This window comes from Anolis carolinensis, unplaced genomic scaffold (genome assembly GCF_035594765.1).
Source record: "Anolis carolinensis isolate JA03-04 unplaced genomic scaffold, rAnoCar3.1.pri scaffold_10, whole genome shotgun sequence".
Taxonomy (NCBI): domain Eukaryota; kingdom Metazoa; phylum Chordata; class Lepidosauria; order Squamata; family Dactyloidae; genus Anolis; species Anolis carolinensis.
In genome coordinates, this window is record NW_026943821.1 from 5,031,107 (window position 1) to 5,259,334 (window position 228,228).

The following is a 228,228-nucleotide window of genomic DNA, read 5'->3' on the forward strand; positions in this document are numbered from 1 at the left end:
ATCCAATCCAACCCTTTTCTGCCAGGCAGGAAGACACAATCTGATCCCTCCTGACAGATGGTCATGCATCCACCGCGGAATAATAGAATCTTATCATCAGAAGACACCCCAAAGGTCATCCAGTCCCACCCCATACTGCAATGGAGGAAGACACAATCCGATCCCTCCCGACAAGTGGCCATCCAGTCTCATAGACTTGAGTGGGTTTATGGAGAAATATCACCATGAGAATCAAAGACTCCTTGAGTCAGAAGGAACCCCCAAATGCCATCCAGTCCAACCTCCTTCTGCCAGGCAGGAAGATACAATTACTATATTATTATTATTATTATTATTATTATTATTATTATTATTATTATTATTATTATTATTATTATTCCCACCCTAGAGTTGGAAGGGATCCTCAAGAGCCATCCAGTCCAACCTCCTTCTGCCAGGCAGGAAGATACAATTACTATATTATTATTATTATTATTATTATTATTATTATTATTATTATTATTATTATTATTATTATTACCACCCTAGAGTTGGAAGGGATCCTCAAGAGCCATCCAGTCCAACCTCCTTCTGCCAGGCAAGAAGATACAATTACTAAATTATTTTATTGCATGACACAACAAACAAGATAGATTTGCTGGATTCTGTATCACAAAATCACAAGTCGAACACTTCCCAAGCGTCTAGGACTGTGTGATGTATTTTCGGATGATGCAAGCAGATCCCAGTCGGGTGGCCTTTTGCAGTTGGCAGATCTTAATTTTGTCAATGTCTATTATTATTATTATTATTATTATTATTATTATTATTATTATTATTATTATTATTACCCTAGAGTTGGAAGGGATCCCCAAGAGCCATCCAGTCCAACCTCCTTCTGCCAGGCAGGAAGACACAATCTAATCCATCTTGACAGATGGCCATCCAACCACTGCTGAATAATAGATTCTTAGAATTAGAAGACACCACAAAGGTCATTCAGTCCAACCCCATGATGCAATTAAGACACCATCAGAGTCCTCCCAACAGATGGCCATCCAGCCACTGTTGAGTCATAGAATCTTAGAATCAGAAGAGCCCACAAGACCCAACCCCATTCTGTAATTAAGACATCAGCAAAGTCCTCCTGACGGATGGCCACCCAACCAGTGCTGAATCATAGAGTGCTAGAGTTGGAAATGCCCTAACGGCCCTCCACTCCAACCCTCTTCTGCCAGGCAGGATGATACAATCAAAGCCCTCCTGACAAATGGTCATCCAACCTCATGGATATTAGTGGGTTTGTGGAGAAATATGACTATGAAAATCAAAGAATCCTAGAGATGGAAGGGACCCCCAGAGGCCATCCAGTCTAACCCCATGCTGCAATGGAGGAAGACATGGTCTGATCCCTCCCAACAGATGGCCACCCAACCACTGCTGAATAATATTACCTTACAATTAAAAAAGACCCCAAAGGCCATCCAGTCCAACCTCTTTCTGCAATGGAGGAAGACACAACTTGATCCCTCCTGACAGATAGCCATTCAGACACTGCTGAATAATTGAATTATAGAATTAGAAAAGACCCCAAAGGCCATCCAGTCCAACTCCATGCTGCAATGGAGGAAGATGCTATCAAATCCCTCCCAACAGATGGTCACTCAGCCCATTTAAAGACTGCGACCCCAAAGGCTTTCCACTCTTCCAGGCAGGATGTCACCATTGAATCGCTCCCGACAGATGGCCACCCAACCCGTAACAAACCTTGTTTCCCCTTTCTCAGGCGTGAGGCCCTACCGCTGCTGCGCCTGCGACAAGGCCTTCACCCAGCGCTGCTCCCTGGAGTCCCACCTCAGGAAGATCCACGGCGTCCAGCAGCACTACGCCTACCGCGAGCGCCGCTCCAAGCTCTTCGTGTGTGAGGAGTGCGGCTTCACCTGCAGCCAGAGCGAGGACTACTGCCGACACCTCCACCGGCTCCACCCGGGGGGCTTCCCCAGACCGGCGGCCCCCGGCCTCCACCTTCTCTACCCTCCGTCCTACTGATGCGGGGGATTCTGGGAGTTGCAGTACCCCAAAAAGGAGCCAGTTTGGGGGTCATAGAATCGTAGCATTGGAAGAGATCCCGGGGAGAAGTAGTCCAACACCTTCTGCGAGGCTGGAAAAGCACAAAGCATCCCAGACAGATGGCCATCCAGTCTATGCCTAGTAGTAGTAATACCATAATAATAATAATAATAATAATAATAATAATAATAATAATAATAATAACAACAACAACAACAACAATCTGTCAGCTGCAAAAGGCTAACTTACTGAGATCTGCACACATTATCCACCGATACATCACATACTCCTAGACCAGGGGTCCCCAAACTAAGGCCCGGGGACCGGATGTGGCCCTCCGAGGTCATTTACCTGGCCCCCGCCCTCAGTTTTATAATATAATATTTTGTATCAGTTTTAATAATATAATATATTGTATATACATATAATATTGATAATAATATTATAAGGTTATACAATATAATACTAATAATAATACTATATAATAATACTATATAATAATATTAATTATATGTTATATATTACATATAATATTACAGTACAGTGGTATAGTTCAATATACAGTAGAGTCTCGCTTTTCCAACACTCGCTTATCCAACTTTCTGGATTATCCAACGCATTTTTGTAGTCAATGTTTTCAATACATCGTGATATTTTGGTGCTAAATTCATAAATACAGTAATTACTACATAGCATTACTGCGTATTGAACTACTTTTTCTGTCAAATTTGTTGTATAACATGATGTTTTGGTGCATAATTTGTAAAATCATAACCTAATTTGATGTTTAATAGGCTTTTCCTTAATCCCTCCTTATTATCCAACATATTCACTTATCCAACATTCTGCCGGCCCATTTATGTTGGATAAGTGAGACTCTGCTGTAGTAATATATAATGCTAATATTGTCCTATACTAATAATATAATATATTGTATGTACATACACAGCTCTGAGTCCCCTTCGGGGTGAGAAGGGCGGGATATAAATGTAATAAATAATTGTAGTAAATAAATAATTTTAGACTTAGGCTCGCCCAAAGTCTGAAATGACTTAAAGGCACATAACAACAATTCTAATTAACTTGCCTATCTCATTGGCCAGAAGCAGGCCCACACTTTCCATTGAAATCCTGATAGGTTTATGTTGGTTACAGTTGTTTTCATTTTTAAATATTGTATTGTTCTTTCATTGTTGTTGTTGTTTTGCACTACAAATAAGACATGTGCAGTGTGCCTAGGAATTTGTTTGTTTTTTTCAAATGATCATTTGGCCCCTCGACCATCTGACCGGCCCTCTGCTCAAAATGTTTGGGGACCCCTGATCCAGTCTATGCCTAGTAGTAGTAATACCATAATAATAATAATTATAATAATAATCTGTCAGCTGCAAAAGGCTAACTTACTGAGATCTGCACACATTATTCGCCGATACATCACATAGTCCTAGACCAATGATGGGCAACCTTTTGCGCTTGGTGTGTCAAAATTCACCAAAAAACCTAGCATGATTTGGGTGGTGTGTCACTTTGAGAAAAAAACCCATAATTTCACAATATGTATAGTTTAAATAACAAAAATATATAATTGTAATATATAACTGTATTCAATAAATCAAAAACTATTTACTACCATTATTTCCATGTACAACAATCTATGGTACCTCTTGCAGTTTCCACGCTGATTTCTCTCTATTCTAGTTTCAATGTAGTCATGAGTAATGAATAATATAACAATAATATAATAGTAATGATAATATACTACAATAATAATAGAATAGAATAGAATAGAATAGAATATATATATATATATATATATATATATATATATATATATATATATATATATATATATATAAAAGGATAAAGTTGCGGGCGCAGTGACTATAACAACAAAACTAAACATCCCAGAAATACGAAATTTGGCAACACAATGCAAAAGGCTTGCCTCCAGGTTACAACAACACAAACACACCACAAAACCACAATCCAGACCCACAACACTCACAACAACACATCATGCGATAACAACACAACTAAACGCCCCAGAAATACAAAACTTGGCAACACAATGCAAAAGCCTTGCCTCCCAGTTGTAACAACACAACCACACCACAAAACCACACAGGACCCACAAAACTCACAACAACGCATCGTGACTATAACAACACAACTAAACGCCCCAGAAATACGAAACTTGGCAACACAACGCAAAAGCCTTCCCTCCAGGTTGTAACAACACAACCACACCACAAAACCACAATCCGGACCCACAAAACTCACAACAATGCATTGTGACTATAACAACACAACTAAACGCCCCAGAAATACGAAACTTGGTACACAACTAAACGTCCCAGAAATACAAAACTTGACAACACAACGCAAAAGCCTTTTCTCCCGATTGTAACAACACAACTACACCACAAAACCACAATCCGGACCCACAAAACTCACAACAACGCATCGGGACTATAACACAACAAAATGCCCCAGAAATACAAAATTTGACAACACAACGCAAAAGCCTTGCCTCCCAGTTGTAAGAACACAACCACAACACAAAACCACAATCCGGACCCACAAAACTCACAACAACGCATCATGACTATAACAACACAACTAAACGCCCCAGAAATACAAAACTTGGCAAAACAATGCAAAAGCCTTGCCTCCCGGTTGTAACAACACAACCACACCACAAAACCACACCGGACCCACAAAACTCACAACAACGCATCATGACTATAACAACACAACTAAACGCCCCAGAAATACGAAACTTGGCACACAACTAAACGACCCAGAAATACAAAACTTCGCAACACAACACAAAAGCCTTGCCTCTCAGTTGTAACAACACAACCACACCACAAAACCACAATCCAGACCCACAAAACTCACAACAACGCATTGTGACTATAACAAATACAACATTTGACAACACAACTCATCCACCTCCCCAATCCCTACATTCACATTTGGCCTCCAAAAAAACAATTACAATAATAACAATGACAACAACAACAACAATAAGAATCAACACCATCACAGGCAAGAAACAGCCAGGCACTGAGGCTGAGAGGCCAGTCAGTGCTAAACTGGGCCTCCAAAAAACAATACAGTAGCATCTAACTTATCCAACCTTCATAATCACTACAACAACAATAATAATAAACACCTACACAGGCAAAAAAAAAAAGACTATTGTACCACAATAAAAATATAAACCGCACTCAGCAGAATCAGACATTACAATTAACAACAAACCAAAGACAACAGGGATCTCAAGCAATTATCAATCAACACAAAAATTGAAGAAGGTAACAGACTTCAAATACTACTACTAATGTGAGTATAAAGAAGGGTGGAGGTCACAGCATCAATACAACCTAATGTAGACTGACCAACACCACCAGACTAAGCCACAGCAACGCGTGGCCGGGCACAGCTAGTATATATATATAAATGTAATGTGCATAATTCCCATGGAGTGAACAACAAAATCACTGGACAAAATCACACCAAATTTGGCCACAAAAGACAGTCATCCAATCAATCTGCATGCGGCAGCGTGTCAGCAAAAATGACTAGGCGTGTCAGTGCTGACACGCATGTCATAGGTTGGCCACCACTGTCCTAAACACTTGGGAAGGGTCCGACGTGTGATCCAATACATAAGCCAGCATAGTGATCTTGTTTACTGTGTACTAATCTTGTTGTGTATCAAATAATAATAATAATAATAATAATAATCCATAGAATCATAGAGCTGGAAGAGTCCTGCCAGCCAGGAAAAGGACGATCAAAGCCTTCCCAACAGATGACCATCCCGTCTCTGCCTAGTAGTAGAAATAATAATGATACTAATATAGAACTATAGAATATTAAGAGTTGGAAGAGACCACATGGGCCATTCAAAATATGCCTTCTGCCAGCCAGGAAAAGCACAATCAAAACCCTCCCAACAGATGACCATCCAACCTCTGTCTAGTAGTAGTAATAAAAGGTAAAGGTTTCCCCTGACATTAAGTCCAGTCATGTCTGACTTTGGGGGTTGGTACTCATCTCCATTTCTAAGCCAAGAGCCGGAGTTGTCTGTAGACACCTCCAAGGTCATGTGGCCGGCATGACTGCATGGAGCGCCGTAGTAGTAATACCGTAATAATAATAATAATAATAATAATAATAATAATAATAATAATAATAATAATAATAACGTTTATTCTTAAGAAGGGATATTCAATCCAGATATTTGAGAATTAAAGAGAGAGAGGGAATTTCTTGCCACTTTCCCCATGTCTAGGAGGGGCTTTTTCCTCTCATCTCTATATATGTCTCTTGCTCTGATTTTATTTTAATTTGGAGTTTTTCCTATTTACAATTTTAGATAAAAAATTCTAATAAAACTCAGAAAAAACTAATAATAATAATAATAATAACAACAACAACAACAAAAAAAAAACAACGGGTGACGTGCCAAAAGATCTCAGCCAGCATTTGGAAACAATAGACACTGACAAAATTACGATCTGCCAACTGCAAAAGGCCACCCTACTGGGATCTGCACGCATCATCCGAAAATACATCACACAGTCCTAGACACTTGGGAAGTGTTCGACTTGTGATTTTGTGATATGAAATCCAGCATATCTATCTTGTTTGCTGTGTCATACAATATAATAATAATATAGAGTCATAGAATCAAGGAGTTGGAAGTGACCACATGAGCCGTCCAATGTAATCCCTACTCTACAATGCAGGAAAAGCACAATCCAAGCACCTCCGACAGATGGCCATCCAGCCCTATTTGGGATTCCTTCCAGCTTAGAGTCAATATCAAACCAAGCTTTGATTAAAAAAAATAAAGCATTTTTATTCCTGGGGTAAAATAACAAAGTGGGCACTCAGTCCGAGAAAGGGGAGCAAGGAGAGAAAAAGGAGAAGATAAAGGATCGGTTTGCTTCTAAGACAGGAATGCTTCACTCCGTCCAACGGTGACCGCAGTGCGGGGCGGTGCAGACGTAATACAGCCGCATGGCGTCCTGGAAGCCATAAAAAGAAACAAGACAGATGATCGAACAGAGAGATACCTTTTCAAAGAAGGGCTCTCCTTGCTCTGAAGGTCCTAGGACAGTCACGGGCAAACTTGGGCCCTCCAGGTGTTTTGGACTGCAACTCCCACAATTCCTAACAGCCGGTAGGCTGTTAGGAATTGTGGGAGTTGCAGTCCAAAACACCTGGAGGGCCCAAGTTTGCCCGTGCCTGTCCTACAAAGCCTGAAACCAGAGATTTTGCAAGGTTTGGACTCCAGCTCCCATCATCCCCAGTTAGCACAGGCTAAATCTGGAGTAGGGAGAGTATAGACCATCGAATGAACGCAAAGCCAGCACTGTAGCCTCATGAAGCTTAGGAATAGGGTTCAATAATCCTATGTGACAAAATTTGAAACGTTTTCTGTTCCTGGTTTGAAAGTGTTATTTCCTGTTGATTTGTGCAATGCTTACTTTGAAAGAAGTTGTTCTACTCCAGAAACTTTGTTTTTGGGGCACAAACTAGGTTGAATTGGTTGAGACTCGATGAGATATTCATTGAAAAACTATAGCAAAATGTGCCGCAGGAGGATGTCCCTCCCGCAAAAACAAAGTTTCTGCAGTTTAATAAACTTTTTCCATGTTTTTATGATAGACCCAATTAGGAAATGGCGTTTATAACCCAGGAATAAAATTCGTGTCACATAGTGTTGTTATTATTATTATTATTACTATGGATCATATTGAATACAATGCTGCTGGATGAGCTATTCTCGTAACCTTTCAGCTGGAAGAAACCCATCTCACCTCGGCCCTTGCGCTGTGTGACTGGAAAAATACTGCTTCCTTGTGGCCGCATCTGGAAAAGAAGGGGAGGAAAAGGAGCTCTGGTTAAAACACAGGAACCAGGAAATGCATTGCATGGACAGTTATGGAACTTTTACTTTGGAATCTTTTTCTCTGGAGGTTTTTCAGCATAGGTTGAATGGCCATCTGTTGGGAGGGCTTTGATTGTGTTTTTCTGCCTAGCAAAAGGGGGTTATAATATAACAATACGGTAAAAGTAAAGGTTTTTCCATGACATTAAGTCCAGTCATGTCCAACTCTGGGGGTTGGTGCTCAGCTCCATTTCTAAGCCAAAGAGCCAGTCCATAGACACCTCCAAGGCTATGTGACCGGCATGACTGCCTGGCACACTGTTACCTCCCTGCCGGAGCTGTATCTATTGATCTACTCACACTTGCATGTTCTCGAACTGCTACGTTAGCAGAAGCTGGGTCTAATAGCAGGAGCTCAACCCACTCCCCAGATTCGAACCTGCAACCTTTTGATCCGCAAGTTCAGCAGCTCAGCGTTTTAACATGCTGCGCCACCGAGGTCTCCGGTAATATACCGTATATACTCGAGTATAAGCCGACCCGAATAAAAGCCGAGGCACCTAATTTTACCACAAAAAACTGGGAAAACATTGACTCCAGTATAAGCCAAGGGTGGTAAATTTCAAAAATAAAAATAGATACCAATAAAATTACATTAATTGAGGCATTAGTAGGTCAAATGTTTTTGAATATTTACATAAAGCTCAAATTTAAGATAAGACTGTCCAACTCTGATCAAATCATTCTCATCTTCTTCAATGTAAATGTGCTTATGTATCCTTTTAATAATAATAAAGTAAAATAATACATGTAATAATAATAATAATAATAATAAATACAGGAAAATAATACAAGTAATAATGAATAGTGTAAAATAATAAATGCAATAATAATAATAAGATCAGAGTGAAATAATAAATGTATTAATAATAATAATAATAATAAAATAGAGTAAAATACATGTAATAGTAGCAACAATCATAGAGAAAAATAATAAATGTACCATATATTCTCGAGTATAAGCTGACCCAAATATAAGCCAACCAGGACCCTCACCCAAGTATAAGCTGAGGGGGGCTTTTTCAGTCTTTAAAAAAGGGCTGAAAAACTAGGCTTATATTCGAGTATATACAGTAATAATAATACATCATTTATATCCCACTTTTCTGCCTGAATAGGACCCAAAGTGGCTCACAAACAATACAAACACATATAACAATAAAACCATCTATAAGAATGACATAAATAAACATTCTAAAATGGTTTAACAATTACTATTATTGTGGGGACTTGTCAATTAAAATAGCACACACTTTGCACAACTCACTGCAAGTTAGACTTCCTGTCATTTTAGATTAGATTTCTCAATTAAATATTAACTTGAACAGGAAGGTCTTCAGCTGTTTTTTAAAAGATGTCAGGGAAGGGGCTGTTTTAATCTCCTTGGGGAGGGAGTTCCAGTGGGTCGGGGCTTTTAGATGCCTCCTCCAATTCTATAATTCTACAGTGACAATTATATACGAAGCCCTATAAAGCATAGGTCAAATTGTATCTCCACATGGAAGTCTTCCCAAACTTTGAGATCTTGAAAAGAAGCTTTTCTTTTAGTCTCACCATCTTTATGTGTATTATTATTATTATTATCCCGCTTTATCTCTCCCAAAGGAGACTCCAAGCGGCTTAACATTAAAAGCATCTGCATACTGTTTAAAATATACCAACATGCAAACATTGAAACATAATTAAATATGGGGTTGTTGTATGTTTTCCGGGCTGTATGGCCATGTTCTAGAAGTATTCTCTCCTGACGTTTCGCCACATCTATGGCAGGCATCCTCAGAGGTTGTGAGGTATGGAGAAACTAAGCAAGGAAGGTTTATATATATCTGTGGAAAGTCCAGGGTGAGAGAAACCTTCCTTGCTTAGTTTCTCCATACCTCACAACCTCTGAGGATGCCTGCCATAGATGTGGGTGAAACGTCAGGAGAGAATACTTTTAGAACATGGCCATACAGCCTGGAAAACATACAACAACCCTGTGATCCAGGCCATGAAAGCCTTCAACAACACATAATTAAATATGAACATTATTTAAAACTTCAGTTTAAATCCATTAAAACACATTCAAAGGATTATTATTATATCAGGTGCGGACACCAGGTTGAGCTTTTATCTGAGGGTCTGTCCTTGGGAAAGCCAAAAATGTTCAACTCCTTGCTGTTCTTTGCTTTTTTAGAAAACTTTTATTTTTATTCCAACAAGATTCTTAAGAAAAAGGACTTTAAAGAAAGTGCTGCACTGGGTTGCTGTGAGCTTTCCAGGCTGTATGGCCATGTTCCAGAAGCATTCTCTTCTGACGTTTCACCCACATCTATGGCAGGCATCCTCAAAGATTGTGAGGTCTGTTGGAAATTAGGCAACTGCTTCAACAGACCTCACAACCTCTGAGGATGCCTGCCATAGATGTGGGCGAAACATCAGGAGAGAATGCTTCTGGAACATGGCCATACAGCCCAGAAAATTCACAGCAACCCAGTGATTCTGGCCATGAAAGCCTTTGACAACACAAGTGCTGCACTGTTTACAACTGTAATGTTTTTCAAGCTGTTTCATTATCATTTTAAACTACAGGTCTTAACAGAAATAATACTTTTATTGATTCTAAGACATGCGCTAAATTTCAGAACCAGCAATAGAAGCAAGCTATACTGAAATTAGTGTGCATCTTAGAACCGTTGATATACTATAATATTGATATTAAAACAACAAACAGTTGTGTGTATACTCACTTCTGACAGGGATGGTCTTCTGTTCGTGGCAGAGTTGGATCTTGAGAAACGTCAGCGATGATCTGGGTTAATTCACTGAAATGAATATTTTAGCGTTTATAAAGCTTGACCTGAACCTTTGCCTTGCTGAGTCAGAGCCCTCATCTACACTGCCATATAAAATCCAGACTGTCTGTTTTGAACTGAATTATATATAGCAGATAATCCAGTTTAAAGCAGGTAATCTGTATTATACAGCAGTGGAGAAGGGGCCTGAAAGAAGGGACATGGTCACCATGTTTCGATATACAAAAGAATGTCCCATTAAGGAACGTGCAAGCTTGTTTTCTGCTACTCTGGACACAAACATGATGTAGGATCTCAACTACAGACTTCTATATATAATCATAACCCTTTCAATCCTGGAGTTCCTATCTTTTGGCATTAAAATACCACAAATTACGCAGTAATCTCTCCCTTTGGAGGCAGATACTCACTCGACTTCATGGGTGATCTTGTTGACATAGATGCAGCTATTGTCCGCTTCCTGCTGGTAGTCGCAGTTCCGGCACTTTGCCATACAGAAGAGAAGGGAAAGAAGATTGGTAAACCATCTTACAAAGAGCAGGCAAGCAAAAAAAAAAAATCCTACAAAACAGTGGGGCTCACTAATAGCAGCACACCCACCATTCAGGTTCAAGGTAACGAATAAAGAAGCAGAGAAAGAGCTGTGTGAAGCTACCTGATTTAGTTTAGCTAGAACTTTGACAAATGCCTTTTTATTTACTACAACTCCCAGAATCCTTCACAATCCTGGTTGAGATTTAGTCCCAAAAAAGCTACTTTTCCAAGGTGTAAATCTGTGTCTCTACTGAAATAAAAATTGGATAAAAATCATCATCATCATCATATGATGATGATTATTATTATATTGACACCCTGCAGTCCCCATTCTCCTGCTGGAATTCATGAGAATCACTTAAGTATAATTTGGACCTTCTTCCAAAGGTGAACATCTGCTTCTTCACTTCAACATATTACCAATATCATTACCTTCTATTGTTATTGTTGTTATTGACACCCTGCACTCTCCACTCTCCTATCGGACTTCATCAAAATCACTTAAATATAATATGGACCTTCTTCCAAAGGCAAACATCTGCTTCCTCTCTTCAACAGATGACCAAGATCATTATCTTCCTACATTTATTGTTTATTTATTTATTTATTTACAGCATTTATATTCCGCCCTTCTCACCCCGAAGGGGACTCAAGGCGGATCACATTACACATATAGGCAAACATTCAATGCCTTTTAACATAGAACAAAGACAAGACAAACATGGCTCCGAGCGGGCCTCGAACTTATGACCTCCTGGTCAGAGTGATTCATTGCAGTGATTCATCACAGCTGCTCTCCAGCCTGCGCCACAGCCCGAGCCTGCTGCTATTATTATTATATTGATACCCTGCATCCTCTATTCTTCTGCTGGACTTCATGAGAACCACTTAAGTATAATCTGGACCCTCTTTGAAAGGCAAACATCTACTTCCTCAATTCAACAGATGACCAAAATCATTACCTTCTTAGTATGATGATGACTATTATTATATTGACGCCTCCATTCTCCTGCTGGACTTCATCAGAACCACTTAAATATAATCTGGACCTTCTTCCAAAGGTTAACATCTACTTCCTCTCTTCAACAGATGACCAAGATTATTACCTACCCATATTGATGATGATGATGATGATGATGATTGGCCCAGGCCTGATCTATTTATTTATTTATTTATTTATTTATTTGCTACATTTATATGCTGCCCTTCTCACCCCGAAGGGGACTCAGAGCGGCTTACAAATTAAATTTACATACAATATTATATTATTAGCATAGTACAATACTGGTAATAAATTACTATATTGTACTGTACAAATATATTGTAATATTATTAGTAATATTACATGTAAAATATAATATATAATATTATTATATTGTATTATTAGTATTATATTATATTACAATATAATATTATGAATATTATATGTATATACAATATGTTATAATTATTATATATTATTGTAAATTATATTGTGTATATATATAAATATACACATATATACATATATATAAAACTAGAATAGCATGTTATTGCGGGGAGGGGCCTCCAGCTGATGCAAAGAGACAAGATGGAACTCTCTTCATGGCTCCCTCTTAGCTCTGGCACCTATATATATATATATATATATATATATATATACATACATACACTAGCTGTGCCCAGCCACGCGTTGCTGTGGCGAAGTCTAGTGGTATGGGAAATAAAATATTGAGGAATTGGTGGTAGTTAAGGTCAAGGGTAAAGGTTTGCCCCTGACATTAAGTCCAGTCATGTCTGACTCTGGGGGTTGGTGCTCTTCTCCATTTCTAAGCCAAAGAGCCAAAGTTGTCCATAGACTCCTCCAAGGTCATGTGGCCGGCCTGACTGCATGGAGCGCTGTTACCTTCCCGTATACCAGGGTTCCTCAAACTTTTTAAGCCGAGGGCCGGTCCACAATCCTTCAGACTGTGGAGGGGCCGGATTATCATTTGAAAAAAAAAATACAAACAAATTCTGATGCACACTGTACATGTCTTATTTGTAGTGCAAAACAACAACAACAAAAGAACAATACAATATTTAAAAATGAAAACAATAGTAAACAACATAAACCTATCAAGATTTCAATGGGAAATGTGGGCCTGCTTCTGGCCAATGAGATAGTCAAGTTAATTAGGATTGTTGTTGTTGTTGTGTGCCTTCAGGTCATTTCAGACTTTGGGCGAGCCTAAGTCTAAAATTATTTATTTATTCATTTACTACATTATTTATTACATTTATATCCTGCCCTTCTCACCTTCTCACTCCAGATTAACTGTATGTACATACAATCTATATATATAAAATGATAAAGTTGTTTGCGCAGTGACTATAACAACAAAACTAAACATCCCAGAAATACGAAATTTGGCAACACAATGCAAAAGGCTTGCCTCCAGGTTACAACAACACAACCACACCACAAAACCACAATCCAGACCCACAAAACTCACAACAACGCATCGTGACTATAACACAACTAAACGCCCCAGAAATACGAAACTTGGCAACACAATGCAAAAGCCTTGCCTCCCAGTTGTAACAACACAACTACACCACAAAACCACACAGGACCCACAAAACTCACAACAACACATCGTGACTGTAACAACACAACTAAACGCCCCAGAAATACGAAACTTGGCAACACAATGCAAAAGCCTTCCCTTCAGGTTGTAACAACACAACCACACCACAAAACCACAATCTGGACCCATAAAACTCACAACAATGCATCATGACTATAACAACACAACTAAAAGCCCCAAAAATACAAAACTTGGCACACAACTAAACGCCCCAGAAATACAAAACTTGACAACACAACACAAAAGCCTTGCCTCCCAGTTGTAATTGTAAGAACACAACCACAACACAAAACCACAATCCGGACCCACAAAACTCACAACAACGCATCATGACTATAACAACACAACTAAACGCCCCAGAAATACAAAACTTGGCAAAACAATGCAAAAGCCTTGCCTCCCAGTTGTAACAACACAACCACACCACAAAACCACACTCGACCCACAAAATTCACAACAACGCATCATGACTATAACAACACAACTAAACGCCCCAGAAATATGAAACTTGGCAACACAACACAAAAGCATTCCCTCCCGATTGTAACAACACAACCATACCACAAAACCACAATCCGGACCCAGAAAACTCACAACAGTGCATCGTGACTATAACAACACAACTAAACGCCCCAGAAATACAAAACTTGGCACACAACTAAACGCCCTAGAAATACAAAACTTGGCAACACAACACAAAAGCCTTGCCTCTCAGTTGTAACAACACAACCACACCACAAAACCACAATCCGGACCCACAAAACTCACAACAACGCATTGTGACTATAACAAATACAAAATTTGACAACACAACTCATCCACCTCCCCAATCCCTACATTCACACTTGGCCTCCAAAAAAACAATTACAATAATAACAATGACAATAACAACAACAATAAGAATCAACACCATCACAGGCAAGAAACAGCCAGGCACTGAGGCTGAGAGGCCAGTCAGTGCTACACTGGGCCTCCAAAAAACAATACAGTAGCATCTAACTTATCCAACCTTCATGACCACTACAACAACAACAATAATAAACACCTACACAGGCAAAACCAAAAAAAGACGATTGTACCACAATAAAAATATAAACCGCACTCAGCAGAATCAGACATTACAACTAACAACAAACCAACAACAACAGGGATCTCAAGCAATTATCGATCAACACAAAAATTGAACAAGGTAACACACTTCAAATACTACTACTAATGTGAGTATAAAGAAGGTGGAGGTCACAGCATAAATACAACCTAATGTAGACTGACCAACACCACCAGACTAAGCCACAGCAACGCGTGGCCGGGCACAGCTAGTATATTATATTATTAGCATATCACAATATTAGCATTATATATTACTATATTGAACTATACCACTATACTGTAATATTACAGTAGAGTCTCACTTATCCAACATAAACGGGCCAGCAGAATGTTGGATAAACAAATATGTTGGATAATAAGGAGGCATTAAGGAAAAACCTATTAAACATCAAATTAGGTTATGATTTTACAAATTAAGCACCAAAACATCATGTTAGACAACAAATTTGGTAGAAAAAGTAGTTCAATACGCAGTAATGCTATGTAGTAATTACTGTATTTACGAATTTAGCACCAAAATATCACGATATATTGAAAACATTGACTACAAAAATGCGTTGGATAATCCAGAACATTGGATAAGCAAGTGTTGGATAAGTGAGACTCTACTGTATATGTAATATATAACATACTAGCTGTGCCCGGCCACGCGTTGCTGTGTCTGAGTCTGGTGGTGTTGGTCAGTCTACATTAGGTTGTATTTATGCTGTGATCTCCACCTTCTTTATACGCACATTAGTAGTAGTATTTGAAGTCTGTTACCTTCTTCAATTTTTGTGTTGATTGATAATTGCTTGAGATCCCTGTTGTCTTTGGATTGTTGTTAATTGTAAAGTCTGATTCTGCTAAGTGCGGTTTATATTTTTATTGTGGTACAATTGTCTTTTTTTTGTTTTGCCTGTGTAGGTGTTTATTATTATTGTTGTTGTAGTGGTCATGAACGTTGGATAAGTTATATGCTACTGTATTGTTTTTTGGAGGCCCAGTGTAGCACTGACTGGCCTCTCAGCCTCAGTGCCTGGCTGTTTCTTGCCTGTGATGGTGCTGATTCTTATTGTTGTTGTCATTGTTATTATTATTATTTTTTTTGGAGGCCAAGTGTGAATGTAGGGATTGGGGAGGTGGATGAGTTGTGTTGTCAGATTTTGTATTTGTTATAGTCACAATGCGTTGTTGTGAGTTTTGTGGGTCCAGATTGTGGTTTTGTGGTGTGGTTGTGTTGTTACAACTGAGAGGCAAGGCTTTTGTGTTGTGTTGCCAAGTTTCGTATTTCTGGGGCGTTTAGTTGTGTTGTTATAGCGATGATGCTTTCTTGTGAGTTTTGTGGGTCCGGATCGTGGTTTTGTGTTGTGGTTGTGTTCTTACAACTGGGAGGCAAGGCTTTTGCATTGTGTTGTCAAATTTTGTATTTCTGGGGCGTTTAGTTCTGTTATAGTCACGATGCATTGTTGTGAGTTTTGTGGGTCCAGATTGTGGTTTTGTGGTGTAGTTGTGTTGTTACAACCGGGAGAAAAGTCTTTTGTGTTGTGTTGTCTAGTTTCGTATTTCTGGGGCGTTTAGTTGTGTTGTTATAGTCACAATGCATTGTTGAGTTTTGTGGGTCCGGATTGTGGTTTTGTGGTGTGGTTGTGTTGTTACAACCGGGAGGCAAGGTTTTTGCGTTGTGTTGTCAAGTTTTATATTTCTGGGGCGTTTAGTTGTGTGCCAAGTTTTGTATTTCTGGGACGTTTAGTTGTGTTGTTATAGTCACGATGCATTGTTGTGAGTTTTGTTGGTCCGGATTGTGGTTTTGTGGTGTGGTTGTGTTGTTACAACCTGGAGGCAAGGCTTTTGCGTTGTGTTGTTAAGTTTTATATTTCTGGGGCGTTTAGTTGTGTGCCAAGTTTCGTATTTCTGGGGCGTTTAGTTGTGTTGTTATAGTCACAATGTGTTGTTGTGAGTTTTATGGGTCCGGATTGTGGTTTTGTGGTGTGGTTGTGTTGTTACAACCTGGAGGGAAGGCTTTTGCGTTGCGTTGCCAAGTTTCGTATTTCTGGGGCATTTAGTTGTGTTGTTATAGTCACTATGCGTTGTTGCAAGTTTTGTGGGTCCTGTGTGGTTTTGTGGTGTGGTTGTGTTGTTACAACTGGGAGGCAAGGCTTTTGCATTGTGTTGCCAAGTTTTGTATTTCTGGGGCGTTTAGTTGTGTTGTTATCGCATGATGCGTTGTTGTGAGTTTTGTGGGTCTGGATTGTGGTTTTGTGGTGTGGTTGTGTTGTTGTAACCTGGAGGCAAGCCTTTTGCATTGTGTTGCCAAATTTCATATTTCTAGGATGTTTAGTTTTGTTGTTATAGTCACTGCGCAAACAACTTTATCATTTTATATATATAGATAATTAATATTATTATATGGTATTATTATTAGTATTATATTGTATAACATAATATTATTATCAATATTATATGTATATACAATATATTATATTATTTAAAATGATATAAAAATATTCTATTATAAATGAGGGCGGGGGCCAGGTAAATGACCTTGGAGGGCCGCATCCGGCCCCCGGGCCTTAGTTTGGGGACCCCTGCCGTATACCTTCAGGGGATATTATTTTGTAAAGCTCGTGAATATACAATTTTTCTGATTGGTTATTTTTTGTCTGTTGGAGGGAAGTAGAGTCTATAATCCAGTGCAAATTAGATAATCTGTGGAAGAGGCCTAAGTGAAGCCTAACTCTGCCTGTCCCATGGGCTGAGTCGGCTGCTAGGAGACCAAGTTGGCAGAGCTTAGCCTTCTAACTGGCAGCAATTGGATAAAAACTATTATTCCTCTCCCTCTAATTGGGAATTTATTTTTCTTTTCTTTTTGTTGTATCAACCTAGAGCCGTGGATGATGGGTTGTGTTGTGAAATTTCGAGGTTGGGGGGCCTGTAGTTTTGTTGTTTTGTCGGCTGCCCTGATGCCATCACTCTTTTATATATATAGATAAATATATCCTTCTATAGGCTAGAATGAATCCCATTGGCACTCACCGCATAGAGAAGGATCCGGTTCTCTTTGTCTTCCTTGGGGTATAACATGTTGTTGCTGTTCAATAAAAAGAAACCAGAAAAAAATGAGAAAAATAAGTGTGTTTGCATGGGGTTGTATCAACAGCAGGCATGGGCAAACTTAGGCCTGCCCTCCGGGTGTTTTGGACTTCAACTCCCACCATTCCTAACAGCCTCAGGCCCCTTCCTTTTCCCCCTCAGCCGCTTAAGCGGCTGAGGGGGAAAAGGAAGGGGCCTGAGGCTGTTAGGAATGGTGGGAGTTGAAGTCCAAAACACCCGGAGGGCAGGCCTAAGTTTGCCCGTTCCTGATCTACACTGTAGAATTAATCCGGTTTGAACAGGCAGACTCACCATTCCTGACAGAAGCGAATCCCTACAAAGCCCGGTTCATAAGTCCCTTCCGACTCCATGCTGGCTGTTTGACTAAATTGCGCATGCGCGGAATTGACTTCCGCTTTACTATGCGCAGACGCAAAGGATGGTGCCTCTCTGGTTGGGCAGAAACCAGTCACGGTAGCCGCCAAGGGCCATTATACCTCTGAGTGATGTCAGTCATATGATTGAATTCCTGGATTTGTTTTGTTGGCTAAGTGAGACTCTACTGTATATATAGGTATGTGTATATATATTCTAATTTAATCTCTATGAATATATCACCTTTATGGACCAAATATAATACAGTAGAGTCTCATTTATCCAACATAAACGGGCCGGCAGAACGTTGGATAAGCGAATATGTTAGATAATAAGGAGGGATTAAGGAAAAGCTTATTAAACATCAAATTAGGTTATGATTTTACAAATTATGCACCAAAACATCATGTTATACAACAAATTTGACAGCAAAAGAAGATCAATACGCAGTAATGTTATGTTGTATTTACTGTATTTACACATTTTGCACCAAAATATCACGATATATTGAAAACACTGACTACAAAAATAATCCAGAACCTTGGATAAGCAAGTCTTTGATAAATGAGACTCTACTGTAATAATAATAACAATAATACTAATTATAACTTTATAATTTTATTTCTTACCAGTCTCTCCTTGTGGTGGGTTACAGAATAATTAAAAGATATAAACATTGTTTTTGTTTTTTCGTGTCAGGAGCAACCGGAGTTGCTTCTGGAGTGAGAGAATTGGCCGTCTGCAAGGACGTTGCCCAGGGGACGCCCGGATGTTTTGATGTTTTTACCATCCTTGTGGGAGGCTTCTCTCATGTCCCCGCATGGAGCTGGAGCTGATAGAGGGAGCTCATCCACACTCTCCCCAGGTGGGATTCGAACCTGGCAGCTTTCAGGTCAGCAACCCAACCTTCAAGTCACTTAGTCCACTACGCCATCTGGGGGCTCCATAAACATTGTAGAAATACCACAAATACACATATTAAAATGTATGTGTGTATATGTATATGTATGTGGATATATGTCTGTGTAATACACACACACAAATATATATATATATATATATACACACACATACACACATACACACACACACACTTTGACTTTATATAGAGAGAGATTTTAGAGGAACTGGCAAAACCACCTCTGAATATTTCTAGCCTAAGAAAACACTTAAGAAATTCATGGGGTTACCATAGGTCAACAAGTAACTTGATGACACGTAATGCTGAGAAATGGATAAACAGTGTGTTGCTTTTGCTTTTTCCAGAACTGCAACTAACTATCGCTAACTACCTGGCGCGATTTGAACCATGACAGTAAGGGTTTGCTTCTTAAACTTTTTAAAACTTTGGCACAAGGCTGTTATCAGCGGCAGAAATCCACTGCTTGCAACTGCAATCAAAGTCTTTCGTAAGGATCTGTGGTGGCCAGAGATCTACAAATCTTCATTTCCAACTGACCAGTCCAGAAAAAGCTGTCTAGCCAGTATAATTGGTTCTTATGACAGCTCCGGAAATGACTGAGTATCTCTTGCAAAAGCCTTCTCAACTTGAGCCCCTTTTGCAACCGAATGGACCAATCTATGGATGTGTCTAGACCAGGCATGGGCCAACTTCGGCTCTCCAGGTGCTTTGGATTTCAACTCCCACAACATTGTTCAAGAGGCGGCAACAAAGTACATCCCAAAGAAAAAGAAAACCAAGAAGGCAAGATGGTTGTCTGTTGAGACACTGGAAGTAGCCCAGGAAAGAAGGAAAGCGAAAAGAAACATTGATAGGGAGAGATATGCACAATTCCAGAGGTTAGCCAGAAGAGATAAGGAACTATTTTTAAACAAGCAATGCATGGAAGTGGAAGAAGACAATAGGATAGGAAGGACAAGAGACCTCTTCCAGAAGATCAGAAACATCGGAGATAAATTTCAAGCAAAAATGAGTATGATCAAAAATAAAGATGGCAAGGATCTAACAGGAGCTGAAAATGGTGAGACTGTACATAAAATTTGTATAGGAAAGATAATAATATCAAGAATAGCTCTGACGGTGTGGTGAGTGAATTACGTAGAACCAGACATCCTGAGGAGTGAGGTTGAATGGGCCTTAAGAAGAATTGCTAATAACAAGGCAGTAGGAGACGACGGGTTCCCAGCTGCACTGTTTAAAATCTTGAAAGATGAAGCTGTCAAGGTGATGCTTGCCATAGGCCAGCAAATATGGAAAAAACAAGAATAGCCATCACATTGGAAAAAAGCAATTTATATCCTCATACTAAAAAAGAGAAATGCTAAAGAATGCTCAAACTTTTGTATTTCCCATGCCAGTAAGGTAATGTTCAAGATCCTATAAGGTAGACTCCAACAAGACAGGGAGTGAGAGTTGCCAGATGTCCAAGCTAGGTTTGGAAAAGGCAGAGGAACGAGAGACCAAATTGCCAATATCTGCTGGATAATGTAGGAAGGTAGGGAGTTTCAGAAAAACATCTATTTCTGTTTTATTGACTACTAGTTTGGAGACCCGGCGATGCCCGGGTCATTTGAGAAAGGCATTGTTTGCCTGTGTTCCAAGTGTAGCCTATATCCAATGTCAGCTGGGTTCAATGGGTGCGGGTGAGCTCCAACTCCCATATGCAAGTCCCATCGTCCAGTGTCCATCCCCCTCCAAATAGAGCCAGTATGTAGAATAGGTCATGAGGGCTCCATGTACCATGTTTGGTCTTGATCAGTCATTTGTGTGGGTCGCGGTGCTCTCAGGAAGTGAGTGAAGGTATTGGAAGTCCCATCGTCCATGGTCCATCACCCTCCAAACTGCACCTGGGTGTAGAGTGAGTCATGGGTGTTCTCTGTTTGAAGTTTGGTCTTGATGAGGCATTGATGGGGGTGACAGTGGTCTCAGGAAGTGAATGAATATACTGCAAGTCCCATCATCCAAGGTCCAAGCTCTTTCAAATCTCACCAAGATGTAGAGTGGGCCATGGTGGCTCTATGTGCCAAGTTTGGTCTTGATCAGTCTTTGGTGGGGGTCACAGTAGTCCCAGGAAGTGACAAGATATTGTAAGTCCCCTCATCCACGGTCCCTCTTCCCCCAAACTGCACCAGGATGTAAAGTGGGCTACCCTGCACCTGCGTGTCAAGTTTGATACAGTTTTGTCATTCATGGGCATCACAGTGGTTTGTGGGAGGTGAATTGGATGAAGGTACTGCAAATCTCATAATCCTTGGTCCATCCTCCGTCAAACTGCTGCAGCATGTGAAGTGTGTCATTTGGGATATGTGTGCCTGGTTTGGTTCGGTTCTGTGATTTGTGGCAGTTGCTGTGGTCTCAAGAAGTGAGGGAAGGTACTGCAAATTCCATCATCCTTGGTCCATCCTGCCCCAATATACATCAGGATGTAAAGGGGTCGACAGGAGTTCTGTGTGCCAAGTTTGGTCCATTTCTATCATTGGTGGGCATTGCAGTAGTCTGTGGGAGTTAAAGTGTTTGAAAGTACTGCAAATCCCATCATCTGTGGTCCATCCTCCCCCAAATGGCAGCAGGTCATAAAGTGCATCGTGGGGATGAAGTGTGCCAAGTTTGGTCCATTTCTATCATTGGTGGGCATTGCAGTAGTCTGTGGGAGTTAAAGTGTTTGAAAGTACTGCAAATCCCATCATCCATGGTCCATCCTCCCCCAAATGGCAGCAGGTCATAAAGTGCATCGTGGGGATGAAGTGTGCCAAGTTTGGTGCAGATCTGTCATTCCTGTTGGTCTCAGTGGCCTGGGATAGTGGTGGCCAATCGAAACGCGAGCACATATTCCGCCAGGCCAATCAAAACGCTGATACATACTCCGATTTCACTTTTATTATATATATAGATATAGATAGATTCTAAAGCCTTTGACTGTGTGGATCATAATAAACTATGGCATGTTCTTGGTGGTATGGGAAGACCAAGTCACCTTGTCTGTCTCCTGAGGAATCTGTATAAAGACCAAGTAGCCACAGTGAGAACAGATCACAATTATTATTATTATTATTATTATTATTATTATTATTATTATTATTATTATTATTATTATTATTATTGATGTTGCCATCCCAGGTGACAGTCGCATTGACGAAAAACAACAGGAAAAACTCCGCCGCTATCAGGACCTCAAGATTGAACTGCAAAGACTCTGGCAGAAACCAGTACAGGTGGTCCCGCTGGTGATCGGCACACTGGGTGTCGTGCCAAAAGATCTCAGCCGGCATTTGGAAACAATAGACATTGACAAAATTACGATCTGCCAACTGCAAAAGGCCACCCTGCTGGGATCTGCACGCATCATCCGAAAATACATCACACAGTCCTAGACACTTGGGAAGTGTTCGACTTGTGATTCTGTGATACGAAATCCAGCATGTCTATCTTGTTTGCTGTGTCATAAAATAATAATAATAATAATAATAATAATAATAATAATAATAATAATAATAATAATAATAATAATAATGGTTGTAAGAGAAGAAGAGACCCCTTGGGTCATTTAGTCCAAACCCCTTCTGCCCTTGTGCCATGAGGGCCGGATAAATAGCTTTGATGGATCGCATCCGGCACCCGGGCCTTAGTTTGGGGACCCCTGTGTTACATAGTATTATGTCCTAGAGTTCTTGAGTCCTTCTACCTGTGACTCAAGGGAGGCGCATGGTTCCCTGCAATGCTACCCAGCGGCTATCGTTCGCACGCCCCACTGGCAATTTGGTCCCCGGCTGCAAGGAAGACAAACTGGTTGAGCCGGTGGTGCCTTTAGGGACAGCATGAAAGTGCAGCTCTGCAAAAGAGCCGAGTGACAGAGGTCCACAGCATAGGAGAGAAAGAAGAAAGGGCGGACTGGGGTTCCTAATGGGGAGCGCAGGGAGCAGAGATGACTTCGAGTGGGTCTACACCGATCAGCCCCACACGCAGCGAAGGAAGGAGATCCTGGGTGAGTTCTGCAACTGCTTGCCTTCTCTTAAGGGCTCCCTGGCTCCATCTACACTGTTGAATTAATGAGGTTCGACACTACTTTTATCTGCCATGGCTCCGTGCTCTGGAAGGCCCTGCAATGGGGTTGCCATAAATCGGAAATGACACACAAGCTGGATCTATACTGCCATATAATGCAGTTCAAACTGTATTATATGATCTATGTCAATGATGGGCAACCTTTTGCATTTGGTGTCAAAATTCACCAAAAAACCTAGCTTGACTTGGGTGGTGTGTCACTTCGAGAAAAGAACCATAATTTCACAATATATATAGTTTAAATAACAAAAATATATAATTGTAATATATAACTGTATTTAATAAATCAAAAACTATGTACTACAATTATTTCCATGTACAACAATCTATGGTACCTCTTGCAGTTTCCACGCTGATTTCAATGTAGTCATGAATAATGAATAATATAATAGTAATAATATAATAATATACTACAATAATAATAGAATATATGGCTAGCAAAAATGGCTAGGCGTGTCAGTGCTGACACACGTGTCATAGGTTGGCCATCACTGGTCTATGTAGACGCATACAATACAGTTCAATGGAGCTCAGACTTGTGGTTGCTGTGACTGGATCTCTTTATTCTTCTTCTTCTTCTTCTTCTTCTTATTATTATTATTATTATTACTATTGCTATTATATTTATTTATACCTTACTTTAGTTCTCTCAAAGGAGATTCAATACTGCCAAATAATACAGTTCAAACTGTATTATATAGACAGCGCAGACACATACAATGCAGTTCAATGTAGCTCTGACTTGTTCTTGTGGCTGGATCTATATTATTATTATTATTATTATTATTATTGACACAACATTGTATGACACAGCAAACAAGATAGATATGCTGGATTTCGTTTCACAAAATCACAAGTCGAACACTTCCCAAGTGTCTAGGACTGTGTGATATATTTTCGGATGATGCGTGCAGATCCCAGTAAGGTGGCCTTTTGCAGTTGGCAGATCGTAAATTTGTCAATGTCTGTTGTTTCCAAATGCCGGCTGAGATCTTTTGGCACAGCACCCAATGTGCCAATCACCACCGGGACCACCTGCACTGGTTTCTGCCAGAGTCTTTGAAGTTCAATCTTGAGGTCCTGAGAGCGGCTGAGTTTTTCCTGTTGTTTTTCGTCAATGCGACTGTCACCTGGGATGGTGACATCAATGATCCAAACCTTTTTCTTTTCCACAACTGTGATGTCTGGTGTGTTGTGTTCCAGAACTTTGTCAGTCTGGATTCGGAAGTCCCACAGTATCTTTGTATGCTCATTCTCCAATACTTTTGCACGTTTGTGATCCCACCAGTTCTTTGCTGCTGGGAGGTGGTACTTAAGGTATAAGTTCCAATGAATCATTTGGGCCACAGAGTTGTGCCTCTGTTTGTAGTCTGTCTGTGCAATTTTCTTACAGCAGCTGAGGAGATGATCAATGGTTTCGTCGGTTTCCTTGCACAGTCTGCATTTTGGGTCATCAGCTGATTTTTCGATCTTGGCCTGAATTGCCTTTGTCCTGATGTCTTGCTCCTGGGCTGCAAGGATCAGGCCTTCTGTCTCCTTCTTCAGGGTCCCATTCGTGAGCCAGAGCCAGGTCTTCTCCTTATCAGCTTTTCCTTCAATTTTGTCAAGGAACTTTCCATGCTATTATTATTATTATTATTTGCAACACAACAAGATGAGTCCACAGCAGACACTCTGCTGGCTGTTGTACTGGATAACACGTCAGACACTTCTCAAGTGTCTAGAACTGTGTGATGTATCGGCGAATAATTCGTGCAGATCCCAGCAAGGTGGCCTTCTGCAGCTGGTAGGTGGTAATTTTGTCAGTGCCGATTGTGTTTAAGTGCAGGCCAAGGGCTTTAGGCGCTGCACCGTTTGCCGATCAACACTGGGACCACCTTGACTGGCTTGTGCCAGAGTCTTTGTAATTCGATCTTTAAATCCTCATATTGTGTCAGCTTTTCCAGTTGTTTCTCCTCAATCCTGCTGTCACCTGGGATTGCAACATCGACAATCCATACTTTGTTTTTTAACATGATGATGATGATGATGGTTATTATTTTTATTTATCTCTCCCGAAGGAGACAATACTGCCATATAATGCAGTTCAAATTGCATTATACTTATGGCCAGTAATATATGGTCATGTAATGCAGCCTGAACTGTATTAAATGGGTCTGCAGTTACTATATATTGAGGCTTGCACTGCATTATATGTCAATGTAGATAAAGTCACCGCAACAATAAGTCCCATCATTCTTCTCGGGGTGTTTAGGAGAGCTGGAACACTACATACATAAAACCATAAAATCCATAAAATTGTTTGGATTTTATGTTATTATATAATTTTGTTTGATTACATGTAGTTTAATTTATTGATGTTAGGTTTAATTACTGATGTTAGACTTTAAATTGATGTTAGGTTTTAATGTTATTTTTATATGCGGGGTTTCTCTGGGATTTTATGTCAGTATTTGTTTGCTTACAGAGGCCTTGAATGTTTGCCATTGTATGTTGGAATCTGCACTGAGTTCCCTTGGGGAGATAGGGCGGAATACAAATAAAGTTTACTATTATTATTATTATTATTATTATTATTATTATTGTTGTTGTTATTATTGACACAACAACATTGTATGACACAGCAAACAAGATAGATATGCTGGATTTCGTATCAGAAAATCACAAGTTGAATACTTCCCAAGCGTCTAGGACTTTGTGATGTATTTTCTGATGATGTGTGCAGATCCCAGTAGGGTGGCCTTTTGCAGTTGGCAGATCATAACTTTGTCAATGTCTATTGTTTCCAATATTTATGACACAGAAAACAAAATAGATATGCTGGATTTCATATCACAAAATCACAAGTCGAACACTTCCCAAGTGTCTAGGACTGTGTGATGTTATTATTATTATTATCATCATCATCTTCATCCTAGAGTTAGAAGGGCCCCCAAAGGCCATCCAGTCCCACTCCTTCTGGTGGAAAGGGAGACACAATCTAATCTCTCCTGACAGATGGCCATCCAGCCTCTGCTTAAATATCTTTAGAGAAGGAGACTCCACCAGACTCCCAGGCAGCATATTCTACTCTCAAATAGCTCTAACCATCAGGACGTTCATCCTAATGTTTAGGTGGAATCTCTTTTCCTGCCATTTGAGGCCATTGCTCATTGTTCCCGTCTTTCCCGTTCCATCCCTGGAAGATAGTTTTGGGCGCTGGAGGGTGTTTAAATCTATTATCTGGGGCGTTCCTGAAAGCGTTGCGTGCCGCATGTCAGCATTTGATGTGTTCCAAGCCTAATGACATAATTGCTTTGTGATTGGGAACATCGCGGTTTGACAGTAAGAGCTACCTTCCATATCTATTCGGACTATTTCCTAACAGAGATATCTCAACAAGAACATTGGCATTCGCGTTTCTCCCCCCTATGTCTCAATGGCTCAGGCATGGCATGAACCCATGATGATGCAAAAGAAAGGACAGAAAAAGACTGGGACATTTGCAATTTCGCAGAATGGCCTGGAGGCAGCGATGCTGCCCAGCAACTTTGCATTTCTGCCTTGGGAGGAGGACAAACTCACAGAATGGGCCTCTGTTTCCTGGTTGCTTCACTTTTGTTCATGGGTGTTATCTACACAAGGGAATGAATGCAGTTTGACATCACTTTAAATGCTAAGGAATCCTAGGAGTTGTTGTATGACAAGTTCTTTCGTTGTAGTTTGCCAAGAAATAGACCTTCTTTGGCAGAGAAGGCTAAAGACCTTGTCAAACGACAGCTCCCATGGCTTCATAGCATTAAATCAAGGCAATTAAAGTGGTGTTAAAACTGTATTCATTCTACATTGTAGACCAGGGATCCCCAAACTAAGGCCCGGGGGCCGGATGTGGCCCATCAAAGCTATTTATCCGGCCCTCATGGCACAAGGGCAGAAGGGGTTTGGACTAAATGACCCAAGGGGTCTCTTCTTCTCTTACAACCATTATTATTATTATTATTATTATTATTATTATTATTATTATTATTATTATTATTATTATTTTATTATGACACAGCGAACAAGATAGATATGCTGGATTTCATATCACAAAATCACAAGTCGAACACTTCCCAAGTGTCTAGGACTGTGTGATGTATTTTCGGATGATGCGCGCAGATCCCAGCAGGGTGGCCTTTTGCAGTTGTATTATTATTATTATTATTATTATTATATTGTATGACACAGCAAACAAGATAGATATGCTGGATTTTGTATCACAAAATTGCATTATTATTATTATTATTATTATTATTAACATTGAGGCTGGGTGGCCATCTGTCAGGGGTGCTTTGCTTGTGCTTTCAGTGCACAAAGGCAGAAGGGGATTGGCTTAAATAGCCCAAGGGGTCTCTTCCAACCCTCTTTATTATTATTATTATTGTTATTAATAATAATTAACATTGAGGCTGGGTGGCCATCTGTCAGGGGTGTTTTGCTTGTGCTTTCAGTTCACAAAGGCAGAAGGGGATTGGACTCAGTGGCCCAAAGGTTCTCTTCCAACCCTCTTTATTATTACTCTTTATTATTATTAACATTGAGGCTGGGTGGCCATCTGTCAGAGGTGCTTTGCTTGTGCTTTCGGTGCACAAAGGCAGAAGGGGATTGGACTCAATGGCCCAAAGGTTCTCTTCCAATCCTCTTTATTATTATTATTATTATTATTATTATTATTATTATTATTATTATTACTCGGTGGCCAACTATAGTCCGGCTCTCCAATGGTCTGAAGGATCGTGAACTGGCCCCGTTTCAAAAGTTTGGGGACCCCTGGTCCAGACTTTTCAAATACATTGCACCCCGAACATCAGCCTCAAGTGCTCTATCAGGATAATAGTGTTGTAGAGGCACAACTCCTAATCTCGTTCCCAATTAAGACTAGAAATTGAGGAAATTATAATTACAGTAGTTTATTTTCTGCAGGAGTAACTAAAGGGTGGGGCCTGTGCCTGTGCAATGCATTCCAGCCAGGAAAGTACTACACAGAGCAAGAGAAATGATAGCATCTTCATACATGGTTTTGGAAACCCACACCACACTCACATTTTCCTCTCCTTATTCCATAGCATTTCTAGGGAAGGTCCTGAGCTAGCAATGCTAGGATTACCGGGTTGCTGTGAGTTTTTTGGGCGGTATGGCCATGTTCCAGTAGAATTATCTCCTGACGTTTGGCCTGCATCTGTGGCTAATGGCATCTTCAGAGGTATATTGGCAGTGAAGCAAGTGGAGTGGATATATATCTGTGGAATAGTGTCCGGGGAAGGAGAAAGACCCTTTGTCTGTTTGAAGCAAGTGTGAATGTTGCAATTAACAAGCTTGAATAGCATTGAGTAGCCCTGCAGCTGCACAGTCAATCGGTGAAGGTATCTGCATAGAGGCAGCCTGGCTCTTGTGCCTGGAGGCATACTTTGTCATTTCCTCCACCAGGGTAATAAGGCAATAGCAGTGTAATGTGATAAAGTCTAGACTCTATTCAAATACATCACACCCTAACCTTCAACCTCATCTGCTCCACCATGATAATAACACAATAGCAGTGAAATGTGATAAAGTCTAGACTCTATTCAAATACATCACACCCTAACCTTCAACCTCATCTGCTCCACCATGATAATAACACAATAGCAGTGAAATGTGATAAAGTCCAGACTGTCTTCAAATACATTGCACTCCAGCCATCAACTTCATGTGCTCCATTGGGATAATGGTGAAATAGCAGTGTAGTGTGATAGGGTCCAAACTTTATTAAAACACATTGCATATCAACCATCAACCTCATGTGTTCCACCAGGATAATAATGCAATAGCAGTGTAATGTGATAGAGTCCAGATCCTGTTCAAATACATTGCACCACAACATTCAACCTGATGTGCTCCACCAGAATAATAACACAATCACAGTGTAATGTGATAGGTTCCAGACTCTCTTTAAATACATGACACCCCAACCACCAACCTCATGTGCTCCATTGAGATAATAGTGAAATAGCAATGTAATGTGGAGGGGCCGAATTATCATTTGGAAAAAAAAACGGACAAATTCCTATGCACACTGCACATGTCTTATTTGTAGTGCACAGGGCCGGCCGGAGATATTTTTTGATGTGAAGCGGGGGTGCTGAAAAGCGCCCCCGCCACCGGCCCCGCCTCCCGTGCCCTGGCCCCGCCCAGCGTGCCCTGGCCCCGCCTCCCACGCTGCGTGGGAGGCGGGGCCAGGGCGAATAGTGAGGGGGGTGGGGGCAGAGTTGGCCCCGCCCCCCGCCCAGCGTGCCCTGGCCCCGCCTCCCACGCAGCGTGGGAGGCGGGGCCAGGGCACGCTGGGCGGGGGGGCGGCGCCAGAGTTGGCCCCGCCTCTCACGCTACTCCCGCTTGCCCGTCTGGCCTTTTCTAACAGGCCAGACTGCAGCGGAGGTCCCTCCAGGCCGCAATCGCGGCCTGGAGGGACCTTCGCTGCAGTCTGGCCGGCTAGAAAAGGCCAGACGGGCGAGCGGGAGTAGCGTGGGAGGCGGAGCCAGCTCTGACGCCGCTCCCCCCCCCCCGCCCAGCGTGCCTTGGCCCTGCCTCCCACGCAGCGTGGGAGGCGGGGCCAGGGCACGCTGGGCGGGGGGGGGGGGCAGAGCTGGCCCCGCCTCCCACGCTACTCCCGCTCGCCCGTCTGGCCTTTTCTAGCGTGGGAGGCGGGGCCAGCTCTGCCCCCACCGCCCAGCGTGCCCTGGCCCCGCCTCCCACGCTGCGTGGGAGGCAGGGCCAAGGCACGCTGGGCGGGGGGGGCGGCGTCAGAGCTGGCTCCGCCTCCCACGCTACTCCTGCTCGCCCGTCTGGCCTTTTCTAGCTGGCCAGACTGCAGCGGAGGTCCCTCCAGGCCGCGATTGCGGCCTGCAGGGACCTCCGCTGCAGTCTGGCCAGCTAGAAAAGGCCAGACGGGCCAGGGCGCACTGGGCGGGAGGCGGGGCACCGTCAGGGCGGTGCCCCGCCTCCCGCCCAGCCTGACGGCGCCCCCCTGGGCCTGCGCCCGAGGCGGTGGCGTCAGGGGCCTCTATAGTGGGGCCGGCCCTGGTAGTGCAAAACAACAATAATGAAAGAACAATACAATATTTAAAAATGAAAACAATTGTAACCAGCATAAACCTATCAGGATTTCAATGGGAAATGTGGGCCTGCTTCTGGCCAATGAGATAGTCAAGTGAATTAGGATTGTTGTTGTTGTGTGCCTTCAAGTCATTTCAGACTTTGGGCGAGCCTAAGTCTAAAATTATTTATTTATTCATTTACTACATTTATTTATTACATTTATATCCCGCCCTTCTCACCCTGAAGGGGACTCAGAGCAGCTGTATGTACATACAATATGTATTATATTATTAGCATAGCACAATATTAGCATTATATATTACTATATTGAACTATACCACTATACTTTAATATTATATGTAATATATAACATATAATTAATATTATTATATGGTATTCGTATTATATTGTATAACATTATAATATTATTATCAATATTATATGTAAATACAATATATTATTAAAATGATATAAAAATATTATATTATAAAACTGAGGGCGGGGGCCAGGTAAATGATCTTGGAGGGCCGCAACCGGCCCCCGGGCCTTAGTTTGAGGACCCCTGGTCTAGACACTATTCAAATACATGGCACCTCAACCATCAACCTCATATGCTCCATTGAGATAAAGTGAAATAGCAATGTAATATTACACCAAATTGCTATATGTGTATGTGTACAGAAATCTTTGCAAGGATGTTTGCAAGACATCTCTGCAAAAGGAGAGCTGATCTTTTTGCAGAGGCAAGGCCACGCCTCAAACAATGTATCGTTTTGAGAGCAGGTGGCTCAGAATGACAGTTGGGATTTGAGAGCATTGGGAAGAAAGGCTCTCTAGCTACTACCCTGTTTCCCCTAAAATAAGACATCCCCAGAAAATAAGACCTAGTAGATGTTTTGCTGAATTGCTAAATATAAGGCCTCCCCCGAAAGTAAGACCTAGCAAAGTTTTTATTTGGAAGCATGCCCGCCAAACAGAACACCAGAGCATGCGGGATTGGTAAATGTACATACCATAGAGTGTTGTACATGGAAATATTGGTAGTAACAAGAAATTCTTCATAGGATTCACAGTTTGTCTGGTTATGCTGGTTTGTGATGACAACTACTGTACAGTATATATAAAATGTTCAATTTTTTTCCCAATAATAAATGTGAATTCTTCTTCATGGAAAAATAAGACATCCCCTGAAAATAAGACCTAGCGCATCTTTGGGAGCAAAAATTAATATAAGACACTGTCTTATTTTCGGGGAAACACGGTATGCTGTATATATTGATGCTGATTGATTAGGTTATTGATCTTATGCAACTACATGGACATTGTATGATTGCAGAACTGTTTGTTTATATTTCAACTCTACAAGCAAGAGTAAAGTTTCCTTTGTTCATTTAAATTCCTCTGCCTGGTCTGAGTCTTTTGCACATGGTGTAATCTGGATGCTACTGATTCCGCTGCTATACTCTCACCTGGCAACATGTAATGTGACAGAGTCAGGACTCTCTTCAAATATATGGCACCTCAACCATCAACCTCATGTGCTCCATTGAGATAATAGTGCAATAGCAGTGTAATGTGACAGGGTCCAGGCTCTATTCAAATACATTACACATCAACTGTCAACCTCATGTGTTCCACCAGAATAATAACGCAGTGGCAGTGTATGTGATAGGGTCCGGATTCTGTTCAAATACATTGCATATCAATAGTCAACCTCATGTACTCCGCTGACTGACCTCTCCTCGCTTCCTCCTTAGCCAAATACCCTGAGATCAAGAAGCTGATGGGCCCCGATCCACGCCTGAAGTGGGTGGTGACCCTGATGGTGGTGACCCAGATGGTGGCCTCCTACCTGGTGAAGGACCTGCCATGGAAGTGGGTCTTCTTCTGGGCATATGCATTCGGGGGATGCATCAACCACTCCATGACCTTGGCCATACACGACATCTCCCACAACGTGGCGTTTGGCCACCGCACGACCCGCTGGAACCGCCTATTTGGCATGTTCGCCAATCTGCCCGTGGGCGTGCCTTACGCTACCTCCTTCAAGAAGTACCATGTCGACCACCACCGCTTCCTAGCTGGGGACGGGCTGGATGTGGATGTGCCTACTGCCTTTGAGGGGCACTTCTTCTGCTCACCCGGCCGCAAGCTGCTGTGGCTGGTTCTGCAGCCTGTCTTCTACGTTCTGCGGCCGCTCTGCGTCAACCCCAAGCCTTTCTCCGCCATGGAGGTCCTCAACATCGGAGTCCAGCTGGCCTACGACCTCTTGGTCTACTGGCTCTGCGGGGCCAAGGCCGTGATCTACATGGTGGCTGGCTCTGTCCTGGCCATGGGGCTACATCCGCTCTCGGGGCATTTCATCGCCGAGCACTACATGTACGCCCAGGGCTACGACACCGCCTCTTACTATGGGCCGTTGAACTGGATCACCTTCAACGTGGGCTACCACATGGAGCACCATGACTTCCCCAGCATTCCCGGGAGCAGGTTGCCACAGGTCAGCAAATTCTCATTCATTACCCAGCCCCATTACACTATGTGACATAATGTGAAACATTTCCTGTTCCTGATTCAAAAGTGTTATATTCCTGTTTGATTGTGCGGTCTTTACTTTGAAAAGAGTTGTTCTACTGCAGAATCATTTTTTTTTGCCACAAACTATGATGAATTGGTTGAGACTTTATGAGATATTCATTGCAAAATGATAACAACATGTACTACGTCCCTCAAAAAACAAAGATTTTTGCAGTTCAATAAACTTTTTCCATGTTTTTATGATAGAATCAATTAGGAAATGATGTTTATAACCCAGGAACAAAAATCGTGTTACATAGTGTTATCCTTAGCATCTATCCAAAGCCACTGCAATCAAAATGCATTATTTCTGTAGTGTAGCTGTACCCATAAATGTTGTGATATAAATCTTAAGTTCGGAAATGAAATTCAATCCAAAATTATAATAATAATAATAGTTATAATAATTGCTATTAGATTCAATAGGTATTGGACTGAGGCCAGTGAATATATGCCAGAATTTACTTCGATGTTAGAAACTAAAAATAAATAACAATAACTGCAATGGGTTGCTGTACGTTTTATAAAATAATAATAATAATAATAATAATAATAATAATAATTAAAAAAAAAACAAGGGGACTCAGGGCGGATTCCAACATACAATGGCAAATATTCAATGCCTCCATAAACAAACAATACTGACATAAAATCCCAGAGAAACCCCGCATATAAAAATCACATTAAAACCTAACATCAAATTAAAGCCTAACATCAGTGACTTAAACCTAACATCAATAAATTAAACTGCTGTAGTCAAACAAAATTATATAATAACAAAATCCAAACTAACATCCACATTAATTTACAGCAGCCAACTAGAGTTCACAGTGTAGGTGGTTATATGGTCAAACGTTTTCCGGGCTGTATGGCCATGTTCCAGAAGCATTCTCTCCTGATGTTTTGCCCACATCTATGGCAGGCATCCTCGGAGGTTTTGAGGTCTGTTGGAAACTAGGCCAACTAACACCTCCCAACAAAGGATTCCCCCAGGCAGGAAGCAACCAGGCTTTGAAGCTAAAAGGCCATTCAATGCTAATCAAGGTGGTCAATTGCAACATTCACACTTGCCTCAAACAGACAAAAGTTCTTTCTCCCACCCTGGACATTATTCCACAGATGCTTCTGAAACATGGTCATTCAGCTCCGAAAACTCACAGCAACTCAGTGATTCTGGCCATGAAAGCCTTCGACAAAACATTCATGACTGTAGTATTGTTATAGATTCAATAGATATTAGACTAAGTCTAGTGAATATCTACCAGAATTTATTTGAATGTCAGAAACTAAAGATCGTTGTTGTTGTTGTTGTTGCTATTAGATTCAATAGGTATTGGAATAAGGCCAGTGAATATATGCCAAAAACAATGGTTTCTCTATGTCCCCTCTGTCTTTTCCAGGTGAAGAAAATCGCCCCCGAATATTACGAGAACCTCCCCTTCCACAATTCATGGGTCCGGGTTCTATGGGACTTTGTCTTCAAGGAGGCTTTGGGCCCTTTTGCCCGGGTGAAGCGGAAGTACAAAGCCTTATGAGGCCAGCAGACGGCGATGAAGGATGGAAACATCGCCAATTGCAGTTTTATTTCAATGGACTTCAACAGAAAGGATAAGCCAAAGAGATGGAAGGTTGTTTTTACAAATGGTTGATCTGATGTAAATATGTATTCTTCGTTTCTTATAGGGGCATCTACATGGGAGAGTTAACACAGTTTGGGATGTAGGTCTTGGGGACTAATCATAATGATAATAGTAATAATAATTTTACTTCCTTGCATTGAGGATGCCTCTTTGGAGTCTTGGGGACTTATAATCTATACACATAATAAAAGTGGAAATGTGTATGTGTTTGGCTGGGGTGTCCACTTCCACAGACAAGTTCCCACTTCCACAAACAGCTATATTTCCCACTACTCCGAAGACACCAATGGCCCTCCCTCTAATGACATTGCAGGTTATAGCGAGCGCTATGAACATGCCCAAGAGCCTGTCAAAGTCCTCCACAAACACCATCCTGCCTACTACCCAAGGGAAGGCTTTCATTCCGGGACAATTTCATCCTATATGTTCTGTGTTTCCTCCACCACAGGCATCCCAGTGTTTGCCACTCTCTCAATTGGTGTGGAATTTGCACGGCCCCACCCACTACCTCTCCCTTAACCCTTAACTATTATTTCTATGGCACACAGCAAACAGAGGACTTGATCAGCAACTGAACATACTGTAGAGGTTTGGGGAGAATTCACCATAGTTTATAGGAGTTGTAGGTACAGTAGTGTCTCACTTATCCAAGCTAAACGGGCCGGTAGAAGCTTGGATAAGTGAATAATGCTAATGCTATGTAGTAATTACTGTATTTACGAGTTTAGCACCAAAATATCACGCTGTATTGAAAACATTGACTACAAAAATGCGTTGGATAATCCAGAACGTTGGATAAGCGAGTGTTGGATAAGTGAGACTCTACTGTATATAATAATATCATTATCATCATTATCATCATCATAAATAGCAGCCCTTTTATTACAGTAGAGTCTCACTTATCCAAGCGAAACCGGCCGGCAGATCATCATCATCATCATCATCATTTAATTACTTATTAATCGCCCTCCATCCACGATGCTCTAGGCGATTTACAAGATAAAATTGTAAAGGATAAAAATACATACATACAAATATTGATTAAAAATATTAAAATAGATTAAAAGCTCTAGTAAAGAGCCATGTCTTGAGTGCGAAGGTAAAAGGCCCCAACTCACGCATGGCTCTCATACAGGGCGGCAAGGCATTCCATAAGGCAGGGGCAGAAACAGAAAAAGCTCTGCGCCTGGTCCTTCCCAATGCACTTCTCTAGGACCCGGTACATAAAGTAAGTCTCGTTGGGATGGTCGTTGCGACCTCTGATGATGGGAGAAGGAGAGACGGTCCCTAAGATACGATGGGCCCTGGCCGTAAAGAGTTTTAAAAGTCAGGACTAGCATTTTATATAGACCACGGTAATCAGTTGGAAGCCAATGCAGATGCTGCAGCACTGGTGTTATGTGGCATTTCATGGGTGTTCTTGTGAGTAGCCTGGCTGCTGCATTCTGAACAATACGGAGCTTTCGGGTCTTGGACATCGGAAGCCCAACATACAGGGCGTTGCAATAGTCCAGCCTAGATGCTTGGATAAGCGAATATCTTGGATAATAAGGAGGGATTAAGGAAAATTAGGTTATGATTTTACAAATTAAGCACCAAAACATCATCTTATACAACTAATTTGACAGAAAAAGTAGTTCAATATGTTAGTAATGTTATGTTGTAATTACTGTATTTACGAATTTAGCACCAAAATATCACAATGCATTGAAAACATTGACTACAAAAATGGCTTGGATAATCCAGAAGCTTGGATAAGTGAGACTCTACTGTACTGGGATATATAGCTCACCTGCAATCAGAGAGCACTCTGAACCCCACCAATGATGGACCTGGACCAGACTTGGCACACAGACCCAACATGGCCAACTTGCATACAGGCAGGGTTTGGGGATTTGTAGGAGTTGTAGTTCACCTACATCCAGAGCACATTATGAACCCAAACAATTATGAATCTGGACCAAACTTGGCATGCATACCCGATATGCCCACATTTGAATCCTGGTGGGTTTTGAGGGGAATTGGCCTGGACATTTTGGAGTTATAGGTACTGGGATTTATAGTTCACCTGCAATCAAGGAGCACTTTGAACTTCACCAAAGATGGAATTGGATCAAACTTGGCACACAGAGCCCTCATGACAAGCAACAAATACTGGAGGTTTTTGGAGGAAATTCACCTTGATTTGGGGGAGTTGTAGTTCACCTTCATCCAGAAAAGCACTATGAACACAGACACCGATGGATCTGGACCAAACTTGGCACGCATACTCGATATGCTGAAATTTGATTACTGGATGGGATTGGGGAGAATTGATTTTCCTTTCTGGGAGTTGTAGTTCACCCACAACCAGGGAAATTGTGACCTCCACCGATGATGGACCTGGACTAAACTTGGCACACAGAACCCCCATAACTAACTCAACCTACTGGAGGGGTCTGAGGGGACTGACTCACCATAGGGGGAGTTCTAGTTCACCTACATCCAGAGAACACTGTGAACCCAAACACCGATGGATTTGGACCAAACTGGTTGCGGATTAATTAAACATTAATTAATTAATTAATTTACAGCATTTATTAATTTACAGCACCCCGAAGGGGACTCAGGGCGGATCACATTACACATATAGGCAAACATTCAATGCCTTTTAACTTAGAACAAAGACAAGACAAACATAGGCTCCGAGCAGGCCTCGAACTCATGACCTCCTGGTCAGAGTGATTCTTTGCAGCTGCTCTCCAGCCTGCGCCACAGTGACAAAGGACTCTTGCCACACCCTGGACTCTCCACAGATATATTTTTTTTCCTTTCCTAGTTTATCCATACCTCACAACCTCTGAGGATGCCTGCCATAGATGTGGGCGAAACGTCAGGAGAGAATACTTCTGGAACATGGTCACACAGCCCGAAAGACATACAACAACCCTGGCTGCGGATTGGCTGAACCCTTCGCGCCTGGCTCCTGATTGGCTAGACGTCATAGGGCGGGAGCAAAGGGGGAGGGAAAGGAAAAACGACAAGCGAGTGAGGTAAATAATATTAAGCGCTGAGGGGATTTTCCTCAGGCAGGGCTTCGGATGCCGATTGGTCCGAAAGGTAACGGAGGCGGGGCAATCGTTGGGCGGCGCGGGCGGCGATTGGTCGAGCCCCTCGCGCCCGGCTGCGGATTGGCTGGGCGCCGGGAGCGGCTGGCGAGGGTCAGTCCGAGGCGAGGTGCGGCGGCGGCGAGGCGTGATTCGGAGCGGCGCCGGGATGAGCGTGACGGGGACGCCCGCCGTGGTCTCGGTCTCCATCAGCAGCAACCTCAACTCCTTCCGGGCCTTGAAGCGGTACGCCCGTGGCCTCACCCTCGCCGAGTTCAAGGTGAGCAGCACCGGAAGGCCTGCGGGAGGGATCGAGGGTGGGGGGACTAGGCCCGGAGGAGGCGGACATTTAAAGGGAAAGGAGACCTATTATTGTTATTAAAAGGGGGCCTCTATTATTGCTATTATTATTATTATTATTATTATTTATAAAGGGAAGACCTATTAATATTTATTTTGTTAATATTATTATGCATCAGGGGACCCTTATTATTATTTATTTATAAGGGGGGCCTATTATTACTTTTATTTATTTATAAAAGGGGTCTCTTATTTTTCTTATTATTTATAAAGGGGAGACCTATTATTATTTATTTTGTTAATATTATTATGCATCGGGGGATCCTTATTATTATTATTATTTATAAGGGGGGCCTATTATTACTTTTATTTATTTATAAAAGGGGTCTCTTATTTTTTTTATTATTTATAAAGGGGAGACCTATTAATATTTATTTTGTTAATATTATTATGTATCGGGGGACCCTTATTATTATTTATTTATAAAGGGGGCCTATTATTACTTTTGTTTATTTATAAAAGGGGTCTCTTATTTTTCTTATTATTTATAAAGGGGAGACCTATTATTATTTATTTATAAAGGGGATCCTTATTACAGTAGAGTCTCACTTATCCAACATTCGCTTATCCAGTGTTCTGGATTATCCAACGCAGCCTGCCTTTTAGTTGTCAATGTTTCTGTAGTCAATCTTTTCAATACATTGTGATATTTGGTGCTAAATTCATAAATACAGCAATTACTACATAACATTGCTGTTTATTGAACTGCGTTTTCTGTCAAATTTGTTGTATAATATGATGTTTTGGTGCTTAATTTGTAAAATCATAACCTATTTTGATGTTTAATAGGCTTTTCCTTAATCCCTCCTTATTATCCAACATATTCACTTACCCAACATTCTGCTGGCCCGTTTATGTTGGATAAGTGAGACTCTACTGTATTATTATTAGTATTATTATTATTATTATTATTTATAAAGGCCCTTTTGTTATTATAAAGGTCCTTATTATTATTTATAAAGGGGAGTCTGTTTATTTATAAAGGTGATCCCTATTATTATTATAAAGGTCCTTTTTATTACTATTATTTATAAGGGGGCTGTTATTATTATTTATAAAGGAGAGCCTATTAATAATGTTTATTTATAAAGGGGATTCCTGTTATTATTATTTAGAAAGATCCTTTTATTACTATTATTAATATTGTTATTTATAAAGAGGGGCTATTATTATTTATAAAGTCCGTTTTATTACTGTTATTATTTACAAAGGTTCTTCTCATTATTTATAAATGGGAGACCTATTTTTATTTATATTATTATTATGTATCAAGGGACTCTTGTTATTATTTATAAAGGGGGACCTTATTATTATTATGCATATTTATAAAAGGGGCATTATTATTTATAAAGGGGAGATCTATTATTATTCTTAAAGGTAATTTTATTACTATTATTATTAATATTATTTATATAGGTCATTTTATTACTATTATTAATATTATTTCTAAAGGAGACCCCTATTTATATTATATTTTATAAAGGGGGATCCTTATTATTATTATTTATAAAGGAGGATCTCTATTATTGTTGTTACTGCTATTTATAAAGGGGGATTCCTATTATTTATAATGGGGACCTGTACTATTATTATTATTTATTTATAAAAGAGATCCCTATTATTACTATTTTAAAGGGGATCTATTATTATTATTATTATTAAAGTGGGCCCTTTTTATTACTACTGTTTATTTGTAAAGGGAGGTCTCTGTTATTATTTATAAAGGGGTCTATTACTATTGATATTATTATTTATAAAGGGGGACCCCTATTATTACTGCTATTATTACTACTATTGCTATTATTATTAATCCTATTACTATCTCAATTGAGACACAAAGCAGCTCACAACACTAGAAAATTGTTCAATTTAAAACCCATATAAATATTAAAATAGAATTCAGATCCCTTAAAATACATTAAAAGCTGTTAAAATAATCAAGTCCCTTACAGCACCCGCTTGGCTCACTCATAAGAACTGTTTTCTTTAAAATGTATAAAAGAAAATTGCCTTTTCAACTCACATCCCCTTTTTTTGCCCCCAAATTAGGCATAATTTATGAAGTAAATGGGACTTTCCTAGTTAAAAATGAATTAATTGCCTTCCTCACTCAAACCCTCTTCACCAAAAAATTAGGGGTCATGGTTTGTAAAAAAAGAAAGAAGGCTGCCTTCCTCGCTCATATTCCTTTATTCACTCACACCCATTTGCAGACACCCCCCCCCAAAAAAAAATTAGCAGCAATAATGAATAATTTTGAAGGATTTGGATTGCAATGCAAGTAAGTTGGCCTGGACCAAAGCTTTCTCCTAGTCTTGGTCCTCTTCCTAATACACAGGGTGCGTTTACACTGTAGGATTGATGCAGTTTGATGCCACACTCACTGCCATGGCTCAATGGTAGTTGTAATTTGGTGCAGCATCCGCTGTCTTTGGCAGGAAAGGCAAAACATCTGCAGTATTGCCCCATTTCGAAAGAGATTCCTCATGAATGCCAGTCCCTAACATTTGTTAAGATGCCACTGGTTGTTGTCGGCCTGCATTAAGGACCAATACATGCTTTTGCAACCATGAGATCTAAAGGCTTGCTTAGTGTATTTTACAATTTATTTAACAGTACTCGTTAATTCTTCCTTTGGATGCTGCATATATAGCTGTGATAACAGTACCACCAAATAAGTATTCACTTCAGGGATGGATTGGTGCCCAATGGACTGTAACATTGCAATGACCCCAGTGCTTTACTGATTTGGAGGAGGCTGAGATCTGCATTGTTAATATTAACCAATTTTGAAGGGTTAAATAGATCTTATGGCATTATTTCTGGGGTCTGCATAGTTGAAAATATACAAGGATATGGAAAACATTGAAAGAACTTGCTTTTTGTTCCTTGTAGAAAAACTGGCTGCAAGGAAATGACTAGAAGAGAATTTTTAAAAAGCCATGTTTCCTGCAGTTTGGTCTCTTTGTTTCATCAATAACCAAAGCTTTGTGCAGCTCACTTTCCCCTCAATGAATATTTGGGGTCTCTTCTTTTAAATATAATATTGTTAAAGGCATGCTCATTTTTTGGACAAAGCTGAATTTAAAGTCAAAGCTTGTGATGCTTAGCTGGCGGTTTGGTTTTGGTTTTTTATTTTATTTTCTGGTTGTGTTAATTTGTTGTTATTGTAATAAATAAAATGTCCTAATTTTAGATACCTTCATAGTTAATGCCACCAAGAGAATGTTTGATTTTGACACCGTCTCTGTTGTGACACCAAGGATATACAAATTGCTTGCTGTAGTGTTCTGTGGCCTTTTCAGGATCCTAAGGGAGAGTCCTCCAGTTGAGAAAGCAAATTTGTGCCCTGCGTATAGTGTCATGGCCCTTTGCTGTTTTTCCCTGACGGCCAAACTGCAGACAATGTGTTTCGACTGCAGCATCTCTGAAAATGCAGAGTATTGGCATCTTTTGCTTCCTGAATGTCTGTACAGATAGATTTCCCTGCCACTAATGTGGTGGGGGAAATAATGAAATTTGGTATAGGAACAGTTTGCCTATTTGGGTACTACAAGACAGCAAGGGTTTGTCCTTCCCAGCATGATTTTGAACTGGATGCCATGCTCTGCGTCATGCATATTTTTACATGGATACAGCACACACACAGTTCCCCTCCTTGTGGCGTCCTTTGATTCGATGTCTCCTTTCATATACAAAGCTGCTCTTTGGCGCCATCCAACCACCCATCTCCTGCTTGCTTCAAGTTCCAAACTTGTTTCTCTTTCTTCCCACCTTGTTTGTTTTTAATACATTTTCATCAAATGCTTGACAGTGCATTGTTCGGTCTGGGGAGGTCTCCATTTTGAGCTGCCCATCCATCAGCCAGCACTCTGTCAACAGCAGATCCTTTTGTTTTCCACACACATCCAAACTGGGATTAACTGCGGCTTGGCAGCTGGTGGACAGTGCTTGGCTAGGTGCACCAGCAACCGGCCCTGATGCTCTGCGGCCCCCTCTCCTCCTCCCTGTTGCAAATGCAGCATGTGGCCCTGTGCCAAAGGCTGGCTTTTGTTTCAGCATTTCACCACCCTCCTCTCTGCAATACTGGCAACGAGAAACTAGCATGACATTTGGAGGTTTGCTGACAACACTCGCCCAGCTAATGTACCCCTTTCACCTTTGCTATTGGTCCCGCATAACTTCTTTTTCACATCTGTGAGTTTTACAGACTGTGAATTGGCTGGTTGCTGTCATGATGCAGAGCTCCAGCCAACGATTTGGGGACTGAGAGCCCTACAAAGCCATTTTGTCAAGCAAATTCAGGCATAGCTGGACCAATGCTATCCCATCCAGTGTGACAGCAACAACAACTAGAACAGGCATGGTGGCAAACTTTGGCTGTCCAGGTGTTTCGGACATCAACTCCCACAATTCCTAAGTCTAAAACACCTGGAGAGCCCAAGTTTGCCCCCATGCCTGAATTAGAGGGTAGCTTGTTGTATCAGTTTGAGTACTGGGTTTGAATCCCCACTGAGCCCTGGAAACCCACTAAGTGACAACTTGGTGCAAGTCATGCTTTTGTCAGCCTCAGGAAGGCAAAGGCAAAATCCTCTCTGAGCAAATATTGCCAAAACAACCCCTGATATGGTCACTATGTGTCAGAAAAAACGTGAAGGTACACAATAGCAGTTGCACCACCTGTGGGTTCAGTCACCATGTAGGTTGGCAACTCTAGAGGAAGCAGCACTCCACACAGCCGTATTTGACTCAAGGCATTTGGTGTAGAAATATTTGGTAGCAGAGTGCAGCATAGCCAGTGCTATATATGAGCTTATGATAGGAAACAGGAAAGAAAACACACAGGATACTCTGGCAAGGATTAAAAAAGTTTTTTTTTCATGTCAGGAACCACTTAAGAAACTGCAAGTCACTTCTGGTATGAGAGAATTGGCTATCTGTGAGGACGTTGCCCAGGGGATGCCCAGATGTTTTGTCATCCATTTCCCTCGCATGGGAAGCTGGAGCTGACAGATGGGTCTCACACCGCTCCCTGGATTTGAACTGTTGACCTTTCGATCAGCACCGGCAAGGGGGGGGGGCTCCCATTAAAATGTTAAAGATTTGCTTTTATTGTTGAAGGCAGTACATTTCAGATAAAAGAGTAGATCAATCAAAAAAACGTTACTTGGTTATAATGCTGACTCTTGTATCTCTTGTGTTAGCCATCTTGAGGTAGAGAGAAGTCTCATGATGCTCCCTTATCAAACAAAAGGAAATAGAGTACTAAAAAGACTTTTGGGAGGAAAGGGAAAATTACCTCTTCATGCAGGGAGGAAGCAAAATTACCTTGAGTTGCAAAGATCTAAGAAAAATAAGATGGGAGGTATATGCCACAGGTTTCCTCTGTCTCCAATTGTTCTATACACAAATGTTGATGCTTCTCCTCTTCCAATATTATACTGCGGCATTCAGCAACCGCTAGGGCAGGCATGAACAAACTTGGGCCCTCTGGGTGTTTTGGTCTTACATTCCCACAATTTTTAACAGCTAGTAGGCTGTTAGGAATTGTGGGAGTTAAAGTCCAAAACACCCGGAGGGCCCAAGTTTGCCCATACCTGTGTTAGAGTGAACCTTGGTGAAGGTCTTGGAGAGGGAAGCGGTGGCACTTCTACTTGACCACCAGAACAATTCCTTTCCCATCTTCTAACTGGCTTTGTCTTTCCCAACAGTGTAAGTTGGAATTGGTTGTGGGCAGCCCAGCATCATGCATGGACCTCGAGCTTTATACTGTGGATGACAAGTTTGTGATGAAGCTGGACAGCGATGAGGCCTTGCTGGGGTCTTACCCCATTGACGACGGGTGCAGGATTCACGTGAGTGCTGCTTTTCTCTAGGGGAGTAGCCAAAAAACATTAACTTCTAAGGGTGAAGAACTTGAAATACTGGCCAGCAGCCCTAGAAACCAGCAGAGATATAGAGTGGGTAAAAAAAAAATCTATATACATTAATATATACCTATATATGGAGCCCCGGTGGCGAAGTGCATTGAAGCACTGAGCTGGAGACCGAAAGGTCCCAGGTTCAAACCCCGGGAGCGGCGGGAGTGGCCGCTGTTAGCTCCAGCTCCTGCCAACCTAGCAGTTCGAAAACATGCCAATGTGAGTAGATCAATAGGTACTGCTCCGGCGGGAAGGTAACGGCGCTCCATGCAGTCATGCCGGCCACATGACCTTGGAGATGTCTGTGGACAATGCCGGCTCTTCGGCTTAGAAATGGAGATGAGCACCAACCCCCAGAGTCGGTCACGACTGGACTTAACGTCAGGGGAATCCTTTACCTTATACCGATATATATTATATTATATATTATAAAGGATGAATATATGTATATATATATAAACATCCTTTTAAAAAAAGCAAAATTATATTTATTATAACTAAGGTAGCCATAAAACAAGGGGAACTTTTACCAGGGGTGTGACAACAAACTAACTATTACCTTACTTCTTAAAATATTAAATATCAGTAATGTGAGGTAACTATGCCTTTTGGATTTGTAGGTTATTGACAGGAGTGGTGCGAACATTGGAGAATATGAAGATGTGACAAGGGTGGAGAAGTTTGAGCTGGCAGATGCTGAATATGAAAAAAGAACAGGTGAGGACAGGTGGGGATTATTGACATGGAAATGTGGTTGCAAAAGAAATGCAACCTTACATTTCAAAAATAGCCTCCTGAGGATATATTCCTATGATTCTCAGGAGGGTCTGAGACATTGATTTTCTCTCCGTGGGAGAGGGCTTCTTCGTTGAAATTGTGAATCCAGGTATGGGCAGACCTGGCCCTCTAGGTGTTTTGGCCTTCAGCTCCCACTGTCTGTTAGGAATTGTGGGAGTTGAAGTCCAAAACACCCGGAGGGCCGAAGTCTGCCCTGTTTGTAATGTAGACTGTGTGCTGTGTTGAGTTATTTTTGCAAAGTGATTTTTGAAATACAAGAATAGGTTTGTAAAGAAAGTATCTACAGGCATATACCTCATAACGAAAGTGAGGACCACCCTTATTTCTTTTCCCACAGACACTGCTCGCTCCTTCATGAAACGCAGCAAACTGGGGCAGTACAATCGGGAAGAGATGCTGAAGAAGGAAGCCGAACAAGAGCAGAAGCTGGCGGAGGAGAAGGCCCTGGTGGAGGCCATATCCGTGGGGGCGAGGTGTGAGGTGCGGTCATCGGGGCAGCCCAATAAACGGGGGACCGTGATGTATGTTGGTGAGTATATGGGGAATCCCTGGTTACTATGAGGCAGTCACTTCAAGGGGAAGAAGGGCTTGCCTTGTTGGCTTTTCTAAGCACCATTTTAGCAACGTTCATTACCAAATTTTACTATTAATTCACCGGGCTTAAACCTGGCATGGGCAAACTTCATCCCTCCTCCAGGTGTTTTGGACTTCAACACAGTAGGCTGTTAGGAATTGTGAGAGTTGAAGTCCAAAACACCTGGAAGAGGGCCAAAGTTTGCCCATGCCTGTTCTGGAGGAAGAAAAATTGGAAACCATTGGGTTTGCACCTTTATAGCACCCTCTCTTTTATTCCCCATAGGTTTAACTGAGTTTAAACCTGGTTACTGGATCGGCGTCAAGTATGATGAGCCTTTGGGGAAGCATGATGGCAGGTAAGACTTTTCCCTTCAAGTGGCAACGCTTTCTGTCTCCCCCAACCCACTCAGTTGCAAGCTTGAGAACAACAAAACACGGCCCTTTAAATTGTGGTCCAGGCTTTGCAGGGATTACATATAGGGACAAAAATGTGTCTGCAATTGATGGAAGGGAATCAGGTGAAGTCACTATATTTTAAAATCCGTGCCAGCGCATACAGATAAAAGCATAAATATTTCTGATATAATTTTCTCTGAGTTGTCTTCACTGGCATTATTAGTATTTAGACTGCTTCTTAAAAATTGTCAATGAGTGCCTTATTTTGCTTGGCACAATGGAGGACTGGAGAAGACAAAGCGATTTTCTTACTTTTCGTGAGCACACTCTCCCCACACTGTAGCTACAGTTATCCATCAAAGGCTGTGTGTATTACTTTGTATTATATTTTAAAGTGGAGTATATACCCCACTGGCCACCGCCCCTCTTTTTTCCTTCTCAAAATCCGAGAGAGTTTACCTTACAATGGCAATATGGCTCTTTTTGTGGCCCTTTCCTGCTTTTTTCCACCCTTCCCCTCATGCACAGGTCACTTTTCTCTCCCCTTTCTTTCTTTCTTTCTTTCTTTCTTTCTTTCTTTCTTTCTTTTTTTCTTTTTTCCTTGTTTTCCCTCATACACAGGTCACCTTTCTTTCCCTTATTTCTCTCTCTCTTTCTTTCCCCCCTCCCTTTCATACACAAGTCACCTTTCTATTCCAGTGACATCATAAAAGGACACTTCACCTAGCAATAGCCAATCCAGTGACATTACAAAACCATTTCACCTAGGTGTGTTAGAAATACACATACTTTTGACTTATACATATATAGATATAAGGGGAAAGGATACTTTTATGCAAAGTTGCACATAAAATGCAAAGTTACACATAATACACATAAAATCATAGTTAGGGAACCAGGCTTTTGGATAGCAAGTCCTAATGCAATAAGAGAATAACGAATAGTGAAACGACAAATGGAACGGCCTTGGATCATGATTTTGGATGGCGTGATTTTAATTATTAATTTATTTGTTTTAATGTTGTTGGTTTTAATGCATTTCTTTATGTTGTTATATGTATGTTTAGGGCATCAAATTACTGCCTTCTCTCAGACTTCTCCTATTGACACAGCCTAGAACGGCATTGGCCTTTTCAGCTGCAGCATCTCACTTTTGGCTCGTATTCGGCTTGTGTCAATTAAGACTCCTTTCAATTATCCTAGAGTTGAAAGGGACCTCTAAAGGCCATCTAGTCCACCCCCTTCATTCTGCCTTCATGCAGGGAAAGCACAATCAAAATACCCTCAACAGATGATGGCCATCCATCCTTAATAATATTAAGGATGATGATGATAATCATAATAATAACAACAACAATAATAATAGAGTTGGAAGGAAAATCTAAAGACTATCTAGTCCAAGGACCTTCTGCCTTCATGCAGGAAAAGCACAATCAAAGCACCCCTGACAGATGCCCACCCAAACTCGATAATAATAATAATAATTCCAGGTGCTCCGTTGAGCCCCAGCTGGGCCCAGGAAGGAAAGAGGCAGCGCAAGGAAGGAGGCCGGAGGCAACCGCACCAGAAGTGGCAGCGGGTGCGCTTACCAGTCACTTCACTCGGCTGGAGGCACCCTCGCTGAAAGCAGTGGTGGGCATGCTCATCAGCTTCTTCACTCGGCCTCGCTTCTGGCAAGGCAACCTTTGGCCTCTGTCTTCAGCCTCCGGCTGAGTAAAGAGGCTGGCGTGTACGCCGTTTTGGCGAGACCATCTCCAGCCTCCTTCCTTATGCTGCCTCCTTCCTTCCTGAGCCCAGCTGAGGCCCATCGGAGCACCATGCCATGCAGATCCCAGAGCTTCCTGGAGGCTGAAGGCGGAGGCCGGAGATGGCCTCGCTGGAAGCAATGGCGGGAGTGCTCGCTAGGCGCTTCTCTGGATTGTAGGTTGAAGGAGGCCCGAGGCTGAAGACGGAGGCACAAGGCTTGCCTGGAGGCTTGTCTGCTCGTCCTCGTCCTCCTGTTCCTCCATGGCCAGCCAGCCAAGGAGGAGGAGAGGCAGTAACAGCTGTGGCTGTGGCATTGGAACCTCACCAGCAGGCTTTGCTGCCAATGCCACTGCTACTCATCCTCCTCCTCCTCCCGCTCCATGGAGGTGAAAGCCAGACTGCTTTGGAGCCTCGCCTCAAGGCTTCACTGCCAGGCTTGATTCGAATATAAGCTGAGGGAGGCTTTTTCAGCTGAAAAATGTTACTTTTGTAACATTGTGAGCTGCCCCGAGTCCTCACGGGGAAATGGTGGCGGGGTATTAAATAAAGTTGTTTTTATTATTATTATTATTATTATTATTATTATTATTATTGTTGTTGTTATTACTATTATTACTATTATTATTATTATTATAAAAAGGATGAAAAACTCGTCTTATTTTCGAGTATATGCGATAAATAAATAAATAATAAATAATGCAATAGATGTTCTTAAAATCAGAAAAAGTGCCTTTCAGCACAAAAGGATATTGCAAAAAGCTGATGGCCCGAGAGTTTCACAGCATTTCCCCCCTGATTTCTCTTCTTGGCAGTGTTGGTGGAAAGCGGTACTTCGAGTGCCAACCAAAATACGGGGCCTTTGTGAAGCCGCAGCACGTGGCAGTGGGGGACTTCCCGGAAGAGGACTATGGCCTGGACGACGAAATGTGACAGGAAGGGCAGCTGGAAACGGAAGTGGAGGAGAAGGCGGCCGCCGGCTCCGTTGTGGGACTTGTCTTGGTTGCTGCTGCGAAGCTCGGCTGCGTTCCGACACCACCTGGGAGAATGTGGGGCCAGCCGGAGAGAAAAGATGCGGAAGCCACTTGTGTGTCCCTTGACTCGTGTCGGTTGTTTTTTTCCTTTTTCCCTGGTTGCCTCTTGTTTCATTCGGTAAAGATGCCGCGTCCCTTTGAGTGTGTCCTGATACATACCAGTTCAGTAACATAGAGAATGTGAGCGTTGGCCTTGTAGTCGAAACCCTGAAGATGGGGAAGGGTTTTGTTTGTGTTTTTTTGCCAAGGGCCAGTGTTTCCAAAGGTGGCCCTTGACGCAGATTGGGATATGAAGCCTTTTCCTGCTCTTAAAAAATATAACAATTCCAGAGGGACATTTCCAACACCATGCCTTTTTCTTTTCCCCTCTGTGATACTTTTGTGATCGTGTGTTTGTTGTTGGCAGATTCTACGTGATCATTACAAATTAAAAACGTTTTGATTGGGGGGAGAAACATTCCAGACAAGAATCAATGTGTGAGAGGGTTTTATTTCATTTTACCTGCTTGCATCGTCTTAAAACGGGGATGGATGACTGAAGGAGGGAGGTCACGTTTACAGGTAGTCTCTGAGTTACAAACATCCAGAAACAATTCATAGTTATGAATGGGGCTGAGGGAACAGAAAGTGAGAAAAATATACATCTTGAAAGGGAAATTCATTCCTGAAAGGGTTGTTATCATGGGGAAAAGTCTCCACTGAAGCTTTATCCCTAATGCTTGTTCGACAACAAGATTTTCCAATATCCAATGATCATGGGGACAGAAGGTGAAAAGACAGGGGCACAGATAGTAAAATAAAGTGTTAACGCTTCCCTATGCCATCCAAAGGTTATACAGGTATATGTAGACGAGCTTGGGTACTCGGCATTGCCCAGGTTGTTTTAAAAAGTCAAAATTGTAATTGTACAAAATGTGGGTGAACTACAACTCACATCATGCCCAAAAAACTCTATCAGTACTTAAAGTTTGTTATGTTGGGCAAGTTTGCTCTAGATGCATCATCAGTGGGGTTCTGTGTGCTCCCTGGCTGTAGAGTAAACTACAACTCCCTCTATGTTGAGTCAGTCCCCTCAAACCCCTCCAATAGGTAAAGTTAGTCGTGGGGGTTCTGTGTGTCAAGTTTGGTCCAGGTCCATCATTGGTAGAGGTCACAGTTTCTCTGGTTGTGAGTGAACTACAACTCCCAGAAAGAAAGGTCAGTTCCCCCCAATCCCCTCCAGTAATCACATTTTGGCATATCAGGTCTTGTGTGCCAAGTTTGGTCCAGATCCATCTAGGCTTGAGTTCATAGTGCTCTCTGGATGTAGGTGAACTACAACTCCCCCAAATCAAGGTGAATTTTCCCCAAAGAGTATTGTTTCTGCTGGTCATGGGAGCTCTATGCCAAGTTTGGTCCAATTCCATCTTTGGTAGAGTTCAGAGTGCTCTTGGATTATGGGTGAACTATACATCCCAGTACCTACAACTCCTATAAATCATGGTGAAGTCTCCCCAAACCTCTCCAGTTTGTTCAATTGCTGATCAATTCCTTTGCTTGCTGTATGTTGTAGAAAAGAACAGTAAAGGGTTAAGGGAGAGGCAGTGGGCGGGGTCATGCAAATTCCACACCGATGGAGAGTCGGAAACACTGGGATGTCGGATGGAGGAAAAACAAAACCTAGGATGAAATTGTCCCTGTAGGAATACCTTCACTTGGGTGGTGGGCAGGATGGCGCTTGTGGAGGACATTGTCAGGGCTGTTGGGCATGTTCATAGCCCTCGCTATAACTTGTAATGTCATTGGAGGGAGGGCGCTGGCTCCTGTGAAGTGGGAGTTATAACTATTTGTGGAGGCAGCAGCCTGTCTGTGTAAGTGGACACCCCAACCACATATACACATACATATTTTCACTTTTATTATGTGGAGTGATCGATGGTAGCTACCCTGTTTCCCCAAAAATAAGACATCCCCAAAAAATAAGACCTAGTTGAGATTTTGCTGAATTGCTAAATATAAGGCCTCCCCTGAAAGTAAGACATAGCAAAGTTTTTGTTTGGAATTGGTAAATACCATAGATTGCTGTACATGAAAATGATGGTAGTATCAAGAAATTCTTGATAAGATTCACAGTTTGTCTGGTTATGGTGGTATGTGATGATATCTACTGTACAGTATATAATAAATGTTCATTTCTTTTGTTCAACAATAAAAGTGAATTCTTCATGGAAAATTAAGACATCCCCTGAAAATAAGACCTAGCACATCTTTGGGAGCAAAAATTAATATAAGACACTGTCTTATTTTCGGGGAAACACGGTAGATATGTGTATACAGTATGGTGAACTATAATAATAATAATAATTTTTATTATAATAATAATAATTCGACAACACAATAATTTTATTTTTATACCCTGCCCAATCTCCCCGAAGGGACTCGGGGCGGCTTACATGGGGTCTAGCCCAGACATCAGACAATATTAAAAAAACATAGCAATAAAACAAGTCACTCAACAATAAAACAAATCATAAAACAAATAAGGTCACATACAATAAATATACTGATAAAATAAAGAATATGCTGCTGCCTGGGAGTCTACTGCATCACTCTGGAGGTGTTTAAGCTGGATGGGCCTCTATTGGCAAGGATTGGATGGTGTCTTCTTGCCTGGCAGAAATGGGTTGGATTGGATGGCGTTTTGGGGGTCCCTCCAAGATCTAGGATTTCTATGACCCCATTTAGAACTGCCTTGGCGCAAAGCTAAGGAATAATGGGACTTGTAGTTTGCCTTGAAAAACTTCAACTAGGCTTCCATAGTCTTGAGCAGGGGTCCCCAAACTTTTTAAGCAGAGGGCCGGTCCACAATCCTTCAGACTGTTGAGGGGCCGAATGATCATTTGAAAAAAAATACGAACAAATTCCTATGCACACTGCATATTTCTTATTTGTAGTGCAAAACAACAATAACAAAGGACAATACAATATTTAAAAATGAAAACAATTTTAACCAACATAAACCTATCAGGATTTCAATGGAAAGTGTGGGCCTGCTACTGGCCAATGAGATAGTCAGGTTAATTAGGATTGTTGTTGTTGTTGTTGTGTGCCTTCAAGTCATTTCAGACTTTGGGTGAGCCTAAGCCTAAAATTAATTATTTATTTACTACATTTATTTATTACATTTATATCCCGCCCTTCTCACCCTGAAGGGGACTCAGAGCAGCTGTATGTACATACAATATATTATATTATTAAAATAGCACAATATTAGCATTATATATTACTAGATTGAACTATACCACTATACTGTAATATTATATGTAATATATAACATATAATTAATATTATTATATGGTATTATTATTAGTATTATATTGTATAGCATTATAATATTTTTATCAAGATTATATGTATATAAAATATATTATATTATTAAAACTGATATAAAAATATTATATTATAAAACTGAGGGCAGGGGCCAGGTAAATGACCTTCGAGGGCCGCATCCGGCCCCCGGGCCTTAGTTTGGGGACCCCTGGTCTTGAGCCATGGCAGTTCAAAACGGCATTGATAAAATGTAGTGTAGGGATCCTATGTAAAGTCTATCACATTATGTAAAGCCTGTGCAAGAGGAGACTATAAATGGGCGGTGCCTCCCAGCCTACACGTGCTTCGAGTGGGCGGAGTCGCTTGGGTTGGGAACGCCCCCTTTAGGGTCCGGAAGCCAATCGGAAGCGCGCAGAAGGCCCAGACGGCGCGCCAACGTTCAGCAATGGCGGTCATGGGCCTCTAGACGCTGAAACCCGGAAGAGAGACGGAGTGAGCGAGAAGGGGTTAAAAGGGCAGGAGGGGCGAAGCAGGGCCAGGCTGGGTGGGCGCCTGGGTGGGAGTCCGGCCAAGACAAGTGACTGGCAGGACCAGCTCTGGGACTGATGGGGTCGCCATAAGGTGGCATGATGGTCCTGCCCTTGACCCCTTTCTCCCCAAATACTGAAGGCCAGACAATATGGATTTCCTAAATCCCTGGGCTACTATTATTATTATTCCTATTAGGCTGCTATTAAAATAATAAAAGGGCGATTATTATTATTATTATTATTGACACAACAACATTGTATGACACAGCAAACAAGATAGACATGCTGGATTTCGTATCACAAAATCACAAGTCGAACACTTCCCAAGTGTCTAGGACTGTGTGATGTATTTATTATTATTATTATTATTATTATTATTATTATTATTATTATTATTGTATGACACAGCAAACAAGATAGATATGCTGGATTTCATATCACAAAATCACAAGTCGAACACTTCCCAAGTGTCTAGGACTGTGTGATGTATTTTGTATTATTATTATTATTATTATTATTATTATTATTATTTTATTGTATGACACAGCAAACAAGATAGATATGCTGGATTTCGTATCACAAAATCACAAGTCGAACACTTCCCAAGCGTCTAGGACTGTGTGATGATGATGATGATGATTATTATTATTATTATTATTATTATTTTATTGTATGACACAGCAAACAAGATAGACATGCAGGATTCTGTTTCACAAAATCACAAGTCGAACACTTCCCAAGTGTCTAGGACTGTGTGATGTATTTTGTATTATTATTATTATTATTTTATTGTATGACACAGCAAACAAGATAGATATGCTGGATTTTGTATCACAAAATCACAAGTCGAACACTTCCCAAGTGTCTAGGACTGTGTGATGTATTTTGTATTATTATTATTATTATTATTATTATTATTATTATTATTTTATTGTATGACACAGCAAACAAGATAGATATGCTGGATTTCGTATCACAAAATCACAAGTCGAACACTTCCCAAGCGTCTAGGACTGTGTGATTATTATTATTATTATTATTATTATTATTATTATTATTATTTTATTGTATGACACAGCAAACAAGATAGACATGCAGGATTCTGTTTCACAAAATCACAAGTCGAACACTTCCCAAGTGTCTAGGACTGTGTGATTATTATTATTATTATTATTATTATTATTATTATTATTATTTTATTATGACACAGCAAACAAGGTAGATATGCTGGATTTCATATCACAAAATCACAAGTCGAACACTTCCCAAGTGTCTAGCACTGTGTGATGTATTTTCGGATGATGCGTGCAGATCCCAGTCAGGTGGCCTTTTGCAGTAATATTATTACTGTAGTACAGTAGAGTCTCACTTATCCAAGCTAAACGGGCCGCCAGAAGCTTGGATAAGCGAATATCTTGGATAATAAGGAGGGATTAAGGAAAAGCCTATTAAACATCAAATTAGGTTATGATTTTACAAATTAAGCACCAAAACATCATGTTATACAACAAATTGGACAGAAAAAGTAGTTCAATACACAGTAATGTTATGTTGTAATTACTGTATTTACGAATTTAGCACCAAAATATCACAATATATTGCAAACATTGACTACAAAAATGGCTTGGATAATCCAGAAGCTTGGATAAGCGAGGCTTGGATAAGTGAGACTCTACTGTATGTTGTAATTAATTGTATTTACAAATTTATCACCAAAATATCACGATATATTGAAAACATTGACTACAAAAATGGCTTGGATAATCTAGAAACTTGGATAAGAGAGGCTTGGATAAGTGAGACTCTACTGTATGTTGTAATTAATTGTATTTACAAATTTATCACCAAAATATCACGATATATTGAAAACATTGACTACAAAAATGGCTTGGATAATCTAGAAACTTGGATAAGCGAGGCTTGGATAAGTGAGACTCTACTGTATTATATAATTATAAAAGGTAAAGGTTTCCCCTGACGTTAAGTCCAGTCATGTCTGATTCTGGGGGTTGGTGCTCATCTCCATTTCTAAGCCAAAGAGCAGGCATTGTCCGTAGACACCTCCAAGGTCATGTCGCCATTGGCATGACTGCATGGAGCGCCGTTACCTTCCCGCCAGAGCGGTACCTATTGATCTACTCACATTGGCATGTTTTAGAACTGCTAGGTTGGCAGGAGTATATAATTGTATCCCACTTTTAATTGAGACGCAAACAACTCACAACATTGAAAACAACAATGCAATTTCAGGTCTACAAAATGTATTAAAAGTAGAACGACGCATACAAGGTGGTCTATTTAGTTTCCCTTGACTCTTATCCTGACACTTCTGCTTTGTTCCTCAGGTTTTGCTTACCTGTGGCACTCCTTCCTTCCAAGCAGGAGGAGCTGCTCCATGGGCCGCCACAGTAAGCTCCAGAGGCAGGTGCTGTCCTTGTACCGCAGCTTCCTTCGGGCCGGGAAAGGCAAGCCGGGCTTCCTGCCGCAGATCCGGGCCGAGTTCCGGCAGAACGCACGGATCCCGCGGACTGAGGTCCTGCTCGTGGAGTACCTGCTCCGCCGCGGACAGAAGCAGCTGGAGCAGCTCCAGAACACCCACACCAAGCAGATGGGGGCCTTCGTCAAAACCAGGGAAGAGGAGGAGGAGGAGAGGTGACACCAGAGACGGTGATGATGGCAGTGTAACACTCCTAGGCAGCGCAAACACTGGGAACCAACACAGAGGCCAATAAACAATCTAATATCTTTATTAAAGCAATAAAAGTTTCAAACAGAAACAAGCAGAATAGATAGTCAAGCAGTTGACCTTTTAGGAAAGATCAAAGTTAGTCCAAAAAATGAAAGTCTTATGTCCAATATTAGAGTCCAAAATCCAATAACCGAAACACACTCAAACTTAATGGAAGTTTGAGTGGGGAAAGAAGCAAAGTTCCTCAGGAAAATACTTAAAGTAATAGTCCAAAGCAAGGTTTCAAGGCAAGGCTAAGGCTGTTTGTGATGGATCTGAAACGCAGTCCAAACTTGGCAAGGGACGAGACGCAACGCCCGGTCTACTCGAGAGTAAGCGTGCCAGCAGGCCGCTTGGAAGCTCAGGATCAAGAGACGATGTATTCTTCCATCAGAAGTTCAGTTGACACCGCAACAGAGATTCTCTGCGCAGAACTTTTATTGAAGTCCAAGAGCTCCCCCAAACTGGTGCTTGACTCCCCAAATCTTCCCAAGAGAAACGAGCTGCTAACAACGAGGCGCCAGATGCCTGCCTCCCCAATTCTTCCCAAGAGAACTGGCTTAGCCACAATCGCCTCGCTCTGCTAATCTCACACTTCTCCTTAAACTTTGTCTTTGAGAGCGATCTGTTTTGAAAGTAGCCCTTCTATCCAACTCCAAACTCTCCGGAGATCCGGGAAGGGCCAGCAACATCTCAAGGGCATTCCTAATTGGCTCTGGCATGGCAATGTCAACAAGAGACATCTGGAAAGGGATTGAATCTTGCTGCGGTGGGAAAAAAACCCAAATCCTCTTCAGTTTGATCAGCAATGGCTGTGGGATCAGGGCCCAAAGGTGCCCGAGACATCACAGGCAGCATCCTTGAAGCCTGCTGGGATTTTCTCAGTTGCTCACACTTTCAATGAGCTGCTGGAGTTGTTGTGTCAGCTCAGTTCCACCTTCTTTAAAGACTTCAACAAGGATCCCATCAGGTCCGCTGACTTTGTTATTTTGCAGTTGATTGAAGGGAGGAATAACTGGTGCCTCACTATCTGTATCTTTACTCTGTGGAATGAATGGTTTTGTACCACAGCTGCTATCAAAATCATTTGATCTGTAGTTTGCATTCTTTGTTAAACTGCAACTCCCAGGACTCCCATCGCATTGCCATGGCAGTTTAAATGGTGTCAAGCTGAATTCATTCTGCAGTGTAGATTTTCACAGACATGCCAAGTTGTTTCACCAGTTCCACAAATACATCCTATTGTATAGTAATAATAATAATAACAATAATTATTATAATCTGCTCACCCATAGTAAAACCATGATAATCATAATATCGAAAAAAAACTAAATCTCATGGGGTCTATCCAATGCAATTTTCTGAATGAATAGCAAAAGAACCCCAAAAACAGACCTAAAAACCAAGATACTAACAATTTTCTTTTGGTTGGGCTGTCTTATTATTGTTTCCCTTATTATTATTGTTGTTGTTGTTATTATTATTATTATTATTATTATTATTATTATTATTATTATTTTATGACACAGCAAACTCTCTCTCTCTCTCTCTCTCTCTCTCTCTCTCTCTCTCTCTCTCTATATATATATATATATATATATATATATATATATATAAAATAAAACTTTATTTATACCCCGCCACCATCTCCCCGTGGGGACTCGGGGCGGCTTACATGGGGCAGAGGCCCAAACAACATAGAACAAAACATAAGCAACATAATACAAATCACACAATAAAAAGATAAAACAGTAATACAATATATCAATTAAAACAAAAATACAGGATAAAAATTGCATTTAAAATACATAAATGGTAAATAATGTATTACTATTATTATTTTATTATGACACAGCAAACAAGATAGATATGCTGGATTTCATATCACAAAATCACAAGTCGAACACTTCCCAAGTGTCTAGGACTGTGTGATGTATTTTCGGATGATGCGTGCAGATCCCAGCAGGGTGGCCTTTTGCAGTTGGCAGATCGTAATTTTGTCAATGTCTATTGTTTCCAAATGCCGGCTGAGATCTTTTGGCACGGCACCCAATGTGCCCATCACCACCAGGACCACGTGTACTGGTTTCTGCCAGAGTCTTTGAAGTTCAATCTTGAGGTTCTGATAGCAGCTGAGTTTTTCCTGTTGTTTTTCATCAATGCGACTGTCACCTGGGATGGCGACATCAATGATCCAAACCTTTTTCTTTTCCACAACTGTGATGTCTGGTGTGTTGTGTTCCAGAACTTTGTCAGACTGGATTCGGAAGTCCCATAGTATCTTTGCGTGCTTATTTTCCAATACTTTTGCAGGTTTGTGATCCCACCAGTTCTTTGCTGCTGGGAGGTGGTACTTGAGGCATAAGTTCCAATCAATCCTTTGGGCCACATAGTTGTGCCTCTGTTTGTAGCCTGTCTGTGCAATTTTCTTACAGCAGCTGAGGATATGATTAATGGTTTCGTCGGTTTCCTTGCACAGTCTGCATTTTGGGTCAACAGCTGATTTTTTGATCTTGGTCTTATTATTATTATTATTATTATTATTATTATTATTATTATTATTATTGAAGACCATTGCAGAATAGACTCAATGGCAACAGGATTATTATTGTTGTTATTATTGAAGAACTCTACGAGATGTCATTCATTCTGAGCACTGACAGTTTAGGCATTTGGTGTGACATTTCTTTTTCTCACTCCATTGATTGTGTCTGTTTCAAAGCCATCCTTTGGCTGCAAGGACATGAATTTAATTGCCAAAGAAAAGGTGTTAATTTGCATGACACGTGTCTTTATTTACTCCTCCTTCTGGAACAATGAAAAGTAATGTTGAGACATGTATAAAACATGCCTTCAGATCATTGAACGCATTTCTGTTTACTTTTTCTTGGGAAGTCAACACAGTGGCAATCCCCCTCAATGAGAAAAGCCTTTCAGCAGGATGGTAACACATCCGGACATCCCCTGGGCAACGTCTCTGTAGACGGCCAATTCTCACACCAGAAGCAACTTGCAGTATGTTCTCAAGTCGCTTCTGGCACGATAAAAAAAACCAGTTCACATTTAGGAATACAGGCAATCCAGTTATGAACAGGTTCTGTAGGTTTGTTCTTAAGATGATTTTGTTTGTAAGATGGAACAGGAGGAGGATTTTTAAGTGTAACTCCAGACAAAAATACAAATTTTTAAAGCTTCGGATAGCATGGGGAAGGGTGAACGCCGTTTCCTTTGCTACCTGTGACCCTGTTCAGAAGATCCCACCTCACTTTCTATTCTTGATATACAGTAGAGTATCACTTATCCAACATTCGCTTATCCAACATTCTGGATTAGACGAAGGGCTAGAAGGCACGATCATCAAGTTTGCAGATGACACCAAACTGGGAGGGAGAGCCAACACTCCAGAAGAAAGGAGCAGAATTCAAAACAATCTTGACAGACTAGATCAGGGGTCCCTAAACTAAGGCCCGGGGGCCGGATGCGGCCCTCCAAGGTCATTTACCTGGCCCCCGCCCTCATTTATAATATAAGATTTTTATATCAGTTTTAATAATATAATATATTGTATATACATATGATATTGATAATAATATTATCATTTTATACAATATAAAATTAATAATAATACCATGTAATAATATTAATTATTATATTAATAATAATAAAGCACTGAGCTGGAGACCGAAAGGTCCCAGGTTCAAACCCCAGGAGCGTCTACTGTTAGCTCCAGCTCCTGCCAACCTAGCAGTTCGAAAACATGCCAATGTGAGTAGATCAATAGGTACCGCTCCGGCGGGAAGGTAACGGCGCTCCATGCAGTGGCCACATGACCTTGGAGGTGTCTACGGACAACACCGGCTCTTCAGCTTAGAAATGGAGATGAGCACCAACCCCCAGAGTCAGACATGACTGGACTTAACGTCAGCGGAAACCTTTACCTTTTTAATATTAATTATATGTTATATATTACATATAATATTACAGTATAGTGGTATAGTTCAATATACAGTAGAGTCTCACTAATCCAAGCCTCGCTTATCCAAGCCTCTGGATAATCCAAGCCATTTTTGTAGTCAATGTTTCCAATATATCGTGATATTTTGGTGCTAAATTCGTAAATACAGTAATTACAACATAACATTACTGCGTATTGAACTACTTTTTCTGTCAAATTTGTTGTATAACATGCAGTTTTGGTGTTTAATTTGTAAAATCATAACCTAATTTGATGTTTAATAGGCTTTTCCTTGATCAGTCCTTATAATCCAAGATATTCGCTTATCCAAACTTCTGCCGGCCCGTTTAGCTTGGATTAGTGAGACTCTACTGTAGTAATATATAATGCTAATATTGTGCTATGCTAATAATATAATATATTGTATGTACATACAGCTGCTCTGAGTTCCCTTCAGGGTGTGAAGGGTGGGATATAAATGTAGTAAATAAATGTAGTAAATGAATAAATAAATAATTTTGGTCTTAGGCTCGCCCAAAGTCTGACATGACTTGAAGACACACAACAACAACAATCCTAATTAACCTGACTATCTCATTAGCCAGAAGCAGGCTCACACTTCCTATTGAAATCCTGATAGGTTTATGTTGGTTAAAATTATTTTCATTTTTAAATATTGTATTGGTCTTTCATTGTTGTTGTTGTTGTTTTGCACTACAAATAAGGTATGTGCAGTGTGCATAGGAATTTTTTTTCAAATGATAATTTGGCCCCCTCAACAGTCAGATGGATGGTGGACTGGCCCTCTGCTTTAAAAGTTTGAGGACCCCTGGACTAGAGAGATGGGCCGAAACAAACAAAATGAAGTTCAGCAGGGACAAATGCAAGATACTTCACTTTGGCAGAAAAAATGGAAATCAAAGATACAGAATGGGGGACGATGCCTGGCTTGACAGCAGTGTGTGCGAAAAAGACCTTGGAGTCCTCGTGGGGAGGAAGGTGAACATGAGCCAGGAATGTGATGCGGCTGCTAAGAAAGCCAACGGGATTCTGGCCTGCATCAATAGGGGAATAGCGTCTAGATCCAGGGAAGTCCTGCTCCCCTCTATTCTGCCTTGGTCAGACCACGTTACCTGGAATCACACTGTGTCCAATTCTGGGCACCACAGTTGAAGGGAGATGTTGACAAGCTGGAAAGCGTCCAGAGGAGGGCGACTAAAATGATTAAGGGTCTGGAGAACAAGCCCTATGAGGAGCGGCTTAAAGAGCTTGGCATGTTTAGCCTGCAGAAGAGAAGGCTGAGAGGAGACATGAGAGCCATGTACAAATATGTGAGAGGAAGTCATAGGGAGGAGGGAGCAAGCTTGTTTTTTAGACTAGGACGCAAGGGAACAATGGCTTCAAACTACAGGAAAGGAGATTCCACCTGAACATCAGGAAGAACTTCCTCACTGTGAGAAAGGCTGTTCACCAGTGGAACTCTCTCCCCGGGGCCGTGGTGGAGGCTCCTTCTTTGGAGGCTTTTAAGCAGAGGCTGGATGGCCATCTGTCGGGGGTGCTTTGAATGCGATTTCCTGCTTCTTGGCAGGGGGTTGGACTGGATGGCCCATGAGGTCTCTTCCAACTCTACTATTCTATGATTCTGCAATATGTAAAAAGCTCGGCTTCAAAGCATTGGGTGTGTTTCTGTGTACCGTCTTGGGCCGTCAATGCCACCGTGTTCAGTAACACCTTAAAGCCTCAGGCCACAATCTTCTGTTTGCTCCTTGCAAGCAAGCAGCGCCGTTTGAATAAAAATGCACGCTTCAGAGAAGAAATGTTTACGGAAGAAAGGTTTCCCATTCCAGATTTCCCAAATGAATAAAAAAAGCCTCTCTGTTGTCGAAAGCTTTCATAGTCAGAATCATTTTGTTGCTGTGAGTTTTTCAGGCTGTTTGGTCATGTTCCAGTAGCATTCTCTGCTGATGTTTTGCCTGCATCTGTGGCTAATGGCGTCTTCAGAGGTTCTGTTGGCAGTGAGGCAAGTGGAGTGTACATATACTGTATATACAATAGAGTCTCACTTATCCAACATAAACGGGCCTGCAGAATGTTGGATAAGTGAATATGTTGGATAATAAGGAGGGATTAAGGAAAAGCCTATTAAACATCAAATTAGGTGATGATTTTACAAATTAAGCACACAAACATCATGTTATACAGCAAATTTGACAGAAAAAGTAGTTCAATACGAAATAATGCTATGTAGTAATTACTGTATTTATGAATTTAGCACCAAAATATCATGATTTATTGAAAACATCGACTACAAAAATGCGTTGGATAATCCAGAACATTGGATAAGCGAGTGTTGGATAAGTGAGACTCTACTGTACTCGAGTATAAGCCGACCCGAATATAAGCCGAAGCACCTAATTTTACCACAAAAAAACCTGGGAAAACATTGACTCCAGTATAAGCCGAGGGTGGTAAATTTCAGAAATAAAAATAGATACCAATAAAATTACATTAATTGAGGCATCAGTAGGTTAAAAGGTTTTTGAATATTTACATCAAGCTGAAATTTAAGATAAGACTGTCCAACTCTGAGCAAATCATTATTCTCATCTTCTTCAATGTAAATGTGCTTATGTATCCTTTGAATAATAATAGAGTAAAATAATACATGTAATAATAATAATAATAAATACAGGAAAATAATACAATACATGTAATAATAAATAGAGTAAAATAATAAATGCAATAATAATATCAGAGTGAAATAATAAATGTATTAATGATAATAATGAAAATAGAGCAAAGTAAATGTAATAGTAGCAACAATAATAGAGAAAAATAATACATGTACCATATATTCTCGAGTATAAGCTGACCCAAATATAAATCAACCAGGACCCTCACCCGAATATAACCCGAGGGGGGCTTTTTTCAGTCTAAAAAAAAGGCTGAAAAACTAGGCTTATACTCGAATATATACAGTAATTTTGTCGAATGTCCATGGTGGGAGAAAGAACCCTTGTCTATTTAAAGCAAGTGTGGATGTTGCAATTAGCAAGCTTGAATAGCATTGAGTAGCCATGAAGCTGCGAAGTCAATCAGTGAAGGTATCTGAATAGAGGTTGCCTGGCATCTGTTGCCTGGTGGCATCCTCTGTTTGGGAGGTATTAACTGGCATTTCATTGTTGGCTGTCTGAAGTTTTGACACGAATTAAAGAACACAAGGTACTGTAGGCTAATTCAACCAGAGTAGTCAGTTATAGCAGAGCATTTGATGAATCAGCTTGGACACAGAATATTATCTGAGAACACAGAAATGCTGAACCACTCCCACAACCATCATAGATGCCATTGAAATCCACAAGCGTGTGGACAATTTCAACAGAAAGGAGGAAACCATGAAAATGAACAAAACCTGGTTACCAGTACAGTAGAGTCTCACTTATCCAACATAAACGGGCCGGCAGAACATTGGATAAGCGAATATGTTGGATAATAAGGAGGGATTAAGGAAAAGACTATTAAACATCAAATTACATTATGATTTTACAAATTAAGCACCAAAACTTCATGTTATACAACAAATTTGACAGAAAAAGTAGTTCAATACGCAGTAATATTATGTTGTAATTACTGCATTTACAAATTTATCATCAAAATATCACGATATATTGAAAACATTGACTACAAAAATGGCTTGGATTATCCAGAGGCTTGGATAAGCGAAGCTTGGATAAGTGAGACTCTACTGTATTGTATGTACATACAGCTGCTCTGAGTTCCCTTCGGGTTGAGAAGGGTGGGATATAAATGTAGTAAATCAGGGGTCCCCAAACTAAGGCCCTCCAAGATCATTAACCTGGCCCCTGTCCTAAACTTTAGACTTAGGGTTGACCTAAGTCTATCTGGTCTTTGGAGATCATTTTGCTTACCTATGGTCTTATGAGATCGTCTAGATGGTCTTTGAAGGTCTCTTTGCTTAGCTACGGCCTTAGGAGACCATCTAGATGGCTTTTGGGGGTCACTTTCCTTACCTATGGTCCTATGAGACCATCTAGATGGCCTTTGAGGGTCCCTTTCCTTACCTATGGTTTTATGAGATTGTCTAGATGGCCTTTGAGGGGCCCTTTCCTTCTCTTTGGTCATGAAACCATCGAGATGGCCTTTGAGGGTCCCTTTCCTTAGCTATGGTCTTCTGATGGCCTTATGAGATCATCTAGATGGCCTTTGAGGGTCCCTTTCCTTACCTATGGTCTTCTGATGGCCTTATGAGATCATCTAGATGGCCTTTGAGGGTCCCTTTCCTTACCTATGGTCTTCTGATGGCCTGATGAGATCATCTAGATGGCCTTTGAGGGTCCCTTTCCTTACCTGTGGTCTTCTGATGGCCTGATGAGATCATCTAGATGGCCTTTGAGGGTCCCTTTCCTTACCTGTGGTCTTCTGATGGCCTTATGAGATCATCTAGATGGCCTTTGAGGGTCCCTTTCCTTACCTATGGTCTTCTGATGGCCTTATGAGATCATCTAGATGGCCTTTGAGGGTCCCTTTCCTTACCTATGGTCTTCTGATGGCCTGATGAGATCATCTAGATGGCCTTTGAGGGTCCCTTTCCTTACCTGTGGTCTTCTGATGGCCTGATGAGATCATCTAGATGGCCTTTGAGGGTCCCTTTCCTTACCTGTGGTCTTCTGATGGCCTTATGAGATCATCTAGATGGCCTTTGAGGGTCCCTTTCCTTACCTATGGTCTTCTGATGGCCTTATGAGATCATCTAGATGGCCTTTGAGGGTCCCTTTCCTTACCTATGGTCTTCTGATGGCCTGATGAGATCATCTAGATGGCCTTTGAGGGTCCCTTTCCTTACCTATGGTCTTCTGATGGCCTGATGAGATCATCTAGATGGCCTTTGAGGGTCCCTTTCCTTACCTGTGGTCTTCTGATGGCCTTATGAGATCATCTAGATGGCCTTTGAGGGTCCCTTTCCTTATGTATGGTTTTACGAGATTGTCTAGATGGCCTTTGAGGGTCCCTTTCCTTACCTATGTTCTTATTAAACCATCTAGATGGCCTTTGGAGGTCTCTTTGCTTACCTTTGGTCTTATGAGATCGTCTAGATCAGGGGTCCCCAAGCTAAGGCCCTCCAAGGTCATTTACGTGACCTCTGTCCTAAACTTTAGACTTAGGGTTGACCTAAGTCTGAAATGACTTGAAGGCACACAACAACAACAATCCTAATTTTGGACTATTTCATCCTAGTCCGGCCCCCCAACAGTCTGAGGGACTGTGAATCGGCCCTCCACTTAAAAAGTTTGAGAACCCCTGTAGTAAATAAATGTAGTAAATGAATAAATAAATAATTTTGGTCTTAGGCTCACCCAAAGTCTGACATGACTTGAAGACACAGAACAACAACAACAATCCTAATTAACCTGACTATCTCATTGGCCAGAAGCAGGCCCACACTTCCTATTGAAATCCTGATAGGTTTATGTTGGTTAAAATTATTTTCATTTTCAAATATTGTATTGGTCTTTCATTGCTATTGTTGTTGTTTTGCACTACAAATAAGACATTGCATAGGAATTTGTTCGGGTTTTTTTTTCAAATGATAATCCGGCCCCTCAACAGTCTGAAGGATAGTGGACTGGCCCTCTGCTTTAAAAGTTTGGGGATCCCTGTACTAAGGGATCTGCATTGAGTGTTTATAATCTCTGGTAGGGAGAGTCTACTCCAGGGGTCCCCAAACTTTTTAAAAAGGGGGCCAGTTCATGATCCTTTGGACCGTTGGAGGGCCAGACTATAGTTGGCCACCGAGCAATAATAATAATAATTATAATTATAATAATAGACCCTTGGGCCATTGAATCCAACCCCCTTCTGCCTTTGTGCACCGAAAGCACAAGCAAAGCACCCTTGACAGATGGCCTCCCAGCCTCAATGTCAATAGTAATAATAACAACAACAACAACAACAACAATAATAATAATAATAATAATAATAATAATAATAAAAGGGTTGGAAGAGACCCCTTGGGCCATTTAGTCCAACCCCTTTCTGCCTTTGTGCACCAAAAGCACAAGCAAAGCACCCTTGACAGATGGCCACCCAGCCTCAATGTCAATAGTAATAATAACAACAACAACAACAATAATAATAATAATAATAATAATAATAATAATAATAATAAAAGGGTTGGAAGAGACCCCTTGGGCCATTTAGTCCAACCCCCTTCTGCCTTTGTGCACCAAAAGCACAAGCAAAGCACCCTTGACAGATGGCCACCCAGCCTCAATGTCAATAGTAATAATAACAACAACAACAACAACAATAATAATAATAATAATAATAATAATAATAAAAGGGTTGGAAGAGACCCCTTGGGCCATTTAGTCCAACCCCTTTCTGCCTTTGTGCACCAAAAGCACAAGCAAAGCACCCTTGACAGATGGCCACCCAACCTCAATGTCAATAGTAATAATAACAACAACAACAACAACAATAATAATAATAATAATAATAATAAAAGGGTTGGAAGAGACCCCTTGGGCCATTTAGTCCAACCCCTTTCTGCCTTTGTGCACCAAAAGCACAAGCAAAGCACCCTTGACAGATGGCCACCCAGCCTCAATGTCAATAGTAATAATAACAACAACAACAATAATAATAATAATAATAATAATAATAATTAAAGGGTTGGAAGAGACCCCTTGGGCCATTTAGTCCAACCCCTTTCTGCCTTTGTGCACCAAAAGCACAAGCAAAGCACCCCTGACAGATGGCCACCCAGCCTCAATGTTAATAATAATAATAATAATAATAATAATAATAATAATAATAACAATAATAATAATAATAAGGGTTGTAAGAGAAAAAGAGACCCCTTGGGTCATTTAGCCCAACCCCCTTCTACCCTTGTGCTGTGGGGGCCGGATAAATGGCTTCGATGGGCCGCATCCGGCCCCCGGGCCTTAGTTTGGGGACCCCTGGTCTACTCAGTGCGTATAAATACACACACACACACACACACCCTATGGCCAAGCTGTGTCCAGCACTTGCCCAAGAAATTCACCACCTTAAATCTAGGAAGGTGTAATGGAAATTGATATCCTTATCTGACGAGGAAGAGGGCAAAGTTCCTTAAGAGTAGCTGGCACAGGGCTTTGCCCAGCGGAAGGCACTCCTGGTTCCACTTTCTCCTTCCACGTAAGTATGTGTCGGGGATCACGGGGAAGAAGCGAATTAACCAGGGTTCCTTGACGTGTGCATGTGTGTGTATGTAAACACACCAACTCCGCTTTTCCTCTGTTCATAAGCTTGTAAAGTTGGAATATCAACAATTTATTCTTCATTCATAGAATCATAGAATCATAGAATAGTAGAGTTGGAAGAGACCTCAAGGGCCATCTAGTCCAACCCCCCGCTAAGAAGCAGGAAATCGCATTCAAAGCACCCCCGACAGATGGCCATCCAGCCTCTGCTTAAAAGCCTCCAAAGAAGGAGCCTCCACCACAGTCCGGGGGAGAGAGTTCCACTGTCGAACAGCCCTTCTCACAGTGAGGAAGTTCTTCCTGATGTTCAGGTGGAATCTCCTTCCTTTCCTGTAGTTTGAAGCCATTGTTCCGTGTCCTAGTCTGCAGGGCAGCAGAAAACAAGCTCCCTCCCTCCTCCCTATGACTTCCCTTCACGTATTTGTCCATGGCTATCATGTCTCCTCTCAGCCTTCTCTTCTGCAGGCTAAACATGCCCAGCTCTTTAAGCCGCTCCTCATAGGGCTTGTTCTCCAGACCCTTAATCATTTTAGTTGCCCTCCTCTGGACGCTTTCCAGCTTGTCAGCATCTCCCTTCATCTGCGGTGCCCAAAACTGGACACAGTATTCCAGGTGTGGTCTGACCAAGGCAGAATAGAGGGGGAGCATGACTTCCCTGGATCTAGACGTTATTCCCCTATTGATGCAGGCCAAAATCCCATTGGCTTTTTTAGCTGCCGCATCACATTGTAGGCTCATGTTTAACTTGTTGTCCACGAGGACTCCAAGATCTTTTTCGCACACACTGCTGTCAAGCCAGGCGTCCCCCATTCTGTATCTTTGATTTCCATTTTTTCTGCCGAAGTGAAGTATCTTGCATTTGTCCCTGTTGAACTTCATTTTGTTAGTTTCGGCCCATCTCTCTAGTCTGTCAAGATCGTTTTGAATTCTGCTCCTGTCTTCTGGAGTGTTAGCTATCCCTCCGAGTTTGGTGTCATCTGCAAACTTGATGATCGTGCCTTCTAACCCTTCGTCTAAGTCGTTAATAAAGATGTTGAACAGAACCGGGCCCAGGACGGAGCCCTGCGGCACTCCACTTGTCACTTCTTTCCATGATGAAGACGACGCATTGGTGAGCACCCTTTGGGTTCGTTCGCTTAGCCAATTACAGATCCACCTAACCGTAGTTTTGTCTAGCCCACATTTTACTAGTTTGTTTGCCAGAAGGTCGTGGGGGACTTTGTCGAAGGCCTTACTGAAATCTAGATATGCTACATCCACGGCATTCCCTGCATCGACCCAACTCGTAACTCTATCGAAAAAAGAGATCAGATTAGTCTGGCATGACTTGTTTTTGGTAAATCCGTGTTGACTATTAGCAATGACCGCATTTGTTTCTAAGTGTTTGCAGACCACTTCCTTAATGATCTTTTCCAGAATCTTGCCTGGTATTGATGTGAGGCTGACCGGACGGTAATTGTTTGGGTCGTTCTTTTTTCCCTTCTTGAAGATAGGGACCACATTCGCCCTCCTCCAATCTGCTGGGACTTCTCCTGTTCTCCAAGAACTCTCGAAGATGATTGCCAGTGGTTCTGAAATAACTTCCGCTAGTTCCTTCAATACTCTTGGGTGTAGCTGATCTGGCCCTGGGGACTTGAATTCGTTTAGAGTGGCCAGGTGTTCCTGGACAACTTGTTTCCCTATTTGGGGTTGGATTTCCCCCAATCCTTCGTCCATTCCATGTTGCTGAGGTTGAAGATGGCTTTCTTTTTGTGAGAAGACCGAGGCAAAGAAGGCATTAAGCAGTTCTGCCTTTTCCCTATCCCCTGTCACCATCACCCCATCTACTCCTTGCAGTGGCCCTATCGCCTCCTTTTTCTTCCTTTTTCTACCAACATAAGCAAAAAAACCTTTTTTGTTGTTTTTTATGTCCCTGGCAAGCCTGAGCTCATTTTGCGCTTTAGCCTTGCGAACCTTTTCCCTACAGGAGTTGGCTATACGTTTGAATTCTTCTTTGGTGATTTCTCCCCTTTTCCACTTCTTGTGCATGTCACTTTTGAGCTTTAGCTCAGTTAGAAGTTCTTTGGACATCCATTCTGGCTTCTTTGCACTTGTCTTATTTTTCTTCTTTGTTGGCACTGTTTGCATTTGCGCCTTGAGTATTTCACTTTTGAAAAACTCCCATCCATCCTTAACTCCCTTGTTTTTTAATATCAGCGTCCATGGAATGCCGCTCAGTAATTCCTTCATTTTTTGGAAGTCAGCTCTCTTAAAGTCCAGAATGCGTGTTTGACTTGTCTTAGTTTCAGCATTCCTTTGTATTGCAAACTGCAGGAGCACATGGTCACTTGCCCCTAAGGATCCAACCACTTCAACTGTATTGATCAGGTCTTCCACATTTGTTAAGATTAGATCAAGAGTTGCTGATCCCCTTGTTGCCTCTTCTACCTTCTGGACCATAAAATTATCTGCAAGGCAAGTGAGGAATTTGTTGGACTTTGTACTCTTGGCTGAGTTTGTTTTCCAGCAGATATCGGGATAATTGAAATCGCCCATGACTACTATATCTCTTCTTTGTGCCTGTTTGGTCAGCTGTTGACAGAAGGCTTCATCAAGTCCTTCATCCTGACTCGGAGGTCTGTAGTAGACACCCACGACAAGATCTTTTTGAGTCCCGGTTCCCTTGATTCTTATCCAGATGCTTTCAAGCTGGTTTCCCGGATTACAGTCTTGCATTTCTTCTGCAACGTAACTGTTTTTGACATATAAAGCTACTCCCCCTCCTCTCCCCTTTGTTCTATTTCTGTGAAAGAGGTTATAGCCCTCAATGGTTAAATTCCAGTGATGGGAGTCATCCCACCAGGTTTCAGTGATGCCTATGACATCGTATGTGTGGTGCTGTGCTAGGAGTTGGAGTTCGTCTTGCTTATTTCCCATGCTCTGAGCATTAGTGTAAAGACATGTAAGCCCCTGTGACCTCCCCTCGAACTGTTTATTTGGGATTATTGTGCTCTTTGTACTTGGTCCTTGCTGTGTTTGTGCAGCCCTCCGTTTAGCCTTACGGCGGTTCCCTGTGGTCGTGGGTAATATAGTGTTCGCCAGGCTGTTGTTCCCCTCCCCCAGTGGATTTAGTTTAAAGTGCGCCTGATGAGGTTTGTGAGTCTGTGTGCAAAAAGATGTTTTCCTACTTGTGTGAGATGCACCCCATCGCTTGCCAGTAGTCCATCCTCTTGGAAGAGTAGACCATGGTCAAGGAAGCCAAAATGCTCCTCTTGACACCATTTTCTGAGCCAGTTATTGACCTGTACTATTTTTCCGGCCCTTGTAGAGCCATGTCCTACAACGGGGAGGAGGGATGAAAAGATCACATGTACATTATACAGTTTTAGCTTTGTTCCCAGAGCTCGAAAATCATTTGTGATCTTTTGAAAAGTATGCCTGGCGGTGTCATTGGTACCTACATGAATCAACATAAGGTGGGGAGGGTGATGGGGCTTTAGGAGCCTGCTGAGCCTCTGAGTGATATGGTGTATTTTTGCCCCCGGGAGGCAGCATGTTTCTCGAGCCATCCCATCCGGTCTGGAAATGGTGGCTTCCGTTCCTCTAAGGAGGGAGTCACCTACTACCAAGACCTGTTTCCTTTGAGGATTGACAGGGTCCCTTTTGTGCAAGACAGTGTGTATGTCCCCTGAAGAGTGTTCCTGTTGAAGTGAATCATGTAGGTGTAAAGTGTTGTCCTCCTCCTCAACATCCCCAGTGCATTCATCAATGACAATCCATTGAGATACATCCGAGAGCCCATTACTCTCCCAAGGATGTTCCTGTTGCTCCTGGTCTATGATTGGGGATGGAGCATTTGCATGATTACATAAGTGTGACTGTGGTGATGCACTGTCCCCGTCAGGGCTATCCCCTGCGCATTGATCCAGGGTGGTCCACTGAGTGGTATCTAAGAAACTGTGGTCCTCCACAAGATGTGTTTCCTGATTGTATGTTAATGATGTAAGAATTTCAAATCTGTTGTGTAAATGCAGCTGAGCAGAGGAGTTCTGCGGAGGCTGCCTGGTCCTGCGTCTCCTTCTATGGGTGACCTCCTTCCAAGCCTGAGGGTTGTCTACCTTTGAGTTGATCTCCCCATAAGGCTCCTGATCATTCTATCGCAATGTTGATTTTAGTGCCTTTTTTAGCTATACTGAGCTTGATTGAAATAGTAACCTGACTTGAGACCTAATTTTGGGCAAAATACAGTAGAGTCTCACTTATCCAACACTCGCTTATCCAACGTTCTGGATTATCCAACACATTTTTGTAGTCAATGTTTTCAATATATCGTGATATTTTGGTGCTAAATTCATAAATACAGTAATTATGACATAGCATTACTGCATATTGAACTACTATTTTTATCAAATTTGTTGTCTAACATGATGTTTTGGTGCTTAATTTGTAAAATCATAATTTAATTTGATGTTTAATAGGCTTTTCCTTAATGCCTCCTTATTATCCAACATATTCGCTTATCCAACATTCTGCCGGCCCGTTTATGTTGGATAAGTGAGACTCTACTGTATGAATAAAGATAACACAAAGAGCGCCTGACTATACAGTAGAGTCTCACTTATCCAACACTCGCTTATCCAACGTTCTAGATTATCCAACGCATTTTTGTAGTTAATGTTTTCAATAAATCATGATATTTTGGTGCTAAATTTGTAAATACAGTAATTACTACATAGCATTACAGTAGAGTCTCACTTATCCAACATAAACGGGCCGGCAGAACGTTGGATAAGCGAATATGTTGGATAATAAGGAGAGATTAAGGAGAAGCCTATTAAACATCAAATTAGGTTATGATTTTACAAATTAAGCACCAAAACATCATGTTATACAACAAATTGGACAGAAAAAGTAGTTCAATACACAGTAATGTTATGTTGTAATACTGTATTTACGAATTTAGCACCAAAATATCACAATATATTGCAAACATTGACTACAAAAATGGCTTGGATAATCCAGAAGCTTGGATAAGCGAGGCTTGGATAAGTGAGACTCATGTTATACAACAAATCTGGCAGAAAAAGTAGTTCAATATGCAGTAATGTTACATAGTAATTACTGTATTTACGAATTTCGCACCATAATATCATGATATATTGAAAACATTGACTACAAAAATGCATTGGATAATCCAGAATGTTGGATAAGCGAGTGTTGGATAAGTGAGACTCTACTGTATTTCGTATTGAACTACTTTTTCTGTCAAATTTGCTGTATAACATGATGTTTGGGTGTTTAATTTGTAAAATCATAACCTAATTTGATGTTTAATAGGCTTTTCCTTAATCCCTCCTTATTATCCAACATATCCACTTATCCAACATTCTGCCAGCCTGTTTATGTTGGATAAGTGAGACTCTACTGTATTTGATTTTCTGGGTGGAGGTAAGCTTGTTTGTTAGGAGGGAAGTCCCAGGGACTGAGCTGGATTTACTCCCAAGTAAATATGCACAGTGCTTCTTAATGCACAGTTGGGAAAGTCGTCCTTTATCCAGTCATATACTTTTTCCCTACTCTTGTTTTAATTACATTTTCGCCATTGAGAACTTTGCTCCCTTTTCCAACTCGTTTATGCGCATGGCTGCCGAAGCTGAAAAACAGACCTGCATTGGTGATTATAACTAATGGCCAATGCCGGTTTTATATTTGCATTTACAAAGTGCTTTGGGCATGTTTGCCTCCTGAAACTGAAACAAACGCTCTTTCTTGTTTGCGAACTACAGTAGAGTCTCACTGATCCAACATAAACGGGCCGGCAGAACGTTGGATAAGCGAATATGTTGGATAATAAGGAGAGATTAAGGAGAAGCCTATTAAACATCAAATTAGGTCATGACTAGCTGTGCCCGGCCACGCGTTGCTGTGGCGAAGTCTGGTGGTATGGGAAATAAAGTATTGAGGAATTGGTGGTAGTTAAGGTCAAGGGTAATGGTTTTCCCCTGACATTAAGTCCAGTCGTGTCTGACTCTGGGGGTTGGTGCTCATCTTGAGTCTACACTGCGAAATCAGTTGAAATCAGATAATCTGTATTTTATAGGCAGTGTGGAAGAGGCCTAATTGAAGTGGCCCTGGGCTGAGTGGGTTGCTAGGAGACCAAGTGGGTGGAGCTTAGCCTTCTAACTGGCAGCAATTGGATAAAAATAATTATTCCTCTCCCCCTAATTAGGACTTTATATGGCAGTGTGGAGTCAAGATAATCCAGTTCAAAGCAGATAATATAAGATTATAAATGGGTTATTATATAGCTGTGTGGAAGGGCCTTGAGTCTACACTGCCATATAATCCAGTTCAAATCAGATAATCTGTATTTTATAGGCAGTGTGGAAGAGGCCTAAGTGAGGCCTAACTCTGCCTGTCTCCTGGGCTGAGTGAGTTGCTAGGAGACCAAGTGGGTGGAGCTTAGCCTTCTAACTGGCAGCAATTGGATAAAAACAATTATTCCTCTCCCTCTAATTAGGACTTTATTTTTCTTTTCTTTTTGTTGTATGAACGTAGAGGCATGGATGAGGGGTTGTGCTGCCAAGTTTAGTGTTTCTGGGATGTGTAGTTTTGTTGTTTTGTCCTAGGCCGAAATTTCATTACCCTTTTATCTATATATATAAAATGATAAAGTTGTTTGCGCAGTGACTATAACAACAAAACTAAACATCCCAGAAATACGAAATTTGGCAACACAATGCAAAAGGTTTGCCTCCAGGTTACAACAACACAACCACACCACAAAACCACAATCCAGACCCACAAAACTCACAACAACGCATCATGTGATAACAACACAACTAAACGCCCCAGAAATACAAAACTTGGCAACACAATGCAAAAGCCTTGCCTCCCAGTTGTAACAACACAACCACACCACAAAACCACACAGGATCCACAAAACTCACAACAACGCGTCGTGACTATAACAACACAACTAAACGCCCCAGAAATACGAAACTTGGCAACACAACGCAAAAGCCTTCCCTCCAGGTTGTAACAACACAACCACACCACAAAACCACAATCCGGACCCACAAAACTTACAACAATGCATCGTGACTATAACAACACAACTAAACGCCCCAGAAATACGAAACTTGGCACACAACTAAACGCCCCAGAAATATAAAACTTGACAACACAATGCAAAAGCCTTGCCTCCCGGTTTTAACAACACAACCACACCACAAAACCACAATCCGGACCCACAAAACTCACAACAATGCATCGTGACTATAACAACACAACTAAACGCCCCAGAAATACAAAATTTGACAACACAATGCAAAAGCCTTGCCTCCCAGTTGTAAGAACACAACCACAACACAAAACCACAATCCGGACCCACAAAACTCACAACAACGCATCATGACTATAACAAAACTAAACTCCCCAGAAATACAAAACTTGCCAAAACAATGCAAAAGCCTTGCCTCCCAGTTGTAACAACACAACCACATCACAAAACCACACTCGACCCATAAAACTCACAACAACACATCATGACTATAACAACACAACTAAACGCCCCAGAAATACGAAACTTGGCAACACAACACAAAAGCATTCCCTCCCGATTGTAACAACACAACCACACCACAAAACCACAATCCGTACCCACAAAACTCACAACAGTGCATCGTGACTATAACAACACAACTAAACGCCCCAGAAATACAAAACTTGGCACACAACTAAGCACCCCAGAAATACAAAACTTGGCAACACAACACAAAAGCCTTGCCTCTCAGTTGTAACAACACAACCACACCACAAAACCACAATCCGGACCCACAAAACTCACAACAACGCATTGTGACTATAACAAATACAAAATTTGACAACACAACTCATCCACCTCCCCAATCCCTACATTCAAACTTGGCCTCCAAAAAAACAATTACAATAATAACAATGACAACAACAACAACAATAAGAATCAACACCATCACAGGCACAGGCAAGAAGCAGCCAGGCACTGAGGCTGAGAGGCCAGTCAGTGCTACACTGGGCCTCCAAAAAACAATACAGTAGCATCTAACTTATCCAGCCTTCATGACCACTACAACAACAACAATAATAATAAACACCTACACAGGCAAAAAAAAAAAAGACTATTGTACCACAATAAGATGTAAACCGCACTCAGCAGAATCAGACATTACAATTAACAACAAACCAAAGACAACAGGGATCTCAAGCAATTATCAATCAACACAAAAACTGAAGAAGGTAACAGACTTCAAATACTACTACTAATGTGAGTATAAAGAAGGTGGAGGTCACAGCATAAATACAACCTAATGTAGACTGACCAACACCACCAGACTAAGCCACAGCAACGCGTGGCCGGGCACAGCTAGTATATATATATAGATTTTACAAATTAAGCACCAAAACATCATGTTATACAACAAATTTGACAGAAAAAGTAGTTCAATATGCAGTAATGCTACATAGTAATTACTGTATTTACGAATTTAGCACCAAAATATCACGATGTATTGAAAACATTGATTACAAAAATGCGTTGGATAATCCAGAATGTTGGATAAGCGAATGTTGGATAAGTGAGACTCTACTGTATATATTTCTGTTTCACCTTCGTAGTGGTCAGCTCAAGCCAGAAGTTCCAAAAAATAATTGCCATAAACTCAATTTGTCAAAACTCCCAAACAGTTTGATTGATTCCCAATTTGTTTTCTTGATTTTCCTTGGGTGTTTGATAATAAATACGTTAATTTGTCCATGTTCATTATTTCAAAAATTTTATAATACCATAATTTAAAAAATTTAATAAAATTATTTAAAAAAAAAAAGAAAAATGCAAGATAATAATATGAAAATGGTTTAGAGAAGAATGAATGAATAATGGACCACCCCAGAACATGTAAATAAGGAGAAAGTAAGCAATAAGGTAAACAAGGGTACAATTTGTATAAAAAGATAAATTTTCAAAGCACCGCACAATAGAGGGAAGTCAATTTTAATGTGAATGTATTGTTTGTGCATAGATGTTGTGTCTGTTGGGATGATTTAGGTTTCAATTTTTAGTCTTTTTCTTCTTTTTCTCCCTTTTAAAAAAAATATACTTTATTTCTTCTTCAGACATACACACAAATACACACACACACACATTTGTATATGTAATCTATGTTATTGTTCGTTACTTTTTTGCACAACGGTATGTTTGTACGTCCTTCACTTGTTACATGTTGGTTTGTTGTTTTTTTTAATAATAAACTTCAATAAAAGTTTAATTAAAAAAAAACTCCCAAACAATTTTAAGCCGGGAATTTGTATACAGTAGAGTCTCACTTATCCAACATAAACGGGCCGGCAGAACGTTGGATAAGCGAATATGTTGGATAATAAGGAGAGATTAAGGAGAAGCCTATTAAACATCAAATTAGGTTATGATTTTACAAATTAAGCACCAAAACATCATGTTATACAACAAATCTGGCAGAAAAAGTAGTTCAATATGCAGTAATGTTACATAGTAATTACTGTATTTACGAATTTCGCACCATAATATCATGATATATTGAAAACATTGACTACAAAAATGCATTGGATAATCCAAAATGTTGGATAAGCGAGTGTTGGATAAGTGAGACTCTACTGTATTAGTTTTTTTTTTTTTTTGCTGTCATGGCTTTGCTGTATTTGGCCCAAACCGATGGCTGAGAGAGTGTACCTTGTGCTTAGTGAATCCACCCAGATAAATGAGCACAATGGTTGCCATTTCCAAACATTTTCGAACCAGCTTGTTCCTTACCGTTGAGAATTTCGACTGCCATTAATCTTAAATGGAGGCGTAAAATGTTTCCTAGATTGCGTTCAGCCAGAAAAAAAATTGGGAGGGATTGAAACCCCCCCCCCCTCAAGATGACTTTTCACTCCCGTGTCTCCTGATCTGGCACGAGATTTCAACAAGGCCCTGAAATTAGTATAATTGTGCAAAGGTTCTTCATAGGTAATACGTCCTGAATCATTGCTTCCTTTTGTCGGCCACAAAGGAAAATCCTTTCCACAATTGGCAGAAATTTATTTCTGTTTTCTTCTGTTTTCTTCTTATTTCCTTTATTATGATGATGGGTTACATCAAGACGCTCTCCGCGGTAAATTAGCAAGAAGTTTTCAGCCAATCACAAGTTTTGTTTTTTTATGTCTGTTGAAGACTTCTGGGCCCCTAGTGGCCCAGTGTATTAAAGCGCTGAGCTGCTGAACTTGCGGACCAAAAGGTCCCAGGTTCAAATCCCGGGAGCGGCGTGAGCGCCCGCTGTTAGCCCCAGCTCCTGCCAACCTAGCAGTTCAAAAACATGCCAATGTGAGTAGATCAATAGGTACCGCTCCGGCGGGAAGGCAACATTGGCGCTCCATGCAGTCATGCCGGCCACATGAACTTGGAGATGTCTACGGACAACGCCGGCTCTTTGGCTTAGAAATGGAGATGAGCACCAACCCCCAGAGTCGGTCACGACTGGACTTAACGTCAGGGGAAAACCTTTACCTTTACCTTTACTGAAGACTTCTATTACATCTTTCCAACACAAAAATGGTTTAGCAACCAATGTACCAAGCTTCTGATAAACACCGTTACCCCCAACTTCTCCTCCAAACACCACACTGTACTTACAGCGTACACCGTGTGCGTGACATGAGTGGACCAACCAGGGAAATCTGTAGAGCCATTTGGGTTGAAATCTTAATTCCTCTTCTTATCCATAGGAAATACATATCCTGGAAATGCAGTCTGTGAATTTTGCACTGATTGAGCTTTCACTTGGTCATCAGAAACAGTCTTGTTCATATAAAGTCCAAGACACCTCCAAGATCATGTGGCCATAGGCATGACTGCATGGAGCGCTGTTACCTTCCTGCTGTAGCGGTACCTATTGATCTACTCACATTGGCATGTTTTCGAACTGCTAGGTTGGCAGAAGCTGGAGCTAACAGCGGGCGCTCACTCCGCTCCCGGGGTTTGAACCTGGGACTTTTCGGTCTGCAAGTTCGGCAGCTCAGTGCTTTAACACAGTTCGCCACCGGGGCTCCTTATGTAAATTGGTAGAAAGGTAAATAATGAGAGTGTGAATGATCCAAATTTGGTTGAGATAGTGCTTGCAGTTCTGGGGAGGGGGACTCTCATTTTTGCTTCTCATAGACTTGGCAGCAGGATTTGGTTAAGCAGTCAAAATTCATGAGTAAACCAGGATTTTTTTAACCTGAAACATTTTGAGGGGGGCGGGTTGAACCCCTAAATTGTCCCCTTGGCTACGGGCTTGCATTCAGGCATTATCATTCTGTGTTGTGTGTCCTTCTTCTGTCCCTAGGAACAGACTTTTTTGGACATATAACTGTTTGACGTCTCCAACCACCACTATGCTCACAGTGAACAGAGGTAAGCAGGACAAATGTGCTTACGGTGATAGAAGTAGGCATGGGCAAACTTCGGCCCTCTGGGTGTTTTGGACTTCAACTCCCACAATTCCTAATAGCTGCGCAGGGCCGTAGCCAGAAAAAAATTTCGGGAGGGGTTTTGAAAATTTCGGGGGGGGGGGGGGGTTAACCCCTAGCACACACCCCTCCCCGCTACAAACCTGTCAATATCTGTTTGAGATAGTGCCTGGAGGGACTCTTAATGTTTTGTGTCTCATAGACTTAGCATGGGGATTTGGTTAACCAGTTAAAATTCATGAGTAAACCAGGTTTTTTTAATAACCTGAAAAATTTGGGGGGGGGGTTGAACCCCCTAACCCCCCCCCTCGCGTAGGCTGCTGGGAATTATGGGAGTTGAAGTCCAAAACACCAGGAGAGCCGAGGTTTGCCCATGCCTGGGACAGCTCTATCTATAACAATATCTCACCCGGTCTGATGTAGGTTTTTTGTTTTGCTGTTCCTTCTATAGAATTCCAAAACAAGGACGATGCCTACTGTTTTTCCCTAGCCAAGGCTCTCTATTGCGTTGCCACTCCAGTGACGGTCGGGTTTTTTGCCCCATGGGGACACTGCAAAAACTTCCTCTTGGATAGGATTCGAGGTGAGTGCTCAGGTTTTTATGGTGAAGACAAATGGAAGGACACTTAAACAGTATTTGTACATGACATTCAACACAGATACATCTACGGGGGTATTAGCCTGTTCTGTCCCGCAAGCTAATTCTTGAAGGTGCTCTAATCTTTCTGAAGGACAGAAGGGAGGGGGCTAATCTAATCTCAGTGATAAATACACACAAATGTCTATACTAGACAATGTCGAAGAGATAAACAAACACTATAAAGGTTCAAAACACAAAAAGAGATGTGTATACAGGGGCGGTTCAACCGTACGGCAATTTAGGCAGTTGCCTCAGGCGCCATCGTTTGGGGGGCGCAGTTGAGGCGCCTCTTGAGATGCCTCCAAGTGCCCTAAAGCCAACTTTTTGTTCGCATGCGCCGCCACTTCCGGCGAGGCTGCCTCCTGCCGGGTGAAGCAGCTGGATGTTTAATAGGCTTTTCCTTAATCCCTCCTTATTATCCAACATTTTTGCTTATCCAATGATTTTATTTTTCAGTGATTGGTTGGGGGGGGTGGGCACCAAAATTCTGTTCGCTTACATTTGAAAATTACCTAGGACTGGCCCTGTGTGTATATTAGAGCAACTTGCAAAGGCCACAGAAATAGTCAGGCCTCTCTGAGTATAGAGCTATCTTCCTTCTATGTAAAAAGGATAAGCGAATACTATAAAGTTTCAAAACATAAGTTGCACTATGTAATTCAGAGCACCATATACATACAATATTACCTGAGAGTAAACAACCATAATGAAAGTAATAAGTACAGTCAACTGTTATAATCCACAGTAGTATCTTCCAGACTGTAATAGTCTCCACTATTTAAACATCAATTGAATTTGGCAACCAAAATAATATAAACACATTCAACCTTTGCAAAATAATATTGGTTAATATATATTTTAAGACTTCACAGGTATTGAAAAGCTTGTTCCAAAAACCTTGACCAAAAGTTCTTTTGATTCTTTGAGATCCTGTGTTGATGACATCAAATGTATAGCATATATCTCTTGAAATTACAGTCTATTGGAAGTAAGTTCAGTTTCTCAAGAGTAAGATCCCAAGTCTGGAGAACAAACTATGCATGAATGTTGATTCTGAGTAGTTGTCAAAAAGAGCCCCAGCTAGGAGAACACAATGCTGTTTCTAAGTAGCTGGCTGTAGATTGCAGTAGTCCGTTTACTACTGGCTCCCAGGTTTACTCCAGTTTCGGTTGTCCTTCTTCTGGTAAGCGGCAATGGATAAGCAGCAAATAGTTTTCAATTTGTATATTGTTGGCTCTGCTCAATTTGTTTATTGTTGGCTCTGCTTCAGTATATAGATTCGCAGTGTCAGTTTGCTGAAATGTGGTATCTATGACGCGAGCTAATCTAATCTCCCCAGGAAAGGAGTTGCAATCACTGAGAAGACCCTGCCTCTCATCCCCACCAATCGCGCCTGTGATGATGGCGGGACTGAGAGCAGGGCCTCCGCGGAAGATTGCAAGATCCTCGGAAGATTGCAATCTCCGTGGTGGTTCATAGAGGGAGATGCCTTCGGACAGGTAAACTGGGCCGGGGCCGTTTAGGGCTTTATAGGCCAGAGCCAGCACTTTGAATTGTGCTTGGTAGCAAACTGGCAACCAGTGGAGCTGACGCAACGTGGGAGTTGTGTGCAACATCAACACTTGCTTTAAACAGACAAGGGTTCTTTCTCCCATCCTAGACATCATTCCACAGGTATTTACACTCCACTTGCCTTACTGCCAACAGAACCTCTAAAGATACTGTAAAGAAGTATGAATTTTAGTTTACAGATGTCATGTTTACCTGCGTTTTAAAAGTCATGTTTAACTGTGTTTTAAAAGAGTCAGTATTTCAGTTACTCTGCTCTCATGAGTGGTTGCCATAGAAACGTGGGCGTAGCCAACTGTCATTTTGCAGAAGAGAGTTTTGAAAAGAAACTCAGTCAGTCAGTCTGTGGTCAGAGAACCACAGGGAAGGTTGATTTTAGAGTCTGTGTTCTGTTGAAGCACAGGGAAGGCTGATTCTCATTTGGAGAATCAGGGTGGCTCAAAGGTTGGATTTTGAGTCAGCTTAAAATAAGTTTGGTGGCTTATTTTAAGGTAGTCTGTTTCCAGATAAGGAACAGATAGGCTGTGATTGAAATTCATAGGGTGACTGCAGTTTAGAGCAGTAAAGAAAGAAGTGACATTAGGAAGTTTGAATCACCTCATTCTGTTATTGCAACTGTTAATCTAAGTGCCCCAAACAAGAAGAGAAGTTATTGTAACCATTAAGCTTGTGCCTGAATAAACTTGTTATTGTTCTGTCAAACATCTCAGTCTCTGTCATCTAAAATGAAGAAGAAGAAAGAAAAACCAAGATTTAAAAGTCTCCTCTCTAAGTAGCCAGTAACTAAATCTTCCAATAGTGGTGGCAAGAGTTGATAATCCCCTTAATATTTGGTAGCAGCATTATAAAGACATTGACATTTGGTGACAGCTTTTAAATAAAAACATCTTTATATTGGTGGCAGCGGATATATAATATAAATATAATTAATTAATAGGAACTCCTCCACATCTCCGAAATTGGTGTCAGAGGCAGGATTTTTGGAAAGATTTCTCCCCCTTTCTGACTTCTCCACAAATTGGTGGCAGCGGTGGGATAAAAAAGTTCCCCCCTGCCTGAAAGAGCCTCAGTCGTTCATAGCTCGCCACAGATACCATTAGCCACAGATGCAGGTGAAACGTCAGGAGAGAATGCTACTGGAACATGGTCATACAGCCAGAAAAACTCACAGCAACCCATTTGGGGAGATACATTTTCATATATTTTTCCCTATGAGTTTCTGCATAATCCATGCCCTAAATCTCTTCCTTTCCTCTTCAGAATATATGCGTTATCAATCCTGGAAAAAAGACCAACAGGAATTCCACCGGACAGGGTTGAGACAGAGAGGGACAACCGGTTGGGACCTGGTCTCCGTCATCCTCCTTATGATCTTCTATCGTCCCGTCCTGACACCTCAACACAGGCAGAGGAGGAATGTTCAGCACGTTTTTATTCACTTCAGTGCCTGGGAATACGCCGGGAGCGACCAGCTCTGGGCAGGCCTCATTACGGCTCTATGTGACGGCATCGAAAACCATTTCGGCCTGGTCCCGATGAGCGTCTACCGGACTGTAGGTCGGAAGTGCGGCATTGTTGAGTCGTCTCTACCCAAAGAATGGGTCAGCAAGAAATATCTCTGCCTACCCTTATGGGCCGCAATCCTTCTGGTGTTGGGAGTAGCTGTTGTGGTTGCCGTCCTCATCTTTCTGTACGGCATCCCGGTTGGTGATGCTTCTGGAGACGCCATTGCGGTGGCCGAGGGTGTCGGGGCCACGGCGGTGGGGATCACAGCAGCGGCGGCAGTCCGGATGGGTGTGATGGTGCTCCGGAACGTAGTGGTCAACCAAAAGGCTCAACTAGAGAGGCAGATGAACCGGACGGACCTCAGCGCCCAGCTGGGCTTCATGAGTAATGTCAAGAGGGAGGTCAGGATCATCGCCAAGTTCCTGCAGTTCATGGAGATCTTCCAGCGCAGGAAACTCCGGGTGGTTCTGGAAATCACCAGCTTGGACCGCTGCAGCCCCGACAAAGTGGTAGGTGTCCTGGATGCAATGAACATCCTCCTCTCGGACTACGAGGCCCCATTCATCTCCATCTTGGTGGCCGACCCGAGCGTGATCGTGGACTGCGTGGAGAACTCCCTGTTCATGAAAGGGATGGCCAACAATGGCTACGATTTCCTCAATCGCATCATCACCTTGCCCTTTTCGGTTCCCAAGACGGACCACAACACCAAGATGCAGCTGATCCAGAGAATGGTTCAATGCAAGGAGGAGCAAGAGAACAGTTTTGAAGACGACGAGGAATCGGGAGAAAATTTCCTGCTGAAGAACCCGGCTAAAGAGACAAACACGTCAATGATTTGCTGTTGCTGTAAATCCGCTGATCAGAAGATGCCCGGCAGAAGCAGAGACAGCAGCCGAGTGCCTTTAGTGGTGGTTCATTCCCCCAAGATGGAAGAGCCACACAATAGAAGATGCGGTAAAGGCTTCAAAGCCAAAGATTTGATCCAAGAGGCCTTTGAGTACTTGCTGGACGACAGCATGAAGGAGTACGTGACAGACAACACGTTGCAAATGAAACGGATCATCAACAACATCACTGTCACGGTGCGGCTCATGGCGACGGAGGTTCCTCGAGACAAGCTGTGTCCGCAAAAGGTCACCGCCTGGGTTCTCCTCGCCAACCAGTGGCCCTGCCGACTGAGTTGGATCTTGCAATGCATTGAGGACGATGAGCAGACGGGCCGCCTTTGCGAGGGCCAAGAGTGCCAGCTCACCCCGGACCTCTTCTTGTGGGAGGTGTACGAGAAGTACATGGAAGAGCTCGACATGCTCAAAGCCCAGCTGGAGAAGCTGCTGGAGCTGGACAGGGACCCGGAGCTTTTCCACAACTTCCTCTGCGGGCGTTTCCGGGTGCAGGACGCCAACTTCTTCCTGCCCTACACGGTCAACCTGGACTCTTCCTTGAAGAGGCACATGGAGCTCTTGCGGGGCAGCCGCAACCTCAAACGGATCAACAAGACCTACGGGATTTCCAAATGCATCCTCTTTGGGATGTCGGTAGAGCAGATCTGCAAAGAGGTGAGTGGATACACGCACAATATGTCAGGGACCACGAAGCCAGCTAGTTCAACCCTTGCCATTCACTCTTGAAAGATGTCTATCAAACCCCTGAAGCTGCCCATCTCAAACACATTGTTGTAGATGACGGGAGAGATAACGCAAGAGAGATTATTATTATTATTATCATGATTAGATTAGTTGATTATAATAGATTACCATAATATATTATTACTATATTGTTATCATACTACTATTAGTATTCATTATTAGATTAGATATTATAATAGATTATTTACGAATTTAGCACCAAAATATCACGATACTGTATTATTATTATTACTACTACTGTATATGTTTGAGTATAAGCCGAGTTTTTCAGCCATTCAACTCGAGTATATAGGTATTCAGAGTTGGACAGTCTTATGTTATTAAAGTCTTATTATTATCTTAAATTACAGTTTTATGTAAATATTCAGAAACATTTAACCTACTGAGTATATATAGGTATTTAAATTGTTATAGTGTATCATATTATTGTTATTATATTGTTCTAATTACTATTATTATAGATTATTATATTATATTATTATAAGAGATTATATCTATATATATAAAAGAGTGATGGCATCAGGGCAGCGGACAAAACAACAAAACTACAGGCCCCCCAACCTCGAAATTTGACAACACAACCCATCATCCACGCCTCTAGGTTGATACAACAAAAAGAAAAGAAAAATAAAGTCCTAATTAGAGGGAGAGCAATAATTGTTTTTATCCAATTGCTGCCAGTTTAGAGGGCTAATCTCTGCCCACTTCGTTGCCTAGCAACCAAGGGACAGCCAGGTTTCAGTTAGGGGAGAGGCAGATTTAGGCCTCACTTAGGCTTCTTCCACAGATTATCTAATTTGCACTGGATTATATGGCAGTGTAGACTCAAGGCCCTTCCACACAGCTATATAACCCATTTATAATCTTATATTATCTGCTTTGCACTGGATTATCTTGACTCCACACTGCCATATAATCCACTTCAGTGTGCATTTTATACAACTGTGAAGAAAGGGCCTCATATAATCCAGTTCTGAGCAGATAATATAAGATTAGAAATATACAGTAGACTCTCACTTATCCAACATAAACAGGCCGGCAGGATAAGTAAATATATTGGATAATAAGAAGGGATTCAGGAAAAGCTGATTAAACATCAAATTAGGTAATCGTTATACAAATTAAGCACCAAAACATCATATTATACAACAAATTTGACAGAAAAGGTAGTTCCATGCGCAGTAATGCTATGTAGTAATTACAGTAGAGTCTCACTTATCCAACACTCGCTTATCCAACGTTCTGGATTATCCAACGCATTTTTGTAGTCAATGTTTTCAATATATCGTGATATTTTGGTGCTAAATTCATAAATACAGTAATTACTACATAGCATTACTGCGTATTGAACTACTTTTTCTGCCAAATTTGTTGTCTAACATGATGTTTTGGTGTTTCATTTGTAAAATCATAACCTAATTTGATATTTAATAGGCTTTTCCTTAACGCCTCCTTATTATCCAACATATTCGGTTATCCAACATTTTGCCAGCCCACTTATGTTGGATAAGTGAGACTCTACTGTACTGTATTTACAAATTTACCAGTAAAATATCACAATGAATTTGAAACACTGACTACAAAAACATTGATTATGAAAAGGCAGACTGTGTTGGATAATCCAGAACATTGTATAAGCGAATGTTGGATAAGTGAGATTCTACTTTGATATGAAATAATTTCTAGGATAGAATAATGCAGAACAATATAATCTCTAAAACCAGGACAGTAATAAAGAAATAAAGAAAGTAAATAAAGCAAGGAAATTGGAAATTCCACAAAGGAAACAATCAGGGCCAGCTAACACCTCCCAAGAAAGGATTCTTCCAGAAAGGAAGCTGAGAAGGCAGTGAAGCACTATGTATTACCAAAGTCCTTATTATTACTATCATTACTATCCTTACTATTATTATTATTATTATTATTATTATTATTATTATTACTATTGTGTTGCTGTAAACCGTGAAAATGAATACAATCTGCCTCCAAGTATTCAAAAACACTAAAATCAGAATATAAAAAAATTAATGTGGTATAATAAAACAGAACAATACAATCTCTAAAATCAGAACACTAAATAAAGAACAACACTCTGAAAATAGGGGAATTCCACACAGAAAGAGCATCCCAGGCTGGCTACAAACCTCTGTGGATGGTTAACTATCAGGGTGTTGCTGAGTCGGTAGCATCCCAGGATCTCTCCATCTTTGGAAGAAGTTAACCCAGCAGCTAAGGGGAAACATCTGCATGATTCATAAATTGACTGTTTGTATTTGTAACCCCAACAACTTGTGCCAAGCCTGTCAAGAACTTGGAGAAAATAAAAATCTTGTTTGATGTTCAATTTAGAGTAGCCTTAGTTGCTGAGACTCCTGAGCAGGCCCGGCCCAACATGGGACGCCCACCACGCCCCCGCGTTGGGCGCCATGTTGCGGGGGCGCTATCAAGCCCCACGGGAGGTGGGGCCACATCTGGCCGCGCCTCCCGTGGGGCTCGATAGCGCCCCCGCAACATGGCGCCCAAAGCGGGGGCGTGGTCGGCGCCCTGGCCCCGCCTCCCGCGCTGCACTCCCTGGCCCCGCCCCCCGAACAGCGCGAGAGACGGGGCCAGGGAGCGCAGTGCGGGAGGCGGGGCCAGGGAGTGCAGCGCGGGAGGTGGGGCCAAGGTGGGGCCAGGGCCCAGCCGCCCTGGGGCAGCCAAGCTGTGGCAGAGGCCTTCCAGGCCGCAGCAAAGCAAAGCCGCAGCAAAGCCTTTGCTGTGGCCTGGAGAGACTCCCGCCGCAGCCCGGCTGGGCCAGGGTGCGTGGTGCAGGAGGCGGGGCCAGACGTGGCCCCCCCTCCCGCATCGCACACCCTGGCCCCGCCTCCTGCGCCGCCCGCGGCACGAGGGGCGTGGCCACGTTGCGTGGCCACGCCTCCTGCACCGCGGGGGGGGGCGGAATTTTTTTTTCCGCGTATGTTTTAAAATGACCTCGGGCCGGTTCTGCTCCTGAGCTTCAAAGTAAGGTTCACCTGGCAAAGAAAGGAGCACATCTTAATTTCAACTAATGGTGCCTGGGTGTGACGGCACAGTCATCATTATTATTATTATCATAATCAATTATCATTTTGTTACATAGTGTTGTTATCATCATTATCATCATCATCATCATTTTATTTTGCAGATGGACAGTCTTTCTCTGAAGGAAGAAAATGCCCAGCGGTACAAAGAGCGGTTGAGGGAGCATCACTTGGACGGCCGGGCGCTGCTTTATAGTGACCGAAACGAGGTCAAGGATGCCCTTGGCATGGGCCTGGGCGAATGGATGGCCTTCTGCATGCATTTCCTTGACTCCACCCCTGTCCCTTCTGCATTGCCGTTGTTCCCTGCAAAGAGCTGGCTAGGCTTGCAGGACAGCACACTGAAAGGAAGCCAGCTCTCCTTATCCAAAGAAAACATCCTCCGATAAAGCTTCCCCCAAAACAGTTTCCCTTCCGGATAAATTAGGACTATATGAATCCTATCAAGCAATAAGTGATGCTATCCTTTGTTGAGGAAGGCTGATTTATGACCGCCTGGAACACACCGCTTCAAGGACCCAGACTTTCTACAAGTTTAATGTTTATTTATTGCCACTGGGTTTAGCCCAGTCCTGAAGATCAACGCTATAGATAATACTATGTAAATAACATGATTTTTGTTCCTGGCTTATAAATGTCATTTCCTAATTGGTTCTATCATATTAGATCTAATAATAATAATAATAATAATAATAATAATAATAATAATAATAATAATAATAAAGTGAAGAACCTGCTTTGACTGAAACCCCTCAAACCACAGCAGACAAAGAATCAGTACAAGAAAACTGCACTACAAAGTAGAGCTGACAGCTGGCACAACAAAACACTGCATGGAAAGTTCCTTGACAAAATTAAATGAAAAGCTGACAAGGAGAAGACCTGGCTCTGGCTCACAAATGGGACCCTGAAGAAGGAGACAGAAGGCCTGATCCTTGTAGCCCAGGAGCAAGACATCAGGACAAAGGCAATTCAGGCCAAGATCGAAAAATCAGCTGATGACCCAAAATGCAGACTGTGCAAGGAAACCGATGAAACCATGGATCATATCCTCAGCTGCTGTAAGAAAATCGCACAGACAGACTACAAACAGAGGCACAACTATGTGGCCCAAATGATCCATTGGAACTTATGCCTCAAGTACCACCTCCCAGCAGCAAAGAACTGGTGGGATCACAAACCTGCAAAAGTATTGGAAAATGAGCACGCAAAGATACTGTGGGACTTCCGAACCCAGACTGACAAAGTTCTGGAACACAACACACCAGACATCACAGTTGTGGAAAAGAAAAAGGTTTGGAGCATGGATGTCGCCATCCCAGGTGACAGTCGCATTGACGAAAAACAACAGGAAAAACTCAGCCGCTCTCAGGACCTCAAGATTGAACTTCAAAGACTCTGGCAGAAACCAGTGCAGGTGGTCCCGGTGGTGATGGGCACACTGGGTGCCGTGCCAAAAGATCTCAGCCGGCATTTGGAAACAATAGACATTGACAAAATTACGATCTGCCAACTGCAAAAGGCCACCCTGCTGGGATCTGCACGCATCATCCGAAAATACATCACACAGTCCTAGACACTTGGGAAGTGTTCGACTTGTGATTTTGTGATATGAAATCCAGCATATCTATCTTGTTTGCTGTGTCATAAAATAATAATAATAATAATAATAATAATAATAATAATAATAATAATAATAATATGGCATAAACCAGCACAGGTAGTCCCAGTGGTGATCGGCACACTGGGTGCTGTGCCAAAAGATCTCAGCCGGCATTTGGAAACAATACACACTGACAAAATCACAATCTGTCAACTACAAAAGGCCACCTTATTGGGATCTGCGCGTATCATCCGAAAATACACCACACAGTCCTAAACGCTTGGGAAGTGTTCGACTTGTGGTTTTGTGATACGAAATCCAGCATATAGATCTCGTTTGCTGTGTCCTACTATATCTTTGTGTCAATAATAATAATAATAATAAGTAACAGGAAAGAGCAAAATTGACAAGGAAATAACATGGATGTGGCGCACAAATAGAACTTTGAAAAAGCCATAAGAACAAAATGCCATCAAAGCCAGAATTAAAAAGTTGACTACAGATCCCAAGTGTAGACTCTGCAAGGAAGCAGACAAAACGATGGACCACATCCTCAGCTGCAGCAAGAAGATCGCGCAGACAGACTACAAGCAGAGGCATAATGCCATTGCTCAAATGATCCACTTGTGCCTTAAAAGACTATCTGCCTGTGACAAAGAACTGGTGGGATCATAGGCCTGAAAAAGTTACAGAAAATGAACATGCAAAACTACTCTGGGACTTCCGAATTCAGACGGACAGAATTTTGGAGCACAATACTACTAACCTCACAATCATGGGAAAAAATTAAGTACAGTAGAGTCTCACTTATCCAACGTTCTGGATTATCCAACGCATTTTTGTAGTCAATGTTTTCAATATATCGTGATATTTTGGTGCTAAATTCGTAAATACAGTAATTACTACATAGGATTACTGTGTATTGAACTACTTTTTCTTTAAAATTTGTTGTATAACATGATGTTTTGGTGCTTAATTTGTAAAATCATCACCTAATTTGATGTTTAATAGGCTTTTCCTTAATCCCTCCTTATTATCCAACATATTCACTTATCCAACGTTCTGCCGGCCCGTTTACGTTGGATAAGTGAGACTCTACTGTAATAATAACATAAAAAATACATAATAATAGCAATAATAGAAAAATTACATTTAATAATATTATACATTTTATATAATAAAATTTTACATTTTAATAATATTAATTATAATATAATTTTTACACAAAAATAGAAAATTTACATTTTAATATTAAGAGAAAATAATAATAATTGTTGACAGAGTAGAATACTTGAATGGGAACGCTGCCAGCTTTTAATAATAATGATAATAATAACAGAAAAAAATACATAATAATACATTTTAATATTATTATTAAAATAGAAAATTCACATAATAGTAATAAAATATACATTACAAAATAGAAAATTTACATTTTATAATATTAATAATAGAAAATGTACATAATAATTGAAATTTTGCATAATAATAATAATAATAGAACATTTACATTTTAATAATATTATTAATAATAGAAATTTTCCACAATAATAGAAAATTCTACAATCCTAAGAATGTGTTGTTGAAGGCTTTCATGGCCGGAATCACAGGGTTGTTGTGTGTTTTCCGGGCTGTATTTCAGCAAACCAATCTTAAGAATGTTGAGCCCAAATTCATTCCATTTGAGTAGATAGAAATGGATAAAAAATAAGTAATGTATCTTTAAAATAAACTACAGGTATATATCTGCACACCCACAAGTTCCTTTCCATGGAATGATGAGTATCACTCTATAGATTGCATCTCTATAGTCACACTGCGACTATTCAAAATGGCGGCGGAACTAACAACTCTAATAACTCCATAATGTTGCCTTGAACTCCAAAATGCAAAATGCAATTCCTTTTGGTATCACTCTATTCGTTTCTATCTCTATGGGCACACTGTGAGGGACTTCCAAAATGGCGGCGGGACTACAAGCTAAGTAAGTCATAATGTGCAATCCAAGTATACCACGAATTTCTTCTCATAGAAATACGGGTTATCACTTTAACCTTTCTATTTCTATGGTCACACTATGGGCCACTGTCAAAATGGCGATGGGACTACAAGCTCTGAGCCATAACGCTGCCTTAAACTACTAATCCCAGAATGCAATGCCTTTCTAAGTGTTTCTCTATCCCTCTGAGCGACTTTCAAAATGGCAGCGGAACTACACACTCTAATAAGCGATAGTATACGTTGCCTTGAAAAGCCAATACAACTACTAACCCCAGAATGCAATGCCTCTTGACAAGCTGCCAACAACCTATCAGGGAAAGGAGCTGCCACATTAGGCCCGCCTTCATTTAGAATGATAAGAGTCTCTGCCAATGCCAGCGCGGGATGATGTAAAGGGCGGGGACTGGCGATGAGTGGCAACACACTCCGTCAATGAGATGCTTGGCCACGCCTCCCGTGCCTCAGAAGCCAGCGGTTTCTCTCAGAGCGGCCCTCCGCCATGGCGCTGAGCGGCGGCTGGTGGAGGCGGGCTATGTGGCGGCTGAGGGGCGCCGGAGGGCTGCTGAGGGGACGGGGCGCGCCCAAGTACAGTTCGGGGCGGGGCCCGGGCCCTCCTCCGCCAGTTTCGGAGCTCGACAAAGCCGACGCCTGGCTCCTCAGGAAGGCTCATGAGACCGGTACGCGAGCGTCAGGCGGCCAGGAGCGGGGAGGCCGGCGCCAGTCGGTGCGCATGCGCGAGTTGGGGTGGGGCTCCCCGTGCCGGGGGTGTGGCCAGGATTCCTGCGGAGGCGGGGTTTCAGCAGTGCTCAGAAGTGACAACTGGGTTCTGGTCTTCCATATTTTGCAGCAGTTTATTCTTTTATTTCATTTATATATTTGTTGTTGTTATTATCCATACTTCTCCCCTAATGCTTAAAATGTATTATTATTATCATTATTAAACAACCATCCCCCAGTATTGGGACTCCATGCTTAAAATGTGTTATCATCATTATCATCATCATGCCTTCCCTCCAATATAGTGACTCAGTGCTTAAAAGTGTTTATTATTATTGTTGTTATCATTATCCAGCCTTCCTCCCAATATAGGGACTTGATGTTTAAAATGTATTATTATTGTTGTTATTATTATTATTAACCAACCTGTTCCCTAAACTATATTATTATTATTATTATTATTTACACTAAGCCATCATCTGGCCGCTCTAAATGAAGCCATCCGGATGGGATGGCTCGAGAAATATGCTCCCTCCCAGGGGCAAAAATACATCACATCACTCAGAGGCTCACCAGGCTTCTAAAGCCCTCCCCCCCCCCCCTTATGTTGATTCATTTAGGAACCAATGATACCGCTAAGCATACTTTTCAAAAGATTTCAAACGATTTTCAAGCTCTCGGAACAAAGCTAAAACTGTGTAATGTACATGTGATCTTTTCATCCCTCCTCCCCGTTGTAGGACACGGCTCTACAAGGGCCAGAAAAATAGTACAGGTCAATAACTGGCTCAGAAAATGGTGTCAGGAGGAGCGTTTTGGCTTCCTCGACCATGGCCTACTCTTCCAGGAGGATGGCCTACTGGCAAGTGATGGGGTGCATCTCACACAAGTAGGATAACACCTTTTTGTGCACAAACTCACAAACCTCATCAGGCGCACTTTAAACTAGTTCTAGATTTTGTTGTACGATGTACAATGACAATAAAGTTATTCATTGTTCTATTCTAATAGAAGGTAAATCAAAACTCATGATTGAAAGCTGGCTGGGCAGGCCTTCCGCTGGAAGAGATGGGTCTTAAATTCCAATGGCTCATTCATTCGTGTCATTAAAAAACAAATGAGGAGTAATGTGTTGTCGAAGGCTTTCATGGCCAGAATCACTGGATTGCTGTGAGTTTTCCGGGTTGTATGGCCATGTTGCAGAAGCATTCTCTCCTTAAGTTTCACCCACATCTATGGCAGACATCCTCAGAGGTTGTGAGGGGTGTGGCACAGCTGCTTAGTAGCCATTTACAATAAATCACTACTAACTGAGAGGTTATGAATTCGAAACCAGCCCGGGTCAGATTGAGCTTCCGACCATTAAATACCCTAGCTCACTGTTGACCTATGCAGCTCTGTTGAGTAGAAAATTTAGGTACCGCCTTATGCAGGGAGGCTAATTTAACTAATTTACGACACTATAAAAACTTCCAGCAGGGGTGCGGAAGAATGAGAAAGTACTCTATCAAGGACTCGGTGTCACAAGTGGACAGTGAAGTTGCAGCTCCCCCTGTGGCCGGAATCAAGCATACCCTCATGAAGTCAGAAGCTGGAAAATGATAAATTACCTTCTCTGAGCTGAGAAGGGCAGAATATAAATACTGTACATAAATAAATAAATAAATAAATAAATAAATTGTGGGGTCTATTGGAAGCTAGGCCAGTGGGGTTTGTATATTTGTGGAATAATGTCCAGGGTGGGAGAAATAACTTTTGTCTGTTTGAGGAAAGTGTGAATGTTGCAATTGGACACCTTGATTAGCATTGAATGGCCTTGCAGCTTCAAAGCTTTGCTGCTTCCTGCCTGGGGGAATCCTTTGCTGGAAGATGTTAGCTGGCCCTAATTGTTTCCTGTCTAGAATTTCTCTGTTTTTTATGTTGCTCTTTGTTTACTGTCCTGATTTTACATCAAGGTGGCCAATTGCAACATTCAGACTTGCCTCAAACATGATAAAGCCTTTTATCCCAACCTGGACATTCCAGATATATAAACCCCCCCACACCCCCAGTTTCCAAAGACTTCACAACCTCTGATGATTCCTGCCATAGATGTGGGCGAAGCGTCAGGAGAGAATGCTTCTGGAACATGGCTATACAGCCTGGAAAACTCACGACAGTATAAACGATGAGTAGTTCTAATAAATACTGTTGGGGAAAAAAAACTTAACCCCACACAGGTTATATAGGCTAGTTTTTCAAAGATAAGTTTTATTTAATTTGATGGAACTCTGGTTAAATGTAGGCAATTTGTTCTCTCCTTTTCTTGGCAGGTTTTCTCTCCTGGTTCCGGAACGGCTTGCTGGCGACCGGCGTTGGTGTGATCTCCTATGTGCAGAGTGACATGGGACGCGAAGCTGCTTATGGTAAGTGGCAAGGAAGAGATTGTGTCTTCTTCTATCAGTGATCCCAAGAGTAGTAGTAGTAGTAGTAGTAGTAGTAGTAATAATAATAATAATAATAATAATAATAATAATAATAATAATAATCTACGTTGATTCTACAGTATAGAACAGGCATGGGCAAACTTTGGCCCTCTAGGTGTTTTGGACTTCAACTCCCGCAATTCCTAGCAGCCACTAGGCTGTTAGGAATTGCGAGAGTTAAAGTCCAAAACACCTGGAGGGCCGAAGTTTGCCCTGCCCGCGTTAAATCTAGCCATTGGCATCAAGACAGCAGTTCTGACCTTGGGCAGCAGGGGGCAGTAGTCCCCCACACTGGGAACAGATTTATAGCAACAATTGTTTTATAGCATTTTTAGTTTTAAAATGACAAAATCCAGGATGGATGTGAAGCAGGCTGTCACTGCGAGGAAGAATAGAGTGGCCCAGTCTTTTATTTTCAAGCAGAAGTGTCATCGATACTTAATAGATTATGGAAACTAATAAAGTTACATGTCCTATGTGTGTGTGTGTGTCTATCTATCTATCTATCTGTCTGGAGCTGTTAAGTGGTTTTGTCACAGCCACATAACTGAGATTTCTGGCAGGAACATACATACAGTATGTTATCTAACTACCTATATCCCTTTGTAGTTTTGTTACTGCTGGAAACTAGTAACCTATTATAATTAGCTATTGGAGCCTCCGGTGGCCTAGGGGATAAAAGCCTCGTGACTTGAAGGTTGGGTTGCTGACCTGAAAGCCGCCAGGTTCGAATCCCACCCGGGGAGAGCGTGGATGAGCTCCCTCTTTCAGCTCCAGCTCCATGCGGGGACATGAGAGAAGCCTCCCACAAGGATGGTAAAACATCAGAAAACATCCCGGCATCCCCTGGGCAACGTCCTTGCAGGCGGCCAATTCTCTCACTCCAGAAGCAACTCCGGTTGCTCCTGACACGAAAAACAATTAGCTATTGAGCAGGTTGCAATCTATCCGGAAACTTGTAATAGTACTCAGCTAATAATAGCTTAGCTAATAGTTCAACAATAACTTAGTTAATAGCTTCAAGAAAGATGGATAGATGGATTCAGTGTCCCTCCAGAAATGTAATTTGACTTGATGTAACAAAAACAACTCTAAACAGCAGCCATATCTCCATATCAGGAGTTTTCTTCGCATCTCCCCGTGGACTTTGTTTTTTTAGCAGAATCCTTTGGGATTTTAGACATTTCTTTCTCGTTCCCTTGATTCTCAGGGAATCCAGTGTTTTCCTTCTTAGTTTCATCACACAGGAACATAGTCACAGTTGCCATTAGAACTCAGTAACAGCTAAGAATTCCTTCTCAGGTGAATTGAGGAGTGTGCGAGCTTTAGTATCATGCACAACTTTTCATCACAAAGAAGAGCTCCTCTTTTTTCTCTGTTCCTCTGCGCCTCTGCTTTCCCCAAAGGGTGATCTCTCCTTCGCTTCCAGGCTTCTTCATCCTGGGCGGGATCTGCGTCTCCTATGGCAGTGCCTCCTACCTGCTCAGCCTCTTCCTCCTCCGCCGGACCATGATGCTTTCCTTTTCCACGGCACTCTTCAACTGCGCAGCTGTCACCACGGTGGCCCTGTTCTGGCTCTGCGCCGTCTCCCTCTACATCGGCCGGCTGGAGGTTGAGATCATCCAGGACGAGCCCAACGACAAGCGCCAGGATAAGAAGGAGGATGGTAAGTCAGATAAGTGAAGCTCCAAATTTCTGGGAACAAGACTCTGCGGACTGACTCCGGTGGTCACCAATAGGACACCTTTGGGTCCTTACACCCAACGGACAAGACAGAAGAAGGGATGGCTAACGAGAGTCAAGTGGGATGTGTAGACCACCTCATATTTATTTCTGGGCTCTGGCACATGACTATTGCAAAAATCAGACTGGGGAAGACAAGCAATTCTCCAAAGGCTGTTCCGCTGAGCCAGGAAGCCAGCCCTCCCCAGCTGGAAGCATGTGTTTTGGTGAAACTGGGGCATATTAACGTTTTTCTGACAAAGGCACGTTCTGTTGAGGCCTCTTCTCTCTCCCCACTTTCCCTGTAAGCTCTGAAGCCATGTTTAACTAAACGAGGCATGGGCAAACCTTGGCCCTCCAGGTGTTTTGGATTGCAACACAGTCCAAAATGCCTGGAGGGCTGAAGTTTGCACAGGCTTGAATTAAACAGAAAAGAACAATGGCCCCTTTAGTAACCAACCCTCCCCCCACCCCAATATCGCTTGCTGTACTTTGCCCGTATTTTACTTATGCTCCGAATGCATCGTCACTGGACATCAGAAGTATATTTCTGCTGCGGCAGCACCTCTTTTTTCTCTGTTCAGATCAGTTGACATTTATATTAAAAGACACCAAGCACAGTCTGTTTGTCTCCGTTTTTTGGGAGACAGGAGGCAGAGAAGGAGAGGCAACGGCGCAAAGGGTACGAAGAAGGTTCTACCCATAGATGGGAGACTTCAGTTGCAGAATCCGCATCTTGCAGGGGTCCTCACACCTTTTAAACATAGGGTCAGTTCATAGCCCCTCAGATTTTTTGGGGAGCCAGGCTATTGTTTGTTGTTGTTCTGTGCCTTTAAGACTCAGGCTGACCCTAAGGCAATCCTATCACAAAGTTTTCTTGTCAAGATTTATTCAAAGGGAATTTGCCTTTGTCTTCCTCTGAGGCTGAGAGAGTGGAACTAGCCTAAAGTCACCCAGTGGGTTCAGAGCCAATCTGAGGTGCAAACCACTATGGCACGCATTCTGAATTCCTTCTGTTTCTTCCCTACCTCTCTTTCGATCTTTCTTTTCTTCCTTCTCTCCTAGCTTCTTCCTTTACTACAGTAGAGTCTCACTTATCCAACATAAACGGGCCGGCAGAATGTTGGATAAGCCAATATATTGGATAATAAGGAGGCATTAAGGAAAAGCCTATTAAACATCAAATTAGGTTATGATTTTACAAATTAAGCACCAAAACATCATGTTATACAACAAATTTGACAGAAAAAGTAGTTCAATGCGCAGTAATGTTGTTGTAATTACTGTATTTATGTATTTAGCACCAAAATATCACGATATATTGAAAACATTGACTACAAAAATGCGTTGGATAATCCAGAACATTGGATAAGCGAGTGTTGGATAAGTGAGACTACTGTACCTCCATCATTCATCCCTTTTTCTTCTTTCATTATCCCTTCCTCCATCCCTCTTTTTCTTACTTCCCTCCTCTCCAATTTTCCTTTTTTCCTTCCTCCCCTCCTTAATTCCTTTTTCTCCTTCCTTCCTCCCCTTCTTTCTTCTTCTCGCTTTCCTTCCTTCCTTTCTCTCTTCTTTTCTTCCTGTCTTCCACACTTTCTTTCTTTGCTGTCCCATCAATCTGACTTACTTATGGCACAACAAAAAAAAATACCCACAAACCCACAGCATCCTCATTCTTTCTGGCTCCAAAGAAAATTCAAACGTGAGGGCAAATAGTGGCACATGGAGTGGAGAGCCTAGTTTAGGGCTGGGAAAAAGACCTTGACGGGCCAGAATCGGCCCATGAGCCGTAGTTTGGAGACCCTGGGTAGCTTTGTCCAATGATGAGGAATTCTGGGAGATGAAGTCCCAAACACATAGCGTGGGCAAAGCATAAAGCCATCAGGTGCTCTTTACAAAAAGAGAAAAAGCCCAACCTTAGCAAGAATTGCTCAAAATTTAGGTGAAATGCACTGGCTTTTCTCCACCATCCTCACCTTCAAAACAACCCAGTAGAAAAATTAAAATGACAGCTAAATCTAGAAAGAGAAGTCAAATTGTTCACTTCCTGCTCCTATTACAGCAAAAGAGCATTTGTCTTTTTGGGGTTTCCAAACGCTCCTTGAGCACTGAAGAGAAGGCCAATTAAGTGTCTTCATCATGGTGTATTTCTCAAAAATGTGTATTTTGGTTTAATGGACTTTCATGTGTTCAAAAAGTGTGTGGGGGGGATGGGTTTAAAATGGTTTTATCTTCTGTTAATTAATTGAAAAATTGATATATGTCAGTCCTTTATCAGGGCACTACTTTATTGCTTTAACATTGTGGTCTATGTTATGTAATGTTACATACACTTGGCTGAGGTGCTGCTATTGAATTGAGATGTGTATGAGGGTATTATGCACATTTATTTCACGGGTTTCCTTAAGTAGTAACATCACAGAAGTCCCTTGAAGAATACTGATGTTACAAAAGTGTCCAGTTCTATTTCCAATTGATGTAAACCTACATTTATGGACATAAAATTCCAGCTGGTGTCTTTAAAGCCACAAATTATTATTTATCAAGGCCTCCCGAAATCTGTTTGGTAGGCAGGAGTTGAGTCCATTTATACTTTATTTCCTCTGAAATCCCAAATTGCCGTAAAGAAGCAGCAAAACGTCAACAAGTGAAGAGTGGGAACTACATTCATCTATCCAATGAGAACAGTAGGGAAATAAAATATACACACACATACGGATCTTTAGCGACCGATTATACAGAAAATAAAGACCACAGCGGCATTTCAAGTGCTACTCTGTCCGTTCTCCACCGAATTGTACAATTTTTAGTTTTGAATAAGTGCTCAACATTATGGCATACGTTTAAAAAATAAGGACCCCTTTTAAGTGCTGTCATTTCACCCTTTTCTTCTCCTGCCTTCTTGTGCCAAGGGGGATGAGGGTGGGATGGGAAGACATAGACTTCTCTTCTGAAAGCGGATACGAATCTGCACAAAGATAGGAGAAAAAGGAGCAACCTTGATGATGTTTGTTCCCAGGAATGGCGAAGCAGACACTGCAAGCAGCTCACAAACAGGGCATGATAATGGAAGCAAGCATTTGTTCTCTCACCAACATCTAGGACTTAAGGTCAAGCGTCCATGTTTGACAACAGTTAAACACTGCTGATGGATAAATAAAGAGAAAAAAGGTGTTATCTGTTAATTGGAATAGGAAAACTAGTAAGAGGTACATTAAAATGACACTTGATGCAGAGAAAAAGATGGCTTTTTTTCTTTGAGAACGTCATCCAAAAAACCCAAATAAGTTGGAGATTCTTCAGGACAGATAAAACGAATGTGCTTAACTCTGGAATTCACAAAATACAGTGATTGCAACCAACACGGAAGTCTTTCAAGGTAGAATGAAATACTTTCATGGAAGATGAAATGGCTCTTGGTCGTCACGATTAATAGGTCACCTCCATCAGTGGCTTGCTGTTGAGTCATGAGTCCTGGGCAACCTGTCTTGAGGAGGACAATAACAAGTTAAGATACACCACTTAGGCAGAAAAAAATGAAATGCAAAGATACAGGATGGGTGACGCCTGGCTTAACAAGATCTTCGAGTCTTCATGGGCAAGTTGAGCATGAGCCAACAGTGGGATGCAGCAGCTAAAAAGCCAATGGGCTACATCAAAAGGAGCCTAGTGTCCATATCAAGGGAAGTCATGGTGCCTTTCTTTTCTGCTTTGGTCAGACCTCTTGGAATAACACTGTCCAATTGACTCTAAGCTGGAAGGGCTCCAGAGGATGGTGACAAAAGTGATCAAAGATCTGGAGACTATGAATCTCTCTGAGGAGTGTCTTAAAGAGCTGAGTCTGTTTAGCCTGGAGGAGAGACCGTTGAGAGGAAACATGATAGCCATGTATAAATATATGAAAGGAAGAGGGAGCAGGCTTATTTCTGCTGCTCTGGAAACTAGGACTAGGAGCAATGGGTTCAAATGACAAGGAGATTCCACCGGAACACGAGGAAGGGTAAAAAAAAACTGTAAAAAAGCTGTTCAACAGTGGAACTCTGCCTTGGAGTGTGGTGGAAGCTCCTTCCTTAGAAGCTTTTAAACAGAGGCGGGATGACCATCTTTCAGGGGTTAGACTAGATGGCCCACATGGTCTCTTCCAACTCTAAGTTGGATCCGATTCAGAGGAGGATATAAGAGGTATGGAGAATGAAACAGAAAAGGAAAAGTTGAAGGAGCTGGGCTTGTCCAGCCTGGTGATGAGAAGACTAAGGAGTTACACAAATGTCTTTTAAAAATTTCCACAGAGAATAGGATCTGTTCTACTTGTTTTAAGTTACAGGATAATCGATTTCAGTTGATTATTAGAAGGAACTTTTTGACAGTAAGAGCAGTTTGTTAAATGGAGCTAGAGTACCTACAGCGGTGGTGAAGTCTCCTCCATTAGAGATCTTCCAAGAGAGGAATGTTTTACCTAGAGAGTCTGTATTGAGTAGCGGGGTGGACTTGACGGTCCTCCCAACCCTGTGGTTCTATGATAAGACTCAAGGGAGCATGAATAGGAAGGTGTGATGATGCCCTTCATGTCCTGTTTGTAGGCTTCCAAGAAGCATCTGCCTGGCCAAATAGTGGACCAGAGAGGCCTTAGCTGTGATCCATCTGTCTTTTCAGTTTTTGTTTCATCTCCACTGCATCCTTTCACTTCCAGATAAGTATCATTAATATTCTGACATGGACATTTCACTAGAGAATTTCAAGCATGTGTTGCTGGCAAAGGCAGTAAGTCACCCCCCCCCCTTCCGACCAAAGGATAAAAGGATGAGCAACTAATCCCAAAAAGTGCGAGCCCAAGGGAGAGGTGTTGCCAGAAAGGACACAGAATAAGGGCCCATTCACACACACTTACAACATCCACCTTATTTGTCATCCCTCCATACTCAATGCAGGATGTCTTCTCTGGGGCACATTGAAAGGAACAGGGCAACGTGGACTGAACAGAAGCAAACATTTAAGTGCTGATGTAAGAGTACGGGACGAGAAGAGTCAGGGATACCAGCGCCCTGTTTTATGTTTGCAATCTACATATTATATTTGGGCTGGCAGGGTAGTTAGCATAGGAAGGCCTGAACGTAATGCCTCCCTATCCACCACTCTGTGGCCAGTTCCCCAATGGCAGTATTGGAAGAATAGTTGGACCTGTAGTAGTAGAAGGACAACAAATAGTTTCCTCTGCTTAAAATCTTTCCCGGAAAGGTTGCAACCAATCCCATGTCCTGTTTACAATGGGTTAACCCCTGAACTCCATATATCACATCACTTTAAACAGCAGCATTTGGAGTGTTTGGGGGCCTGCGAAGCAAGGGTCAGGAGGGAGAAGGTAGTTTTGTCCACACTTCTCTGTAGAACTACAGCGAGAAGGCAGATAATTATTTTTGAGGATGAAAGATTTTTGCCTCCTGGTTTCCAGAACACATTGGCACAGCGCTGAGCCGTTGTACCAAAGCTCGTGCAAGACCTTTTTATCGCTTGAGTTTGACTATGGCAGAGACACCAAATGGATCACATCATCCTCAATCTTCCTTGCGTTCCAGAGCTGAAGTGCCGTGGAGCCCGCTGCTGGCCACCGAAAAGGGCAGTGCGGAAAAGAGGGAGTCTGTGGCCGTGAACGTCCCACCCGAAATCGAGTTCCCAAAGGGCGCAACCATGTTCAGCCGCTGCAAGTGGTGGTACATGAGTTCCCGGGAGGTCTTGGCCTCCGCACCGCCCAGGTCCATGAGGCTGAGTGGATGGGCCGGCGGCAATACATTGCTCTGCATGGCTAGCGTCATGTCGGCAGGGGCGTATCGAATGGTGCTGGTGGTGTAGAGGCCCTGGGAGCCTGCTGTGCCGCTATGTGGGCTGCCGAGCTGGTGGACTAGTGGCACCACCACGTTGCTGGCGTGGAAGCGCTGGAGGACCTCCATCTCTGCCGGGTAGACCAGCGGGGTGAACGGGGTGGAGGCAACCCGCTCCTCGCAGGGGGAGCCCGAGAGCGGGGGCGAAAGGGTCTCTGTCGAGGAAGGAGCGTTTGTCGCAATGGGCCGGGGAGAGGTCCCAAACGGCCCCTTCACTGCTCCGCTCTCCATTTCCGGCGGAGTGAGCACCGAGTCAGGGATGGAGACGTACAAATGGGACGAGGCGTGCCTCGGAGTGGGCCTCTCCAGGTTAAGTGCTTTGTTCACAGGGTAAGGGCCACCCTTTGGGGCAGTAGGACAGATCCAGGGCCCCCCTTTGGCACCAGGAACCTGCTCAGACTTGATGCTAAGTGCTGGGTTGGCCTTCGGGGCCAAACTCTTCTGGGTCTGGATGACCGAGGCGAACTCTGAAGTGCTGGGGCGGCTGGAGTGGAGGCTCTTCCGCCGTCTGGCCTTGCAGCCATTGACCTTCTTGACCAAAGCCCCCCTCGGCTGCGGGAGGAGGTCCAACTCAGATTCACTGCCGCTGTCCGAATCCTCAGAGCTGGGCAACGAATCATCATCATCTTTTGGTGGGCTCTCCGGCTGGAATTCCAACTTGATCCGTTTTCCTGGAGGCTCTTCTGCATCACTACATTCTGAGGCCTCTTCCTCGCGATAGTTCATTTCCGTGCCACTGGAATCGGTTTCCATCATACGGCAATCGGCTCCGGCTTCTGCCCCATTCCTCGGGTAAGTCTCTTCCAATGTCCCTGCTTTATAAAGCTTCCCTTGGACGCTCTCTTTCGTAAGGCCGCCGTCTGGAAAACCAAGATTAAAAAAAGAGCAGGTAAATTCAACAGGTGAGGCAGCGGGAGTCGAAACACTTAGGAGGCAGACAGGTTTTATTTTGTCGAATGAAATATTTATCCACACTAGACCTAGGGGATATTTTACATTTCAGTTCGGAGCGGCTTCCTGCCAACAGCGGCAGCTCATAATCACGACCGCAAGGCACAGCGATGCAGAAAAGCAGAGAAGCACTGAAGCGGTTTTTGGCACAGCGGGAACTCAGGTGCCGGCATGGCAAGGGCTTCCCAGTTTTGATGAGGAAAACCCACTTGGAAAAGTCTCATATTCTCTCACTACAGCTGAATGAAGAGGCAGCGGGGTAGTTTCTATAACAGGCAATTCCCTAGAAATCTCGAAGGGCATCATATTATTTGGCATATTTACAAATGGCATCATCCTACAACCACCCCTCTCGCCAGCAGCACAGAATGCCATTATTTAGGATGGCTTTTAAGGCGAGTTTTAGGGACAACTGTGTTCATGATAAATGTGAGTATAGTTGCCTTCTATATCCACGAATTCAGCACCCACAGATTCAACCATGGCTAAAAATATATTTTTAGGGGAAAAAAATCCCAAAAGCAAACCTTGATGACACACCGTTTTATAGAAGGGATGCCATTATATATAATGGGACTTGAGCATGTAAAGCTTTTAGTATCCTAGAACCAAACTCCCAGCTCATAGTGCAAAGCATTTAAAGGGATCTAAGTCTTGCTTAGGTAAAGGTAAAGGTTTTCCCCTGACGTTAAGTCCAGTCGTAACTGACTGGAGGTTGGTGCTCATCTCCATTTCTAAGCCAAAAAGCCGGCACTGTCCGTAGACATCTCCAAGGTCATGTGGCCACAGGTTACCTTCCCGCCGGAGCAGTACCTATTGATCTATTCACATTTGCATGTTTTCGAACTGCTAGGTTGGCAGGAGCTGGGGCTAACAGCAGGTGCTCATTCCGCTCCCGGGATTTGAACCTGGGACCTTTTGGTCCGCAAGTTCAGCAGCTCAGCGCTTTAACACATTGTGCTTATAACATCATAATTGCCTAACTGTAAATATAATGGGCATGTTAGCCTTCCTAGAAAGAGGTAGATCGGGTCTTTTAAATAGTCTGGGCTGTATAGAATTTGGGTGTATTCACCTTTGAAATCTGTGCTGGCTTCAGTTTTATCAGCCGGCTTCGCAGGGATCCCGGACATTTGGAAGACATCCAGCACAGTGTTCTTATATTCGGGTTTGCTGGAAATACATAAACACAAAAAAGAAGGGGAAAAGATTAGAAAGCAAAATGAAAAGTACTTTGGAGACGTGTTGTCGAAGGCTTTCATGGCCGGGCTCATAGGGTTGTTCTATGTCTTTCGGGCTGTGTGGCCATGTTCCAGAAGTATTCTCTCCTGACGTTTCGCCCACATCTATGGCAGGCATCCTCAGAGGTTGTGGGGTATGGAGAAACTAGGCAAGGAAGGTTTATATATATCTGTGGAAAGTCCAGGGTGGGAGAACAACTCTTGTCAATGTGTTGTCGAAGGCTTTCACGGCCGGGATCACAGGGTTGTTGTATGTCTTTCGGGCTGTGTGGCTATGTTCCAGAAGTATTCTCTCCTGACGTTTCACCCACATCTATGGCAGGCATCCTCAGAGGTTGTGAGGTATGGAGAAACTAAGCAAGGAAGGTTTATATATATCTGTGGAAAGTCCAGGGTGAGAGAACAACTCTTGTCAATGTGTTGTCGAAGGCTTTTACGGCCGGGATCACAGGGTTGTTGTATGTCTTTGTTCCAGAAGTATTCTCTCCTGACGTTTCGCCCACATCTATGGCAGGCATCCTCAGAGGCTGTGAGGCATGGAGACGGCTCTTATCTGCCTAGAGCAGGCATTGGGAAACATTGTCCCTCCAGGTGTTTTGGACTTCAGTTCAGGAATTGTGCATGTCATGACCCTTTTTGAAGTGGACTGTGGCATGACATTCTGCAATACTTGCTGAATTGAACACTATTTGTGTCTTAATATTTGCACTAAAATGTGCGATGCAAGGCCAGAAAGTTATTTTTGTTCTTTACAATATGTTCTGTCTACTTGATCTTTATGAAACAAATTGCACCTGGAGGGCCAAAGTTTGCCTGGGTCTGGCGTAGAGATTTATTTTGATGATATCGCATTCAGCTTGAGGTCCCCACTGAGACCAAACATCCCTTCGGACGGATCCTGGGACTTTTCGGAGGCCGGGTCTTTTTTTGTGCCGCCACACGATGGCACCCGATTGTCCCGGAGAAAGCAATGCAGCCCTGATTGGGAGTGCGGCGATGCCGAGAAAAGGACAAAAATAAGCCCGGACCCCTCCTTCCTTCCCTTGTAAAAGAATTGCCGAAAGCGCAACTTGAATGCAAGCTGACACAGCCGGCCACCTGCAGGCTGGAATCAGCCGCACAGACGCAAAAGGCCATTGGCACTTCATTGTCCAAGAACAAGCAAGGACAGATTGGAATCGCGGGAGAAAGGGGAGTGGGAGGCACATCCAGAAGCCAGCAAGGGGGGGTGGGTGGGCTTTTATTGTCAAGCCAGCAAAGTTGGAAGCGGCCCAAGGAAGCATCTCTTTTGCCTACATTTTGCAAACCGTAGCCCAGCCGGGGAATTTGAGTCCCAATCTCTTGGGGCGCAAGGAGTAGCATTCCGATAACAAAGGCATGAATGTTGGAATTGGGACCCCCAAAGGCCATCCAATCCAATCCTCTAATGCAGGGGTCCCCAAACTTTTGAAGCAGAGGGCCGGTCCACAATCCTTCAGACTGTTGAGGGGCCGAATTATCATTTGAAAAAAACAAAACAAATTCCTATGCATACTGCACATGTCTTATTTGTAGTGCAACAACAACAACAACGAAAAAACAATACAATATTTAAAAATGAAAACAATTTTAACCAACATCAACCTATCAGGATTTCAATGGAAAGTGTGGGCCTGCTACTGGCCAATGAGATAGTCAAGTTAATTAGGATTGTTGTTGTGTGCCTTCAAGTCATTTCAGAGTCTAAAATTAATTATTTTAAAATTAATTTTATTTTAAATTAAAATTTTAAGTCTAAAATTAATTATTTATTTACTGCATTTATTTACTACATTTATATCCCACCCTTCTCACCCCGAAGGGGACTCAGAGCAGCTGTATGTACATACAATCTATTATATTATTAGCATAACACAATATTAGCATTATATATTACTATATTGAACTATACCACTATACTATTATATAATATGTAATATATAACATATAATTAATATTATTATATGGTATTACTATTAGTATTATATTGTATAACATAAGATTATTATCAATATTATATGTATATACAATATATTATATTATTAAAACTGATATAAAAATATTATATTATAAAACTGAGGGCGGGGGCCAGGTAAATGACCTTGGAGGGCCGCATCTGGCCCCCGGGCCTTAGTTTGGGGACCCCTGATCTAATGCCACCATCAAAGCACTCCCAACAGACAGTCATCCAACCCCTGCTTAAAAATCTCCAGAGAAGGAAAGAAGGGGGAGAGAGAAAGTTGGACATGGTGTTGTGTTTGAAATTATTGAATCCTAGAGTTATTATTACAGTGGAGTCTCACTTATCCAACGTAAACGGGCCGACAGAACGCTGGATAAGCGAATATGTTGGATAATAAGGAGAGATTAAGGAAAAGCCTATTAAACATCAAATTAGATTATGATTTTACAAATTAAGCACCAAAACATCATGTTATACAACAAATTTGGCAGAAACAGAAGTTCAATACGCAGTAATGCTATGTAGTAATTACTGTATTTACGAATTTAGCACCAAAATATCACAATATATTGAAAACATTGACTACAAAAATGCGTTGGATAATCCAGAACGTTGGATAAGCGAGTGCTGGATAAGTGAGACTCTACTGTATTTATTTATACTCTGCGTTATCTCTCCCGGAGGAGACTCAAAGCGGCTCTATATACAAGCATTCGCATAACAGCATAGAGTTAGAAGAGACCCCATAAGCCATCCAGTCCATTCCCATTCTGCCAGGCAGGAAGACACAATCAAAGCCCTCCCAACAGATGGGCATCCAGCCTCTGTATATAAAACTTTTAGAGAAAGAGACTCCAATGGATTGATCCCCAGGCAGCCAAGTATTCATTCCTCTGTTAAACAGCTCTTACTATCAGGAGGTTCTTCCCAAAGTTGAGGTGGAATCTCTTTTTCTTGTCATTTGAAGCCATGGCTTCATTGTGTCCTAGTCTTTAGCACAGTAGAAAAGCTTGTCCCTCCTCAATGGGACATCTTTTCAAATATAGGCTCATATCACCTCTCAGCCTTCTTTTCTTGGTGCTAAACATCCTCAGCTCTCTTTCTTTGGGAGAAAAACAGCACCGGATTTCCTTTCTCCCATGGAATTCCATGGATGGATGGATAGAAGTATATGGAGACAGAGATAGATAGATAGATAGATAGATAGATAGATAGATAGATAGATAGATAGAGATGGACAGAGGTATATGCAGACAGACAGGTTAGTTAGTTAGATAGATAGATAGATAGATATGGAAATGAGAAATAGGTAAGAGATATGGATATAGATCAATAGAAGTATATGTAGATAGACAGCTAAATAGATTGGGGTACATGTAGATAGAGAGAGAAGGAGACATGGAGGTGATAGGTAACATGTGGAGATAGATGTATATAGAGATATAGATAAAAAGATAAAAGATATGGAGATGGATAAATGGATATGTAGATAGATAGACAGAGAGACAGACAGATAGATAGAGGTACATGTAGATAGACAAGACAGATAGATAAATAGATAGACAAATAGACAGACAGACAGACAGGCATATGGAGATGATAGATAGATAGATAGATAGATAGATAGATAAATAGATAGATAGATAGATAGATAGATAGATAGATAGATAGATAGATAGATAGATAGATAGATAGATAGATAGACAGACAGACAGATAGATAGAACACTATGAGTCCCATTTGTGGGAGAAAAGCGGGAGAAAAGTAAATAAATAATAATAATAATATATAGAAATAGATAGATGATAGCGGCATATGGAGATAGATGGATAGATAGATAGATTTATATAGAGATGATAAATAGATAAGACATGGAAATAGATACTGTATATGTAAATAGAAAAGATACATGACAGGCATATGGAGATAGACATAGATGTATATGGGGGTGATAGATAAATAGATAAGAGATATGGAGATTGATAGAGGTATATGGAGATAGCTAGCTAGATAGAGGCATATGGAGATGATAGATAAATAAGTAAGACATGGAGATCGGCAGGTATGTGGAGATAGATAAATAGATAGACAGACGTACAGTATATGGAGATGATAGATAAATAGATAAGAGATATATGTAGATAGATAGATAGATAGATAGATAGATAGATAGATAGATAGATAGAGGCATATGGAGATAGATGATAGAGAGGCATATGGAGATAGATAGACAAATAGAGATTTATGTAGGTAGGTAGATAGATAGATAGATAGATAGATAGAGGCATATGGAGAAGATAAAGAGAAGACAAATGGAGATAGATGATAGATAGAGGCATATGGAGATAGACAGACAAATAGAGATTTATGTAGATAGATAGATAGATAGATAGATAGATAGATAGATAGATAGATAGATAGATATGGATAGACAGATGGGAATGGATAGATGGATAGACAGACAGAGATATACCGTGTTTCCCCGAAAATAAGACAGTGTCTTATATTAATTTTTGCTCCCGAAGATGCTCTAGGTCTTATTTTCAGGGGATGTCTTATTTTTCCATGAAGAAGAATTCACATTTATTGTTGAACAAAAAATGAACATTTATTATATACTGTACAGTAGATGTCATCATAAACCAGCATAACCAGACAAACTGTGAATCCTATCAAGAATTTCTTGTTACTACCAATATTTCCATGTACAACACTTTATGGTATGTACATAAAGTGTTCTGTTTGGCGGGCATGCTTCCAAACAAAAACTTTGCTAGGTCTTACTTTCAGGGGAGGCCTTATATTTAGCAATTCAGCAAAACCTCTACTAGGTCTTATTTTCTGGGGATGTCTTATTTTAGGGGAAACAGGGTATGGAGAACAAACAAGAGAGCAAGAGCTAGATGAGGACAGAAATAGAAGCTATGGACTCCTGGGATTTGTAGTCTGGTGAGAGCTCAGCTTCTTTTGGCAGAGAAGGCTAAAGACCTTGGCGAACTACAACAACCCATGAGATGCATCTTGATCCATCCACCCAAGGTTTTGCACCATTATCTGCACCCAGTTCTAGATTGGATTTAATGCTTTCAACCCTGGTTTCTGTTGGGTTCAGCCTCAAAGTCTGCAGGTTCTGGATCTATTTGCAAAGGCATGGCATTGCTCGTGTTTCCCATTGCAGGGAAGAGCTGTAAGAAAGTTAATTAGCCTCTAATTACAGCGCTAATTAACTAAAATACTAATCACCCTGACAAATCATACATTAGTATCGGCAATTGCTTACAGGATTAGCATGATAATGCTTTTTTCCCTTTTGCTTCTCGGAGGGGAGGGGAAAAAAAGGGAAGGCGGTCATTAATAACCATCTGCAGCAGGCCATTCATGGGGGGAAGAAAAGAGGGAAAAGATTTTATAATAATCTGCATTAATTCTACAGTATAAATCAGGCATGGGCAAACTTGGGCCCTCCAGGTGTTTTGGACTACAACTCCCACAATTCCTAACAGCCTACCGGCTGTTAGGAATTGTGGGAGTTGAAGTCCAAAACACCTGGAGGGCCCAAGTTTGCCCATGCCTGGTATAGAGATATCCTTAGTAAACAAAACAGGAATATCAGTGGAATAAACGATAGTAGACTCTTCTTTGGGTGTTTTTAAACTTATTGGATTGTGTCTTGCTGCATTTCAAAATGGGGTTGGGCTAGATGAACTTTGGATAATCTCCCCACTCTTCTAGCATCCTATGATGCATATGGAAAAGGACCAGACGGCCTCACCTGAGGATGTAGTTCACCCAAACCATGTTTTTCTCGCTCGGGTTCTTGACATTGACCGAAATGGTGGCGCAGGACTGGATCCAAACAAAGCCTCCGTTTTTTTGAAGCCATCGGTAATATTGGGTCACCACCTGTCCCTTAGTCAACACTGGAAGGGAAAAGGAAAGGCAATATGTAATAATAATAATAATATTAATAATAATAAAATATTAATAGTATAAATATGTAAAGCAAAGTGAAGAACCTGCTTTGATTGAAGTCAAAAATCAAACTCCTCAAAGCACAGCAGACAGAGAATCAGTACAAGAAAACCGCACTACAAACTAGAGCTGACAGCTGGCACAAAAAAAAAATATTGCATGGAAAGTTCTGGAACACAACACACCAGACATCACAGTTGTGGAAAGGAAAAAGGTTTGGATCATGGATGTTGCCATCCCAGGTGATAGTCACATTGACAAAAAACAACAGGAAAAACTCAGCTGTTATCAGGACCTCAAGATCGAACTTCAAAGACTCTGGCAGAAACCAGTGTAGGTGGTCCCGGTGGTGATGGGCACACTGGGTGCTGTGCCAAAAGATCTCAGCCGGCATTTGGAAACAATAGACATTGACAAAATTACGATCTGCCAACTGCAAAAGGCCACCCTGCTGGGATCTGCACGCATCATCCGAAAATACATCACACAGTCCTAGACACTTGGGAAGTGTTCGACTTGTGATTTTGTGAAACGAAATCCAGCATATCTATCTTGTTTGCTGTGTCATACAATAAAATAATAATAATAATAATAATAATAATAATAATAATAATAATAATAATAATATGCATTAATTCATTGTCGAAGTCCCAGCCTGTATATATAGCAGAAGTGAGTACAGGAAACATAAGAATGGTAGTATGGTGACATCCCATTCCTGGAGTACAGCAAGATCCTTTTGAACCGTTCAAACCACCCATTATAAAATGTTACAAACATGATTGGGACGGGAACCTACAATCCAGGTGGCTTTGGCGGATCCCTTCCACATCCTCGCCGTGAATGAAGCGGTAACAGCTTTTGCCCACCAGCTCCGAGGAACACAAGTCCATATAGTTGCTGATCCTGAAATAAAGGGAAATTGGAAAAGGCATTGAGGGAGATAGCTGGGGTTCAGGTCTAACTGAACAATCCCAGATGTTTTAGAGCAGGGGTCCCCAAACTAAGGCCCGGGGGCCGGATGCGGCCCTCCAAGGTCATTTACCTGGCCCCCGGCTTCAGTTTTATAATATAATATTTTTATATCAGTTTTAATAATATAATATATTGTATATACATATAATATTGATAATAATCTTATGTTATACAATATAATACTAATAGTAATACCATATAATAATATTAATTATATGTTATATATTACATATTATATAATAGTATAGTGGTATAGTTCAATATAGTAATATATAATGCTAATATTGTGTTATGCTAATAATATAATATATTGTATGTACATACAGCTGCTCTGAGTCCCCTTCGGGGTGAGAAGGGTGGGATATAAATGTAGTAAATAAATGCAGTAAATAAATAATTAATTTTAGACTTGGGCTCGGCCATAGTCTGACGTGACTTGAAGGCACACAACAACAACAACAACAACATCAATCCTAATTAACTTGACTATCTCATTGGCCAGTAGCAGGCCCACACTTTCCATTGAAATCCTAATAGGTTTATGTTGGTTAAAATTGTTTTCATTTTTAAATATTGTATTCTTTCGTTGTTGTTGTTGTTGCACTACAAATAAGACATGTGCAGTATGCATAGGAATTTGTATTTTTTTTTTCAAATGATAATTCGGCCCCTCAACAGTCTGAAGGATTGTGGACCGGCCCTCTGCTTAAAAAGTTTGGGGACCCCTGTTTTAGAGAAACTGTAGAAAAGTTGACCACATAATCGCACTGAAGACCAGGCCACGAAACTTATTGCTATGTGCTTCCAAACCAGGCATGGGCCAACTTCGGCCCTCTGGAGGTTTTGGACTTCAACTCCCACAATTCCTAACAGCCGGTAGGCTGTTAGGAATTGTGGGAGTTGAAGTCCAAAACCTCCAGAGGGCCGAAGTTGGCCCATGCCTGGACTCTATTGGATTTGGCATGGATGCCGTGACCCACCTGTTCTCGCAGTATACAATCTGGAGGTCCATGTTGACCCGGAAGACGAACATGTGGCACTCGATGCGCACTTCACTGAGGGTGGACGGGGGTAGCGTGTGTCCCAGCGCAACCATGCCCAACGTGCGCGGACCCGGGTGCGAATGCGAGAAGGACGGCAGCCGCGGGCGGAGGCGCCCTGTCACGTGGATCACCTGGGAAAGCAAGGTAGCGACAGATATTTGGGAAACAATCCCGGCCTGTGCATTCGGTCGAAACACAGGCCGGGAATGGACAGCTCCATGCACAACCAACAACAGGGAGAAATGTCTGGTACTTCACTCTTACCTTATATCCAGATGTTTTGACGTGGAGTCCTCTCTTGGTCAAGGTGGACTTCAGGCGTACGAAGAAGGAGCGCTCCAAGGCATCGGCTTCTGCAAGCCTCGGGCCGGGGAGATCTAGGACCCAAAAGCAAAAGACGTATCACAATTTGGAGACAGAAACCCCATTCCTTCTCCGAATCCCTGCTTCCATCCCTGCCAGGCGGGATGGAAAGGGAGAAAGGCGAAGTCCCGGTTGAACCCCGGCAAGCAGTCTTGACCAAGGAAATAATTTCATGCAAATACAACAACAAAAAATTATTTATATACCGCTCTATCTCCCAAAAGGGACTCAGGGCAGTTTACACATGGTAAACATTCAATACCAATGTAGAGCATACAATAGTCCAATAATAAAATGGCAAAAAGCATAATAACAATTAAAAACAACAATTAAAACAATGTGCTCATTTGAAATATAAAATAATTTCAAATTTCTCCATTGGGTGATTTGGCAATGAATGGACATATTTTTCCAAATGAGTTTCCGAATATATATACAGTAGAGTCTCACTTGTCCAAGCTAAATGGGCCAGCAGAAGCTTGGATAAGTGAATATCTTGGATAATAAGGAGGGATTAAGGAAAAGCCGATTAAACATCAAATTAGGTTATGATTTTACAAATTAAGCACCAAAACATCATGTTATACAACAAATTTGACAGAAAAAGGAGTTCAATACGCAGGAATGTTATGTTGTAATTACTGTATTTACGAATTTAGCACCAAAATATCACGATATATTGAAAACATTGACTACAAAAATGGCTTGGCTAATCCATAAACTTGGATAAGCGAGGCTTGGGTAAGTGAAACTCTACTGTAATAATAATAATAATAATAATAATCGAATCTTAGTGTCAGAAGGAACCCAAGGGCCATCTAGTCCAACCCCTTTCTGCCTTCCATGCAGGAAAAGCACAATCAAAGCACCTCCAGCAGATGGCCATCCAGCCTCTGCTTAATCATGATCATAATAATAGAATCCTAGTGTTAGAAGGGACCCCAAAGGCCATCTAGTCCAACTTCTTTCTGCCTTCCATGCAGCAAAAGCACAATTATAGCACCCCAGCAGATGGCCATCAAGTCTCTGCTTAATAATAAAATAATAATAATAATAATAATAATAATAATAATAATAATAATGGAATCCTAGTGTCAGAAGGGACCCAAGGGCCATCTAGTCCAACCCCTTTCTGCCTTCCATGCAGGAAAAGCACAACCAAAGCACCTCCAGCAGATGGCCATCCAGCCTCTGTTTAATCATGATCATAATAATAGAATTCTAGTGTCAGAAGGGACCCCAAAGGCCATCTAGTTCAACCCCTTTCTGCCTTCCATGCAGCAAAAGCACAATCAAAGCACCCCCGGCAGATGGCCATCCAGTCTGTGCTTAATCATGATGATAGTAATAATCATCATCATCATCATCATAATCATATAATAATAATAATAATAATAATAATAACAGAATCGTAGTTTCAGAAGGGACCCAAGGGCCATCTAGTCCAACCCATTTTTGCCTTCCATGCAGCAAAAGCACAACGAAAGCACCCCAGCAGATGGCCATCCAGTCTCTGCTTAATAATAATAATAATAATAATAATAATAATAATAATAATAATAATGGAATCCTAGTGTCAGAAGGGACCCAAAGGCCATCTAGTCCAACCCCTTTCTGCCTTCTAAGCAAGAAAGGCACAATCAAAGCACCCCCAACAGATGGCCATCCGCCCTCTTTCTCATCACACAATCCTTTGTTTACAAAAGGGTTAAAGAGAGCTTCCGTGCCCAGAAGCAGTCTATACCTCCCGTTACCGGGATGCTCCAAATTCCCCAAAAGTAAGGGGTCCGCTCCCTTCGTATGCCGTTTGTAGGTCTCTCAAAGGGATGGCCTATGGAGGCTGGAACGGAAGATCCTGACCCTTCCTGAGGTCCATCCGTCTTCCTCCCAGTATTTCCCTGTGTTCTTAGCCGAACACACTCCGGGCACAATGCTGATCTCGTATTCCCTTTCACTGCCGGAGTGTTGGGCATAAATCTTTCACAAGTCCCTCAGATAAAAGCCAGGCAGGCCGGTATCTCAAATGAGAGGAAGGAAGGGCCGAGCTGAGATTCCCTTTCATTTCTCGCCTTATATTTGCTCATCCGGACGGGAGGAAGAGGAAGGGATGATCAAGACCCAAAGGTCTGGCATTGGGTCAGTTTCAGGAAAAGCCGAGACTTGGAAGTTAGATCCTATAAAATGCATCCCAAAAGTGCAGATCAGAAACAGGACCTGAGGTTGTGCAAGAAATGGAGCTGCTATTTGGGATGTTCTTGTCTCCCATTAGAACCCATCTATATATATATATATATAAATGTTCTGACCATTTCTAACTTAAAGTAAACAGCAAAACTAAACACCCAAAACCCACGAAACTTGGCCACAAAAGACATGGTAATCCCCGCTGTGTTTAGACATTAAAAAAACAACAAGAAAAATAAAGTCCTAATTAGAGGGAGAGGAATAATTGTTTTTCCCATTGCTGCCAGTTAGAAGGCTAAGCTCCGCCCACTTTGTCTCCTAGCAACACACTCAGCCATTTAATGGCGCCCAGGGTCAATTCAATCAGGCCTCTTCACCACTGCCTATAAAATACAGATTATCTGATTTGAACTGGATTATATGACAGTGTAGACTCAAGGCCCTTCCACACAGCTATATTACCCATTTATAATCTTATATTATCTGCTTTGAACTGGATTATCTTGAGTCCACACTGCCATATAATCCACTTCAGAGTGCATTTTATACAGCTGTGTAGAAGGAGCTTCATATAATCCAGTTCTAAGCAGATAATATAAGATTATAAATATACAGTAGAGTCTCCAACATAAACACCCCGGTTGGATAACTGAATATGTTGGATAACTGAATATGTTGGATAAGAAGGGATTATACTATAATAATAAAATGATGATATAATGACATGATGATATAATAATAATAATAATAATAATAATAATAATAATAATAATAATATCCTCAGCTGCTGTAAGAAAATCGCACAGACAGACTACAGATAGAGACACAACTATGTGGCCCAAATGATTCATTGGAACTTATGCCTCAAGCACCACCTCCCAGCAGCAAAGAACTGGTGGGATCACAAACCTGCAAAAGTATTGGGAAATGAGCACGCAAAGATACTGTGGGACTACCAAATCCAGACTGACAAAGTTCAGGAACACAACACACCAGACATCACAGTTGTGGAAAAGACAAAGGTTTGGATCATTGATGTCGCCATCCCAGGTGACAGTCGCATTGACGAAAAACAACAGGAAAAACTCAGCCGCTATCAGGACCTCAAGACTGAACTTCAAAGACTCTGGCAGAAACCAGTGCAGGTGGTCCCGGTGGTGATGGGCACATTGGGTGCCTTGCCAAAAGATCTCAGCCGGCATTTGGAAACAATAGACATTGACAAAATCACGATCTGCCAACTGCAAAAGGCCACCCTGCTGGGATCTGTGCGCCTCATCCAAAAATACATCACACAGTCCTAGACACTTGGGAAGTGTTCGACTTGTGATTTTGTGATACGAAATCCAGCATATCTATCTTGTTTGCTGTGTCATAATAAAATAATAATAATAAAATAATAGTAATAATAATAATAATAATAATAATAATAATAATAATAATAAATACATCACACAGTCCTAGACACTTGGGAAGTGTTCGACTTGTGATTTTGTGATACGAAATCCAGCATATCTATCTTGTTTGCTGTGTCATAATAATAAAATAATAATAATAATAATAATAATAATAATAATAATAATAATAAAAAATACATCACACAGTCCTAGACGCTTGGGAAGTGTTCGACTTGTGATTTTGTGATACGAAATCCAGCATGTCTATCTTGTTTGCTGTGTCATAAAATAATAATAATAATAATAATAATAATAATAATAATAATAATAATAATAATAATAAATACATCACACAGTCCTAGACACTTGGGAAGTGTTCGACTTGTGATTTTGTGATACGAAATCCAGCATGTCTATCTTGTTTGCTGTGTCATGAAATAATAATAATAATAATAATAATAATAATAATAATAATAATAAAATACATCACACAGTCCTAGACACTTGGGAAGTGTTCGACTTGTGATTTTGTGATACAAAATCCAGCATGTCTATCTTGTTTGCTGTGCCATAAAATAATAATAATAATAATAATAATAATAATAATAATAATAATAATAAAAATAAAAAATACATCACACAGTCCTAGACGCTTGGGAAGTGTTCGACTTGTGATTTTGTGATACGAAATCCAGCATATCTATCTTGTTTGCTGTGTCATAAAATAATAATAATAATAATAATAATAATAATAATAATAATAATAATAATAATAATAAATACATCACACAGTCCTAGACACTTGGGAAGTGTTCGACTTGTGATTTTGTGATACAAAATCCAGCATGTCTATCTTGTTTGCAGTGTCATAAAATAATAATAATAATAATAATAATAATAATAATAATAATAAAAATAAAAAATACATCACACAGTCCTAGACGCTTGGGAAGTGTTCGACTTGTGATTTTGTGATACAAAATCCAGCATGTCTATCTTGTTTGCAGTGTCATAAAATAATAATAATAATAATAATAATAATAATAATAATAATAAAAATAAAAAATACATCACACAGTCCTAGACGCTTGGGAAGTGTTCGACTTGTGATTTTGTGATACAAAATCCAGCATGTCTATCTTGTTTGCTGTGTCATAAAATAATAATAATAATAATAATAATAATAATAATAATAATAATAATAATAATAATAATAATAAATACATCACACAGTCCTAGACACTTGGGAAGTGTTCGACTTGTGATTTTGTGATACAAAATCCAGCATGTCTATCTTGTTTGCAGTGTCATAAAATAATAATAATAATAATAATAATAATAATAATAATAATAATAAAAAATACATCACACAGTCCTAGACACTTGGGAAGTGTTCGACTTGTGATTTTGTGATACAAAATCCAGCATGTCTATCTTGTTTGCTGTGTCATAAAATAATAATAATAATAATAATAATAATAATAATAATAATAATAATAATAAATACATCACACAGTCCTAGACACTTGGGAAGTGTTCGACTTGTGATTTTGTGATACGAAATCCAGCATGTCTATCTTGTTTGCAGTGTCATAAAATAATAATAATAATAATAATAATAATAATAATAATAATAATAATAATAAATACATCACACAGTCCTAGACACTTGGGAAGTGTTCGACTTGTGATTTTGTGATACGAAATCCAGCATGTCTATCTTGTTTGCTGTGTCATAAAATAATAATAATAATAATAATAATAATAATAATAATAATAATAATAATAATAAAAAATACATCACACAGTCCTAGACACTTGGGAAGTGTTCGACTTGTGATTTTGTGATACGAAATCCAGCATGTCTATCTTGTTTGCTGTGTCATAAAATAATAATAATAATAATAATAATAATAATAATAATAATAATAATAATAATAAATACATCACACAGTCCTAGACACTTGGGAAGTGTTCGACTTGTGGTTTTGCGAAACGAAATCCAGCATATCTATCTTGTTTGCTGTGCCATACAACGTCGTTGTGTTGATAATAATAATAATAATAATAATAATAAATACATCACACAGTCCTAGACACTTGGGAAGTGTTCGACTTGTGATTTTGTGATACGAAATCCAGCATATCTATCTTGTTTGCTGTGTCATATAATAAAATAATAATAATCATAATAATCATAATCATAATATGATGATGATGATGATTGAACAGTGGCACAACTGAGTGTGCCTTAAGTGAGTTGTACCAGATTCGGAAGCCTCAGGCAGCCCAGAAGAAGAGGCGGTGGCTTTGTGGCGACTCGAGCGGCACGGATCGGACGGCGCCTTCAAACCCAACTGTTCGGCGACTTCCAAATGATCTCCGGGATGGACGTAATCGAAGACGCTGCTCCCCGTCAGTTCTACCTGGGAGATCAAGAGCACAAAGGTGTGTCAAGGGCAGGGGTGTCACCCGAAGGTGGGAGTGATAGAACCCATTAGGAAATGACATTGAGAACATCAATTGAGTGACATAGTGTTATCCAAAGCCCTGTGCAATGGAAGACATGTTGCTGCTGCTGTTGCTTTGGCTCCGGCTCCCTTTTGCTAATCCAGAAGCCAGCCTTCCTCGCAAGGGTGCCCCTCCTTTGTTTTGGAGGTGGCCTCTGACCCCCGGACCCCTTCTTTGACCCAGAGGCCCCTCGTTGCCATGCAGAGACCGGCATCCCGGGAACGCTAAAGGTCAACTCGTCAGGTTGACATAATGGGGAGATCAATAAATAATAATTATGGAGAGTCCCTGCCTTTAAAGGAGCCGAGACAGAAAAGGGGACAGGAGAGTCAGGTTAAAATATCTGAAAGGGTGTCCCATTGAGCAGGAAAGGGCAAGCTTGTTTTCTGCTGCTCTGGAGATTCAACTTGTAGGAAAAGACATTCCATCTCAACATTAGGAAGAACATTTTAAGGGTGAGAGCTGTTTTGACAGTGGAATTGGAGCTTGATGGAGTTTCCTTAAAGCACCTATACTAGTGGTTCCCAAACTTATCTGGCCTACCATTCTCTTTCCAGAAAAAATATTACTCAGTGCCCCTGGAAAGGGGGCGTGGCTTAGAGGGGTGGGCGTGGCTCCTCAAGAGGGCGGGGCTGAGCCTCTCCCCTAGTCCGAGATGCAGGGCTGGGAGGGGAAGGTGGGCGGGGCCACAAATGGGCGGCCAGGACTGGGATGGGCGGAGTTACGAGCACTGAGGCAGGGCTGAGCTTCTATCCCTGTCCTGCAGCACCTGTCAGGACACAGGGGGCGGGGCTAGAGGAGGGGGCGGGGCCTCTTCCCAAGTGCCTGATGGGACTGAACCTCTATACCCCAACCCCATGTTCTAACAAGCGTCTCAGGGGAGGTATAGAGGCTCAGCCCTGTCTCACTTATCCAACATAAACAGGCCGGCAGAACGTTGGATAAGTGAATATGTTGGATAATAAGGCGGGATTAAGGAAAAGCCTATTAAACATCAAATTAGGTTATGACTTTACAAATGAAGCACCAAAACATCATGTTATACAACAAATTTGACAGCAAAAGTAGGTCAATTCGCAGAAATGCTATTTAGTAATTACTGTATTTACGAATTTAGCACCAAAATATCACGATGTATTGAAAACATTGACTACAAAAATGCGTTGGATAATCCAGAACCTTGGATAAGCGAATGTTGGATAAGTGAGACTCTACTGTAGGTGTGTTTGTAACACATTGATTATATTTTGGTTTAGAGATGTGTATTTTGAAGTATTTAGTATATTTTGAATCTCTATAATCCTTGTCTGTATATTGAATGTTCTATGACTATCTACATATATAAAAGAGTGATGGAATCCTGGCAACCGACAAAACAACAAAACTAAAGGCCCTCCAACCTCGAAATTTGACAACACAACCCATCATCCATGCCTCTAGGTTGATACAACAAAAAAAAAGAAAAATAAAGTCCTAATTAGAGGGAGAGGAATCATTGTTTTTATCCAATTGCTGCCAGTTAGAAGGCTAAGCTCTTCCCACTTGGTCTCCTAGCAACCTACTCAGCCCAGGGGACAGGCACAATTAGGCCTCTTCCACACTGCCTATAAAATACAGATTATCAGATTTTAACTGGATTATATGGCAGTGTAGACTCAAGGGCCTTCCACAGAGCTATATAGCCCATTTATAATCTTATATTATCTACTTTGAACTGGATTATATTGACTCCACACTGCCATATAATCCACTTCAGTGTGCATTTTATCCAGTTGGGTAGAAGGGGTCTCATATAATCCAGTTCTAAACAGATAATATAAGATTATAAATATACAATACAGTCTCACTTATCCAACATAAACAGGCCGGCAGAACGTTGGATAAGTGAATATGTTGGATAATAAGCAGGGATTCAGAAAAAGCCGATTAAACATCAAATTAGGTAATCATTATAAAAATTAAGCATCAAAACATCATGTTATACAACAAATTTGACAGAAAAAGTAGTTCCATGTGCAGTAATGCTATGTAGTAATTACTGTATCTACAAATTTACCACCAAAATATCACAATGAATTTAAAACACTGACTACAAAAACATTGACAACTAAAAGGCAGACTGTGTTGGATAATCCAGAACATTGGATAAGTGAATATTGGATAAGTGAGATTCTACTGTAATATGAAATAATTACTGTGGTAGAATAATACACAACAATATAATCTCTAAAACCAGGACAGTAAACACTCTCAAAACAGGGGAATTCCACACAGGAAACAATCAGGGCCAACTAACACTTCCCAACAAAGTCTTCCCATCACCAAAGTCTGGCAAATCCTGTTTTCTGATGGCCACAGACAGTAGAAGCACATAAAATATCGCAAACAACACCACTCTGAAAACAAGGGAATTCCAGACACAAAACAATCAGGGCCAGCTAACTCCTCCCAACAAAAAATTCACTCAGGGCGGAAACAGCCAGGCTTTAAAGCTGCAAGGCCATTACATGCTAATCATTTTCCCTAATTACAGCATTCATTCAGGTTTGAATTGGGGGAACGGACAGAGCCCCCACTGTTAGCCCCAGCTTCTGCCAACCCTAAAGTTCAAAAACACGCAAATGAGAGTAGATGAATAGGTAGTCCTTCAGCGGGAAGGTAATGGCGCTCCATGCAGTCATGCCGGCCACATGACCTTGGAGGAGTCTGCGGACAACGGTAACTCTTCGGCTTAGAAATAGAGATGAGCCCCAATCCCCAAAGTCAGACACAACTGGACTTAACGTCAGGGGAAAACGTTTACCTTAACTACCACCAATTCCTCAATACTTTATTTCCCATACCACCATACTTTGCCACAGCAACGCGTGGCCGGGCACAGCTAGTAGCATATATAGGCAATACTGTCTTATCTATCTATCTATATATATATATAAAAGGGTAATGGAATCACGGCACCGGACAAAACAACTAAACTAAACGCCCCACAACCTCTAAAATTGACAGTACAACCTCTCATCCATGCCTCTACGTTGATACAACAAAAAGAAAAGAAAAATTAAGTCCTAGCCACAGCAACGCGTGGCCGGGCACAGCTAGTAGTTTATATTATTAGATTACATTCCTGGTTATAGTGGCCTCTTTGCCTTTGCATTTCGGGAAATCCCTTCTCTGTATTGTACAGTGCACTGGACCCATGGAATCCCAGCCTCCCATAAAGTTTGTTTTCTCCTCCAACAGTCAAATGTTTCCGAACATTAAATACAGAGCTTATTAGAACTCTTTCTGCGGGAAGCATTTAGGGTTGCCTTCCTTGCTGGAAATGGAGACGGAGAGTCACCTTCCTCCACCGGCAGACAGACACACTTTCCCGTCTTCTTTGCACCGGTCCCCTCCCTCTCTTCCAACGATAATGCCCCGCGGCAAGGTCTCCTCCATCACGATTTAATGCCGTATCAAAGGCTGCCTTCTCCTTGCCTCAGGTTTGCTCTGGGTCTGGAATCTTTTTTCTTCTTCTCTCTTTTTGCACCAGAGAAAAGGTTGAAAGTGCCCCGGTTTGTCAATGGGGGCCTCGGGGAGCAGAAGCCCGGTTTGAAAAGGAGGAGGATCGGTCCCTGTAATCCTTCCTCTCCATCCCCATCCTCCTCGTCAATATAACACACACCCCTTGTTGTTTTCAAAAATAAGTTTAAATTGCATTTTTAAAAAAATCCTGAAAATCAGATGAACAAATCTTTCTGAAACTTTGCAAGATCAATGCCCTGCTTATGTTGTCACATTGTGCAAAAATTCAAAGGGTTACGTCTTTGTAAAACTTTCTTAAAAATCATTAAAAAATCAGTTCACGACCAAAACGTTCTGAAACTTGGCAGGCTTAAAGTGGTACATGTTCCCTACAAGTGTGCCAAGTTTCATCCCGGGCCCCTGATAGATAGAGGCCGGGCTGTGGCGCAGGATGGTGAGCAGCCGGCTGCAATAAATCACTCTGACCAAGAGGTCATGAGTTCGAAGCCAGCCCGTGGCGGGGTGAGCACCCGACAATTAAAAATTAAAAAAAATAGCCCCTGCTCGTTGCTGGCCTAGCAACCCAAACGATAGTTGCATCTATCAAGTAGGAAATTAAGGTACCACTTATAAAGTGGGGAGGCTAATTTAATTTAACTAATTTACGACTCCATAAAAATCATCCAGCCGCCATTGGAATGAGGAAGTGCCGTCGCAGTGGATGATGAAGCAGCTGCTCCCCCCTGTGTCCGGAATCAAACATCCCTTCAGGAAAAGGTTAAATTGCCTCTGTGTCTGTCTCTGTCTTTGTGCTATGTGTATATAGCATTGAATGTTTGCCTTATATGTGTATAGAATGTGATCCACCCTGAATCCTCTTTGGGGTGAGAAGGGCGGAATATAAATACTGTAAATAAATAAATAAATAAATAAATAGTAAAAAAAAGATGATAGAGAAACAAGCCTAGAAATTTTCCCCATGAAAAATTTACTGTATATACTCGAGTATAAGCCTAGTTTTTCAGCCCATTTTTTAAGACTGAAAAAGCCCCCCTCGGCTTATACTTGGGTGAGGGTCCTGGTTGGCTTATATTTGGGTCAGCTTATACTCGAGAATATATGGTACAATTATTATTTTTCTCTATTATTATTGGTATTACAGTAGAGTCTCACTTATCCAAGCTAAACGGGCCGGCAGAAGCTTGGATAAGCGAATATCTTGGATAATAAGGAGGGATTAAGGAAAAGCCTATTAAACATCAAATTAGATTATGGTTTTACAAATTAAGCACCAAAACATCATGTTATACAACAAATCTGACAGAAAAAGTAGTTCAATACGCAGTAATGTTATGTTGCAATTACTGTATTTATGAATTTAGCAGCAAAATATCACGATATACTGAAAACATTGACTACAAAAATGGCTTGGATAATCCAGAACCTTGGAACTTTATACACACGCATACACACACACACACACACAATCTATATATATAAAAGAGTGATGGAATCCTGGCGACCAACAAAACAACAAAACTAAACACCCCACAACCTCGAAAATTGACAGCACAACTCCTCATCCACGCCTCTAGGTTGATACAACAAAAAGAAAAGAAAAATAAAGTCCTAATTAGAGGGAGAGGAAGAATTGTTTTTATCCCATTGCTGCCAGTTAGAAGGCTAAGCTCTGCCCACTTGGTCTCCAGGGGGCAGGCAGAGTTAGGCCTCACTTAGGCCTCTTCCACACTGTCTATAAAATACAGACACCACCAGACAACGCCACAGCAACGCGTGGCCGGGCACAGCTAGTCTGATATATAATATGAGCTTCCAGTGGTGCAGCGTGTTAAAGCACTGAGCTGCTGAACTCGGGGACTGAAAGGTCGCAGGTTCGAATCTGGGGAGCGGAGTGAGCACCTGCTGTCAGCTCCAGCTTCTGTCAACCTAGCAGTTTGAAAACATGTAAATCTTCCCTTCCTTTTTATGAGAGTAAAGAAGAAGGATGCTCGTCCCTTTCCATGCCAGGAATTAGGGGATCTTTGGCCCTTTCCATGCTAAACATTAGGAAAGCAACTCCAAAAAAAGGATGCTTCACCTTTGGCTCACTTCTCTCTTCTCTTCAACGAATCGATCAGGGCTTGGAAAAGCCTCCGATCATCAATTATCAGCGCAATTGCTTCCTGTGTAGCCAGATAATTGCTACGATTAATTATTCATACAGCAAAGGCTGGCGATGGGGTGAAAATGAACAGCCAGACAGACCCAAAACCAGGAAAGTGAAGAAGGGAAGATGCAGGGAAGGTTCTGCATTTGGAGGTAAAGATATGCCAGGTACATCATCATCATCATCATCATCATCATCTTATTATTATATTATATTATGTTTATTATTATGTTTATTATTATTATGTTTATTATTATTATGTTTATTATTACCATATATACTCGAGTATAAGCCGACCCGAATATAAGCTGAGGCACAAAAAAAAAACAAAAAACTGGGAAAACATTGACTCAAGTATAAGCCAAGAGCGGTAAATTTCAGAAATAAAAATAGATACAGTAGAGTCTCACTTATCCAACATAAACGGGCCGGCAGAATATTGGATAAGCAAATATCTTGGATAATAAGGAGGCATTAAGGAAAAGCCTATTAAACATCAAATTAGGTTATGATTTTACAAATTAAGCACCAAAACATCATGTTATACAACAAATTTGACAGAAAAAGTAGTTCAATAGGCAGTAATGCTATGTAGTAATTACTGTATTTACGAATTTAGCACCAAAATATCACGATGTATTGAAAACATTGACTACAAAAATGCGTTGGATAATCCAGAACATTGGATAAGTGAGTGTTGGATAAGTGAGACTCTACTGTACCCATAAAATTACATTAATTGAGGCATCAGTAGGTTAAATGTTTTTGAATATTTACATCAAGCTCAAATTTAAGATAAGACTGCCTGACTCTGATCAAATCATTATTATCATCTTCTTCAATGTAAATGTGCTTACATGTCCTTTGAATAATAATAGAGTAAAATAATACATGTAATAATAATAATAATAATAATAATAATAATAATAAATAATAATACAGGAAAATAATACATGTAAGAATAAATAGAATAAAATAATAAATGCAAGAAGGAGAAGAAGGAGAAGATCAGAGTGAAATAATAAATGTATTAATAATAATAATAATAAATACAGGAAAATAATACATGTAATAATAAATAGAGTAAAATAATAAATGCAAGAAGAAGAAGATCAGAGTGAAATAAATGTATTAATAATAATAAATACAGGAAAATAATACATGTAATAATAAATAGAGTAAAATAATAAATGCAAGAAGCAGAAGAAGAAGAAGAAGAAGAAGAAGAAGAAGAAGAAGAAGAAGAAGAAGAAGAAGAAGAAGATCGGAGTGAAATAATAAATGTATAGATAATAATAATAAAAACAGAGTAAAATAAATGTAATAGTAGCAACAATAATAGAGAAAAATAATAAATGTATTAATACCAATAATAATAGAGAAAAATAATAAATGTACCATATATTCTCGAGTATAAGCTGACCCAAACATAAGCCAACCAGGACCCTCACCCGAGTATAAGCCGAGGGGGACTTTTTCAGTCCTAAAAAAAGGGCTGAAAAACTAGGCTTATACTCGAGTATATACAGTATGTTTATATTTATTTATACCCCTCTTTTTCTCTCCACAAGGCTGGATGGCCCTCTGTTGGGAGGGCTTTGATTGTGTCTTCCTGCCTGGCAGAATGAGGTTGGACTAGATGGCGAGCCTGCCTTGGGAGTCCAATGGGTTTGTATTTTCTGGAGGTTCTTAAACAGAGGCTGGATGGCCATCTGTCAGGAGGGCTTTGATTGTGCTTTCCTTGATGGCAGAAGGGGGTTGGATTGGATGGCCTTTGGGGCTCCCTTCCAACTCTATTCTCATCTCTCTCAACCATATCTGTCTACACTATCTCTCTCAATCATAAGAGCTATGCAGTGCAGGAAAAGACAAAGCCCTCCTGACAGATGGCCATCCCTATCCATTAAGATGCAGGTCCTAAAGTATAGATCTTATTATATCTCCCCTCCCTTCTCTTTTCTCGACGGCACGTCTTCTGCCTCGGAAACGCCGCAGACGATCTCCTTGCCGATTCGTAGCATGACTCATGCGCTGTACATCTGGCTCTTTTTTTCATGCCTTGCATTCCCAACCTCTGCGCATGCATTATTCAGGTTTTAGTACACAGCTCACACACGGCTCCTACCTGCGAGAGCCCCAGGTAAATAGACACCGTCTCCGAGATGTAAAGGAATTTTCCCTCTTGGTTCAACACAAACACAAAGCCGTCCAGGGACTTTGGAGAGAGAGAGAAAGAAAGAAAGAGGCATGAATGTGAGATAGATATCTATCCGTCTATCTATATGCACAGAACAACCTTCCATATCCACAGGACTGATATACGTACATGGCTTCACTTATCCGCTGTTTCAGTGACTCAATTTGAATGCTCCTGTTCAAGCTATTTATTTATTATTATCTTTATATATCAAAAATGATGTGCATAATTAGGACCGAGTTAACAACAAAACCAGTGGGCCAAATCACACCAGTGGGACAAATCACACTCCTTTCCAAGGAGTGACCTTGTAGCTTCAAAGCCTGGCTGCTTTGTACCTTGGGGGATTCCATTGTTACCCAACTTGAATACCATTGAATAGCTTTGCAGTTTCAAAGCCTAATAATAATCTCTATATATAAAAGAGTAATGAAATTTCAGCCTAGGACAAAACAACAAAACTACACATCCCAGAAACACTAAACTTGGCAGCACAACCCCTCATCCATGCCTCCACATTCATACAACAAAAAGAAAAGAAAAATAAAGTCCTAATTAGAGGGAGAGGAATAATTGTTTTTATCCAATTGCTGCCAGTTACAAGGCTAAGCTCCACCCACTGGGTCTCCTAGGAACCAACTCAGCCCAGGGGACAGGCAGAGTTAGGCCTCAGGCCTCTTCCACACTGCCTATAAGATACAGATTAGCTGATTTTAACTGGATTATATGGCAGTGTAAACTCAAGGCCCTTCCACACAGCTATATAACCCATTTATAATGGACTTAATGTCAGGGGAAAACCTTTACCCTTTACCTTAACTACCACCAATTCCTCAATACTTTATTTCCCATACCACCAGACTTTGCCACAGCAACGCATGGCCGGGCACAGCTAGTAATAATAATAATAATAATAATAATAATAAGAAGAAGAAGAAGAAGAAGAAGAACCTGCTTTAATTGAAGTCAAAAATCAGAGACTCCTCAAAACACAGCAGACAAAGAATCAGTACAAGAAAACCGCACTACAAACTAGAGCTGACAGCTGGCACAATAAAACATTGCATGGAAAGTTCATTGACAAAATTGAAGGAAAAGCTGATATAGAGAAGACCTGGCTCTGGCTCACAAATGGGACCTTGAAGAAGGAGCTGATGACCCAAAATGCAGACTGTGCAAGGAAACCGACGAAATCATTGATCATATCCTCAGCTGCTGTAAGAAAATCGCACAGACAGACTACAAACAGAGGCACAACTATGTGGCCCAAATGATTCATTGGAACTTATGCAGTACCACTTCCCTGCAGTAAAGAACTGGTGGGATCACAAACCTGCAAAAGTATTGGAAAATGAACACGCAAAGATACTGTGGGACTTCTGAATCCAGACGGACAAAGTTCTGGAACACAACACACCAGACATCACAGTTATGGAAAAGAAAAAGGTTTGGATCATTGATGCCGTCATCCCAGGTGACAGTCGCATTGACGAAAAACAACAGGAAAAACTCAGCCACTCTCAGGACCTCAAGATTGAACTTCAAAGACTCTGGTAGAAACCAGTGCAGGTGGTCCCGGTGGTGATGGGCACATTGGGTGCCGTGGCAAAAGATCTCAGCCGGCATTTGGAAACAATAGACATTGACAAAATTACGATCTGCCAATTGCAAAAGGCCACCCTGCTGGGATCTGCACGCATCATCCGAAAATACATCACACAGTCCTAGACGCTTGGGAAGTGTTCGACTTGGGATTTTATGATACGAAATCCAGCATATCTATCTTGTTTGCTGTGTCATACAATAAAATAATAATAATAATTCCCACTGAAAATAATTACAGTGTTCCCTCACTACTTTGCAGTCCACTTTTCGTGGATCCGCTGTTTCACGGTTTTTCAATACATTTTTAAAAACTATTATAAATCATAAAAATTACAATTTACAGCCTAAGGAAGGGAGGAAGGAGAAGCCAAAGGGAGAGAAAAGGAGTCCAAGCAGCAATGGGAGGAGAAGGAGGCGATTGATCAACACATGATTGGTTGATAAAGACTTAAAATAGTGTATAACTACTAAAAATAATGTATAAATATTAAAATAAATATAGTGCCCCTACTTCGCGGATTTTCACTTATTGCGGGTGGTCCTGGAACGTAACCCCAGCGATAAGTGAGGGAAGACTGTATTCACTCTTTTTTTCCATGCAAAGTCTGTGTTTCCTGCATGGATATGGGGGGTGGTCGTATCATATTTCAAATAATAAAAATAAAAATAATAGCAGAGGAGAGTGAGAACAAGCTAAAGTCTTATTACAAAAATATATTCTGCCATAAGGACTAAGAAACTATCCCAATCCAGGGTTATAGTATAGAGCAGTGATTCCCAAAGTGGGTGCTACCGCCCCCTGGTGGGCTCTGCAGTGATCCAGGGGGGCAGTGATGGCACCTATTAGAAGACGGAGGCGGGGCCAAGGGAGGGGCGGGGTCTCTTCCCAAGTACCGGAGACAGGGCTGAGAGCCTGAGGTGCCTGTTAGGACGCAGGGGGAGGAGCTAGAGGAGTGGGCGTGTCTTCTTCCCAATTGCCTGAGACAGGGCTGAGAATCTATACGTCTCCTGAGGCGCCTGTTAGGAAACAGAGGGCGGAGCTAGGGAAGGGGCGGGGCTTCTTTCCAAGAGCCCGAGACAGGGCTGAGCTTCTACATCTCTCCTGAGAGGCCTTTTAGGACTAAAGGGCGGAGCTAGGGAAGGGGCGGGGCCTCCTTCCAAGAGCCCAAGACAGGGCTGAGCTTCTACATCTCTCCTGAGAGGCCTTAGGACTAAAGGGCGGAGCTAGGGAAGGGGCGGGGCCTCCTTCCAAGAGCCCAAGACAGGGCTGAGCTTCTACATCTCTCCTGAGAGGCCTTTTAGGACTAAAGGGCGGAGCTAGGGAAGGGGCGGGGCCTCCTTCCAAGAGCCCAAGACAGGGCTGAGCTTCTATACCTCTCCTGAGAGGCCTGTTGGGACACAGAGGGCGGAGCTAGGGAAGGGGCGGGGCCTCCTTCCAAGAGCCCAAGACAGGGCTGAGCTTCTATACCTCTCCTGAGAGGCCTGTTGGGACACAGAGGGTGGAGCTAGGAAAGGGGGCGGGGCCTCCTTCCAAGAGCCCGAGACAGGGCTGAGCTTCTATACCTCTCCTGAGAGACCTTTTAGGACTAAAGGCAGAGCTAGGAAAGGGGGCGGGGCCTCCTTCCAAGAGCCCAAGACAGGGCTGAGCTTCTATACCTCTCCTGAGAGGCCTGTTGGGACACAGAGGGTGGAGCTAGGAAAGGGGGCGGGGCCTCCTTCCAAGAGCCCGAGACAGGGCTGAGCTTCTATACCTCTCCTGAGAGGCCTTTTAGGACTAAAGGGCGGAGTTAGGGAAGGGGCGGGGCCTCCTTCCAAGAGCCCAAGACAGGGCTGAGCTTCTATACCTCTCCTGAGAGGCCTGTTGGGACACAGAGGGCGGAGCTAGGGAAGGGGCGGGGCCTCCTTCCAAGAGCCCAAGACAGGGCTGAGCTTCTATACCTCTCCTGAGAGGCCTGTTGGGACACAGAGGGTGGAGCTAGGAAAGGGGGCGGGGCCTCCTTCCAAGAGCCCGAGACAGGGCTGAGCTTCTATATCTCTCCTGAGAGACCTTTTAGGACTAAAGGCAGAGCTAGGGAAGGGGCGGGGCCTCTTCCCAATAGCCCGAGACAGGGCTGTGGATCTACCTTTCCTGAGGCACTTGTTGGGACACAGAGGGTGGAGCTAGGGAAAGGGGCGGGGCCTCCTTCCAAGAGCCCGAGACAGGACTGAGCCTCTGTTTACTTCCCCTGAGGCGCTTGTTAGCATATGGGGGCAGGGTATAGAGGTTCAGCCTCATCAGGCACTTGGGAAGAGGCCCCGCCCCCTCCTCTAGCCCCGCCCCCTGCGTCCTGGCAGGCACCGCAGGACAAGGATAGATGCTCAGCCCTGTCTCAGAGTTCGTAACTCCGCCCATCCCAGTCCCGGTTGCCCATTTGTGGCCCCGCCCACCTCCCCTCGCAGCCCTGCATCTCGGACTAGGGGAGAGGCTCAGCCCCGCCCTCTTGAGCAGGAGCCACGCCCACCCCTCTAAGCCACGCCCCCTTTCCAGGAGGCGCTGAGTAATATTTTCTGGAAAGGGGGCGGCAGGCCAAATAAGTTTGGGAACCACTGGAGGGACACCAGCACTCTCAAAAAAGCTAAAGAAGTTTCAAAACTACCACAGCAGTGAAAGTGGTGTCAAAAGTGCATTAACTTTACAGTGTAGAAGGCATCTTTGGCTCCCGACAAGTGCCTTGATGCAGCTGAAAGGAAATATGGGGAATATCTGGAAATCCTTTTGGAAATAATAGCAGAAGAGTCTCTTTTAAGACTCGATGATTTATTTATTTATTTATTTATTTTATTTCAGATATTTCTATCCCGCCCTTCTCACCCGGAGGGATGATGATGATAAACTGAAGAAGGGAAAGACTGCAAATGCTGAGCAAAATCGATCGTTTCCCAAAAAGGCAGCAAAAGGCAGAGAGAGCCAATGGCCAAAGCCAACTTCTTAACCGTTTTAGGAAGCCGGAAACCCTCCTCCGGAGAGTCCTTTGAGTCCTGCCATGGCAAAGCTTAAGTGCCGCCAAGAAATGCCCGCTTTTTGGGTTCTCGTCCAGCTTTTGGGAAGTTATAAAACCAAAGCAATGGGAAGAGAAGGTTCATTATTTGGTGTCATGTCATTGGGGAAAGTCTGGATAATAGAGATTAGTCCCTATATTGGGAGAAAGGGGGGATAAAATACTACTACTACTACTACTACTAATAATAATGATGATAATAATTCCACTTTTCTCTGAATATTATTATTACTGTTACCACCTTTTTCCGATAGAAAAATGGGCTTCTCAATAATGTTATCCCACGTTTCTCCTGATATAGAAACTCATGCCATTATTATTATTATTATTATTATTATTATTTTATTATGACACAGCAAACAAGATAGATATGCTGGATTTCGTTTCAGAAAATCACAAGTCGAACACTTCCCAAGCGTCTAGGACTGTGTGATGTCTATTGTTTTCAAATGCCGGCTGAGATCTTTTGGCACGGCACCCAATGTGCCGATCACCACCAGGACCACCTGCACTGGTTTCTGCCAGAGTCTTTGAAGTTCAATCTTGAGGTCCTGATAGTGGCTGAGTTTTTGTTTTTCATCAATGCGACTGTCACCTGGGATGGCGACATCCATGATCCAAATCTTTCTCTTTTCCACAACTGTGATGTCTGGTATGTTGTGTTCCAGAACTTTGTCAGTCTGGATTCGGAAGTCCCACCGTATCTTTGCGTGCTCATTTTCCAATACTTTTGCAGGTTTGTAATCCCACCAGTTCTTTCCTGCTCGGAGGTGGTACTTGAGGCATAAGTTTCAATGGATAATTTGTGCCACATGGTTGTGCCTCTGTTTGTAGTCTGTCTGTGCAATTTTCTGACAGCAGCCGAGGATATGATCAATGGTTTCATCGGTTTCCTTGCACAGTCTGCATTTTGGGTCATCAGCTGATTTTTCGATCTTGGCCTGAATGGCCTTTGTCCTGATGGCTTGCTCCTGGGCTGCAAGGATCAGGCCTTCTGTCTCCTTCTTCAGGGTCCCATTCGTGAGCCAGAGCCAGGTCTTCTCCTTATCAGCTTTTCCTTCAATTTTGTCAAGGAACTTTCCATGCAATGTTTTGTTGTGCCAGCTGTCAGCTCTAGTTTGTAGTGCGGTTTTCTTGTACTGATTTTTTGTCTGCTGTGCTTTGAGGAATTTCTGATTTTTGACTTCAATCAAAGCAGGTTCTTCACTTTGCTTGACATATTCTGCCAGGGCATGTTGTTGTTGTTATTGTTGTTGTTGTTATTATTATTATCATCATCATTTTCTTCCCCCAGATTAAAACATAAGGGTCCCAATGGTCAGGAAAACTCCTTTGGTAAGAAAAATAGGTGAAAAGCATTGAATGAAAACACTTCATTGTTGGGAAAAGCAGTCAGAAAAGAAGACGGCCACAATAAAGGAAGAAGCAAGGTTGGGATCGAGACCAGCTCTGCTTGGAATCCCTCGACTTTTCCTTCTTCTTGGCGGGTCAATTGCCCAACGAAATAAATAAATCAAGCAACTCCTTCCTTCCTTTTGTCCCCATTGGAGTTGCACTGTCAACCGTTTAATCGCTGCGCCACTGACCTCCTCGCATCTCATCCCAAAACGCTTGGGTTTTTTTGGTTTTTTCATTATATAAAAAAACCAATTTTATCTGTCAGCCGTAATTAACGCGCCTGAAACGTGAAAGCGACTGTCGGCTCCATTCATCTCCTGCTATTTCCCCCCCCTTCTCCTCCTGCAAATATATTCCAATAGCATAAAGGGACAATTGTGACGGCAGGCCTTTATTAATGCGGAGAGAAGAGATAGGAAGCAAAGAGTAGAGGGTTTCCCCATACGCTACCGTATATACTCAGGCATAAGCCGAGTTTTTCATCCCTTCTTTGGGGCTGAAAAAGCCCCCCTCGGCTTATACTTGGGTGAGGGTCCTGGTTGACTTATATTTGGGTCGGCTTATACTCAAGAATATATGGTACATTTATTATTTTTCTCTATTATTATTGGTATTATTACATTTATTATTTTACTCTATTATTATTACATATATTATTGTACTCTGATATTATTATTATTATGTTTATTATTCTACTCTATTATTACATGTATTATTTTCCTGTATTTATTATTATTATTATTATTACATGTATTATTTTACTCTGTTATTATTAAAAGGATACATAAGCACATTTGCATTGAAGAAGATGAGAATAATGATTTGATCAGAGTTGGACAGTCTTATCTTAAATTAAAGCTTGATGTAAATATTCAAAACCATTTAACCTACTGATGCCTCAATTAATGTAATTTTATTGGTATCTCGGCTTATACTGGAGTCAATGTTTTCTCAGTTTTTTGGTGGTAAAATTAGGTGCCTTGGTTTATGTATGTTTTACATGTTTTGATGTGGTCAAAAGTGACTAATCAATAAAGAATTGTTGTTGTTATATACTGAGGCCTCAATTAATGTAATTTTTGATATCTATTTTTATTTCTGAAATTTCCCACCCTCGGCTTATACTGGAGTCAATGATTTCCCAATGATTTTTGTGGTAAAATTAGATGCCTCGGCTTATATTCGAGTATATACGGTACATTTATTATTTTTCCCTATTGCTGTTATTATTACATGTATTATTTTATTCTATTATAATTATTACCATATATACTCGAGTATAAGCCGACCCGAATATAAGCCGAGGCACCTACTTTTACCCCAAAACTTTTACCCCTACCGGCTGTTAGGAATTGTGGGAGTTGAAGTCCAAAACACCCGGAGGGCCCAAGTTGGCCCATGCCTGTTCTATATCCTCATTCAGAAAGGGATAAGATGGGAAGAACTCTGGTCCGTGTTTGCAAACTTTCTTTGCAGCGCTTAACAGGTTCTGCCAAGTTGCCTTGCAAAGGCCACGGCGTGCCAGCCATCTGTTGACTCCAGTTCAACGTTGTCCTCCAAATGCAATTGCTTCCAAATCAAGCTGAATTAGGCCCTTCGGCAGCTGGCTTGGGGCTGGCCAGGACCCTCGGCGGATGCAGAAATCTGTTTTCTAAAAGGAAGCCGTCGCACCTGGACACGGGGCCAAACGACATTAGCTTTAATGCAATTGATCCGCAGGCCCGGCTGGAAAATTGGGTTCGCTTTGAGGCGCTGGATGCAAACAAAGCTATTTCCAAAGAAGAATCGGTCTTCTTGCCATCAGCAAAAGGCACAGAGGGAGTGATGTCTAGTGGTCTGAAGGATCAGGTAGACTTGTATGCTGACTGACGCCCATCCCATGAACTTCATAAGGCACTGATGGCCAACCTATGACACGCGTGTCAATACTGACACGCCTAGCCATTTTTGCTGACACACTGCTGCATGCAGATTGATCGGATGACTAATGTCTTTTGTGGCCAAATTTGGTGTGATTTGGTCCAGTGGTTTTGTTGTTTACTCCATGGGAATTATGCATATTACACACACACACACACACACATATATATATATATAAAGTGTAATGACATTTCGGCCTAGGACAAAACAACAAAACTACACACCCCAGAAACACTAAACTTGGCAGCACAACCCCTCATCCATGCCTCTACGTTCATACAACAACAAAAAAAGAAAAATAAAGTCCTAATTAGAGGGAGAGGAAGAATTGTTTTTATCCAATTGCTGCCAGTTCAAAGGCTAAGCTCCGCCCACTTGGTCTCCTAGCAACCCACTCAGCCCAGGGGACAGGCAGAGTTAGGCCTCTTCCCCACTGCCTATAAAATACAGATTATCAGATTTGAACTGGATTATATGGCAGTGTAGACTCAAGACCCTTCCACACAGCTATATAACCCATTTATAATCTTATATTATCTGCTTTGTTTTGTGTAGTTTCGTTCGTTTCGTCTCGTTTTCGTATTTGTTCCCGCTAACGAAAATGGGGCACCTATACGAACAGAATTTTCGTCTGGCTTAGGAAAAAAATGAGAATTTTTGGACCACTGGTTGCAATGGGAGGGCTTCCGAGGCTCACCCCCCCACTCGGTTTTTGGGATAGAGGGGTGAAAATCGCCACACATGGAGGGCATTTCGATCCCTTTGAAAACGTTTGGGTCTTCCCCAGAGTACTACTGTTATTAATAATATTATTATTATTAACACCCATTGGCACACATCAGATGTAACATAGGAGGCACTGCTCTCCCAGACTCAGCTTAGGGCACGAGAATAACTGCTGTTCTTAGTATTAATATAAATATTATTATCAAGACCCATGGATACACGTCGGATGTAATTGGGAGGCACTGCTCTCCCAGACTCAGCTTAGGGTGCCAGAATAACTGCTGTTCTTAATATTATTATGAATATTATTATCAAGACCCATGGATACACATTGGATGTAATTGGGAGGCAGTGCTCTCCCAGACTCAGCTTAGGGCACGAGAATAACTGCTGTTCTTAGTATTAATATAAATATTATTATCAAGACCCATGGATACACGTCGGATGTAATTGGGAGGCAGTGCTCTCCCAGACTCAGCTTAGGGTGCCAGAATAACTGCTGTTCTTAGTATTAATATAAATATTATTATCAAGACCCATGGATACACGTCGGATGTAATTGGGAGGCACTGCTCTCCCAGACTCAGCTTAGGGTGCCAGAATAACTGCTGTTCTTAATATTATTATGAATATTATTATCAAGACCCATGGATACACATTGGATGTAATTGGGAGGCAGTGCTCTCCCAGACTCAGCTTAGGGCACCAGAATAACTGCTGTTCTTAGTATTAATATAAATATTATTATCAAGACCCATGGATACACGTCGGATGTAATTGGGAGGCAGTGCTCTCCCAGACTCAGCTTAGGGTGCCAGAATAACTGCTGTTCTTAATATTAATATACATATTATTATCAAGACCCATGGATACACATTGGATGTAATTGGGAGGCAGTGCTTTCCCAGACTCAGCTTAGGGTGCCAGAATAACTGCTGTTCTTAATATTAATATACATATTATTATCAAGACCCATGGATACACATTGGATGTAATTGGCCTGATCCCAGAAGGGCAGTTGGTTCTCGCAGAAGCAGAGGCAGCAGGAGGACATTTTTGCTCCCTGGCTTCAGGTAGGATTTGGCTAAGATTTGGCTAAGATTTTAAACTGAGTGTGGGCTTGGCTCCTGTGGTCAAAGTCTAACTGTTGTGTGACTGTTGTGTTGAAAGAGAGCCAGGTACTTAAGTTGATTGACAGCAGGCATTGTCCCCTGTTAATTGAGTTTCTGGGAAAGCTTTATTTGCCAGAAAAAGGCACCTTTACTAACTATCCTTTGCAGTACATACAGGAAACAAAGCAACATAAACAAATACACAAAGAGGTGGTTTGTTGCAGTTTGCACATAAAGTGCATGCATATTACTTAACTGTACAAAGATCCCACTTGGCCACCACGCTCACCAAGAGATGCAACAAAAGCAAAACATTCCCATCACATGCACCAGCTGTGGCATGTTCCGCTTTTTCACACAAAAACTAGACAACTACATCTGCTCCAAATGCAAACAGATGACTCTGATGGAGCAGAGGATCCAACAGCTCGAGCACCGTATTAAGACCCTTAAGGACATTCAGGCACTCGAGCTCTTCTTGGACACTGCACAACAAGCTGCTGTAGATCAGCAGCCTGCATCACACCAACACCACCAAGACCATGATCAGGAACCTTATGGGGAGATCAACTCAAAGGTAGACAACCCTCAGGCTTGGAAGGAGGTCACCCATAGAAGGAGACGCAGGACCAGGCAGCCTCCGCAGAACTCCTCTGCTCAGCTGCATTTACACAACAGATTTGAAATTCTTACATCATTAACATACAATCAGGAAACACATCTTGTAGAGGACCACAGTTTCTTAGATACCACTCAGTGGACCACCCTGGATCAATGCGCAGGGGATAGCCCTGACGGGGACAGTGCATCACCACAGTCACACTTATGTAATCATGCAAATGCTCCATCCCCAATCATAGACCAGGAGCAACAGGAACATCCTTGGGAGAGTAATGGGCTCTCGGATGTATCTCAATGGATTGTCATTGATGAATGCACTGGGGATGTTGAGGAGGAGGACAACACTTTACACCTACATGATTCACTTCAACAGGAACACTCTTCAGGGGACATACACACTGTCTTGCACAAAAGGGACCCTGTCAATCCTCAAAGGAAACAGGTCTTGGTAATAGGTGACTCCCTCCTTAGAGGAACGGAAGCCATCATTTCCAGACCGGATGGGATGGCTCGAGAAACATGCTGCCTCCCGGGGGCAAAAATACACCATATCACTCAGAGGCTCAGCAGGCTCCTAAAGCCCCATCACCCTCCCCACCTTATGTTGATTCATGTAGGTACCAATGACACCGCTAGGCAAACTTTTCAAAAGATCACAAATGATTTTCGAGCTCTGGGAACAAAGCTAAAACTGTATAATGTACATGTGATCTTTTCATCCCTCCTCCCTGTTGTAGGACACGGCTCTACAAGGGCTGGAAAAATAGTACAGGTCAATAACTGGCTCAGAAAATGGTGTCAAGAGGAGCATTTTGGCTTCCTTGACCATGGTCTACTCTTCCAAGAGGATGGACTACTGGCAAGCGATGGGGTGCATCTCACACAAGTAGGAAAACATCTTTTTGCACACAGACTCACAAACCTCATCAGGCGCACTTTAAACTAGATCCACTGGGGGAGGGGAACAACAGCCTGGCGAACACTATATTACCCACGACCACAGGGAACCGCCGAAAGGCTAAACGGAGGGCTGCACAAACACAGCAAGGACCAAGTACAGGGAGCACAATAATCCTAAATAAACAGTTCGAGGGGAGGTCACAGGGGCTTACATGTCTTTACACTAATGCTCAGAGCATGGGAAATAGGCAAGACGAACTCCAACTCCTAGCACAGCACCACACATAGGCATCACTGAAACCTGGTGGGATGACTCCCATCACTGAAATTTAACCATTGAGGGCTATAACCTCTTTCACAGAAATAGAACAAAGGGGAGAGGAGGGGGAGTAGCTTTATATGTCAAAAACAGTTACGTTGCAGAAGAAATGCAAGACTGTAATCCGGGAAACCAGCTTGAAAGCATCTGGATAAGAATCAAGGGAACCGGGACTCAAAAAGATCTTGTCGTGGGTGTCTACTACAGACCTCCGAGTCAGGATGAAGGACTTGATGAAGCCTTCTGTCAACAGCTGACCAAACAGGCACAAAGAAGAGATATAGTAGTCATGGGCGATTTCAATTATCCCGATATCTGCTGGAAAACAAACTCAGCCAAGAGTACAAAGTCCAACAATTTCCTCACTTGCCTTGCAGATAATTTTATGGTCCAGAAGGTAGAAAAGGCAACAAGGGGATCAGCAACTCTTGATCTAATCTTAACAAATGTGGAAGACCTGATCAATACAGTTGAAGTGGTTGGATCCTTAGGGGCAAGTGACCATGTGCTCCTGCAGTTTGCAATACAAAGGAATGCTGAAACTAAGACAAGTGAAACACGCATTCTGGACTTTAAGAGAGCTGACTTCCAAAAAATGAAGGAATTACTGAGCGGCATTCCATGGACGCCGATATTAAAAAACAAGGGAGTTAAGGATGGATGGGAGTTTTTCAAAAGTGAAATACTCAAGGCGCAAATGCAAACAGTGCCAACAAAGAAGAAAAATAAGACAAGTGCAAAGAAGCCAGAATGGATGTCCAAAGAACTTCTAACTGAGCTAAAGCTCAAAAGTGACATGCACAAGAAGTGGAAAAGGGGAGAAATCACCAAAGAAGAATTCAAACGTATAGCCAACACCTGTAGGGAAAAGGTTCGCAAGGCTAAAGCGCAAAGTGAGCTCAGGCTTGCCAGGGACATAAAAAACAACAAAAAAGGCTTTTTTGCTTACGTTGGTAGAAAAAGGAAGAAAAAGGAGGCGATAGGGCCATTGCAAGGAGAAGATGGGGTGATGGCGACAGGGGACAGGGAAAAGGCAGAACTACTTAATGCCTTCTTTGCCTCGGTCTTCTCAGAAAAAGAAAGCCATCTTCAACCTCAGCAACATGGAATGGACGAAGGATTGGGGGAAATCCAACCCCAAATAGGGAGACACGTTGTCCAGGAACACCTGGCCACTCTAAACGAATTCAAGTCCCCAGGGCCAGATCAGCTACACCCAAGAGTACTGAAGGAACTAGCGGAAGTTATTTCAGAACCACTGGCAATTATCTTCGAGAGTTCTTGGAGAACGGGAGAAGTCCCAGCAGATTGGAGGAGGGCGAATGTGGTCCCTATCTTCAAGAAGGGAAAAAAGAACGACCCAAACAATTACCGTCCGGTCAGCCTCACATCAATACCAGGCAAAATTCTGGAAAAGATCATTAAGGAAGTGGTCTGCGAACACTTAGAAACAAATGCGGTCATTGCTAATAGTCAACACGGATTTACCAAAAACAAGTCATGCCAGACTAATCTGATCTCTTTTTTCGATAGAGTTACGAGTTGGGTCGATACAGGGAACGCCGTGGATGTAGCGTACCTGGATTTCAGTAAGGCCTTCGACAAAGTCCCCCACGACCTTCTGGCAAACAAACTAGTAAAATGTGGGCTAGACAAAACTACGGTTAGGTGGATCTGTAATTGGCTAAGCGAACGAACCCAAAGGGTGCTCACCAATGCGTCGTCTTCATCATGGAAAGAAGTGACAAGTGGAGTGCCGCAGGGCTCCGTCCTGGGCCCGGTTCTGTTCAACATCTTTATTAACGACTTAGACGAAGGGTTAGAAGGCACGATCATCAAGTTTGCAGACGACACAAAACTGGGAGGGATAGCTAACACTCCAGAAGACAGGAGCAGAATTCAAAACGATCTTGACAGACTAGAGAGATGATTGGCCAAAACTAACAAAATGAAGTTCAACAGGGACAAATGCAAGATACTTCACTTCGGCAGAAAAAATGGAAATCAAAGATACAGAATGGGGGACGCCTGGCTTGACAGCAGTGTGTGCGAAAAAGACCTTGGAGTCCTTGTGGGGAACAAGTTAAACATGAGCCAACAATGTGATGCGGCTGCTAAAAAAGCCAACGGGATTCTGTCCTGCATCAATAGGGGAATAGCGTCTAGATCCAGGGAAGTCATGCTCCCCCTCTATTCTGCCTTGGTCAGACCACACCTGGAATCACACTGTGTCCAATTTTGGGCACCGCAGTTGAAGGGAGATGTTGACAAGCTGGAAAGCGTCCAGAGGAGGGCGACTAAAATGATTAAGGGTCTGGAGAACAAGCCCTATGAGGAGCGGCTTAAAGAGCTGGGCATGTTTAGCCTGCAGAAGAGAAGGCTGAGAGGAGACATGATAGCCATGTACAAATATGTGAAGGGAAGTCAAAGGGAAGAGGGAGCAAGCTTGTTTTCTGCTGCCCTGCAGACTAGGACACGGAACAATGGCTTCAAACTACAGGAAAGGAGATTCCACCTGAACATCAGGAAGAACTTCCTCACTGTGAGAAAGGCTGTTCGACAGTGGAACTCTCTCCCCGGGGCCGTGGTGGAGGCTCCTTCCTTGGAGGCTTTTAAGCAGAGGCTGGATGGCCATCTGTCGGGGGTGCTTTGAATGCGATTTCCTGCTTCTTAGCAGGGGGTTGGACTAGATGGCCCATGTGGACTCTTCCAACTCTACTATTCTATGATTCTATGATTCTATGAATTGGGAGGCAGTGCTCTCCCAGACTCAGCTTAGGGCACCAGAATAACTGCTGTTCTTAATATTAATATGAATATTATTATCAAGACCTGATCATCAAACACTCTCTGCTTCATTTGGAGAAATGCTGCACTCGCAGAGCTCAGGTGGTGTTGTATTTCAGTGTCGATGTTTACCTTTGTGGAGAGGTGGCTGCCAAGGGAGTGGAGATGGTCAACGGGCTGTGGGCAGGCTTGTAAACAGCTGCTGCAATAAATCACTCTGACCATGAGGTCATGAGTTCGAGGCCAGCCCGTGGCGGGGTGAGCACCCGTCAATTAAAAATGAAACATACCCCCTGCTCATTGCTGACCTAGCAACCCAAAAGATAGTTGCATCTATCAAGTAGTAAACAAGGTACCACTCATAAAAGTGGGGAGGCAAGTTTAACTAATTTACGATGTTGGAATGAGGAAGTGAGGAAGTGCCCTCAGAGTGGATGATGAAGCAGCTGCTCCCCCTTGTGGCCTCAATCGAACATCCCCTCAGGAGAAGGTTAAATTGCCTCTGTGTCTGTCTGTCTGTTGTCTCTCTCTTGGTTTGATGTGTTTATGGGCATTGAATATTTGCCCTATATGTACATAATGTGAGTCCCCTTCAGGGTGAGAAGGGCGGAATATAAATACTGTAAATAAATAAATAAATAATGTTACACCATTAATCTGTATTTCTGGCCTTGCAGAGCGATTGGTCGGTGCCTGTTGGAAGAGCATTTTGGTTTTCTCGATGTTCAATGAGAGGCTGAAGGAAGGTGTTTAGAGTGGCTTGTAGATCTTCTTCTGAATGTGCGCAGACTACATTATCATCGGCATATTGGAGTTCTATAACAGATGTTGTAGTGACCTTGGTTTTAGCTTTCAGTCTGCTGAGGTTAAATAGCTTGCCGTCTGTCCAATAGATGATTTCCACTCCGGTGGGAAGATTCCCATCAACAAGGTGAAGTATCATAGTGTTGAAGATGGAGAATAAGTTTGGGGCAATAACACTATCATTCCTGTTTGACACCTGATTCCACCTTAAATGGGTCGCTTTGGGAGCCATTGCTGTCCAAGACTGTTGCCATCATGTCATCATGGAGGAGCTGCAGGATGTTCACAACGACCCAGCCATGACCACCAACCCCCTTAGCTATGGCATCACCACGACATTCACAACTATTACCCAGGTCAATATCCCACCTGTTCCTCAAACAGGATTTTTCTCTATTAGAAATGCTGTCCCATTTCTATCTAAGATTTCTTCTTTCTTTGCAACTCTCTGCTGTCAAAAAGGGGATTTGGCAGGATAAAGAAACACGGGTCTCTCGCTTGGCGCATCTCCCCGGGGCCTCTGGGTCTCCCGCCCAAGGTTTGCCCCCTTGACATCATGCCTCTCGGCCCTCGTTCTCTCTCCCTGCCATTCATTGACCAGCTTTTAAAATTCTATGCTTTCGTTTCGGCCCGAAGGATCCGAGGCAGCCGCTGACCCCGGGTCTTCCTCCGTCGGGGAGGCTGCCATCTCTGCTCCACTCTTTGATGGGATGATTGGCATCTACTGAGGACTCCTGGGGCCGTGAGTCAAGGATGCTTCCCGAGAAGAGCTCGGACATGCTCTTTCCTCCAAACTATAACTCCCGTATTCTGTTGCATGGATGAATGGGGTTGGACTGGATGGCCTTTGTGGGTTCCTACCAAGGCTGAGATCCTATGATTTTATGATTCAGCCAAAGAGGAAAACTCAAGGATCAATGGGACAATGCATTCTGTCGAAGGAAACCGAAGATTGGAGCCAGTATTAGATCAGTGATATTCGCTTAGTTGCGGTAGTTGCTGCCATCACTGATGTATATCTGCAAGTTGTGTTGTCAAAGGCTTTCATGGCCGGGATCACAGGGTTGTTGTATGTAACTGCATAGAAGAAGTTAGAAACAACTTGCAGATATTTATTTATTTTATTTATTTGCAGCATTTATATTCCGCCCTTCTCACCCCGAAGGGGACTCAGGGCGGATCACATGACACCTATAGGCAAACATTCAATGCCTTTTAACATGGAACAAAGACAAGACAAACATAGGCTCCGAGCGGGCCTCGAACTCATGACCTCCTGGTCAGAGTGATTCATTGCAGTCATTCATTGCAGCTGCTCTCCAGCCTGCGCCACAGCCCGAGCCCGAGATAGGGTTGTTGTATGTATTCTGGGCTGTATGGCTATGTTCCAGAAGTATTCTCTCCTGACATTTCTCCCACATCTATGGCAGGCATCCTCAGAGGTTGTGAGGTAGATGGTGTATCCCCGGATGTTCTTGAGATATGAAGCTTTTCTACGGGACGAGCTGGTCTACGTCCTATAGCTTAGTTTCCTTAAGTGAGACTGACTTAAAAATGGCTCCTTCCCTCCCAGAGCCCTGAACAAGGGGTGGAACCAAACTTAATGATGATTGACAGGCGGCCTGTCCTATGATTTTGCAAACATTTGCAGCAAGAAAATAAAGTTGGAGCTTCTGGTACAGCTGTACCAGCACATGGATTCTTTCATCCTCCTTATATATTCTGGGTTACATGGCTGTGCGGAAGGGCCCTCCGAGGAAGTACAGTAGAGTCTCACTTATCCAAGCCTCGCTTATCCAAATTTCTGGATTATCCAAGCCATTTTTGTAGTCAATGTTTTCAATATATCGTGATATTTTGGTGATAAATTCGTAAGATACAGTTAATTACAACATAACATTACTGCGTATTGAACTGCTTTTTCTGTCAAATTTCTTGTCTAACATGATGTTTTGGTGCTTAATTTGTAAAATCATAACCTAATTTGATGTTTAATAGGCTTTTCCTTAATCCCTCCTTATTATCCAAGATATTCGCTTATCCAAGCTTCTGCTGGCCCGTTTAGCTTGGATAAGTGAGACTCTACTGTACCTGCTTTGGTGAAGCAGCGTGACACCCCAAGACTTGCAATGGAATATTTCTGAATATTCTCCTTGTGTTTTGTGGTCAAAAGCATACCCTCAGGAAGCTGGAAGCTGGAGAAGGTTTAAACGGCCTCTACGTCTGTCTCTGTCTCTGTTCTATGTTATATGGCATATATTTATTTATTACGGTCGATGACCAGCAACATATATGGCATTGAATGTTTGCCTTATATGCGTACAATGTGATCTGCCCTGAGTCCCCTTCGGGGTGAGAAGGACGGAATATAAATACTGTAAATAAATAAAATAAATAAATAAATAAGGGAGCTATTGTCCTTGCAGCTCACCACTGGTCCAGGCATTGCCCGGCGACTGATAAATTGCCACTTAACGCATTGGCATATGCCACTTTTGATAATTAGCGCAATGTCCCCCGAGACGGCCCTAATGAAAGTGCTTGAGAAATAATTAGCCCGATGTGTTCGCTTTGTCGGTGTTTGCCCTCCGATGCCACGGCTCCCAAGGCACACTTGCGGTTGGACTTTGAGAGAAAAAGGAAGCGGCTGCATCCCAATGGATGCATCTGCCCACCTTTCTTCAAGGGAGCATCCATGGTGGCATTAGCCAAGTCAAGCATGTCAGGATTTGTAGTGAAAAGAAAGTATTTCATTCCATCCAGGTACTAATTGCAGAGTCATAATGACAAGGCAAGTTTCGGAGGAGGATGAAACCCAGATGTCAGATGAAACTATCTTGCAATGTTTGGGCAACATGGATAGTGCAATACAATGTAGTCAGATCTAGGATAAAAGTGGGACAGCTAGCACAATGGATGTGGATGAGTGTTTATGGTGGTGTAGCTGCTGACTGTTACAAATAATAATAATAACAATAACAATAATATTTTTAGCACTGATATCAGCATGGAGTTTGGCTTGGACAAATGTTCAACAGTGGCATTGAAGAAGGGAAAAATCATTGAAAGTGAGGGCATAAATATGCCTAATGGCCAAACAATAAAGTGTCACCAGCCAGAGGCCTATAAATATCTGGGCATATTACAGCTGGACAACATCAAGCATGAACATGTGAAGACTGTGGTCAGCAAAGAATACACACAAAGGGTCAGAAAAATTCTCAAAAGCAAGCTCAATGGAGGCAACACCATCAAGGCCATAAACACCTGGGCCATACCTGTCATAAGATATACTGCTGGCATTATATACTGGACACAGGTGGAACAGGACAATTTGGACAGAAAAACAAGAAAATTCATGACCATTCATCATTCCCTGCACCCTCGCAGTGATGTTGACCGGCTATATCTGCCTAGAAGATCAGGGGGTAGAGGACTCTTACAAGTAAAACAAGCAGTCAAAGAAAAAGAGCATGCCCTGGCAGAATATGTCAAGCAAAGTGAAGAACTTGCTTTGATTGAAGTCAAAAATCAGAAACTCCTCAAAGCACAGCAGACAAAAATACCAGTACAAGACAAACGTACTACAAACTAGAGCTGACAGCTGGCACCACAAAACATTGCATGGAAAGTTCCTTGACAAAATTGAAGGAAAAGCTGAGAAGGAGAAGACCTGGCTCTGGCTCACGAATGGGACCCTGAAGAAGGAGACAGAAGGCCTGATCCTTGCAGCCCAGGAGCAAGACATCAGAACAAAGGCAATTCAGGCCAAGATCGAAAAATCAGCTGATGACCCAAAATGCAGACTGTGCAAGCAAACCGACGAAACCATTGATCATCTCCTCAGCTGCTGTAAAAAAATCGCACAGACAGACTACAAACAGAGGCACAACTGTGTGGCCCAAATGATTCATTGGAACTTATGCCTCAAGCACCACCTCCCAGCAGCAAAGAACTGGTGGGATCACAAACCTGCAAAAGTATTGGAAAATGAACATGCAAAGATACTGTGGGACTTCCGAATCCAGACTGACAAAGTTCTGGAACACAACACACCAGACATCACAGTTGTGGAAAAGAAAAAGGTTTGGATCATTGATGTTGCCATCCCAGGTGACAGTCGCATTGACGAAAAACAACAGGAAAAACTCAGCCGCTCTCAGGACCTCAAGATTGAACTTCAAAGACTCTGGCAGAAACCAGTGCAGGTGGTCCTGGTGGTGATGGGCACACTGGGTGCCGTGCCAAAAGATCTCAGCCGGCATTTGGAAACGATAGACATTGACAAAATCACGATCTGCCAACTGCAAAAGGCCATCCTGCTGGGATCTGGGCGCATCATCCGAAAATACATCACACAGTCCTAGACACTTGGGAAGTGTTCGACTTGTGATTTTGTGATTTTGTCATTGCGATCCGCCCTGAGTCCCCTTCGGGGTGGGAAAGAAGGGCGGAATATAAATACTGCAAATAAATACATAAATAAATAAAACTGTCCCTTTAAGAGGCGACTCACCTGCAGGATGTGGCCCCCCAGGTGCTGTTCGAAGAGCTCCGTCAGCAGCGGGTTCAGGCTTCTCCGTCCGGAAGCTGGAGGAGGAAGACAAGAGTTCCACCATCAGAGAAATCCCATCGCTAACCCAGGCATAGGTAAACTTGGGCCCTCCAGGTGTTTTGGACTCCAACTCCCACAATTCCTAACAGAATTGTGATTGACATTGGCACCAGAGAGTTATAGTTCACCTGTATTCAGAGAACACAGAACTCACTAAGTGACGGATTTGCACCAAACTTGGCACACAGACCCAACATGGCCAAGTGTGAATACTGGGGAAGTGTTGGGAGGACTGACCCACGGTTTTGGAAATCTTTATGTAGCATAGCGTATGACCAAACTGATATTACCTAACATCCAAAAACAAACAAGGCTTTTTCATATATAATTTTTATTAAACAAGAAAAGAATATTTTCAATACATAAAAAGTGGGGGAACAATATAAAATATAGAAAAGTAGGAAAGAAAAGAAGAAAGTAGAAGAGACAAAAATAATAATAATAATAGAAGATTTCCTTTATACATGAAAGTGGGGGAACAATAAGTGTATAGGAAAGTATGAAATATAATTTTTTTTTTAAAAAAAGGCACCATACACACCGTCCAGAAAGGGGTATTCGATGACTTCCGCTCTTTCTACTCCTATAAAATAACAACTTATTAAAGTCAATATAAAAACTAAATGTAACTTCTTTCCCCCTTACGTCTTTAATCTTTCTTAAGATAATTTTCTAAAAATGACCAGTCTGTCTTTTTTAATCCGCTGTCACTATTTTCTTTTAGTAAGAATGTTAACTTGTCCATGTCTTTTATATCCATAATTTTGATAATCCAGTCTTTCAATTCAAGAGTGGTATCCAACTTCCACCTTTTTGCAAAGACTATTCTCGCTGCTGTTGTTAAAAAAGTAAATAATTTGTCCAAATTTCAATCTGCAAATAATCCCAAATCAAACATACCCAATAAGTAGTATTCCGGTTTCATTGGGAAAGATTTTTTGAGGATTTTTGACATTCAGCATGGATAATTTTCCAAGCATCTGCTGTTTTTGTACATGTCCACCATAAATGGAAGAATGTACCTTCATTTGTCTTACATTTCCAACATTTATTGTCCATGTTCTGGTACATTCTTCCCAATTTTGCTGGGGTCATATACCAGTGGTGCAACATTTACAAGGCTTTTTTCAAATAACCCGGGCATCGTCAAGTACCCAAGCTAGTACATAATAAACACATGAATTTTCTTTAAATGATTCTTTCTTCAGTTTTTGGTTAGGTTAGTTGCTTATTAGTCCTAGTTGCTTGAGTTCCAGTTAATGGAGAGAACCACCGTACTTCCTTTTTTAGTGATAAACCACTTCCTTCTGGAACCCAGGTTAAACATACCCAATTACTGATCTTTGGTGGTTAACCTGCTTTAGCACAGCAGGCTAACCACCAGCTGCAATAAATCTTATTTATTTATTTACAGTATTTATATTCCGCCCTTCTCACCTCGAAGGAGACTCAGGGCGGATCACATTGTATATACATATAAGGCAAACATTCAATGTCATATACACATAGAACAGACGCAGAGGCAATTTAACCTTCTCGTGAGGGAATGTTCGATTCTGGCCACAGGGGGAGCAGCTGCTTCATCATCCACTGCGATGGCACTTCCTCATTCCAATGGCGGCTGGATGATTTTTATGGAGTCGTAAATTAGTTAAATTAGCCTCCCCACTTTATAAGTGGTACCTTAATTTCCTACTTGATAGATGCTAGGTCAGCAACGAGTAGGGGCTATTATTTATTTATTTATTTAAAATTGTCGGGTGCTCACCCCGCCACGGACTAGCCTCGAACACATGACCTCTTGGTCAGAGTGATTTATTGCAGACGGCTGCTCACCAGCCTGCGCCACAGCCCGGCCCCTATCTTACCAATAGAAAGGTTGGCAATTCGAAGCCCAGGTCAGGGTGAGCACCCGAACTTCAGCCCAGCTCACTGCCCACCTAGCAGATCGAAAACAGCTGTGAGTAGATAAATAGGTACCACTTAAGTAGGGAGATAATTTAATGGCACCATAAAAGAAATACCAGAAAAAATATCAATGATAAAAAAGAGCAAGTCTGTGAACAGGATCTTCGACATTGCTCCCCGTGACCGAAATCGAGCACAACTTCCAGGATGCCGAAGATAGGAAATGCCTATATACGTCTATTGGTTGTCTATCCTGTCTTTGTATAACGGCATTGCATGTTTGCCACATACGTGTATTCTGTGATCCACCCTGAGAAGGGTGAAATATAAATACTGTAAATATATCTATATCTCTTTATCTTTTCTTTCTTATCTATCTATCCTCTATTTTATCCATCTTCTCTATTAATATATTTTCTCTATCTAAATCTATTTCTATATATCTTCTACATCTACAAATCTTCTCTATCTCATCTTTTCTATCTTTATCAATCTATTCTATATTAATCTTCTCTATCTAGCTATCTCTCTGCAGTAGAGTCTCACTTATCCAACACAAATGGGCCGGCAGAACATTGCATAAGCGAATGTGTTGGATAATAAAGAGGGATTAAGGAAAAGCCGATTAAACATCAAATTCGGTTATGATTTTACAAATTAAGCACCAAAACATCATGTTTAACAACAAATTTGACAGAAAAAGCAGTTCAATAAACGTTAATGTTATGTTGTAATTACTGTATTTACGAATTTAGCACCAAAATATCACGATATATTGAAAACATTGATTACAAAAATGGCTTGGATAATCCAGAGGCTTGGATAAGTGAGGCTTGGATAAGTGAGACTCTACTCTCTCTCTATATATACACACATACAATAGAGTCTTGCTTATCCAACGTTCTGGATTATTCAACGCATTTTTGTAGTCAATGTTTTCAATACATCGTGATATTTTGGTGCTAAATTTGTAAATACAGTCATTACTATGTAGCATTACTGTGTATTGAACTACTTTTTCTGTCAAATTTGTTGTATAACATGATGTTTTGGTGCTTAATTTGTAAAATCATAACCTAATTTGATGTTTAATAGGCTTTTCCTTAATCCCTCCTTATTATCCAACATATTCGCTTATCCAACATTCTGCTGGCCCGTTTACGTTGGATAAGCGAGACTCTACTGTATATATATATATATACACACACACACACACACACACATACATATACACATATAAACATATATACAAACAAAAACTTTGCGAGGTCTTACTTTCAGGGGAGGCCTTATATTTACCAATTCAGTAAAACTTCTACTCGGTCTTATTTTCAGAGGATGTCTTATTTTCGGGGAAACAGGGTAGTACCAAAACGTCGCAATGTATTGAAAACATTGACTACAAAAACATTGACTACTAAAAGGCAGACTGTGTTGGATAATCCAGAATGTTGGATAAGTGAATGTTGGATAAATGACACTCTACTGTATCTATCTGTCTATATCTTTATCTCTCCATCTTTCTACCTTTATCGATCTTTATCTATCTTTTTCGATCTGTCTTCTCTCTCTATCTATCCTTATCCATCTTATTTATCTATCCACACAAATACTTCTTGAAACCCGGGGTGGCTCATGCTTTGTGATGCCTTTGGTGCTGGCTTTGGGGGAGACAAGTGGGACGAGGAGGAAGAGGAGGAGGGGGCCGGAGGAAAAAAAAGGGGGCGAACGGGGAGAAAAGAGGGAAGACAGGACCGGCCTTTGTGTCCTGCACATTCCTGGGAGACGGGATCAGAATACTTATCAGCCCGGCATTCACTTCTCTCTGGGCAAAGCTGAAAAGCTCACAAGACCCCGGCTTAACCTTCCTTTCAGCCGGGTTTCACTCATTGTCACTCGGGGACAGGCAAGTTCCCCGGGATCCAGGGAGGAGAAGAGGAGGAAGGAAGGAAGGAAGGAAAGAAGGAGGCAACGGAGAGAGAGAGAGAGAGAGAGAAAGGGAAGCCGAGGGGGAGCTGGTGCCAAGAGCTCTTGGATCGCTCTCCTTTTGGGCCAGGAAGGACACCTGTCAGGCCTAAATAACACCCTAAAACAGGGGTCCCCAAACTTTTTAAACTTTTTAAGCCGGTTCACGATCCTTTGGACCAGGGGTCCCCAAACTAAGGCCTCGGCCCTCCGAGGTCATTTACCTGGCCCCCGCCCTCAGTTTTATAATATAATATATTGTATATACATATAATGTAATACAATATAACACTAATAATAATACCATATAATAATATTAATTATATGTTCTATATTACATATAATATTACTAATCATATTACAGTATAGTGGTATAGTTCAATATAGTAATATATAATGCTAATATTGAGCTATGCTAATAACATAATATATTGTATGTACATATAATTTGTAAGCCACTCTGAGTCCCCTTTGGGGTCAGAAGGGTATGATACAAATGTAGTAAATAAATGCAGTAAATAAATAAATAATAAATAAATAAATAAATTTTAGACTTAGGCTCGCCCAAAGTCTGAAATGACTTGAAGGCACACAACAACAACAACAACAAAAATCCTAATTAACTTGACTATCTCATTGGGCAGAAGCAGGACCACACTTCCCATTGAAATCCTGATCAATGTATGTTGGTTAAAATTGTTTTTATTTTTAAATATTGTATTCTTCTTTCATTTTTCTTCTTGTTGTTGTTGTTTTTGCACTACAAATAAGACATGTGCAGTGTGCATCAGAATTTGGTTTTTTTTTCCAAATGATAATTCAGCCCCTCAACAGTCTGAAGGATTGTGGACCGGCCCTCGGTTTAAAAAGTTTGGGGACCCCTGCTTTGGACCATTGGAGGGCCGGACTATAATTGGCCACCGAGGAATAATAATTAATAACAACAACAATAATAAAGAGGGTTGGAAGAGACCCCTTGGGCCATTGAGTCCAATCCCCTTCTGCCTTTGTGCGCCAAAAGCACAAGCAAAGCACCCCTGACAGATGGCCACCCAGCCTCAATGTTAATAATAATAATAATAATAATAATAATAATAATAATAATAATAATAATAATAAAGAGGGTTGGAAGAGACCCCTTGGGCCATTGAGTCCAATCCCCTTCTGCCTTTGTGCGCCAAAAGCACAAGCAAAGCACCCCTGACAGATGGCCACCCAGCCTCAATGTTAATAATAATAATAATAATAATAATAATAATAATAATAATAATAATAAAGAGGGTTGGAAGAGACCCCTTGGGCCATTGAGTCCAATCCCCTTCTGCCTTTGTGTGCCAAAAGCACAAGCAAAGCACCCCTGACAGATGGCCACCCAGCCTCAATGTTAATAATAATAATAATAATAATAATAATAATAATAATAATAAAGAGGGTTGGAAGAGACCCCTTGGGCCATTGAGTCCAATCCCCTTCTGCCTTTGTGCGCCAAAAGCACAAGCAAAGCACCCCTGACAGATGGCCACCCAGCCTCAATGTTAATAATAATAATAATAATAATAATAATAATAATAATAATAATAAAGAGGGTTGGAAGAGACCCCTTGGGCCATTGAGTCCAATCCCCTTCTGCCTTTGTGTGCCAAAAGCACAAGCAAAGCACCCCTGACAGATGGCCACCCAGCCTCAATGTTAATAATAATAATAATAATAATAATAATAATAATAATAATAATAAAGAGGGTTGGAAGAGACCCCTTGGGCCATTGAGTCCAATCCCCTTCTGCCTTTGTGCGCCAAAAGCACAAGCAAAGCACCCCTGACAGATGGCCACCCAGCCTCAATGTTAATAATAATAATAATAATAATAATAATAATAATAATAATAATAATAAAGAGGGTTGGAAGAGACCCCTTGGGCCATTGAGTCCAATCCCCTTCTGCCTTTGTGTGCCAAAAGCACAAGCAAAGCACCCCTGACAGATGGCCACCCAGCCTCAATGTTAATAATAATAATAATAATAATAATAATAATAATAATAATAATAATAAAGAGGGTTGGAAGAGACCCCTTGGGCCATTGAGTCCAATCCCCTTCTGCCTTTGTGCGCCAAAAGCACAAGCAAAGCACCCCTGACAGATGGCCACCCAGCCTCAATGTTAATAATAATAATAATAATAATAATAATAATAATAATAATAATAATAATAAAGAGGGTTGGAAGAGACCCCTTGGGCCATTGAGTCCAATCCCCTTCTGCCTTTGTGCGCCAAAAGCACAAGCAAAGCACCCCTGACAGATGGCCACCCAGCCTCAATGTTAATAATAATAATAATAATAATAATAATAATAAAGAGGGTTGGAAGAGACCCCTTGGGCCATTGAGTCCAATCCCCTTCTGCCTTTGTGCGCCAAAAGCACAAGCAAAGCACCCCTGACAGATGGCCACCCAGCCTCAATGTTAATAATAATAATAATAATAATAATAATAATAATAAAGAGGGTTGGAAGAGACCCCTTGGGCCATTGAGTCCAATCCCCTTCTGCCTCTGTGCGCCAAAAGCACAAGCAAAGCACCCCTGACAGATGGCCACCCAGCCTCAATGTTATTAATAATAATAATAATAATAATAATAATAATAATAATAATAATAATAATAAAGAGGGTTGGAAGAGACCCCTTGGGCCATTGAGTCCAATCCCCTTCTGCCTTTGTGCGCCAAAAGCACAAGCAAAGCACCCCTGACAGATGGCCACCCAGCCTCAATGTTAATAATAATAATAATAATAATAATAATAATAATAATAATAATAAAGAGGGTTGGAAGAGACCCCTTGGGCCATTGAGTCCAATCCCCTTCTGCCTTTGTGTGCCAAAAGCACAAGCAAAGCACCCCTGACAGATGGCCACCCAGCCTCAATGTTAATAATAATAATAATAATAATAATAATAATAATAAAGAGGGTTGGAAGAGACCCCTTGGGCCATTGAGTCCAATCCCCTTCTGCCTTTGTGCGCCAAAAGCACAAGCAAAGCACCCCTGACAGATGGCCACCCAGCCTCAATGTTAATAATAATAATAATAATAATAATAATAATAATAAAGAGGGTTGGAAGAGACCCCTTGGGCCATTGAGTCCAATCCCCTTCTGCCTCTGTGCGCCAAAAGCACAAGCAAAGCACCCCTGACAGATGGCCACCCAGCCTCAATGTTAATAATAATAATAATAATAATAATAATAATAATAATAATAATAATAAAGAGGGTTGGAAGAGACCCCTTGGGCCATTGAGTCCAATCCCCTTCTGCCTTTGTGCGCCAAAAGCACAAGCAAAGCACCCCTGACAGATGGCCACCCAGCCTCAATGTTAATAATAATAATAATAATAATAATAATAATAATAATAATAATAATAAAGAGGGTTGGAAGAGACCCCTTGGGCCATTTAATCCAACTCCTTCTGCCCTTGTGCCATGCGGGCCAGATAAATGGCTTCGATGGGCCGCATCTGGCTCCCAGGCCTTAGTTTGGGGACCCCTGCCCTAAAGGTACCAGATCCTGTCTGATCATGGAGGTTACAGTACTAAAGTGAAGCTAAATGAATTGAGAAGGTAAAGGTAAAGGTTTCCCTTGACGTTAAGTCCAGTCATGACTGACTCGGGGTTGGTGCTCATCTCCATTTCTAAGCCGAAGAGCCAGCGTTGTCCGTAGACACCTCCAAGGTCATGTGGCCATAGGCATGAGTGCATAACTGCATGGAGCGCTTTTACCTTCCTGCCGGAGCGGTACCTATTGATCTACTCACATTGGCATGTTTTCGAACTGCTAGGTTGGTAGAAGCTGAGGCTAACAGCGGCTGCTCACGCTGCTTCCGGGGTTTGAACCTGGCTATACTATATATGGAGCCTCCGGTGGCTCAGTGTGTTAAAGCGCTGAGCTGCTGAATTTGCAGACCGAAAGGTCCAAGGTTCAAATCCGGGGAGCGGAGTGAACAGCCAAAAGATCTCAGCCGGCATTTGGAAACAATAGACATTGACAAAATTACAATCTGTCAACTGCAAAAGGCCACCCTACTGGGATCTGTGCACATCATCCGAAAATACATCACGCAGTCCTAAACGCTTGGGAAGTGTTCGACTTGTGGTTTTGTGATACAAAATCCAGCATGTCTATCTTGTTTGCTGTGTCAGACTATGTCGTTGTGTCAATAATAATAATAATAATATGTTGTCGAATATCTTACAACCTCTGAGGATGCCTGCCATAGATGCAGGCAAAACATCAGGAGAGAATGCTTCTAGAACATGGCCATACAGCCTGGAAAATGCACAACAACCCAATAATAATAACAACAACAACAACATTATAAGTGCTTTAACTGTGTAGTGCGAAAGGTGTCCAAGGCAAGCAATTCCCCTTCGATATGCCTTGTAGACTTCGCATTATGTGGATTTCAATGTTAAAACAACCAAAAATGAGAAGTTCTATCTACTTCTAGTTTTGTGGCTTTTCTACTCGTCGAACATAAGCCGAAGGTGTGACGCAGCAGCGACAAAAGCCAATGCGGATCTAAGCTGCATCAAGGGAAGTCATATTCCCTTTATAGTCGGCTCACCTGGAATGATATTGTGTCAAATGTGAGAAAGATATTTTTTGTGTGTGTCGGGAGCGACTTGAGAAACTGCAAGTCGCTTCTGGTGTGAGAGAATTGCCCGTCTGCAAGGACATTTGCCCAGGGGATGCCTGGATGTTTGACCATCCTGTGGGAGGCTGCTCTCATGTCCTCGCATGAGAAGCTGGAGCTAACAGACAGGAGCTCACCCCACTCTCCGGATCTGAGCTGCCAATCTTTCGATCAGCAGTCCTGCCGGCACAAGGATTTAACCCATTGTGTTACCAGATGGAACATATCAGAGAAGAAGTCCCCATCCCGCCACTCACTTGCAAGCCGAAATATCATTTTTGACAAAAGCGCGTTTCATTCCCCCCTTCTTTTTCTTTGGGAGAGAAATAAAATAAAGGAAAACGGCAGTGGCACCCGGCAGCTTTGGAGATGGCATTTATCATGCCTGTCTCCGTTATCTCTACAAATTTACTTGTAACTAACAAACAGAGAACTCCCTTGACAGACACACCGAACAATACCAGCGCGGCTAATTGCGGCAATTTGCTCTGTCATTTTCTTTAATTCCTTCATTTCTCCTCTCTCGAAATAACCCCACGGGTCAGACAGAATGCTCCTATAATTAAACGCATTTAACGTTAAGAATTAGAAAGCTGGGGAAGGGAAAAGGTACCGGGTTCGGGAAGAGGGGGAAGTTTGCCACTTGCCAGCATGGAAAGCCTCAAAGCACCGTTATTAGAGATATTTTGAGACACAGAACACGAGCGCATTTCAAAGATAAATACCCAAAAACTTCAGAGAAAGGGAAGATGGGTGTTGTTGTCATTGGGGAGCATCTACACAAGGGTCCCCAAACTAAGCCCTTCAAGGTCATTGACCTGGCCCCTGTCCTAAACTTTAGACTTAGGGTTGACCTAAGTCTACCTGGTCTTTGGAGGTCTCTTTGCTTACCTGTGGTCTTATGAGATCATCTAGATGGTCTTTGAAGGTCTCTTTGCTTAGCTACGGCCTTATGAGACCATCTAGATGGCTTTTGGGGGTCCCTTTCCTTACCTGTGGTCATATGAGACCATCTAGATGGCCTTTGAGGGTCCCTTTAGTAACCTATGGTTTTATGAGATCATCTTGATGGCCTGTGGGGGCCCCTTTCCTTACCTATGGTCTTATGAAACCATCTCAATGGTCTTTGAGGTCCCTTTCCTTATCTATGGTCTTCTGATGGCCTTATGAGATCATCTAGATGGTCTTTGAGGGTCCCTTTCCTTACCTATGGTCTTATGAAACCATCTCAATGGTCTTTGAGGTCCCTTTCCTTATCTATGGTCTTCTGATGGCCTTATGAGATCATCTAGATGGTCTTTGAGGGTCCCTTTCCTTACCTATGGTCTTATGAAACCATCTCAATGGTCTTTGAGGTCCCTTTCCTTATCTATGGTCTTCTGATGGCCTTATGAGATCATCTAGATGGTCTTTGAGGGTCCCTTTCCTTACTGATGGTCTTATGAAACCATCTCAATGGTCCTTGAGGTCCCTTTCCTTATCTATAGTCTTCTGATGGTCTTATGAAACCATCTCAATGGTCTTTGAGGGTCCCTTTCCTTACCTATGGTCTTATGAAACCATCTCAATGGTCTTTGAGGTCCCTTTCCTTATCTATAGTCTTCTGATGGCCTTATGAGATCATCTAGATGGTCTTTGAGGGTCCCTTTCCTTATCGATGGTCTTATGAAACCATCTCAATGGTCTTTGAGGTCCCTTTCCTTACCGATGGTCTTATGAAACCATCTCAATGGTCTTTGAGGTCCCTTTCCTTATCTATAGTCTTCTGATGGCCTTATGAGATCATCTAGATGATCTTTGAAGGTCCCTTTCCTTACTGATGGTCTTATGAGACCATCTAGATGGTTTTTGGAGGTCTCATTGTTTACCTATGGTCTTGAGATCATCTAGATTAGGAGTCCCCAAGCTAAGGCCTCATTTACCTGGCCCCTGTCCTAAACTTTAGTCTTAGGGTTGACCTAAGTCTGAAATGACTTGAAGGCACTCAACAACAACAATCCTAATTTTGGACTGTTTCATAGTCCGGCCCCCCAACAGTCTGAGGGACTATGAATCGGCCCTCCACTTAAAAAGTTTGAGGACCCCTGATCTACACGATAGAAATAATGCAGTTTGATAGCACTTGAAACGCCTCTGGCTCAAGGATATGGAATCTTAGGAGATGCCGTTTTTACCAACTTCTTTAGCCTTCTCTGCCCAAAAGTGCCACACCAAACGACAACGCATTGAGCCATAGCATTTAAAAGTGGTGTCGAACTGCATTAAATCTGCAATGCAGATGCACCCATGGAAGGAGTAACGATGTCCACTGGTTCGAGACAAGGGAGCAAAAACACCACGGCAGAACTGGAGGGAATCCATGACACCACCATCGCTACTTCTTCTTCTTCTTCTTCATTTCTTCATCTTCTCCATCTACGTCTCCTTCATCTTCTCCTCTGTCTCCTTCTCCTTCATGTTTCAGTCTCACTTTCCTACATCTTCTCCATCTTGTTCTCTTCTACATCTTCTACGTCCTCTCCTTGTCCTTCTCCTCTGTCCTCTTCTCTTTCATTTTCTCCTTCTCCCCTTTTCCTCTGTCTCCCTCATCCTCTCCGTCTCCTCCTTCATCTTGATTCTCTTTCACATTCCCCAACTCCTTCTCCTCCTCCATCTTCTTCTTCTTCCTAATCCTCTCCATCTCCTGCTTCTTCATCTTCTCCTTCTCCTCCATCTTCTCCTCATTCATTTAATCCTCCTCCATCTCCTCCTCCTCCTTCATCTTCTCCATCTCCTTCTTCTTCTCCATCTCCGTCTTCTTCTCCTTAATCCTCTCCCTCATCTTCTCCTTCTCTTCCATCTACTACTCATTTTCTCCTTCTCCATCTCCTCTTCATCCTTCATCCTATCCGCCTTCGTCTCCTATTCCATCTTCTCATTCTCTGTCATGTTCTCTCTCCTTCTCTTTCATATTTTCCATCTCCTTTCCCTCCATCTTCTCCATCTCCTTCTTCTTCTCCTTAATCCGCTCCCTCCATCTTCTTCTCCTCCATGTTCTCCATCTCCTCCTCCTTCATTCTTCTCCATCACCATCTCCTACTCCATCTTCTCATTCTCAGTCATGTTCTCTCTCTCCTTCTCCTCCATTTTTTCCATCTCCTTCTTCTTCTCCTTAATCCTCTCCCTCCATCTTCTCCTCCTCCATGTTCTCCATCTCCTCCTCCTTCATTCTTCTCCATCACCATCTCCTACTCCATCTTCTCATTCTCAGTCATGTTCTCTCTCTCCTTCTCCTCCATTTTCTCTGTCTCCTTCTTCTTCTCCTTAATCCTCTCCCTCCTTCTTCATCTCCTCCTCCATCTTCTTCTCCTCCATGTTCTCCATCTCCTCCTCCTTCATTCTTCTCCATCACCATTTCCTACTCCATCTTCTCATTCTCTGTCAGGTTCTCTCTCTCCTTCTCCTCCATTTTCTCCATCTCCTTCTTCTTCTCCTTAATCCTCTCCCTCATCTTCTCCTTCTCCTCTATCTTCTCCTCAATCATTTTCTCCTTCTCCATCTCCTCCTCATCCTTCATCTTCTCCATCACCATCTCCTACTCCATCTTCTCATTCTGTCATGTTCTCTCTCCTTCTCTTTCATATTCTCCATCTCCTCCTCCTTCTCCTTAATCCTCTCCCTCCTTCTTCATCTCCTCCTCCTCACATTATTCATCAAACCAATCCTTTGTGTCCAAGCCAACATTTTATATGATTATTTCTCTGTCTCCAAATATGTGGGATGAGAGAATCCTAGATTGGAAGAGACCTGGTGGGCCATCGAGTACAACCCCATTCAGCCAAGCACCCCGACAGATGGCCATCCAGCCTCTGCTTAAAGTCCAGTCATGCCTGACTCTGGGGGTTGGTGCTCATCTCCATTTCTAAGTTGTCCGTAGACACCTCCAGGACATGTGCCCATTGGCATGACTGCATGGAATGCCGTTACCTTCCCGCCGGAGCCGTACCTATTAATCTACTCACATTGGCATGTTTTTGAACTGCTAGGTTGGTAGAAGCTGGAGCTAACAGCGGGCACTCACTCCGCTCCCAGGATTTGAACTGGGACCTTTCGGTCCGCAAGTTCAGCAGCTCAGCACTTTAACACACTTCGCCACCGGGCTCCTATGTTTTCTTTACATCAATATAATCATAAATACGTATAAGGCATAAGGTAGTGTGAATACTTATGTGTAAATTATCTTCTCAAAAACCTTCATAGAATCATAGAATCATAGAATCATAGAATCATAGAATAGTAGAGTTGGAAGAGACCTCATGGGCCATCCAGTCCAACCCCCTGCCAAGAAGCAGGAAATCGCATTCAAAGCACCCCCGACAGATGGCCATCCAGCCTCTGCTTAAAAGCCTCCAAGGAAGGAGCCTCCACCACAGCCCGGGGGAGAGAGTTCCACTGTCGAACAGCCCTCACAGTGAGGAAGTTCTTCCTGATGTTCAGGTGGAATCTCCTTTCCTGTAGTTTGAAGCCATTGTTCCGTGTCCTAGTCTGCAGGGCAGCAGAAAACAAGCTTGCTCCCTCCTCCCTATGACTTCCCTTCACGTATTTGTACATGGCTATCATGTCTCCTCTCAGCCTTCTCTTCTGCAGGCTAAACATGCCAAGCTCTTTAAGCCGCTCCTCATAGGGCTTGTTCTCCAGACCCTTAATCATTTTAGTCGCCCTCCTCTGGACGCTTTCCAGCTTGTCAACATCTCCCTTCAACTGTGGTGCCCAAAATTGGACACAGTATTCCAGTTGTGGTCTGACCAAGGCAGAATAGAGGGGGAGCAGGACTTCCCTGGATCTAGACGCTATTCCCCTATTGATGCAGGACAGAATCCCGTTGGCTTTTTTAGCTGCTGCATCACATTGTTGGCTCATGTTTAACTTGTTGTCCACGAGGACTCCAAGGTCTTTTTCGCACACACTGCTGTCAAGCCAGGCGTCCCCCATTCTGTATCTTTGATTTCCATTTTTTCTGCCGAAATGAAGTATCTTGCATTTGTCCCTGTTGAACTTCATTTTGTTAGTTTCGGCCCATCTCTCTAGTCTGTCAAGATCGTTTTGAATTCTGCTCCTGTCTTCTGGAGTGTTAGCTATCCCTCCCAGTTTGGTGTCGTCTGCAAACTTGATGATCGTGCCTTCTAACCCTTCGTCTAAGTCGTTAATAAAGATGTTGAACAGAACCGGGCCCAGGACGGAGCCCTGCGGCACTCCACTTGTCACTTCTTTCCATGATGAAGATGACGCATTGGTGAGCATCCTTTGGGTTCGTTCGCTTAGCCAATTACAGATCCACCTAACCGTAGTTTTGTCTAGCCCACATTTTACTAGTTTGTTTGCCAGAAGGTCGTGGGGGACTTTGTCGAAGGCATCACTGAAATCCAGGTATGTTACATCCACGGCATTCCCTGTATCGACCCAACTCGTAACTCTATCGAAAAAAGAGATCAGATTAGTCTGGCATGACTTGTTTTTGGTAAATCCGTGTTGACTATTAGCAATGACCGCATTTGTTTCTAAGTGTTCGCAGACCACTTCCTTGATGATCTTTTCCAGAATCTTGCCTGGTATCGATGTGAGGCTGACCGGACGGTAATTGTTTGGGTCGTTCTTTTTTCCCTTCTTGAAGATAGGGACCACATTCGCCCTCCTCCAATCTGCTGGGACTTCTCCCGTTCTCCAAGAACTCTCGAAGATAATTGCCAGTGGTTCTGAAATAACTTCCGCTAGTTCCTTCAGTACTCTTGGGTGTAGCTGGTCTGGCCCTGGGGACTTGAATTCGTTTAGAGAGGCCAGGTGTTCCTGGACAACTTGTTTCCCTATTTGGGGTTGGATTTCCCCCAATCCTTCGTCCATTCCGTGTTGCTGAGGTTGAAGATGGCTTTCTTTTTCTGAGAAGACTGAGGCAAAGAAGGCATTAAGTAGTTCTGCCTTTTCCCTGTCCCCTGTCGCCATCACCCCATCTTCTCCTTGCAGTGGCCCTATCGCCTCCTTTTTCTTCCTTTTTCTACCAACGTAAGCAAAAAAGCCTTTTTTGTTGTTTTTTATGTCCCTGGCAAGCCTGAGCTCATTTTGTGCTTTAGCCTTGCGAACCTTTTCCCTACAGGTGTTGGCTATACGTTTGAATTCTTCTTTGGTGATTTCTCCCCTTTTCCACTTCTTGTGCATGTCACTTTTGAGCTTTAGCTCAGTTAGAAGTTCTTTGGACATCCATTCTGGCTTCTTTGCACTTGTCTTATTTTTCTTCTTTGTTGGCACTGTTTGCATTTGCGCCTTGAGTATTTCACTTTTGAAAAACTCCCATCCATCCTTAACTCCCTTGTTTTTTAATATCGGTGTCCATGGAATGCCGCTCAGTAATTCCTTCATTTTTTGGAAGTCAGCTCTCTTAAAGTCGAGAATGCGTGTTTGACTTGTCTTAGTTTCAGCATTCCTTTGTATTGCAAACTCCAGGAGCACATGGTCACTTGCCCCTAAGGATCCAACCACTTCAACTGTATTGATCAGGTCTTCCACATTTGTTAAGATTAGATCAAGAGTTGCTGATCCTCTTGTTGCCTCTTCTACCTTCTGGACCATAAAGTTGTCTGCAAGGCAAGTGAGGAATTTGTTGGACTTTGTACTCTTGGCTGAGTTTGTTTTCCAGCAGATATCGGAATAATTGAAATCGCCCATGACTACTATATCTCTTCTTTGTGCCTGTTTGGTCAGCTGTTGACAGAAGGCTTCATCAAGTCCTTCATCCTGACTCGGAGGTCTGTAGTAGACACCCACAACAAGATCTTTTTGAGTCCCGGTTCCCTTGATTCTTATCCAGATGCTTTCTAGCTGGTTTCCCAGATTACAGTCTTGCATTTCTTCTGCAACGTAACTGTTTTTGACATATAAAGCTACTCCCCCTCCTCTCCTTTTTGTTCTATTTCTGTGAAAGAGGTTATAGCCCTCAATGGCTACATTCCAGTGATGGGAGTCATCCCACCAGGTTTCAGTGATGCCTATGACATCGTATGTGTGGTGCTGTGCTAAGAGTTGGAGTTCGTCTTGCTTATTTCCCATGCTCTGAGCGTTGGTGTAAAGACATGTAAGCCCCTGTGACCTCCCCTTGAGCTGTTTATTTGGGATTATTGTGCTCTCCGTACTTGGTCCTTGCTGTGTTTGTGCAGCCCTCCGTTTAGCCTTTTGGCGGTTCCCTGTGGTTGTGGGTAATATAGTGTTCGCCAGGCTGTTGTTCCCCTCCCCCAGTGGATCTAGTTTAAAGTGCGCCTGATGAGGTTTGTGAGTCTGTGTGCAAAAAGATGTTTTCCTGCTTGTGTGAGATGCACCCCATCACTTGCCAATAGGCCATCCTCCTGGAAGAGTAGACCATGGTCAAGGAAGCCAAAATGCTCCTCTTGGCACCATTTTCTGAGCCAGTTATTGACCTGTACTATTTTTCCGGCCCTTGTAGAGCCGTGTCCTACAACGGGGAGGAGGGATGAAAAGATCACATGCACATTATACAGTTTTAGCTTTGTTCCCAGAGCTCGAAAATCATTTGTGATCTTTTGAAAAGTATGCCTGGCGGTGTCATTGGTACCTACATGAATCAACATAAGGTGGGGAGGGTGATGGGGCTTTAGGAGCCTGCTGAGCCTCTGAGTGATATGGTGTATTTTTGCCCCCGGGAGGCAGCATGTTTCTCGAGCCATCCCATCCGGTCTGGAAATGATGGCTTCCGTTCCTCTAAGGAGGGAGTCACCTACTACCAAGACCTGTTTCCTTTGAGGATTGACAGGGTCCCTTTTGTGCAAGACAGTGTGTATGTCCCCTGAAGAGTGTTCCTGTTGAAGTGAATCATGCAGGTGTAAAGTGTTGTCCTCCTCCTCAACATCCCCAGTGCATTCATCAATGACAATCCATTGAGATACATCCGAGAGCCCATTACTCTCCCAAGGGTGTTCCTGTTGCTCCTGGTCTACGATTGGGGATGGAGCATTTGCATGATTACATAAGTGTGAATGTGGTGATGCACTGTCCCCGTCCGGGCTATCCCCTGCGCATTGATCAAGGGTGGCCCACTGAGTGGTATCTAAGAAACTGTGGTCCTCCACAAGATGTGTTTCCTGATTGTATGTTAATGGTGTTAGAATTTCAAATCTGTTGTGTAAATGCAGCTGAGCAGAGGAGTTCTGCGGAGGCTGCCTGGTCCTGTGTCTCCTTCTATGGGTGACCTCCTTCCAAGCCTGAGGGTTGTCTACCTGTGAGTTGATCTCCCCATAAGGTTCCTGATCATGTTCATGGTGGTGTTGGTGTGATGCAGGCTGCAGATCTACAGCAGTGTGTTGTGCAGTGTCCAAGAAGAGCTCGATTGCCTGAATGTCCTTAAGGGTCTTAATACGGTGCTCGAGCTGTTGGATCCTCTGCTCCATCAGAGTCATCTGTTTGCATTTGGAGCAGATGTAGTTGACTAGTTTTTGTGTGAGAAAGCAGAACATGCCACAGCTGGTGCATGTGGTGGCAAGTATTTGCTGTTGGTCCATCTCTTGGTGAGTGAAGTGACCGAGGAGGATTGTGTGTGTTATGGGCAGAATGCTATCCCCTTCCTGTGTGTGTATTTTTAAAGTTGTTTTGTTTATTGTATATACTGTGTATATTGTATATAAGAATGTGTTTTGCTGTAGTGGTGGGTTCGCGAGCGCCGTCAGGCGCGAGCGACGCTGGCTCAGAAAGCTTCAACAGGAAGCCAACACTTTCAATAACAATAGCCTTGCCTCATTTTCTTAAAAACTTCTGTTTCCGTACTACACCATTTGACTTTTCACAACTAGACTTCATGTCAGGGGAAAACCTTTAACTTTTATATCTATCTATATATATAAAAGGCTTTTGGCATCATGGCGACTCACAAAACAACAAAACCCTAAACCCCCCAAACTCAAAAATTGCCAACACAATCAATCATCCCCGCCTCAAGTAAGATACAACACAATTACACTAAAAACACAATCACAACAGCAACAACCACAACAGGCGATCTGGTACTCTTCACCCAGCTGTTTTCCAACTCTCAACGTTCCTAACACCTTAAGCTTCTGAGAGAGAAAACAAAAGGGACTCAGGCTGTTACGAATGCTGTGAGTTGAAGTCCAAACCACCTGCAGCAAAGGCCCAAGTTGGCCCACGCCTGTATCCCAGAGCACAGACAAACTGCATTTAGATCTCATCCATACTACTATCCCTAGAAAATACAGATGATCTGATTTCAACTCCATTATGTGGCAGTCTACACTCAAACCCCTGCCACACAACAATATTGCCCAGAATACCAAGGCACATCTGCCAAAACTGGATTATCTACCTTGGCATTCTAAATAATATTCCTCTATGACATTGCCTTCACTCTACACTACCATCTAATCCAGTTCAGTCTACATTTTATACAACTATGTACAACTGACCTCATATAATCCAATTCTAACCACCTAATATAACATTATAAATATAATATACAGTAGAGTCTCACTTATCCAACATAAACGGGCCGGCATAATGTTGGATAAGCAAATATGTTGGATAATAAGGAGGGATTAAGGAAAAGCCTATTAAACATCAAATTAGGTTATGATTTTACAAATTAAGTACCAAAACATCATGTTAGACAACAAATTTGACAGAAAAAGTAGTTCAATATGCAGTAATGTTATGTTGTAATTACTGTATTTATGAATTTAGCACAAAAATATCATGATGTATTGAAAACATTGACTACAAAAATGCGTTGGATAATCCAGAACGTTGGATAAGCGAGTGTTGGATAAGTGAGACTCTACTGTATAAGACTTACTATGGTATAATAATAGAAAACAATATGATCTCTAAAACCAGGAGACGAAATAAAGACCAACACTCGGAAAGCAGGGAAATTGGGAATTCTACAAACGAAACAATCAGGGCCAGCTAACACTTCGCAACAAAACATTCCTCCAGACAGTAAACAAACACCCTTTCAACCTGCAAGGCCATTAAAAACGAATCAAGGTGGCTAATTCCACCATTCAAACCTCCCACACCGACACTATTAATTCCTATTCAAACTGACCAACCAAGGATTCCGCAAGGTAAAAACCAACCAGGCTTACAACCATCAAGGCTATTCAATACTTTTCAACCAGGCCAACCAACATGCCCCCTACATATAAAACCCCCAAACTTTGAAACCACAACACTACTCTGTCCCATTCAACCTTGCCTAGCAACAATACCTTATGTGCAAGCCGACCAGGCTTTTAACCTACAAACCTATTCAATACCATTCAATCTGGCCAAACAAGAATTCCCCTACTAAGGAAGTACCCACACTTCAAAGCACCTCTTTGATTAATGCTACAACTCCAACCACTCCACAAAACGGCCAGACTTTCACGCTGCAAGGCTATTCACTCCTATTCCACCTGGCCAACAAATAATTCCCATAAGCCACAGCAACGCGTGGCTGGGCAAAGCTAGTATCTATAGATAAGATTTCTTTCTGTTGGTGGTACTGATATTAGTGTGCATGTTGTTTTGGAACCAAAGAGATCCATTCCTTCCACAGGGAGGGGATTTTCTTCCTTTGCAGCTTTGATTTCTCTTTCTTTTGATTCCAGAAGAAGCTGCATTTCACCGATTCCAAGCGGAATCCTCCCCAACGCCCCAAAGATAAATGAGCCCGGCCTCCCAAACTCTCCTCTCGAACAAACGCCGCTAGAATATTGTTGCAGGGCGACGCAAACACCCGCTTGCTTTAAATGCAGATTGGCATTGCGTCGAACACGCTGTCGATTTCCACCCATTTCTCGCTGTCATTTAGAGCTCTTGCTGTCTACCTACGTGCGTTGGTTTTTGTTGTTGTAAAGGTTCTGCGTCAAAAGGAGGGGGGGGAAAAACCACAAAACTGTTTTGCATCCCATTTAGCACATTCTGTATCTTTCCTAATTTTGCTTTCCTGATCGTGTCTTGATATTCCTTGGCCAATCGTGTCCTGGGAAATGAGGAAAAACCCCTTGATCCCAAAGACTACAACAGTGAACCTCATGTATAGTAGACCACAAGCTGAACATGAGCCAACAGTGTGATGCAGATGCTAAAAAAGCCAATGCGATTCCAGGCTGCATCAACAGATTGTGTCAATATAGTGTCTAGAACAGGCATGGGCAAACTTCGGCCCTCCAGGTGTTTTGGACTTCAACTCCCACAATTCCCAACAGCCTTTAGGATTCTATGACTGATAAATAGCTGGATGGATGGGGATATGATATAATAATAATTATATAATAATAACTTTATTTTTATACCCCACCTCTATCTCCCCAAAGGGCTTACATGGGGCCAAGCCCAAATAAAAACAATAACAATATGTTTCGATGTTATTGATCAGGTCTTCCACATTTGTTAAGATTAGATCAAGACTGGCCAATCCCCTTGTTGTCTCCTCTACCTTCTGGACCATAAAATTGAGTGCAAGGCAAGTGAGGAATTTGTTGGACTTTGTACTCTTGGCCGAGTTTGTTTTCCAGCAGATATCGGGATAGTTGAAATCGCCCATGATTACTATATCTCTTCTTTGTGCCTGTTTGGTCAGCTGTTGACAGAAGGCTTCATCAAGTCCTTCATCCTGACTCGGAGGTCTGTAATAGACACCCACGACAAGATCTTTTTGAGTCCCGGTTCCCTTGAGGGCTTTGACTGTGTCTTCCTGCCTAGTTGGATTGGATGGGCTTTGGGGATCCCTTTCAACTCTACTGGAATGTAGACTGCCTGGTTTTTTTCCATCTTTTTTGAAAGTTTTCAAGCAGGGGCTGGATAGCCATCTTTCAGGAGTGCTTTGATTGTGCCTTCCTGCATGATAGAAGGAGGTGGACTAGGGATTCCTTTCAATTCTAGTGGAATACAGACTGCCTCGGAGTCCCAACGGATTCTCCTTCTCTGGAGGCTTTTAAGTAGAAGCTGGATGGCCATCTGCTGGGAGGGCTTGGACTGTGCCTTCCTGCATGGCAGAAGGGGGTTGGAATAGATGGCTTATTGCAGTGATGGCCAACCTATGACACGCGTGTCAGCACTGACACGCCTAGCCATTTTTGCTGACACGCTTCCACATGCAGATTGATTGGATGACTATGTCTTTTGTGAATAATTTTGAGGCGATTTGGTCTAGTGGTTTTGTTGTCTACTCCATGGGAATTATGTACATTACATACATACATACATACATATATCATTCTTATTATTGTAGTATATTATTATATTGTTACTATTATATTATTATTATATTATTCATTATTCATGACTACATTGAAACTAGAATAGAGAGAAATCAGCGTGGAAATTGCAAGAGGTACCATAGATTATTGTACATGGAAATAATGGTAGTAAATATTTTTTGATTTATTAAATACAGTTATATATTACAAGTATATGTTTTTGTTATTTAAACTATATATATTGTGAAATTATGTTGTTGTTTTTCTCGAAGTGACACACCAACCAAGTCATGTTAGGTTTTTTGGTGAATTTTGACACACCAAGTGCAAAAGGTTGCCCACCATTGGCTTATTGGGTTCTCCTCCAACTCTGGGATGCTATGATAGATATAGAGAGATAGGATATAGATGGATAAATTAGATATATAGACAGATAGATAAGATAGATGGAAAGGTAATATAAGATAAAGTAGAAAGATAGACAGGACAGATAGGTAAGCAGATAGATAAGAAATAGATAGATTAGGTAGATAGATAGATAGATAAGAAAATGGATAGATAGATAGACAGACAGATAGATAGATAGATAAGAAAATGGATAGATAGATAGATAGATAGATAGATAGATAAGAAAATGGATAGATAAGAAAATGGATAGATAGATAGAAAGATAGACAAGAAAATGGATAGATAGATAGATAGATAGATAGATAGATAGATAGATAGAAAGATACCCTGTTTCCCCTAAAATAAGACATCCTCAGAAAATAAGACCTAGTAGAGGTTTTGCTGAATTGCTAAATATAAGGCCTCCCCTGAAAGTAAGACCTAGCAAAGTTTTTGTTTGGAAGCATGCCCGCCAAACAGAACACCAGAGCATGCAGGATCGGTAAATGTATGTTCCATAGAGTATTGTACATGGAAATATTGGTAGTAACAGGAAATTCTTGATAGGATTCACAGTTTGTCTGGTTGTGCTGGTTTGTGATGACAACTACTGTACAGTATATAATAAATGTTCCTTTTTGTTCAACAATAAATGTGAATTCTTCTTCATAGAAAAATAAGACATCCCCTGAAAATAAGACCTAGAGCATCTTCGGGAGCAAAAATTAATATAAGACACTGTCTTATTTTCGGGGAAACACGGTAGATAAGAAAATGGATAGATAGCTAGATAGATAGCTAGATAGATAGAAAGATAGACAGATAGATAAGAAAATGGATAGATAGATAGACAGACAGACAGACAGACAGACAGATAGATAGATAGGAAAATGGATAGATAGCTAGATAGATAGAAAGATAGACAGATAGATAAGAAAATAGATAGATAGATAGATAGATAGATAGATAGATAGATAGATAGATAGATAGAAAGATAGATAGATAGATAGATAGATAGATAGATAGATAGATAGATAGATAGATAGGAAAATGGATAGATAGCTAGATAGATAGAAAGATAGACAGATAGATAAGAAAATGGATAGATAGCTAGATAGATAGCTAGATAGATAGAAAGATAGACAGATAGATAAGAAAATGGATAGATAGATAGACAGACAGACAGACAGACAGACAGATAGATAGATAGGAAAATGGATAGATAGCTAGATAGATAGCTAGATAGATAGAAAGATAGACAGATAGATAAGAAAATAGATAGATAGATAGATAGATAGATAGATAGATAGATAGATAGATAGAAAGATAGATAGATAGATAGATAGATAGATAGATAGATAGATAGATAGATAGATAGGAAAATGGATAGATAGCTAGATAGATAGAAAGATAGACAGATAGATAAGAAAATGGATAGATAGATAGATAGATAGATAGATAGATAGATAGATAGATAGATAGATAGATAGATAAGAAAATGGATAGATAGATAGATAGATAGATAGATAGATAGATAGATAAGAAAATAGATAGATAGATAGATAGATAGATAGATAGATAGATAGATAGATAGATAGATAGACAGACAGACGGATGATGATATGATATAGAGATATACACACAGAAGATTGGACCGGACAGCCCTTGGGGCCTCCTCCAACTCTAATGGAAGACAGACTGCCTTGGAGTCCAATGGATTCTCCTTCTCTAGAGGTTTTGAAGCAGAGGCTGGATGGCCATCTGTTGGGAGAGCTCTGATTGTGCCCTCCTGCATGGTACAATGGGGTTGGACTGGATGGTCTCAGGGGTATCTTGATTTTATATATAAGAATCTGTTTAGAGCTTCACAATCTATGTACAGCAGAAAGTAAAGAAGTTGGAACCCGGTTGGACTCGGTGCCAAAAATGAAACCCGTCTCCAAAAGCGTAGAAGGGGTTAATGTCAAAATCTGGCGGGATTATGGGAAGTCGCGAAAAGAGCAAACTGTCCAGCGCTGAAGCCAATCACCCCATTCTTTCTCCGCAAGTGTGTAATTACGGGGGAGAATAAAGCCGGCCGAATTGCGGCGGATTACGGCGGCACAGCTGCAAGGTGGTGCCTTTCGCGGAGAGCGAGGCAACGTCAGAATGAGCGGCAGCTGAATGCCAAACAAGCAGCCGGGCCCTCCGCTCCTTGCCGGCAAAGTTAAGAGCAGAAGAGGAAAGACTCGAAATTCAGAAGGAACGTGGAGCAAAAGTGGTGCGGGCAAGAAAAGTCAAGGCGATCTAATTTGACACCTGCGATCGGTTACTTGACACACCAGGTTTGTTGTTCTCAGCCCTGTGGCTCTGAACCAGGAGTCACCTGTAACTCAGGGATGACCTCTTTATGTAGGTGTGTATATGCATAAGATAGATATAGCATCATACATGTGAAGGGACTCCATTTATTACAAGTGCTGAGGCTCCTTCCCATAGAGAGGAGCCTCGTGATGCTCCTTTCGCATTAAAGGAACACTATATAATCATCATCATCATCATCATCATCATCATCATCTGCTTCATGCCCTGGAAGAGTATGTAAAGCAAAGTGAAGAACCTGCTAAAAAATCAGAAACTCCTCAAAGCACAGCAGACAAAAAAACCAGTACAAGAAAACCGCACTACAAACTAGAGCTGACAGCTGGCACAACAAAACATTGCATGGAAAGTTCCTTGACAAAATTGAAGGAAAAGCTGATAAGGAGAAGACCTGGCTCTGGCTCATGAATGGGACCCTGAAGAAGGAGACAGAAGGCCTGATCCTTGCAGCCCAGGAGCAATTAAGGCAATTAAGGCCAAGATTGAAAAATCAGCTAATGACCCAAAATGCAGATTCTGCAAGGAAACCGACGAAACCATGGATCATATCCTCAGCTGCTGTAAGAAAATCGCACAGACAGACTACAAACAGAGGCACAACTATGTGGCCCAAATGATTTATTGGAACTTATGCCTCAAGTACCACCGCCCAGCAGCAAAGAACTGGTGGGATCACAAACCTGCAAAAGTATTGGAAAATGAGCGGGCAAAGATATTGTGGGACTTCCAAATCCAGACTGACAAAGTTCTGGAACACAACACACCAGACATCACAGTTGTGGAAAAGAAAAAGATTTGGGTCATTGATGTTGCCATCCCAGGTGACAGTCGCATTGACGAAAAACAACAGGAAAAACTCAGCCGCTATCAGGACCTCAAGATTGAACTTCAAAGACTCTGGCAGAAACCAGTGCAGGTGGTCCCGGTGGTGATGGGCACACTGGGTGCCGTGCCAAAAGATCTCAGCCGGCATTTGGAAACGATAGACATTGACAAAATTACGATCTGCCAACTGCAAAAGGCCACCCGACTGGGATCAGCGTGCATCATCCGAAAATACATCACACAGTCCTAGACACTTGGGAAGAATCATAGAATAGTAGAGTTGGAAGAGACCCCATGGGCCATCCAGTCCAACCCCCTGCCAAGTAGCAGGAAATCGCGTTCAATACACAACAATATAAAAACACATTATTACACAAAAATAAAATTGACATTAAAATAGCAATCAGTAAAATCACAGCAGCTTCCAATTGGGGTCAATAATGTTGTAGGTAACATAGACTAAAGAAAGCCTTTTGATGAGAAGAAGAAGAGGGAAGTGGCCTCTCTCGGAAGGTAGGAAGCCACACACCTTGAAGTGCACAAACCTAGGAAACAGGTGAAAAGCAAGGCAGCGGGTCCAGATTCTAGCAGGGCTCCCTCTGTCCCCAATGCTCTATCGGCTCCAAGTGTTGCGGCTCCTTCACCTCCTAAGAGTGGGAACACTTAAGACTTCGCCCCTCAGGAAAGCTTAGGGATGTCCATCTATACTGCAGAATTAATGCAGTTTTGGCACGACTTGAACTGCCATGGCTCCTAGTCTCGTGAGAGTACAAAAGCAATGTTTACTTTCACCATAGCTATGCGAAAGGCAAAACAGCCGTACACACACCAAAGGCCGTACAGTAGAGTCTCACGTATCCAACATAAACGGGCCAGCAGAACGTTGGATAAGCGAATATGTTGGATAATAAGGAGAGATTAAGAAAAAGCCTATTAAACATCAAAATAGGTTATGATTTTACAAATTAAGCACCAAAACATCATGTTATACAACAAATTTAACAGAAAAAGTAGTTCATTATACATTAATGCTATGTAGTAATTACTGTATTTACGAATTTAGCACAAAAATATCACAATGCATTGAAAACATTGACTACAAAAATGTGTTGGATAATCCAGAACGTTGGATAAGTGAGACTCTACTGTACCTTTATATTTGTATCTATCTATCTATCTATCTATCTATCTATCTATCTACATTAATTTTATATATGAATTTCCCCCTCATATGTTTGCAAGTCTTTGCAAATCCTATAAACATATAGATATCTAGAGATTTCCATGTACCTGTATATCTGTATCTGTGTGTATACATTATTTTATATATGAACTTTCGCCTCATATGTTTGCAAGTCTTTGCAAATCCTATACAGATATCTATAGAGAGATATATGTCTAGATAGACAGATATGAATATAGATATGTAGGGCTTGCAAATATTACAGGGGAAATGCACACACACATCCGGGCGTCCACTGGGCAACGTCCTCGCAGACAGCCAATTCTCTTACTTCAGAAGCAACTCTGGTTGTTCCTGACACGAAAAAAAAACCTCATTGTTTACTCGAACTAGCTTCTGTTCTTGGAACTTTCTGGAGAAAGGTACCAGCTCAAAGAGAAAGGGAGGGGCACAGGTCCTTTGTAACTTTGGCTCATACAAAGAACTTACATTGTCTATATAAAAGCTAATATGATATATGCAGAGGCAAAGCTATATGTGCAAAAGTCTTCTATTTTCTGGCTTATGGTCCCTTTACATGCTATGGAATCATGGCATTTCAGTTTGGCAGAGAAGGCAATACAGGTCTTGCAAAGCTACAACTCCCAAGATCCCATAGTCTGTTTGGGAAGCTACGGTTAAGAAATGGAATCGGAAGACCTAGAAACTGCAAGGCAACTGTAAAGAAACGAGATAGAAATCTTCCAACGGAAAGACTTATTCATTCCGTACCAAACCCAGAACCATCCGTTTCCGATTTCCATTTATAGGGATGAAAGTTGGACAGCAAAGACAGCTGACAGGAGGGAAAATCAACTCATCTGAAATGCGGTAAATGGTAAAGAATGCTGATGGGCGGATAGAAATGAACGGGTCTTAGAGCAAATCAAGCTTGAGTTTTTAGTCAAAGTCGATCAAGAGGATCCTCAGAATACAGTAGAGTCTTTAGTGTGTGCGAAGACACAATCAAAGACCTCTCAACAGATGGCCAAAACATCCCGTGAAGGAGACTCCAAGGGAACATATTCCACTGCCAAATAGGGAGTTCTTCCTAATGTTTAGGTGGAATCTCTTTCCTTGCAGTTTTAATCCGTTGCTCCGTTGTGTCCAAGAAAACAAGCTTCGGGTGTTTAATAAACCGCCGACTGATTAATCAACATGGCCGTAATATTATTATTATATTTTTCCCTCTCGGCTCCGATGGAGAAGGGAGCCCGGGGTTGAGAACTTGCTGTCGGGCGTTTATAAAAGACGCTGCTAATTGCCGCTAATGCGATTGATTAGGAAATTGGCCTCAGGTTAAAGATGCAAATCAGTACGTAGAGGGAAATTCCTGGACAGAAGCAACAGGGGAGAATTATTTGCCAGCCGGTTGCAGAATCCTATAAGGCAGGCACGGGCAAACTTGGGCCCTCTGGGTGTTTTGGACTTCAACTCCCACAATTAGCCATAACCATGTCTTCTCCTTATCAGCTTTTCCTTCAATTTTGTCAATGACCTTTCCATGCAATGTTTTATTTTGTTGTGGCAGCTGTCAGCTCTAGTTTGTAGTGCGGTTTTCTTGTACTGGTTTTTTTTGTCTGCTGTGCTTTGAGGAGTTTCTGATTTTTGACTTCAATCAAAGCAGGTTCTTCTTCTTCTTCTTCTTCTTATTATTATTATTATTATTATTATTATTATTATTATTAGGCTTAGTAGCTGCAAGGCTATTCAATGGTATTCAAGTTGGATAACAATGGAATCCCCCAAGGTACAAAGCAGACAGGCTTTGAAGCTACAAGATCTTGGCCTTAATTGCCTTTGTCCTGATGGCTTGCACCTGGGCTGCAAGGATCAGGCCTTCTGTCTCCTTCTTCAGGGTCCCATTCGTGAGCCAGAGCCAGGTCTTCTCCTGATCAGCTTTTTCTTCAATTTTGTCAAGGAACTTTCCATGCAATGTTTTGTTGTGCCAGCTGTCAGCTCTAGTTTGTAGTGCGGTTTTCTTGTACTGTTTTTTTTTGTCTGCTGTGCTTTGAGGAGTTTCTGATTTTTGACTTCCATCAAAGCAGGTTCTTATATTATTGTTATTATTATTATTATTATTATTATTATTATTATTATTATTATTATTATTATTATTAGGCTTTGTAGCTGCAAGGCTATTCAATGGTATTCAAGTTGGGTAACAATGGAATCCCACAAGGTACAAAGCAGCCAGGCTTTGAAACTACAAGATCTTCGCTTTAATTGCATTTGTTCTGATGGCTTGCTCCTGGGCTGCAAGGATCAGGCTTTCTGTCTACTTCTTCAGTGTCCCATATTATTATTATTATTATTATTATTATTATTATTATTATTATTATTATTATTATTATTATTACACAGCAAACAAGATAGATATGCTGGATTTCGTATCACAAAATCACAAGTCGAACACTTCCCAAGTGTCTAGGACTGTGTGATGTATTTTCGGATGATGCGCGGAGATCCCAGCAGGGTGGCCTTTTGCAGTTGGCAGATCGTAATTTTGTCAATGTTTATTGTTTCCAAATGCTGGCTGAGATCTTTTGGCACAGGTATCCAGAAAGTAATTTTTTTTTGCACTATGACTTTCAGAATCTCCTCACCAGTACCCGAAAGTGACTTTTTTAGACTACGGCTCCCATCATCCCCCCTGCAAACACTCTTCTATTTTTAAACCCTTCCCGAAGACACAGCTGCAGCCACACAATAGCAGGAAAACCCTTCCATGGTGTTTTGCACAAAGTTCTGGCTGCTTCATTCCTTCAACACCCCCCCCCCCCAAAAAAAATAAGCTGGTCATTAATATAATTCATTCCTTGCAGATTTTGGCTTTTGGGGGGAATCTAGGGAAAAGGACCGTCACAAAAGGGCCCCATCCCAGTGCTGGAATCCGCCGCCCGCCCGGCCTCCTCACCACCGGCAAACCACAATAGGCAGATGTTTATCCCTATTTCGCGGCACATTCTCTCTCGTTATTCGGCTGATAATTACCCCGCGGGTAATGATAGTAATCAGAAATTGCTGCAAGCCTGTATTCTTCTGAGGCAGTTAATTTATTTAATTACACCCTTGGAAGCTGCATTATTTAAATGGTGATTTATTGCATGGCTAATCAATGCTATTTCATCCGGGTGCGGGAGGGCCGTGTGTCGGAATGGAGCTCAACCCTCCGCCGCGGGTGCGAATCTGAACGGACAACCGACTCCGGGAAAGAGTCTCCGAAGAGAGAGGAAGGACTTATGGCCGATATGGCCAGGACTGGGAGAAACACTGGGTCTGGATGCCAGTCTATGGAGGATAAGGCTTGCCCATTCCCAGTCCTGGCAGCTAAACCCAGAGAGATGATTTAGATTATTATTATTTTATTGTGACACAGCAAACAAGATAGACATGCTGGATTTCATATCACAAAATCACAAGTTGAACACTTCCCAAGTGTCTAGGACTGTGTGATGTATTTTCGGATGATGCGTGCAGATCCCAATAGGGTGGCCTTTTGCAGTTAACAGATCATAATTTTGTCAATGTCTATTGTTTCCAAATGCCGGCTGAGATCTTTTGGCACGGCACCCAGTGTGCCCATCACCACCAGGACCACCTGTACTGGTTTCTGCCAGAGTCTTTGCAGTTCCATCTTCCATCTGATAGTGGCCGACTTTTTCCTGTTGTTTTTCGTCAATGCGACTGTCACCTGGGATGGCGACATCAATGATCCAAATCTTTTTCTTTTCCACAACTGTGATGTCTGGTGTGTTGTGTTCCAGAACTTTGTCAGTCTGGATTCGGAAGTCCCACAGTATCTTTGCGTGCTCATTTTCCAATACTTTTGCAGGTTTGTGATCCCACCAGTTCTTTGCTGCTGGGAGGTGGTACTTGAGGCATAAGTTCCAATGAATCATTTGGGCCACAAGTTGTGCCTCTGTTTGTAGTCTGTCTGTGCGATTTTCTTACAGCAGCTGAGGATATGGTCAATGGTTTCGTCAGCTTCCTTGCACAGTCTGCATTTTGGGTCATCAGCTGATTTTTTGATCTTGGCCTGAATTGCCTTTGTCCTGATGTCTTGCTCCTGGGCTGCAAGGATCAGGCCTTCTGTCTCCTTCTTCAGGGTCCCATTCGTGAGCCAGAGCCAGGTCTTCTCCTTATCAGCTTTTCCTTCAATTTTGTCAAGGAACTTTCCATGCAATGTTTTGTTGTGCCAGCTGTCAGCTCTAGTTTGTAGTGCAGTTTTCTTGTACTTATTCTTTGTCTGCTGTGCTTTGAGGAGTTTCTGATTTTTGACTTCAATCAAAGCAGGTTCTTCACTTTGTTTATTATTATTATTATTATTATTATTATTATTATTATTATTATTCTGCTCTCAACTGACTTAGGTTTTAATTCTCTGTTGGCTTTATGATTTCATAGAATCCTAGAGTTGGAAGGGACCCCAAGGGTCAGCTAGTCCAACCCCTTTCTGCAATGCAGGAACACAATCAAACCATTCCTGACAGATGGCAATTCAGCCTCACTTTGAAAACCTCCAGAGGTTTTTGTGTATAGTTTACGGAGTTGTAAACTCAGTAAACTGATTTCTTGTTTTATATACAGTAGAGTCTCACTTATCCAAGACTCGCTTATCCAAGGTTCTGAATTATCCAAGGCATTTTTGTAGTCAATGTTTTCAATACATTTTGATGGTTTGGTGCTGAATTCGTAAATACAGTAATTACAACATAACATTACTGCGTATTGAGCTACTTTTTCTGTCAAATTTGTTGTATAACATGATATTTTGGTGCTTAATTTGTAAAATCATAACCTAATTTGATGTTTAATAGGAGTTTAATTTTCCTTAATCCCTCCTTATTATCCAAGATATTTGCTTATCCAAGCTTCTGCCAGCCCGTTTATGTTGGATAAGTGAGACTCTACTGTATTATTATTATTATTATTATTATTATTATTATTATTATTATTATTATTATTATGCTGCTCTCAACTGACTGAGGTTTTAATTCTATGTTGGCTTTATGATTTCATAGAATCCTAGAGTTGGGACCCCGAGGGTCATCTAGTCCAACCCCGTTCTGCAATGCAAGAACACAATCAAACCAGTCCCAACAGATGGCCATCCAACCTGTTTTAAACCTTTCAGAGGTTTTTGTGTATAGTTTACTCAGTTAACTGGTTTCTTGTTTTATATGTATGCTTTTGCCAGAGTCTTTGGATGCATCTAGACCTAGAACTGCCATGGCCCCATGCTACAGAGCCCTGGGAGTTGTAGTTTGGTGAGGCCCCAGGCAGATAAAGGTAAAGACCTTGTAAAAATTGGTAGGTGCATCTACACTGAAGAATGGATGCAGTTTGACACCACTTTAACCACTATGGCTGAATGCTATGTAATCCTGGGAGTTGTAGTTTCACAAGTTCTTTTGCCTTCTCTGCTGAACTAAAGTTCCCACTGTGATTCAAACCATCAAACTGCGTTCATTCAACAGTGTAGAAGATGTGTGCTTTGCCAACTTTATCACTCTTTTGTCTTGTTTTCAAATATGCCACTAGTTTCCTTGAGTCCCATTGTTGGGAGATAAGGCAGGTTGTAAACAAACAAACAGATAAACAATGGCACCAAGGAGAACTCTAAATTCTTTTGGCAGCTAAAGAGGAATCATAGCATAATCTGTATCGGAAGTATCGGACTGCAAGATCTCCACCGCAATGCATTTCCATTGAGGTCAACCTAACACAATTTTCATTCTTGGGTTATAAATATCATTTCCAAATTGGTTTTATCATAAAAACATGGGAAATGTTTATTAAACTGCAAAAAAAACCTTTGTTTTTGAGGGAGAACCTGCAGCACATTTCGGTCTGGTTTTTTAATGACTATCTCATCATCGAGTCTCAACCATCTCAACCCAGTTTGTGGTAGACACCAAAACAAAGATTCTGGAGTAGAACAACTACTTTCAAAGTAAGGGCCGCACAATTAAACAGGAAGTAAGACTTTCAAACCAGGGGCAAAACACAAAGAGCCCTGTGTTCCGTCCCCCAGAGGTTTGGCTTGCATTTTTCATAGTTGTAAGAATAGCATCTATTTGCATTTCTTCCAGGGCTGTTGCAGATTCTGCAGCACCCTGATGGCTAGCCATTAACAGAGGTTTGCAACCAGCATGCAGGCCTTTGCTGCTTTCAGTTTGTATCTTATTGTTCTGGAGACCGCCCCTTTGCCTTGGGAAAGAAGGCTCCATTTTGAGAAGCCTCTCGCCTTCTAGACTGAAGAAGAAAGAACTTAGATGTGCTTGTGTGACCAAGCCAGGCCAACTCTGTAAAGGCCATCGTAAGTACTGACTTGCCTTTAAAACCAGTGCCGAGCATAGATAGGGAAAGACCTGCTCTTTCTAAAAATAGTAGCTTAGCACTGGGGCAGAGAATATCTCAGGATTTCTCTGCCACTGGAGGAAGTTCTACCTACTTTGCCTCAAAAACTAGCTTGGAGCTTAGATAGTTATAGACCTGCTCCTTCTGATAGCTCAGGGCTAGGGTAAAGAGGATCTCAGGATCCCTTCACCTTTGGAGGAAATTAAAACAGCAACTAAAGGGGAAAAGCAAGAAAGGAACATCTGCAAGGTTTTATAAGTTGACATTTTATATTTGCAACCTTAACTACGTGTGCCAAGTATGCCAAGGACTTTGTGAAAATAAAATTTTGTATGATGTGTTCAACTTGAAGTGCCTTTGGTTACTGGGATTTCCAGAGCTTCTAAGTAAGGCCCCCGCAGTTCACCTGGGCAAGGGAAGAAGCGCATCTTAAAGCTTTAAAAGGTGCCTGGGTGTGACGGCATACCCTGTATTACCTTTGCCAGGTGGGGGAAGCCCTTCGGCCCGCAGGCTCCATGGGGGGTCTCCGTGGCTGGCAAAGTCCCGCATCTTGAGGTAACTGATGGTGAGGCGGACGATGGAGGCCTTGTCCAGCTGGCTGGTGATGGCTCCGGGCAGCGGCAGCATCTTGGCCAATTCGTAGAACTCAAAGTTCTCCTTGCCACGGCGGGAGCGGGCCGCGTTGCGGGACTTCTCCTTCCGCAGGGCCTGGAGGCTGGATGGGAAAGCAGAGCATGGGGTTGAGGAGCAGGCCTGGCCCTGATGCAGAGACGGACCCCAAGGGTGTCCTCCTCCAGACCTCCTTCTTTGGAGGCTTTGAAACAGAGGCTGGATGGCCATCTGACAAGGGTGCTCTGATTGTGCTTTTCCTGCCTGATAGAAGGGGTTGGACTAGATGGCCCTTGGATCTCCTCCAACTCTAGAATTCTATGGAGATGGTATCCGAATGCCTCCAGGTCTACTTTTAATGGAGATGTAAGGGGTGGAGGGGATAATATTAGACCTGCAATTTCATTCAGGTCGTAAACATAGAATCATAAAGTTGGATGAGTCCCCAAGGGCTGTCCAGTCCAACCTTCTGTGTATACATGTATATATATCTATATCATATCTCCATCTATCAATCCAACCATCTACCTATCTATTCATCCATCTACCTATCCATTCATCTATCTATTTATCTCTCCATCTATCCATCCATCCATTCATCTATCTACCTATCCATCTATCCATCCGTCTACCTACTTACATACCTATCCATCCATCTATCCATCTATTCAACCGTCCACCTACCTATTTATCCATCGATCAATCCGTCTATCTATCTATCTATCTATCTATCCGTCTGTCTGTCTATCTATCTATCTATCTATCTATCTATCTATCTATCTATCTATCTATCTATCCATCCATCTATCTACATACCTATCTATCCATCTATCAATCCATCTATCAGTCTTATCTATCTATCCATCCATCCATCCATCCATCCATCTATCAATCCATCCACCTACCTATCTATCCATCTATCTATCTATTCAACCGTCCACCTACCTATTTATCCATCGATCAATCCATCTATCTATCTATCTATCTATCTATCTATCTATCTATCCATCCATCTACCTACCTATCAATCTATCAATCCATCTATCAGTCTATCCATCCATCCATCCATCAATCCATCCACCTACCTATCCATCCATCTATCTATTCAACCGTCCATCTACCTATTTATCCATCGATCAATCCATCCATCTATCTATCTATCCATCCATCTACCTACCTATCAATCTATCAATCTATCAATCCATCTATCAGTCTATCCATCCATCAATCCATCCACCTACCTATCCATCCATCTATCTATCTATTCAACCGTCCACCTACCTATTTATCCATCCATCCATCCATCCATCTACCTATTCATTTATCAATCCATTTATCAGTCTATCTATCCATCCATCCATCTATCAATTCATCCACCTATCTATCTATCCATCTATCAATCCATCTATCTATTCATCTACCCATGCAACTGCCTATCTATCCAACTATTCAGCATCTATCTATCTATCATAGAATCCTAGAGTTGGAAGAGGCCCAACAGTATAATACAATATAGTACAATATAATAATACAGTAGAGTCTCACTTATCCAACACTTGCTTATCCAACGTTCTGGATTATCCAATGCATTTTAGTAGTCAATGTTTTCAATACATCGTGATATTTTGGTGCTAAATTCGTAAATACAGTAATTACTTCATAGCATTACTTCGTATTGAACTACTTTTTCTGTCAAATTTGTTGTTTTGGTGCTTAATTTGTAAAATCATAACCTAATTTGATGTGTAATAGGCTTTTCCTTAATCCCTCCTTATTATCCAACGTATTCGCTTATCCAACGTTCTGCCGGCCCATTTATGTTGGATAAGTGAGACTGTACTGTATATAATGCTTATGTGGTGTTTATATTGTGCTATACTAATACTATAATTTATTGTATGCATATATAACTTGTATGCTGCCCTGAGTCCCCTTAAGGGTGAGAAGGGTGGGATATAAATATTGCTAATAATAATAATAATAATAATAATACACAATTATTTTAGGCTATTGAACAGGAATGGGCCAACATGGGCCCTCCAGGTGTGTGTGTGTGTATGTGTCTGTGTGTGTGTGTGTGTGTGTGTGTGTATATATATATATATATATATACACACACTAGCTGTGCCCGGCCACGCGTTGCTGTGGCGAAGTATGGCAGTATGGGAAATGAAGTATCTTATATTATCTGCTTAGAACTGGATTATATGAGGCCTTTTCTACACAGCTGTATAAAATGCACACTGAAGTGGATTATATGGCAGTGTGGAGTCAAGATAATCCAGTGCAAAGCAGATAATATAGGATTATAAATGGGTTATATAGCTGTGTGGAAGGGCCTTGAGTCTGCACTGCCATATAATCCAGTTAGAATCATATAATCTGTATTTTATAGGCAGTGTGGAAGAGGCCTAAGTGAGGCCTAACTCTGCCTGTCCCCTGGGCTGAGTGGGTTGCTAGGAGACCAAGTGGGCGGAGCCTAGCCTTCTAACTGGCAGCAATTGGCTAAAAACAATTATTCCTCTCCCTCTAATTAGGACTTTCTTTTTCTTTTCTTTTTGTTGTATAAACGTAGAGGCATGGATGAGGGGTTGTGCTGCCAAGTTTAGTGTTTCTGGGATGTGTAGTTTTGTTGTTTTGTCCTAGGCCGAAATTTCATTACCCTTTTATATATATAGATACAGTAGACTCTCACTTATCCAACATAAATGGGCCGGCAGAACATTGGCTAAGCGAAAATGTTGGATAATAAAGAGGGATTAAGGAAAAGCTTATTAAACACCAAATTACGTTAGGATTTTACAAATTAAGCACCAAAACATCATGTTTTACAACAAATCAACAGAAAAAGTAGTTCGAGACACAGTAACATTATGTAGTAATTACTGTATTTACAAATTTAGTACCAACACATCGCAATGTATTGAAAACATTGACTACAGAGACATTGACTACTAAAAGGCAGACTGCGTTGGATAATACAGAACGTTGGATAAGCAAAGGTTGGATAAGCAAGACTCTACTGTATATGATTCAGCCATGACTTACCAGGGCACGGGCTGGTTCTTGACCAAGAGGCCCTGCAGAAAGTCCCATTCGACGCTGACGCACTTGACTTCGCTGCCGTAAAGAGCCGCCATCGTGATCCGAGAACCTTCCGATTTGGGAGCTCAGCGTCAGAGCATCTTGTTGACGTTGGTCTCCTCGAGGGAAAGCCACAACCTTGTGAAATAGAAAAGGAAGAGTTGTAATCAATCGTCTTTTCCTTTTACATTTTGTATTGAATGACTATTGTTACTAATAAATAATAACAACAACAACAACAACAACTGTACTCTGCTTTTTTTCTCAGGAGTGAGAGTGCATCTTGTAGAGTGCACACTACAACTCCCCAAATCCCATAGCACTGAGACATGGCAGTTAGAATCATAGAATTATAGAATAGTAGAGTTGGAAGAGACCACATGGGCCATCTAGTCCAACCCCCTGCTAAGAAGCAGGAAATCGCATTCAAAGCACCCCCGACAGATGGCCATCCAGCCTCTGCTTAAAAGCCTCCAAGAAGGAGCCTCCACCACGGCCCCGGGGAGAGAGTTCCACTGTCGAACAGCCCTTCTCACAGTGAGGAAGTTCTTCCTGATGTTCAGGTGGAATCTCCTTCCTTTCCTGTAGTTTGAAGCCATTGTTCCCTTGCGTCCTAGTCTGCAGGGCAGCAGAAAACAAGCTCCCTCCCTCCTCCCTATGACTTCCCTTCACGTATTTGTACATGGCTATCATGTCTCCTCTCAGCCTTCTCTTCTGCAGGCTAAACATGCCCAGTTCTTTAAGCCGCTCCTCATAGGGCTTGTTCTCCAGACCTTTGATCATTTTAGTCGCCCTCCTCTGGACGCTTTCCAGCTTGTCAACATCTCCCTTCAACTGTGGTGCCCAAAATTGGACACAGTGTGATTCCAGGTGTGGTCTGACCAAGGCAGAATAGAAAGAGGGGGAGCAGGACTTCCCTGGATCTAGACGCTATTCCCCTATTGATGCAGGACAGAATCCCATTGGCTTTTTTAGCTGCCGCATCACATTGTTGGCTCATGTTCACCTTCCTCTCCACGAGGACTCCAAGGTCTTTTTCGCACACACTGCTGTCAAGCCAGGCATCCCCCATTCTGTATCTTTGATTTCAATTTTTTTCTGCCAAAGTGAAGTATCTTGCATTTGTCCCTGTTGAACTTCATTTTATTAGTTTTGGCCAATCATCTCTCTAGTCTGTCAAGATCGTTTTGAATTCTGCTCCTGTCTTCTGGAGTGTTGGCTCTCCCTCCCAGTTTTGTGTCGTCTGCAAACTTGATGATCGTGCCTTCTAACCCTTTGTCTAAGTCGTTAATAAAGATGTTGAACAGAACCGGGCCCAGGACGGAGCCCTGCGGCACTCCACTTGTCACTTCTTTCCATGATGAAGACGACGCATTGGTGAGCACCCTTTGGGTTCGTTCGCTTAGCCAATTACAGATCCACCTAACCGTAGTTTTGTCTAGCCCACATTTTACTAGTTTGTTTGCCAGAAGGTCGTGGGGGACTTTGTCGAACCTTTGTCGAAGTTCAAGAGGTGCCAAAGCGGATTAAGTCCACGGTGTAGATGCACTTCTTGGATTTATCCTGGAATTCCCTCTTCTGTGCCACTATTAAAAGTGCATATCTCTCTCTTTTATAAAGCTACTAGCTGTGCCCGGCCACGCGTTGCTGTGGCGAAGTATGGTGGTATGGGAGATAAAATATTGAGGAATTGGTGGTAGTTAAGGTAAAGGTTAAAGGTTTTCCCCTGACTCTGGGGGTTGGTGCTCATTGCCATTTCTAAGCCAAAGAGCTGGCGTTGTCCGCAGACTCCTCCAAGGTTATGTGGCATGACTGCATGGAGCACTGTTACCTTCCCGCCGAAGCAGTACCTATTCATCTACTCTCATTTGCATGTTTTTGAACTTTAGGGTTGGCAGACGTTGGGGCTAACAGCATTGTCTGGTGGTGTTGGTGAGAAATTGTTGAGGTAGTGGTGGTATTGAATGTCTGTTGTATGGTTGTCTTTATGTTTAGTATGCATTTGGCTGTTTGTGTAATGTGAAAGTAGTGAGGATAGAGGACACTGTTTATGTTGGATTAGTGAGACTCTACTGTATATTTGTAATCTTATATTATCTGCCTAGAACTGCCCCTTCTACACAGCTGTATAAAATGCACACTGAAGTGAATAACTGGCAGTGTGGACTCAAGATAATCCAGTTCAAAGCAGATAATATTAGATTCTAAATGGGTAATATAGCTGTGTGGAAGGGCCTTGAGTCTACACTGCCATATAATCCAGTTAAAATCAGATAATCTGTATCTTATAGGCAGTGTGGAAGAGGCCTGAGGCCTAACTGTGCCTATCCCCTGGACTAAGTAAGTTGCTAGGAGACCAAGTGGGCGGAGCTTAGCCCTCTAACTGGCAGCAATTGGATAAAAACAATTATTCCTCTCCCTATAATTAGGACTTTATTTTTCTTTTCTTTTTGTTGTATCAACCTAGAGCCGTGGATGATGAGTTGTGTTGTCAAATTTCGAGGTTGGGGGGCCTGTAGTTTTGTTGTTTTGACCGCTGCCCTGATGCCATCACTCTTTTATATATATAGATAAATGGGTTATATAGCTGTGTGGAAGGGCCTTGAGTCTACACTGCCATATAATCCAGTTGAAATCTGATAATCTGTATTTTATAGGCAGTGTGGAAGAGGCCTAAGTGAGGCCTAACTCTGCCTGTCCCCTGGGCTGAGTGGGTTGCTAGGAGACCAAGTGGGCAGAGCTTGGCCTTCTAACTGGCAGCAACTGGATAAAAACAATTATTCCTCTCCCTCTAATTAGGACTTTATTTTTCTTTTCTTTTTGTTGTATCAACCTAGAGGTGTGGATGAGGGGTTGTGCTATCAATTTTCGAGGTTGTGGGGTGTTTAGTTTTGTTGTTTTGTCAGTCGCCAGGATTCCATCACTCTTATATATATATAGATTAATTAAAGATACAGGGGCTAGTCATGCATTTCATCTGGCAGCAAGATCTCATTTCATTAATTTGGTGGTGTAGATGAAAGGCATAGGAATCCTCACCAGGTATTATTATTATTACTATTATGTTTATTTACACCCCACTTTTTTCTCTCCACAAAGGAGACTCCATGTGGCTCACATTGCAAGCATTTCAAAACAAATTAAAATCCAGTTTTATTTACCGTATATACTCGAGTATAAGTCAACCCGAATATAAGCCGAGGCACCTAATTTTACCACAAAAAAACTGGGAAAACATTGACTCCAGTATAAGCCGAGGGTGGTAAATTTCAGAAATAAAAATAGATACCAATAAAATTACATTAATTGAGGCATCCGTAGGTTAAATGTTTTTGAATATTTACATCAAGCTCAAATTTAAGAGAAGACTGTCCAGCTCTGATCAAATCATTATTCTCATCTTCTTCAAAGTAAATGTGCTTATGTAGCCTTTTAATAATAATAGAGTAAAATAATACATATAATAATAATAAATAGAGTAAAATAATAAATGCAACAATAACAATAATAATAAGATCAGAGTGAAATAATAAATGTATAAATAACAATAATAAAAATAGAGTAAAATAAATGTAATAGTAGCAACAAAAATAGAGACAAATAATAAATGCAATAATACCAACAATAGAGGAAAATAGTAAATGTACCAAATATTCTCAAGTATAAGCTGACCCAAATATAAGCCAACCAGGACCCTCACCTGAGTATAAGCCGAGGGGGCTTTTTCAGTCTTAAAAAAAGGGCTGGAAAACTTGGCTTATACTCGAGTATATACAGTATATATTTATAATTACAGTAGAGTCTCACTTATCCAACATAAACGGGCCGGCAGACCGTTGGATAAGTGAACATGTTGGATAATAAGGAGGGATTAAGGAAATGCCTATTACACATCAAATTAGGTTATGATTTTACAAATTAGGCACCAAAACATCATGTTTAACCACAAATTTGACAGAAAAAGTATTTCAATAAGTAGTAGTACTATGTAGTAATTACTGTATTTATGAATTTAGCACCAAAATATCATGATGTTTTGAAAACATTGACTACAAAAATGCGTTGGATAATCCAGAACGTTGGATAAGCGAGCGTTGGATAAGTGAGACTCTGCTGTATTATCATAATAATTATTATTGTTATTATTATTATTAACATCCCGTCTTTTCTCTCCAGAAAGGAGACTCAATGCAGCTGACACTAAAAGCCTTTCATTACTGTTTAAGATCCACAAATATGCAAACATGAATGCAGTTTGGCTTTTCTGGCGCAATGCAGTGGAGTCATAGGAGTTGTAGTTTTGCAAGGTCTTCCCTGCCATAAAGCGCATCAAACCACAGCTCCCAGGATTCAATCGCAATGATTGAACTGGGCCCGGTTCTGTTCCAACATCTTTATTAACGACTTAGACCAGGGGTCCCCAAACTAAGGCCCGGGGGCCACATGCGGCCCTCCAAGGTCATTTATCCGGCCCCCGCCCTCGGTTTTAGACTTAGGCTTGCCCTAAGTCTGAAATAACGTGAAGGCACACAACAACAACAACAACAACAACAACCATCCTAATTAACTTGACTATCTCATCAGCAAGAAGCAGGCCAACGCTTCCCATTGAAATCCTGGTAGGTTTAGGTGGGTTAAAATTGTTCTTATTTTTAAATGTTGTATTGTTCTTTCGTGTTGCGCATTATAGATGGTAAACTCTTACGTGTGCCTATGAGCCCAGAGTCACCCTGCAGAACAATGATGCACCACTCAGATTTGCAGAACAAATAATACAAGGACTTTACTAATTCTAAGAGATCCAAAGAACAATAGTATTCACAATGGTCCCTCTGATTGCTTACAGAAACCCAGCAGTCATAAACAGTCCTTTTTCAGTCCATAAATCTGCTTCAGTGAAGAATACAGTCCTGGTTCTTCATCCTCTTTTCCCAGTAGCAAACAAGGCCTCAGAAATAGCAAGGACTCTCTGAGTACAGAGCCATCTTCCCCAGGCAGTACTTAGTCACCACACAGACTCACACTGAACAAAAACTTGTTCAAACCGGTTCTCCAGCAGCAGAACAGAAACAGTTTCAAAGCAAATTACAGGTCTTTTCAGGTTCAGCCAATCGGCTTCATGCACTTCATTTTCCAGATAACACACAAATATAGCACAGTGCCTTTGCAAACCATAACATTTTGTTGGCCTTTTTTTTGCACTACAAATAAGACATATGCAGTGTGCATAGGAATTTGTTCATATTTGTTTTTAAACTATAGTCTGGCCCCCCAACACTCTGAAGGACCGTGGACTGGCCCTCTGCTTAAAAAGTTTGAGGACCCCTGACTTAGACGAAGGGTTAGAAGGCACGATCATCAAGTTTGCAGACGACCCCAAACTGGGAGGGAGAGCCAACACTCCAGAAGACAGGAGCAGAATTCAAAACGATCTTGACAGACTAGAGAGATGATTGGCTGAAACTAACAAAATGAAGTTCAACAGGGACAAATGCAAGAGACTTCACTTCGGCAGAAAGAATGGAAATCAAAGATACAGAATGGGGGACGTTGCCTGGCTTGACAGCAGTGTGTGCGAAAAAGACCTTGGAGTCCTCGTGGGGAAAAAGTTAAACATGAGCCAACAATGTGATGCGGCTGCTAAAAAAGCCAATGGGATTCTGTCCTGCATCAATAGGGGAATAGCGTCTAGATCCAGGGAAGTTATGTTCCCCATGCTCTATTCTGCCTTGGTCAGACCACGTTACCTGGAATCACACTGTGTCCAATTTTGGGCACCACAGTTGAAGGGAGATGTTGACAAGCTGGAAAGCATCCAGAGGAGGGCGACTAAAATGATCAAAGGTCTGGAGAACAAGCCCTATGAGGAGAGGCTTAAAGAGCTGGGCATGTTTAGCCTGCAGAAGAGAAGGCTGAGAGGAGACATGATAGCCATGTACAAATACGTGAACGGAAGTCAAAGGGAGGAGGGAGGGAGCTTGTTTTCTGCTGCCCTGCAGACTAGGACGCAAGGGAACAATGGCTTCAAACTACAGGAAAGGAGATTCCACCTGAACATCAGGAAGAACTTCCTCACTGTGAGAAAGGCTGTTCAGCAGTGGAACTCTCTGCCGCGGACTGTGGTGGAGGCTCCTTCTTTGGAGGCTTTTAAGCAGAGGCTGGATGGCCATCTGTCGGGGGTGCTTTGAATGCGATTTCCTGCTTCTTGGCAGAATGGGGTTGGACTGGATGGCCCATGAGGTCTCTTCCAACTCTACTATTCTATGATTCTATGAGCCATGGCAGCTCAAGTGGTATCAAACTGGATCAAATCTGCAGTGTAGATGCCCTCTTGGCTAATGAGGTGTTTGGGTGCCTCTTGCCTATGGAAACCCTATAGGAAGAGGCTCCTATGGCGTCCTCCAAGTCTTTCTCAAGCATCTTGGCACACTTTGCATTCGCCTCCTCTTTCAGCTCGACATTTCCCCGGTCAATTCTGCCTCTCGCTGAGCGACAATCAAGGGCAGCCAAGCGGAAAAAGGAATCCCGACTGCGTGAGAGACGGGACCGATGCAAGAGACCCTTGGTAAGTTACAGATCCTAAATTCCTAAGAGTCTGTTGTGCCTCGTTTCCACTCCAAAATAGGAATGATTAATAGAGATCTTTACCATCATTGATACAGAATTATAGAGTGGGATGGGACCTCTAAAGGCCATCCAGTCCATGCAGGAAGACACAATCAAAGCCCATCCAACAGATGGACATCTGGACTGTGCTTAGAAACCTCTAGAGAAGGAAATTTCACCACATTCCCAGGTGGTCTATATTTCACTAGATTTGGAAGGGATCCCCAAAGGCTATCCAGTCCAACCCCCTTCTGCCATGCAGGAAGACACAATCAAAGCCTTCCCAAGAGATGGCCATCCAGCCTCTGCTTTAAAACCTTGAGAGAAGGAGACTCCTCAGCAGAACATTCCACTAACTATGACTTCCCTCAATCTGGACCAGGGATCCCCAAACTACGGCCCAGGGGCCACATGCGGCCCATTGAAGTCATTTATCCGGCCCTCCCTCCTCCTCTTTGCTTGTTTATAATGGCATTTTAATTATTATTTAATTATTCATTATTAAGGGGTGCTTTGCTAGTGATTTTGGTGCACAAAGGTAGAAGAGAGTTGAACTAAATGGCCCAAGCAGTCTCTTCCAACCCTCTTTATTATTATTATTATTATTATTATTGACAGAAGGACACAGTATAACACAGCAAACGAGATATATATGTTAGACTTCATATCACAAAATCAGAAGTTGAACACTTCCCAAGCATTTAAGACTGTGTGATATATTTTTATATTATTATTATTATTATTATTATTATTATTATTATTATTATTATTATTATTATCATTAACAACATTGAGGCTGGGTGGCCATCTGCCAGGGGTGCTTTGCTTGTGCTTTTGGTGCACAAAGGCAGAAGGGGGTTGGACTCAATGGCCCAAGAGGTCTCTTCCAACCCTCTTTATTATTTTTATTATGATTATGATTATGATTAACATTGAGATTGTATTTGTTCCCGTTTTGTTTTTTTATTTCAAAATAAGATATGTGCCATGTGCATGGGAATTTGTTCATAGTTTTTTTAAAAACTATAGTCCGGCCCTCCAACGGTCTGAGGGACCGTGAACTGGCCCCCTGTTTAAAAAGTTTGGGGCCCCCTTATCTGGACACTATATTCCTATGGATGCAGCCTAGAATCGCATTAGCCTTTTTCGCTGCCGCAGCACACTCTTGGCTCATGTTCAAGACTCCTAGATCCCTTTTAAATGGACCATTATCAAGCCAAGTGTCACCCATCTTATATCTGCGCAATATCCTTCTTTAAACTTTGGTGCCCAGAATTGAACACAGGGATTACCGTATTTACTCGAGTATAAGCCGACCCGAATATAAACTGAGGCACCTAATTTTACCACAAAAAAAAATTGGGGGGGAAATGAACTCAAGTATAAGCCGAGGGTGGTAAATTTCAGAAATAAAAATAGATACCAATAAAATTACATTAATTGAAGAATCAGTAGGTTAAATGTTTTGGAATATTTACATAAAGCTCAAATTTAAGATAAGACTGTTCAACTCTGATCAAATCATTATTCTCATCTTCTTCAATATAATGTGCTTATGTATCCTTTTAATAATAATAGAGTAAAACAATACATGTACAGTAGAGTCTCACTTATCCAACATAAATGGGCCGGCAGAATGTTGGATAAGCGAATATGTTGGATAATAAGGAGAGATTAAAAAAACCCATTAAATATCAAAATAGGTTATGCTTTTACAAATTAAGCACCAAAACATCATGTTATAGAGCAAATTTGACAGAAAAAGTAGTTCAATACGCAGTAATGCTATGTAGTAATTACTGTATTTACTAATTTAGCACCAAAATATCATGATATATTGAAACCATTGACTACAAAAATGTGTTGGATAATCCAGAACGTTGGATAAGCGAGTGTTGGATAAGTGAGACTCTACTGTATTGTTATGTACCCTCTGGAGATCAAACGGGCCATTTTTAATAAGCAAAACCATGTTATTACTTGGAAGTCATTTTTAATAATAAGCAACAACCATTTTGCAACTTGGAAAGGCTGAAAGCAAGGGAGATTAAATAAATCACAAAGTGCCTTTTCCTCCAGTGTCAAATAATCAATAATAGAATGCATGAAGCAACAACAACAACCTTTCTATCTCCTGTATTCAAAGAAGGTGCACAGCAACAATAACAACAGCAACAACAACAACAACAACCTTTCCATTTCCTGTATTCAAAGAACAACAACAACACCACCAATAACAACAACTTTTCCATCTACTGTATTCAAATTCGGCAGAAACAGACCCAATTATTTCCCAATTAATTACAAAGGATTCTCCCAGGCAGTAAGCAGCCAGGCTTTGAAATTGCAAGTCCATTCCATGCTAATCAAGGTGGCTCACCACAACATTCACACTTGCCTCAGGCCGACAAGAGTTCTTTCTCCCTCCCTGGACATCATTCCATAGGTATATATACACATACAATCCTGTTAAGGATTGTAAATGATGTTAAATAGAAGCTCTTACATCCACCTGTGAACCAAAATCACCCCACAGGGTAATGATGTGCCACTCAGCTTTGTAGAACAATTAACCGGAACTTTATTGACTTCAAAATGATCAAACAAAGCAATAATATTTACAATAGTCTCTCTAATTGCTTAGAGAACAGAAGGAAAAAATAGTCTTTTAAAGTCCATAAAATTGCCTCAGTGCCTTAGAAATAACAGGGACTCTGAGAGTTGGCAGCCAACTTCTCTCCTGGCCGTTTCCAGTCAGCATACACACACTCACTGTCCAACTCATCTGTCTGAACGTATCTGCTCTAAACCTACTAAAACTTTAAGATCATCTGGGGAGGTGTGGTGAGTGAATTAGAACCAGACATCCTGAGGAGTGAGGTTGAATGGGCCTTAAGAAGTATTGCTAACAACAAGGCAGCAGGAGATGACGGGATCCCAGTTGAACTGTTTAAAATCTTGGAAGGTGATGCTGTCAAGGTAATGCATACCTATGCCAGCAAATATGGAAAACATAAGATTGGCCATCAGATTGGAAAAAATCAATTTATATCCTCATACCAAAAAAGGGAAATCCTAAAGAATGCTCAAACTTCCGTACAGTGGGACTTATTTCCCGTGCCAGTAAGGTAATGCTCAAGATCCTGCAAGGCAGACTCCAGCAATACATGGAGCGAGAGTTGCCAGATGTCCAAGCTGGGTTCAGAAAAGGCAGAGGAACCAGAGACCAAATTGCCAATATCCGGATGCTGGATCATGGAAGAAGCCAGGGAGTTTCAGAAAAACATCTACTTCTGCTTTATTGACTATTCTGAAGCCTTTGACTGTGTGGATCATAATAAACTATGGCATGTTCTTGGTGGTCTGGGGAGACCAAGTCCCCTTGTCTGTCTCCTGAGAAATCTGTATAAAGACCAAGTAGCCACAGTAAGAACAGACCACGGAACAGGAGACGGGTTCAAGATTGGGAAAGGAGTGCGGACATCAGGGCTGCATACGTTCTACTGTATTTACAAATTTAGCACCAAAATATCAATATTTTATTTTACTCTATTTTTTATTATTAATAATACATTTATTATTTCACTCTGATCTTATTATTATTACAGTAGAGTCTCACTTATCCAACATAAATGGGCCAGCAGAATGTTGGATAAGTGAGTATGTTGGATAATAAGGAGGGATTAAGGAAATCCTATTAAACATCAAATTCGGTTATGATTTTACAAATTAAGCACCAAAACATCATGTTATACAACAAATTAGACAGAAAAAGTAGTTCAATAGGCAGTAATGCTATGTAGTAATTACTGTATTTATGAATTTAGCACCAAAATATCATGATGTATTGAAAACATTGACTACAAAAATGGCTTGGATAATCCATAAACTTGCATAAGCGAGTGTTGGATAAATGAGACTCTACTGTATATTAATAGCCGTGGCTCAATGCTATTGGAGTTGTAGTTTGGTAAGGCTCCCACCTCACCAAACAACTTCTAAAACTACAACTTGCATGAATCCATACCACATAATCCAGAAACTTGGATAAGCGAGGCTTGGATAAATGAGACTCTACTGTAAATCTAAACCCCGCTTGCCTAGTTTCCAACAGACCTCACAACCTCTGAGGATGCCTGCCATAGATGTGGGCAAAATGTCAGGAGAGAATGCTTCCGGAACACAACCAGACAGCCCGGAAAATTCACAGCAACCCATAAAGAAGAGAGTTGGGAAAGAGAAGGCAGGGAAAAGCACGCTGACAATGCCTCCGAAGCAGCAGAAAAGAAGCTGGGGATCTTTCTAAAAAGCCGCTAATTGCAAGAAAATATTAACATAAACGAGGACACAAATTTAGCTCAATTACGGCCGACTCTCTTGCCGGAGTTATAATTAAAATCCACGGAGTTCTTTGTACAACTGCAGCGAGGGAGAGAAGAATCCTTCCGAAAATAAAATCAAACATTAAAACTCGGATCACATATGTTTCTACGGCGGAGACAATCGTTTTGTTCGGTAGTGCGGCACAAAAGGAAGGCTCGCGTTCAAATCTTTGCAGTCAAGAACGACACAAGTGCAGAGCTTCCAACTTTGGAAAAGTTTGGTTTCCCAGCAAAAGACAAGAGCCAGGATTTATTTGGGACCTTTTGTGGCTGTGACGTGCAACACAGTGTAGATCATGCATGGGCAAACTTGGGCCCTCCGGGTGTTTTGGACTTCAACTCCCACAATTCCTAACAGCCTACCGGCTGTTAGGAATTGTGGGAGTTGAAGTCCAAAACACCCGGAGGGCCCAAGTTTGCCCATGCCTGCCCTATAGGATTCTGCAACCGGTAGGCTGACTCCAGTCGTGTCTGACTCCGGGGGTTGGTGCTCATCTCAATTTCTAAGCCAAAGAGCCGGCGTTGTCCATAGACACCTCCAAGGTCATGTGGCCACTGGTATGACTGCATGGAGCGCTGTTACCTTCCCGCCGGAGAGGTACCTATTGATCTACTCACATTGGCATGCTTTCGAACTGCTAGGTTGACAGAAGCTGGAGCTAAAAGTGGGCACTCACTCCGCTCCCGGGGTTTGAACCTGGGACCTTTCGGTCTGCAAGTTCAGCAGCTCAGTGCTTTAACACACTTCCTTTTAAGTGAGACTCTACTGTATATATAATGGCGCTGCATGCAGTCATGCCAATGGCCACATGACCTTGGAGGTGTCTACGGACAACGCCGGTTCTTCGGCTAAGAAATGGAGATGAGCACCAACTCGCAGAGTCGGACACGACTGGACTTCACGTCAGGGGAAACCTTTACCTTTATCTATATATATAAAAGGGTAATGAAATTTCGGCCTAGGACAAAACAACAAAACTACACATCCCAGAAACACTAAACTTGGCAGCACAACCCCTCATCCATGCCTCTACGTTCATACAACAAAAAGAAAAGAAAAATAAAGTCCTAATTGGAGGGAGAGGAATAATTGTTTTTATCCAATTGCTGCCAGTTAGAAGGTTAAGCTCCGCCCACTTGGTCTCCTAGCAACCCACTCAGCCCAGAGGACAGGCAGAGTTAGGCCTCACTTAGGCCTCTTCCACACTGCCTATAAAATACAGATTATCTAATTTTAACTGGATTATATGGCAATGTAGACTCAAGGCCCTTCCACACAGCTATATAACCCATTTATAATCTTATATTATCTCCTTTGAACTGGATTATCTTGACTCCACACTGCCATATAATCCACTTCAGTGTGCAGTCGGACACAACTGGACTTAATGTCAGGAGAAAACGTTTACCCTTTACCTTCACTACCACCAATTCCTCAATACTGTATTTCGCATACCACCAGACTTCGCCACAGCAACACGTGGCCGGGCAAAGCTAGTCTATATATATAAAAGGGTAATGAAATTTTGGCCTAGGACAAAACAACAAAACTACACATCCCAGAAACACTAAACTTGGCAACACAAGCCCTCATCCATGCCTCTACGTTCATACAACAAAAAGAAAAGAAAAATAAAGTCCTAATTAGAGGGAGAGGAATAATTGTTTTAATCCAATTGCTGCCAGTTAGAAGGCTAAGCTCCGTCAGGCGAAAACCTTTACCCTTGACCTTAACTACCACTAATACCTTAATACTTTATTTCCCATACCACCAGACTTCGCCACAGCAACGCGTGGCCGGGCACAGCTAGTACAGTATATATGTGTTGTGTGTATATATATATATATATTTCACTTTCAAAATCTACCTGTTCCGATTTACCAACAAATTCAAACCTCCAGAACCTATCTTGTAAACAAAGAGGCAATAAATCAGGCCGGCTTCTTAAAACACCAGGCGCAGGCAGGCATCCCTCCGTGGCACGTCCGGCTCCGCTGCCTCTCTTCCCGCATCCAACGGGCGAGCGCCCACGCATACCGATCCGGAGGCACGCACAACTGCACTCGCACCCTCTCGCCCATACCAATACGGAGCCCACACCTCTCGCGCATATAAAATGGAGATCATCAATAGACGGGACGCCTCACGCATACCAATGGAGCCCCTTTTCTGACAAGAGCGGCCGGGCGAGCGAGTGAACGAATAAGTGAGCAAACACCTTGGACGGGTGTCCAAAGGGTGGGGCCTGGCAAGGACACGTCCGAGCCACAAAGGAAGCCAAAACAAGGGGGGAAGCGGAACCAAAAGGCCACCCGAGTGCCACCAAAGGCCTGGGTGCCGCCAGCTTGGAACGGCGCATTCTTCTCTAGAAGGAAGACAACACAGAGAGAGGGATGAAATACATAATTCGGAACTCTGAAGTATCAGAAGAGCTGGGAAAGTCATGCCACTCTTCAAAGGAGGCAGGAGACTCTGGGCAACACTGCAGTCCAACTGGCAAACCTTGGCACCCGGGCGTTTCGTTGCACCAAAGACTCGGAGAGAATTGCAAATTGCAAAAAGCCTTCAAAGGCTTCCAAAACAGCCTTAACAAATCCCTAGGAGCCAACGGTCCCAGTTCTAAGCCTTCAGAGTTTCCTAGCACATCTACACTATAAAGTTAACACGGTTTGGGATGTCTCACTTATCCAACATAAACGGGCCAGCAGAATGTAGGATAAGTGAATATATAATAAAGAGAGATTAAGGAAAAGCCTAGTAAAGGTAAAGGTTTCCCCTGACGTTAAGTCCAGTCGTGTCCATCTCTGGGGGTTGGTGCTCATCTCCATTTCTAAGCCAAAGAGCCGGCGTTGTCCGTAGACACCTCCAAGGTCATGTGGCCACTGGCATGACTGCATAGAGCGCCGTTACCTTCCCACCGGAGCAGTACCTATTGATCTACTCACACTCTGGGGGTTGGTGCCCATCTCCATTTCTAAGCCCAAGAGCCAGCGTTGTCCGTAGACACCTCCAAGGTCATGTGGCCACTGGCATGACTGCATAGAGCGCCGCTACCTTCCCACCGGAGCAGTACCTATTGATCTACTCACACTCTGGGGGTTGGTGCCCATCTCCATTTCTAAGCCCAAGAGCCGGCGTTGTCCGTAGACACCTCCAAGGTCATGTGGCCACTGGCATGACTGCATAGAGCGCCGTTACCTTCCCACCGGAGCAGTACCTATTGATCTACTCACACTCTGGGGGTTGGTGCCCATCTCCATTTCTAAGCCAAAGAGCCGGCGTTGTCCGTAGACACCTCCAAGGTCATGTGGCCGCTGGCATGACTGCATAGAGCGCCGTTACCTTCCCACCGGAGCAGTACCTATTGATCTACTCACACTCTGGGGGTTGGTGCCCATCTCCATTTCTAAGCCCAAGAGCCGGCGTTGTCCGTAGACACCTCCAAGGTCATGTGGCCACTGGCATGACTGCATGGAGCGCCGTTACCTTCCCACCGGAGCAGTACCTATTGATCTACTCACACTCTGGGGGTTGGTGCCCATCTCCATTTCTAAGCCAAAGAGCCGGCGTTGTCCGTAGACACCTCCAAGGTCATGTGGCCACTGGCATGACTGCATAGAGCGCCGTTACCTTCCCACCGGAGCAGTACCTATTGATCTACTCACACTCTGGGGGTTGGTGCTCATCTCCATTTCTAAACCAAAGAGCCGGCGTTGTCCATAGACACCTCCAAGGTCATGTGGCCATTGGCATGACTGCATGGAGCGCCGTTACCTTCCCGCCGGAGTGGTACCTATTGATCTACTCACATTTGCATGTTTTCAAACTGCTAGGTTAGCAAGAGCTGGGGCTAACAGCGGGCGCTCATTCCGCTCCCGGGATTTGAACCTGGGACCTTTCGGTACGCAAGTTCAGCAGCTCAGCGCTTTAACACACTGTGCCACCAGGGGCCCTAAGGAAAAGCCTATTAAACATCAAATCAGGTTACGATTTTACAAATTAAGCACCAAAACATCATGTTATACAACAAATTTGACAGAAAAAGTAGTTCAATACGCAGTAATGCAATGTAGTAATTACTGTATTTACGAATTTAGCACCAAAATATCACAATGTATTGAAAACATTGACTACAAAAATGCGTTGGATAATCCAGAATTTTGGATAAGTGAGTGTTGGATAAGTGAGACTCTACTGTAGTGACAAACTGTGTTAATTCTATAGTGTAAATACACATCCTGAGGTTCATTCTATACTACAGCAGAGTCTCACTTATCCAAAATAAACGGGCCGGCAGAACATTGGATAAGTGAATATATTGGATGATAAGGAGGGATTAAGGAAAAGCCTATTAAACATCAAATGAGGTTATGATTTTACAAATTAAGCACCAAAACATCATGTTATAAAACAAATTCGATAGAAAAAGTAGATCAATATGCAGTAATGCTATGTAATAATTACTGTATTTACAAATCTATTGACCCACCGCCTAGCCATGATGGGGTTTAGGGGGATACCCCTTAAATGGGTGTCCTCCTTCCTCCAGAATTGGGGACAGCGGGTGGTGAGGGAAGGGATGGTTTCTGAGAAGTCTCCTCTAACTTGTGGGGTCCCACAGGGAGCTATTCTCTCTCCTCTATTATTTAACATCTATATGCGGCCGCTTGCCCGACTGGTGCGGAGCTTTGGGCTTGAGTGCCACCATAGAATCATAGAAGAGTAGAGTTGGAAGAGACCTCATGGGCCATCCAGTCCAACCCCCTGCTAAGAAGCAGGAAATCGCATTCAAAGCACCCCCGACAGATGGCCATCCAGCCTCTGCTTAAAAGCCTCCAAAGAAGGAGCCTCTACCACAGTCCGGGGCAGAGAGTTCCACTGTCGAACAGCCTTTCTCACAGTGAGGAAGTTCTTCCTGATGTTCAGGTGGAATCTCCTTCCTTTCCTGTAGTTTGAAGCCATTGTTCCCTTGCGTCCTAGTCTGCAGGGCAGCAGAAAACAAGCTCCCTCCCTCCTCCCTATGACTTCCCTTCACGTATTTGTACATGGCTATCATGTCTCCTCTCAGCCTTCTCTTCTGCAGGCTAAACATGCCCAGCTCTTTAAGCCGCTCCTCATAGGGCTTGTTCTCCAGACCTTTGATCATTTTAGTCGCCCTCCTCTGGACGCTTTCCAGCTTGTCAACATCTCCCTTCATCTGTGGTGCCCAGAATTGGACACAGTGTGATTCCAGGTAAAGTGGTCTGACCAAGGCAGAATAGAGGGGAGCAGGACTTCCCTGGATCTAGACGCTATTCCCCTATTGATGAGGCCAGAATCCCATTGGCTTTTTTAGCTGCCGCATCACATTGTTGGCTCATGTTTAACTTGTTGTCCACGAGGACTCCAAGGTCTTTTTCGCACACACTGCTGTCAAGCCAGGCGTCTCCCATTCTGTATCTTTGATTTCCATTTTTTCTGCCGAAGTGAAGTATCTTGCATTTGTCCCTGTTGCAGTATGCACCAGTACGCTGATGACACTCAGCTCATTCTGAGGATGGAGGGCCGGCCGGACTCTGTACCCGATAGTTTCCATCAGTGCCTTGAGGCCGTGACTGGATGGTTGCGTGCCAGTAGGTTGAGGGTGAATCCAGCGAAGACGGAGATCCTTTGGCTGGGCCGTCTGGGGGGGAGGGAGATCCAGCTGCCTACCCTGGATGGCGAGACACTACGTCCGTCATCTTCTGTAAAAAGTCTTGGTGTCTTATTGGACCCTCTGCTCACAATGGAGGCCCAGGTCTCTCGTTTTTCCATCTACGTCAGGCTAGGCGACTGGCTCCCTACCTATCTAGGAACGACCTGGCAACGGTGATCCAGGCGACGGTCATCTCGACGCTCGACTACTGTAATGCCCTCTACATTGGCCTTCCTCTGTCAGTGATCCGGAAACTGAAGCTGGTGCAAAATGCAATGGCTTGTCTTCTCGCCGGGGTGCTGGCGAGGTGGCCTATCACCCCAATTCTACAACAGCTGCACTGGCTTCCGATTGAGTACCGGATTACTTTCAAGATACTAGTACTAACTTTCAAGGCCTTACATGGTCTGGGGCCGGCGTACCTGAGGGCCCGCTTATCACCCTACCAACCCCAGAGATTACTTCAGTCCGAAGACCAAAATTTGCTTGAAGTCCCTAACATACGGACTTATCATTTGTCTTCTGCTAGGCAGAGAGCCTTCTCGATTGTAGCCCCTCATTTATGGAATGCCTTGCCAGTTGAAACTCGAACCACCCGAGACCTACTTGCATTTCGGAAAGCCTGCAAAACCTTGCTCATCCGACAAGCTTTCGATGGGTGAAAAACTCAGGGCTATGTCTGTTTTTATTGTTGCTTTTATTGTTGTTTTTATTGTTTTTATTGTTATTTTAAAGCCAAGTGTATTGTTTTAATCTATTTTTGTAAACCGCTCCGAGCCAAACTGGGAGTAGCGGTATATAAGTTTAATAAATAAATAAATATATAATCATTTCTCAGACAATATATTTTCAATAAGGGGTCACAGACTTCTATTTGAATAGTACATATAAAAATATTATAAGTTCCAAATTTATATCTGTTTCCTCCTTGCCTTCAGTCTATTAGCTTCCTCTATGTACATTTTTAGATTAATTTTACATTGAAATGTTGGATCATTGGTTGCCATTCATTAACAAAGTTCTCTAAAGGTTCTCCTCTTAAGTGCATTGTTATTTTGTCCATCATCAGCAACTCTATAATATACTAGCTGTGCCCGGCCACCCGTTGCTGTGGCTAGAACTTAATTTTTCTTTTCTTTTTGTTGTATGAACGTAGAGGCGTGGATGAGAGGTTGTGCTGTCAATTTCCAAGGTTGTGGGGCGTTTAGTTTAGTTGTTTTGTCCGGTGCCATGATTCCATTACCCTTTTATATATATAGATTGTTCCAGTTCTGCTAAGGGAGGTACCTCTGAGGTTTTCCAATATCTAGCATATACTATCCGAGCTGCCACTGTCACGTAAAACAAAATTCTTCCATATTTCCTTTCCAATTCTTCTTCGGGCATATTCAAAAGGTACATTTGTGGTGTCATTTTAAAATCTGTATTTAATATCTTTTCTAGATGTACGTGAATCTGTATTATTATTATTATTTCATCCCAGAGGATGACATTTACACAAATGACCAGCCACTGCCAGAAGGGACAGAGAGTTTCATCTATACTGATGATCGTGACATCACTGCTCAAGCAGAGAACTTTGACATGGTTGGACAGAAGCTCTGCAAAGCTTTAGGTGCTCTTACTGCCTATTACAGGGAAAACCATCTGATTCCTAATCCATCTAAAATGCAGACGTGTGCTTTTCATCTTAAGAACAGACAAGAATCCCGAGCTCTGAGGATGACCTGGGAAGGAATCTCCCTGGAGCATTGCAGCACAACAACATATCTGGGAGTCACTCTGGACCGTGCGGACTTACAAGAAGCACTGCTTGACTATCAAGCAAAAAGTGAGTGCTAGAAATAACATCACATGAAAGCCGACTGACACAACGTGGGGATCACAACAAGACTCAGTGAAGACTTCTGCCCTTGTGCTTTGTTTCTCTGCTGTTAAATACGTATGCCCAGTGTGGAATACATCCACCACGTTAAAAAAGTGGATGTGGCTCCTAATGAGACATGCCGCATTATCACAGGATGTCTATGTCCTACGTCACTGGAGGAATTATACTGTTTAGTTCAGGGGTCCCCAAACTTTTTAAACAGGGGGCCATGTCACGATCCTTCGGACCGTTGGAGGGCCGGACTATAGTTGGCCACCGAGAAATAATTAATAATAATAATAATAACAACAACAATAATGAGGGTTGGAAGACACCCCTTGGGCCATTTAGTCCAACCCCCTTCTGCTTCTGTGCACCAAAAGCACAAGCAAAGCATCCCTGACAGATGGCCTCCCAGCCTCAATATTGTTAATAAATAATAATAATAATAATAATAATAATAATAATAATAATAATAATAATACAGGGTTTTGGAACACAATACTCCTGACCTCACAATCGTGTTAAAAAACAAAGTATGGATTGTCGATGTTGCAATCTCAGGTGACAGAAGGATTGAGGAGAAACAACTGGAAAAGCTGGCACGATATGAGGATTTAAAGATCGAATTACAAAGACTCTGGCACAAGCCAGTCAAGGTGGTCCCAGTGGTGATTGGCACATTGGGTGCAGTGCTTAAAGACCTTGGCCTTCACTTAAACACAATTGGCGCTAACAAAATTACCATCTGTCAGCTGCAGAAGGCCACCTTACTGGGATCTGCGCGCATTATTCGCCGATGCATAACACAGTCCTAGACACTTGGGAAGGGTCCGACGTATGATCCAATACAACAGCCAGCAGAGTGTCTGCTGTGGACTCATCTTGTTGTGTTTCTAATAAATAATAATAATAATAATAATAACAATAATGATGTTTTAAGAGAAGAAGAGATCTCTTGGGTCATTTAGCCCAACCCCCTTCTGCCATTGTGGCGTGAGAGCCGGATAAATGGCTTCGATGGGCCGCATCCGGCCCCCGGGCCTTAGTTTGGGGACCCCTGGTTTAGTTAGTATTGCACCACTTGACATCCATCGGGAAGTAGCAGCCAGCAAAGAACGGACCAAGGCATTGACATCTCCAGACCATCCTCTGTTTGGATATCAGCCTGCATGCCAATGCCTTAAATCAAGAAATAGCTTTCTAAGATCTACAGAGATACTCGCAGAAACACCTCAGCAAGCAAGAGTCCAAAAGTGGCAGGCTAAAACCCGGAACCTCAATCAGTGGCTGATACTGGGTGAGAAACTCCTCCCTGGGCAGATGGAAGGTGCTGAACATGGGGCTACAAAGTGGAGTCCACAACATGCAAGTGTGGAGAAAGCAAACCACAGACCACTTACTACAACGTGGTCTGAGCCCTACCACATGCACAATGGAGGACCTTCTCACAGCCACACCAGAGGCATCCCAAGTGGCCAGCTTCTGGTCAAAGGAGATCTAGTAGAATGCCAATTTTTTAAATTTGTTTGTGTTTTTAAATACATTATACAGTACAGTCTCACTGATCCAACATAAACAGGCCGGCAGAATGTTGGATAAGTGAATATGTTGGATAATAAGGAGAGATTAGGAAAAAGCCTATTAAACATCAAAATAGGTTATGATTTTACAAATTAAGCACCAAAACATCATGTTCTACAACAAATTTGAGGGAAAAAGTAGTTCATTACACATTAATGCTATGTAGTAATTACTGTATTTACGAATTTAGCACCAAAATATCATGATATATTGAAAACATTGACTACAAAAATGCGTTGGATAATCCAGAACGTTGGATAAGTGAGACTGTACTGTAATTGTATCCTCAATTCACTTCTGGCACGATAAATAAAATTGCGGAGGATAGAAAGATACTGTTTTCAATAGACTCAAGGCAATGGAGGACAAATTCTTAATAGTTGACAGTTTCTCATCATCATCAACAACAAACTCAATCTAAAGAATCTTGAAATGTTTTGGAAAAATCACTATTTTTGGATTTACCCGTATATACTCGAGTATAAGCCAACCCGAATATAAGCCGAGGCACCTAATTTTACCACAAAAAAAACGCGAAAACATTGACTCTAGTATAAGCCGAGAGTGGTAAATTACAGAAATAAAAATAGATACCAATAAAATTACATTAATTGAGGCATCCGTAGGTTAAATGTTTTGGAATTTTTACATAAAGCTCAAATTTAAGATAAGACTGTCCAACTCTGATCAAATCATTATTCTCATCTTCTTCAATGTAAACGTGCTTATGTATCCTTTTAATAATAATAGAGTAAAATAATACATGTAATAATAATAATAATAATAAATACAGGAAAATAATACATGTAATAATAAATAGAGTAAAATAATAAATGCAATAATAATAATAAGATCAGAGTGAAATAATAAAGGTACTAATAATAATAACAAAAATAGAGTAAAATAAATGTAATAGTAGCAACAATAATAGAGAAAAACAATAAATGCAACAATACCAATAATAATAGAGAAAAATAATAAATGTATCATATTTATTTATTTATTTATTTACTGCATTTATATCCCACCCTTCTCACCCCGAAGGGGACTCAGAGTGGATTACAAATTAAATTTACGTACAATATTATATTATTAGCATAGTACAATACTGGCAATAAATTACTATATTGTACTATATCAATATATTGTAATATTATTAGTAATATTACATATAAAATATAATATATAATTAATATTATTATATGGTATTATTAGCATTATATCGCATTACAATATAATATTATGAATATTATATGTATATACAATATACTATTATATATTATTGTAAATTATATTGTGTTATTGTGTTATATATATATAACTAACTTAGCATGTTACTGTTATATTATATTATATTACTGTATATACTTGAGTATAAGCCTAGTTTTTCAGCCCTTTTTTTAAGACTGAAAAAGCCCCCCTCGGCTTATACTCGGATGAGGGTCCTGGTTGGCTTATATCTGGGTCAGCTTATACTCGAGAATATATGGTACATTTAGTATTTTTCTCTATTATTGTTGCTACTACTACATGTATTTTACTCTATTTTTATTAATATTAATACATTTATTATTTCACTCTGATCTTATTATTATTACTGCATTTATTATTTTATTATATTTATAATTACATGTATTATTTTCCTGTATTTATTATTATTATTATTATTACATGTATTATTTTACTCTCTTATTATTAAAAGGCTACATAAGCACATTTACATTGAAGAAAATGAGAAGAATGATTTGATTGGAGTTGGACAGTCTTATCTTAAATTTGAGCTTTATGTAAATACAGTAGAGTCTCGCTTATCCAACACTCGCTTATCCAACGTTCTGGATTATCCAACGCATTTTTGTAGTCAGTGTTTTCAATACATCGTGATATTTTGGTGCTAAATTCGTAAATACAGTAATTACTACATAGCATTACTGTGTATTGAACTACTTTTTCAGTCAAATTTGTTGTATAACATGATGTTTTGGTGCTTAATTTGTAAAATCATAACCTGATTTGATGTTTAATAGGCTTTTCCTTAATCTCTCCTTATTATCCAACATATTCGCTTATCCAATATTCTGCCGGCCCGTTTACGTTGGATAAGTGAGACTCTACTGTATTCAAAAACATTTAACCTACAGATGCCTCAGTTAATGTAATTTTATTGGTATCTATTTTTATTTCTGAAATTTACTACCCTCGGCTTATACTGAAGTCAATGTTTTCCCAGGTTTTTTGTGGTAAAATTAGGTGCCTCGGCTTATCTTCGGGTCGGCTTATACTCGAGTATATACGGTATGTTATATTCTCAAGTATAAGTCAACTCGAATATAAGCCAACCAGGACCCTCACCCGAGTATAAGCTGAGGGGGGCTTTTTCAGTCTTAAAAAAAGGTTGAAAAACTAGGCTTATACTTGAGTATATATAGTCGTTTGGCTGGGGATTGTGGGAGACATAGTCTAAAAACAAGAGTCGATTTTGCCTTCCCAGTCTATCGGAAAATACCTTTTTTGCAAATCAATATCGCAAAAGAAGAGTGGGAAAATAATGAGTTTCCGTCATTCACACAAGATCGTAAAAACAAAACTTTCTAGATATGTTCACGGACTGCAACTCCCAACAAAGCCAATGGTGAAGGGATGCTGGGAAGCGCAACCCAACCCCACCATCTCCTTCTTGGGGAGATGGGAAGCAAACAACCGGAATGACCACGTAACCTGAACGCAGACGAGGAAGACGTCGAAACGGTTAAAGATTTCCTATATCTGGGCTCAGTCATTAATCAAAACGGAGACAGCGGTCAAGACGAAGAAGGAGGGAAGGATTTGCAAGGGCAGGAACGAGACAAGATCAAGATATATCCTTGAAGAGCAAAGTCAGGCTTGTTTACAAGCGACTTTTGGAGTCCCAGTTTAAGATATTATGTGCATTATTTGGGTCTACACCAGGGGTCCTCAAACTTTTTAAGTGGGGGGACCGGACTATGATGAAATAGTCCAAAATTAAGATTGTTGTTGTTGTGTGCCTTTAAGTCATTTCAGACTTTGGTCTAAAGTTTAGGACAGACCTTGGAGGGCCACATCCTGCCCACGGGCCTTAGTTTGGTGACCACTGATCTAGACGATCTCATAAGACCATAGGTAAGCAAAGAGGCCTCCAAAGACCATCTAGGTGATCTTATCAGGCCATCAGAAGATCATAGATAAGGAAAGGGACCCTCAAAGACCATCTAGATGGTTTCATAAGACCATCGGTAAGGAAAGAGGCCTTCAAAGACCATCTAGATGATCTCATAAGGCCATCAGAAGACCACAGATAAGGAAAGGGACCCTGAAAGATCATCTAGATGGTTTCACAAGACCATCGGTAAGCAAAGAGACCCTCAAAGGCCATCTAGATGATCTCATAAGACCATAGGTAAGCAAAGAGACCTCCAAAGACCATTAGATGGTCTCATAAGACCATCAATAAGGAAAGAGACCCTCAAAGGCCATCTAAATGATCTCATTAGGCCATCAGAAGACCATAGATAAGGAAAGGGACCCTGAAAGATCATCTAGATGGTTTCATAAAAACCTTCGGTAAGGAAAGGGGACTTCAAAGACCATCTAGATGGTTTCATAAGGCCATCGGTAAGGAAAGAGACCCTCAAAGGCCATCTAGATGATCTCATCAGGTCATCAGAAGACCACAGATAAGGAAAGGGACCTCAAAGACCATTGAGATGGTTTCATAAGACCATAGGTAAGCAAAGAGGCCTCCAAAGACCATCTAGATGGTCTCATAAGACCATCGGTAAGCAAAGAGACCTCAAAAGACCATCTAGATGATCTCATAAGACCATAGGTAAGCAAAGAGACCTCCAAAGACCATCTAGATGGTCTCATAAGACCATCAGTAAGGAAAGCGACCCTCAAAGGCCATCTAGATGATCTCATCAGGTCATCAGAAGACCACAGATAAGGAAAGGGACCTCAAAGACCATTGAGATGGTTTCATAAGACCATAGGTAAGCAAAGAGGCCTCCAAAGACCATCTAGATGGTCTCATAAGACCATCGGTAAGGAAAGAGACCTCCAAAGACCATCTAGATGGTTTCATAAGACCATTGGTAAGGAAAGGGACCCTCAAAGGCCATCTAGACGATCTCACAAGACCATAGGTAAGCAAAGAGACCTCCAAAGACCAACTAGACGCTCACAAGACCATCGTTAAGGAAAAGGACCCTCAAAGGCCATCTAGATGGTTTCATATGACCATAGGTAAGGAAAGGGATCCTCAAAGGCCATCTAGATAGTTTCATAAGACCATCAGTTAAGGAAAGAGGCCTCCAAAGACCATCTAGATGGTCTCATAAGACCATCGGTAAGCAAAGAGACCTCCAAAGACCATCTAGATGATCTCATAAGACCATAGGTAAGCAAAGAGACCTCCAAAGACCATCTAGATGATCTCATAAGACCATAAGTAAGCAAAGAGACCTCCAAAGACCAGGTAGACTGAGGTCAACCCTAAGTCTAAAGTTTAGGACAGAGGCCAGGTCAATGACCTTGGAGGGCCTTAGTTTGGGGACTCCTGGTCTACACCATGCATGGGCAAACTTGGGCCCTCCCTCCAGGTGTTTTGGACTGCAACTCCCACCATTCCTAACAGCCTCAGGCCCCTTCCTTTCCCCCCGCAGCCGCTTAAGCGGCTGCGGGGGGAAAGGAAAGGGCCTGAGGCTGTTAGGAATGGTGGGAGTTGCAGTCCAAAACACCTGGAGAGCCCAAGTTTGCCTGATCTAGCCCAACCAAAGGGTGCTGCTGAAAATACCCCCCGCTCCAAATACTAAAGCGAAACCACTTTGCTGTGCCGTATGCAGACATGCACGCATGTCTCGCGCCTTGGAGTCCTGGCTGAGGATGCCAAAGGTGGACCAGAATTAGAATAAGACGCCGGAGCCCGGGAAGAAGCGGATTGAAATTCAGGAAGGCTCTTGCGACGATAAAGGTGCGGCGAGATAGATATGTTGTCGAAAGGCTTTCATGGGCTGCTGTGAGTTTTCCGGGCTGTCTGGCCATGTTCCAGAAGCATTCTCTCCTGACGTTTCGCCCACATCTATGGCAGGCACCCTCAGAGGTTGTGGAAACTAGGCAAGTGGGGTTTATATATCTGAGGCAAGTGTAAATGTTGCCATTGATTACCATTAAGTAGCTTTGCTACTTCCTGCCTGGGGGAATTCTTTGTTGAGAGGTGTTAGCTGGCCCCGATTGTTTCCTGTCTGGAATTCTCCTGTTTTCTAAATGTGGGACAGCAGAGAAGTAATTGGGTTGCTGTGAATATTCTGGGCTGTCTGGCCATGTTCCAGAAGCATTCTCTCCTGACGTTTCGCCCACATCTATGGCAGGCACCCTCAGAGGTTGTGGAAACTAGGCAAGTGGGGTTTATATATCTGAGGCAAGTGTAAATGTTGCCATTGGCCGGCTTGATTAGCATTAAGTAGCTTTGCTACTTCCTGCCTGGGGGAATTCTTTCTTGAGAGGTGTTAGCTGGCCCCGATTGTTTCCTGTCTGGAATTCCCCTGTTTTCTAAAAAGTGGGATGGCAGAGAAGTAATTGGGTTGCTATGAATATTCTGGGCCGTCTGGCCATGTTCCAGAAGCATTCTCTCCTGACATTTTGCCCACATCTATGGCAGGCATCATCAGAGATTGTGAGGCCTGTTGGAAAGTAGGCAAGTGGGGTTTATATATCTGAGACAAGTGTAAATGTTGCCATTGGCCAGCTTGATTATCATTGAGTAGCTTTGCTGCTTCGACGCCTGGCTACTTCCTGCCTGGGGGAATTCTTTGTTGAGAGGTGTTAGCTGGCCCTGATTGTTTCCTGTCTGGAATTCTCCTCTTTTCTAAGTGTGGGACAGCAGAGAAGTAACTGGGCTGCTGTGAATATTCTGGGCTGTCTTGCCATGTTCCAGAAGCATTCTCTCCTGACGTTTCGCCCACATCTATGGCAGGCATCCTCAGAGGTTGTGAGGTCTGCTGGAAACTCAGCAAGAGAGGTTTATATATCTGTGGAATATCCAGGATGGGAGAAAAAACTTGGAGGCAAGTGTGAATGTTGCAATTGGCCAGAAGGATTAGCATTGAATAGCCTTGCAGCTTCAAAGCCTGGCTGCTTCCCGCCTGGGGGAATCCTTTTTGCTAGGAAGAACCCAAAACATCCACAAGAGGCATGTGGACAATTTCAACAGAAAGGAGGAAACCATGGAAATGAACAAAATCTGGCTACCAGTATTAAAAAAAACCTGAAAATCAGGACAGTAAACAAAGGACAACGCTCAGAAAAAAGGGGAATTCCAGACAGGAAATAATCAGGGCCCGTTAACACCTCCCAACAAATGATTCCCACAGGCATGAAGCAGCAAGGCTTAAACGCTGCAAGGCTATTCAATGCTAATGAAGGTGGTCAACTGCAACATTCACAACCTCTGAGGATGCTTGCCATAGATGTGGGCAAAACGTCAGGAGAGAATACTTCTAGAACATGGCAATACAGCCCGGAAAACATACAACAACCCTGCAACATTCACACTTGCCTCAAAGCAGACAAGAGTTCCTTCTCCCACCCTGGACCATCCACAGGTATTTAAACCCCACTTGCCTAATTTCACAACCTCTGAGGATGCCTGCCATAGATGTGGGTGAAACTTCAGGAGAGAATGCTTCTGAAATATAGCCAGACAGCCCTGAAAACTCACAGCAAACCAATATATTTTCTCTCCCTTTCGAGGGGAGGCAAATGTCCTTACTGAGGCCCCTTCTATATACAATCCAGATTATCTGCTTTAAACTGGATTATATGGCAGTGTAGACTCATATAATCCAGTTCAAAGAAAATCATGTGGATGGTCTGCTTTGATAATCTGGATTATATGGCAGTGTAGATCCAGCCTGAGGTACCTTAGCCAGGGTTCATGGAGGAAATATCTCACTGGGTTGCCGTGAGTTTTGCGGGCTGTATGGCCATGTTCCAGAAGCATTCTCTCCTGACGTTTTGCCCACATTTATGGCAAGCATCCTCAGAGGTTGTGAGGTATGTTGGAAACTAGGCGAGTGAGGTTTATATATCTGTGGAATAATGTCCGGGGTGGGAGAAAGAACTCTTGTTTGCTTGAGGGAAGTGTGAATGTTGCAATTAATCACCTTGGCTGGATCTACACTGCCAAATAATCCAGTTCAAAGAGGATCATCTGGATTCTATAAAGTAGTGAAGAAAGGGCTTCAATCTCATGAGAGGCCCCTTCTACACTGCCATATAAAATATATATGATCTGCTTTGAACTGGATTATATGGCAGTGTGGACTCAGGCCCTTCCCGAGAGCCATATAACCCAGAATATCAAGGCTCGAAATCCCACAATATCTCATTTGAACTGGATTATATGGCAGTGTGGACTCAGGGCCCTTCTAGACAGCCATATAAACCAGAATATCAAGACAGAAAACCCCACAATATCTGCTTTGAACTGGGTTATCTGAGTCCACACTGCCATATAATCCAGTTCAATGTGGATTTTAGACAGCTGTGTGGAAGGGGCCTCAGATAATCCAGTTAACAACAACAACAGCTGTTTATTGATTAGTCAATTTTGACCATATCAAAGCATGTGAAACATACAAAATGTACACACTTACCCATACATACAGTAAAACCATGTATAGATACAAAGCATCCCGGATAATCCAGTTCAAAGTGGATAATGTGGATGATTAATTGGATATTCTGGATTATATGGCAATGTAGAAGGGGCCGGAGTGATCTGCAGCCTCATCCCAATTGCCTTCTTTATAGCATCCCTCAATTTGAACCCAGTTCAAAGCAGATAATGTGGATTAAATATAGTAGTGTAGAAGGGACCTCATTTCCAAGGCTTCCTCTGAAGGGAAGGAGTGATTTGCAGCCTCGTCTCAATGCCTTCTTTATAGCACCCCTCAATTTAAACCCAGTTCAAAGCAGATAATGTGGATTGTATATAGCAGTGTAGAAGGGACCTGAATCCCAAGGGAAGGAGTGATCTGCAGCCTTATCTTGAGAGGCGCCCCAACTTTTCCCAGTTCTTCAAAGGAGCCCCAAACTCCCCTCTTCTGCAGCCCTGTTTCCCTCTCAGTCCTTAGAAGACCCCGAAGTCCTCTTTCTGGAGGAGAAACCCACTCCCCACCAAGAAGCCAGCTCCCAATGCAAGCCTTCCCAGGCAGCCTCCAAGCCACTTCTCCCCAGAGCCCTTTCTCAAATCTCCCCAGCCCCAACTTTCCCCAAGGAGCCCCCCAACTCGGAAGGGTGCCAAGGCGCACGTGGCGGCTCTTCTCTCCCTGGAGGCGCCCCCAAAGCCCCCCGAGTCGCTTCGTGCGTGGACTCACCCGCAGGGCGACGGGGCTGCGCTGGTGGGGAGAGGCTCCGCCATTGCCTCTCCTGGGCTCCCTCCTGCTCCTTCTCCTGCTCCGGGTTCTTCCCTGGGCTCCGTCCGAGCCCGCTCTCAGTCGGAGGCGAGGCGCACGCTGAGCTCGCCGCCGCCTCTCCTTCCCTCTCCTCTCCTCTCCCTCTGCCCCTCCCCTCGCAGAAGCTGGGCGGGAGGCGCTCTGCACATGCTCGCTGCCCCCCTTCGCCTCTCCTCTTCCTCCCAACCCTTCTTGGACTCTTCTTTTCCAACTCAAGTCCCACTCTGCCACCTGAAGTCCATGCCTTACGGGACTTACCGCGTTTCCCCAAAAATAAGACAGTGTCTTATATTATTTTTTGCTCCCAAAGATGGGCTAGGTCTTATTTTCAGGGGATGTCTTATTTTTCCATGAAGAAGAATTCACATTTATTGTTGAACAAAAAAAATGAACATTTATTATATACTGTACAGTAGTTGTCATCACAAACCAACATAACCAAACTAGACAAACTCTGACTCCTGTCAAGAATTTCTTGTTACTACAGTAGAGTCTCACTTATCCAACATAAACGGGCTGGCAGAATGTTGGATAAGTGAATATGTTGGATAATAAGGAGGCATTAAGGAAAAGCCTATTAAATATCAATTTAGGTTATGATTTTACAAATGAAGCACCAAAACATCATGTTAGACAACAAATTTGGCAGAAAAAGTAGTTCAATACGCAGTAATGCTATGTAGTAATTACTGTATTTATGAATTTAGCAGCAAAATATCATGCTATATTGAAAACATTGACAGCAAAAATGCGTTGGATAATCCAGAATGTTGGATAAGTGAGTCTTGGATAAGTGAGACTCTACTGTACCATTATTTCCATGTACAACTGGTATGTACATTTACCAATCCTGCATGCTCTGGTGTTCTGTTTGGCAGGCGCCAGGCATGCTTTCAAACAAAAACTTTGCTAGGTCTTACTTTTGTGGGAGTCCTTATATTTAGCAATTCAGCAAAACCACTACTAGGTCTTATTTTTCGGGGATGTCTTATTTTCAGGGAAACGGTAGATTGGATACTTAGTTATTTGGGATTTGGCAATGGATTTAGGGTCATGGATGATTTATGGAGATAGTTGAAGATCCAGAAAATCATCCTGATCAAGTTATATGGAAGATGACCTTTTTCATTGAACAGTAACCTTAACTATTATATGACATCAGCAGCCATGTCATCATTACCGTGTTTCCCCGAAAATAAGACAGTGTCTTATATTAATTTTTTCTCCCAAAGATGCTCTAGGTCTTATTTTCAGCGGATGTCTTATTTTTCCATGAAGAAGAATTCACATTTATTGTTGAACAAAAAAATGAACATTTATTATATACTGTACAGTAGTTGTCATCACAAACCAACATAACCAAACTAGACAAACTCTGACTCCTGTCAAGAATTTCTTGTTACTACCATTATTTCCATGTACAACTGGTATGTACATTTACCAATCCTGCATGCTCTGGTGTTCTGTTTGGCAGGTGCTAGGCATGTTTCCAAACAAAAACTCTGCTAGGTCTTACTTTCGGGGGAGGCCTTATATTTAGCAATTCAGCAAAACTTCTATTAGGTCTTATTTTTTGGGGATGTCTTATTTTAGGGGAAACAGGGTATCAGCCTTTCACAGGGCATGTAAGACACACCTGTTTCGACAGGCTTTTGATTTCTGTTACGGCTACAGTAGAGTCTCACTTATAATAATAACTACCCTGTTTCCCTGAAAATAAGACAGTGTCTTATAGTAATTTTTGCTCCCAAAGATGCCCTCCTGTCGCCACTGCCTGTATCCCAGACCCGCCTGGTGGGAACAAGGGAGAGGGCCTTTTCTGCTGTGGCCCCCCGGTTATGGAACTCACTGCCCATCGAAATTAGGCAAGCCCCCACTCTTTTAGCCTTCAGGAAAGATTTAAAAACCTGGCTTTTCCGATGTGCTTTCGGAGAGTAACTATTACACACTTCTTTTGTTACTCCCCCATCATCTACCCTCTAGATCAGGGGTCCCCAAACTAAGGCCCGGGGGCCGGATGCGGCCCTCCAAGGTCATTTACCTGGCCCCCACCCTCAGTTTTATAATATAATATTTTTATATCAGTTTTAATAATATAATATATTGTATATACATATAATATTGATAATAATATATTATACAATATAATACTAATAATAATACCATATAATAATATTAATTATATGTTATATATTACATATTATATAATAGTATAGTGATATAGTTCAATATAGTAATACAGTAGAGTCTCACTTATCCAAGCTAAACGGGCCGGCAGAAGCTTGGATAAGCTAATATCTTGGATAATAAGGAGGGATTAAGGAAAAGCCTATTAAACATCAAATTAGGTTATGATTTTACAAATTAAGCACCAAAACATCATGTTAAACAACAAATTTGACAGAAAAAGTAGTTCAATACGCAGTAATGTTATGTTGTAATTACTGTATTTACGAATTTAGCACCAAAATATCACAATATATTGAAAACATTGACTACAAAAATGGCTTGGATTATCCAGAGGCTTGGATAAGCGGGGCTTGGATTAGTGAGACTCTACTGTATATAATGCTAATATTGTGCTATGCTAATAATATAATATATTGTATGTACATACAGCTGCTCTGAGTCCCCTTCTGGGTGAGAAGGGTGGGATATAAATGTAGTAAATTAATGCAGTAAATAAATAATTAATTTTAGACTTAGGCTCGCCCAAAGTCTGAAATGACTTGAAGGCACACAACAACAATCCTAATTAACCTGACTATCTCATTGGCCAGTAGCAGGCCCACACTTTCCATTGAAATCCTGATAGGTTTATGTTGGTTAAAATTGTTTTCATTTTTAAATATTGTATTGTTCTTTTGTTGTTGTTGTTGTTGTTGTACTACAAATAAGACACGTGCAGTATTCATAGGAATTTGTTTGTATTTTTTAAAAAATGATAATTCGGCCCCTCAACAGTCTGAAGGATAGTGGACCGGCCCTCTGCTTTAAAAGTTTGAGGACCCCTGCTCTAGATTGTTTTTATCTTATGTCCCTGGTCTCCGTGATTGTATTCTTATCCTTTTCTCACCCCAAGTTTTAATTAAGTGTCTCATGCGGCCCGCCCTGTTATATATATATATATATATATATATATATATATATATATATATATATAGATTTTGTGTTGCAGTGTATATGATTATTTATTGTATTGTTTAATTGTATTGTGATATGTTGTTTTATATTTTGCTATATTGTACTGTTCTGGGCATGGCCCCATGTAAGCCGCCCCGAGTCCCCGTTGGGGAGATGGTGGCGGGGTATAAATAAAGTTTTATTATTTATTATTATTAGGTCTTATTTTCAGGGGATGTCATATTTTTCCACAAAGAAGAATTCACATTTATGGTTGAATTTTTAAAAAATGAAAATTTATTATCTAATGTACAGGAGTTGACATCACAAACCACCATAACCAAACTGTGAATCCTTTCAAGAATTTCTATGTTATATTTTATTGCTATACTGTTTTTAAAATACTGTTTTAAATTTCTGTTCGTATATATATTTATGTTGTTGTTGGGCTTGTCCCTGTGTAAGCTGCCCTGAGTCTCTTCTGGGAGATGGAGGTGGGATACAAGAATAAAGTTATTATTATTTAATTATTATTTCTTGTTGCTCCCTTTATTTCCACGTACAACAATCTATGGTATGTACATTTACCAATCCTGCATGCTCTGGTGTTTGTTTGGCAGGCACTGGGCATGCTTCCAAACAAAAACTTTGCTAGGTCTTACTTTCAGGGGAGGCCTTATATTTAGCAATTCAGCAAAACCTCTACTAGGTCTTATTTTCTGGGGATGTCTTATTTTCAGGGAAACAGGGTAGCTGTGCCCGGCCACACGTTGCTGTGGCGTATGGAAATTCTTTGTTAGGTAGGTGGAATAACAGTGAATAGCTTTGTAGCCTGAAAGCCTGACCATTTTCTTATGTGAATCCTTGTTGCTGAGGTGGAATAGAAAGAAATAGGCTTGCTGCTTGGAAGGTTAGGTAGTTGCCTTTTAGGGGAATGTTTTTTTTACGGTGGTAGAATTGTAGTAAATAGCCTCGGTGGTTCAAAGCCTGGGTGCTTGCTACCTAGGGGAAATCTTTGAGCGAGCTGATCCTGGGCAGCCATGCTGTCCCAAAAAATACTTTGAGTTCCGCACGCATGCGTACATTGCCTGTTGTGGGTTTTGGCCTTTTTTTTGGTGTTGTGATTGTGTTTTTTGTGTGATTGTGTTGTATCTTACTGGAGGCACGGATGATGGATTGTGTTGCCAATTTTAGAGTTTGGGGGGTGTTGGGTTTTGTTGTTTTGTGAGTCGCCGTGATGCCAAAAGCCTTTTTTATATATAGATAATAATAATAATAATAATAATAATAATAATAATAATAATAATAATAATAATGATGATGATGATAAAACTTTATTTATATACCGCCCTATCTCCCGGATGGGACTCAGGGTTTACAGTCATAAAAGCAAACACAAGCATTACATAACAACATAATACACATTATTAAACAAAGTAAAATAATACAATTATAACAATAAATCACACTTACATGACCAGATCAAGGGGACGGGAACCATAAAACCAATATATTAAAATGTATCATTTTAGGCTAGGGAAATCCAACATAAACGAGACGGCAGAATGTTGGATCAGCGAATATGTTGGATAATAAGGAGGCATTAAGGAAAAGCCTATTAAACATCAAATTAGGTTATGATTTTACAAATGAAGCACCAAAACATCATGTTAGACAACAAATTTGGCAGAAAAAGTAGTTCAATACGCAGTAATGCTATGTAGTAATTACTGTATTTACGAATTTAGCACCAAAATATCGCAATGTATTGAAAACATTGACTACAAAAATGTGTTGGATAATCCAGAACGTTGGATAAGCGAGTGTTGGATAAGTGAGACTCTACTGTATTTTTAAATTGTTTTAGATTTTACCCTGTTCTTGTAAGCCGCCCTGAGCCCTAGGGGAGTGGCAGCATATAAGTTTGAATAATAAATAAATAAATAAATAAATAAGTTTGGACTTGCCCTGCCTTATATCCCAACTCAAAGTGGCTCTGCTTGGAATGGTTAATTTTCAATTACAGTAGAGTCTCACTTATCCAACCTTTGTTTATCCAACATTCTGGATTATCCAACACAGTTTGCCTCCCGCCCCGATCCACTGCTGTCTCTCTAGGCAGCAAGGATTGAACTATTTATGGATTTAATTTCCAATAATATTGCTACTTTAAGTTCATTTGTAGCCAATTTGTTAGTAGCCAATTTTTTTAAATCAATGTTTCCTTTTTTTTTTTTAAGGAACCCCGGTGGCGAAGTGTGTTAAAGCGCTGAGCTGCTGAACTTGCAGACTGAAAGGTCGCAGGTTCAAATCCCAGGAGCGGAGTGAGCGCCTGCTGTTAGCTCCAGCTTCTGCCAACCTAGCAGTTCGAAAAAATGCAAATGTGAGTAGATCAATAGGTTAGGTAGATCTGTAATTGGCTAAGTGAACAAACCCAAAGGGTGATTCTCACCAATGCGTCGTCTTCATCTTGGAAAGAAGTCACGAGTGGAGTGCCATCCACAGGGTTCCGTCCTGGGCCCGGTTCTGTTCAACATCTTTATTAACGACTTAGACGAAGGGTTAGAAGGCACGATCATCAAGTTTGCAGATGACACAAAACTGGGAGGGAGAGCCAACACTCCAGAAGACAGGAGCAGAATTCAAAACGATCTTGACAGACTAGAGCAGGGGTCCCCAAACTAAGGCCCGGGGGCCGGATGCGGCCCTCCAAAGTCATTTACCTGGCCCCTGCCCTCAGTTTTATAATATAATATTTTTATATCAGTTTTAATAATATAATATTGTATATACATATAATATTGATAGTAATATTATAATGTAATATAATGTAATACTAATAATAATACCATATAATAATATTAATTATATATTATATATTACATGTAATATTACATATAATATTCCAGTATAGTGGTATAATTTAATATAGTAATATATAATGCTAATATTGTTCTATGCTACTAATATAATATATTGTATATAGATATAAATTTTAAGCTGCTCTGAGTCCCCTTCGGGGTGAGAAGGACAGGATATAAATGTAGTAAATAAATAAATAAAAAATAAATTTTTTTTAGACTTAGGCTCGCCCAAAATCTGAAATGACTTGAAGGCACACAACAACAATAATCCTAAATAACTTGACTATCTTGTTGGCCAGAAGCAGGTCCACACTTCCCATTGAAATCCTGATCGGTTTGAGTTGGTTAAAATTGTTTTTATTTTTAAATATCGTATTCTTCTTTCGTTGTGTTGTTGTTGTTGTTGTTGTTTTAGCACAACAAATAAGACATATGCAGTGTGCATAGGAATTTGTTCAGTTTTTTTTTCAAATGATAATTCGGCCCCCCAACAGTCTGAAGGATTGTGGACCGGCCCTCTGCTTTAAAAGTTTGAGGACCCCTGGACTAGAGAGATGGGCCGAAACTAACAAAATGAAGTTCAACAGGGACAAATGCAAGAGACTTCACTTCGGCAGAAAAAAATGGAATCCAAAGATACAGAATGGGGGACGCCTGGCTTGACAGCAGTGTGTGCGAAAAAGACCTTGGAGTCCTCGTGGACAACAAGTTAAACATGAGCCAACAATGTGATGTGGCGGTGAAAAAGGCCAATGGGATTCTGGCCTGCATCAATAGGGGTATAGCGTCTAGATCAGGGGTCCCCAAACTTTTTGATCAGAGGGCCGGTCAGATGGTCGAGGGGCCAAATGATCATTTGAAAAAAACAAAACAAATTCCTAGGCACAGTGCACATGTCTTATTTGTCGTGCAAAAACAATAATAACAACAACAACAAAATAACAATACAATATTTAAAAATAAAAACAATTTTAACCAACATAAATTTATCAGGATTTCAATGGCAAGTGTGGGCCTGCTTCTGGCCAATGAGACAGTCAGATTAATTAGGATTGTTGTTGTTGTGTGCCTTCAAGTCATTTCAGAATTAGGGTGAGCCTAAGCCTAAAATTTATGTATGTATTTATTTACTACATTTGTTTACTACATTTATTTCCCACCCTTCTCACCCCGAAGGGGACTCAGAGCGGCTTACAAATTAAATGTACATACAATATATTATATTATTACCATTGCACAATATTAGCATCATATATTACTATATTGAACTATACCACTATACTGTAATATTATTAGTAATATTATATGTAACATATAATATATAATTAATATTATTATATGCTATTATTATAAGTATTATATTGTATTAGATTATAATATTATTGTCAATATTATATGTATATAAAATATATGATATTAGTAAAACTGATATAAAATATTATATGATAAGACTGAGGGAAGGGGCCAGGTAAATGACCTTGGAGGGCCACATCCTTCTTTGGATGCTTTTAAACAGAGGCTGGATGGCCATCTGTCGGGGGTGCTTTGAATGTGATTTCCTGCTTCTTAGCGGGGGGTTGGACTGGATGGCCCATGAGGTCTCTTCCAACTCTATGATTCTATGATTATCTGACCTTAGCTCAGGGAGGGCTCCTCTCATCCCAAATTGACCTCAAACGAACCTGTAGCGCGTTATCTGTGTTTTGAGTTTACAACTTACAATCTGCACTTTGCCAATCTACAATTACAGCCTCGCTGTTTTTAAATTCTATGTTTTTAATAAGTGTGTTTTTATTCTTTTTGGTTAATGTGCAAAGATTACAATTGGTGCATGTTTGTTTGTTTATTGATGTATATTGTTATTGTTTTGTATTTGATATTTCTGTGAGCCACCCCCAGTCCACTCCGGGGGAGATGGTGGCGGGATACAAATAAAATTATTATTATTATTTTATTATGACACAGCAAACAAGATAGATATGCTGGATTTCATATCTCAAAATCACAAGTTGAGCACTTCCTAAGTGTCTAGGACTGTGTGATGTATTTTCGGATGATGTGTGCAGATCCCAGTAGGGTGGCCTTTTGCAGTTGGCAGATCGTAATTTTGTCAATGTCTATTGTTTCCAAATGCCGGCTGAGATCTTTTGGCACGGCACCCAATGTGCCCATCACCACCGGGACCACCTGCACTGGTTTCTGCCAGAGTCTTTAAAGTTCAATCTTGAGGTCCTGATAGCGGCTGAGTTTTTCCTGTTGTTTTTCGTCAATGCGACTGTCACCTGGGATGGCGACATCAATGATCCAAACCTTTTTCTTTTCCACAACTGTGATGTCTGGTGTGTTGTGTTCCAGAACTTTGTCAGTCTGGATTCGGAAGTCCCACAGGATCACTTTTGCAGGTTTGTGATCCCACCAGTTCTTTCCTGCTGGGAGGTGGTACTTGAGGCATAAGTTCCAATGAATCATTTGGGCCACATAGTTGTGCCTCTGTTTGTAGTCTGTCTGTGCAATTTTCTTACAGCAGCTGAGGAGATGATCCATGGTTTCTTTGGTTTCTTTGCACAGTCTGCATTTTGGGTCATCAACTGATTTTTCGATCTTGGCCTGAATTGCCTTTGTTCTGATGTCTTGCTCCTGGGTTGCAAGGATCAGGCCTTCTGTCTCCTTCTTCAGGGTCCCATTCGTGAGCCAGAACCAGGTCTTCTCCTTATCAGCTTTTCCTTCAATTTTGTCAAGGAACTTTCCATGCAATGTTTTGTTGTGCCAGCTGTCAGCTCTAGTTTGTAGTGCAGTTTTCTTGTACTGGTTTTTTGTCTGCTGTGCTTTGAGGAGTTTCTGATTTTTGACTTCAATCAAAGCAGGTTCTTCACTTTGCTTGACATATTCTGCCAGGGCATGTTCTTCTTCTTTGACTGCTTGTTTTACTTGTAAGAGTCCTCTGCCCCCTGATCTTCTAGGCAGATATAGCCGGTCATTATTATTATTATTATTATTATTATTATTATTATTATAGACCACATCAGCTCTAGATTATTAAAGATGGTTTTCTGTGGATGAGCAGATAGCGACTACTGGATGGGACATGTTCTGTATCAGAAACGAGAGCTGATGTGGTCTATCTAATGCAATTTTCTGAACTGGATCAGGATGGAATCTGGGAAGGAATAAACTGGGGGATGAACACGAAAGGCCCGGATAGCCCTCTGAATTGGCTCCCCATCCTGAACTGTGTCTGGAAGCACGTGCCCCCCCCCTTTCCTTCGCACATCAACCTGTCAATCAAGCCCAGGGTGACACGGCAAGCCGTCCTTGGTCATTACGGCTGACAGATGTCCATTATCTGCTAATCTCTCTGCATTAATAAGGTGTTTGCTGCCAATCACGCGTGGAGGAGAAGATGCGTATTTATTTGCATCTGTCAGGCCCAATTACTGCCGCGCAGACAAAAGCCTTTCCACAGGCTCCCTATTTAATCTCCCCTTCTTTCCCTTTCATGCTTAGTCAGGAGGAGGAGGAGGACATCAAGGTCTGAAGGAATCTTTGGTGGTCCCCGGCTTTGACCAGCTTCTATCAAACCCTAAGGTAAGGACCATCCCAGGTAACTGAGACCTAGAATCATAAAGGGACCCCAAGGGAGATCTAAACCAGTCCCTGGGCCAGCAGGAACACACAATTCAAGCACCCCTGAAAGATGTCCATCCAACCTCTGATGAAAGTAGTGACCTTGCATGGCAGTTTATTCCATTCTTGAATAGTTCTTACATCCAAAACCTTCTTCCTGATATTTAGGTGGAGTTTTTAGCTTGGGATTTGAATCAATTGGTTCACATTCTAGTCTTTGCAGCAGAAAAACAAGCTTGCTCCATCTTCTCCATGGCCCCTTCTACACTGCGATATAATAATAATGATAATAATAAGAATAATAATTTTGATTGAAGTCAAAAATCAGAAACTCCTCAAAGCACAGCAGACAAAAAAAACCAGTACAAGAAACCCGCACTACAAACTAGAGCTGGCAGCTGGAAAATGAGCACGCAAAGATACTATGGGACTTCCAAAGAAAATTGCACAGACAGACTACAAACAGAGGCACAACTATGTGGCCCAAATGATTCATTGGAACTTATGCCTCAAGTACCACCTCCCAGCAGGAAAGAACTGGTGGGATCAGAAACCTGCAAAAGTATTGGAAAATGAGCATGCAAAGATACCGTGGAACTTCCGAATCCAGACTGACAAAGTTCTGGAACACAACACATCAGACATCACAGTTGTGGAAAAGAAAATGTCTGGATCATTGATGTCACCATCCCAGGTGACAGTCGCACTGACGAAAAACAACAGGAAAAACTCAGCCGCTATCAGGACCTCAAGATTGGACTTCAAAGACTCTGGCAGAAACCAGTGCAGGTGGTCCCGGTGGTGATGGGCACATTGGGTGCCGTGCCAAAAGATCTCAGCCGGCATTTGGAAACAACAGACGCTGACAAAATTATGATCTGCCAACTGCAAAAGGCCACCCTGCTGGGATCTGCACACATCATCCGAAAATACATCACGCAGTCCTAGACACTGGGGAAGTGTCTGACTTGTGATTTTGTGATATGAAATCCAGCCTATCGATCTTGTTTGCTGTGTCATAATAAAATAATAATAATAACTCAGGGTGGCTTACATGGGGCTATAAAAACATAGCAATAAAACAAGTCAATCAACAATAAAACAAATGAGGTCACAAACAATAAATATACTAATAAAATCCTGAGTTGGCTCCAAAAAAAACTGGGTTGCTAGGTTAGCAACAAGCAGGGGCTTTTAAACAAAAAATTTAATTGACAGGTGCTCACCCCGCCACGGGCTGGCCTCGAACTCATGACCTCATGGTCAGAGTGATTTATTGCAGCAGGCTGCTCACCAGCCTGCGCCACAGCCCGGCCCCAGGTACTAGATCGCCTCTGAATTTGGAAGCTAAGCAGGGCCGGCCCTGGTTAGTCCTTGGATGGGAGACCGCGAGCTATCTTTCAAAGGAAGAAACGGGCAAAATAGTTCCTTGCCGGAGAGGACCTGATGAAACTCGTAGACAGGAAGCTTGAAGGCACGCACTCAGAAATGCACATGGCGGATGTGGGGAGGGGACGTAGGCTGCCGATGTCTGTGTCAGGAGGTCCCCTCCCCACGGCGCCTGGAGGGACTAGGCCCAAGCCTGACCTGCGGCTCGGCTGGGAAGGCCTTTGACTCCAGCTGAGGCACAGCTGTCAATCAGGCGGCTTCCAATCCATGTCACCGGATCCCCAGGGGCTCCTCATCGCTGCCGCAGAACCGATGTGCCAGCTTCCAGACACCTCCAGCTGCTGACATGCACGTGACCCCCTTTAACTCATCCACAGCTTGGCTCAGGGACGGGAGGGCAGAGAGGCACCCCATTGAAGGGCTCCGGACTCTTCCTTCCAGCACCACGGCCAAGCCAGAGAGCATGAAAGCAGGTTCTCCAGCCCCAATGCATTCCCAACCTTTGATGGTATTCCTGTGCCACAAGACCTTTATTTCAACAGAGGTGGTTTTGCAAAACCAATAATAATAATAATAATAATAATAATAATAATAATAAACAAGAAAGCTCATGACCATTCATCATTCACTGCACCCTCGCAGTGATGTTGACCGGCTATATCTGCCTAGAAGATCAGGGGGCAGAGGACTCTTGCAAGTCAAACAAGCAGTCAAAGAAGAAGAACATGCCCTGGCAGAAGATGTCAAGCAAAGTGAAGAACCTGCTTTGATTGAAGTCAAAAATCAGAAACTCCTCAAAGCACAGCAGACAAAAAAAAAAGTACAAGAAACCCGCACTACAAACTAGAGCTGACAGCTGGCACAACAAAACATTGCATAGAAAGTTCCTTGACAAAATTGAAGGAAAAGTTGATAAGGAGAAGACCTGGCTCTGGCTCACGAATGGGACCCTGAAGAAGGAGACTCAGGGCGGCTTACAATAAAACACACATATAAAAATTGTACAATGCACTATAAAACATTTAAAAATTAATTAACTTACATGTAATATATAATACACAATTATAATAGTGTATTATTATTATATTGTATTACATTATAATATTATTATCAATAATATATGATATACAATATATTACTGTATATACTCAAGTATAAGCCTAGTTTTTCAGCCCTTTTTTTAAGACTGAAAAAGCCCCCCTTGGCTTATACTCGGGTGAGGGTCCTGGTTGGCTTATATTTGGGTCAGCTTATACTCGAGAATATATGGTACATTTATTATTTTTCTCTATTATTATTGGTATTATTACATTTATTAATTTTCTCTATGATTGTTGCTACTATTACATTTATTTTACTCTATTATTATTATTATTAATACATTTATTATCTCAATCTGATCTCATTACTATTATTATTGCATTTATTATTTTACTCTATTATTACTTGTATTATTTTCCTGTATTTATTATTATTCTTATTTTATTGTATGACACAGCAAACAAGATAGATATGCTGGATTTCGTATCACAAAATCACAAGTCGAACACTTCCCAAGTGTCTAGGACTGTGTGATGTATTTTCGGATGATGCGCGCAGATCCCAGTAGGGTGGCCTTTTGCAGTTGGCAGATCGTAATTTTGTCAATGTTTATTATTATTATTATTATTTGTATTATTTTACTCTATTATTATTAAAAAGATACATAAGCACGTTTACACTGAAGATTAGAATAATGATTTGATCAGAGTTGGACCATCTTCTCTTAAATTTGAGGTTTATGTAAATATTCAAAAACATTTAACCCACTGATGCCTCAATTAATGTAATTTTATTGGTATCGGTTTTTATTTCTGAAATTTACCACCCTCGGCTTATACTGGAGTCAATGTTTTCCCAGTTTTTTGTGGTAAAATTAGGTGCCTCAGCTTATATCCGGGTCGGCTTATACTCAGGTATATACAGTATGTATACAGACTTTATATAATCTATTATTGACTAAACAGATGTTTATATATGTTCTTGTGTGATGCATAACAGTGATGTATTCAGGTCGGCTTATACTCGAGTATATACGGTATATGACTAGCATAGCATAATATTAGTATTATATATTATTAGATTGACATATTATAATATGTCATGTTTGCATAACACTGCCTGTCCCTTTTCTTTGGACGTCTTACCTGCATTTATGGAGTGACTGCCAGAAATGTTTGGACTGAAAGGAAACATCATTGGGGAAGAGAAAGCTTTGTTCGGGGTAATACATTCATTTTGTTCCCTGCAACTCGGCAAATCTCCACTTTGAGTGATATGGCAAGCTAGAATATAGGAAAATACATCAACTATAGTGTCTTTTCCTTATGCGATTCCAAGGCACCTGTTCATTCACCTGCTTGTTCTCTGTTGCAATGCAGAGCAATGGTGCCATCTGCTGCGAAGATGAGTTATTTTCTTCAGGAACCCAAGAAAAAATGGGTTGTTGCTGTATGTAGGAGTGTGCTGCCATCTCCCGGATTCTAATATTCTCTCTAAAGCAAACTTTTTGGATTTACAGGACCCCGAAAATGAAAAACTTTGAATAAATATATTGCTAAGTGGATTGATTCTTGTCTATTTGAAAGACTTTCTTTCTCTCTATGAGCCCTTTGTTGGGGATTGTGGATGAGAGATAGAAGCCCAGAGTCACCCTGCAGAATGATGCACCCCTCAGCTTTGCAGAACAAATAACACAGGAACTTTTACTACCCTGTTTGCCCTAAAATAAGACATCCCCAGAAAATAAGACCTAGTAGAGGTTTTGCTGAATTGCTAAATATAAGGCCTCCTCCGAAAGTAAGACAAGTTTTTGTTTGGAAGCATGCCCGCCAAACAGAACACCAGAAATGTACGTACCATAAAGTGTGGTACATGGAAATATTGGTAGTAACAAGAAATTCTTGATAGGATTCACAGTTTGTCTGGTTATGCTGGTTTATGATGACAACTACTGTAGAGTATATAATAAATGTTCATTTTTTTGTTCAACAACAAATGTGAATTCTTCTTCATGGAAAAATAAGACATCTCCTGAAAATAAGACCTAGAGCATCTTTGGGAGTAAAAATTAATATAAGACACTATCTTATTTTCGGAGAAACACGGTAAGTCCAAGAGATCAATAGGACAATGGTGTTTACAGTAGTCCCTCTGATTGCTTACAGAAATCAGTAGTCATGCTGCTGCTCAGTTGTTTAGTTGTCTCCGACTCTTTGTGACCGCATGGACCAGTCCACGCTAGAGCTCCCTGTCGGCTGTCACCGCCCCCAGTTCCTTCAAGGTCAAACCAGTCACTTCAAGGATACTGTTCATCCATCTCGCCCTTGGGCGGCCTCTCTTCCTTTTTCCTTCCTTTTTCCCCAGCATCATGATCTTCTCCAAGCTTTCCTGTCTCCTCATGATGTGGCCAAAATATTTCATCTTTGCCTCTAATATCCTTCCCTCCAGTGAGCAGCCATTGGGCATTTTTTCCTGGAGGATGGACTGGGTGGATCTTCTTGCAGTCCAAGGCACTCTCAGGATGTTCCTCCAGCACCAAAGTTCAGAAGCGTCTCTCTTCCTTCGCTCAGCCTTCCTTATGGTCCAGCTCTCACATCCATAGGTTACTATGGGGAATACCATTGCTTTCACTATGCGGACCTTCGTTGCCAGTGTGATGTCTCTGCTCTTGTCACAGAGAGGGTCAAACAGGTGTTGGAACAATACCTGAGATGTTACACCAACTACCAACAGGATAATTGGTCAAAGTTTTTGGCCTATGCCCAGGTGGCTTATAATAATTCAGTACATTCCAGCACAGGGCACTCCCCGTTTGAGATAGTTTACGGCCGCAACCTCCGCACTCTGCCAACCCCAGAGGTCATCCAGTCTGACCCAGTCCCCTTTGCATACCCAGGGCAACAGGTATACCTCTCCACCAAATACCTCAAATACCTCAGATATATATAAACCTTCCTTGCCTAGTTTCTCCATACCTCACAACCTCTGAGGATGCCTGCCATAAATGTGGGCAAAACGTCAGGAGAGAAAACATACAACAAATGTGAGTAGATAAGAGGTATTTTAAAGCTGAAGATGGGAAAAGCTTATATATAGAGAGAGTCTCACTTATCCAAGCCTCGCTTATCCAAGCCTCTGGATAATCTAAGCCATTCTTGTAGTCAATGTTTTCAATATATTGTGATATTTTGGTGCTAAATTCCTAAATACAGTAATTACAACATAACATTACTGCATATTGAACCACTTTTTCTGTCAAATTTGTTGTATAACATGATGTTTTGGTGCTTAATTTTTAAAATCATAACTTAATTTGATGTTTAATAGGCTTTTCCTTAATCCCTCCTTATTATCTAAGATATTCGCTTATCCAAGCTTCTGTCGGCCCATTTAGCTTGGATAAGTGAGACTCTACTGTATATATATGGTAGAGTCTCACTTATTCAACACTCGCTTATTCAACATTCTGGATTATCCAACACATTTTTGTAGTCAGGGTTTTCAATACATCGTGATATTTTTGTGCTAAATTCATAAATACAGTAATTGCTACATAGCATTACTGCATATTGAACTACTTTTTCTGTCAAACTTGTATGACATGTTTTGGTGCTTGATTTGTAAAATCATAACCTAATTTGATGTTTAATAGGCTTTTCCTCAATCCCTCATTATCCAAGATATTCGCTTATCCAACGTTCTGCCGGCCTGTTTAGGTTGGATAAGTGAGACTCTACTGTATATATACCTCTTTCTATGTACAATTGTCTCTCTCGTCAGTGTATAAACAGCATTGAATGTTTTCCGCATATGTATGTTTAGTGATCCGCCCTGAGTCCCCTTCGGGGCAAGAAGCGCAGAATATACTGTAAATAAAACAATAATAATATCCTACCGACTGTAAATCCCAGAATTCCATAGAGCGTAACCCAGGCATTTAAAAGTGGGATTGCATTGCTGCATGTAGCGTGACAGGGCCCAAGGTCTTGCATAAGCTGAGAAAATAAATAATGTGATGCTCAGAAACCAAAGTGAAGAATTAAAGCGTTCACTGATCACTCAGCAGGGCTTTATTTGATGGTGATGCTTGAAAAATTGTGGTTATTTCTGCACCAGTGCTTGATCCCAAAGATGAAAACAAAAAGCCAGCCCCATAGTGAAGGCATCTGAGTACTTGGAGCAGGATGAGGAAGATTCAAATCCCAACTCAGTTATGAAGCCTAGTCTGTCTCCGTTGTTGCGAGACTAAAACCAAATAAGCTGGGTTTTTTTTTTTTGTGTCAGGAGCGACTTGAGAAACTGCAAGTCTGGTGTGAGAGAATTGGCCGTCTACATGGATGTTGCCCAGGGGACGCCCAAATGTTTTACCATCCTGTAAACCCATGAGAAGCTAGAGCTGACAGACAGGAGCTCACCCTGCTTCTGATTCGAACCGGCTGACCTTTCGATCAACAGTCCTGCTGACACAAGGGTTTAACCCATTGCACCACCGGGGCGACAGGATATCAAAACAAACTAAAAAAAAACTCTTATTCATAGAGCAAGTTTTATTTATCCCACTCTTTTTTCCTTTCTCACCTCTCTTGAGATCTGGATTTTTTTTTTCGTGTCAAGAGCGACTTGAGAAACAGCAAGTCGTTTTGTTGTGAAAGAATTGGCTGTTTGCAAGGATGTTGCCCAGGGGACATTGCCCGGATGTTTTGATGTTTTTACCATCCTTGTGGTAGGCTTCTCTCGTGTCCCCACATGGAGCTGGAGCTGATAGAGGGAGCTCATCCGTACTCTCCCCAGGTTGGATTCGAACCTGGCAGCCTTCAGGTCAGCAACACAACCTTTAAGTCACAAGGCTTTAATCCACTGCGCCACCGGGGGCTCCGAGGTCTGGAGAGAGGTGTGCAAAGTCACCTTTCAATGGATAGAAAGTAAGTGGGTTTGGGTTTAGTATTTCTACAGGAAGAGATGAGCAAGTCAACCATAGAAACACCACAGCATTGGGCTTTATGACAGGGAATCGTCACTCTTGGTCCATTTTGAAAACAGACCAATCCGTAGATCGCCGCTTCAGAATTAATTCTGCTTTGGTGGCATAAAAAGACCAGCCTTGACAATGTATTCTTCTCCTTACAAGCATGTCAAATTTGTCAGAAAAGACAAGATTTTGTTCGCATCGATAGAAAGCAAGTGGGTGTGGAATTGGTTCAAATTGTATTTCCAGATGGACATATAAACTTGGTTGGATCTACATTGCCATATAATGCAGTTCCAAACTACATTACATAGAATCATAGAACAGTAGAGTTGGAAGAGACCTCATGGGCCATCCACTCCAACCCCATTCTGCCAAGCAGCAGGAAATCGCATTTAAAGCACCCCTGACAGATGGCCATCCAGCCTCTGCTTAAAAGCCTCCAAAGGAGGAGCCTCCAGCACAGTCCGGGGCAGAGAGTTCCACTGGTGAACAGCCCTTCTCACAGTGAGGAAGTTCTTCCTGATGTTCAGGTGGAATCTCCTTTCCTGTAGTTTGAAGCCATTGTTCCATTGCGTCCTAGTCTGCAGGGCAGCAGAAAACAAGCTTGCTCCCTCCTCCCTATGACTTCCTCTCACATATTTGTACATGGCTATCATGTCTCCTCTCAGCCTTCTCTTCTGCAGGCTAAACATGTCCAGCTCTTTAAGCCACTCCTCATAGGGATTCTTGTTCTCCAGACCTTTGATCATTTTAGTTGCCCTCCTCTGGACGCTTTCCAGCTTGTCAACATCTCCCTTCAACTGGTGCCCAGAATTGGACACAGTGTGATTCCAGGTGTGGTCTGACCAAGGCAGAATAGAGGGAGCAAGACTTCCCTGGATCTAGATGCTATTCCCCTATTGATGCAGGCCAGAATCCCGTTGGCCTTTTTAGCTGCCGCATCACATTGTTGGCTCATGTTTAACTTGTTCCCCACGAGGACTCCAAGGTCTTTTTCGCACACACTGCTGTCTAGCCAGGCATCGTCCCCCATTCTGTATCTTTGAATTCAATTTTTTCTGCCAAAATGAAGTATCTTGCATTTATCCCTGTTGAATTTCATTTTGTTAAGTTTCGGCCCATCTCTCTAGTCTGTCAAGATCGTTTTGAATTCTGCTCCTGTCTTCTGGAGTGTTGGCTCTCCCTCCCAGTTTGGTGTCTACAAACTTGATGATCGTGCCTTCTAACCCTTCGTCTAAGTCGTTAATCAAGATGTTAAAGAGAACCGGGCCCAGGATGGAGCCCTGTGGCACTCCACTCGCTACTTCTTTCCATGCTCAGTGTAGATCAGCCATGGGCAAACTTGGACCGTCCAGGTGTTTTGGACTGCAACTCACGCCATTCCTAATAGCCTCAGGCCCAACCAAGAACTCATGAAGTCATCCCTTTGACACCTGGGCAAACTGTGGCCCTCCCTCCTGATGTTTTGGACTGCAACTCCCACCATTCCTAACAGCCTCAGGCCCCTTCCTTTCCCCACGCAGCCGCTTAAGCGGCTGCGGGGGGAAAGGAAAGGGCCTGAGGCTGTTAGGAATGGTGGGAGTTGCAGTCCAAAACACCTGGACAGTCCAAGCTTGCCCATGACTAGTGTAAATCCAGACCATGTCAGTCACCTAAGACCATAAATGGGAATCTTCACTCTTGATCCCCATTGAGAAAAAGAGCAATCTTTAGGCAGCTGCTGCAGCATCGATGTTACCTTGGGGTAAAATACCAGCATCTTTTACTTCCTTTCTCAATGTACTCCCTTCCTAGTGAACTCACCCAAAATAA

The 228,228-nt window shown here is 41.9% G+C and overlaps 8 protein-coding genes and 1 long non-coding RNA gene across 16 annotated transcripts in view; 6 read left to right on the forward strand and 3 right to left on the reverse strand.

Annotated features, from left to right (window-relative positions):
• ovol3 (ovo like zinc finger 3) overlaps window positions 1–3,684 on the forward strand; it is a 7,736-nt gene extending 4,052 nt beyond the window's left edge. The window contains exon 4 of the mRNA XM_016999157.2: window positions 1,766–3,684. Within this exon, the coding sequence (XP_016854646.2) occupies window positions 1,766–2,028 (263 nt within the window). The 3' untranslated portion in view covers window positions 2,029–3,684. The remainder of the gene's footprint in view (window positions 1–1,765) is intronic.
• Window positions 3,685–6,896: 3,212 nt separating this feature from the next.
• On the reverse strand, window positions 6,897–18,576 carry polr2i (RNA polymerase II subunit I). The gene is made up of 6 exons (XM_062962436.1): window positions 18,450–18,576; window positions 18,081–18,135; window positions 11,223–11,296; window positions 10,747–10,821; window positions 7,887–7,938; window positions 6,897–7,091 (listed from the first exon to the last, which is right to left on the reverse strand). The coding sequence occupies exons 1-6, from the start codon at window positions 18,506–18,508 to the stop codon at window positions 7,029–7,031; spliced, it is 378 nt and encodes a 125-aa protein (XP_062818506.1). The 5' UTR covers window positions 18,509–18,576; the 3' UTR covers window positions 6,897–7,028.
• Window positions 18,568–35,042, forward strand: LOC100560415 (sphingolipid delta(4)-desaturase/C4-monooxygenase DES2). Of its 5 annotated transcripts, none has more exons than XM_062962432.1 (4): window positions 18,568–18,711; window positions 19,779–20,968; window positions 32,382–33,124; window positions 34,602–35,042. In XM_062962432.1, exons 3-4 carry the CDS (start codon window positions 32,408–32,410, stop codon window positions 34,734–34,736), a joined length of 852 nt encoding a protein of 283 aa, XP_062818502.1. In that variant the 5' UTR covers window positions 18,568–18,711; window positions 19,779–20,968; window positions 32,382–32,407; the 3' UTR covers window positions 34,737–35,042. The 5 variants fall into 5 exon arrangements, with proteins under 5 accessions (XP_062818502.1, XP_062818501.1, XP_008123115.1 ...); XM_062962431.1 differs by having other exon boundaries at window positions 19,779–20,494; XM_008124908.3 differs by lacking the exon at window positions 19,779–20,968.
• A 2,988-nt stretch (window positions 35,043–38,030) lies between these two features.
• tbcb (tubulin folding cofactor B) lies at window positions 38,031–49,225 on the forward strand. The gene is made up of 6 exons (XM_062962434.1): window positions 38,031–38,207; window positions 43,999–44,142; window positions 44,829–44,925; window positions 45,344–45,535; window positions 45,866–45,938; window positions 48,537–49,225. Exons 1-6 carry the CDS (start codon window positions 38,097–38,099, stop codon window positions 48,652–48,654), a joined length of 735 nt encoding a protein of 244 aa, XP_062818504.1. The 5' UTR covers window positions 38,031–38,096; the 3' UTR covers window positions 48,655–49,225.
• A 3,210-nt stretch (window positions 49,226–52,435) lies between these two features.
• On the forward strand, window positions 52,436–58,188 carry sdhaf1 (succinate dehydrogenase complex assembly factor 1). The gene is made up of 2 exons (XM_062962299.1): window positions 52,436–52,556; window positions 54,940–58,188. The coding sequence occupies exon 2, from the start codon at window positions 54,990–54,992 to the stop codon at window positions 55,248–55,250; it is 261 nt and encodes an 86-aa protein (XP_062818369.1). The 5' UTR covers window positions 52,436–52,556; window positions 54,940–54,989; the 3' UTR covers window positions 55,251–58,188.
• Window positions 58,189–65,949: 7,761 nt separating this feature from the next.
• Window positions 65,950–87,079, forward strand: LOC100562778 (NTPase KAP family P-loop domain-containing protein 1). Of its 2 annotated transcripts, XM_008121529.3 has the most exons (5): window positions 65,950–66,480; window positions 77,906–77,973; window positions 78,481–78,612; window positions 81,499–83,303; window positions 86,557–87,079. In XM_008121529.3, the coding sequence occupies exons 2-5, from the start codon at window positions 77,955–77,957 to the stop codon at window positions 86,839–86,841; spliced, it is 2,241 nt and encodes a 746-aa protein (XP_008119736.2). In that variant the 5' UTR covers window positions 65,950–66,480; window positions 77,906–77,954; the 3' UTR covers window positions 86,842–87,079. The 2 variants fall into 2 exon arrangements, with proteins under 2 accessions (XP_008119736.2, XP_062818418.1); XM_062962348.1 differs by lacking the exon at window positions 65,950–66,480 and having other exon boundaries at window positions 77,538–77,973.
• On the reverse strand, window positions 79,512–85,821 carry LOC134293758 (uncharacterized). Its single transcript, XR_010000723.1, has 2 exons — window positions 85,538–85,821; window positions 79,512–83,293 (listed from the first exon to the last, which is right to left on the reverse strand). It is a non-coding gene; the product is annotated as an uncharacterized LOC134293758 (long non-coding RNA).
• Window positions 87,080–90,506: 3,427 nt separating the features above from the next.
• tmem160 (transmembrane protein 160) lies at window positions 90,507–95,580 on the forward strand. Its single transcript, XM_062962661.1, has 3 exons — window positions 90,507–90,733; window positions 93,086–93,178; window positions 94,668–95,580. Exons 1-3 carry the CDS (start codon window positions 90,556–90,558, stop codon window positions 94,919–94,921), a joined length of 525 nt encoding a protein of 174 aa, XP_062818731.1. The 5' UTR covers window positions 90,507–90,555; the 3' UTR covers window positions 94,922–95,580.
• A 1,960-nt stretch (window positions 95,581–97,540) lies between these two features.
• Window positions 97,541–209,513, reverse strand: npas1 (neuronal PAS domain protein 1). 3 transcript variants are annotated; one of them, XR_010000785.1, is made up of 13 exons: window positions 209,329–209,513; window positions 180,783–180,956; window positions 177,602–177,840; window positions 145,072–145,145; window positions 125,254–125,343; window positions 117,213–117,372; window positions 111,267–111,379; window positions 110,940–111,133; window positions 109,784–109,890; window positions 108,785–108,932; window positions 102,866–102,963; window positions 99,852–101,699; window positions 97,541–98,450 (listed from the first exon to the last, which is right to left on the reverse strand). XR_010000785.1 is itself a non-coding variant. In XM_062962656.1 (12 exons), the coding sequence occupies exons 2-12, from the start codon at window positions 180,872–180,874 to the stop codon at window positions 100,516–100,518; spliced, it is 2,499 nt and encodes an 832-aa protein (XP_062818726.1). In that variant the 5' UTR covers window positions 180,875–180,956; window positions 209,329–209,513; the 3' UTR covers window positions 97,541–100,515. The 3 variants fall into 3 exon arrangements, 2 of the variants coding, with proteins under 2 accessions (XP_062818726.1, XP_062818727.1); XM_062962656.1 differs by having other exon boundaries at window positions 97,541–101,699; XM_062962657.1 differs by lacking the exon at window positions 209,329–209,513 and adding an exon at window positions 193,675–193,966 and having other exon boundaries at window positions 97,541–101,699.
• Between the last annotated feature and the right edge of the window lie 18,715 nt (window positions 209,514–228,228).

Coding starts and splice junctions, on each gene's coding strand:
- polr2i (XM_062962436.1), bottom strand. CDS start 18,508: ATGGAGTCGGAAGGGACTTATGAACCGGGCTTTGTAGGGATTCGCTTC. Junction 18,136..18,449: donor ATTCGCTTCTGTCAGGAATG/GTGAGTCTGCCT, acceptor TTTATTGAACAG/CAACAACATGTTATACCCCA. Junction 7,939..10,746: donor GAAGACCATCCCTGTCAGAA/GTGAGTATACAC, acceptor CTTCTTTTCCAG/ATGCGGCCACAAGGAAGCAG.
- LOC100560415 (XM_062962431.1), top strand. CDS start 20,098: ATGTGTCTAGACCAGGCATGGGCCAACTTCGGCTCTCCAGGTGCTTTG. Junction 20,495..32,381: donor TCTAACAGGAGCTGAAAATG/GTGAGACTGTAC, acceptor CTTCCTCCTTAG/CCAAATACCCTGAGATCAAG. Junction 33,125..34,601: donor CCGGGAGCAGGTTGCCACAG/GTCAGCAAATTC, acceptor TGTCTTTTCCAG/GTGAAGAAAATCGCCCCCGA.
- tbcb (XM_062962434.1), top strand. CDS start 38,097: ATGAGCGTGACGGGGACGCCCGCCGTGGTCTCGGTCTCCATCAGCAGC. Junction 38,208..43,998: donor TCACCCTCGCCGAGTTCAAG/GTGAGCAGCACC, acceptor CTTTCCCAACAG/TGTAAGTTGGAATTGGTTGT. Junction 44,926..45,343: donor TGAATATGAAAAAAGAACAG/GTGAGGACAGGT, acceptor CTTTTCCCACAG/ACACTGCTCGCTCCTTCATG.
- sdhaf1 (XM_062962299.1), top strand. CDS start 54,990: ATGGGCCGCCACAGTAAGCTCCAGAGGCAGGTGCTGTCCTTGTACCGC.
- LOC100562778 (XM_008121529.3), top strand. Junction 78,613..81,498: donor CCTCTTGGATAGGATTCGAG/GTGAGTGCTCAG, acceptor TTTCCTCTTCAG/AATATATGCGTTATCAATCC. Junction 83,304..86,556: donor TAGAGCAGATCTGCAAAGAG/GTGAGTGGATAC, acceptor TTTATTTTGCAG/ATGGACAGTCTTTCTCTGAA.
- tmem160 (XM_062962661.1), top strand. CDS start 90,556: ATGGCGCTGAGCGGCGGCTGGTGGAGGCGGGCTATGTGGCGGCTGAGG. Junction 90,734..93,085: donor CAGGAAGGCTCATGAGACCG/GTACGCGAGCGT, acceptor TTTTCTTGGCAG/GTTTTCTCTCCTGGTTCCGG. Junction 93,179..94,667: donor GGGACGCGAAGCTGCTTATG/GTAAGTGGCAAG, acceptor CTTCGCTTCCAG/GCTTCTTCATCCTGGGCGGG.
- npas1 (XM_062962656.1), bottom strand. CDS start 180,874: ATGGCGGCTCTTTACGGCAGCGAAGTCAAGTGCGTCAGCGTCGAATGG. Junction 117,373..125,253: donor TTTACCTGGGGCTCTCGCAG/GTAGGAGCCGTG, acceptor TTGATCTCCCAG/GTAGAACTGACGGGGAGCAG. Junction 102,964..108,784: donor TGGGTGAACTACATCCTCAG/GTGAGGCCGTCT, acceptor ATGTATTTCCAG/CAAACCCGAATATAAGAACA.